Genomic DNA, 264,534 nt, shown 5'->3' with positions numbered 1-264,534 from the left:
TGCTGACCTCTCCAGGAGCACATTTCTGGGCTAAGAGAACTCCCAGGGCAGGAGCCGGGTGTGCTGGGAGCACCCTCAGCCCGTCAGGAAGGCGCACAGAACAGTCTGCTGCAGCCGCCCCTCCCGCTGACAGCGTCTGTAAATCCATTTCCTGTCTTGTAATTATGTCTCATGTAGTAATTAGCCCCTTCATATCAATGAAGCCAAATTTCCATGTGTAATGGAGTGCAGCCTCGGTGGATGAGACAAATTGAAATGCAACACGATGGGGGGAGGGGGCCCCCTGAGATCTCCGTGGGGGCGGGGAGGCCTGCCGTCGCTTGGCAGAGTCCTCCTGGGTGCTGGCTGCTTTGCCCACGCCAGGCCACACCCTCCGTGCCTGGCTCTTGCCTCCTCCGCACTTTCACTTGTGCTTTCCTTGTCTGAGGGCAGCTTCTGCACAGCCCCTCAGGCAGAAAATCAAAACCTTCAGTGGGGCTTGCAGAGGCACCGTGGGAGGGATCAGCATCAGCATCGTGGAGCAGTGGGTTAAGCTGTTGCCTGCAATACTGCTATCCTGTACCTATCACAGCACCAGATCAAGTCCCAGCTGCTCCACTTCTGATCCAGCGCCCTGCTGATGTGCCTGGGAAAGCAGTGGAAGATGGCCCAAGTGCTGGGGCCCCTGCCTCTCTCATGGGAGATCCAGATGGACTTTCTGGCTCCTGGCTTTGACCTGGCATAGCCCGGCTATTGCGGCCATTTGAGGAGTGAACCAGTGGATGGAAGATCTCTCTTTCTCTGTCTCTGTCTCTCTCTCTCTGCCTCTTTGCATATACAATTCTCATTTGGATCACACAGCAACTCTACGAAGTAGATGTCATTTTCCCTATTTTCAGTTAGGAAATCAAGACTCACGGAAGTAAGAGAGCGCGGGAGGGCAAGTGAGCTAGCATTCACCCAGGACTGCCTGACGTCAAGGGTTAGGGTCTCGTCGCCCTCACTGCACTGTCCGTCAAAGACCTCCTTGTGAAGGAAGTCCCCCATAGCCCATGCCGTGCCCCTCCCATCCCCAGGCTTCCTGTAGAAGTCCTTGGAGTTGGAGAATGACTGCAGTTGCCTCCTGGCACAGATAAGCGGTGGGGACAGCATGGTGCCGGGTGACCTTGTGGGGAGCTGGATTCTGTGAGTGCTCTAACAATCCTGCTAACACCCCTGCTGCGCTAACCTGTAAAGGGTCCCCTTCCTGCTGCGGAGGCTGGGCACCAAGACCAAGTCTGAAGTGTCTTAAGGAAAGAAAGCCGACAGAGTAAAAATAAACTTCCACATTAATCCATTATCCTGATGATCATCCCGACGATAAGCTTGATCAGATATGAGCATTGCTGAGATTGATTTGCCTAAAATAAGAATCTCATTTACATTTTTCTGATTTTCCCGAACTTCATTTAGCCACGTCAAGAGACAGCTACAGCGCTCGCCAAGGACAAACACTTGCCCTGTCTGGACATCGGCCACACGCATCTGTGGGGCGGGCTTGTCTCCCCACACACCTGTGTGAATTGTAATCTCTTTGAGAGTGGAGAGGGGTAGAGTTTAGGGAACATTAGGATGATGGCTCCGGCTTGCTAATGCAGGTTCAGCCTTTTCAATCTCCCTTTAGTCACATTTTTTTAAAAAAAGATTTATTTATTTTACTTGAAGGTCACAGTTACACAGAGAGAGAAGGAGAGGCAGAGAGAGAGAGGGAGAAAGAAGTCTTCCATCCGCTGGTTCACTCCCCAATTGGCCGCAACAGCTGGAGCTGTGCCAATCTGAAGCCAGGAGCCAGCAGCTTCTTCTGGGTCTCCACGTGGGTGCAGGGGCCCAAGGACTTGGGCCATCTTCGACTGCTTTCCCAGGCCACAGAAGAAAGCGGGATAGGAAGTGGAGCAGCCGGGACTCGAACTGGCACTCAGATGGGATGCTGGCCCTGCAGGCGGTGACTTTACCCGCTATGCAACAGCGCCAGCCCCCTTTTGGTCACATTTTTAGACTCATCTATTGGCAGAACCAAAGCATATGCCTGGGTAGAGGACTGGAGAAGATTCTAGGTCTAGCATCTGAATGAAAATTTGGAAGTTCACAATCTGCTTCCATTAACCATTCACAAGAGAATGAGGGCAGGCATTCCCATTCTACAGATGACGCACCTGAGACCAGTGGAGTAGATGGATACAGTGTAGGTTATGTGCCGTATCTGAGATTCCTCCATTCCCAGGCCTGTATCTCAAACCTCCTGGTTTCTGGGCAAAGGTCCCTGCTGTTGGACCCAGATGCCTGGGCACAGCTCTGGGAAGAACCACTTCTTTCAGAGGGGAAGCGTCGGCCCTGGTCGCTCAGACGAGACCACACCTTTCATCCATTTGACCTCCCAGGGTCCTTCAGCAGGGATACAAGGCCGGTGACAACAGCTGTGAGCTGCAGAGGAGCATGCGTGTTCGGCTCCTTGGCAGAACCTGACCACAGATAGTGCAGACCCTGGAGGGGGCCCAGGGCTCTGTTGGTAGCTGGTTAAGCGGCTACCTGCATCGCCAGTATCCTATGTGTGCACTGGTTCCAGTCCCAGTCGCTCCACTTCCAATCCAGCTCCGTGCTAATGTGCCTGAGAAAACAGTGGAAGGTGGCCTAGGTGTTTGGGCCCCTGCTACTCCCATGGGAGACCCAGATGGAGTTCCAGGCACCTGTTTTTGTCCATAGCCTAGCCCTGGCTATTTGTGGCCATTTGGGGAATGAACCAGAAGTTGGAAGATCTTTCTCTCTCTCTCTCTCTGTACTCTCTTTTCAAATAAATAAATCTATTAGAAACACACACACACACACACACACACACACAAAGACCCATAGGGCCATAACTGCTAAGCTTCGGAGACTCCCCACTGGCCCTTTTTCTAGCTCCTACCTGAGGGTGATTCTCCTCTGTGCCAGCCCTGCTTCAACTTGGTTTAATCGTGAACCTTTGCAGTGTACAGAACACGGGCTATGGAATCAAATGGTCCTGGGTTGCATCCTGGCCTTGCCCTCTGTGCAGCATTTAACTAGTTACATTACTTAATTTATTTAGTGCATTATCTAATACATTAAAACAGGCTTCCTCCCTATGATCCCAATTTTCTAAAATTTAACTTTTTTTTTTATTAAAGGTAATATGTTGGGGCTGGTGCCATGGCTCACTTGGTTGATCCCCCTCCTGCTGCGCTGGCATCCCATATGGGCACTGGATTCTAGTCCCAGTTGCCCCTCTTCCAGTCCAGCTCTCTGCTGTGGCCCAGGAGGGCAGTGGAGGATGGCCCAAGTGCTGGGGCCCCTGCACCCACGTGGGAGACCGGGAGGAAGCGCCTGGCTTCTGGCTTCAGATTGGTGTAGCTCTGACCATGGCGGCCATTTGGGGAGTGAACCAATGGAAGGAAGACCTTTCTCTCTCTCTCTCTCTCTCACTGTCTAACTGTCAAATAAAATAAATAAATAAATAAATAAATGTAATATATTTACTTGGCTCAAAATCCAAAAGGTACAAGAAAGAAAACAGTGAGAAATCTTTCTACTCCTGTGTTCCAGGTTTCAGTCTACCCTCCTGGATGCAACTGACCTAACCTGCTTCCTGTGTTTTCATCCAGAGATTTCATACACACACATCTACACCTAGACATACACACTTCAAGAACTTTATTGCAAATGGAACTAAAGGATATTTTAGGGCCTGGTGTTTGGCCTAGCAAATAAGCCACCACTTAGGTTCCAGCTTCCTGCAAATGTGGACCCTGGAAGGCAGCAGGTGGCAGCTCAAGTGGCTGAGTTCTTGCCACCCACCTGGAAGACTCAGAATGAGGTTCAGGTTCCTTACCCAGCCCTGGCTGCTGTGAACATATGGGACTACACCAGCAGATGGGAGCTCTATCTGCCTGACCCTCCCTTTCTCTACATATGCTCTTCAAATAAAAATCAATACATGGGGGCCGGCACTGTGGTGTAGCAGGTAAAGCCACTGCCTGCAGTGCCGGCATCCCATATGGCACTACTTCGAGTCCTGGTTGCTCCACTTCCGTTCCAGCTCTCTGCTATGGCCTGGGAAAGAGGTAGAAGATGGCCCAAGTCCTTGGGCCCCTGTACCCCATGGGAGACCTGGAAGAAGCTCCTGGCTCCTGGCTTCGGATCGGCGCAGCTCTGGCCATTGCGGCCAATCAGGGAGTGAACCAGCAGATGGAAGACCTCTCTCTCTGCCTCTTTTTCTCTCTCTGTGTAACTCTGACTTTCAAATAAATAAATACATTGTTAAGAAAAAAAAAAAAACAACAATCTCATGAAAATCAGGGTGAAAAATATTTTTTAAAAATCATACATAACCAAAAAAATTTTTAAAGATATTTGAGGGGCTGGCACCGTGGCATAGCGGGTAAAGCTGCCACCTGCAGTGCCGGCATCCCATATGGGTGCTGGTTTGAGTCCTGGCTGCTCCACTTTCAATTCAGCTCTCTGCTATGGCCTGGGAAAGCGATAAAAAATGGCCCAAGTGGTTAGGCCCCTGTACCCGCATGCAAGACCCAGAAAAAGCTCCTGGCTCTTGGCTTCTGACTGGCACGGCTCCAGCCATTGTGGCCATCTGGGGAGTAAACCAGCATATGAAAGATCTCTCTCTCTCTCTCTCTCTTTCTCTGCCTCTCTGTAAATCTACCTTTCAAATATGATAAATAAATCTTTTAAAAAACCAACCCATGCATGGCTTTTCCGTAACACTTATTTTCCAAGAACTTTTTGGAGACCCTCCATACATGGATTTAAAAAAAATTCTTGCACTAAAATAAACACTTGTTAATTTTATTTTCCACAAATTTTGTTTTAAACTATTTAATTATTTATTTGAGAGGCAGAGGCAGAGAGAGAGAGAGAGAGAGAGAGAAAGAGAGAGAGAGAGTCTTCTACCTGCTGGTTCACTCCCCAAATGGCTGCAAGAGCAGGAATTGAGCTGATCTTAAGTCAGGAGCCAGCAGCTTTTTCTAGGTCTCCCACATGGGTGCAGGGGCCCAAACACTTGGACCATCTTCTACTGCTTTCCCAGGCCACAACAGAGAGCTGGATTGAAAGAGGAGCAGCAGGGACTTGAACCGGTGGCCACATGGGATACTGGCACTGCAAGCAGAGGCTTTACCCACCATGCCACAGCACTAGCCTCTCACAAACTTTTTTTTTAAGATTTATTTTATTTATTTGAAAGAGTTACAGAGAGAGGTAGAGACAGAGAGAGAGGTCTTCCATCTGCTTTTTCTCTCCCCAGATGGCCGCAACAGCCGGAGCTGGGCCAATCTGAAGCCAGGAGCCAAAAGCTTCCTCGGGGTTCCCTACATGGGTGCAGGGGCCCAAGAACTTGGGACATCTTCTACTGCTATCCCTGGCCATAGTAGAGAGCTGTGTCGGAAGAGGAGCAGCCGGGACTAGAACCAGTGCCCATATGGGATGCTGGTGCTGCAGGCCAGGGCTTTAACCTGCTGCGCCACAGCACCAGCCCCCCCAAACTTTTAAAAATCTCCTCATATATACAAGCATATAGGCAAGTGTGGTTTCTATGCCTGTGTACGGTGCACAAATCTCTTTTCATTAAAGAGGTTGTGTTCAAGACAACAGAACAGTTTTGATGTTGGTTTTCTTCGTGTTTCAGCTGTATTTGTAGTTAAACATGCTCTATTGACCCAACTTTCCTGTCCTTTGCCCCTGGTTGTCCTGCTCATTAAATACCTGACTCCTTACACTGCTCACCTGGCGAGCTCACGCATGGCCTGCAGATGGGGCACAGGGGTCACCTGCTCTTGAGAAACCTTCCTCAGCCTTCCGCTACCCCTTCAACGATCGTTCTTTTGCTCTAAACTATAAGGACATTTTAAACAAATTGTGTGTATTCCCAAACAGCCTCATAGGCCCCAGGAAGACATGCATTACATACGTATGCATCTTATTTATTTATTTATTTATTTTGGTGAAGATTAGTTCTTTTCAGTTCCAATGACAACATATCTAAATATGCCATTCTATACCTGGCTTTACAAAAATGCTTGACTTCTATTTATTTATATTTATTTGCAAGGCAGAGAGAGAGAGACAGAGGAGAAAGAGAGATCTTCAATCTGCCGGTTCACTCTCAATGCCTTTGACAACTGGGGCTGGGCTATGCCAAAGCCGGGAGCTTGGGACTCCATCTGGGTGAGTGTCAGGGGCCCATGGACTGAAGTTCTCATCTGCTGTCCCCGGGATGTGCAGCAGCAGGAAGCTGGTATCTGAAGTGGGGAGCTGGAGCTGGGAATTGAACCCAGACACTCCAGTATGGGGTGTGGCATCCCGGGCAACATCTTAACTGCCCACTCCATCTAAAAACGTTTTATTGCGGGGCAACTTGCACACGTACGTAGCAATAGAGTGCTAAAGTGCGAAGACAGTGCGAAGCCCCACCTGGCAGTCGACATGCTTCAACAATGATCCGCAAGTGGCCCATCTTGTAGCATCTACCCTCCTCACCACTGTCCCTCTCCTCCTGATGCTTTTTTTTGGACAGGCAGAGTGGACAGTGAGAGAGAGACAGAGAGAAAGGTCTTCCTTTGCCGTTGGTTCACCCCGCAATGGCTGCTGCGGCTGGCGCGCTGTGGCTGGCGCACCACGCTGATCCAAAGCCAGGAGCCAGGTGCTTCTCCTGGTCTCCCATGGGGTGCAGGGGCCCAAACACTTGGGCCATCCTCTACTGCCCTCCCTGGCCACAGCAGAGAGCTGGCCTGGAAGAGGAGCAACCGGGACAGAATCCGGCGCCCCGACCGGGACTAGAACCCAGTATGCTGGCACCGCAGGCAGAGGATTAGCCTAGTGAGCCGTGGAGCTGGCCCTCCTGATGCTTTTAAGGCAAATCCTTAAACATACATCGTATGATTTCATCTGTAAATTCTTCAGCACATATCTCTAGAAGAAAATGACTGAAATAAATATGACTGTAACTACCATTGTATGTAAAAATAACAGTAATAATTGTTCAATATAATAAACTATCCAGGGGCGGGCACTGTGGTGTGGTGGGTGAAGCCACTGCCTGCAGCGCCTGCATCCCAAATGGGTGCCAGTTCCTGGTTGCTCCACTTCCAACCCAACTCTCTGCTATGGCCTGGGAAAACAGTGGAAGATGGCCCGAGTCCTTGGGCCCCTGAACCCACGCGGGAGACCTGGAAGAAGTTCCTGGCTCCTGGCTTCGGACTGGCCTAGTTCCAGCCATTGTGGCCATTTGGGAAGTGAACCAGAGGATGGAAGACCTTTCTCTCACTCTCTCTGTGTCTGCCTCTGCCTCTCTGTAACTCTGCCTTTCAAATAAATGAATAAATCTAATAAATAAATAAATAAACTATCCAGTTAGCATTCAGTTCTCTCTCCCCTTCCCCTTTCTCCCCTCCCTCTCCCTCCCTGTTCTAATCAAAATTCAGGCAAGTGCCACACATCGCTCTTTTTCTTTTAAACCTCACAATACCCTCAGAGATCATTTCATACCAGAACATAAAGGACGACTTTATTCTTTTCCCCATGGCAAAGTATTCTTTGAGTGGCTACACTATCATCCATTTAACCAGTCTCCTGTTGGTGGACATTTAGGTCATTCTCAGCCTTTTGTGATTGCAAACAATGCTGCATTGAACAACGCTGTAAGGACGTCATCTGGCGCACGTGGGAGTGTATCTGTTAGATAAATTCTTGGAAGTGGAATTTTGGGTGGAAGGATGTGCGTATTTATAGTTTCGAAGATTATTGCTAGATGGTCCTTCTTAGAGGCCGCACCCACACACTGGTTCCCCCACCAACTGGGTAGCAAGAGCCTCTCTCGCTGCCTCTCGGGCCCCTGCCCGTGTGATTGTCAGCCCTTGGAATGTCCGGGCCCACCTGGTCTCTCCTGTTCTTGAAAGCTCAGCCTAAAGACCCCATGGCAGCATGCCTGGCGCTGGACCCTCTTCATCGACTCGTCATCTCCCCCTCCCCAGTTACTGAGGTCTTTGAGGACACAGATCAAGGCCACAGTCGGGGCCAACATGGTGCTGAGAGCATTACCTTCAATAGGAATTCAGGGGTTTCTACTCAGTCTCCTAGCGTGGAGCAATCTCACAGTCATAGGTGCTTCACCCCCTTTTGGAACCCCCTGGCCACCAAGTGCTGGAGCCAGGAGAAAAACCCAACCGCCCCACTGCCCAGCCCCAAATGCCTGCAGCAGATGGCACGGTGGCAAGGCCACGAGGTCTGCTTGCCCTGGCCCCTCACCTCTGTGGAATCTGACCTTTCAAAATGTTTTCTGTTTAATCTGTGCTGGAAGGCCTTGCTTTTTCTTGTTTTAAAATTCATGTTGTCTCCCAAGCCCACAGACGAAACTGTCATCCTCGGGATTGCTATTGTCTGGAAGGGCAGGAGCAGAAAAAGGCTCCACAAAAGCCAGTTGGGCCAGGCAGGTGGGAGTAATCCCGCGTGCCTGGGGTGGGGTGCGGTGGGGGGTGGCGGGGGAGGGTGCAGCAGATGGCTCCCCAGGCAAGCCTTGAAAGCCAGGATTAAAAAGTAATTTTCAGCCTACTGAAAGTGGGACTGTAGATTTGGGTCACCACAATTAACGCTTTCCTGGCTGTAGCCAGGGGCCCTGGAGCTAAGAGGAGGTGTCCTGCCCAGGGGAGCTGGAGGAGGAAACCCCTTGGCAGGTGCTCCGGAAGCTCAGGCAGAGAATCTCCTGCCTCTTGTCTCCAGGGTGGAGCTCAGGCCCTCGAGTCGGCGCCTCTCCCACTCTCCTCTGAAAGTGAAGTCGGACCCTGCCAAGGCCAAGGCAGGCATTTTGCCTCAAGGAATTGAATTGTTACATCCAAGGCCTAAAGTGGCACATCATCCTGCCATCAGAAGTGCTGTGGCATTTGCCCTATGGGGATGAGGTGCTGGGCTGCGGGTGTGGCTCAGGGCCGAGACGCTGCCTGCGGCTCCCTGCTCTCTCAGGGTGCCCAGGAAGAGGCCTGGCTCTGCTTCTCATTCCGCCTTCCTGCCGATGTGCACCCTGGGAGGCAGCAGGTGACGGCTCCACTCTTTGAGTTGCTACCACCATGTGGGACACCTAGATTCAGCCTGGCCCAGCCCTGGGTGCTGTGGGCCTTTGGAAAGTGAATCAGTGGGAAAACTCTCTCTCTTCCTCTCTGCCTTTCAAATCAATGAGCATTTTTAAGAGAAAAGAAAACGATGCAGCACTGTCTTGCCAACTAACTCTTGCCACAGTTCTTTCCCCAGTAGGAGCCTCAGCATCTGTCTCTGTGGCCTCCTCGCCAGCTCCCTTCCTTTATCGAAAAGCCAGTGCAATGAATTCTCCCTGAGGAATATTTTTTTTTCATTTTTGAAGTGTGGAATTGTAACTAATGGGTTTTCCCTTTTCTCTTGAGCTGCCAGGAAAGTCAGAGCCAAATTCACAAACTAATTGCCTGGTCGCTATGAATGCCTTTTACTTTCTCACCTGTCGTATTATTCTATCCTAATTTACATTTTCCCTTGGTTCTGAATCTATTTTTCTATTTATATTACACTATAGTATTGAATATACATCCTGCACGTTATATCAAATCTTTTGTACATCTAGGTGGAGATAAATGAGTAAACATAGAAGTAATTTGCTCAAGGGTTCATGTGTTTAATTTTTAAAATAAGCACCTGTTAGGTGCTTCATACTGTAGCAGATAGATGAGTGACTGATAGAGTAAAATGCATTTACATATCTGTCACGTATTATACACCAGGTATTACGCCTAGAACCTTCTATATCATCTGTTTTTATTTACATGCAGCCACAATCCCATGATATACACAATTAAATGAGTTGGAATACATGAAGCACTTAGCCCAGTGCCTGGTACACAGCAAGCACTAAATAAGTGGTAGCTCTCCTTATCATCAGGTATCACTATCCTCATTTTAAAAGGGAGAAACTTGAGTTCTGAAAGGTTAAGTTATTCTTTTGTGAGGATTTAATGTAAAAAGAAAATGGATAAAGAGCCTGACAGGTGGTAGGTGCAGCGTACAGGCAGGGCATGTAAAGTCTTTTTGCCTACCCCGAGTTCATTGCCCTTACTGTTCTTTAACAGCAGTCCCTCCTTATCTGAGGTTGGCTTTCCATGGTCTCAGTTACCTATAGCTAACAACAATCCAAAAACATGCAATGGAAAATTCCAGAAATAGAGTCCATACATTTTATAGTGTATGCCGTTCCGAGCGGTCTGATGAAATCTAGGCTGTCCTGTTCCCCCTGCCTGTGATGTGACCCATCCTTCGTCCAGTGTACCCATGCTGTATGCCACACCCACCTTCGCAACAGTAGAAGCAGCATAGTGCTTGTGTTTAAGTAACATTTATTTTATCTAGTAATGGCCCTGAAGCGCAAGAGTAGCGATGCTGGTAATTAGGATGTGCCAGTGTGCTTCCCTGGAAGTGAGAAAGTGAAAGCTGCGGATGTGTGTCTAGGATCTGGTACTATCCACTGGAGACCTGGGAACATATTCCCTGTACATAAAGGGATTTCTCTCTGGGAAGCCACTCCCTACTGCCTGTATAGTTCACGTGCTCTGGGCCAGAGTTCATTGCTCACTCCAGCAGATAAGCAAATGGCTCAAGCACGGCCAAGCAGGTTCTCTGCGCTCCCCGAGCCACTGGGACTTGTTCAGAGGTACGACATGAGACCCCAGCTTGTGCCAAGTGATTTCTGTGGGCCTTCCTGGGAAGAGCCTGTCTTCCTTACGCTGGGTGGGAGCCTGACCCTTTGTGACTGCAGCTTGCACAAACATCATCCCACGCTGAGTGAAAGCCTGCAGGACACCGGAGTCAACACGGAGAAAGTGGAGCTAGACAGGGAGGGAGCAGAGTGGGTCCTGAGGACATCACTCAGCACGCCCCTCCCCACCGCCGGGCCAAGTCTGCAGATCTGTTCCAGGATAGTTCCTTTGTTGCAACAAGCACACAACAATGATCTTTAACCTTGGCCAGTGCAGAGGCCTAAGGAAACCACCACAAATCCAAAGTGCAGGACACGGACTCTCCATGTGACCGCGGTGGCTGAGCCATCTCCCCTGCTGAGATGAGCTCATCTCTGCAAAGCAAGGGCGAAGCTCAGAAGTGAGCTCTCCTAAGTCATTAGGCCAGATGGTTGCTATTTGCTAGCCCCACCTGTGCCCCCGCAGGTCTGGGTCTCTCTTCCCCAGCATGTCTGGGAGGTATCGAGGGTCCACTACTCCAGGAAGCCCCCCTGCTTCCCCAGCTCAAGGCCTTGTGTCGCTCACACTGTCACCCCTGGCCAGAGTACCCTTCTCCCTGGAGCACTGAAGGACCTGCCCCTTTGCACACAGCACACTGCCCTGCACCTCTGATGAGGGTGGGAGGTCCCTTCACTCGTCCTGTTCTTGGGCAGAGAGGGAGTGGCCTGCTTCTTGTATCCTGGCAAACGTGGGAGCAGAGAGAGCCAGGCTGGGAGCTGTGGGGAGGCTGCGTGTGGCCCCGGCTCGGCAAGTGTTGCCACCTCAGGGCGTCTCCTTGTCTGGGAGGTGCACCACGCAACCGTGGAGGGTGAAAGAGCTGGTGTCCCCACTCGAGTGGGAAAGACATTATTGCTGTCAGCAGCACACACTACGATAGCAGCCTGGTAAGACAGAACTCTACAAGGCAGCCACTCCCCCGGTTTTGCTCACTCTGGGGCAAAAAGAATCCTAAGCCTCGCAGTCAGCAAGAGCCCTCCCGGGTCAGGATCCGGGGATGGCTGAAAGCCGCTGCTGACAAATGCTTGAGAACGGGCCTTCCAGGACAGACCCGCTCACTATACATTTCACACAATCCATGTGTTTTGAATATGAGTGTTTATGCATTTTACAGATAGAAAGGATGCTGTTGTTGATGGGATGTTGTGTGTCATACTAGAGCCCTAGCCCACACTGTGGCTGTCTTCCGAGACGGGCACTTTAAGGAAATATTAAGGTTAATTGCCGTCATAAGGAGGGGGTTCTGATCTGATAGGATTAGTGTCCTTCTAAGAAGAGACGCCAGACAGCTTGCCTCTCTCTTCACAGGCACACGCTCAGGCCAGGTTGAGTGAGGACACAGAGAGCAGGTGGCCAGGAAGAGAGCCCCTACCAGAAACTCAACTGGCCAGAACCTTGTTCTTGGACGTGAGGCCCCCAGGACTGTGAGGAAATACATTTCTGCGGTTTTGGGGCCACCCTTCTGTCGTGTTTTCTTTTTCTTTCTTTTCTTTTCTTTTCTTTTTTTTTTTTGACAGGCAGAGTGGATAGTGAGAGAGAGAGACAGAGAGAAAGGTCTTCCTCTTTTTGCCATTGGTTTACCCTCCAATGGCCGCCACGGCTGGCACACTTCGTGATCCGAAGCCAGGAGCCAGGTGCTTCTCCTGGTCTCCCATGGGGTGCAGGGCCCAAGCACTTGGGCCATCCTCCACTGCCTTCCCGGGCCACAGCAGAGAGCTGGCCTGGAAGAGGGGAAACCGGGACAGAATCCAGCGCCCCAACCGGGACTAGAACCCGGTGTGCCGGCGCTGCTAGGTGGAGGATTAGCCTAGTGAGCCGCGGCGCCGGCTCCTGCCGTGTTTTCTTAGGGTAGTCTCAGCTGCCTAATGCCAATGGGTAGCATCTGACTTAGAAATAGGAATCAAACACACACTACTTTATTGTAAATTCCACATGGCTGTTGATTCCTACAATGATTTGGTTAACCTTTGCTGAATCTTGTGCCCGTAGCCCAATTTGACCAAATCTCACTATGAATAAATGTGATGCAAGCTAAGACGGTGTTCATGTCATTAATGAATGATTATAAATTCTACATGTTGGTTGATATTTTTATCTATATTATGGAGTAAGCAACAACAAACGTGTGTATCAGAACTTCATTTGTCCAGCAGTGACCTACTGAGTTGTTTGCTGAATCAGGTAGTAGTTTCTGAATGCTGGAAGAATATTTCCTCGCTTGTTTTGTGCCAGTCACAACATCACAGTTACAGACACACCATGCCTTTCAGTTTAATCTGCATTGTTAACATTTTCTCCATCCTTTTCTGAAGTCCATACAGTTGACAAATTCCATAGTGTACATGCTCCTACTGTGGTTGATTGCAGGCTGTCAACATTAAGTTACTGAATGCAGAGCTGAGAAGAGATATATAGCAGGATTTGCATACGTGATTTCAAAATTTTTTGCACCAACATAAACATATATATATATATTATGGTCATTTCAGAGGCACAGAGAGAGAGAGAGAGACAGAGACAGAGACAGAGACAGAGACAGAAAGAAAAGTAATCCTAGCCACTGGTTCTCTACTCATATGCTTATAACTGCTGGAACTGGTCCAGGGCTGAAGCCGGGAGCTGGCAGGAACCCAATTACTTGAGCCATCACTGCTGTCTCCCCAGGTGCACATTAGCAGGAAGCTGGAGTCAGATCAAAACCAGGGCTCCAATATGAGACGCTGGCATCGAGAACAGCATCTTAACTACTGAGCCAAATGCCTGCCCCAACTGGATCTCTTTTTTGTTTTGAGGTTTATTTATTTGAAAAAGTAAGAGTGACAGAAAGAGAGAGATCAAAACAGACAGCAATCTTCCAGAAAATTAATCGAGGTCTTTCATTTGGGTGGCAGGGACCCAAGTACTTGGGCTGTCATTTGTTGCCTCCCAGACACATCAGCAGGAAACTGGATCATTAGTGGAGTAGCTGGGGTGGGAACTGGCACTCTGACATCTCAAGTGGCAGCTTAACCTACTGTGCCACAGCGTCGCCCCCCCCAATGTATCTTTTAATTCCACTTTTTCACATATTTTTGAGTACCCTCATACATCATTATATTGTATTTTAACCTGCAGATATAATAGATGTAATTTGCTTCCAGAGAATAGCTGACAATGAAATATAGTGAAATAAATAGGAAGTGATGCGTTTTGAGTATTTACTATCTTTGCTTTTAATGGAATTTATTTTACTTTAAGTGTATGTAATTTTATTTATCTAAAAGATTTATTTATTTGAAAGGCAGAGAAACAGAGAGAGAGGTAGAGAGAGGTCTTCCATCCACTGGTTCACTCCCCAGATGGCCACAGTGGCTAGGGCTGGGCGGGCCAAAGCCAGGAGCCAGGCACTCCGTCTGGGTCTCCCATGTTGGCAGCAGGGACCCAAGCACTTGGGCCATCTGCTGCTTTCCCAGGCACATCAGTTTTGGAACTGAGACAGCCAGGACTCGAACTAGTGCCCATATGGGATGCCAGCACTGCAGGCAGCCACTTAACTCTCTGCACCACAACATCGGCCCCCTTATTTAATTTTTAATAACAGTTATGTTTAACAATCAGCTTGCAAATTCCTGAAAATTTACCAGTTGGCTCTTGTGAGCTGTTACAAGCTGGCTCCACCAGTCCCCTGTCAAAAATAGTTGTACCTGGTTCAAACCAAACCTGGCAAAGAGCTTTGCTCAGCCTGCTAACACCTAATGAACTTCTAGGGCCAGTTCCTCTTTCCTGAGGGGTATCGTTCGCCGTGGGGCCATGGAACTAGTTCTGAACCACGATGGAGCGTCTTAATCAATGCTTCTTACAGTGTGGTCCCTGGACCCGCAGCCTCAGCAGAACTTCAAACGTTTGACTGTCGTAAGCCTGAGTTTGCTAAAGCTGCCAGGCTACTGACGCGGTGCCTAGGGGCCGTGGCTTCTGCCATCTCCGGGGCGCGTTCAAGGCGCATCTGCTGCATCCTTCTGCTTGGAGTTCCTTTCTGAGGACTGGGGTTGGAGCAGTCATGCTCTTGGCCGTGTCCCACATCGCTCCTGCCCCGTGCTGGGGGTGACGGGGTGGCAGCTTTAATGTTCGGAACCCCCCGTCTCTGCTTCCAGGTGTGCTCAAAGAGGCGTGGTTAGGAAAGGCGCTCTCGTCGATCGGGGCCCGTGCCAGGCTTCCCCTCCCCACTGCAGCCTCTGCAGGTGCTGCGGCTCCTTGCAGCTCTCTGACCCGGGGCTCGGCGCCTGTGTGGGCACCCAGGGACCAGGATTCTCTGCACTGTGAACACAGCACGAGTGGTTTAAATTGCTTCTAGTCAGGAGAGGGGCTTCCTGCTTGGATGGGGAGCTCAAGGTAGCTGTCCCTATTTGTTCTATCTTAGGACCCTGACTCTGATAGAAAATGAAACATTTTTCCTTCCCTATAAATTAGCCCTGGGTCAAATGGGCTTGAACAATCTATTTTGTATGTATGTATGTATGTATGTATTTTTACAATGGAAGTCCATAGGCTTTAGGGAGACAGCGTCAAGGACCCAAGTTCTTGTCATGGTTTCGTGATGTTAATTTCCATCCCAGTCCATCTTCTCGCTGTTCACAGGATGGCTACAGTGGTTCCAGCCATCACAGCTAGAGCGCATGAAGTCCAGAGCTGTATTTTTTTGAAAGATTTATTTTATTTATTTGAAAGAGAGTTACAGAGAGAGAGAGAGAGAGAGAGAGAGGTCTTCCATCTACTGGTTCACTCCCCAAATGACAGCAATGGCTGGAGCTGAGCTGATCCCAAGACAGGAGCCAGGAGCTTCTTCCGGGTCTCTCATGTGGTGCAGGGACCCAAGCACTTGGTCCATCTTCTACTGCTTTCCCAAGCATATTAGTAGAGAATGGATCGGAAATGAAGCAGCCAGGACTGGGATCGGTGCCCATATGGGGACACTGACATTGCAGATGAGGGCTTTAACCTGATGGCACCACAGCACTGGTCCCAGAAGTAGATTTTTAATGTGGGCTCCATGGACAAACTCAGGGAACCATGAACCCAAGTGGCAAAAGGAATGACATCACCATCCTTTAACTGAAACCTGGCATTTCTTTCCATTATGAATGCAGGCAACAACTATGCTAGTAGCATACTGCTTTGGCACTGCAAGAAATCACAAGTATTTTCATGTAACATTACAGCTCTGAGCATATTATAAAACATTTATACTCAACTTCACTTTGAAATTATATGGTTATTAGATGCACCACTAGATCTTGACCGTGGATGTGTTTACGAAGTGTTACCTATGTTTTTATATCTTTAAAATATAGCCTTAACATTTTAATAAGTGTTCCATTATAGTTATTTGCATGAAACTTATTTAAAAATATTGGGGCCAGCACTGTGGCTCACTTGGTAAATCCTCTGCCTGTAGTGCCGGCATCCCATATGGATGCTGGGTTCTAGTCCTGGTTGCTCCTCTTCCAGGCCAGCTCTCTGCTGTGGCCCGGGAAGGCAGTGGAGGATGGCCCATGTCCTTGGGCCCTGCACCCGCATGGGAGACCAGGAGGAAGCACCTGGCTCCTGGCTTCAGATCGGTGCAGCGCTGGCCATAGCGGCCATTTGGGGAGTGAACCAACAGAAGGAAGACCTTTCTCTCTGTCTCTCTCTCACTGTCTATAACTCTACCTGTCAAATAAATAAATAAAAAAAAATTATTCTAAGACAGGGCCCATAGAATTCACCTGACTGCCAAAGTGATACTGTTGTCAAAACAAAAGCAAAAGGAGTTAAGAATCTCTGATGTGGGCTGGAGTTGTGGCTCACTCGGCTAATCCTCTGCCTGTGGCACCGGCACACCGGGTTCTAGTCCCAGTTGGGGCGCTGGTTCTGTCCCAGTTGCCCCTCTTCCAGGCCAGCTCTCTGCTGTGGCTGGGAAGGCAGTGGAGGATGGTCCAAGTGCTTGGGCCCTACACCTGCATGGGAGACCAGGAGAGGCACCTGGCTCCTGGCTTCTGATCGGTGCAGCGCGCTGGCCGCAACACACCTGCTGTAGCGGCCACTTGGGGGATGAATCAACGGAAAAGGAAGACCTTTCTCTCTGTCTCTCTCTCTCACTGTCTAACTCTGCCTGTCAAAAAAAAAAAAAAAAAAAAATCTGATGTGGAGGAAGAAGAAAGGTCACGCCCTCTGCTGTCTCTCTGAGACAAGGGGCAAGCGCCGTGGTCAAGCAGGTGAAGCTACTACCCAAGATGCTCACTGAGTGCCTCATTTGAATTCCTGCGACTGTCGGGTTCCTGCCAGCCATGTGGGAGACCTGGATGGATTTCCAGGCTCCTGACTTTGGAAGAAGCCATTGCCAACTTGCTGTCTTCTATATGCTGGTTCACTCTCCAAATACCAGCAACAGCTGGGTCTGGGTTAGGCCAGCATGAAGCCAGAAGCCAGGAGTTCAATCCAGGTCTCCCATATGGGTGATGAGAACCCGTGGACTTGAGCCATCACCCCTCCTTCCAAGGGTGCACATTATCAGGAAGCCAGAATTGGGAGTGCAGCCAGGACTCAAATCCAGGCAGGCTCATATGGGATGTGGGTGTCCCAAGCAGCGTCTTAAACACTGCATCAAACGCCCGTCCTGGGGTTGGGTTTTATCTTGGGGACACGGGCGGTGTCTGAGGGTGTGAAGCAGAGCAGTGGCATTATCCTGTCTGGTTTTCAGAAGGGTCTTTCCAGCCATAGTGTACAGGATGCACGGAAGGGAGTGAGGTTGAAGCCAGGCGGCCACGTCGGGGCTTGCTAAAGCAGGGGAGAGAAGACGGTGGCCTGAGCAGAGGCAGGGCTGGAGAGGGAGAACGACCTTGACGGAGCTTAGGATGCGGCACAGGGCTGGTGCCGAGGGACATGGGCAAGGCCCACCTAACCCCGGGTTTGTGCCTTGAGCCAGTGGCAGCTGGAGGAGCCATTCCTTAGCAAACAGGGGGAGGTTCAGTTAGGGGCAAGCAGAGGTCACGGCGGGCGATGAACTCAGAATGAGACAGATTGTGATGTCATCTTGGCTCCTCTCTTGTCTTGGCATTCCCATTCCTGTCTTTTCCCTGAAAACCGGGACCCCCTCCCCAGCCTTTCCACGAGAACCCTGAGGCTGGGTCTGAGCGTGCCAAGATCTCAGTGCAAATGGAAAGATGTGGTAGAGAAAGGCAACACTCACGGATATAATTTTTGGTCCACTGCTCCAAAGACTCACACTGAAACAATGAGGTCGCTAATTCTGTCTCCCAGCTAATACCAGGAAATGGAAGCTTTGCCGGAAACCCAAGTCCTATTATAATTACAGGCTTTGAAAGAAGGACCCCGGGTGATATTTAGCTCCAAACAATGAGGTGTTGAAGACCTTATTGTTTTTTGTCCTGTTCATAAAGTGAAATCAGACTCAGCAGAATTCAGGAACTTTTAAATAGATTTGGAAAACGACTCTGAGCCAAGGTGCCTGCCACTTTGCAGAGTAAATTATCAAAGCAATAAGAGGCTGGAACTTCAGCCTGGGGAAACGGGTAATTGCTTTGCCCTCTAGTTACTGTCTTGGTCCCATGCTTACTGTGGAACACTCAGGAGAGGGGCTATAAATTTCTTGGCAGGGGGCACCTCTTCAGGAGTGGGGTGGGGATGGGGCAGGGGAGCAGTCACTGAGGCCAATGTTAAGGCTCAGTCCTGGGAAATGCATGTCTTTCCCAGGCAATGCTGTTTCATCGAACTTGGCCATTTGGACTTTTTCCTGTGTTCTTGGCTCTTCTCCTCCCACCCCTGCTCCCGTGTCCACATGTGTGTCCATCAACAAAGTACATACACACACACACACACGTACAGCTCCATTCCACAAAGCCTTGGGCTGGCCGTTGCTGTAGCTGCACGGATGCACGGGGGATCCTTCATTGTGGACAATGTAGGTCCAGGTTCTGGCTTGAGAGAGCAAATTCCACAGGAAGTGGAAGGCTGTGCCGACTTTACAGGCCCTACCCCCCAGCCCTTCCACACCTGTCCGGGGCCCCTTGAGGTCTTTTTTCTCTTTTTTTTCTTTTAAAGATTTTATTTATTTACTTGAAAGTCAGAGTTACACACACACACACACACACACACACACACAGAGAGAGAGAGAGAGAGAGAGAGAGAGAGATCTTCCATTTGCTGGTTCACTCCCCAGTTGGCTTCAATGGCTGGAGCTGCACCAATCTGAAGCCAGGAGCCAGGAGCCAGGAGCCTCCTCTGGGTCTCCCATGTGGGTGCAGGGACCCAAGGACTTGGGCCATCCTCCACTGCTTTCCCAGCCACATCAGCAAGAAGCTAGATCAGAAGTGGAGCAGCCGGGACTTGAACTGGCGCCCATATGTGATGCCTGCACTGCAGGCTGCGGCCCTACCTTTTATGCCACCGTGCTGGCTCCGTGACTAATTCTTGATTTCTTGTCCAGGGTTTAGGGCTAGGCAAGTGTACTGGTACTGCTGGGCCTGTTGTCAGGAGCTGACAAGCGAGGCTGGTGGCATTCGCACGGCTGCGGCTGCTGTGGGCAGAGGCAGCGGTGGCTCTGGCGCTGCCTGGGTGGGTGGGCGGGGGGAGAGGCAGGGGGCTCTTTCCTGTGCTGTCTGCTTGGGAAGGCGTGTGGAGTTTGGGAGCAGCTTGTTTCTTGGCCTTGCCAGGTGCTGGATGCCCGGCTGTGCTGCCTTCGGGGTGCTGCTCCTTCCAGCTAGGCTGCCAGCCCCGCTTGCTCACTCCTCTCTAGATGGAAATGGGCAGGCAGGCAGGCAGTCTGCAGGGGCCCGGGGAGGCAGCAAGTGGCCGAAAGCCCAAGATCAAGTGCCAGGAGGTCAGCTTGGGCTGGGCTGCAGCTGGCTCCAGAGTCCAGGGCTCGGAGTGGGTGGCCCAAGAGTTCTGCCAGTAGTAGGGGTGTCACCTCTGTCGCTCCATGGTCCCAGGCCACACACTGCCGGCCCGGTCCGCACCACCTGTGGAGCAGGAGGTTGGCGCTGGCAGGCAGGTGAGCCCCATTCAGGCCAGGGTGGAGAGACCAGAACAGTGTTATTCAAAGGTAGTTCCTCAGAACCTAAAATAGATTTTAAAAGTTCTGGGATTAAACAAACTGGAGAAATCCGGAGTTAGATAAAAGGAAACTTCTGTACCGAAAGAACTCAAAGTGAACCATTTGCTAGGGAGTGTTTGTAAACCAGAGAGTAGAGTGCATGGTGTTGGCTGAACCTGTGGGGCCGTGGAATCTCTCTTTGGTATAGCGTTTCTTGGAGGCAGGGCTCCACAAGACACACTTTGGGAAACGCTGCCCTATGCTTTCCTTGTACACTCAGCTTCTATGATAAGGCTGGGCGCTCAGATACCGGTGCCACGATGTTGGATCTTGAAACTGGCTCCTCGAGGCCCTTAGCCTTGGCGTTTCTTGCAACAGGGTCAGTGAGTCTGAATCAGAAATTCCTCTAGGGACCCAGACCTCTTGTATTAAAAGAGAAGGCTCAGTTCTGAAGCTGATGTCAGGATCACACAAGTACTCTAGGTGGTAAGGCGGGAGTAGGGGCTAAGAGGTGCCTGCCTGGATGAGCAGCAAATGCTGATGGTGGATGGCCTCAGAGCAGGTGGACAGCCTCAGAGCAGGACATGTACAAGCAGGACTCTGCAGGGAGGAGAAGAAACGCCATCAGGCTGAGGGAAAGGGAGCAGCCCTAGGGGGCAGGAAGAGCTGGGTCCCGGGGGGCGGCATTTGCCTTTAGACACCTGCGTCCCGTATCAGAGTGCCTGGGTTCAGCTCTCAGGTCCTCTGCTTCTGATCCAGCTCCTTGCTAATGTGCACCCTGGGAGGTGGCAGGTGATGGCTCAAGAGCTTGGACCCCTGCCACCCACTTGAGTGACCCAGATTGAATTCCAGGCTCCTGGCTTTGACGTGGCACAACCCAGGCAGTTTTGGGCATTTGGGGAGCAAAACAAGGAATGAACTCTCATTCTCTCTCTCTCTCTATCTCTCTGCCTTTCAAATACATAAAAATAAATTTAAAGACATGGGTTCTGGGGCCAGTGTTGTGAGGTCGCAGGCTGCTGCCTGTGACACCGGCATAGAAGGGATGAGGGTCCTAACCAAGAGGCAGGCAGAGAGAGAGAGAGAGAGAGAGAGACCCCGCCTCTCCCAGCCTGTGAGGATACAGCAAGAAGCACCCTCTATGAATCAGACACAAACTTCGCCAGTGTTTTGATCCGGGATTTCCCAGCCTCCGGAACTGTGAGAACTAAATCTCCGTTGTTTATAGACTCTGCCTATAGGATTGTGTGTAGCAGCCCGGATGGACGAAAACAGTGACATTCCCTTGGTGCATTCCAGATGGGTGGGTTCAGGCAAGGAGAGATGGATTTCCATTTTCTGCCTCTATGGCTTGCACCAACCTGGCCTGAGCTTTGTTTTCCGCAGTCAGCCTACTGATGGAAGAAAACCACGGACACGCAGTCAACTCTAACCTGTGCCCTGGGGGACTCGGGACTTCTTTGACATGCCAGGTTGCTTCTGCAACTGGGCTGGGGGCTGGGGAGGGATCCTGGCCCCTGGAAGCCTGGCATGAACACATCAGAGGGAAAGAAAAGGTCACTGACCTTCTGGAATGCCTGGGACCTAGTGAACCGAGCCAGGAAGTCGCCAATTCACCCTCTGGCAGCACAGCCGCTGCTCGGCCGCTCCGGAGGTGATTCACATCTTAATGGAGGGGAGGAGGCGAGGCTGGGAGCCACCGCTACTCCCCACTCTCTGTGTGGGTTGCTGCCTGTGGGCCAGGCACCAGCAATGTAAGGAAAATGATCTGAGCTGTTTGAGATGAGATTTGCAAGCGGTGTAGCGGTTTGTGCTACATGAAGGGAAACTGGGGAGAATCCCCCTAAGTTAGTGTCTTCAAACAGCAATAAATATTGTATCATCGGCTCTCAGGGTTCTGCAGGTTCACTGGGGTTCAGGAGATGGTGCCCACTCAGGATCGCTTGGGCAGCAGTGTTCAGATGTTTGCCAGGGCTGAGGCGTCTGCAGGGCTTCCTCACTCACAGGCCTGACCCTGATGCTGTCACTGGATACCCACACGTGGCTGTCCCTGTGGCCTGGGTTGCCCTAGCAGGGGAGCTGGGCTCCAGGAGTTTGAGTGCCCAGAGAACCGGGCAGAGTGAGACCCTTATTTCTGCTGTTGCCACCAATCTGCTAAATTCAAGTGGAGGAGTTGTTGAGGTCACATTGTACAAACATGTAGGGTGGGCGCTCTTGGTGCAGCCATCTTGGAAAATGCAATGGACCACACTGCCCGTTCTGGAAGGACTCCTGGCAGGATGGCTGCAATGGACCCCCCAGGGAGCACTTTCAGCAGGTGGAGAAACATAGGTGTCCGGGGAAGAGTCTTTGGTATGGGGAGCTGGGCAGGGTTCAGACACTGCCAAGGTGGCTCTTGAGACTCTGGGATTAGACCCTCCCAGGGGACAAGGGGAAGGAAAATGAAGAAAAGGAGGGACAACAGAGCCTGGCACCATGAGACCTTGCTGGGTTTAGGAAAGAGGATCTAATCTTCCAAAGGACCCGCTCAAGCTACGTGAGGAGGTGCCTGGGAGCCAGGCATCAGGATCTGTGCTTGAGGCAGAGGTCAGCAGACACTGGTCCTGACACCACGGGAGGATGGCTTCTGCCCTCCGCCAGCATCCCTAGCTCACCCCCAAAGTGGGCGGCCATGGCTGAGCATCAGAGGTGAGAGGCTGGCCTCCCCTCTGGCCTGCCTGGGACAAGTCCACCTCCTTCACAAGCGGAAGTCACCACACTCGCCCACCCTTCCACCCACTCCCCCAACTTAATTAAGTCTAAAGGAAGGTGTACAATTCATCTTTAAAAAATTCCCCAGGTGGAAACACAATTAAATCTACGGAATGAAACGTGATCATTCTCCCTAGAGAAAGCAAGTAGGGGAGCTCTCCCGGCTCCACCCACCCTGTGCACAAGGCAGAGATTAATCTGCTGACATCGGTGTATAAATTATACATGGACGGGAACTGTCAGGGATGAGGTGTCTGATTGGCTGCTGATGGGAATGAGAATGAGGCCTGGAAGATCAATTCTGCCGCTGCGTCCGCTGCAGGCCGCCGATGCCCCAGCCCTGCCTGGCAGAGAACACCGACTTCCCAGTTTGGAAAACACCCCATCTACACACCCTGTGCGAGGCGTGCCTTCAAAGTAATTGCTAATGTTTCAAGTGATACTTCTGAGCTTCACCAAGAATGATCAAAAGGCAATGAAAGTTTGAAGGCCCATATTTTTGCTGCTTGATGGCTGATGTAAATCAAACCCACCTCTTCCAAGGGATAGATGGCATAGATTTGTGGTGTGGCTGTTGCCTGCCAAGGGAAGCAGGGTGGGCTTCAGTCTGGGGACAGGTGTCACTCCCAGTCTGGCCAGTGTTGTGTACCGCTGAGCCTGTCATTTAGCCACTCCAGGTTTATTGTCCCTCTGTCTATCTGTCCACTTACAAACTCAACTAGCTGTTCGGTTGACTTCATGAGTACCATCTTTGTGCCAAGCACCACATTATGCACATATTTTGTGCTCAATGAGTACAGTCAGTACAAAGATGAGCATAGCAAGCATCAGTCCTCAACATGTTCTAAACAGACAAATTGCAATGCCTCCTTGTTTGTGTTCTAGCAACATCAGTTGGGGGGTCTCGAGATAGGCAGGTTTATAAAGGAATAGAGAGTATTTGGCCTGACCAGGAGAGTAGTCCCTCCTAGTGATCACCTGGCCAGAGCTCTCCGGTACGCCCTTAGACAGTCTTTAAGATGACCTCTGGGGCCAGCTGTGGCGCAGCGGGTTAAAGCCCTGGTCTGAAGCACCGGCATCCCATATGGGCGCCAGTTCTAGTCCTGGCTGCTCCTCTTCCGATCCAGCTCTCTGCTGTGGCCCGGGATAGCAGTAGAAGATGGCCCAAGTCCTTGGGCCCCTGCACCCACGTGGGAGACCCGGAAGAAGCTCCTGGCTCCTGGCTTCAGATCGGCATAGCTCCGGCCGTTGCGGCCATCTGGGGAGTGAACCAGCAGATGGAAGACCTCTCTCTTTCTCTCTCTTTCCCTCTCTGCCTTTCTGTGTAACTCTTTCAAATAAATAAGTAAATCTTAAAAAAAAAAAAAAAAAAGAGATGACCTCTGCTGAGAACAGAGCTAGAGGAAATGAGCTTGGGCTGCAGGAGGAGCCATTTAGGTCAAACAGCTCCTGCCTGTGTATGTTGCAGGTGGACAGCAGAGGTAGTGACAGCTGATACGTTCCCTGAAATCTGGGGCCTTCTTCCTACCCCTGGAGCGTTGCACGGGGCCTGGCTCAGAGAAGGTCTTCACATATTTTTTCTTGACAAATGAATAAACAAATAACATGATGTTACTTCAGGATGGAACAGATTCTGCCCTGCTCATACAACCAAGGTACAGATGTGTGTCAAACCCGGCACAGGGAAGACAGGGCTGCTCCCTGCCTGTGCCGCTGCCATTTGTACACATTTGAGCTAAATGGTTCACTCTCCTTTTAAAACGTTGTTACGGGGGGCTTGTGTTGTGCTGCAGTGGGTTAAGCCACTTCCTGCGATGCCAGCATCCCATTTGTGCACCAGTTCAAGTCCCGGCTGCTCCACTTCCAATCCAGCTCCCTGCTAATGGCTTGGGAAAGCCGCACTCATGTGGGAAACCTGGAAGAAGCTCCTGGCTCCAGGCTTTGACTCGGTCCATCCCCAGCCATCATGGCCATTTTGGGGCTGAACCACCAGATGGAAGCTCGCTCTCTCTCTTTCGCTTTCTCTATAACTTTGTAACTTTGTCTTTCAAATAAGATAAATCTTTAAAAAAAGATTGTATGGAGAATATGAGGGTGCTTCGAAAAGTTCATGGAAAAAAGAACTAGAAAAGGTAAGTTTTAAAATATTTGAGGGATCTTTACAAAAAGTGCATTCTTTATTTTTTAAAAAAGATTTATTTTATTTATTTGAAAGAGGTACAGAGAGATTTAGAGCCAGAAAGAGAGAATCTTCCACCTGCTGGTTTACTCCCCATATGGCTGCAATGACCAGAGCTGTGCTGATCTGAAACCAGGAGCCAGGAACTTCTGTGTCTCCCACATGGGTGCAGGGGCCCAAGGACTTGGGCCATCTTCTACTGCCTTCCCAGGCCGTAGCACAGAGCTGGATTGGAACCGGCGCCCATATAAGATGCCGTTGCTGCAGGCTGTAGCTTTACTCGCTAAACCACAACACTAGCCCCCAAAAAGTTCATTCTTAATGAATCTATGCAGGTATTTAAAAATTTTTTGCAGCAAAATAAGCTTGTCTTTTAATTTCATTTTCTATGAGCTTTTTGAAGTACCCTTGTACACATATAGCCAAGTGCATACATGTAAAGTGAACAGCCAGCCGATTACTTTATGCGGGTTCACACCCATGTAACCACTCCTAGGTCAAGGTCCAGAGAAGTTCTTGCTGTCCACAGCCTTCTCATGCCCTGTCCGGCCCCTCAGAAGAAAGCGCTATCCAGACTTGTCCGCTAACTCTTTGTAGACTCTCCCACACATTCCCATTCTGTAGGGAACGAAAAATGACGGCACTCACCTGCATCCCAGGGAAACACAGGAGCAGGTGGATTCTCCCCTCCTGATAGGAGATAGTTACAGGTCGGCTTGGGAAGGGGCTCAGCACACCTGTGTCCAGGGCATTCCACCCTTTCAGGAGGGACCCCTTCTCAACATCGCGGTCTTCCATGGACCATTCCTTCTCCATAAAAAAGGTGATGCATTTTTAGGGTCTTAATAAAATGACCAGTGAGTGCCAGGAACTGAGGGGGTGAGGACTGAGGACTGGTTAGTGCGTCGAGAATAGACTTCCGGTTTGGGATAAGGACGATGTTCTAGGGCTGGGTGGTGGTGATGGTTGCACAGTAACGGGAAAGTCCTTAATGCCACGAACAACACACTTAAAAATAGTCAAAGTGGTAAATCTGTGTCTCTATTTCTCTCTCGTTCTCTACTAAATGAAATTAAAAAAAAAGTTTTTTAAAAATGACCAATTTGGGCCAGCACCACGGCTCAATAGGCTAATCCCCCACTTGTGGTGCCGGCACACCGGGTTCTAGTCCCGGTCGGGGCACTGGATTCTGTCCCAGTTGCCCCTCTTCCAGGCCAGCTCTCTGCTGTGGCCAGGGAGTGCAGTGGAGGATGGCCCAAGTCCTTGGGCCCTGCACCCGCATGGGAGACCAGGAGAAGCACCTGGCTCCTGCCTTCGTATCAGCGTGGTGCACCGGCCGCAGTGGCCATTGGAGGGTGAACCAACGGAAATGGAAGATCTTTCTCTCTGTCTCTCTCTCTCTCTCACTGTCCACTCTGCCTGTCAAAAAAAATGACCAATTTAGCCTCGCAGTTAAGACACCTTGCATTCTACATCAATGTCCCTGAGTTCAGTTCCTGGCTCTGGCTCCTGATTCCACACCCTGGGAGGCAGCAGTAATAGCTCAAGAAATTGGGTTCCTGGGGTCAGGGCCGTGGCGCAGGTTAATCCTCTGCCTGCAGCACTGGCATCCCATATGGGTGCTCGTTCTAGTCCCGGCTGTTCCTCTTCCGATCCAGCTCTCTGCTATGGCTTGGGAAAGCAGTAGAAGATGGCCTAAGTCCTTGGGTCCCTGCACCCACGTGGGAGAATGGGAAGAAGCTCCTGGCTCCTGGCTTCGAATTGGCACAGCTCCGGCAGTTGTGGCCATTTGGGGAGTGAACCAGCGGATGGAAGACCTTTCTCTCTGTCTCTCCCTCTGATTGTTTGTAACTCTACCTCTTAAGGAAGGAAGGAAGGAAAGAAGGGGGGGAGGGAGAGAGAGAGAGAGAGAGAGAGAGAAAGAAAGAAAGGAAGGAAGGAAGGAAGGAAGGAAGGAAGGAAGGAAGGAAGGAAGAGAGAGAGAGAGAAAGAAAGAAATTGGGTTCCTGGCACCCACATGGGAGGCCTGGGTTCAGTTGCTGGCATTTGGGGAGTGGGCAGATGGAAGCTTTCTGTCTCTCTGCTCCTTAGATATTCATTTTTAAAATGACCCAAAAATTCCTATGAACTCAGCAACTGCTTTAAAATAAATGCTTATTTTATTAATAACAGATACCATCAGTTCTTCATTCATTTGAAAAGGAATGGTACTTGGGAGCAGGCGAGCTGCTTTTGCCCCGCCCACAGATCTCGCCAGGTGCATGCCCTCAGGATCGCCCCTGTGTCTGAGACCGTCAGATGGGGCTGAGCTGTTCATCCCCAGGCCCTCAGCCCTCAGAAAGGGGAGTGATGCCCAGGGTCACGCAACTCATTTCTAGCAGAGCTGGGATAAGACTCTGGTCTTGGGACTCGCTCTGTGCTGCCCCACCCCCCACCCCCATGCCCACAGAGCCAGCCCAAACTGTGACTAGACTTCAGGAGCAGCATGGACTTCTCCAGTGTAGGAAGTGGGATGCAGGCCAAGGGAAGGGGCCTCTTGGCTCCTTTGTAATTTGACCCTGAAGCTGGGGGGGGGGGGGCGGGGTGCTGGGGCTGGCTCATTCTTCCCACCCAGCCTGAGTTATGGCTCCTGTGCACCTGGAGGCACAAAGTTCAAAGCTGTGGGCTGGGAGTCCAGTTTCAACCCAGAGGTGGCATCTGAAGGGAGAGGGCGGTCTGGGTGGCCTGGGCGAGGGCTGAGAGCGAGGCGTTCCCCGGCACCGCTGTGCAGGGCATTTCACGTCGTGGACTGTCTGTCCTGCCCCCGCCTTGCCTTCTCCAGGCCACTGCTGCTCCCCACCCCCTCCCTGACACTGCTAATGACATCCAATTAATTCAGCGTAATTTGGTTCATTACCAGCCCTGAGGTTGGCAACAGTGTTTTCTCAGGGTGGAGAGAAACTTCCTGGACTTTCTCAAAGGGACAGGGCTCTGGGTCTGGGCAGGGAGAGGGGACTGGATCCTGCTTTATCTGTGCGGTTGGGTATCAAGAAGCTGTTGGGTGCCGGGTACAGGCTGGGCTGTGCTTACCACAGCAAGACCCAGACCTCCCTGGAGCCATGATAGCTGGCAAGACATCTCCACAGAAACATCGGGCTGTCCCCCTGGGGCCTGCCACTAGGCCTGTCCCACTAGGCCGTGCCACTTCTGTGGGACAGTTGATGACCATGGAAGTTCCTGCAGGGGCCTAGGAGATGGAGGCCCCCACTGTGGCTGAGCAGGCAGCTGGCAGTGCCTGGTCTTCAGCGGGGGAGGAAATGCTTGGGAGAATCAGGACATGCCCAAGCACAGTGGGTCACAGAAGGGGCTTGGACTGTGGGAGTGGATGGAGGCAAAGGCGCAAGGGGGTTTGCACGCCCAGGCAGGCCAGGACTGGCCCCAGAGCCGCTTCCTAGCCCCATGCATGACTGTGACTGCTTGGAGGTCTGATCAGCAAGAGCGTGGTGATCACGCCTGTATCGTGGTGGGTGACGGGGCGGCGAGGGAGGAGCCCCTGTGCCGCCATCCTGGCTCCACCGCAGGGTGGCCTGGGGCAAAGTCACTTCACCTCCCTCGGCCTCAGTGTCCTCACTTGTGAAAGGGAGATGATAAAAGTGTGTGCCTCCCCCGAGTGCTCTGAGATGAAACCAGCGCTCCCAGGGGTCCGGGCACACAGTGGGTACATCATGCCCGGAAGCTCTCACGGAGCCATTACTGGTGATGTGAGCAGTGCCCTGCAGCCGGCCTGGAACATCACGATGGCTCTACTGCTGGTTCTCCCACTCGCTGCCTGGTGACTTCTGTTCCTGCCACTCTCCGTGAGACTTCCCCAGAAAACCCTCCCACGCCCAAGGATGTGCCCTTCCCCCCAGCTCCACAACAAGGGCGCGGCTCTCACCAGGGCCCTCCAGGGCACAGGTGTCCTGCCTTGGTCTCTTCTTGGGACAAGAAGTGTCCCCACGCCTCACCGAGGCGGGGACGCTCAGGGAGGAGCTGGGCAAGCTGGACACGGGGAGGACACACATAAGCTGGAGGAAGCAGGTGCCCATGTGGCGGTGGGGGGCTGCCCTCTGGAGCAGGGACAGCAGCACTTACGTCCACTAGGGCCCCCGCCTGCCTCTTTCCTGGACGCTGGAGTCTCTGAGACTGAGGAGGCAGCAGAGGAAAGAACGGAGCGGGGGGATACGAGGGGAGGATGCTGCATGCATCCTATCCCTGCTTGGCCCCAGCCCCCTCCCAGCCCGGCGTGCGCCCTTGGTTAATCATCCAGCCTGCCAGGTGGAAACCTCCCGGGGAGCTGTTGCAAACCCAGAACGCCCAGACCTCACCCCAGACCAATTAAACTAGAACCCCCTGGGAGTGGGCCCCGGGTTTGTATTTTCTTTTCAAATTCTCAGCTGACTCCAATGTGCAGCCAGGGTTAAAAATACCGAATCGTCTAGGGGAAGGCTGCTTCAGTGTCTCAGGAATCGCAGGGTTGAGTGATGGGTCCCAGCAGCGCCATCGGTTCAGGTTGCCGGCGTTGGTGCTGGGGAGCAGAGCCTTAGGGAATGACTGACGCCTGCATCCACCATGCGCAGAGCCCCGGCTGGATGCTGGAGGGAGGCAGCCGTAACCACAGCAACATCCTCGACCACGTCCATCAGGTGCCTGTCGTGGGCCAGGCGCTTCGCAGACATCGCTAATCCTTACATTCACAAGATCCTCAGCCCCACTTTATTTTCAAAAATAGTTGTTTATTTGAAAAGCAGAGAGACAGAGATAGGTGGGGAGGGATCTTTAATCTGCTGGTTCACTCCCTGATTGCCCGAAACAGCCAGGGCTAGGCCAGACTGAAGCCAGGAGCCTAGAACTCCATCCTGGTTTCCCACATGGGTGGCAGGGACCCAAGTACTTGAGCCAGCACCTGCTGTCTCCCATGGTGCACATCAGCAGGAAGCTGGGATCGGAAGCAGAGCCAGGCACTTCCACGGGGGATGCAGGCCTCCAAAGTGGTGCTCTACCTGCTGTGCTAAAGCCTGCCCCATCACTCCAGCGTTGCAGATGAAAGATGCATACAGCAGGCCCCAACGCTCTACATATTCACCCTGCTGGCCGCGAACATCTGTGGAGCTTGGTTTGCTTGTTTTCCCGACATAAGAGCAGGCTGGACCATGCACAGACTAAGCCAGAAATATCTCCCACCGAAGACGGAGGCAGAGCTGGCATAAATGTCCTAGTTTTTCGCCTGCTGGCTGGGACAGCCCTGAGAGGACCTTCTAGTCAGATGACCCCAATCTTGGCTGCACATTAGATCTCCTGTGGAACCTAAGAAAAATCTCGAGGACCAGACCACATCCCAGGCCAAATGCTTCTGACTCTCTGTGGATAGGACTCAGGCACCCACAGTTTTTATGGCTCCCAGGCAATGGTAGTGGGCAGCCAGGTTAGACACCATTTCTTCCATTGTGTCCCAAGGTCACCCAGTAGGATTGAACTTCAGTTACCGTCATGGTAACTTTGTTTAGTGTAACCTATTTGGGTTTCTTTCCTGTCTGTCTTGCTCCCCGTCCCTCTCCCCCACATGTTGCCCACTGGTATTTCCTAGATCCACCTCCCAATAAGCCTCTGATCCTGATGTTAAGGTCAAGGTCTGCTTCTCGGGGACTCACAGGCAGTCAGGATCTGAAAGATGAAGTGCCTTGCTGAAGGCCTCCTGTGGGGAGCAACTGGGAGCAACTCGGACTAGACTAAGTTACTGGAATTAAGACTTATTCTATGCATCTGCTCTCCCACAATATGGCGCTGGGAGAGGAGGCAACAGCTTCTACCCAGCTGCCTCTCACCAACTTGACAAGCTGCAGGACCTGTTCCTGATTGGAGGAGAGCAGCGTACTCGGCGTGTGGGTAGCAGAGTTAGGATTGGCGGAGGAGGACTATAAAGGAGGAGAGAGACGGCATGCACCAGGAACATCTAAGGGGAACACCTGAGGAACATCTGAGCAGCCCCCGAGAGAGCCGACCGGTGGTGTGCTGCTCCCCTGAGGAAGTGGGGAAAGTGGCCAGGGGGAACCGCCCTTCCATGGAGGTGGAAGGGACAGTAGCCAACCCGGGAAGAACCAGCAGCAAACCCGGGGAGGGCCGAGCAGACGAAAGAACAACGCAGAATCCTGTGTCGTTCCTCCACGAAGAGGGGGTGCGACATAATGGTGCCGTGACTCGGATATGAAGCCTAGGCAGGGTTTAGTGTCGTTCCTCCATGAAGAAGGGGAGCGACATAATGGTGCCGTGACTCGGATATGAAGCCTAGGCAGGACTTAGTGTCGTTCCTCCACGAAGACGGGGAGCGACAGCCTCCCAGCCGGGACGTGGCAGGACTCACATGTGAGTTCCTGCTGCCCGGGGACCCTGTGGTGTGATGGAAGAGATGGGTACCCAGAAAACCCCAAGAGCAGACAAAAGGAAATGAAAGGTCAAGTGCATCTTCAAACAAGTGCCAGAGATGCATTTAAAACACCAACCCAGGGGCAGGTGTTCAGCCAAACGATTAAGACCCCTTGTCCCATAGCTGAGTACCCAGCTTTGATACCCGCCTCTGGCTCCTGGCTCCAGTTCCCTGCCAGGGCAGAGCCTGCGAGGCAGCAGCGATGGCTCAAGAAGTTGGGTCCCTGCCGCCTGTACGGGAGACCTGGATTGAGGTTTAGCCCAACCCAGCCCTGGGCCCTCAGGGACATGGCGTGCATGAACCAGCAGATGGGAGTTCTTGGTTTCTCATCCTATGGGTTTTTCTCACTCTGCCTCTTAATTTAAAAAACAAAACCTAAAACACCTAACCCTGCACTTCCATGGGGGTGGGAGTTGGGAAAGTCTTCACGCAATCGGAATCACTTATGCCAGACAAAGGAGTGGATTTCTCCAAGTGGCCCAGCTTTGGCCAGCAGGATCAGAGGCTCCGAGACACAGCCCAGAGCACATTTGGATGATTGAACGCTCAGCTGGGAGGTGATGTGGGGCTCAGGGGGCCCCAGAAGATCAGGACATCGCTCCGGTCTCCCAGCCACTGGCATCCTCCCTCGGCGCCCCACCTTGGACATTCTTCTAAGGCATGGCTGGGTGAGAATCTCCTCTCTGGACTCTTTCCCAGGCTGTGAGGCCAAGGGGTCAAGCCAGAACTGATACGGGTGGGAAGGGGAGGAAGAGCTAGACCAGGGCCTGCTGGTGAACCTGGGCTGTCTGTGAGGGACAGCCATCCCACCGGGACAAAGCAGCAGGCACTGGGGATCTGCCCCATCTGCCCTCTGCTCGCTCACTCACCGCCTGGCACCCTGCTGCTCATCACATGCGCCCTCTCACGGCCCCTAGGCCAAGTCTGTTCCTGCTGCAGAGTCTGGAGTGAGCCACGCTCCCTGACTCGAGAGCTCTTTCTTCAGGTCTCAGAGTGGGCTCACCAATTAGAATCCTGCTCAAACGTCACCTCCTCGGAGAGGCCCTCCTGGGCTACCTCCCCCTTCCCTTGTCTCCTCCTGCAAGTCCCTCTCACGTTACATCATTGTCTTCTATTGCACACAACACACCTGAAATTCATCTTGGGTATATTTCTGCGTCCCTCCTTATCCCACCCAGTTCTCCCTTCCGGGCTGCCTAAGTATGGGCAGGACACCCTGTCTCGGTCATGTGCCTGTCTCCTGGGCTCCTACAGCCGTGAATGATTGAACTGGGCATTCCAGGAGCGGTGCGACGGGGGCTGCTGACAGGAGGGGGCCTGGGTGAGTTCCTGGGTCTGCGAGGCGGGCTGAGCTGTCTTTGTGCCGTCACACGGTGTGGGTGGTGATGAGCCTGTGCAGGCGGCCAGGCTGGTCTTTTAAGTGAGCAGTTCCTAACAGGGACTGATCGATATGTATAGAGGCAGCTAAATTGGGTTAAGACCCATCTCTTCCGGTGGGTGTCATGCCACAGATGGCTTCACAGTAGCAGTCCAAGGTCAAGAGCACAGCTCCCACCCCACTCTGTCCCCTACTAGTCCCAAGAGGCCCCTCCTCACTGCCCAGGAAGCCCACACATGCACGCTCCCGGCCACTTCTCTGCGTCTGCCCCCTCCCCTCTCATCCCCCACACCAGCAGGTCTTTTTCTTCCGCATTTTATTTCGTGCCCAAGGTCTGAAGTGGTCACGCACACACTGACATTTAAAGACCCAGAGGAGAAATCAATCAGTGTAGTCTGTCCTTCAGCGCCTCGGGAATGCACGTGGGCGAGCCGGGCCCGTCTGGCGCACATCCTATCGATCTGTAATGGTAGCCTCGGGCTGCTGAAACTGCAAGTGGGACCAGTTTTGGTAACAACAGGAGGCAGTGTAGCAGAATGGCCAGCCACCTCGGGAGCCAGAGACACCCCGGACTTGAATCTGTCATTTGCTGGCTGGGCAAGTGACCCCAGAGCCACTTGCTCAACCTCTCTGAGTCCCACGTAGTGGAGGATGACTGTAGCCTCTCCGCCTTGCACCGCAGTGGTGACAGATGAGTTAATGACACACAGCTGGAGCAGGACACCTGCTACCTGGTGCTCTATCTGTGTGAGCCAGGGCAATGGTCTTTCAGGTGGGGATCGTTAGGAGGATGAAATGAAACGACTCACTTAGCCCAAGATAAGGGCGCCCAGAAATAACAGCCATCATTAGGAGCAAATGAAGATTGGATTGCGGAATCCAGGAAATGCCCGACTTTTCGGGAGCCGGCTCTCAAGCAGGCGAGGTGAGGCCGCCATGAGGGTTGCCTAGAGGTCAGCCAGTGAGAAGCTTTGTCCCAAGCCGCTTGTCCAGTCTGCAGCAGAACGGAAGACCATCTGGGCCCGGGCGAGGCGAGGGCGGGGGGGAGTGTCACGGGTCCTCATGTGACACCCCGAGCCTGATTATTGAGCCGTGGGAGGTAGAAATCTGAGCTGAGGGCTCAGAGTCTCAGATACAATGTCCTTTTTATATCTCTCCTGTGCGGGGGCCCGCCCCTGGTCATATGCCTGTGTGGATGGAGGGCAAAGGGGCTGGGGGCTGGGAGGGAAAGGATTAAGAATTACCCAAGTCCCGTAAGCACGACCAGAGCCAGCCCTCAGGAGTGGGGCGTGACTACAGAAGAGGGGCTCGTGCCCCGGAAACACAGCGCTGGCGGGCGGCAGAGGGAAAAGCGGTGACTGAGCTCGGGCTGCGAGGTCTCCAGGCGCTGGGTGGAGCAGAAGTGATGCGTCGGAGGTGGGAGCCACAGCGGGGCAGCAGGAGCCAGGAGTTGAAGCCAGCTTTGGGAATTTTGGAGCCTGCATTCCCCACGGATGGTGCAGTACCCCGAAGGGGCAGGGACAAAACAGAAAATCTGCCAGGGCTTCCCCAGGCTTCTGCAAGGGCAGGGTTCCCTGTACTGGGGAGACGCCAGTCATCAGGGCACTAGGGCCAAGGCTGCGGGGCCCTGGGTTGGTGGGCTCCGCCTCCAGATGCTCCGCCCTCATATACCCCGCCCCCTGGGTTCTCCCTCTGTGGTCATCTTCAGGTTACAGTTTAGTTCCTAGGGACCTAGCTAGCAGGAAGTCCACATACTGTTTTGAGCACCAGTTTTCCGGTGTCTAGTAGTGGAATTGCCAGATCATATGGTAATTCTATGTTTAACTTTTTTTTTTTAAGATTTATTTTATTTATTTGAAAGGCAGAGTTACAGGGTGGGGGAGGGGGAGACAGAGAGGTCTCCCATCCTCTAGTTCACTCCCCAAATGTCTCCAACAGCTGCGGGTAGGCCAAGCTAAAGCTGGGAGCCAGGAACTTACTCCAGGTCTCCCATGTGGGTGCAGGGGCCCAAGCACTTGGACCATCTTCTGTTGCTTTCCTAGGTGCATTAGAGAGCTGGCTCGGAGATGGAGAAGCCGGGACTCGAACCGGCGCCCACAGGGGATGCCGGCGCTGCAGGTGGCTGCTTAGGCCACTAAGCCACAACGCCAGCCCCTTATGTTTAACTTTCTGAGCACCACCACCCTGTTTCCATGGTTGCTGAACGTGTTTACATTCTAGTTAAGACAATTTCAAAGATTCCAAAGGTACTGTGTGCAAACAAAGAGAAAATTAAAGACTTAAACATGTATTCTATAAATTGGAAAACCAGGATCACGTCCCTAAAGAGCAAGGGGGGCCTTGGGGTGCAGCCTGGCAGGGCCCCGGCTCCCCGCTGTGCATCAGCACAAAGAGCGGGGCTAGCTGCCCCCTCCTCTGGCCGCCTCTCTCCTGCCCTTCACACACACAGCGGCTTGTAACTTATTGTTGCTGACTTTGAAAGGGCGCTTTCAGCACCGTGGCAGGGCTGTCAGTGGGTAGGAGTTACAGCCCTGGCTGCTGCTATCTGTGTCTGTCGTCTGGCTGGCTGGTTTGTGACTGCCTGTGCTTCCCAGGGAATTCATCCCCTAAGTGTGGATGGCAAATGACGAAAACCTGCCACATAAATAAGCAGGCAGGCAGAGCTGCACCGACAGCCTCTGGAGGGAATCAGCTTGCTTCTGTGTCCCCTACTCAAGGCCCCCAAGCCCCAGGGCCATCCTCCCACGGGGAAAAAGCCAGGCTTTTGCTCCCTTCCTCCCTCGTCCAGGGAACACGTAGGAGCATCTCGTCCAGGCAGCAGGTTTGGATGTTTTTAGGTGAGTTACACCTAAAAAGCCTTGTGATCTGAAGACGCTGCTGTCCTCAGTTCAAAACGAGGAAGTGGAGACTCCGAGAGACTAAGGAATTCCGCATAGTCACCTGGTCACGGAGCAGGGGAGCCGGGGCATGAAGCTGGGTTCTCTAGGTCCTAGATTCTCTAGAATTCCCTTTCTCTTCCTTTTTGGGCTCCCTTTCTCCTTTCGTCATGCCTCCCTCCTGCCCCCCGCCCTGCAGGCACTCCTGCGACACGAGAAGTGGTGATGACCCAAGTGGGACTGTCCACGTGAGCTCAACCACACGGATGGGCCAGGGAGTGCGTCTAGAAAGTGCTTTCCTGCACGGGCTGTGAGGTTCAGGGGTGGGGTGCCCAGCCAGGCATCAGGTCCTGAGGCACTTGTCCAGCCGGAAGACCAGCTGTCCTTAAAACATGCTCTCCAGGCGCAGGCAAGACAGTGCTGGGACACGCGCACCCCCCATCGGAGTATCTGGGTTCCACACCTCACTGTGTTCCTGATGCCAGCATCCTGTGAGTGCTCGTGCTGGGAGGCAGCAGGTGATGTCTTGAGTACTTGTGTTCCTACTACCCTTCTCCTGGCTGCACTCTGGCCTGGCAGCAGCTTTTGGAGGCATTTGGAGAGTAAGCCACTAAATGGAATCACTTTCTCCCCCCCCCCCCTCTCTTTGCCTCTCCGGTAAATAAATAAATAGAAGACACTCAAGACATGCACACACCCACTTCGTGTGCATGCAGCACCCAGACCATCTGAGGTCTCGCATGTTCAGGTAAGTTTGTGCTTAACGTTACAATGTCAATGCGGACTGGGAGGTGAGTGTGTGTTTTGGTGGAAGCATTTATTTTTACTAGCTGTGTAAGTCACACCAAGATTGCATTTACAGCATCATTAAGGCTCTGAAGGGGTCACTTCAATGTTTGACTTAGACTTTGCAGTGTAACCTCAAAAGCAGAAGGGTGATACCCTGGGCCCCACCTCCCTGCTCCCACTCCACCCCACATCCCCACAGATCTGCATTTCATTTGCTTTTGAAATTGAGTACCTGGCATCTCTCTCTCTTTTAAAATACATTTTTACCTATTTGCTTATTTGTTTGAAATGCAGAGAGACAGAGACAGATCACCCATCCAGGGGTGCATTCTCCCAAATGACTGCAAACCCACAGCTGGCCCAGGCTGATGCCAAGAGCTGGGAACTCTGTCCAGGTCTCCCATGTGGGTGGCAGAGGCCCAAACACTTGAGCCATCACCTGCTGCCTCCCAAGGTACGCATGAACAGGAAGCTGGAACTCGGAGTGAAGCCAAGACTCAAAGCCAGTAACTCAGATAGGGAATGCAGGCAGATGTCTCTGCCACTGTGCCAAATGCTCACCCTGTGTCTACACTTGAAAATGAAGTTACAGGCGGCAAAGGAGCACACTCTACTATCTTTGTTTTCCTGCCAGGCTCTCCTTGGGGACTACAGTTCAAGATTTGGAGTCCAGAGACCCACAGTCGACACTGTTTCTACCACTGCACCCTTCACTTGGACAATGTTGGAGACAAATGTTAGCTGTTAAAGAGTGGGAGTCGGGGGCCGGTGCTGTGGCACAGCAGGTAAAGCTGCCACCTGTGGGCTGGCGCTGTGGCACAGCAGGTTAATACCCTGGCCTGAAGCACCGGCATCTCATATGACCGCCAGTTCGAGACCTGGCTGCTCCACTTCTTATCTAGCTCTCTGCTGTGGCCTGGGAAAGCAGTACAAGATGGCTCAAGTCCTTGGGCCCCTGCACCCACGTGGGAGACCTGGAAGAAACTCCTGGCTCCTGACTTCGGATCGGCACAGCACCAGCCGTTACGGCCAACTGGGGAGTGAACCATCAGATGGAAGATCTCTCTCTCTGTCTGTCTCTCCTCAGTATAACTCTGCCTTTCAAATAAATAAATAAATCTTTAAAAAAAAAAAAAAACCTGCCACCTGCATGCCATGTGGGCGCTGGTCTGTGGCCTTCTGATCCAGCTCCCTGCTAATGGCCTGGGAAAAGCAGCAGCAGATGGCCCAAGTGCTTGGGTTCTTGCACCCCCATGGAACACCCGGATGAAGCTCCTGACTAATGACCTCAGCCTGGCTCAGCATTGGCCATTGCAGCCATCTGGGGAGTGAACCAGAAGATATAAGAGATATAAGATTGATCTCTCTCTCTCTCTCTTTCTCTCTCTCCTTCTCTCTCTGAAACTCTGACTTTCAAATAAATAGATAAATCTTAGGAAAAAAAAAACCAGAATGGGAATGGTTGTAGCACTGCTTTAGCTATGAAATGTGACGTTACCGTCACAGGGTAGTGGGTGGAGCCACATGTGCAGTGAAGTCTACAGCTCACCTGACTCCCGCTGATACCGCAACACTGCTGCTGAGTTTGGGGCTGAGACAAACCAGCGACCACGGTACCGAGGTCTCTGTGCTTCCCGCTGGGGAACTTGAAACAACAGAAACCTCTGGTGATCCTGGAGGCTAGAAGTCCGTGATGAAGCCGTCAGCCCACCTGGCTCCTGCAGCTGCCGCGTCCCCGGCTGGCATTCCTCAGCCTGTCTCTGCCTCTGTCTTCCCTCCATGTCCCTTTGTCTCAAATCTGTACTTTCTCTTATTGGGACCCTGGTCCTCAGATTGAGGGTCCACTCTAAATCCAGGTAATCTCATCTTGAGACATCCTTACCTTAATCACATCTGCAGAGACTATTTCCAAATAAGGTCACGTTCACAGAAACAGGAGTAAGGACTTGGAAATATCTTAAAAAAAAAAAAAAAGATTTATTTTATTTATTTGAAAGGCAGAGTGACAGAAAGAGAGGGAGAGATCTTCCATCCACTGGTTCACTCTCCAGATGTCTGCAAATGGCCAGGGCTGGGCCAGGCTGAAGCCAGGAGCCAGGAGCTTCTTCTGGGTCTCCCACGTGGGTGCAGGGGCCCAAGCACTTGGGCCATCTTCTGCTGCTTTCCCAGGTGCATTAGCAGGGAGCTGCATAGTAAGTGGAGCAGCAGGGATGAACCAGTGCTCAGATATATATGGGCTGCTGTTGTCCCAGGCAGCAGCTTAACCTGCTGTGCCACTCTGCTGGCCTCCGAACTATCTTTTTAGGGATATGGGGACACAATTCCTCCCACACAGGAAGAAAATGTAAAACTGTTTCAAGGAAGTGGGCAACAGTTGATGCAGGAATGAGTATCTGAATCCGACTGGTGAGGGCGAGAGGTCAGGCTGAGGCTGGGGTATGGCCTGGCTTGCACACGGCCTTGCCATCTGTGGGGTTTCTGTGGGCACAGTGAACCAGGCACCACTTGTGCCAGGCAAGAACAGGAGTCAGAAACATGGTGCCAGTTGGTAGCAGGTTTTTGCCAGTGACATTGTTAAGAGTGTGGCCTCTGGAGTCACGCTGCCTGGGTTCAAAGCCAGACTGGGATTCTGGGCAAAGCACTTAGTGCCTAACTAGGTGATGTTCTTTCGACGCGGAGCCTGAGACAGGTTGCACCGCCCTCGGTTGGTGGAGGGAGTACTCAGGAGAAAAGGGACGAACCGAGCTCAGTTACAATAACCCCAGCTAGAGCCGAGCTGTGCCCGAGCCCACGGAGAGCACCCTGGCCGAGGTCTGGCGCAGCTGGGGGTGGGCGGGTGTGTGTGACATCCTAGGTGAGACCACTCTCGTTCGGTCACGGGAAAGTTGGGCAGCTGTGACTCGCACCCAGCACAGCACCTGGGGGATGGGTGACCACAGGCAAGAAAGTTAAAGCCCACTTTAACTTTGTATCTGTCGCTCCCCGTCTTCGTGGAGGAACGACACAGGACCCTGCGCTGTTCTTTCGTCTGCTCGGCCCTCCCCGGGTTTGCTGCTGGTTCTTCCCGGGTTGGCTACTGTCCCTTCCACCTCCGTGGAGGGGCGGTTCCCCCTGCCACATTCCCCACTTCCGCGGGGGAGCGGCACACCGCCGGCCGGCTCTCTCGGGGGCTGCACAGGTGTTCCTTCAGATAGATGTTCCCCTTAGATGTTCCTGGTGCATGCCGTCTCTCTCCTCCTTTATAGTCCTCCTCCGCCAATCCCAACTCTGCTACCCACACGCCGAGTACGCTGCTCTCCTCCAATCAGGAGCAGGTCCTGCAGCTTGTCAAGTTGGTGAGAGGCAGCTGGGTAGAAGCTGTTGCCTCCTCTCCCAGCGCCATATTGTGGGAGAGCAGATGCATAGAATAAGTCTTAATTCCAGTAACTCAGTCCAGTCCGGGTTGCTCCCCACAGTATCCTTGCGTTTCTTCATCCCCAGGTGCAGCTCATCATGGGAACTGTTCATAGGATTGCTAGGAGGTGTGTAAGTAAGCTAATCCGCCTGAAGCCCGCCACCGACACACACTGAGTGCATCTTACCTGCCATTAGTGTGCTGTCTAGGGCTGAGTAATAACTCGTCCCCAGAGTTAGCAACTTAGCACAATAAACGTGTTACACAGCCAGTTTCTGAGGGTTAGGGACGGGGCAGGGGGGCTTGCGGGGGGCGGTTTAGGGTCTCTCCTGCGGTTGCAGTGAGAGGTCAGCAGGGGCTGTGGGTGATGGGAGGCTGGACCGGGGCCAGGGGCTTTGCTTCTCAGAAGTGTTGTGCCCATGGCTGTCAGCAGGAGGTCTTACTTCCTCACTACAGGAACCTCCAGAGGGTGCCTGTGGGTCCTCAGGACGTGGCAGCCAGCAGTCCCCTAGGGGGTGAAAGGAGCCAAGAGCCACCATAAAAAAAAAAAAAAAATGGGGCTCCTGAGACAAACCGTTCCAGAGACGGCCTTGGGAAATGGGGAGTAAACCGGTTCACAGAGAAAGCAGTCAGCTACTAACCAGAGATACACAGAACACCTGCCTTGTAGATAAGCCCCTTCCCTACGCTTGCTCAAGGTTAACAAAGAAAGCTGCAAGGCCCGTAGCAACCTATTCCTGTCTCCTAAAAACCCCCTCCCTCTAATGTATCCCTTTGACCTAGTACTTTTCCACCGACATTAGCACTTCAGACTGCCATACAAGGCCCGCTACTGAAAATTATCCAATGAACTTACGCCAGCCTATAATATGTTAATTTTGTGGTTTTGCCCTTTAAAAGCTGTGTAAGATAGCTGCTCGGGGCTCCTCTCACTTGCTTGCTGCTTGCAGCAGTAGGGGGCCCATTTGTACAAATGAAATAAATTACCTCCTGTTCTATTGCATCGTCTGGTCCGGAGTCTGTGTTTCTGGGGTCGTCACAAGAGGACACCGCTTTTGGGGTCCTACATATGGGGGCTCGTCCGGGATTTGGGGGACCCCAGACTCCCACACTCCATCGGCCAGACGGAGGTAAGTTTGCTTATTTGTGTATTGTTGTAACTGTGGTTTGTACTGTTTGTCCTTGTCTGCCAGGACGACGTGGAATCCGTCCTGGGGCGCCTGTACAGGCTCAGTACTGACTGGACCAAAGGGGAAGACAGACGTGTCGTGAGGCCCCTGGTCCAACCCTGGAGGACGCTCCAGTGGTGGTCTGGGAAGGAGGGAAAGAGAGTGTTTCCCTTCTTCAAAGGGAGAGCCTGGCCAAACGGCCGCTCCCTTCTGAAATTCTGGTTTTGGTTTTGTCTCGGTCTGTTGCTGCGCGGCTTGTGATTTCAGACGTGTCCTGAGACCCCTGGTTCAACCCTGGAGAACGCTCCGGTGGTGGTCTGGGAAGGAGGGAAAGAGGGAATTTCCTTTCTTCCAGGGGAGAGCCTGGCTAGACTGCCGCTCCCTTCTGATAGTTTCGGTTTTGTCTCGGTCTGTTGCCGCGCGGCTTGTGATTTGTGTTCTGTGTGTCACTGTTTTTGTTGTCCTTTATCTCTTACTGTCTCCCCCATCTGTTTTTATTGTTGTGTTTGATTGCTAGATGTATACTTGTATGAAAAATGTGGATTGTATTCTTATAATGTGTTAATTATGTCTACCTCTCAATGCAACTCTAGGGCCAAATGTAAGGACAAATTTTTGGGCTGGAGAGGCTTGTACCTAGATTTGGCTCTGGTAACCAAGAAACTTTGCTGCCGAATGACCTTCTCCTGCTCCTTGGGAGCCTGGCCAGTTCCTGGGGAGGAGGATAAAGGAATGTTTTCTGATAAACAGGTGGGCATGCTTCATGTCTCGGCTCTCTGGCCAAGACCCGAGATGGGACGCACTGCTTGCCTAAAATCTTGGCAATGAGCCACCCTTGTCCTTGGAGGCTTTAGGGGGGAGCCGGAGCAAGCCTCTGTTGCTGCTGTTTCATCCTGGGGGAACACGCAGTCAAGCTGAATGTTAAATGTGCCCGTAATGATTACATGATCAATTGGCTACTGTGATTGAGGTGTTCTGTGACAGTCCCTTTAATGAAAAATTAACAAAATGGATTAATAACAGGACATTCAGGACCTGACGCTCTGCTTGGTATGTCATTACAAAAATCATCAAGGAGGGCTATCCCTGATAAATGAGGGTGCTATAAATGTGGGCAACAGGGACATGTACAAAAATTGTCCAGAAGTCAAAAATCAAAATAAGGCTCTTCCTGGGATTTGCTTCCAGTGCTAAAGGGGAAGGCATTGGGCCAATAAATGTCACTCCAAAACTGATAAAGAAGGTAATTCATTAAAAAACAGAGTTCAGGAAACTGGAAGCGGGGCCAGCCTCAGGCCCTCCCTACAGGGATCAGTGGACCATCTTGCTATAGTATCATTAAAGCAATGGAGCCATGTTTATTGCAACATTCTGTTAATCTATGCTCCTTTACCATCTTTCCTGTAAATAATTTTAGTGTGCACTACAAGGCTTGCAGCGTATTTCTTGCAGATTAAAAGTAACTAAGTCTGTGCACAGCAGACAGCTAAAAAGTAATTTACTGTCACAAATTGGCGTAGTTGGCAGGATCTGCAAGTATGCAAAGCAATGCCTTTCTTTAAAAGAAAAACTGAAGTTGCATGTGTAACCTGTGATGTTCCTGGCTAAAAAGACCTTCAGTTCGCCTCTTTGGTGAAGGAATGGGCTCTCTGCTCAGAATCGAGTGAGAATTGGGATGGCAAGTTACGGAGTGCACAGCCTCCACAAGTTATTGAGGTTTTGCTATCAGTGCCGGTAGAAAAGGGGGATAAACTATAGGCTTTGGGGAGGTGAGAATGGATTTTGTTATCTGCATACTGATGCATGTGTAAGCAATTAGAAAAAACAATATAAGATAAATGTAAATTAAAAAAAAAAATGCTGCCCTTTGGAGTCAAACTGCTAGATAGTGGTAAAAAAATTATATCAAGCTCCTGTACTGCTGCCAGGGCCAACTAAGGTTATTCAGTGTAAACAACACAGAATTCCAGGTGGATATGAGAAAAAATCTAAAACAGTAAAAAAAATTATCTTAGTGCTGGAGTGATGATTCCCATAATCACTAAAAGGAATTATCTAATTTGGCATGTTAAGAAATCAGATGAAACCTGAAAAATGACTGTGAATTACAGGGAATTAAACAAAGTTACTCTCCCATTGACTGCTACAGTCCCAGATACCATCATTTTAATGTAAAAGGTCACAAACATAAAAGCGTGTTCTTGATAAGGAAAGTTAAAAAAAAAAGAAATACTTTTAAAAGGATATGATTTGTAAAAATTGTTTATCTTAATGGCTGGTTTATACTGGAATGAAAAAAAGGGGGGGAGAGAAAAGAAAGGTTTGAGCAAGTTACAGAAGGTGTGAGAAAGTCGCAAAATGTTATGGAAAGAAGAAATCTTTGGTTATTTTCTTTGACATAAAATCAAAATCTGATCCTCTGTTAAAGCAATGAGTTAAAGTAATCTATTATGTTCTCTTGATGTCTCTGTTAAATTCTAACTGCTTAAAAACAGCTGTAAAAAGAGCAGTGGTGAAATGGAGGGATCCTATCACCAATCAATGGAATGGACCTGATCCAGTACTGGTATGGGACAAGGGCTCCTAAGGGATGGGTTTTTCCATGTAACCAACATGCCTTTCTGCAATTGCTCCCTGGGCCGTGTGGCCCTGATGCTAACATCTGTATTTACAGCAGCGGATAGAGCACGTCAGTGGCGTGCTTTACCTGAAGACTACAATAACAACGTCATCCTAATAGGAGAGGACACTGCCCTTGCCATGGCTGCATCAGTAGTAAGTGTTCCTGGACTGGCTTTTGGAAATAATCGTGGACTATAAAGGCTTACATGTTTGGTGACCAAAGCAATCAATCTTACTGCTACTGTGCTATCCAATATAGCCAAAGAATTGGATCAAGTTCACTCAGGAGTGCTTTTAAGCCATGCAGCTAACAATTACTTGCTGTTAAAAAGATCATTTAAGTTGTAAACCTGTACCTGGGGGATATTACTTTAACATTACTAACAATGTGCCATATATAGAGTCTGTTATTGATAAGAGTAAAATACAACATATGTTTATTACTAACCCACTATTCATTTGAAGGGTTTCAATGGATTCATTGGTTATTAATGTTGGCTGGACTGCTACTGCTTTTCCCACTTTGTATGGGATGTCTTCCGTGTGTTCTGCATTTTATGCTGACTTCCCTATAGTATGAATAGACTGAAATTCATCATTTAAAACTTCGTACCAAGCCTCCTTTGTAATCAAAATAATTGATATTTGGCTGTATGTTTCATCTCTCACCTAATGTTGGGCTGGAATGGTACTCAAAGACGGGTAAGACGCTCAGCATCCTGTACCAACCTAAGACAGGGCTCTAGGCCAAGCTGCCAGAGTTACCGATGACGGGTAAGGACAGAGATGACTGAGGGCAACCTAAGACAGAGGCCATTCTCAATTTAATAAAAAAAAATATATATATATAAAAACCCATGGCTGGCCATGGGCCCACATGCTAAGGCCTGGCTTGCTGATCATTGGCATTAGTCCTCACGCAACAGTATCAAGCCCTGGCCACCAGTGACCGTATTGAAACCCCTCATTAACGGCACACAATTTTAGGATTAAAATTAGTTCAAAGAGAAAATGGGGGAATGAAAGGAGCCAAGAGCCACCATAAAAAAAAAAAAAAAATGGGGCTCCTGAGACAAACCGTTCCAGAGACGGCCTTGGGAAATGGGGAGTAAACCGGTTCACAGAGAAAGCAGTCAGCTACTAACCAGAGATACACAGAACACCTGCCTTGTAGATAAGCCCCTTCCCTACGCTTGCTCAAGGTTAACAAAGAAAGCTGCAAGGCCCGTAGCAACCTATTCCTGTCTCCTAAAAACCCCCTCCCTCTAATGTATCCCTTTGACCTAGTACTTTTCCACCGACATTAGCACTTCAGACTGCCATACAAGGCCCGCTACTGAAAATTATCCAATGAACTTACGCCAGCCTATAATATGTTAATTTTGTGGTTTTGCCCTTTAAAAGCTGTGTAAGATAGCTGCTCGGGGCTCCTCTCACTTGCTTGCTGCTTGCAGCAGTAGGGGGCCCATTTGTACAAATGAAATAAATTACCTCCTGTTCTATTGCATCGTCTGGTCCGGAGTCTGTGTTTCTGGGGTCGTCACAAGAGGACACCGCTTTTGGGGTCCTACAGGGGTAGCTGCAAAGCCCTTGATGACCTGGCCTTGGATGTCACACATGCTATAGCCTATCAGTTAGAGGCAAGCTGCTAACTCCAACACGTGCTCCAGGAAGGGGAATTCCAGTCTGCCTCTTGAAGGAAGGAATAACAAATAATTTGGGGAATTTTAAATCCACCACAATCAGCTCTGATTAAGTTCTATAGCAAACTTGGACAGCGGCGTGTTGCCCTCTAAGGGAAATTTGTGTTTGAAAAATGAACGCCATGAATGAATCTGAAGGGATGGGTCCTTGGGGCATTGAAGTAAAGCAGCTTTCTTTGAGAAGGGGAGGCTCCCAGGGCCCACTGTCTGCATCTTGACTTCGTTTGCACATGAGCTGATCAGTGTGGCCTGCTCTGGGTCCATGGAGTGGGGTGTGTGTGTGGGGGGGGGGGGTCTTGTCTACTAATCTGTGTTTGAGAGTTCAGAGGTGGGGGCAGGCTTTGGGCACCGCAGTTAAGACTTCACTTGGGATGCCACTTGGGAGCATCTGGTTTGAGTCCCAGCTCTGCCAACACGTACCCCGAGATGGCTCACGTGCTTGGGCCCCTGCCACCAACGTGGGAGACCCAGATGGAGCTCCTGGCTCCTGGCTTTGGCCTGGTCCGGGCCTAGAGGTTGCAGACATTTGGAGAGTGAACAACCGGATACCCTCTCTCCCTCCCCTCCCCCCCGCCCCGCCCTTCCCTTCCTCCCTCCAACCCCATCTCTGCTCCTGATTCTGCTATTCTTGAACTTTGAGCTTCCTGGCTCCACTCACCCTGTCTGACTCCCCTCGGACTGCACCCTGTTTGTCCACGTGGTTTTCAGTTTTGCTTGCTTGTCTCCAGCTCCCAAAAAATGCCTCCTTCTGTCCCAGCCTCTGCCCAGCACTCCAGCGGGAGCCGGAGATTCCAGGCTCATCCGGGGCTCCTGTCCATCTCTCCATAGACTCACAGCTTCCCTCCTTTGGCCAGGCGCTTGCCCACAGAGGGTGGGAACGTCACTCCAAGAAGGTGGACACTCAGTCTAAGAGAAATGGGGATGCCCCCTGCCAGCGCCTGTGCCCAGTGATTTTAATCCTCTGCTTCACTTTGGCCCTTGGAGCGCCGACCTCTGCATTCTGTGACTCTGGTTAAAAAGTGGAGCCAGCGCCGCGGCTCACTAGGCTAATCCTCCACCTTGCGGCGCCGGCACACCGGGTTCTAGTCCCGGTCGGGGTGCCGGATTCTGTCCCTGTTGCCCCTCTTCCAGGCCAGCTCTCTGCTGTGGCCAGGGAGTGCAGTGGAGGATGGCCCAAGTGCTTGGGCCCTGCACCCCATGGGAGACCAGGATAAGTACCTGGCTCCTGCCATCGGATCATCTCGGTGTGCCAGCCGCAGCGCGCCAGCCGTGGCGGCCATTGGAGGGTGAACCAACGGCAAAGGAAATCCTTTCTCTCTGTCTCTCTCTCTCACTGTCCACTCTGCCTGTCAAAAAAAAAAAAAAAAAAAAAAAAAAAAAAAAAAAAAAAGTGGGTCCCAGGGGCCAGCGCCGTGGCTCACTTGGTTAATCCTCTGCCTGCGGTGCCAGCATCCCATATGGGCACCAGGTTCTGGTCCCGGTTGCTCCTCTTCCAGTCCAGCTCTCTGTTGTGGCCTGGAAAGGCAGTGGAGGATGGCCCAAGTGCTTGGGCTCCTGCACCCACATGGGAGACCAGGAAGAAGCACCTGGCTCCTGGCTTTGGGCCGGCGCAGCACCGGCCGTAGCGGCCATTTGGGGAATGAACCAACAGAAGGAAAACCTTTCTCTCTGTCTCTCTCTCTCTCACACAGTCTATAATTCTACCTGTCAAATAAATAAATTTAAAAAATCCAGTTATATAAAAACAAAGTGGGTCCCAGTGATCAATCTTTCTTGTCTAGTTGTCTCCCCACCTTGTGTTCCCTAGGAGGTTCTTTTCAGAGAAGAGGATCTGTAGGAAAATGAGAACTGACTTCAATCCCGGGCTACACGGGCATCAAAACAAAGCTGTCGCAGCAAAGGCACTGTCTGCATTCTCGCTTCTGGAAGGGACCCGCTCTCTCCCCGACCCCAACACGCACACAGCAGCAAGGAGCAAATTACCATTTATTAAACTCTAATTACTGCTCCAGTTTTTCAACTGCTCCGTGTCTGCATGCCACACACAAGCCTGCGCCCGGCTGCTGTGAAGTTCCCGCTAAGTCTCGTTAGCACGGCATCCATATTCATGGGCAGCAGTGAGTGACGCTGTAGTGACATGGTGCAGAGTCAAGTGCCCTTAAAGGAAGGTCAGGAACATGTCCTGATTCTGAACACTCTGGCCACATGGCAGGAATGGGGGACCCAAGGGGACTTAACAAAGATTTAGGCTGTTCTGAGACTCTTTCAAGCCTTTCTGAAGAGTCTATAAAAGTTCCAGCAAAGAAACACGTTGCCTTGGGGACAAGTCCGTGACAGGAGATGGCTGTTCTGTTCTCCGCGGTGTCTCAGAACAACAGCTCAGACCATGGCAGTGGGCACCCGGAGCAGCGGTTACAACATCACTTGCGGTGCCTGCACCCCATATCAGAGTCCCTGGTTCCAGGCCTGGCTCCTCCACTTCTTTCCAGCTTCCTGCTGATGTGCACTCTGGAAGACAGTGGGTAATGACCGAAGTAGCCCACGTGGGAGACCTAGTTTGAGTTCTTGGCTCTTGGCTTTGGCCTAGCCCAATCCTGGCTCTTATGGGCACTGGGGGAGATAACCTGCAGATGAAAGATCTCTCTCTCTCTCTCTTTCAAATACAAATAAATAAAAATTCTAAAAAAAAAGAAAGTACATCGCAGATCCTGTCGAAGCTGAGTTCGTTTCACTCCTTCGGACCCAGGAGAGCCCACTGGGCATCTGCCTCAGCAGCCTGAGTCTTCTGCAATGACCTTTTGCCGTAGGGAGCCCTCCTGGGGTTGTCAGGAGCAGAAGATGTGATGGACCAAGGTCTGTGTCTTATCAGTAAGGGAAGGTGACGGTGCAGGAGGCAGGGGATCAGGCACATCCAGAGGGCCTGATGTAACAACCTCGGGTGTATACAGCTCCAAAGTCCACACCCTTTTCTTTTCTTATTTATTTATTTATTTGACAGGCAGAGTGGACAGTGGGAGGGAGAGAGAGACAGAGAGAAAGGTTTTCCTTTTGCCTTTGGTTCACCCTCCAATGGCCACCTTGGCCGGCGCACCACGCTGATCCGAAGGCAGGAGCCAGGTGCTTCTCCTGGTCTCCCATGGGGTGCAGGGCCCAAGCACTTGGGCCATCCTCCACTGCACTCCCTGGCCACAGCAGAGAGCTGGCCTGGAAGAGGGGCAACCGGGACAGAATCCGGCGCCCCGACCGGGACTAGAACCCTGTGTGCTGGCGCTGCAGGCAGAGGATTAGCCTATTGAGCCGCGGTGCTGGCCACCCTTTTCAATACTATGAGGGGCTTCAAGAACTATGTGGGAGTGGAATTAAAAGAGAAATTTACTTTGGTGCAAAAATTTGCACAAGTCACTCACAGTTGTCTCACAATACACATTTTCCACCAACTTCTCGAAGACCCCTGCTCCGGAGCATCTCTGCCCGGGAATGCGAAGCAGGCTCCTTACTTCTAGTTACCCACTGCACACAACTTTGGTCTGACTTCAGGAAAGCCAGCAGAATCCCAGCTTCCAGCCCCTAACCTGCTGCTGCCCAAAGAGGCACAAAGTGACCTGCCCACTCCACGGGGTGCCCACTTTCCCACCCCAGCTCACCGGTACTTGCCCGGGGTCCTCACTGTATGTGCATCTGCCCTTCCCTGTCACTCTGGGGCGGTTTCCCAGTGGGTCCTTGGTCTAACTTACCTGGTCTCCATGTCTCAGCCTAACTCACGAGATTCAGAATCCTGGCCCCAGAAGGAGCACAAGAAAGGGCCTGGCCTAACATTTTCATTCTGCAGACCGGGGCCACAGTGCCCAGGCAGGGGTGGGAGCAGGGCCTCTCCCCTCCCCCTTTGCAGGCACCTGGGCCTTCACCTATTGTTCAGCCGAGGCTGGGGCTGGCAGCTCCCTGCAGCGTAATCACTCTGGGCTCATTAACAAGCTGTGCTCATTTGCATGTCTAAATATCCCTGTACGTAGAAAACACAGACTCTTACATCTTCCCCTTCTGCGTAGACAGGAAAGGGGCAGGGAGGAGGCAGACAGGAAGGACGGATCCCACACCTCTTCCCCTGTGTCCCTTGCAGACACCTGTTGGTCAAGGGTGTTTTGTTTTTTTAAACCAGCCCGTTCTTTCCTTGCAGAGCACTGATAAACTTTATCTTGTAGCTCCTGCATCCTTCCTTTTCATTCGGAACAGCTATGATTCTTCCCTGGTTCCCTCCTCTTATTTCCAGGAGGATATTCCAACTCCTGGGGGGAAAAAAAATTCCATAGCCTTCCACATCCATCAGCTTTATGCAAATGTCTCCACACCCCCACCCTCCTTCAGCAGAAACAGGAACTGTCTATCTATAGATCAGCCTGATTACAGTTCATTTTTATACAGTTTGAGAAGCGTGAAAAGTCACAGGCTGGGGAGGAACCAGCCCTAAACCTCCATACCGATGATCATGGCACACGTAGATCATTTCTTCCAGGGTGCCTGGAAGAAAAATGATGGGTCCCCAGGATGCAGCCCTATAGATTTCTTGTCAGTTTGGAGGAGGAAAAGATGCTGCTCCAGTGGTGCCTTGTAGGACTATACCATCTCAACCGTGGGGAGACCCGGAGTGAGGTGAGACACTTGCTTTTCCCAGCTGCCAGCTCCCTGGGGAGACAGCTCGAGCCGTGGACTCCAGGGCAGGAGGACCAGCCCTGAGAGAAGAATTGACCGAAGGGGAAGTCCAGACATAGCAGGACTGGCTCCCAGCTCTGCCACCCCGCCCACTCCCACTCTGCAAGCCCTTATGGAGCCCCTACAGTGTACCCGGTTAATTTCAAACACATGTAGTTAGTGAGCACTTACAGCTGCTTGCCACATGATGGTCCCAGTTCTAACTGCTTTATAAATGCCGACTCATTGAATCGTATCCTCGGCTCCTCTTTGCTGATGAGGAAACCGAGGTGCAGAGAGGCTAGGCAGCTGGCCCCAGCTTGCACAGTTTGGAGAATCATGCTGGAGCCGGGATTGCAACCCAGGCAAGGGGTCTGTGCTCCCAGGCTGGCTGGGGAGCCTCCTGTGGAGCTGGGTTAAGGACCACCTGCAGTGGTGACTATTTGTTGCTCACTTCCCAAATGTCCATTCACCCTTCTTCTGCCTGCATCACCCGTATTCTTTCGCCAGGACTTCACTCCTCCCATAGGTGTTTGGGTGGGTCTTCACTGGTGTTTAATGTATCTCATTCCCAGCCACCAGGTTGACTGGGGACAGGCACACAGCCACACAGAGTGAGTGCTAAGGATCAGAGGAAGCTACTGGGGAGAACCTTCCACATGGCTGTGAACGTGGTGGGGGATGGGCTGCTGCTGGGTCGAGACACATGAGAGAGGAACCGTCTCATGTGGAGCTTAGGAATGAGCCTGTGAAAGGCAGAGTGGAGAAACCAAGATGCAAATTTAGTGCTTAGCAAAACTCGTTTAGCTGCTGGATCAGGCTTTGCCTGAAGCTCACCCTACTGCCAATCTCTTCAGTCGCTGGACACACAGTAGGCTCTCAATACTTATTTGTTCAGTATATGAGCTGATACAATTCGTTTATGAGCTAAGCCAACATAAGCTAGGGTTTCTGTCATTGACACTGAAGAATTTCTACCTGATACACACACACACACACACACACACACACACGACTCCAATGACAGTACACGAGAACAATGTGGGGTGTATGTGCCCAGTGCACACGGACAGAAACTAGTCGGGTCTGGCTAGAACAGCATTTGGTAAGACAGGAGGTGGGTGTGCCTCTTTATCCACCAGCCTCTCCACTCTAACAGGCATGGGATGGATGAACCCAGGATCCGGGGCCTATTTATAATAGCAGAGGCTCCTAGCAGCTGGGGACTTCTGGAAAGTGACAAAAGGACTTGTTAAGGGTAGGTGAGCCCACACTCTGCAATGAGACCTGGATGTAGAGTGTGATACATGCTTATAGGCTATGAATGATGACGCCTCACAGTGGTGCTGCGCCAGAGCCCTGAGTCTCTCCCCAGTCCCCCTGGTTTGCCTGGAGCCTGAAGGGCTGGGACCCAGCGTGCACTTGCTTCTTACTGTCAACGCTCAGGTTGAAGAACTGGGATGCTCCCCAGTGCTGTCTGGGGAAGGCTCTTCGCCTGTGCTACCCGCAGCTGTCTCTGGGTTTGCCTTCATCTGCATTGTAGGTGTGTGTGGGTGTGTGTTAGGGGGGTGCCTTTTATACCTCCCTGCTCCCCAGGAGTCACCCTGGCCAGGGTCCAGGCTGCAAGCAGACCCTCTTTATGCATATCAGGGTGGGTGATGAGGAGAGCAGCTCTCCCCAAACCAGAAGGCACCCACGTCAGAGTCCATTCAAAGCTCACAGGAAGCAGACGCCTGGCCTGGTAGCAGGTGCCTGTTTTCCACATCGGAGTGCTTGGCTGCGCTTCTGGATCCGGCTCTCAACTGCAGCTTCCTGAGAACGCACACCCTGGGAGGCAGTGGTGGCGGCTCAAGTGACTGGGTTCCTGGCATCCCAGTGGCCTGGCCATTGGGTTGAGTTTCGGGCTCCCGGATTCAGCCCTGGCCCAACCCTGACCGCTGAGGGCATTTGAGGGGTGAACCAATGGATGGGAGTGCCCCGTCTGCTGTCTCTCTAATAAATAAATCAATAATAAATCAATAATTTGCTATGAAATCAATGTAAAGATCCCTACTGAGTCCTCTGACCCAGCTTCACAGCCACTTTCAGATCTCAGTGTCCGCTTCCCCGGCTTCCTCTCAGCATTCCGGCTCCCCTTGTCTTGATTTGTTGTTGTTTTTTTATTTATTTATTTATTTATTTATTTATTTATTTATTGACAGGCAGAGTGGACAGTGAGAGAGAGACAGAGAGAAAGGTCTTCCTTTGCTGTTGGTTCACCCTCCAATGGCCACCGCGGCTGGCGCACTGCAGGAGTCAGGTGCTTCTCCTGGTCTCCCATGGGGTGCAGGGCCCAAGCACTTGGGCCATCCTCCACTGCACTCCCTGGCTACAGCAGAGAGCTGGCCTAGAAGAGGGGCAACTGGGACAGAATCCAGCACCCCGACCGGGACTAGAACCCGGTGTGCCGGCGCCACAAGGCGGAGGATTAGCCTAGTGAGTGCTGACCTGTTGTTGTTTTAAAGATTTAGTTATTTGAAAGGCAAAGTGACAGAGACAAAAGGAAGACAAAGAAAAAGAGATCTTCCGTCCCCTGGTTTACTTCCCCAAGTGGCCACAATGGCCAGGGCTGGGCCAGGCCGGAGCCAGATGCCGGAACTCCAGTGGGATCTCTCACGTGAGTGGCAGGGATCCAACACTTGGGCCATCTTCTGCTGCTTTTCCTGGCGCATCAGCAGGGAGTTGAATCAGAAGTGGAGCAGCTGGGACTCAAACTGGCACTCATTTGGGGTGCCAGCATTACAGACAGCAACTTAACCCACTAAACCACAGGGCCAGCCCTGCCCCCTTGTTTTAAAAAATGTATTTATTCGGCCGGCGCCGTGGCTCAATAGGCTAATCCTCTACCTTGCGGCGCCGGCACACCGGGTTCTAGTCCCGGTCGGGGCGCCGGATTCTGTCCCGGTTGCCCCTCTTCCAGGCCAGCTCTCTGCTATGGCCAGGGAGTGCAGTGGAGGATGGCCCAGGTGCTTGGGCCCTGCACCCCATGGGAGACCAGGAAAAGCACCTGGCTCCTGGCTCCTGCCATCGGATCAGCGCGGTGCGCCGGCTGCGGCGGCGGCCATTGGAGGGTGAACCAACGGCAAAAGGAAGACCTTTCTCTCTCTGTCTCTCTCTCTCACTGTCCACTCTGCCTGTCAAAAAAAAAAATGTATTTATTCAACCTGTTCGTACATGCAAATTGTCAACTCTCTCTCCCCCCTTTCTCCTTGTTGGTGCCTCTCTCCCCGTGCATGGATAACAAAGCAATTCTGGGAAGGGTGTGTGTGTAAGGGGGGTCTCAGGTACTCTAGGCACATTAGAGACCCCAGACAGCTGCAGTGCAGAGCCCAGGCCCGGCTGCTGAGCCCTCCCTGCCTTCCTCCTACAATCCAGGCCATACGAGCAGCAAAGTCCTCTTTCCTTTTTCTTATTTATTTCTTTATTTGAAAGGCAGAGTTACACAGAGAGAGGGAGAGACAGAAAGAGAGAGAGAGGTCTTGCATCCGCTGGTTCACTCCACAAATAGCTGCAATGTCCAGAGCTGAGCCTATCCGAAGCCAGGAGCCAGGAGCTTCTTTCGGGTCTCCCGTGCGAGTGCAGGAGCCCAAGCACTTGGGTCATCTTCTACTGCTTTCCCAGGCCACAGCAGAGAGCTGGAATGGAAGTAGAGCTGCCCGGTCTTGAACCGGTGCCCATATGGGATGTCGGCACTGCAAGGTGGTGGTTTTACCCTCTACGCCACAGCATCGGCCCCTGCAAAGTCCTCTTTCCAAAGGCTGAGTCTGTGGGATGTCCCCCGACCCAGCAGTGCCACCATGTCTTCCGGGCCGTGCAACACAAAGTTTTCATGTCCTCTCTCTCAGCCACGTGTGTCCCCTTCTCGGGAGCCCACAGCTCCGGTGCCAGCCCTGGTAGAGCATCAGCACAGCCCTCTCGGAGCTGGCCCTCCATCCCCCTGGAAAACTTGGTCCTAATCGGAAGCTGCCGTTGCCTCCCTCCCCGCTTGACCAGGACAGAGGACTCTTTGCAGAACATCACTGCAGGGCCCAGAAGGGGCCCGGCACGGTCCTCAGCGCAGCCCGCCCAGCCCAGCTGCCCTAGAGCAGCCTCTGCTCCCACCTCCTCATGCATCAGAGAAGAAAGCCTCGCTTTCTATTCTGCGTGCCTCAGCTTCCCTCTGTGAATTCAGCTAGGCCGGGGCCGGAAGGAATTTGCCCACGTGGAAGCCCTGGTAGGACTGGCTCCGCAGAGACCCACACTAAGATGCTGGAAGGGAACCTCTGGGTCCGAGGTTGGTGCTCAGTGAGTGCCGGGTCCCTGCTTACCTGACTCTGGCTTTCACCACGACTGTGAGGCTCCCAGAGAAAAACAGTGTTTCCAGGGTGGTGCGGCAACCTGGGTGAAGCCTGGGCCCATTCCCCAGGGGTCAGCTATTTTCTTCCTAGGAAGCTCAACCTACTGGCTTCCTGGTCACCACAGGCGAGTCCCATGCTGACCTGGACACTCTGTGTACCTAGGTTTTTAAGCCCTGCCACCCTAGAGATCCTGGGATATTCCAGTGTCCGTGTGAGCACTGATTGGAGTCCTGGCTGCACCATGTCTGATCCAGCTCCCCGCTAATGCACCTGGGAAAACAGCAGAGGATTCCCCCAAGTGCTTGGGCCCCTGCACCCACGTGGGAGATCCAGATGGAGTTCGGGGCTCCTGGACCTTTGGCCTGGCCCAGCCCAGGCCCAGCCCCAGCCCTTACAGACATTTGGGGAATGAACCAACAGATGGGAGCTCTCTCTCTCTCTCTCTCTCTCTCTCTCTCTGCCCCCTCTCCCTTCTCTCTCCCTGGACCTCTGCCTTTCAAATACATTTTCAAAATCTTAGGAAGGTCAGAAGATGACATTCTAGGCACCAAGGACTCCTCCGTCATGGAGAAAGCCTTAACAGGACACCTGTGCTTCCAGGGGCATTTCTGCCTCACTCAGGTGATGGAACTTTGAGGTCCAATTAAGTAGACCCCGTGTGATCGGAAACCCAGAAACGCAAGCAGTGAAGACAGGGACAAGTGGGAGGGCCGTGCTGGCTGGCCCGGCAGAGCTGATGACGGAACTGTTCTGGAAGTTTCTTCTGCCGAGTATGTGACAGCCCGGTGCTGGCGGTGTGGCCGCCCCAGCGCAGGTGAGCAGGGTGGAAAGGAAAGAGGCGCTGGCATTCCTGCCAGGAGGGAGAGGCTGTGCCCGCCGTGAGGTGGTCCAAAGGGGCGGCCCAGTGCTTGGACAGATTTCTTCCGTGAGAAAACGTCGTTCTCTTCTCTGCTCCTTTAGCTTCCATAATTGATGCGGCTGTTTCCTCAACTCTGACAACTCTGCTAGGACTTGTGAAAAGCATGTGTGGGATTTTTTTTTTAATTTGACAGAGTTATAGACAATGAAAGAGAGTCAGTGAGAAAGGTCTTCCTTCCATTGGTTCACCCCCCAAATGGCCGCTACAGTCGGTGGGCCATCCTCCACTGCACTCCCTGGCCACAGCAGAGAGCTGGACTGGAAGAGGAGCGACCAGGACAGAATCCGGCGCCCCAACCAGGACTAGAACCTGGGGTGCAAGCGCCACAGGCAGAGGGTTAGCCAAGTGAGCCACAGCACCGGCCAACATGTGCGGGATTTTGAAAGGGGGCATGAGTGGCAGAAGCTCAGGAATCTGTGTGAGGTTCGATACCACCTCGGGTCTCTGAAAAGTTCTGATGTGGAGACACTGATCTAGAATCTCAGGGCTGGACGGGGCCTTCCCAGCCACGTAATCAGTCTTCTGATTTTATAGACAAGCAGGTTAAAGTGCAGAAAATGGAATAGTCCAAGGTCCCACGGTCTGCTGTCCCTCTGTCTGAAAATGCAGTGACCAGCAGAGGACGACCAGGAGTGTGGGACTGCTGTCTGTGTAGACGGACTGTGCTGTGTAGACAGATGGCGCTTATTTGAGGCAATGGTGGTATGTGGCTCAGTGGATGTGAGTCTTCAAGCCCTTCCCAGGCCTGGCGTGGCCCTCAGCGCACACAGACCTTCCTCATCCGAGGTTGTTTGCAGAGACCCGAGTACAGGCTGTCATTAAACAAAACACCAAACGTTCGCTAATGCACAAAACCAGAAGATAACGTTCTGGCTGTTATCTCCTGTGTGGCTGGCGTAATACAGGTATCAGAATTCCCTGCTCTGTGAGTGACAGCCCTCCAGTCTCCAGCACTAATACTCTTCTTGCTAGGCTTTCATTCCCCTGGGGAGGAGCCAGCCTCATTGTGATGAGGCCTGGCAGTGGTATTAGTAGGTGTCCTCGGGCCGGCACTGTGGTGCTGACATCCCATGTGGGTGCTGGTTTGAGTCCCGGCCCTCCACTTCTGATCCAGCTCTCTACTATGGCCTGGGAAAGCAGCAGAGAATAGCCTAAGTCCTTGGGCTCCTGCACCTGCGTAGGAGACCCAGAAGAAGCTCCTGGCTGAGGCCTGGCCATTGCAGCCATTAGGGGAGTGAATCAGTGTATGAAAGATCTCTCCCTCTCTCCCTGGTGGGTTGCCCTAACTCTCTGGAATGGATGCAGCTCTTAGTAGCGTGGGGACTTTTGGCAAAGTAGCTTACCCATTCCAGGTTCTATAAAATGGGAATACTCATCCTATTGTCTGGCTGTGAGCTGAATGAGAGCCTGTATTCTGTGTGCTGGGCAGAGAGTCAGAGCTCCATGAATATGGCAAGTTATTCCTCGGAAACTTCTCAGCCCCAGCCAGATTTCTGAACACACCCAGCTTCTAGGATAGTCTATTGTTCATTATATTTTTGCTTCCATTTGTTGAGCCATTTCTGTTTGCCAGGGCAGTGTGGAGTCCCTGGCCTTCATTATCCCATTTGTGTCTCACAAGAGCATTGCCAGGTGGGTAGGACTGAAATCTGGGTTTTAAGGTTGAGTAAATTGAGCCCGATAGAGATCAGGTGGACTTGCCCCAGACCATATATCTGCTAAGTGGTGGAGTTTGAACCCAGAACAAACTCCAAGACTTGCGACCTTAAGTTTTTTGATATATTGTCACTCCAGGGTGAAAACAGCTTAGCCTCAAGCCAGTTCCTTGCTGCAGGGTTACTGTGTGTGTGTATTTGGAGAAGACTCTGTAATGTCTTATTAGGTTAACCAGGAAATCCCCAATGCCCAGGTCGTGCTGCTTTCTTGCCTGGTGTGGTCTGCCAGTCTCTCCAGACACCTGGGGCAGGGGGGCCTCCTGCCTCCTGACACAGGCCAGGAAAGGCCTTACCCTTGGTGCTCCCTGTCCTCAGTCTTTCACAGGACTGCTCTTGGCCCTCCGCCTCCATGGCAAAGGCACAAGGAAAAGAGTGGACACCTCACAATCTTCCTTAATTAAAAAGTTTTTTTTTTTTTTAATTTACATAGGATTATTTTTTTAAATGTATTTGAGAGGCAGAGAGACGGACATACAGATGGAGAAAGAGTTCCCATCCACGGTTCACTCCCCAGACGCCTGCAATGGCCTGGGGCTGGGCCAAGGAGGGCAACCCAGGAGGCTGAAGCTCAACCCAGGTCTTCTGCTTGGGCGACGGAACCCAGCTCCTCGAGCCATCGCCTGCTGCCTCCCAGGGTCCGCACTAGCAGGAAGCTGGAATCAGAAGCCAGAGCCAGAAACCAAGCCCAGGCCCTCCTCTCCGGGACGCAGGCTCTAACTGGTGGCTTGTCTTCAGAATACTACTTTTGTCTAGTAAATTGTCATGCTTTGTTTTGGGGGTTTTTGAAGATAATTTTTTGTCTTGTTAGAATTTCAGACTTAACCAAAAAATTGCAAGGATGACCTTCACTTGAGCCACCAATTGTTCAGCAGGTCCATTTGTTTCCTCTCTCCCTGGCTTGCTCCCTCTGCGTGCTTTTTGAGCTGTTACAAAGTTAGCTGAAGACACTGTGTCCTCTGCCTCCTAAATACTGTAGTGAGTTTCCTGAGAACACCCATGGAACCTGGTAGATAGAAAAATCAACAAAGTTTACATTCGATATTAGACTATCATCTCATCCACAGTTCATATGCTACTTTTTTCCAGGTATCACAATAATGTCCATTATAAATATTTTTCTAGGGCCAAAATCTGTTTCAGGATTGTCTACTGCTTTAAATGACCAGGTCTCTCTCATTTTTTTTTAAGATTTATTTATTTATTTGAAAGTCAGAGTTACACAGAGAGAGAAGGAGAGGCAGCGAGGTGGGGGGGAGGGAGGGAGGGAGAGAGAGGGCTTCCATCCACTGGTTCACTCCCCAATTAGCTACAACGGCTGGAGCTGTGTCTATCCGAAGCCGGGAGCCAGGAGCTTTTTCAGGGTCTCTCACGTGGGTGCAGGGGCCCAAGCACTTGGGCCATCTTCTACTGCTTTCCCAGGCCATAGCAGAGAGCTGGATCTGAAGAGGAGCAGCTGGGACTTGAACCAGCGCCCATATGAGATGCTGACACTGTAGGCAGAGGCTTTACCTGCTAGGCCACAGCGCCAGCCCCTCTCGTTTGCTTTAATCTGGCACAATTCTTCAGCCTTTCCTTGTGTATTTCACCAGGGCGTTTTTGAAGACTACAGGCCAGCAGCGTGATATACCTAAATGTGGGTCTCTATGGGATTTCCTCACGAGTAGGTTCAGGCTCTACATTTTTAGTAGAAGCCGTTGTAGCGATACTGTCTCCTCTGTGCGTCCTGTCAGTGGGCATGTGATGTCAGTTTGTTCCAGAATTGGTGAAGATAGCTTTGCTTACTTGCTTTTTCTCCACCATAAAGTTACCATTTTTCCTTTGTATTTAAAAAAAAAACAATTTGTGATAGCCTTTTTGAGTTCCAATTTTTACTTCTTTCCTGAAACACCCATGGCCAATCTGTTATTACTAGGCCTAATGTGCAAACTGAGATTGTTCCAAAAGAAAATTCTGGCGTCCTCAGTCTATTTGCTGCTCACTTTTCTATTAGGCTATAATTCATGCACACCTTAGGTCTATACAACTTCCAAATGTGCAGCTTACAGAATTTTTGCATACGTGTATGCCCATGTAACCATTGCCCAAATCCAATAAGACACATCATCAAGTGAGTTCCCACTGCGGTCAACTGGAGCTTCATGTTCCCGGGGCATTTAGAGGCCAGGTAACTTCAGTGACCTTGTCCTTGGGTGGAGGATGGTGGTGTATGTGCACCAATTCCATCCGTGATTGTTTGAGGCCTGCGGGGGGCTGGGGTGCTAATTTTCTAGCACGGCTCTGTGCACACAGCAGGGTCCCGCCACCAAGAAAAGCCCTCAGGTGCAGCGGGGAGGCCTGGGAGAGAGGTCGAGTAGAGCAGAGAGTGGTGCAGTGGTCCAGGCCCGTGCTCCTTGCCAGGCACAAGGGGCAGCCAATGCAAAAGCACGTGCTTGATGCTGGGAGGCAGTGGTGGTGGTGGGGGGTCACCTGGTGGTCCTGAGGCTGGGAGGCAGTGGTGGTGGTGGGGTTACCAGGTGGTCCTGATGCTGGGCAGGCAGTGGTGGTGGTGGGGCACCGGGTGGTCCTGTAGAAAGGAGCCTGAAGAGGGAGAGCCAGGGCCTCCTGGTCTTCTCAGCACCTGTTTGAGAGAATCCCCCGGGACGCCTGGAAATGACAGGAAGGTGGCTGGGTGTGTCTTTCCAGGGCCTCTGTGGCTCCGGGGGAGCTGGCAGGGATGGAGACTGGAGAGCTGTATCTGCTTGCTGCTTGCACTCCCTGGTTTTCCCCTCCAGCCCCAAGCCTGGTAAATGCATTTGTGCTTTGCTTTGCTGTCTCTCTGGGCCTGGCCTGTCTCTCCCACAAAGACCACACCTCTCCAGCTTGGTGTGGATTTCTGAACCCTGACTCCTGTTGACCTCCCAACCCTGGCCTTCGGCACACTTGGACGTGGACTCCAAGGCCCACCTCTGTTCCTGCGCACGCCCTCTCCTCCATCCTCTGACCCAGCTGTGACCTCCCGCCGGCACGGCGCACTGTCTGCCTCATCTCGCCAGCTTGGCATAACTCCCAGAAACGCTGCCCTTGGCTTGTCCTATTTTGTTTCTCTCCCTAATTTGACGCTGACATTGACAGATAAAGACAAGGGAGACAGCCAAACCCCAGGGCGGAACAAGAAGGTATCATTCAAACACCATCAAGCTAATCCTCAGAATCTGGGATCCTGCCTGCTCAGAATATGAATTGCCATCACTAGGTGTGGAAGTCACGGGGGATAGCCACATCTGGGGCTCCCAGAGGCCAGTGTCTGGGGAGGATGGAAGTAATTTGGTGTCCAGGAGGAAAACAGGAGGTAGAAAATGTGAAACTCCACCAGGAGAAAGATGCATGGGCTTCACAGTTTTACCCAAGCGTGGTCCACGCTTGTGTGGGCTGTGGCGGCAAGAGGGAGGCAGCCACTGGGAGTGCCGTTCTGTGGTCTTGCCACCACACGGCTGCCACATTGGCATTGTCTTCTGCTTACACAAAAGGAGGCGTGGCTAAAGAGTCCTTGGCCCTTGATTTTGTTTCATTTTTGTCATTGTTTGAGATGCAGAGAGAGAGAGCGAGCAAGCAAGCGAGAGAGAGCAGTCTTCCCATCTGCTGGTTTTACTCCTCAAATACCTGCAATCTGGTTGGGCTGGGTTTAAGCCAGGAGCAGCAAACTCAACCCAGGTCTCCCACGTGAGTGGCAGGAACCCAGTTCTTTGAGCCATCGCTGCTGTCTCCCAGGGTACACATTAGCAGGAAGCTGCAATCAGAAGCAGATCTGGGTATCAAACCCAGGTACTTTGAGGTGGTTCAGGTGTCTGTACCAAACACCTGCCCAGCCATTGATTTTAAACATCTTATGGCACTCTGTTTTACAGAATATGACATTTCCAGTGCATTTTTTTTGGAAAAAGGAAAACAACACTTAGAAGGTTCAAGCTTAATGCAAATTGGTACAAGAGCTGCCCGAATGCCCTTTTTTTTTTTTTTTTAAGATTTATTTATTTATTTGAAAGTCAGAGTTACACAGAGAGAGGAGAGGAAGAGGGAGAGAGAGAGAGAGGTCTTCCATCCTATGGTTCACTCCCCAATTGGCCGCAACGGCCGGAGCTGCACCGATCCGAAGCCAGGAGCCAGGAGTTTCTTCCGGGTCTCCCACATGGGTGCAGGGACCCAAGGACTTGGGCCATCTTCTACTGCTTTCCCAGGCCATAGCAGAGAGCTGGATTGGAAGTGGAGCAGCCGGGTCTCGAACCGGCACCCATATGGGATGCCGGTGCTTCAGGCCAGGGTGTTAACTCGCTGTGCCACCGTGCCGGCCCCCCGAATGCCCTTAACAGCTGCAGTGGGAACAGAATCTGGGGGGCCCTGGGAGACCTTTCAGATGCAAGAGGGCGTCCATGGAGTCCAGGACTTGGTCAGAATTGGGCTGGCCCTCTGCCCTTATCAGTAATGGCCAGCCTGGGAGAAGAACCCATCCCAGTATTCGCCTTTCTTTTCCAACAAGCCTTTATCTAAATGCAAATGTGATTCCAACTTTTTGATTAGGATATTATATAGTCATCCACTCCAGGAAAACCACAATTAGCAAGTGATTTTATTTCTGACTCGGGGACATTTCTTTGGAAAGTTCCTTGGTGTGTGATGCTTCTGCTGGAAGCGGGCAGAAGGAGGCTCCTCCGCGTGTGGGGGCCTGATGCCAAGCGTTCTTAGAGGGAAGGGTGGTGGCTTCTTAGCTTCCCGGGGAGATGGTGGCAGTGGAGGGGGAGTGTGCTCGGGGTGTGATATTCTACCCTAAAATATTTTTCTAAAATATGCTGGCAGCTAAATCTGGCCGTGTTTGTGGGATTTGGTGGAGTTTTCCTTACAGTGACAAGGAGAGGCACACTTTATCCCAAGGTTTTAACTGTGGCTGGTCTTTGGGAAGGCCCCCTGCTGGGTTGCACAGCTGGGGAGACCACTCAGATTCAGAGTGGCTGTTCTACACATCCTGACTTGCTGTGCCCTTGCTGTGTGGCCCCTGACAAGTTCCTTAACCTCTCTGGACCTCTAGTTCCCATCTAAATCATGTTACCTAACTCTTCAGAGTTGTTGTGGGAATAAATTGAGATAATCTCTGAAAAGCATTTCGAATGAACTTGGTGTGAAGGGCACGGCATGAATGTTCCTGTCCTTTCCTGCCTCTGCTAACAGGAGTGGGCTTCAAAGGCTTGTGGAGGGGCTGGTGTGTGACACAGCGGGTTTAGCCACCACCTGTGATGCCAGCATCCCTTGTGGGTATGGGTTCCAGTCCTGGCTGCACTGCTTCTGATCCAGCTCCCTGCTAATGTATCTGGGAAAGCAGCAGAGGTTGGCCCAAGTGCTTGGGCCACAATGGCCACCATGGCCAGGGCTGAACCAGCAAATAGAAACTCGCTCGCTCCCTCTCTCTCTAACTCTGCCTTCCAAATAAACAATAAAAATCTATAAAAGTGAAAAATAAAAGCTTGAGGAAAAGTGGAATTTAAAGGTAATGCAGGCCGGCGCCATGGCTCACTAGGCTAATCCTCCACCTTGCGGCGCCAGCACACCGGATTCTGTCCCGGTTGCCCCTCTTCCAGGCCAGCTCTCTGCTGTGGTCTGGGAGTGCAGTGGAGGATGGCCCAAGTGCTTGGGCCCTGCACCCCATGGGAGACCAGGATAAGTACCTGGCTCCTGCCTTCAGATCAGCGCGGTGCGCTGGCTGCAGCGCGCTGGCTATGGCAGCCATTGGAGGGTGAACCAACGGCAAAAGGAAGACCTTTCTCTCTGTCTCTCTCTCTCACTATCCACTCTGCCTGTCAAAAATAAAAATAAAAAATAAAGGTAATGCAAATGTTTCATGAACCTTTTAAAGCCCCTAAGTAGACTTTCCTGTCTATTGAGTATCTACTAAGTGCTAGACATTGTGCCAAGTGCTCTGTGCGCACTTATCCTATTTAACCCTAAGGAATCAGAGTAGTGCTATTATCCCATGATGGTTACTTTTATTGTCAGCTGAGGCTACTGTACATAATTATCTAACCAAGCACTAGCAGAGGTGTTACTGTGCAAGTGTTTTATAGATGTGGTTACCATCTTCAACCAACTGACTTTAAGTCAGATATTTCAAACTTACCAGCCCCTGTCATCATGTGAGCAATCCCTTAAGTCCCTTTTTAAAAATATGCATGTGTGTGTGTGTGTATACCTACGAGGAAATTGATGCTCCCAGAAATGAATAATTGCCCCAGGTTATACCAGAGGCTTTGTGAGGGTTTGAATCCAGGTCTCTCACTTCCAGGCTTACTTCCGACTCTGTGGTTGTAACATTTTGTCTGTGGCTGGAGGGACTCACCATCTCAGTCTGTAGATGGAGCAGGTGCTGTTTTCTCGTCTTCAGACTCTGGGGAAAGCACCCGCAGAAGCACCAGTCCTCTGCCCACGTGATCTGCTCCATGTTCTGGGAGCATCTGGGAGGAAAGACTGCAGTGGGGAGCTGGGGAGAGAGGGAAGAAGGAAAAGGATTTTATCAGTGAGGTTTTGGGTTGCAAGTAACAGAAATGGGTGCTCAGCACATTACGCACATGGAGGGAAGGATGAGGGGCGGATGCAGAGAGGGGCAGCCCCAGTCTGGACCCATGCAGATGGAGCAGCTGGGCTTGTATTCAGGGAGGGAGGCTGGGCACAGCTGCCCCCCAGAAAATGAGGGAGGCTTCATTTCCCATAAGGAAACCGGGGTACCACTAAGAAGGGGAATGGATGCTTTGTAGCCAGAATGATGAATGGCCACTGAAGCCATAAATAACTCATAGGTTGAATCTTCTTTTTGCCAAATAATTCAAAAGGGACCCGTCCCCAGTAGCTGGGATTTGTGGCATGAGGTAGAGGCAGGTGCAGGTATTATCACTATTCTACAACTCACGTCCCCCCGCGGCCAGGAAGGGCCGGCGGTAACCAATACTGTCCAAGCCTAGAATAGGAACTCACACAGCACAGAGTCTGAAGCAAGCTCCGGAGCGGAGCGCACGGGGTCTGAGGCTTGCTGGGGAAACAGCCTGCCTTGATGTCTGATCTGAGATGCTCAATTCCATTTTCTTAATGGCTGTCAATCAGTTCCCCGCTGCTTCCCCGGAGGCCAGGCCCAGCAGGGGTGTCGTCAGCACTTGGGAACAGCATTAAGAACAAAGCCTGCTCTGGCTGTTTGCTTTTTCCCGTGAGATGGCCCCATCTCTCAACACCAGTGGGAATGAGCTCAGATGTCGCTCAGTGCTGAATGAATGGCTTCCTGAATCCCTGGGCTTCCCCGAGGCTCTCAGGATTACCAGAGCAAATAGAAAGGAGGTGCGAGTTCCAATAACGCCTGTGATGGCTTAGGCTTCCAGACCTGCGCTGTCCCATGAATACGCAACGTGAGCCACAGTGCCCTTGCAGGTGGCTGTTTAACCTGGTGGTTAGGCTGCCGGCTGGGACAGCTGCATTCCACATCCACCTGCCTGAGTTGGAGTCCTGGCTCTGCTGCCTGCCAATGAAGACCCTAGAAGGAGACAGCAGGTGACCACTAGAGTAATTGGGTCCCTCCCTCCAATGAGGGAGACCTGGATTGAGTTCTGGTCTCCGGACTTCACCCCAGCCCAGCTGGCTCTGCTCCCTTCTGCTCTGGCAGGTGTTTATGGAGTGAACCGGTGGAGGGAAGCTGTCTGCCTCCCTCTCTGTCTCTGAAATAAACAAATAAAATTTAAAAAAAATAAATAAGTTCCCCTAGTAGCCATAATTTTAGTAAGGTGAAATTAATTTTAATGACTATCTCGATTTATACAATAACCCAAACTATTAACACTTCATCGTGTAATCCATATAAAAATTTATTAATGAGATATTTTACTTTTTTTATATTAGATCCTTGATATTCAGCATGCATTCTGCGCGGAGCACACAGCTCAGCCCGGATTAGCCATTTCAAGAGCTCCTAAGCTCCACGTGGCTAACAGCTGCCCTGACGGTGCAGCTCTTCATTCCACAAATAGCAGCCCCAGTGAGGTGCCTGCGTGGTGGTCCTGGACTGCGGGAGTGTGCCTTCTAGAGAGAGGCACATACAACAAGAATTCGCATAAATAAACAAGATGATTGTAGGTCGTGAAAGAAATGAACGGAGGACTGAGGACTTGAGGGTACTTGGGTGTGGTTGAAGAGGGAGACATTGGGGGCCCGGTGCAGCAGGTAAAGCCACTGCCTGCAGTGCCAGCATCCCATATGGGCACCGGTTCAAGTCCCAGCTGCTCCACTTCTAATCCAGCTCTCCGCTATGGCCTGGGAAAGCAGTAGCCCCTGCACCAGCGTGGGAGACCCAGCCCCACTGCAGCCAACTGGGGAGTGAACCAGTAGATGGGGGACCTCTCTCCCTCTCTTTCTGTCTCTCTGTCTCTCTGCCTCTCCTTCTCTCTGTGTAACTTTGACTTTCAAAGAAATAAATAAATCTAAAAAAAAAAAAAAAAAAAGAAGAAGAGGAAGAGGGGACATTGGAGCCAGAAGCTCAGGACGGAGGGAATGGGCCGTGCGGTGGGGCAGGGCAGCAGCAGCTTCCTTGCAAAGGCCAGGGGGGCAGTGCAGAGGCCTGGAGGCTGGGACGCGCTTGGCCTAGCAGCTGCGCACGAAGGGATGACAGGGGAGCTGCGGGGACAGAGGCCAGCTCGCCTACTCTGGGTTTTGGTCTCGTTCTCCAACTCATTTAAACAGGAGGATGGCAGGATCTGACCCCTCGGGCTTTTGTTTTGATTTTAAAGATTTATTTATTTGTTTGAAAGGCAGAAAGACGGAGAGAAAGAGAGACAGAGATGGAGATCCTCCAGCCACTGGTTCACTCCGCAAATGCCTGCGACATCGGGGAGCTGGGCCAGGTCGAAGCCAGGACTCCATCTGTCTCTCATGGGGGAGGCAGGCACCCAACTACTGGGCCATCCATCTGCTGCCACCCGGGAGACTTGGCAGGGAGCTAGATCAGAAGCCAGGACTCCAATATGGACATGTGCATGTCCCAAGCGGTGACTTAACCCTCTGTGCCACAGTGCCCACTTCTGACCTCTGGTTTTAAAGGATGGCTGTGGCTGGCGACCAGTTTCCCAGGCCCACACTCTGCCACAGGCACTCAGAAGTGACTTTTGTTAGGGCAGAGAAAACCTGAACAGCTGTGCCTCTGAGTGCCATAGTGAGAAAGGCAAGCAGGCTTGGGTCAAGGAGGAGGAGAGATGTTAAGGACAGAGTAGGAAGACCCCAGAGGGTGGTAAGGCTGCTGCAGGTGGGAGTCGGCCCAGGGACAGGGTCCTGCACATAAAACCTCTGCCTGAGCTGTGGGGAACAAGGCTCGGGCCCTCCTGGAAATGGGACTTGCAGGTAAAACCTCATAAATGCACGACCCTGAAAGAGGATCCCACATTGCCAGTGAAATGACCGGAGCTACTTCCGCTCACCGACTCAGGGAGGAAGCGAGAAATCTTGTCTCAGCCTTGCGGAAGAAAATGAATCCCTGAGAAATTAGCCCCAGACCTGTGCCCTGTGGAGGAGTGGGTTGAAAGAACGCGCCCTTGGATGGTGCAGGAATTCTCCAGCTGAGAAGGCAAACTGGCGCCAGACCCCTGGGCTGGAGTAAGGCGGGGCCGGCCCAGGAGGGTCTCCTTAGGAGGCTCCTGTGCTCTCTGGAACTTCAGGTGCTAATGAACCTCCGACAACTTGTTAGAATGCGGAGCCGGTTCCTGGCTCTGGATCTGAGGCTGGGCCTGAGACCCTGCATTTCCCTCAGTGGCTGCTGCGGGTCCCAGGCCACTCTGCGAGCAGCAGGGCTCTGAGGGACAGACTGGGGCCGAAGGGCAGAGTCAGGAGGAGGGCTGGGAGGGAAGCAGCAGGGCTTACAGGACCGACATGGAGAGGGGAAGGCACAATCGAGGTTGGCCCCTGGCTTCTAGGTGGTGGTGGTGCCATTGGTTAGCATAGGGAAAACCAGGGCAGAAACGGACTTTTTTGGGGGGAAGATGGTCTTTGTGGAGAGTGGGTGGGGATCAAAAACGCATAGCCAAGCAATGGCAAATATTATGTCTTATCTCCTTTCTGTGCAAAAATGTAATGGGAGGGGGCCCAGTGTTGTGGCACAGTGGGTTAAGCTGCTGCCTGCAATGCCAGCATCCCATATGGGCACTGGTTAATGTCCTGGATGCTCCACTTCTTCTTCTCTTTTTTTTTTTTTTTTTTTTTTACAGGCAGAGTGGACAGTGAGAGAGAGAGACAGAGAGAAAGGTCTTCCTTTTGCCGTTGGTTCACCCTCCAATGGCTGCCACGGCCAGCGTGCTGCGGCCGGTGCACCGCGCTGATCCGAAGGCAGGAGCCAGGTGCTTCTCCTGGTCTCCCATGCAGGTGCAGGGCCCAAGCACTTGGGCCATCTTCCACTGCACTCCCTGGCCACAGCAGGGAGCTGGCCTGGAAGAGGGGCAACCGAGACAGAATCCGGCGCCCCGACTGGGACTAGAACCTGGTGTGCCGGCGCCGCTAGGTGGAGGATTAGCCTAGTGAGCCGCGGTGCCGGCCGCTCCACTTCTGACACAATGCCCTGCTGATGTGCCTGGGAAAGCTGTGGACGGTGGCCCAAGGGCTTGGGTCCCGGCATCCACGTGGGAGACCTGCATGGAGTCCCAGGCTCCTGGCTCAGCCTGTCCTAGATCTGGCCATTGTGGCCATCTGGGGAATGAACCAGCACATGGAAGACCTCCCCCAATCCCTGCCTTCTCTCTCCCTCTCTGTCACTCTGCTGTCAAATAAATCTTTTTAAAAAATGTAACTGGGAGGCTTTGAAGAGCATAGGTGACTGTTTTCCAGTTGGGGTTGCTGACAGCCATGTTTTCTTTGTAGGCCCAAACACACAAGTCTTAAAGGCCTAATACATAGCCGGCTTTGTAAACGAGGTCTAGAAATGGCCAGCAAACTCCCCCATCTGCCTATCACATCCTCCACACACACCTCCTACACACTAAACTGGTTAATTCCGGCTCTGTCTGGATTGTTCAGATCCTCGGTTTGCAGTCCACATGAACAAGCATGGCGCTTATGCATTGCAGTTTCTAATAAATGATGCAATGTGCAGAGTTCAGGACTTTTTTTTTTTTATAAATTTGTGACAAATCTTTTTGACAAATGTTTATTTTAAAAAGAAACAGACATCTTTGTGCCAGGCAGTCTGCTGGAAACTTTTTGAGATATTTTCTTTTTTAAAAAAATTGTATTCATCTATTTAATTTATTTGAAAGAGAAGGAGAGAGAGAGAGAGAGAGAGAGAGAGAGAGAGAGAGTGATCCTATGTGCTAGTTCACTTCTCAAATGCCCGTAGCAGCCAGGCTGAACACCAGGAGCCAGGAACTCAGTCTGGGTCTTCCACGTGGATTGCAGGGACTCAGCTCTTTGAGTTGTCACCTGCTGCCTTGCAGGATGCACAATAGCAGGAAGCTGGAATTGGAAGCAGAGCAGGACTCCCACCTAAGCACTCTGACATGGATGCTGGTGCCCCTGTGGCATCTTCACCTCCAGGTCGAATGTCTGCCCATAGGTGCCCGTGCTGTGGCATAGTAAGTTAGGCATCCACCCGTGGAGCCGGCATTCCATATGGGCGTCGGTTCAGCTCCTGGCTGCTCCACTTCTAATCTAGCTCCCTGCTGATGGCCTGGGAAAGCAGTGGAAGATGACTCAAGTCCTTGGGCCCCTGTATTTGCATGGGCGACCCAGAGGAAGCTCCTGGCTCCTGGCTTCAGAACGGCCCAGCTCCATCTATTGTGGCCATTTGGGGAGTGAACCAGTGGATGGAAGACTTTTTTTTCTCTCTCTCTCTGCATCTGCCCCTCTCTGTCTATAACTCTGCCTCTCAAGTAAATAAATAAATCTTTAAAAAAAAATGCCTGCCCCATACAGACATGTTCTCGTTAGCAGCTACAACACTATTTTCAGATAGGTTGTCTTTCTGTCTTCACAGACGAGGAAAGTGAGACTTAAGGTCATACGGCCAGTGAGTGGAAGGGCTGGTAGTGAACCCCTGCCAGCCTTCGTCCAAAGTGCAAACTCTCTGCATTGCTCTGAGTTCCCAATTCCGGGCTCCGTGCTGAGTGCCGGGCAGGCTGTGCAGAACTTCAGAACACATTACCCCGCCCTCAAGGAGTTTAATCTAAACGAAGAGGGAAGACAATCGTGCAAATGTACTTGGCACATGACCTTCATTGCTAGCTGCTGGAGAGCTGCTGGTGGACCTGTCACCTTGGAATCAGGGTCGGGGAGACTCCACAGAGGCTTCCAGAGAAAGTGGGACTTCAAACCACAAGAACTTTGGAGAGAAGAGAGAACCTCCCGGGTAACAGTTCCAGGTGGTGGGACTGGCGCAGGCCAGGCCAGGAGGCAGCTTCTGCCTGCAGTTTCCCTCCATTTTCTTCCACCTCTGCCTTCACTACTGACATCCAAACTGTTTTTTTCAGGATCAGGGTAAATGCCTGACTCCTTTATTTAAAAAAATATATTTTTTCTATTTATTTGAAAGGCAGAGTTTCAGAGAGAGGAGGAGAGATACACAGAGAGAGAGCTCTTCTATCCATTGGTTCACTCCCCAAATGGTGGCAACAGCCAGAGCTGAACTGGGATGAAGCCAGGAGCCAGGAGCTTCCTCTGGGCCCTCAACATGGGAGCAGGGACCCAAGGACTTGGGCCATCCTCTGCTACTTTCCCAGATGCATTAGCAGGGAGCTGGATCAGAAGCGGAGCAGCCGGGACTCGAACCGGCACCCATATAGGTCGCTGGCATTGCAGGCAGAGGCTTTTCCTGCTATGTCTCAACACCAGCCCTGCCTGATCCCTTTAGACTGAAACAGGTGCCCATGTCTCATCTCCTGTCTTCCACACTGCTTCATTATTTGGTTGTACCCCTCTGTATTTGGTTGCCTTATACCTGAAACATTGAAAGTTAATATAGCAATGATTTTTTTTAAAAAAAAGAGTTGATTGCATTCCTATAACAGAGCAGAAGATGTTCAAATGGATATGACGTCTTTGTGGTGCCCCTGCTAGCTGGTTGCTCTGTTGTCCCTGTTATGTTGCCATCCTCTGTGTGTTGAAGACAGCAGGAGTAGGGGTGGGTAAGCGGAAAGGGAAGACATGTATGATTTATTTATATATTTGAAGGGCATAGTAACAGAGAGAGCTCTTCCATCTGCTGATTAATTCACTCCCCAAATGCCTGCAACAGCCAGAGCTGGACCAGGCTGAGGCCCGGAGCCAGGAACTCCATCCTGATCCCCCATGCGAGTGCTTGGCAATCAATCTCTGCCTTCCCAAGCACATTAGCAGGAGGCTGGATCAAAAGCAGGGGAGCCGGGACTTGAACTGGTGTCTGTGGTCATCCCAAGGGGTGGCTTGACCCACTGTGTCACAACACCTGCCTCATGCATTTGCTCCCATTGCATCTATGCATCCCAATATCGGACCTCCATGTGGCCAGCTATAGCTACGGGGAGACTGGGAAAGGCATAGTTCATATGGGTAACCATCTATTCTAACATTTTTATTCTTAGAGAACAAGAATCTGGGAGCAAATGGAGGGCAGGGACTGTGGAGTGTCTGCCACAGTTTTATAAGTCACCTGTAAAGGATGCTTTAGTTCAGCTGTCTCATATAGAAAATATGAATAATAATGCTTACCTAATAGGGTGGTTGTGAGTATTGCATGACATAATGGTTGTGATAACACCTAGTATAGTATCTGGCCTATGGAAAGATATCAGTAAATGTTAGTATCATTTCTCTTCTTTTTAAAAACATTTTAATGTATTATTTATTTTCTTTTTATCTGAAAGAGAGAGAGAGTTCTTTCACCTATTGGTTTATTCCCCAACCGGCCCCAACAATTGGGTTTGGGCCAGGCTGAAGCCAAGACTCCAGAGCTCTATCCGGGTCTCCCATGTGGGTGGCAAGACCCAACACTGTTGCCTCCCAGGGTGTGCGTTAGCAGGAATTTGGGTTGGAAGCAGAGCTTGGATTCAATCTCAGGCACTCAGATATGGGATGCAGGCAGCTCATGCAGTGTCTTAACCTCTGCCAAATGCCACCCCCTCTCTTTCTTTTCACATATGTCTAGACAGCTCCATAGAATACACCTGGCCTACTTTTTCCTTTGCACGGTACATTGATTTGAATTGCAGTTAGCCCTCTGAACGCTCAGATTCTACATCCACAAATTCAACCAACCTCGGACTGAAAACATTTGACAACAATTACATCCATACTGAACATATACAAACTCTTTTCTTGTCACTATTCATTAAACAATAAGACGTAACAACTATGTGCATAGCATCTTCATGGTATTAGGTACCCAAGCCAGCTGGGGAGGATTTAAAGTTTATAGGAGGATGTGCACGAGTTATAGGCAAATGTCACATCGTTTTACGGAAGGGACTTGAGCCTCTGCAGAGGTATCCTGGGGGGTTCCTAAGCCCTGTGCGTACTGAAGAACAAGTGTACTCATAATGGTCAAGCCAGGTGTGGTCATCTCGTCTCTCCTCAGAGTACAAGCTCCTTCACAGCAGCGGCTGGATCTCACACAACCTTGACCGTGTAACACGCCTCGTGCCTGGAAGTTCAATTAATAGTTGCTGAATGAATGCACAGGTGAGGAAGAGAAGAGCTTTTTTATTTTGCCATTATCTTGTCTCTGTGCAGTGGGGTTTATCAATTCCATTGAGGCAACAGCAAAAATAAATCAGCATTGTGCCGGCGGAGGTGTCCGGAATGTGGGCGCAGTCCAGGACCCGGACGTCCTCATCCCTGCCCTCTGGGGATGGATCTGAGCCAGGGAAGAGTCAGACCAGGGGCCAGGCAGCTCTGGACACCCAGGACACCCGTCCAGCATCAACTGTCCCACCACCGTCTTCTCCCTATTTCCTTTGGCTCTCATTCATAAAAAAAAAGACCCCCTCTCCCTTTCATAATTTCAGGCAGCCTTCTTTTAAGTGAGAAGGAACATATCTGGGGGGAAGAAGAAAAAGAAGTTGTGCAGACCACCGATCTTCCTGCACGTTTCAGCCAACTGGTTTAGGGGTAGAGGTGGAAACCATCCCCATCCGTTCATCCTGTGAAACTGGGTTACGTTTTGACAGTGCCAGGCCGGCTGGCCCCGGAGAGATGTGTTACCATGGCAAATTGCAAGGTCACCTTGTGGTTACCCGGCTGACCTGAGCTTGTTGTGTCTAGACACTCACGCTGAGGGTGACTGCACCCTGGAAATCAGAGACTCGCTCTGGTTGCTGGTTTGTCCCATTTGCTGCAGCCTCCTGGACCTAGGCAGCGTTTCTAGTTGCTTTCATATTCACGTCTGGCATTTCCTCGCTCCCTGCCCTCCTAAGGCCAGGCTGCTTTCCGCGCATGCCACCTTCCCCGCCCCCCATCCAGGAGGGGCACCGGCCTCTATGACAGCAAATCCATCGCAGCACTTAGGTTTAATTAGAGCACAATGACGGATGATTCGTTTACACATCAACGCACTGAAACAACTCGACACATTGGCCGCATCCCAAAGCCCAGCCCAGGAGCTGGCCTTGAACTTGAACTCGAGGCGCTGCCTGCTGGGGCTGGGCAGCTCGTGACGAAAGGCTGGGGAGCTGCACGCAGAGATGCCCGGAGTCCCGTTTCTCAAGACGCGGAGCCCAGCTGTTTCCAGCCCTGTGTCCCCCCGCGTCTCTCTTGCTTCGGCTTTCCCTCTGCAGGCCCTCTCTCGGCTGTGACTTCAAGTTCACGAGTAGTGGACTCTCTGTGATTTGGGGGCCTGATGATGCGATCCATGGGTTGCCCAAGCCCTAGGCTAATCCTCTCATTTTCCCTTGTTACTCTCCAAGTGGGATTCTGACAGCTCATTAGGACACCCATGGGGAAGAAGAGAAAAAAGCAAATAAGTTAATCTTCAAACCAGGCCACTTGCCTACCAGCTGATGATTTTTTTAATTTGAGGTCTGATGGGGAAGGAGACAGAAATGGCAGGTTGCAGTGAGGCGAGTGAGTTATTTCTAGGTCTCCTTCACACCCCCTCCTTTCCTGGGAGATGACCAAGATCGAGCCAAAAGCATCCCAGCGCCCTCCATTCGATGGTCTTTACCTTCATTTATTTATTTTAGAACCAAGAGTTGACAATTTTATCTTCACACTGCACAATACCAATGAAAACTGCACTTTTAACAATCCCACTCCTTCCCTCTAAAGCCACCCTCCCTTTGATCGAAGGGGGAGTGGGTGCTCTGTCACATTGTTGAAGGACACCCAGAGTCACCGCACCGTGATCTCCTGGTGAAGTGGAACTGCCAGGAAGCAGCCTCCCCTCTCTCCTTATCTGCCAGGCTGAGCCCCCCGTGGGAGAGTGGGCACCATCCTGGCACAGGCGGGAAGTCTCAGCAGTGCCCAGCCCCTCCCAGCATCAGTGGCATGTGGCCTCGCATGGGTGGCCTCATTCCAAGAGCAGGTCCCACTGGCATTGTCCCAAGAGGAGGAGGGCCCATCATTAGCATCATGGGAGGGCCACTCCATAGTGGGTGCTGGCCTCACACCAGGGCGGGGAGGACCAGGGAGAGTGGGGGGAGGTGGGCTCATCACCCCTGCAGGAGCAGGAGCAGAGGGTGGAGTGGGAGGCATCCCTCCTGTTGGAAATGCAGCCGCTGTTTTGTTGGCCAGGCTCTGAGCCTGCCCTTCCACTCCTTCTGAGGGTAGTCTTCCACGTTCTCTTTGTGTTTGCTACCACAGATAGAAAGCCGTGGTGAGGTGCCTGTCGCAGTAGTCACAATAAAACTTGGGCTGTTGCTCTGTAGGCTGTTGGCCACTCCCTTCCCCGCAGCCCAGAAATGGCCTATTTTTAAAAATTTATTTTATCTGGGGCCGGTGCCGTGGCTCACATGGTTAATCCTCCGCCTGCGGCACTGGCATCCCATATGCCAGGTTCTAGTCCCAGTTGCTCCTCTTCCAGTCCAGCTCTCTGCTGTGGCCTGGAAAGGCAGTGGAGGATGGCCCAAGTGCTTGGGCATCTGCACCCGCATGGGAGACCTGGAGGAAGCACCTGGCTCCTGGCTTCAGATCGGCACAGCGCTGGCCGTGGCAGCCATTTGGGGGGTGAACCAACAGAAGGAAGACCTTTCTTTCTGTCTCTCTCTCTCTCACTATCTATAATTCTACATGTCAAATAAAAAAATTATTTTATTTAATTCGAGAAGCAGAGTGACAGAGGCAGAAACAAACAGAAATGTTCTGTTAGTTCATTCCCCAGATGGCCACGATGGTTGGGCCTGGGCCAGGCTGAAGCTAAGAGCCAGGAGCTTCATCTGGGTCCCCCATTTAGGTGCAGGGTTCCAAGCGCTTGGGGCATCTTCTGCTGCTTTCCCAGGTGCATTAGCAGGGAGCTGGACGAGAAGCAGAGCAGCATTCAGATATGGGATCTGGAGCCTCAGGCGCTGGCTTAGCCCACTGTGCCACGCCAGGGGCCCTGTCTTTACCTTCATTATTTATTTCAGATCTTTCTTATCAGACTGGGACCCCAGAAAAACTGAATGTGTGTTGGGAGATATAAGTGCTTGGTTCTTCTGGCTCCGAAAGACCCTAACGGTCAATTAATTCAGGGGAAAATGAAACAAACCGAAAGCACCCCGAAAGCCCAGCAGGTAGCTGAGCCCAGGGACCCACAGGGGCGTGAGCGGCCTCGTAGGCCAAGGCGCACGGCAGCGCAGGGGCCTGAATCTAGGTCTTTACTGCCCTTGTCTCTGGGGAACCTGATCCTCCTAACGGTCACGAGGCAGCGGGGCTGAGGCCCGGGAATGATCTCACAGAGCACGCAGGCTCAGGCCTCTTTTCTGAACAATTGATGAGCACGCGGGCCAGGGAGAGATTCTGGTTCCCTGGCTGCGGGCTGTGGGGCGAGCAGGCGTCAGCCTTAGCGCTGTGATGTGGGCAGACAGATGAATGCCGGCTGCCCGGAGCACGGGCCGGCGGGCGGCAGCTGAACTGGGCTCAGACTGCTGTCTGCCAAGCACTTCAGAGGGGGGATGACACTGCGTTATTAGCATAAACCAGGAGCTTATTGATCTGACTGATGAGAAAGGCTTCCAAGGCACTGGGGTAATTAGCACAATTTACGGAGTAGCAGTTATCAGCTTCATTGCTTAATTAACAATGTAAATATCTTCCTAAATGACATTTTATAATCATGATCAGAGCCTCTAGCATTTGCCCCGTTCACTGCTAATTCCTTCCCAGATGTACCGGTAGTCGCCTTTCTTCCACCCCGAACATTGCATTTCTGCATCACGTGGGACAAAGCGATTGTCCGTGCCCCTTTGTATCTGCTAGGGGTCTGCTCTGCCTTCGTCGCTCAGCCCAAAATATACAGTCTGCCAATTGAATCGCCAATTAAAAGTACTTAATTAGATGTGAAAGGGGAGTTCTGTCATGTTCTGGATTCTGAACTATTTTTTATTTATGTGCATAGTGGGATAAGTCATCCTAAATTAGCATCACATTTTTTCCTCTGAAGAGCATGTGAGAAGCGAGGCTATTAGGAGAAGAGGTTTCACACAATATTTGTGTACAGTAGTCACGGGTGCAAGGAATCATCCCCCTGCATATGTTGCTTTGGCAAGCAGGGTTGGTCTTCATATTTATTTTATTTTAATTATCATTTCTTGTTGAATTAATGCTTTCCATAGGATATTCGGCCCACCTTATCAAACATATGTGCAGGGAACTCGATTATTTGATTTATTTTTTACTTTAAATTCATCTATTATTTTGAGTAGCAAAGCCAACTCAAAGATGATTGCTCCATTTCTATTTTCCCAAAGGTATACGACAAATCTTTTTTTAAAAAAATTTACCTGGCAAGGCAGAGAGTGACAGAGAGAGAGAGGGAGGGACAGCTGATTCTCTCCCCAGATGGTTGCAATGGCCAGAGCTGGGCCAGGCTGACGCCAGGATCCTGAATCTTCATCCCGCTCTCCCGCATGGACGCAGGAGTCCAAGCACTTGGCCGGCACCCACTGTCTTAGTAGGGAGCTGACTCTGAAGTGGAGCAGGAGGGACTCAAAGCAACATGCCAGTGTGGGATGCCAGCAGTGGGAGTGGCAGTTCAGCCTGGGCCACAACGCTGGCCCCATTCCCGCAGATCTTTGTGGAGTTGTGGGGGTGGAATGTTCAGAAGCTCGGACCCCCCCCCCCCGCAGAGACTCCCCCAAAGCCTTCCAATAGTGGGAGGCCTGGTGACGTCAGTTGGCGGGTTACACACCTCTGGTCCTCTCACTCCCACTAACTGCATGCCGGTCAAGGCAGTTACATCCACAAAGTAAAAAACAAGGGAAGGGAATTGAGGATAAACCAGAGCTTATTCTGCTGGTAAAGTGGTGGGAGAGGCAAAGAGGAATTTTGGAGGACTCGACCGTGGGTTTTAATTAAGCATCTTGCCCTTGTTCCCCATTATCATTGATTTGTGTGATAAGTGCCAATTATGTGTGTCATAAGGATACTCCTTTTCACCGAAGACAAGAGATCTTATGTGTGATGCAAATAAGTGTTCTCGGAATGCTAATTTTGTAATAAGCCAATGCATTCTTCAAGGAGCTAATAGTCTAGAGGGGGAATAAAACATGTGCATAAATAATTACAATGCAAAGTAGGGAGCTGGTATGTCATGAGACAGCGCTGAAAGAATTATGGCCAAAAAAAAAAAAAAAAAAAAAAAAGAGGGGGGAGAAATAAATTACACTTGAGAGATGCAGGAAGGCATGCTTGAAGGTTGGGAAAAATTGGCATCAAAGCAAAGGGAGAGCATCAGGTGTGGTTTCCAGACGGGGAACTGCGGGACAAAACACAGAGGTGGGACAACGTGACATTTCAGCGAGGAACAGGGCTGCAGGTGAGGCATGGGAGGGAAAAGAGCATGACTGACAGGTCAGGCCATCAAGGGTTCCAACAGGGTTCAAGTGCGATCACCAGCACCAAAATCCAAGGTTGAACGTCTGCACCGTTTCCTGCAGACCAGGCATGGTCACTGTTTTTTTTTTTTTTTTTTTTTTTTTTTTTTTTTTTTTTTTGGTGAAGGGCTGGATAGTAAATCTTCTGGGCCTTGCGTGTGGTATCATCTCTGTCACAGCTCCTCCAGCTGCCAGCCTGGCGTGGAAGCAGCCCTACACACTCTGTGCCTGGAAGGGCATGACTAGGTTCCAGTGAAGTCTTACTGATGGACACTGACACAGGAATTTCATATATTCTTCACATGACACAAATGGTCTTTTGATTTTACTACCATCCTCTGTTCTTGGAGAAGGTAGGGGCGTGAAGCTGTCTCCACCTCCCCACCTTTGAGTTCATCTTTGCCATTGGCTGTATCCTCATAACCGCAGAGAGCCCTCCAGGGGACAATGGGAGGAGGCAGGGGTTCAGCCTGGCAGGCAGGTGGGAAGCCACTGAGCCGCCTCCAGCTCTCCTTCCTGCTCACACCCTGAGCACCGAGGGTGGGGGGCAGCGCCCTCCAACCTTCGCCCTGTGAGTGCGATCAAGCAGCTATTGTCTCATTTCCAGATACCTACAATGTCACTGAGGGTTTTTTAAAAACACAGCTGGCGCTGTGGCATAGTGGGTGAAGGTGCTGCCTGCAGTGCCACCATCCCATATGGACACTGGTTCGAATTCCGGCTGCTCCACTTCCAATGCAGCTCTCTGTTATGGCCTGGGAAAGCAGTGGAGGATGGCCCAAGTGCTTGGGCCTCCTGCACCCATGTGAGAGACCCAGAAGAAGGTCTTGGCTCCTGGTTTGGATTGGCACAGCTCTGTTGCGGCCATCTGGGTAGTGGACCAGCAGATGGAAGACCTCTCCCTCTCTCTCTGCCTCTCTGTAACTCTGCTTTTCAAATAAATAAATAAATCTTTTTAAAAAAACCATAAAATGTATTTTTTTCCTGAACTTGGAATGACATGTTTATGCTTGAATAAAATTTATCTCACTCATCTCCTTCCCCTTCATCTTCTCTGCTTTCTCTCCTCTTCTCCACAAAAGCCTTTAAATTTTTTTTTGACACAAGCTAACACTGAACCGTGTATGACAAGGAGAAGATGAATTAGGGACTCCCTTTGTGTGCAGTCTCAGGGCCCCGGAGCTGCTGAGAAGTTGAGGAAGCTCAGGAGAAGAGCAGGAGCCCAGACCTGCGGGACACAGTGGGAGTCCCAGAGGCTGTTAGGAGCAGCCTCCTGCAGGGCGGGCTGGCTGGGGAACTGGCAGGTGCTCAGTAGGGAAGATGATTCCAGCCATTGAGGGCGCCTTTTTTTTTTTTTTTTTTTTTTGACAGGCAGAGTGGACAGTGAGAGAGAGAGACAGAGAGAAAGGTCTTCCTTTGCCATTAGTTCACCCTCCAATGGCCGCCACGGCTGGCGTGCTGCGGCTGGCGCACCGCACTGATCCAAAGGCAGGAGCCAGGTACTCATCCTGGTCTCCCATGGGGTGCAGGGCCCAAGCACCTGGGCCATCCTCCACTGCACTCCCTGGCCACAGCAGAGAGCTGGCCTGGAAGAGGGGCAACCGGGACAGAATCCGGCGCCCCGACCCGGTATGCTGGCGCCGCAAGGTGGAGGATTAGCCTAGTGAGCCGCGGCCGAGGGCGTCTTGTCATTTCAGTTCCAGCCTAAATGTCACCGCTGTAGAACCCTCTAAAGTAGCCATCTGGGTTAGGAGTTTGGCTTGGCGATTAAGACACTGGTTGGGACTCCTAGTCCTCATGGGAGTGCCTGGGCTTGATGCTTGTGTCCTGGTCCTGACTCCCGCTTCCCGCTAATGCCTGGGAGCAGGAGTGACGGCTCAAGTGCTCGGGTTTTTCCTGGCTTCTGGCTTCAGCCCTGGCCTAGTCCAAGTCATTGTGGGCATTTGGGGAATGAAATAGTGAATGTGAGCTCTCTGCTTCTCAGAAAAAAAGAAAGAAAAAAAGGTGGTGTGTGTCAGGGGACATGAATTTGGTGTACCAGTTAAGATGCTGCTTGGCTTGCCTGCGTCCGGTATCAGACTGCCTGGGTTCCAGTCCTGGCCCTGCCCCTGATTCCAGCCTTCTGCGGAAGTGTACCCTGGGAGGCAGTGGTGGCGGCTTAGGTGGTTGGGTTCCTGCCTACTCTATGAGAGACCTGGACTGAGTTCCTGACTCCTGGCTGCAACCTGGCCCAATCCCAGCCGTTATAGGCATCTGGGAAGTGAACCAGCGGATGGGAGCGGTTTCTGTCTGTCTGTCTCTCTGCCTCTCAAATCAATAAACAAATTAAAAACTTTAAAGTAGCCATTGATGATGCTCATGTAATTACATTTTATTTTTCTTCAAAGTACTATTTGTAACCTGATCATGCCTGCCTACCTGCCTTCATTCCTCCCTTCCTCCCTTCCTCCCTCCCTTCCTCCCTTCCTTCCTCTTTCTCTCTCTCTCCTGGGCTTCTAGGATACTACAGGTGCATGGTGAAAGGATACATTTTGTTTATTCTGTGTCCCCAGAACCTACAGGACTGTTTGGTACTGGTAAATGTTCCACATGCATTTGTTAAATGAATGGATAACTAAGTGCAACTACCGGGCAGGTGTTGTGGCACAGCAAGTTAAGTTGCTACTTGGGACACCTGTATCCCGTATCAGAGTGCCTGGGACTGAGCCTGGGAGGCAGAAGGTGATGGCTCAAGTACTTGAGTTCCTGCCCGCCCTGTGGAAGACCCAGATGAAGCTCCTGGCTCCTGGTGTTGGCCTGGCCCGGCCCTGGCTATTGCAGGCATCTGGGGAGTGAACCAGCAGATGGAGGATCTCTCTCTGTGTCCCCCATCCCCCATCTCTGTCACTGTGCCTTTCAAATAAGTAATCTTTATTTTTTTAAATGTGTTTATTTATTTATTTGAAAGGAAGAGCTACAGAGAGGCAGAGGCAGAGAAAGAGAGGTCTTTCATCCACTGGTTCACTACCCAAGTGGCTGTAACAGCTGGAGCTGGGCTGATCTGAAGCCAGGAACCAGGAGCTTCTTCTGGGACTCCCATGCAGGTGCAGGGGCCCAAGGACTTGGGCCATCTTCTTCTGCTTTCCCAGGCCACAGCAGAGAGCTGGGTCAGAAGTGGAGCAGCCGGGACTAGTATATGGGATGTTGGCTCTGCAGGCGGTGGCTCTACCAGTACACCACAGTGCCAGCCTCGATGTTTAAACTCTGCTGTCTTCTTGTCAATAGGGTGAAGACTTGATCTAATGATGGCATCTGAGAGGTGCAGCTGGGGGGAGGTCTTTGAATTGTTGGGGTGTGCCCTTGGGGGGGTTGGTTCTCCCAAGAGGTTTGCTTCGTTTGAGTTTGGCTCAGCTGTTCTCTCTGCTTCCTGGCTCACCACACCCACTATGGGGCCACCCAGTCCTGAGCTGTCACCCCCAAACTGTAAGCTGAAATAAACCTTCCTTCCCCCAGGAAGCTCCTCTCTGGTATGCTAATTCGATTAAGGAACAGCAGATCAGTACACACACGTAACCAGCAGTACTGTCGGTGTCCCAGCCATAAGCCCTGAGCCTTAGCATTACACTGCACTGGTTGACCAGGTTGTCATGAGAAAGTGGAGCCTCAGCTTTGCAAGTGACACACAGCTGATCACTCCCCTGGCTGCTGTCCAGCCGCCAGCATCTGCATCTACCAGGAAATCGGCACTCCTGAGAATGCCAGTCAACCAGTGACTTAGCAACGGCTGTGTGAAGACTGTGGGTTGAGTTCTGCACTGGTTCCCTGACAGGCTGGGAGTCACCTCCTGGGCCAGACGCCCTTCCTGGGCCACCTTTTCTTCTCGACCTGGCTTCCTCTCTGTCTTCCTGGGTGTCCATCTCCCAAAGGACTACTTGCTCTCAAGGATTTGCTTCTTGCGGGGGAATCCAAACCTATAATCTCCACCTGCAAGGCATCCCAGAGAGAGGTGCAGGCCACTCTGGCTGGGCCGCATGGGGAGAGGGGGAGAATCTACCCTCGTGTAGGGTGGGAGTGAGGGTTTCAGGGAAGCTGAGGAAGGGTCTGTGAGTTGGGATCTAAAGGGAAGAGCCGGGTGGAAGGAACGTAGCACATCTGAGGGTCTTCAAGAGCCCCCCTGGCTGCAGCAGAGGCCTGGGACCTGGGCCAGACCCTGCATGATCTTGCAGCGTGTGGCAAGGAGTTTGGCACGTGTATGCTGCTTTGGTATTTAGAGAACACTGAGAAGCCACTAAGGGGTCTCCAGGGGGACCTACCTGCAACGTAGGGCAAAGGATAGGAGACCTGGCAGGGGCTTGCACATGAAGGAGTCTCGGGAAATGTTTGCCCAGGTGGGAGGTCACCATCACCTGTGTGTGTGATTGACCAGAACGCCCTGCTTCCAAGCCAAGCTGGGAAGGTTCCGTGCCCTTGTTTCCCCTTCACTGAACTTGATCAACCCTGCCTCTTTGGGAGAGCATCGGCAGGAAGACTCCTTTCCACATTTTCTCCTTCGCCAACCCTTTCCCCCCTCCTTCCTTCTCCCCTTTGTCTTTCCTCTTCTCCAAATAATCCTATTTCATCAAATTGATTAGCTTGTCCCGTCTTCAGCTGTGTCACTGAATTCTTATCCGTGGCCATCTGAAGACTCTGCCGATGCAGTCAGTGGAGACCGAATTATTCTTTGTGTACAAGGTAATTTTAAATGAATCCTTAGTCAAGTGCTATCAAAATGCAAAACAGAAAAGCGTTCCCAAGCTTGTCCACTCCTTTGGAAATATTGCCACATCCACATGTACTTGCCCTTTGTTTCGGAAAGAATTCAATTCCAAAGATAATTTACACCAAGATTGTGTGCCCGTGCGCGCATGTCATTTACCATCTGAAATCATGCGCACTGAGCATATTTTCAAGAGATGAAGAAGTGGAGACCCACACTCAGAGATGCATACATCTGATCACCAATGTGGCCTCACGTGTGGCCACTAAATTACAACAGAACACACCAGAAATACAGAATGACATCTACCAATCAGCAAGGCTGGATTTATGGTGCTGGAGGAAGTAACACAAGACAGAGGGCCAGGAAAGCTAAAACCCAGCCCATAAATTACTGTCTAAGCACGGGCTGTAAATAGGCACAATCGTACCCTTTTCTCCCTTGCATTGTATTGTATACAAATCTCACAATCCTTGCTCATCCCCTTCTTCCACCCAGCAATTAAGGAAAAAAAGACACTCCATGTCTGCGATTTCACATAACCTTTCACACCCAGTATTTTCACGGTCTTACAAACAAATCTTGAGTAATCAGTGAGGGTTGTGTTTGGCAACACCCTGGGGTGAAGATCTGTTCACAGAGCTTTCCTTTCTCGCCCTGGCGTCCTCTTTGGGCAAATTCACTGTCACCCCCTGCCCCTCACCCTGTGTTCTGGCAGGATTTGAGACATGCAAATTGCCAACTGGTAAATAGCAACTTTGCATATTTTGAATAGAGGAGAGCAACGTGGTACCACCAATTCTGTTCTCAGGGCGATCTGAGATAATGGGGAGTGAGCGCAAGGACAGACCGAAGGTCCTGAGGATTCTCTTCCAAGTGTGTGTTGTGCTTATGAAATCTATTGTGTAGTGAGGAATTCATTTGAATTATTTACATGGTCAACCTTTGAGACAATGAATTAATCCGAGGATGCAAATGGGAGCATCAGGACTTCTTGCAGCTTTCCCTGCAAATATTGGTGACAGACTTGCAGTCGGCAGGCTAAATGACAAAATGTCAGAAATCAAGAGGATGTGGTCATGTATTTCTTGGGAAAGTCGATACAGCTGCCCTGTGAGAACGTGTCCCCTGGACAGCCAACACTTGGGTGACAAATTTCTTAACTAAAAAGTCTTTCAGTTCTGCTTATCTGACACGGGAGTGTTCATCTGCTACTCTTTCAGTGGCAAGAATGATTGGGTTTTCATTGGATTATTGGCCTGGTGTCATTTTAGTGAGTGTTTGCATTGGTCAGAATTCTTCAGTTTCGTGGCTGAAGCTGTAAGAACCTAGGTTTGCTGTCAAGTATCCCAATTCAATTATTTTAAAGCCTAAGCTTCCACTGTGACTTGGGGGGAGAAACCCCTGGAGATAGTTGTTCAAATCTCTCTTACTTCGGGTTATCCGCCCCCCACCCCCACCCCTCTCTGGTGTCTGGATGTTCATAAGGAATTTTTGTGAAAGGCGAAAAATCTCTTGTGTTTGCAAACACAGAAGAGGCGCTCCCAGGAAACTCTGACGGTGCAGACAAAGGGACGGCTTGCACCTTGGCTATTTTATGGGACCTAAGCTTCTGATGCAGGAACACAGCGATCTAGGAACAAAGTGGGGAGACGGGACCAGAGAGCAGGCCGTGAATGTATTAAAAAATATTCAGTGATCCTAAGGCTGAACGAAGCAGTGGATAACATAACTGCAGGTTGTCCTAAGAAGGGTTTTAAAAGCTTAATGATTTATTGATTGGGCCTAAAATAATGATGTGCCCCTGATTCTGCATGTGTAAATAAAGGGTTGATGTAGAAGGGTACAATCCTATCTCTCAGATGTATTTTACCCAAGTCTACAAACTGAAAATAAATGGAAACAAATATCTGAATATTTCAGGGGAGGACCCCCCCCCATCTGATTTGGATCCAGTCTAGTATGTTAGGGGAAGGTGAAAAAAAATGAAAATTCGAATGGCTAAGAGAAACAACAACAACAAAAATGGCAAGACCAAAAAACACGGCTTTGAAGAAACAGCCCCTGCTCAGAAGAGAAAAACCTATTCCCAGGTGCTACCAGGAGCAATACTGTCCTTTTCAAAAAAAAAAAAAAAAAAAAAAAAAGATGGGAAGTTGTTCTGTTAAGTCAAATGCACATGGATTCTGTGTAAGGAAATCAGCCTTTTCATTCCAAATGTGTTTAAAAAGCCCTAGAGAAGAGAGCCCTAGAAGAAGCAATCTCACCCATTAACAGTCTCACTCCCTGTTAGACTTCAGCAAAGGAGATGAGCGGCATCACCGAACAGGGCGCTTGTCTCCGGATAAAAACTCATCTCTGTTTCTTTCAGGTTATAAAACTTGTACTTAAATCAATTCAGAGAAGCACTTTGGCTTTAAACATTAGAGAGCGGGGAAGAGCCTATTTAATGAAACAGCATTATTTCATTTTCAAAGAGTGATACTGGCAGTGGCTCTGAGTTTAAATTCGGTATTCTTTTCCTCAATTATCGTTATAGATGGATCTGAAAGGAAGCATGCCTATTACTGTCATATTTATTCTTTTGACAGGTGTTATGGGGCTGCAATTTCATAAAAAGACTCAAAACGCAGATTCTCATCCAAACGTTAATTCCTGTCATCAACAGGAGAGGTTTAGGAAAAGTCCTTCAACAAGCCTTTTCATGAAACTTGAACACTCCCCAAATCTTAGCGCCATCCATATTCAGCTTGCATTCAGGGCTTACATCCGGGACAGCAACAGGCGGAAGAAAGAGCGGGGGACTTAAGGTGAGGAAGGCTTTTAGCCGGAAAGGCTTTCATTTTCAATCGGGTGGGGTCGGATCAGAGAGCGGGCACCCAGTAGGACCCCGAGTCCCGCGCGTGGCCGGCAGAGGGCGCTCCGGGCGCAGGCGCCAGGCGGGGGCGGTGCTGCGCCGGCTCGCGGGGCGCAGGCGCACTGGTCGCCGCCGCGGCCGCGGCGTCTGGGGCTGCCGTCCGCAGTGGAGGCGGGTGAGCCGCGGCGCGCAGGCCGAGGGCGGGGGCGGGGGCAGTGGCGGCCGGAGCTTCTCCGGCGGCGGGCGCGGCCTGGGAGTGTGGGGTTGGCAGAGCTCCTGGGGCTTTGAAAAGTGCTGGGGGCGATCCCCGCCGCCTGCTCTCCCTCCCCGCCGGCCTGGCTCAGCGGCAGGGCAGGGGCTGTGTGTCGCAGGCCTCGGGGGTTGCAGAGAAGGCCGACGACGGGAGGGCGCCGGCGTGGGCCCGAGGGAGCCCCGGGGCTCTCCAGGCCGCCCAGCAGCGGGGCCGCCGCAGCTGCTGGTTTTACTCTGGAGCCGCGACCCCGACCTGCACCCCACGGCCGCTCGGTTGGCGGGACGCCCAGTCGGGGGAGTCACTCCGTGGTTGAAACCTCTTACCTCTTAGGGTGGACCCTTGTTGTGGGAGTTCTCCGTAAGGGTTTTATGGCTTTGGCCCCTCGTAGCACACAGGTGACCCGCAGCCTGTACTTTGTGGTGTATTCGCCCCTCGCCCTACTCAATCTCAGAATGCTTTCAGTACCCGCCTGCTTGAGCCTCCCCCGCCCCGGCCTAGGCCACCCCTGCTGTATTTTCTGTCCGTAGGTTTGCCCCTTCTGGACAGTACATTTAAGTGGGTCTTGCCTTCCGTAGCCCCTTGGCTGGCTTTATTCCCTTAGCGTGTTTCCAAGGTTCACCCATCATTTTTATTGCAGGATAATATTCTATAGTTTGAGCATACTGAATTTCCTTTATTCATTGATCACTCCATGAGCCTTAGGACTAATCTTAACTCCACCTTCCAGAGCTTTCTGGATGTGTCCAGTCCTACTGGGCTGCTGTGGGCTTCCCTTCCTCCCTTGGGCCCCAGGCTGCTCTCTGCTTCCTCTACCACCCTCTGCCATCAACACTCACCTTTGACCTCAGATTGAGTGTCCCTTTCTCAAGAAACCAGCTCTGACCCTTGACTAACTGGAGAACCCCTCGAGCCACTTTGTGATTTGTTTTTTAAGATTTATGATTTATTTGAAAGGAAGAGTTACTGAGAGAGAAGGAAATATATATAGATAGAGAGCTCTCTTCAATCCACTGGTTCACTACTCAAATGGCTGCGATGACCAGGACTGGGCCAAGCAAAAGCCAGGAGCTTCCTCTGGTCTCCCATGTGGGTGCAGGGGCCCAAGGACTTGGGCCATCTTCTGCTTTCCCAGGCCACAGCAGAGAGCTGAATTGGAAATGGAGCAGCTGGGACTCGAACTGGCGCCCATATGGAGCCACTGCAAGCGGCAGCTTTACCTGCTTCGCCACAGTGGCGGCCCCAGACAGTAGGTTTTCATTATCGTGTCCTGTTAGTTTTGTCAGTTCCGTGGGGCCAGGAGTTGCCCCGTGTGCTTGTTTCTGTATGTATCGAGCCTGGCTCCCTATTGGTGCACAGATGAATATTTCTTTTATTTTTTTTTAAAGATTTATTTTATTTATTTGAAAGGCAGAGTTACAGAGAGAGGTAGAGACAGAGAGAGAGAGAGAGGTCTTCCATCTGCTGGTTCACTCTCTAGATGGCTGCAATGGCCAGAGCTGCGCCCATCCGAAGCCAGGAGCCAGGAGCTTCTTCTGGATCTCCCACGTGGGTGCAGGGGCACAAGGACTTGGGCCATCTTCTACTGCTTTCCCAGGCCATAGCAGAAAGAGAGCTGGATGGGAAGAGGAGCAGCCAGGACTAGAACCGGCGCCCATATGGGATGCCGGCGCTTCAGGCCAGGGCTTTAACCCGCTGTGCCACAGCCCTGGCCCTTCACAGATGAATAGTTCATCTGGCATGCGGGCCTGCTGTGGTTCAGGCACTGTACCGTACCAGGGATACAGTGCTGAACAAGGTAAGCGCCCTGCTGTTGTAAGGCTTGCCTGCCAGGGAATGACAAACAGAAACAGCTAGATACGTGTCAGGGGGTGCAGACTGCGTGAAGAAAAACAGCAGGGTCTACCGTGGCGTCAACCAAGGTCTCCATGAGATCCAGAGGCTTGGAGGGGAGAGAGCCATGTGGCTGGTGTGGGAGGCCCGGTGAGGAGCCAGAGGGAGCAGGAAGTTCTCAGCTCAGCCGTCTTCTCAGATGCGCCCTCCGTGTATCCAGAAGGAACTTGGCACTTGGAAGCTTGTCCCCGGTTCCAAAGCCCTTCTGTGGCTCACCTTGTTCTGTGACCTTCAGCTGCAGGCCTCTTCCTCTGGGATGTGGGCATGGTCAGGGTGTGGCCTCAGTAGCCCCTGGGAAGCACTCAGCCCAGTGTGTGGCCCCTTCTTTCACCCTCGAACAACATGGAGTGTTATAACCTGTGGGTGGGTACAGTCTAAAGCCAGCATGATTCCTTCCGCTTACTAGTCGCCCTGCTCAGATGCGTGTTTCCATTTTGCATGATTTCTGGGTTGCTTTGAGTGGCATAGCTCACCACGGTCATGTTCATCCAGCAAAGACGCCAGGTGGATTGGGCTGAGCAATGTGATGTTCAGGTTGGCTCCTTAGCCTTTGAAAGGTGTGATAGAAAGAGCAGAGAGTTTAGATCCTTTTAACCTGTCTCTGCCACCTGCTGGCTCTGGACTGCAGGGCGGTTACTCTCCTCTGGGCTTTGGTTTCCCTGCTGGTCAGTGGAGATCAGTGAGTGAGTGTTGACCTTCTGTTACTGTTGAAGAACAGCCCCCCCCCAAGTCAAAGCTAATTAGGGGAGCTGCTCTAGAACCCCCAACGCAAAGCCAATCTCTGACAATGGGGTGGTGGAAGAAGAGGTGGACAGCTATTGCTTAATTCCCAGGCTCCCTGAGGAGTTAGGGGTGAAGGTTTTGGTTTGTTTGAAGATTTAGTTATTTGAAAAACAGTGTTACAGTGGAAAGGAGAGATCTGTCTGCTGGTTCACTCCCCAAATGGTCACAACGGTCAGGCCTGGGCCAGGCCAAAGCCAGGAGCCTAGAACTTCATCTAGATCTCCCACATGGGTGGCAAGGGACCAGGTACTTGGGCCATCTTCAGTTGCTTTCCCGGGAGCATTAGCAGGGAGCTGGATCATGGGAAGCTGGCATCACAGGTGGTAAGTTAACCTGCTGTGCCACAGTGCAGGTCCTGGGGTGAAGGATCTTACAGATAGAAATGGGGACTGAGACTTGTGATCAGTTCCTGGTTGGTCAGTGGTGCTTGTGTCCTTCCCTTGGGCGGTGGTGATGCCGTGCTCTTCGGGGAATTTTTATGATGGCCCCGCAGGCTCCAGTTGGTCTGGGGGTTACTTGCAGGGCCTGGAATTCCCCTACACAAACCACCCCAGGGTGTTACTGGGCATCAAGGTTCTTATCTATTGGAGAAGCTAATGACTCCTTGGGTCTGGCGATTAGAATCTTGCAGGGCCAGTTATACCTCTCCTTCAGTTAAGTGAATTCTGATAAGGTACAGGCAAGGACACCTTGGGCTAGGGGGGACAAGCAAGAGGCTGGGTGCAGCCTTTGCATTATAGGGATTCAGTCTCAGCCCTCTCATTTCTTGTTACTTTTCAGTCCTGAGGGAATTGGGACTTCTATTGTTGATGGAGCCCAGTGGGGTGTTCTCAGGATTAGAGGAGCAAAGGTGCAAGCATTTCTTTCTAGAAAGTTCCTAGTCCTGGCTCAGCTGAGGAGATCCCCTGCATAGTAATAGGCTTGGCCGGCCTGAGCACAGCTTTGTTTTGCAGGTGCATCACCATTGCACCGCAGCGGAGGCAGCAGCGTGCTCGCATTCCCATGCCTGCCTTCCAGGCTCACGTCAGTGTTGGTTGCTGGGTCATTCTTCCTTCCCCTAGTCAGGCTGGTTGGGACCTGTGGGATCTGGTACTGCTCAGACAGGCTGTGGTGGGTTCATGATTTGACCCCCACCAATTTCACAAATGAGTTACAAGTAGCACCTCCTAACGACTGTCCACTGAGGCTGAAGCTGGCCCTTGGGCCGGGTCTCTTTCCCAGTCTTGAGGAGGACCCAGCCTCTGGGTATAAGCGATGAAAGGGAACATTTGTACAGTAAAGCAAACTGTTAGAGGCAGATGAATGAGTGATGTGAAGGAGCAGTCCGGGCACTGTACTTACCTAACAGTGTCCGACTCTTTCAGTTTTAAATGAGGTTGTTTGCTGGGGCCACTGGACGCAGAGGAAGGGTCCCCAATCTAGTAACTTGGAGGGGCTCAGTGGAAGCGTGCTTGGAGGGCCCACCTGGACTCTGAGCAGTGCAACCAGTAGAACCGTATCCCAAGTCAAGCTGGTTTCCTGACACATTAGCTATCATCCTTTTCTCATTGTAGTTCATTTTTTCAGTCTTCCCTGTTGACTGAGGTCTCCAGGAGCATACAGGTTCCAGTGAACTCCTAACTGGATGCTGCTTGTGTGATACTAGCTATGAAGGCACTTCCATGATCACTTGGAATTGAGAGGCAATCCAAATCTGGAGATCACTGCTCTTCACAAAAACTTAGTCACTTCTGCTGCCTTTTCTGAGTGACAAGGGTGAGCTCCACTGATCAGTGAAGGTATCCAGCATCACTGACTAAACCCCGCGGTTTCCTTTTGCCGTTGGCATTACAGGAAAGTCTATTTCCAGGCTGCTCCTGGATCATCTCTCCTAGCTTGGCTCGTATAATTCTCTGTATGGTTCTCTGCATATCTGGGCCAGTTACATATTTCTGAATCCACTGGAGGATTGCATCTCGTCCAGAGTGGCTGCTTTGATGTGTGAGTTTCAGTTTGTCCTTTTTCAGGTGCTCAGGCACCGAAATTACTCCTTGATCATTTACCAGCCAGGGATCGGGTTTTAGATAGGTAGGATCCAAACCTCATTCCCAGGACCGTGGGAGGTCCCTCAGGGAGTAGTCTGGCTTGAACTGAGTGAGACCTGTGTGTGGAGTAAGAGCCATCACTGAAGGCTCCCTTTGCTACCTGGTCCGCTCCGTTATTTCCTCAGGCGAGTGTCCAGGACAGCGTGTAACCGCTGCCTCCCTCGACTCCTGCACTGCCTTTAGCATCTTTGAGGTTTCTGGAGCATGTTCGGTTTCTTTCCTTCCTGAAGTCAACAGTCCTCTTTCCTTCCAAATAGCCCGTGGGCGTGCAATCCAGAAAAGGCATGTTTCGAGGTAGTGTAAATGTTGATCTTCTCACCTCTTGCAAGGCGGAAGGCATGGGTGAGGGCTCCGGGTTCAGCCTTTTGCTTCTGCTTCCAGAGTATTCTGAATTGTCCCCACTGTGTGGCCAGCGCTCCGATTTCCCTGGTCCGCAAAGCTGCTTTCACCTGTGGAAAGTTGCAGGTCCGGAGCCTCCCAGGGGACATGGGTCAGGTCTGGCCTGCTGGGATACATTTGTTCAGTCATTTGTAAACAGTCATGCACAGGTTCCCAGAGGGCTCTGGGAGCAGGGTTGCTGGATTTAGAGATGATATCGTTTTTAGCATAACATTTGGGTTATCAAGCAGTGTGGCTTGGTATTTCCCCAGGCGGCCAGAAGTGAGCCAGTAGCCTCGGTTCTTTTCTATGAGTGGCAGCACGCGGGTGGTGGTGGGCTGCCAGCGCCACCATCCCTGCGTCCGCTAGTGTGTCACAGGTGGCTGCTGCTGCTCTCTCACAACCTCCAGCCTTGGGTGACACTGTCGAGATTCTTTCAGAAGTACACCACCACACATTTTATCCTTCACAGACCTGAGTTAACACTCCCAGTCCTACTCCTTGCCTCTCATGCATGAAGAGATCAAGTGGCTTCCTCAAGTCTTGCAGCCCCAGTGCTGGTGCCATCGAATCCATCTTTTACATTCTGGAAGGCTCTCTGACATTCCCCGTTCTGCACTAACTCACTATCAGGTCCTTTAAAGGCCTCTTTCTGAGGTTTCACAGTTAGTTAAAAATTGGGTACCCAGTGCTGGCAAAAGCCAGCCATTGCCAGCAGACCCCATGGTTGTCTCTTGGTAGTAGGGATGGCTTCATGGGCAGCTGCTTCCCACCCGTCTAGAAGTAAATTTCTTTGGCCGTGTGTTAATTCAAAACCTAAGTATTTTACTAAGGGCTGGGAGAGTTGAGCCATTTTCTGTAACGCGTCTTAACCTCTCCTGCCAGGTTGTTCAGAGTAGTCACAGTGTCTGAGCTGCCTTTGGAGGTACTTGCTATCAGGATGTTATCTACATATTAAAGGAACGCCCTGCTTGAAGTTGGAGTTCTCTAAGTCCTTGGCGGGGGAGGTTGTGAAGCCTTGGGGCAGAGGTGTCCAGAAATATTGCTCTTTCGTCTTAGCCTCTGGCTCTTCCCATTCGCAGGCAAAGATCTCTCAGGACTCAGGGTCCAGAAGTGCACAAAAGAGTGCATCCCTGCCGGCGCCGCGGCTCACTAGGCTAATCCTCCGCCTAGCGGCGCCGGCACACCAGGTTCTAGTCCCGGTCGGGGCGCCGGATTCTGTCCCGGTTGCCCCTCTTCCAGGCCAGCTCTCTGCTGTGGCCCGGGGAGTGCAGTGGAGGATGGCCCAGGTGCTTGGGCCCTGCACCCCATGGGAGACCAGGAAAAGCACCTGGCTCCTGGCTCCTGCCATCGGATCAGCGCGGTGCGCCGGCCGCAGCGCGCCGGCCGTGGCGGCCATTGGAGGGTGAACTAATGGCAAAGGAAGACCTTTCTCTCTGTCTCTCTCTCTCACTGTCCACTCTGCCTGTCAAAAAAAAAAAAAAAAAAAAAAAAAAAAAAAGAGTGCATCCCTTAAGTCTGACAGTGATTCACTGGAAGTTCCCAGACAGCGTAGTTAGTAGAGTATGAGGATTTTGGACCATGGGGTCACCTAATTCCCAGCCCTCAAATCTCGAATGAAACAGTGCTCATCCGTTCCTGGCTTCTTGGCAGGCAAGATAGGAGAGTTAGAGGGAGCCCGGCAGGGGCGGATGAATCTATCCCAGGAAGGCTGCAGTCAAGTGTTGTATTCCCCTTCTTGCGTGTTCCCTTAGGAGACGCTGTCTTACTCTGGGAGTCCTTGCACCCTGCTTCACCCTCACCCTACTAGGGATGGCGGCAGTCCATGCTCTTTCCAGCCGCCCATCGGCCCATACTCCCAGATTTATCTGCACCGCCACATCTTTTTTTTATTTTTTTATTTTTTTATTTTTTTTATTTTATTTTTTTTTGACAGGCAGAGTGGACAGTGAGAGAGAGAGACAGAGAGAAAGGTCTTCCTTTGCCGTTGGTTCACCCTCCAATGGCCGCCGCGGCCGGCGCGCTGCGGCCGGCGCGCTGCGGCCGGCGCACCGCGCTGATCCGATGGCAGGAGCCAGGAGCCAGGTGCTTTTCCTGGTCTCCCATGGGGTGCAGGGCCCAAGCACCTGGGCCATCCTCCACTGCACTCCCTGGCCACAGCAGAGGGCTGGCCTGGAAGAGGGGCAACCGGGACAGAATCCGGCACCCCGACCGGGACTAGAACCTGGTGTGCCGGCGCCGCTAGGCGGAGGATTAGCCCAGTGAGCCGCGGTGCCGGCCTACCACATCTTCAGGTATATCCAGAATGGGTTCTTCAGTGTGCTGAATCAGCTTGGAGAGCATAGGCCTGCTGGCGGGGAGGCTAACGGTACTTTCTATTTTCTGCAAGTTCCTTTGGTATCAGGGGCACTCTGTGAAACAAAGGTCTGGTTGACCAATGTAAAGTCCCCAGGGTCACCTGGGTCCACATCTGTATACTGCCAACAGGCTTTGTAAATTCTTTCCAGAAACGCAGAGGCTTTCCTGTGGCTTTTGCTGTACTTCCTGTGCTTGGTTGAAGCTGTGCTGTTTTGGCACATCATGTCTTAGGCCTAGCACAGTACAATACAATGTCTGTAGCGTTCTGTGTGGTGTTTACCTGGTGGGGCATTCATATTTCCGTTCTGAGCAGTGAGGTGGAGCAGCAGGCCGCGGTGTCACCTGCAGTCATGACCGTGTGCCTGGGTGCTGCCCATGCCTGTTCAGTGACCACCCGTCGTCATTAACAAGTACTGGACATCTGCCCAGTCAGGACTGTGAGTAGTGAAAATGGAGGAGGATAACTCTTTCATCTGTTTTGAGTCATCCTGACACGAGGGGATGTTATTCCTCCAGTTGTGCAGATCAGAGGTTAGGAACCGAGGGTGCACCCAAATACAGCCCAGCACCTGGCCTTGCTTGTTTATTCCTCCAAAGGGGATGAGGCACAGTGGGGATTGTGCTGCCTCACCACAGTGGCTCTCTGACCAGATTTAGTGCCCTGCTGGGCGTGTGACCTTTCCTCCTCCAGTCACCTCAGTGCTAACTATGGGGCAGCCCATGGCTGACTGACTCTGGACTGGCTGGGGAGGCCTTCAGGGTTGGCTCGTCCAACAGCCCCAGCTCTGCAGCACACTCAGCCCCGTCATCCTGCTCCCCGTATGGCCATGGAGGGGCAGAAGAGTGTTATCTGGTGGGTTAGCACCTCATCCTCTGGTCCCGAGAGTCAGGGGATGCCCTCATGCCCTTTTCCTGGGGAAGATTCTGTTCTGAACCAGTATTCTTGGCATATTGCACTTTCTGTGTGTTGGTTCACTCTGATAGAGTAACAAAAACCTACACATAGGAGGTTGTGTAGCATTTTCCCTCTTTCTCACAGAATAATTCAAGCTGGGAGATAGTAGCATAATCCAGGGATCTAGTCCCTGGCCACTATTTCCCAGGTCTGAGAGGATACTGAAGCCAGGCTGTGTTACAGAAAAATACCGTCTTTTTCTTTCTTGTGGGCTCAGAACTAAGTTTCCCAGTTCTGCAGAATATAGCCTAAAGGGCTACAAGGTGGAATACAGCTCTGATAGCCTATTTGTCTGGGCTGGGCCTGTTGCAAAGAATTCAGGTTACAGATGGGGTCAGCAGGTTATAAAGCCATCTCTGGGACAGCACTTCTTCCAGCTCCAAGGAGGGAAAAGTCCCTTCAAACCCAGTGTCCAGTCACAGCTGAACCAAATTAGCACAAAAGAATGTACCTTGCATTGGCGTGGTCAAGCTCTCTACTCACCGAAGATGTCTTCTCGAGACTTCAGGCCAAACGTCTTAGGCCGGTGACGCCTGGTCAGCAGTCAGCTATTTGGAACTGTCCCTGAGACAAGTGCTCAGGCAGCTGCTGGACAGCTTCCAGGGTGACTGCAGGCCAGGGGCCAATGTGCCACCAGTGAGATGCCCGCTCAAGACTGAAGTCCTTTCGTGGTCACCAGCTGTTGCAAAACAGCCCTCCAAGCTAGTTGTGTGTGTGTGTGGGGGGGTTACTGGAGATCCCCCAAACTGGATTCTCTTGCTCAGTATGCAGAAAAGCCGGTCTCTGACAATGGGGTGGTGGAAGAAAGGAGGTATTTATTACAAAGTGCAGAGCAATGGACCGGGCAGCCATCGCTTAATTCCCAGGCTCCCCAAGGAGTTAGGGGTGATATAGATTGAAATTGGGGCTTCCTGGTTGGTCACTGGTGCTCCTGACCTCCCTTTGATTGGCCAGTGATGTTGTGTTCTTTAGGGAATTTATGGTAGCCAGGTGGGTTCCAGTTGGTCTGTGGGCTACCTGGATGGCAGTTAGATTCTGCTGGGACCTGGAATTCCCCTACGCAAACCACCCCAGGGTGTTACTAGCCATCAAGGTTCTTATCTATTGGAGAAGCTGATGACTCCTTGGGTCTGGTGATTAGAAACTTTATACCTCTCACTCATTTCAGCAAATTCCTTTTGGTAAAGTACAGGCAAGGGCAGCTTGGACTGAGGGGAACAAACAAGAAGCTGGATCCAGCCTTTATACGACACGGGTTCAGCCTCATTATAGTCCGAGCATTGTTAATTGTGGGGTATGGCTGCTGTAGTCCAGTCTCCATCTCCCAGAAGCTTAGAGTGGGCGAGAAACACCACAGCCGGGTAAATTGGGAAAGAGGGCGGTGTTGTTCAAGCATGCGCCGCCTTTGTGCCGGACACTCTCCTTGGATGAGCTTGCTGGGTCTTTGAGGTGTCCTTCAGTTTGCAGGGGAGAAAGCAGAGGTCAGAAGTCACGCAGCTGGTGAACCGCAAAGGCAGCTCCTCAGCTAGGGTCCTTGTCTCCAGGACTTGCTCTGTGTGCTTCCATCACACTGTTGCTTGAAGGGCGCAAACAGCATGAGCCCAACGTCTCCAGGAAGTGACGGGAGCTGGATGTTTCAGGACACGGAGGAGTCCTTGGGGTAGATGGGAACTGGAGGTAAGGGAGCGCAGCACATTCTGGAGGTGACAGTCACAGGAGCAGTAGCCGCTCAGCACGTGGTGTGTGCTAGGTGCTGCTGCACTAGGTGCTTAAAGAGCATTAGCACAAGTGCCCTGGAGAAAGTGCTGTCGGAGCCCCATTAACAGATGGAAACAGACTGCAAGGTAGGAGTCAAAACACTCGTTTAGGATTCCACTCCCACCAAGGGAGGGAGCCAGGATTGAACCCAGACTGTCTGATCCCAATGTCCAGGAACTTATCTCCAAATTTAGTACGTGGCTAAGATTCAGGAAGTGTGGGAAGGGAGGCCAGGGGTGAGACTGATGAGAGAAGGTGGGTTGGATTTCAGAAGCCATTGGTACAGAACTCTTCTCAGAGACTTCAAAGGAGAGTGACCCGATTACCTGTCGTCGTCTATGCAGTGTTTCATAGGACATGTCCTTGGGTGGAACTGGAGGGAGAGAGGCTGCCAAGGAGGTGTATGGATAGTCTGAGCAAGGCATGGTACAAGGCTGGGAACAGAAGTGGTGCCAGTGGAGCTGATGGGGGCTGATAATAGTGGTATGGGGGACTGGAGAGCCAGGGGGAGAGGCCAGCTTGGGAGAGGGACTGCAGGAGGCCCCGTTTGTGGCTTGGCAGACAGCACACCTGTTGGATGCGGCCCCGGATTGGGCTGGGCAGGGAGCAAAACCCCCCGTTCTTATTTTTCTACTTTTTCCATCAAGAAGAGTGATTGCATATTTTAAAAGTGGCCTGTGCAGGCTTAATATAGCTTGCACCAACGTTCTGTAGGGCATGATTTCTGGTTATTTTCTGCAGTTCCATTTCTTTTTAATATCTGACTCTTCCCTACTTATTTTTAGGTGCCCTGTGTCAGGACACAGGTTTTGGAAGAAGCCATGGAGTTAAATGGGACTGGAGGCCCATTTCTGGGTAGCTGTACCACTCGGCTCCTAAGAAATTCCCTTTGTGGCTTTATCTTCTCTTTTTTACTTTATTCTGTTATATTCACTTTTGGATTTCATAAGACCTTTTTGAAAAAAATTTTTTAGCATTTCTTTAGTTGTCCTTTCCTTTACCTGAGTCATTGATATCAGTGTGGTGACTTTCTTTTCATCTCTATGCAGGGGAAGCTTTAGGTGGTATCCTGCGTCTCTGGAAGGCATAGAACAAGGTTTTGTGGGGAAGAATGAGAAGTAGCAGATAATAGGCTGTTACGGATGTTTGAACCCCGTCCTGCGTGGGCCCTGGGAATGTTCTTTGTGGGGTCCTTAGCTCTAATCTTCCGCGTACTTTATGGCTGGCTCGGATGTAGACATAAGCAAGTGATGTCACAAGACAAGTAAGGGCATGTGCTTTGGAATCAAGTAGACCTAGCTCTGGTTCCTGTCTTCCATGTGTTAGCTCTGTAGGCTTTGGCAAGTGACTTAACCTCTCAGCGCCTCAGTTTCCTCGTCTGTAAAATGGGCTAATGACACCACACTGTAATGTGGTTGTGGGAATTATACGAGATGACATACGCCAAGCTCTCCTCCCCTGCCGGGAGCCCTGCCATCAGCTTTGAGAAGGCTCTGGGGGCAGAGCTGGGTGCAGCAGGCCGTTCATCTCTGCGGTCCCAGGGCTGAATCCATACTCCCGCCCGAGCGCCGCGTGCTGAATGGTGCTGCACATGCGACGGATGCTTGAGGCGTTCAGAGCTGATCTTTCTCTTCATAGCCTGTTTGTCCGTGGGAGGTGATTGTTTCTGTGCCTTTGTTGGGTTGACTTGAGTTGGGTGAAAATCAGGTGCCCCAAAGGTGGTGGCACATTGTGACTCTGGACTGACCTAATAAAATACAGAGTGGAGAAACAGACTTGAGAGTAGTTGGCGGTTGTGGGGTGCCCCCTCCCCCATCCCACAAGGCGAGGGGAATGCCAGGCTGCAGGAGGGCCCAAGCAGGGAATGCAGTCTGAATGCATTTCATGAATTCCTGGTCAAAAGAAGTGCAATGCCACTGCCAGTGGAATCTCTGGAATCGGTGAGATGCAGCCAAGCTGTTGGTGTTGGGGGCACTTCCCAAGGAGGATGAGTCGTGTGGAGAAACTTTGAGGGGATGAGAGTGCTTCCTAGAGGCTGTGAGGGCGAAGGAAAGTTAACTTGGAATAATGAGAAACTGGACGTGGAGGTAGGGTGAGGAAGACTTAGGCCCAAGGGCAGAGCTCAGACCAGGGAGTCTGATTTTACAGTAGTGACAGATGTAGCTCAGGACCAGAGGGACCTCTGACACTTCAGTGGAAGGAAAAGAGGTGCCCCCACATTCCCTGTTGAGGGAGGAAGGCAGGATGGCTCCCTCCCTGCCAGGGGGGTTTGTAAGGTGACCTTTCATAAAACATTTCCAAAGATACAGAAGTTGAGATTACAGCATCACGTCCACTCCTCCCACCTGTCATCCGAGCACGATCTTAACATTTTGCCTCATTTTTTTTTTAAATCTTCCTCACTTCCTTCTCTGTGTTGTCTTTGGCTAAACTATTTGAAAGTGAGTTGCAGCCCTGTTGTCACATCACCTTGGAACACCTCTGCTTGCGTCTCCTAAGAATCAGGGCATTTTCCCATATCTTCCATCTGCTGGTTCATTCTCCAAATGCCTGCAATAGTCAAGCTGAAGCCAGAAGCCTGGAACTCTATGCAGGTTTCCACATGGATGTCAGGAACCCAAGAATGGGGACCATCACCTGCTGCCTCCCAGGCATATTAGGAAGAAGCTGTATTGAAAGTGCAGAGTAGGGGCTGGCACTGTGGCATAGTGGGTTAAGCCACCCCCTGCAGTGTCGACATCCCATATGGATGCTGGTTCAAGTCCTGGCTGTTCCACTTCTGATCCAGCTCCCTGCTAATGCACCTGGGAAAGCAGCAGAACATGGCCCAAGTGTTTGGGCCCCTGCACACACGTGGGAGACCCGGAGAAGCTCCTGGGTTCAGATCAGCCCAGCTTTGGCCATTGCAGCCATTTGGGAAGTGAACCATCAGATGGGAAGATCTCTCTCTGCCTCTGCCTCTCTATAATTCTGCCTTTCAAATAAGTAAATAAATCTTTAAAACAAGAAAGTGCAGGAGCCGGTGCTGTGGCATAGTGGGTAGGGCCACCACCTGCAGTGCCGGCATCCCGTGTGGGCGGCAGTTCAAGTCCCAGCTGCTCCACTTCCAGTCCAGCTCTCTGCTATGGCCTGGGAGAGCAGTGGAGGATGGCCCAGGTAGTTGGGCCCCTGCACCCGCGTGGGAGACCCGGAGGAGGCTCCTGGCTCCTGGCTCCTGGCTTTGGATTGGCACAGCTCCAGTCATTGCTGCCAGTTGGGGAGTTGAGCCAGCATATGGAAGATCTCTTTCTTTCTCTCTGCCTCTCCTTCTTTCTCTGTATAACTCTGACTTTCAAATAAATAAATAAATCTTTAAAAAAATAAGAAAGAAAGAAAGTGCGGAGTAGCTGGGCCTTGAACCAAGCACTCTGATATGGATATATCCAAGTGTAGCTTAACCTACTATGCTACAGTACTTGCCCCCCCCCCCCCCTTTTTAGATTTATTTATTTATTTGAAATAGTTAGAGAAGGAGAGACACACAGAGAGGTCTTACACCCACTGGTCTACTTCCCAATGGCTGCAATTACCTGGCTGGGCCAGGCTGAAGCCAGGAGCCAGGAACTTCTTATGGGTCTCTCACGTGGGTACAGGGGCCTAAGGACTTGGGCCATCTTCCGCTGCTTTCCCAGATGCATTAGCAGGGAGATGGGTTGTAAGTGGAGCAGCTGGGACTCGAACCCATGCCAGTATTGGATTCTGGCGCTGCAGACCGTGGTTTTAACCCATTGTACCACAATGCTAGCCCCACCCATTTATCTTTTAATTCTAATTCTTCATAAATCTCTTAACTTTTACTATTTTTGCTTATTTGAAAGAGTGATAGAGACAGGAGAGATGGGGGGGGGGAGAGAGAGAGAGAGAGAGAGAGAGAGAGAGAGAGAGAGATCAAGCAAGCAAGCGAGTGCTTCCATCCATTAGTTCACTCCCCAGATTCCTGCAACAGCCAGGACTGGGCCAGGCTGACCAGGAGTTCGTATCTCAGTAGAAGCCTCCTCACATGGGCGAAACATGAAAATAAATATAAAACCATCACAGTAAAAATATGTTGTCTGTATATTGCCGACAATAATTTCAGGCATTTGTCCCACATTTTGGGAAAAGTTGCTCGGAATGGTGAAGATAGGGGTGGGTCTTAGGGCTTTTAGGAGGGGGCAGGGTACCCTGAGAATTAGATTTCACAAAGATCCACCCAGGCTGCTGGGTGGAGAGTAGATTGGAGTGGAGCAGCTCGGAAGACAGGAAGTGCAGGTAGGCTGCTGCGACTGTCCCAGTGAGAAGCGACAGGCATCGGAGCCAGCAGTGTGCGTGGGGTTGAGAGGAGTGGCCTTCCAAAGTGGGATTTCAAAGGACTTAGAAACCAGTGGCCTGGGATTGAGGGAAAGGGACGGGCCCAGGTTGCCTGATGATTTTAGTTGGATTGCCCGGGAGGATGGAGGTGCCGTTACAGAGGCGGGGAGCGCGGGCGAGGCAGGAGTGGGAGCCCCGGTGAAGGCCGGCGGGCAGGGCAGGGTAAGTGAAGCGAGCACTGCCAGGACCAGGGGGCTCGCCACAGTTTTTGCAATGATGCTGTGAGATTCGTTGCCCCTTAAATAATAGCAAACCCACACTTTAAATTAAATTAAAACATTTTTAGTTGAGCTCTTTTAAGTGGACCCACACATGTATTCTTCACTAGTTATTACTGAGAATGACTAAGTCTTATAATTGAGCTGAAAATAATCTGCCGCCCATACTTGCTGGGTTGGTTACTAAGTATTGCTTGGATTTTTAAATAACGAAAAGGAGTTATGCTCTTTCCAAATGTTAATTTTGAGGACTGCAGATGGTAACCATCTGTTACACGACTAGCATTTTACAATATTTGATTAGCACTTTTTATAGTTTGGGGAAGCCTGCCAGTGGAGTCTGCCCATCAGGTGGGGGACTTCGGTGGTATGTCCTCGGTGGTCGCCCTTGAAGATCTTGGCCGCCGGGGATGGGATCTCCTCGTTGCCTGGGCAAACAGATGTCTCGTCGGCCCGGAAGGTTGACAGTTCCTAGCAGGAGGACCTTGAGGGGCTCCATCCCGTTAGACTCACCCTTAGAGCTGGAACCATTGGAGCTCATCATGAAAGTAGAATTGGGGAGTTCAGATCTGTCCACCAGGTCTGGGTTACAGGTGACAAAACAGCAAACCCAAGCCACTGGCAAGAGAGGATGAGTTGGCCCAGAGCATTGAGAGGTCAGGGCTGGGGCTGGTTTTAAGTGTCAGTGCATTCTTCAGGCACGCAGCCCTGCCTTCTGCTTTGTGGCTGCAGCCTCTGGCTTCGAGAAGAGGCAGCATGGCTTCATGGCACAAGAGGAGCAGGTCCTCTTGGCACAGAGTCTAGGGGAAAGAGCTGGGATCCTTTTCCTTGCTCCTGTAGAGGTGCTGAGATTTGCTCTGATTGGACCAGCCTGCTGCATCATGTGCCCATCTGTGGGCCAGTGTGGGTGCAGGGCTGTGATTGGTGAGAGCTGAGACTGGGGGAGGGGCCAGCTGGAGTGGCCCAGAGACTGTTACCAGAGGGAGAATGATTGAGGGCGTGGAGCCAGAGCCCAGAGAACCAGGAGCAAGGGCAAAGGGACCTGTGGAGGCGGTTGGGTGGTGGTGTGGGACCAGGAGGCCAGAGCTTCTGAAACAGTGGCCTGATGAGTTTCCTTGTGTGGTTTAAAGGCGTCCGAGAGGTGGAGCATTCTGTTCCCTTGGTGTGAAGGCAGGGGATTGTCTTTCTCTTTTTATGTGACTTAAAAAACTAGAGCCAGTCGCCTCATCTGTCTTTTAGCTCTTTCATCTGGAACGCAGGAAGTCTGTACCAGAGGAGAGAACAGCTTCTCTGGTAAACTATGAAGCCTGCCATGCCTGGGGAGACCCTCAGGCTTGGGAACAGAGGGACCCCTGCCGGTGTGGGAAGCACTGTTTGGCACCAGGAACAGAGCATGGCAGCCCCACAAAGGACAGAGTGGGTCCCTCTGTCCTTGGGAGGGGCAGTAAGGAAGGCTTCCTGGAGGAGTGACCCTGAGCTGGATGGAGAAGAATGAACGGGGTTCCTCATGAGGATGGGATGGAAAGGGAGCTCCATACTCCAGCAACTGCAAGTGCAAGAGTACTGGGGTGATGCACTGGTGGTTTGGGGGATCTGGGATGTGCCAGGGTACTGGTCCCTGAGTGTGGAGGAGACTGGAGTGACAGGCTGGAGGCAGGGGCCCCACACAGGATGCGAGGGCAGAGGTTCAGGCAGGGGCCTACGGGCAAGTAGCACAGAGAGGGGCAGGCCAAGGCTTAACAAGTCCTTACATCCTGTACTCTCATAGTTCCCTTCAAAAAAGAGCTGTGGGTTCTGAGGAGAGAGCTGCTGTGATCCAGAGGGTAGAAATATGGACTCTGCAGACAGAGAGCCTACTCTACAATTCTGCTTATGCAGAACCCTAGAAATGACAGAAGGCAGATGAGTGGTTGCTTGGGGGTGGGGAAGTGGGGAGGGCCGAGGGAAGGACCACAAAGAAGCGCGAGGTAACTTTTGAGGGCCACAGGGGTTTACTCTTGATGAGGGCGACAGTTTCTCAGATGTGCACGTATCCCAACACCATCAGATTGTGGCATAGCGGGTTAAGCTGCCACTTGCGATGCTAGAATTCCGCATCAGAGTTCTGGTTAGCGTTCCAGCGCTCCAGTTCAGATTCAGCTTCCTGCTCGTACATCGGGGAGGTAGTAGATGATGACTCAGGTGCCTGGGCCCCTGTCACCCAAGGTGGGAAACCTGATGGAGTTCTGGGTTTCTGGCTTAAGCATGGCCCAGCCCTGGTTGTCGCAGGCATCTGTGGACTGAAGTGGCAGATGGGAGATCTCTCTCTTTCTTTGTCTCCCCCTCTAAGTCTGACTTTCAATTAATAAATCTTTTTTAAAAATTGGAATTAAGGCCGGCGCCGTGGCTCACTAGACTAATCCTCCGCCTGTGGCGCTGGCACCCTGGGTTCTAGTCCCAGTTGGGGCACCAGATTCTGTCCCAGTTGCTCCTCTTCAGTCCAGCTCTCTGCTGTGGCCCGGGAGGGCAGTAGAGGATGGCCCAAGTGCTTGGGCCCTGCACCCGTATGGGAGACCAGGAGGAAGCACCTGGCTCCTGGCTTCAGACCAGCGCAGTGCGCCGGCCGTAGCAAACATTTGAGGAGTGAACCAACGGAAGGAAGACCTTTCTCTCTGTCTCTCTCACTGTCTAACTCTGCCTGTAAAAAAAATAAAAAAATTGGAATTAAAATATGTTTATTTTGGCATAAAAATTTTTAATTTTTAAAAATTTATTTTCATTTTATTTGAAAGAGAGATCTTCTATCCACTGGTTCACTCCCCAAGTTCACTTCCTGTAGCAGCCAGGAACCTGGGACTCTGTCTCATCTCACATGTGGCTGGCAGGGATCTAAGTACTTGAGTCATCACCTACTGCCTCCCAGAATGCACATTAGCAAGAAGCTGGGTCAGAAGTGGAGTAGCTAGAACTTGAACCTGAACTCCGTCTGATACGGAATGTGGGGGTCTCCAGTGGTGACAACCACTGAATCAAATGCCTGCCCCTGGGGCAAAAAATTTGAAATCCTTGTATAGTTTTTTCATAAGATGAATTTTCCATAAATTGTTTATAGACCCCTACATACCTCAATATACTTTTTAAAAAAGAGTTATTTACTTATCTGAAAGACTGACAGAGGAAGGAGATAGAGAAAGACACACAGAGATCCTCTATCTGGTCATCTGGTTCACTGCCCAAATTCTGGGCTGGGCCAAAGCCAGGAGCCAGAAACTTCATCCTGGTTTCCCACATGGGTGGCAGGAGCCCAATCAGGTACTTGAGCTGTCCTCCGCTGCCTTTCCAGGCACATCAGCAGAAAATTGGGTTGGAAACAGAGCAGCAAGGACTCAAACCTGCACTGTGATGTGGAATGTCACCATGCTCCAGCCTGCCGTGCCACAATACCGCTCCATTTTTAAAAGAAATTTTTAAAGAGTGTTAATTGTTTATTTTTAAAGATTTATTTATTTATTTTAAAGTCGGAGTTACACAGAGAGAGGAGAGGCAGAGAGAAGTCTTCCATTCGATGGTTCACTCCCCAGATGGCCGCAACGGCTGGAGCTGCGCCAATCCGGAGCCAGGAGCTTCTTCCGGGTCTTCCATGCAGGTGCAGGGGCCCAAGGACTTGGGACATTCTACTGCTTTCCCAGGCCATAGCAGAGAGCTGGATTGGAAGAGGAGCAGCCGGGACTAGACCCTGCGCCCATATGGGATGTCGGCGCTTCAGGCCAGGGCATTAACCCACTGCGCCACAGTGCCAGCCCCTCCATTTTTTTTTTTTTTAATGGGCCCTGGAGTCAGACTGTAAGGGTTCAGATGTTTCTACCTCTGTCAGCTGTGTGATCCTGGGCAGGTTATCAGACCTCTCTGTGCCTAGTTTTCTCTGTGTACATTAATCACACATAGAGTGATAAGAACAGAATAAGTGCCCATTGTTATTCTTGTGACTAACACACAGTAAATATGAAGACCCATGCACTGGGGTCCCACATGCACCTACTCCTCGAACTCTGGTGTGCCTGCAGTTCTGCTGGGCAGCTCATTAGCATGCTGTAGGACAGGGGTGGGAACGTCCAGCCTGTGGGCTGCAGAAGGCCCCTGAGATCATGTGGTCTGGCCCTGCCAAGGCAACCACAGGAGGGACTGGAAATTCAATAAATCCACAGCAGGCTAACTACCCCCCCCTTTTTAAAAGATTTTTAAAAATTTATTTGAGGGGCAGAGTTACAGAGATAGGGAGACAGAAAGGTCTTCCATCTGCTGGTTCACTCTCCAAATGGCCATAATGGCCGGAGCCGGGCTGATCTGAAGCTAGGAGCCAGGAACTTTTTCCTGGTCTTCGGCACGGATGTGGGGGCTCAAGGGCCTGAGCCATCTTCCACTGCCTTTCCGGGCTCCTAGCAGAAAGCTGGATCAGAAGAGGAGCAGCCAGGTCCATATGGGATGCTGGCGCCTCAGGTGGAGGTTTAACTTGCTATGCCGCAGCACTGGCACCGAAAGACTAATTCTTCAGTTGATAATTTTGTATGGCCTATGAATGATGCTGTAAATATCATGGACCTGCAGATAAAAGGCTCCCCACCTTTGCTGTAGGAGGTCTGGGTGGGCCTAAGACTGTGTTTTTAATAAGGTAATGCTATAGCTGAGGGTAGCCCTGCTCATACCTATGGGCATTCCATTGCCTGTTGGTCTCTCCATGATTGCCACCAGTGCCCTTATGCCAGTTCTGCCTGCCAGTGCCACCTGCCACCCAGTCCCTGGAGTAGAGCTCCAGAAAAAAGACTCCAGAGCTGAGGTATCTCCCTCCATGCTTGCCCTTGGTCCTAGCAGGTCTGCTCTGGGCTGGGCCTCATCAGGGCTGAACACCTAGCCCCAGGCTCTGGGGCAGGTTCCACGGAGGAGGCTCCTGACGGCCACTGGACTGCATCAGACCTGCTTCTCAGAGGGCTGGGACCTGGGGCGCCGGAACTTGGTCTGATGCCTGACAAACAGTGCTCTGTTTTTTCCAGGGACAAGGGTCTTCCCAGATGGCCCCACTCCCAGGGGCAGAGCTGGTCCAGAGGCCGCTGCAGCTCTACCGATACTTGCTGCGCTGTTGCCAACAGCTGCCAACCAAGGGCATCCAGGAGCATTACAAACATGCTATCAGGCAGGTGAGAGCAGGGTACGCTGGGGCTGGGGTGAGGGCGCTTCCTCTCATGGGGGCCTCATAAGGGGTCGGAGGCCAGGGCCGAGGTATAGTGTAGACTGTAGGTGGTAGTGGGGAGGCGACGGTTTGGGAAGAGCCACAGGAAACCCTTGCTGGGCAGCCCAGCTCCTGTCTGTCACTGAAGCATCATGTATCTCCCAGCCTCTCGCTAGGGTCTGCATAAGGCAGGCAGCTCAGTGGACAAACACAACAGAGCATGGACACAACTTCCTGTGGCAGGCATCCCAGCCAGTGCCGTACAGCCTGGTGAGTAAACATCAGGGAAACCCAGCCTGCGGGCTGTCTGTCGCATCACTACCTGGCCTGTTTCCATCACAAGTGTCAGTGTCACCAAACACAAAGGAAGGCAGAGGAGCTGCTCTGGATTAAAAGGGAGTAAAGAGCTGTGACAGCTCTGGAAGCTGGATGAGAAAAACAAATCGCTGGGAAGGACATACTGGAGCAATGCATGAGGTTAGATTACAGCATTATACCCGCGTGTCATTCTGCTGGTTCTGTAAGAGAACGTCCTTGCCTGGAGGAGGTATGTGTGGAAGGGTTTCAGGGCATCAGGGCTGCGACTCACCTTTAAATGCCTCTGAAGAAAACCTTACACTTAATGATAAAAAGAGAGAAAGATAAAGCAAATGTGGCAACATGTTAACAATTGGTGATTCTGTTAGTGGATTTTTTTTTTTTAAGTTTTTTCATTTTATTTGAAAGACAGAGATAGAGATCTTCTGTCCACAGGTTCACTTTCTGAATGCCTGCAACAGCCAGGGCTGGGCCAGGCTGAGGCCAGGAGCCAAGAACTCCGTCAGGGTCTCTCACATGGGTGGTGGTGGTTACCCAGGCGCTGCAGCCATCCTGCCTCCCAGGGTGCATTAGCAGGAAGCTGGATGGGAAGCAGAGTAGCGGGGTCCTGAACCAGGTGCTCTGTTACAGCACGTGGGTTGTCCCAGGTGGCAGCTCAGGCACTGCACTGCATACCTGCTCCTGGTGGTGAATTCTTGGATTACTCTTGCAGACTTTTTATAAGCTAGAAGTCATTTCCAAATGAAGTTAAAATGAGAATTCATGGAAATATAGGGGCCGGCGCTGTGGCGTAGCAGGTATTGAAAAAAAAAAACAGAGCCAGCGCCGTGGCTCAATAGGCTAATCCTCCACCTTGCGGCGCCGGCACACCGGGTTCTAGTCCTGGTCGGGGCACCGGATTCTGTCCTGGTTGCCCCTCTTCCAGGCCAGCTCTCTGCTATGGCCAGGGAGTGCAGTGGAGGATGGCCCAGGTGCTTGGGCCCTGCACCCCATGGGAGACCAGGAAAAGCACCTGGATCCTGGCTCCTGCCATCGGATCAGCGCGGTGCGCTGGCTGCAGCGGCGGCCATTGGAGGGTGAACCAACGGCAAAGGAAGACCTTTCTCTCTCTGTCTCTCTCTCACTGCCCACTCTGCCTATCAAAAAAAAAAAAAAAAAAAAAAAAAAAAAAAAAAAAAAAAAAAAGAAAAACAACCAGGTAGCAACAGAGGAGTGTGGGAGCCGGGAGAATGGAGCAGTTAGCTCTGTCGGGGAGTTGGAGAGGGCTTCCCACAGGTGGGTGCTGAGGTGGCTCCTACAGAGGAGCAGGAGGGGTATGGGGTTGTCAGTGACACGGAGGGAGGTTCTTATCTTTTTGGAGGTCCCTGAGCACAGCATAAATGCACCTGAATCTCCGATTGCTTCTCAGGTGAACATCTGGTCAGAAGCCAACAGCAGGGACAGGCGTTTGGCTTAGTGGTTAGGACTCCCACATCCCTGGTTTTGAGTCCCAGCTCCACCCCAATTCCAGCGTCCAGCTAATGCAGATCCTTGGAGACGACAGTGATGGCTTAAGAAGTTGGTTTCCTGTCACCCATGTGGGAGACCTGGACGGAGTTGGTGCCTTGTGGCTTCAGCCAGGTCTCATCTGGGCCAATGCAGGCTTTTGGAGAGTGGACCAGCAGATGGAAGATCTGTTTGCCTGTCTCTCAAATAAATAAAGTTAAAACAGAAAAAGCTGCCTGCAGTTCATGCTCTGGATTGGGCCTGGCTGAGTTTCCCAGAGTCACCTCCCCTCCTGTTCCCTCCCCTCCTCTGCAAGGCTGTTTCAGCTGGGCCGAGAGAAGCCCTGCTCCTCACCATTGCAGAGCCCGTGCAGCTTCCTGTGAGGAGCAAATTAGACCCAGTGGTGGAAATTTCCTCTTGGGCCCAGCGTGACTGGGGGAACTCAGGGGCCAGGCCTCCTTCTCACAACTGCCCTGCTGGCAGGGGTGTGAGCTTTGCAGTCAGAGACGGCGCAGCTCAGAAGCGGTTGCTTAGCAGCCCGCTGGGATTCCTGAGCCTCTGCCTCTCATCTCTAAGTGTGAGAGCCCTAGCTGTGCATGGAGGATTAGCAGGATGCCGAGTTGAAAGGCCAGGCAGTGTACCTGGCCCCGTGGCTCATGCTCGGCAGCTGCTGGCCCTGTGAATCTGGCCTGCTCATCTTTCTTTATGCTTTTACTGCCAGAGTTTCCGGGTTCATTCAGATGAAGACAGCCCTGAGAGAATCCAGCAGATTATTAAAAGAGCTATTGAAGATGCCGACTGGATCATGAACAAAGTAAGCGCTCGATGGCTGCTGTCTCCACTGCCAACCGGGCTGATGATGGCTGTCATCTCCATGGCCACTAGGAGTCGCCCCTACCCTGCAGTTGAGAATGGCCCGTGCCCAGGCTTTCCAGCCAGCTGCTCCCCTCAACCAGCAACTGAAAAGTGATGGTAGATCCCTTCTGGCGGCGTTTGTGTGTGTGTTACCCTTAGTCACTTAAAAAAATTATTGGACAGAAACAGAAGCGCTCCTCCCTGCTGCCTCACTCCCCAGATGCTTCCCTCTGGGGCTGAGAGAGGTGAAAACAGAGCTGGGGTCTTCATCCAGGTCTCCCACGTGGGTGAGTCATTCCTGCTGGCCCCCAGGGCGTGCATTAGCATTCGTGTTTAAAGGCAGGCTTCTGCCAGAGCTGCTGAATGGGCTCAGCTGAGGCAGCAGGGAGAAGGAAGAGAGCAGTAGTGCTCAGCGATAGCTTTGTGTCTTGGGGGAGTGAGCTCCCTGTCTGTTGGAGTGGCCACACTAAAGCAAGAGTACTGGGGAAGCATTCAGAGATCTGTTTTGGGGGTCGGTGCTGTGGCGTAGCGGTAAAGCCACCGACTTCAGTGTTGGCATCCCTTGTGGGAGCTTGTTTGAGTCTCGGCTGCTCCGCTTCCAATCCAGCTCTCTGGATCCATGATCTGGGAAAGCGAAAGATGGCCCAAGTGTGTTTGGGCCCCAGCACCTGTGTGGGAGACCCGGAAGAAGCCCTTCGCTCCTGCCTTCGGATTGCCCCAACTCTAACAGTTGCAGCCATTTGGGGGGTGAACCAATGGATGGAAGACCCTCCCTCTCTGCCTCTGCCTCTCTGTAACTCTGCCTTTCAAATGAATAAATATATCTTTAAAAAAACCAGGATATGTTTTGATGGAGGAAGGGAGTGAGTCAGGAATGCAGCTGACTTCTTGGTCCATGGATTCAGTGCTAGAGTGACCCAGGGAGCTGGAGGGTGCCCCTTCCCTGTGCTTCTAAGTCAAGAGTCTCTAGGGATATGGCCTAGGATCCATTTTTAAAACTCACTGACTGAACTCAGCTGGCTTCTGAGGGTCCTTTTCTACCTGAGATTTTTTTTTTCCCAAAAAATAAGGCTTAGAGAGAAGGGTACATGACCACACTTTTCAGTTCTGATATACCCAGTTTATTATCCTCCCTCCCCAGCCCCTCAGCTTCGTTGTCTATTAAAGACGTCTAGGCTGGCACCACGGCTCACTAGGCTAATCCTCCACCTTGCAGCGTCGGCACACCAGGTTCTAGTCCCGGTCGGGGCGCCGGATTCTGTCCCGGTTGCTCCTCTTCAGTCCAGCTCTCTGCTGTGGCCCGGGAGGGCAGTAGAGGATGGCCCAAGTGCTTGGGCCCTGCACCCGTATGGGAGACCAGGAGGAAGCACCTGGCTCCTGGCTTCAGACCAGCGCAGTGCGCCGGCCGTAGCAAACATTTGAGGAGTGAACCAACGGAAGGAAGACCTTTCTCTCTGTCTCTCTCACTGTCTAACTCTGCCTGTAAAAAAAATAAAAAAATTGGAATTAAAATATGTTTATTTTGGCATAAAAATTTTTAATTTTTAAAAATTTATTTTCATTTTATTTGAAAGAGAGATCTTCTATCCACTGGTTCACTCCCCAAGTTCACTTCCTGTAGCAGCCAGGAACCTGGGACTCTGTCTCATCTCACATGTGGCTGGCAGGGATCTAAGTACTTGAGTCATCACCTACTGCCTCCCAGAATGCACATTAGCAAGAAGCTGGGTCAGAAGTGGAGTAGCTAGAACTTGAACCTGAACTCCGTCTGATACGGAATGTGGGGGTCTCCAGTGGTGACAACCACTGAATCAAATGCCTGCCCCTGGGGCAAAAAATTTGAAATCCTTGTATAGTTTTTTCATAAGATGAATTTTCCATAAATTGTTTATAGACCCCTACATACCTCAATATACTTTTTAAAAAAGAGTTATTTACTTATCTGAAAGACTGACAGAGGAAGGAGATAGAGAAAGACACACAGAGATCCTCTATCTGGTCATCTGGTTCACTGCCCAAATTCTGGGCTGGGCCAAAGCCAGGAGCCAGAAACTTCATCCTGGTTTCCCACATGGGTGGCAGGAGCCCAATCAGGTACTTGAGCTGTCCTCCGCTGCCTTTCCAGGCACATCAGCAGAAAATTGGGTTGGAAACAGAGCAGCAAGGACTCAAACCTGCACTGTGATGTGGAATGTCACCATGCTCCAGCCTGCCGTGCCACAATACCGCTCCATTTTTAAAAGAAATTTTTAAAGAGTGTTAATTGTTTATTTTTAAAGATTTATTTATTTATTTTAAAGTCGGAGTTACACAGAGAGAGGAGAGGCAGAGAGAAGTCTTCCATTCGATGGTTCACTCCCCAGATGGCCGCAACGGCTGGAGCTGCGCCAATCCGGAGCCAGGAGCTTCTTCCGGGTCTTCCATGCAGGTGCAGGGGCCCAAGGACTTGGGACATTCTACTGCTTTCCCAGGCCATAGCAGAGAGCTGGATTGGAAGAGGAGCAGCCGGGACTAGACCCTGCGCCCATATGGGATGTCGGCGCTTCAGGCCAGGGCATTAACCCACTGCGCCACAGTGCCAGCCCCTCCATTTTTTTTTTTTTTAATGGGCCCTGGAGTCAGACTGTAAGGGTTCAGATGTTTCTACCTCTGTCAGCTGTGTGATCCTGGGCAGGTTATCAGACCTCTCTGTGCCTAGTTTTCTCTGTGTACATTAATCACACATAGAGTGATAAGAACAGAATAAGTGCCCATTGTTATTCTTGTGACTAACACACAGTAAATATGAAGACCCATGCACTGGGGTCCCACATGCACCTACTCCTCGAACTCTGGTGTGCCTGCAGTTCTGCTGGGCAGCTCATTAGCATGCTGTAGGACAGGGGTGGGAACGTCCAGCCTGTGGGCTGCAGAAGGCCCCTGAGATCATGTGGTCTGGCCCTGCCAAGGCAACCACAGGAGGGACTGGAAATTCAATAAATCCACAGCAGGCTAACTACCCCCCCCTTTTTAAAAGATTTTTAAAAATTTATTTGAGGGGCAGAGTTACAGAGATAGGGAGACAGAAAGGTCTTCCATCTGCTGGTTCACTCTCCAAATGGCCATAATGGCCGGAGCCGGGCTGATCTGAAGCTAGGAGCCAGGAACTTTTTCCTGGTCTTCGGCACGGATGTGGGGGCTCAAGGGCCTGAGCCATCTTCCACTGCCTTTCCGGGCTCCTAGCAGAAAGCTGGATCAGAAGAGGAGCAGCCAGGTCCATATGGGATGCTGGCGCCTCAGGTGGAGGTTTAACTTGCTATGCCGCAGCACTGGCACCGAAAGACTAATTCTTCAGTTGATAATTTTGTATGGCCTATGAATGATGCTGTAAATATCATGGACCTGCAGATAAAAGGCTCCCCACCTTTGCTGTAGGAGGTCTGGGTGGGCCTAAGACTGTGTTTTTAATAAGGTAATGCTATAGCTGAGGGTAGCCCTGCTCATACCTATGGGCATTCCATTGCCTGTTGGTCTCTCCATGATTGCCACCAGTGCCCTTATGCCAGTTCTGCCTGCCAGTGCCACCTGCCACCCAGTCCCTGGAGTAGAGCTCCAGAAAAAAGACTCCAGAGCTGAGGTATCTCCCTCCATGCTTGCCCTTGGTCCTAGCAGGTCTGCTCTGGGCTGGGCCTCATCAGGGCTGAACACCTAGCCCCAGGCTCTGGGGCAGGTTCCACGGAGGAGGCTCCTGACGGCCACTGGACTGCATCAGACCTGCTTCTCAGAGGGCTGGGACCTGGGGCGCCGGAACTTGGTCTGATGCCTGACAAACAGTGCTCTGTTTTTTCCAGGGACAAGGGTCTTCCCAGATGGCCCCACTCCCAGGGGCAGAGCTGGTCCAGAGGCCGCTGCAGCTCTACCGATACTTGCTGCGCTGTTGCCAACAGCTGCCAACCAAGGGCATCCAGGAGCATTACAAACATGCTATCAGGCAGGTGAGAGCAGGGTACGCTGGGGCTGGGGTGAGGGCGCTTCCTCTCATGGGGGCCTCATAAGGGGTCGGAGGCCAGGGCCGAGGTATAGTGTAGACTGTAGGTGGTAGTGGGGAGGCGACGGTTTGGGAAGAGCCACAGGAAACCCTTGCTGGGCAGCCCAGCTCCTGTCTGTCACTGAAGCATCATGTATCTCCCAGCCTCTCGCTAGGGTCTGCATAAGGCAGGCAGCTCAGTGGACAAACACAACAGAGCATGGACACAACTTCCTGTGGCAGGCATCCCAGCCAGTGCCGTACAGCCTGGTGAGTAAACATCAGGGAAACCCAGCCTGCGGGCTGTCTGTCGCATCACTACCTGGCCTGTTTCCATCACAAGTGTCAGTGTCACCAAACACAAAGGAAGGCAGAGGAGCTGCTCTGGATTAAAAGGGAGTAAAGAGCTGTGACAGCTCTGGAAGCTGGATGAGAAAAACAAATCGCTGGGAAGGACATACTGGAGCAATGCATGAGGTTAGATTACAGCATTATACCCGCGTGTCATTCTGCTGGTTCTGTAAGAGAACGTCCTTGCCTGGAGGAGGTATGTGTGGAAGGGTTTCAGGGCATCAGGGCTGCGACTCACCTTTAAATGCCTCTGAAGAAAACCTTACACTTAATGATAAAAAGAGAGAAAGATAAAGCAAATGTGGCAACATGTTAACAATTGGTGATTCTGTTAGTGGATTTTTTTTTTTTAAGTTTTTTCATTTTATTTGAAAGACAGAGATAGAGATCTTCTGTCCACAGGTTCACTTTCTGAATGCCTGCAACAGCCAGGGCTGGGCCAGGCTGAGGCCAGGAGCCAAGAACTCCGTCAGGGTCTCTCACATGGGTGGTGGTGGTTACCCAGGCGCTGCAGCCATCCTGCCTCCCAGGGTGCATTAGCAGGAAGCTGGATGGGAAGCAGAGTAGCGGGGTCCTGAACCAGGTGCTCTGTTACAGCACGTGGGTTGTCCCAGGTGGCAGCTCAGGCACTGCACTGCATACCTGCTCCTGGTGGTGAATTCTTGGATTACTCTTGCAGACTTTTTATAAGCTAGAAGTCATTTCCAAATGAAGTTAAAATGAGAATTCATGGAAATATAGGGGCCGGCGCTGTGGCGTAGCAGGTATTGAAAAAAAAAAACAGAGCCAGCGCCGTGGCTCAATAGGCTAATCCTCCACCTTGCGGCGCCGGCACACCGGGTTCTAGTCCTGGTCGGGGCACCGGATTCTGTCCTGGTTGCCCCTCTTCCAGGCCAGCTCTCTGCTATGGCCAGGGAGTGCAGTGGAGGATGGCCCAGGTGCTTGGGCCCTGCACCCCATGGGAGACCAGGAAAAGCACCTGGATCCTGGCTCCTGCCATCGGATCAGCGCGGTGCGCTGGCTGCAGCGGCGGCCATTGGAGGGTGAACCAACGGCAAAGGAAGACCTTTCTCTCTCTGTCTCTCTCTCACTGCCCACTCTGCCTATCAAAAAAAAAAAAAAAAAAAAAAAAAAAAAAAAAAAAAAAAAAAAAGAAAAACAACCAGGTAGCAACAGAGGAGTGTGGGAGCCGGGAGAATGGAGCAGTTAGCTCTGTCGGGGAGTTGGAGAGGGCTTCCCACAGGTGGGTGCTGAGGTGGCTCCTACAGAGGAGCAGGAGGGGTATGGGGTTGTCAGTGACACGGAGGGAGGTTCTTATCTTTTTGGAGGTCCCTGAGCACAGCATAAATGCACCTGAATCTCCGATTGCTTCTCAGGTGAACATCTGGTCAGAAGCCAACAGCAGGGACAGGCGTTTGGCTTAGTGGTTAGGACTCCCACATCCCTGGTTTTGAGTCCCAGCTCCACCCCAATTCCAGCGTCCAGCTAATGCAGATCCTTGGAGACGACAGTGATGGCTTAAGAAGTTGGTTTCCTGTCACCCATGTGGGAGACCTGGACGGAGTTGGTGCCTTGTGGCTTCAGCCAGGTCTCATCTGGGCCAATGCAGGCTTTTGGAGAGTGGACCAGCAGATGGAAGATCTGTTTGCCTGTCTCTCAAATAAATAAAGTTAAAACAGAAAAAGCTGCCTGCAGTTCATGCTCTGGATTGGGCCTGGCTGAGTTTCCCAGAGTCACCTCCCCTCCTGTTCCCTCCCCTCCTCTGCAAGGCTGTTTCAGCTGGGCCGAGAGAAGCCCTGCTCCTCACCATTGCAGAGCCCGTGCAGCTTCCTGTGAGGAGCAAATTAGACCCAGTGGTGGAAATTTCCTCTTGGGCCCAGCGTGACTGGGGGAACTCAGGGGCCAGGCCTCCTTCTCACAACTGCCCTGCTGGCAGGGGTGTGAGCTTTGCAGTCAGAGACGGCGCAGCTCAGAAGCGGTTGCTTAGCAGCCCGCTGGGATTCCTGAGCCTCTGCCTCTCATCTCTAAGTGTGAGAGCCCTAGCTGTGCATGGAGGATTAGCAGGATGCCGAGTTGAAAGGCCAGGCAGTGTACCTGGCCCCGTGGCTCATGCTCGGCAGCTGCTGGCCCTGTGAATCTGGCCTGCTCATCTTTCTTTATGCTTTTACTGCCAGAGTTTCCGGGTTCATTCAGATGAAGACAGCCCTGAGAGAATCCAGCAGATTATTAAAAGAGCTATTGAAGATGCCGACTGGATCATGAACAAAGTAAGCGCTCGATGGCTGCTGTCTCCACTGCCAACCGGGCTGATGATGGCTGTCATCTCCATGGCCACTAGGAGTCGCCCCTACCCTGCAGTTGAGAATGGCCCGTGCCCAGGCTTTCCAGCCAGCTGCTCCCCTCAACCAGCAACTGAAAAGTGATGGTAGATCCCTTCTGGCGGCGTTTGTGTGTGTGTTACCCTTAGTCACTTAAAAAAATTATTGGACAGAAACAGAAGCGCTCCTCCCTGCTGCCTCACTCCCCAGATGCTTCCCTCTGGGGCTGAGAGAGGTGAAAACAGAGCTGGGGTCTTCATCCAGGTCTCCCACGTGGGTGAGTCATTCCTGCTGGCCCCCAGGGCGTGCATTAGCATTCGTGTTTAAAGGCAGGCTTCTGCCAGAGCTGCTGAATGGGCTCAGCTGAGGCAGCAGGGAGAAGGAAGAGAGCAGTAGTGCTCAGCGATAGCTTTGTGTCTTGGGGGAGTGAGCTCCCTGTCTGTTGGAGTGGCCACACTAAAGCAAGAGTACTGGGGAAGCATTCAGAGATCTGTTTTGGGGGTCGGTGCTGTGGCGTAGCGGTAAAGCCACCGACTTCAGTGTTGGCATCCCTTGTGGGAGCTTGTTTGAGTCTCGGCTGCTCCGCTTCCAATCCAGCTCTCTGGATCCATGATCTGGGAAAGCGAAAGATGGCCCAAGTGTGTTTGGGCCCCAGCACCTGTGTGGGAGACCCGGAAGAAGCCCTTCGCTCCTGCCTTCGGATTGCCCCAACTCTAACAGTTGCAGCCATTTGGGGGGTGAACCAATGGATGGAAGACCCTCCCTCTCTGCCTCTGCCTCTCTGTAACTCTGCCTTTCAAATGAATAAATATATCTTTAAAAAAACCAGGATATGTTTTGATGGAGGAAGGGAGTGAGTCAGGAATGCAGCTGACTTCTTGGTCCATGGATTCAGTGCTAGAGTGACCCAGGGAGCTGGAGGGTGCCCCTTCCCTGTGCTTCTAAGTCAAGAGTCTCTAGGGATATGGCCTAGGATCCATTTTTAAAACTCACTGACTGAACTCAGCTGGCTTCTGAGGGTCCTTTTCTACCTGAGATTTTTTTTTTCCCAAAAAATAAGGCTTAGAGAGAAGGGTACATGACCACACTTTTCAGTTCTGATATACCCAGTTTATTATCCTCCCTCCCCAGCCCCTCAGCTTCGTTGTCTATTAAAGACGTCTAGGCTGGCACCACGGCTCACTAGGCTAATCCTCCACCTTGCAGCGTCGGCACACCAGGTTCTAGTCCCGGTCGGGGCGCCGGATTCTGTCCCGGTTGCTCCTCTTCAGTCCAGCTCTCTGCTGTGGCCAGGGAGTACAGTGGAGGATGGTCCGAGTACTTGGGCCCTGCACCCCATGGGAGACCAGGATAAGTACCTGGCTCCTGCCATCGGATCAGGCGGCCATTGGAGGGTGAACCAACGGCAAAAGGAAAACCTTTCTCTGTCTCTCTCTCTCACTGTCCACTCTGCCTGTCAAAAAAAAAAAAAAAAAAAAAAAAAAAAGAGGTCTAGTGCCTCCTGGCTGGGTCTCACCACCTCCAGGACGCCCTGCAGGAGCCAGGCAAGGCCTCGACTGTGCAGTGCTCCCTCCCCGGCTGGCTTGCCTCACCACCTTCTCCTCTCTCTTCTTGCAGTATAAAAAGCAAAACTGAGAACCCGGGGCCCTGCAAGGAAAGCTGTCGCAAAGCCACTTGAAACTGAGAGACCTCTCTTCTCCTGGAACCAATCAGCAGCCACCATTCTGGAACATTCACCAGCCTGGTTGGCTGGGAGAACCAGAAAGCAGGTGTGACACACTGCCAGTGCCCCAGGCTCTCCGGCGCAGTCATGTTGCCAGCATCCTTTATGTTTGCCATCCCGGCTGCTCATGATGCGAGGTTTGGGGAGAACGTGGTTTTCTTCTGTTTCTTCTGTGTGTTCTTCATTTTTGTCTTCCTGCTCTTCTACTTTGCTCTGAAAGTGATTCATTTGTTCTGGCGGTCACTCTACCTTTCTTGGAGTCCCAGAGCAGACATCCCCTTGCATAGCCGCCCACGCAGTGGGAACAGGATGGGTGTCAGAACCAGACAGATCTGGATTTGAATCCCAGCTCCGTGGCTTTTCATGTGGCCTATCATGTGGCCTTCCAGCTCTGTTTCCTGCCTGCCTTGTGGGAATGAGGGCAGATGAAGCTGAAGTGCCTCACCAGGGGTATGGCCCCCAGTGGTGCCGGTGATGTCCCCTCCCAGGAAGCTGTCCCAGCCGCTCCCTCCTCTGCTGCCCTGGCGCCCTGCATACCTCCACTGTAGCTTGTCCTGTTCCTGCCTGTGGTCCCTGAGCCCTCGCAGGTGTGCCCTACCCAGAAGTCCACCTCGTACTGGCTGACCATGCCCAAAGAAGTGGGGGCTCTGGCCTTCGCCTTCAGGAGTGTGCAGGGTCTGTGATGGGGTGAGGTGTGCACACTGTGCGTAGCACGAGAGGGCAGCAGAGCAGCTACAGTGCACCTTGGTGTGGCCGGGCTTCGCAGAAACCTGCAGTCTACCTTCAGTGGCTCTTCTCTGTTAGGCCACCATCGTGGATAGATGGAAGCTGGGAGGAGAGGAGGGCAGTCCAGGGAGAACCAGCCAGAGTGTGTGGAGCAGCTGGAGGATGCAGACTGAAGCTACCCAGGGACGTGGGTGTTCCCAGGGCGCTCTGCTGCAGGGAGGAGCTTGCGTATGTTTGTGTCCTTGCAATTTTGTGACTTCAGGGGACTCAAATATAATTATGTGTATGTGACTAAGAACTAATGAAGTAAATGTATCTATTTGTGAAAGCTCTTGCCTCCTCTTGACTGATATGTTCATTCATTCATTACCTACGCAGATGTTCCCCTCCTGTGTGCCACCATCGCAGGTGCCAAGGGCTCTGAGGCACGGCAGGCTTGAGCTGCCCATGTGGGATCCTTCCTCAGAGATGACCTGGTGCTGGTCCCGCAGCTAGACAAGAGCCGATGAGGTCAGCGTCCCCCTGCAGGGTGAGGGCAAGCTGAAGGGGCTGTAGGTCAGGCACAAGCTGAGCCCATCCCCCACCCCAGTCCTTGCCATTCAGCCCCTCAGAAACCAGGGTTAGTAGAGTCACTGTATGATCACAGAAGTGGGCTTGGTTGCATCCGGGTCCTTTCACCAGAAGCAGAGAAGTGAGTGAGGGTGGTTAGGGCTTAGAAGAGAACTGGTGTCCTTTGCTCTGGTCTGGCCTCTGGGGCTGGTTCCCTGACCTTCAACTCACTGCTACATCTTTTTTTTTTTTTTTTTTTTTTTTTGACAGGCAGAGTGGACAGTGAGAGAGAGAGAGACAGGTCTTCCTTTACCGTTGGTTCACCCTCCAATGGCCACCGCGGCCGGTGCACTGCGGCTGGCGCACCACGCTGATCCGAAGCCAGGAGCCAGTTGCTTCTCCTGGTCTCTCATGGGGTGCAGACCCAAGCACTTGGGCCATCCTCCGCTGCACTCCCTGGCCACAGCAGAGAGCTGGCCTGGAAGAGGGGCAACCGGGACAGAACCCGGCACCCCGACCAGGACTAGAACCCTCTGTGCCAGCACCACAAGGCGGAGGATTAGCCTATTGAACCACGGTGCCGGCCATCACTGCTACATCTTGATCCAGGTGTGCTGGCTCACCCGGCCATTAGACAGTGGGTGCTCAGCTCTGGCATGGGGCTGGCCTGCCAGGGAACCGACGAGGGTCACGCTGCTTCACTGTGTGTTGACTGCTCTTCTCCAGCCCCTGTGATGCTAGAGAGGGTGGTGAGCATGCCAGGTTGGGGTGTGCACCAGGGAGTGCAGGAGGGGCCCCCAGGCAGGAGAGGCAGGATGCTGGGGGTCTGCCCTCAGACTCCCACCCCTACCAGCCTTGCAGTGCGTCATGGGGGCTGAGCGGGTCCTAAATGCACCCAGTAGAGTTTCCAGAGTTGCCTCCAGGCAGATGGAAGAAGGGGCCTGGCAGGGTGGCCTGCTAGAAAAGGCTCTGGGGCCAGACAGACCTGAATGCAATCCCAGCCCTGTCACTCTGCGGGTTTGTTGACCTGTCAATCTCCCTCTTCTCTTGGGCACAGGCTCAGCGTCCCATGGGGTGGGAAGACTAAGGCAAGACCCCCAGGCAGGCCGCCAGTTTTCAGTTCACCTGGCTGCTGCCTTTTTCTTTAGGTGGGCTGGTCCCTCCTCTCCTGGTGTGTGCTGTGCAGGCACGGTGCCAGCAGGAAAGCGTTTGGTGTCTGTTGTCCCCACCTGGGGTCGTGCTTACTGCCGCTCACATGGCCCTCCTGTGGCACAGTTGCGTTGTGAAGTTTCTCTGTCTGGCTGTGCAGCACAAGGCAGCTGTTGTTAAGAGACGCTCAGGCCTCCCTTGAGAAAGCCCGCCATCTCAACATCTGCACAATGTTGAGCCTTGGGTCCATTACCAGCTCATGCTCCCCAAGATGAAGCCTGTTCTGCCCCCAACAGTGTCATCTCCGCCCCTGGAAAGGCATAGTGACAGAATGAGAAGAGGGACAGAGAGAAATCTTCCATCCGCTGGTTCACCCTCCAAGTGCCTGCAACAACCAGAGCTGGGCCAGGCTGCAGCCAGAAGCCTGGAGCTCCATCTGGGTCTCCGACATGAGTGGCAGGGGCCCACAGACTAGGACCATCATCTGCTCCCTTCCCGGTGCATTAGCAGAGGGCTGGAAAGGAAGTGGCGCAGCCAGGACTCAGATTGGGATGTCAGTAGCAAGTAGTTGCTTAACCCACTGTATCACCACACTGGCCCCGCCCCCTCCAGTCCTAATTGAGCACTTACTATCTATGTGGCTATCTGTGTGGCCTTTCCTCTAGGCAGGAAGGAACTCAGAGTTGAAGGGGAAGGGAAGTGTGGATAGCCATCAGGCAGGATGTCATCACAGCACAGGTTGACCTTTTTCCTCCTGGTATTGCTTTTTCTGGAGGTTTTCATTCTCCCTATCTCTAGTTGGAGACTCAGATAAGCGTCAACTTTTTCTGACCAATCCTAGGTTAAACCCAAAGCTATGGTTACCTTTAGGAAACAAAACAGTCTTGGTACATTAAGTGAGATGTATGGTTCTGGATGAAAATAAAATTTCTGAACTTGTCCTGAGTTCAAGCTTCTCCCTCTTTCTTGCTGGGATCTGCAGCAGATTGCCAGTGGGGCGGGGCGGGGGGCACAGGTGAACTTAGCTAGCTTACACGTGGGGATGGTGGAGGAGGGCGTTGCAGGCAGGGGCTCCTGCTTCAAAGGGGTGAACTAGCCCCTCTTGTTCAGGGCCTCCCATGCTGTTGAGTAGGGCTGCGACCCTGCGGCAGGTGTAGAGAATGGGGCGGGAGTGGAGAAGGTGAGGCTGGGACAGGCCACGAGGACCAGGTCATGGGGAGTCCTGCAGGCCTTGCCAAGAAATTTGGACCTCCTTCAGTGGGTGACTCTGTAATGTTCTCCTGTGTCACCATCTGCCTCCGGAGAGGGAATCTTTGGGTCAGGAAGCACACAGGGCTCCTGCTGAAGCTTCTGGGCCAGCTCTGCATGTGCTGCCTAGGCAGTGAGCTGCAGTATTTGCCAAGCCAAAAAGAATGACAATCTCAGGCCTGCTGGGATGTTTCTCTTTTGTTTACTTACCTAATTTAATTTATCTTTTCTTGCTTTCTAGTAGTGGGGGAGTCTGGAAGAGAAGGATTCCTTCCTTCCTTCCTTCCTGCCTGCCTGCCTGCCTTTTTTCCTTCCTGCCTTCCTTCCTTCCCTCTCTCCATCTCTCCCTCCCTCCCTCCATCTTTCCTTCTTTCCTTCATTTACTTGACAGGCAAGAGTTACAGACAGACAAAGGGAGAGACAGAGAGAAAGGTCTTCATCCACTGGTTCACTCCCCAAATGGCTGCAACAGCCTAATCCAAAGCCAGGAGCCAGGAACTTTTTCTGGGTCTCCCATGCTGGTGCAAGGGTCCAAGCACTTGGGCCATCTTCTATGGCTTTCCCAGACCATTGCAGAGAGCTGAATCAGAAATGGAACAGCCACCGGAACTCAAACTGGTACCCATATGGGATACTGGTACTACAGGCAGCGGCTTTACCCTCTATGCCACAGTGCCAGCCCAATTAAGCATTCTTTCTTGGCTAAGCCTGGTTATCACCAAGGCTTGGGTGCTTATTTCTAGGAGACAGCTCTTACCTCTGCGAACAACTCCAGGCACAGGCACAGGCACAGGCACAGGCACCTCCCACACACTTCCGGTAGCATGTTGGTCTTGATGCAGAGAGGTAGGATTTCCCCCGAAGCCAAGGTTACCAGGAGCTGACTCCAGAGCCCTCCCAGCCTCCTGAAGTAGGGTATGGGGATTAGCACGAGGTCCATCGCAAACAGCCATCCTGTGTACAGTGATGGGATCAATGGGAAGAGTGGCTGGGGGATCCGAGGCTTGAGCTGCTAGCGAGACTGACAGGGTCTGGAGGAGATGGGCTGTGGGAGCGTCTGAGTCGGGAGCTAGGTGGCCGGTGTGATTGACGGAACACCATCTTTTGTTGAAACGGTGAATGACAGACTGGATCACTGGACTTAGTTATTTGGTAGACATTTTCTCAAAAACGAAGGGAGCCTGACATTTCCAGGAGGGCTGACAGGACTCTCGTTGTCAGTGACAAACATGGAGCTATCTGTCACAGCCAGTAAGTTCCTGATACGGTGCTGGTTTCCGTGTTCACCTGGAAGAAACTCCCATTTGTGGAGTTTTGGTATAGTATCACAAATATCTAAAACATCATTTAAAAATGCCTCTGTTTTCCAAATGGCTTAAGTGCATGAGCCTGGATTTTCTTCATACACGAGGGTACTTGAGAAAGCTAATGGAAAAGTGTTATTAGAAGAAAATTTTGCTTGGAGATGAAAATTTTGAGGTCTATGCATCTTTTTTCAATAGAATATTTATTTAATCTACCTGAAAGGCAGAGAGATGGAGACTGACACTGCCCATCTGCTGGTTTACTGCCCAAAGGCCTGCAGTAGCTGGGGCTGGGATTCAGTCCAGGTCCCCTCCATGGGTGACAAGAACCAAACTTCTGGAGCCATCACCAGCTGCCTCCCACGGTGTGCATTAGGAAGCTAGAAGTGAGACTGGAGCCGGGACTCAAACCTAAAAAGGGGTGTAGCCCTCCCAAGTGGCGTTTTTACCACTGTGTCCAATGCCCACCCGCATCTTTCTTCATAATACCCATTTTTTGTGAACTTTTTGAAGACCCCTTGTATTTCAGCTCAAACAACATACAGCCACAGGCGCGCCATCTTAAAGAGGTTGACAAAAATGGAAAGGAATGCTACTCTTCTCCCTAGATTTTTTAAATAAAATAATTGTGGTTCATAAACTGTATTAATATGGGGGCTGGCACTGGCCTAATGGTTAAGACACCAACTAGAATGACTGTGTTCCACATCTGAGTACATGGGTTCAATTCCCTGCCCTGGCTCCCAACTCCAGCTTTCTGCTAATGCACACCTGGGAGGCAGCAGGTGTGCTGCCTGGTGGCCCTGGTGGCTCAAGTAAATGGGTTTCTGCCATCCATGTGGGAGATCTGCACCGTGTTCCTGGCTCCCGTCTTCGGTCTTGGCCCAGTCCTGACCAGGTGGACACTGGGGAGTGAACCAGTGGATGAGAGCGTGTTTCTCTCTCTCTTTCTGTGTGTGTGTGTGACTCTTCCACCTCCAATGTTAATACGTAGTAGGCTTATTTTTAATTTACAGTAAGTTAATATATTTTTAGTTTTCGGTTTTAATTTCTAAAATGATATCAATATATAACACATATAAGCAAAACCTCCCTGGGGTCCTCAGGGATTATTCACGAGTATAAAGAAGCCTGAGGCTAACAAGTTTGAAAACGGTTGTTCGGCAGCATGGTTTGCTCAGGTCTTCTCTCTACATTTAGGATCTTAATTTGAATCTCAGTTACATCTTGTCCCATCGATGGTGTCCCTAGAGGCGCGCTTGTCGGAAACCTTTGGAAGGTGGCTCTGTCATCTGGGACGTAAATGAGCCTCCGTCCGTAGCGTCACTTCCTCTGTCGTGCTGTCCAGTCATTCATGAGTGCCTTATCTGTGTGGAAATTCTGTCTCTCTCTCCATCCCGGCCGGGTGACGGGTGGTTTCAGTTGTTCTCCTTATTCATCTCTATGGCTTCTGGAAATATGTGGACTCGGTTTTAGGCAGCTGTGGTTGCCCACAGGAATCTGGGGTCTCTTTATGCCTCAGATGAATAAAAGTATTGCTTCTAAAAACTGCTCTCTGTGTATGGATTTTGGCTCCCAGGTACGCAGATGCGTGCACACCTGTAACGTTTGCTGCTGACGAGTCGGGACAAGAAATGGTAGCCGGCGCCGTGGCTCAATAGGCTAATCCTCCACCTTGCGGCGCCGGCACACCGGGTTCTAGTCCCGGTTGGGGTGCCGGATTCTGTCCCGGTTGCCCCTCTTCCAGGCCAGCTCTCTGCTATGGCCAGGGAGTGCAGTGGAGGATGGCCCAGGTGCTTGGGCCCTGCACCCCATGGGAGACCAGGAAAAGCACCTGGCTCCTGGCTCCTGCCATCGGATCAGCACGGTGCGCCGGCTGCAGCGGCGGCCATTGGAGGGTGAACCAACGGCAAAAGGAAGACCTTTCTCTCCCTGTCTCTCTCTCTCACTGTCCACTCTGCCTGTCAAAAAAAAAAAAAAAAAAAAAAAAAAAAGAAATGGTGACTCACTTTGGAAACCTGCTTTTTTCTGACATTGTGCCCTTTCTGTTTACATCTTCAGACTCTTGAGTTGGAGAGGAATTGTCCAGGGCCAGTCCAGCTTCTGCCTCCAGGCCTGGGAGCGGAGGAATGTTCTCATCCTTCTCTTGCACCGTGTGCATTTCATGCTCGCCGTGGCCCATGCCTGTCTTTCTTCCTTTCCTTTGCACTGTTGGCTATGGTAGAAACCAGTGTGTCTCAGGACCGCAGCTCACAGAACAGCGGAGAGCACAGGGAGGAGAGGAAAACGTCTCAGCCCTCACAGTCAAGCACAAGCTCCGCCAAGCGAGGGAGCCATTCCTAGCGTCCCAGGTTGTCTCAAGCATTTGTCTAGCATTACTCGCCTCCTTGCTCGTTTATTTGATTATTTCTTAAAATGTATTTATTTATTTGAAAGGCAGAGCTAGAGAGAGAGAGAGAGCGAGCGAGCGTGAGCGAACAATCTTCCATTCACTGATTCTTTCCCCCCAGATGGCCGTAACAGCCAGGGCTGGTCCGGGCTGACCAGGACCAGGAATCCCATGGGTGCAGGGGTCCAAGCACTTGGACCATCTTTCGCTGGTTTTCCAGGATGCATTAGCAGGGAGCTGGATTGGAAGCAGAGCAACCAGGACTCCAACCTATTGCAGCACAACGCCAGCTCCTTCCTTCATAATTTAACGCCCACCACCAAAGCAAGCCCTCCACATCTCCGGCACTCAGTTCTTGCTTTTCTGTCCGCCAAGAGCACTTCTGTCGTTTGTCCAAGAACACACGTGTCCCAGTTTGCGCCCTTTCTGGAAGCTGAAGGCTGCTCTTGCAGAGGTGATAGCAGGTGACGGCACCCTACCCACACCAAGTTATATTTTACATTTTCGTCTCCTGTCAGAATTCCCAGAGATCTAAAATGGGAAATGCAGTGACCTTGGCTTAGAAGTAGTTTCTCTGGGCATTGTAGCTGGAGGACCCTAAGCTGGTCACTTACGTCTCAGCAGCCTCACCCTGCTGCTACTCAATGTCCCTTGCAAACCTGATCACGTTGTACATGTTCCGGGTGTGATGCAGCGTGGGTAGCACTGGGTTGAAGGACAAGATTTCCCTGCGTGGTCTGCTCTCAGTGAAGGCACAGGAATCTCTCACATGCGGTCCCCGCGGCCTGAAAAAGAGGAGCAATATTATCGTGGGCGGACCTGAGCTGTGAGACCTTCAGAAACCTCCTTAGCCTTGCTAAGCCTCAGTTGTCTGTAAAATAGAGATGATAGTAACTCCGCAGCAACAGTAACTCTCTCCGGGACAGGCATTTGCTGCAGCAGTGACGATGTCTCTGGAGACGTCTGCATCCGTATCAGAGTGTTTGGATTTGAGTCCCGCTGTGCTCTCAATTCCAGCTTCCTGCGAATGCACACCCTGGGAGGCAGCAGAAGATGGTTCAAGTACGTGGGTCGAAGACCTGGATGGACTCCTGGCTCTTGGCTTCAGTCTGGCTTAGCTCTTGCAGGTATTTGGGGAAGTGAACCAGCGCTCTACTTTTCAAATAAAATAAATAAATGGGAAAAAATAGTAGCTGTCTCCCAGGGTAGCCGTATGGACCCCGGGGGACGCTGATGGTTGCAGCTCAGTAAGAGCAGCTGCTAGCTTGTTAATCACACACTCTCCCTGCACTGGGTTGTCAGAGGCGAGTCTGGGCCTGCGGCCTGGCTGCTCCCGTGCTTGATTTCACTGATGATAGAGACTGAGTTCGTTCGAACATCTCCCTAAAAACAACCATCACAGCTCAGAAAAGGAATCTGAGGGGCTTGAAAAGGAGGCAGAGCTTTGTGTCACATGTGGAGCTGTCAGTGCACCTGAGTGGGGCACCCAGGGGTTCCATGGTGTGGAGTCCCTTAGGCTTCTTGGAGGCCTGGACACTGTTCAAACAGATCTTCTGCCGGCACCACGGCTCACTAGGCTAATCCTCTGCCTTGTGGCGCCGGCACACCAGGTTCTAGTCCCGGTCGGGGCGCCGGATTCTGTCCCGGTTGCCCCTCTTTCAGTCCAGCTCTCTGCTGTGGCCAGGGAGTGCAGTGGAGGATGGCCCAAGTGCTTGGGCCCTGCACCCCATGGGAGACCAGGAGAAGCACCTGGCTCCTGGCTTCGGATCAGCGCGGTGCACTGGATGCAGTGCGCTGGATACAGTGTGCCGGCCGCGGCGGCCATTGGAGGGTGAACCAATGGCAAAAGGAAGACCTTTCTCTCTCTCTCTCACTGTCCACTCTGCCTGTCAAAAAAAAAAAAAAAAAAAAAAAAAAAAAGAAAAGAAAAGAAAAAGAAAAAAAAAGAAAAAAACAGATCTTGCCCTGCACCGAGCTGCTGGGGAAGGAATAGGGCCCGAGCTGCCTCACAAGAACTGGGGGCCTTGTTGCCTGGTGTTCCCGTGGTCTGTTTCTGGATAACAGGTTGCCTGAAAATTTAGTGGCCCCAGACAGCAGTGGTTTATTATGTCTCAGATTCTATGTGTCAGAAAATTCACGCAGGGCTCGGCTGCAATGGCTGTTGTGTTCCACGTGGCGGCAGCTGAATCTCTCAGTCTGCAGCATTCAGGTGGCGACTGGGCTGGAAGGTTCTAGAAGACTTTGCTTACTTCTGTGGCACCTTGACCTTCCTCTAAGTGGCTTCAGTCCACTTGTGGTCTCTCATTCAGAAGTTTGGCCCCAGTTTCTTTTTCTTCCTTTCTTTCAAGAGCCAGAGAGACAGAGACACGGGCAGACAGAGCTCCCATCCACTAGTTCACTTCCCACATGCCCCCAGGAGCTGGAGCTGGGCCAGGCCAAAGCCAGGAGCTGAGAACCCAATTTGGGTCTCTCATATGGGTGGCAGGAGTCCAATTACTTGAGCCTTCACTTCTGTCTCCCAGAGTACAGATTAACAGGAAGCTGGAACCCAAGTGGAGGCAAACCCAGACACTAGTATAGGATGTGGTTGTCCCAACCAGCTTCATAACCTCTAGGCCAAACACCTGCCACAGGCCCACATCTCTTGACCACAGGTGGCTGGCTTCCTCAGAGAGCATGGGACCAGCCTTTCTTGATGTCCTCAGAAGAGTGAGGGCCAGAGTAAAACTCATTCCATTGGTCAGAATAAATCACAGGGCTAGCTCATATTCCAGGGAAGAGGAGGTAGACTGTGCTTCTTGGTGGAAGGAGCGGTGTAGTATGCACCTTCAAACGCGGCGAGGCATTGAGCGTGGCCACCGCTGGAGACCCGGCACCATGCACGGTGAGCTGTGAACGTTAGGGGAAGGGAAAGAAATGACCCTTTCACCCATCGTCCTCAGGCTCTGGTTGAAGGAAGGACAGTTTCAGAACAAAATCGCAGTCTCCTACCCAACCCCAAGAGAACCCATTCTTGACACTCTGACAGTCAAGGGTTGAAAGTAAAAGTCAGAGAAAAGACTGTAATAATAAGGGCACAGTATGACACTGAAGGAGTGGGGCCACCTGGCTTGGGATTTTGATGAAAGAAGTACAGCCCTGGCCAGGAGCAGCCTGCTTCTCTCAGCGAGAGCCATGTGAGCCGGTGGGGGAGCCACGTGGCCGTGGAGGGAATGGGCTGAGGTCAGTGAAGTCACGGGTAGTGATGTACACGTGGCCGGGAGGAACCCTGGGGATGCGGCGACCCTCTTCAAGGGGAGCAGTAGCAGGCTGTCTGCAGCTGAGGTGGGGCCACCAGATGGCGGTGTGGAGATGGCCTTGGAGGCTGTGAAAGCGGATCCCTCAGTACGGCTGCCCTGTGAGCTCAAGGGAAACAGTTCTGGACGCTGCTGGAGGCCTTGATGGCCGCCTGCACCGCTCTCCCTCCGCTGTCTCCCAAGGCAGGAAGCCCCTTGCCTTTAAGGGAGCACTTGTCATATTCTAGAGCTGAGCGCACCTCTTGTCACTGAACCAGTGCCTTTGAATTTCACTAAGGCAACCTCCATAAGGAAGCAGCCCTTCTTATAGGATGCGTGGCTGTTCTCTGAACAACTCACACACAGCCTGAGACTCAGCAGTCGTGGGTACAGGCCCACCATGGCTGAGAGTCAGGGGCGTTTTGCTGAGTTGAAGAAGTCAGACTCAAAAGACTACTTACGTAATAGTGTGCTTATAGATTGGCCTGATGAAGACCAGACGGGTGATGGAGGTGGGGGTGGAGGGAAGGTGTGGGTGTAAAGGGAGAGTGTGAGGGGGTGTGTGGGTGTCAGTGCTGTGAGCATCCTGACTGTGGTGGGCGTTGCCTGTACACGCCTGTGCATGGGTTGAAATGCATAGAACTGTGCACTGCTCCCCGGAGGTCAATGTTACCAGAAGGTTTTTAAAAAAATGGCTCCACTATCATCAGTAAGATTTTGGCTCCCATATGTCATAGCCTCCTCTATGGCTGAGGGAGGGCAATCTCCCGACCTACTCCCTGTCTTCAAGAGCAAAATGAAGAAGGGTGAAACATTGTGGCACACAAGGGTTTTTGAAAATGCCGCCTTTCCAGGTTTTGCAAGGAAAACGAAAGTTAGCCGCCAGAGGGGAAAGTGGTAAAGGAGAAAAAAGAGAAGGTGGGAGAGGCTTTCAAATTATTTTTATAATGAGTTATTTTGTTTTAAAAATACTCATTTATTTGAAAGGCAGAGAGAAAGAGAGATGGAGAAAGAGATCTTCTGTCTGCTGGTTAACTCCCTAAAAGCCTACAAAAGCTAGGGCTGGGCCAGGCTGAGCCAAGTCCAGGTAGCTCTCAGTCCAGGTCTCCCACATACGGGGCAAGGACCCAGGTACTTGAGCCATCACCTGGTGGAGGAGGGGAAGAAACGATCCCGAGGGCCTCCCAGCCAGGCAGCCCCAGTCCGGCTGTTGACCGCCTATCCCTTGTGTGAAGGAGGCAATGGGGTATCGTCCTCAGGTGGGTGGGGGCTAAGGTGCACTGAGGCTTGAAATGGGGGTGGTGTGTGGCAAATCCAGGAGGAGTGGCTGTGCTGGTCTAAGTTCCTCGTCTCATCACCAGGAACCTGGAAGCATCCCAGGGGAGTGAGGGGTGGAGGTGGGAGGATTCACTACCCATCATTCCTGTTCAGAGTCACAAATTTCCACGCAACAGTTCATGTGTTTGAATCTTCACAAAGCCCTGCTTTATTATTCTGGTTGAGGAACATGAGGCTCACTGAGAGTGAATGAATTGCCAGTGCCATCCAGTGGCATTGAGATTGCCACTCAGCCCCATCTTGCTCCAAAGCTGGAGTGGCTCCTCCCACACCGCTGCCCCTGAGTGGTGCTGGGGAGGAGCTGGGGGCGGTCTGGGGGCTTTCCCTGCAGAAGAGCCTGTTTGCGCTTACGGTTGAGTCAGTCTCCATTCGACTGCTCAGAGCCAGGGCCTGGCCTCTGGCCTCTTCCCATTTCAGATGGACTCTGTTCACTTCCAAGCCCCTGACATGCTTTACTTATTTAACTTATTTGAGAAGAGAAGAAAGAGAGAAATAGAGAGCACCCCTCTGCTGGTTCACCCCCCAAATACATCTGCTGGGACTGAGCCAAGCCAGAGCTGGGAACTGAACCCAGGTCTCTCTTGTTACTTGTGCCATTGTGGTGCTTCGCAGCGTGTGTGTGAGAGGCAGCGGAATCCAGAGCAGAGCCAAATTCAAACTCAGGCACTCCAGCATGGGATGTGTATGTCCTAACAGGTGTCTTAACTGCTGTGCCAAGTGCCTGTCCATAACTTGCTTTATTTAGTTCTTTATTATGTTAGTGCTTTAATTTTTCTTAAGATTTATGTATTTATGTATATATTTATTTTAAAAATTATTTTATTTATTTGAAAGGCAGAATTACAGAGATAGAGGGAAAGAGAGAGGTCTTCCATCTGCTGCTTCACTCCCCAAATGACCACAACAGCCAGGGCTGGGCCAGACCAAAGCCAGGAGCCAGGAGCTTCCTCCAAGTGTCACACATGGATGACAGGGGCCCAAGGACCTGGGCCATCCTCTACTGCTTTCTCAGACACGTTAACAGGGAGCTGGATCAGGAGTGAAGCCACGGGGACTTGAACCAGTGCCCATATGGGATGCCAGCGCTGCAGGTGGTGCCTTAACCCACTGTGCCACAGCACTGGCCCCGATTTATGCATTTATTTTAGAGTCAGAGTTACATAGAGAGAGAAGGATTCCATCCGCTGGTTCACTCCCCAGATGGCTGTAATGGCCAGGGCTGAGCCAGGCTGAGGTCAGGAGATAGGAGCTTCATCTGGGTCTCCCAGGTGGGTGAAGGATCCCCAAGCACTTGGGGCCATCCTTCACTGCTTTTCCCAGGTGCATTAGCAGGGAACTAGATGGGAAGCAGAGCAGCTGGGACACGAACTGGCACCCATATGGGCTGTGGGCATTGCAGGTGGCAGCTTTACCTACTACGCCACAGTGCCAGCCCCTACATGTGTTAGTTCCAGTCCTCAAAAAAGTATGCTGAGTGGCTATAATTAGCTTCATATTACAGACAACAAAACTGAGACTCAGAGATGTTAGGCAGCTTGTCGAAAGCCACACAGCTAAGTGTCGGCGTGGGATTTGGAGAGAACCTGAGCCTGCCTGACTCCAGAGCCTGTGCGCACTGTGGAGCACCACACAGCCCCACGGTGCAGCGATCAACCATGCATACGGGTTCTGATGGAACTGTGTGGTCAGGCACTGTGAGGCTTTTAAGGATGATAATTTAAAAGAATAAAAGACTTTTTAAATTTTCATTTATATATTTTCATTTGAAAGGGAGAGAGGGAGAGGGAGAGGGGGAGAGAGAGAGAGAGAGAGAGAGAGAGAGAGAGAGAGAGAGAGAGAGATACTGTCCATCCTCAGATTCATGCCCCAGATGAATGCAACAGTCAGGTCTGGGCCAGGCTGAAGCCAGGAGCCTGGAACTCTATCCAGGTCTCCCATGTTGAGTTGTAGAAACTCGGGTACTTGGGCCATCTTCTGCTTTCCCAAGTGCATTAACAGGAAGCTGGATCCGAAGCTGGATCATTAACAGGAAGCTGGACCAGGACTTGAATCAGTGCTCTGATAGGGATGCTGTGTCCCAGTTAACCGACTACACCACTGTGCCAGCCCAGGGCTGCATTTTTTTTTTTTTCTGAAGGAATTTATTACTACATTAGATTCTTAGGGGTACAGCCAATGCATAATCACTACAACATGATCTCAGCAGTTCTCATGTTAGTGTAATATTAATGTGAAGAGAACAGATTCAGTGTAATTCATAGACACAACTCTAAGAATTTGACACTTCCCTCCCTCCCTCTCTCCTCCTTTCTCTCTCTTTTTCCTTCCCCCTCCCTCCTGCCCTTCCTCCCTTTTTTCTTCACCTTTTTCTGGTTAAGAAGTCTCTTCTCAATTGGTACAGGTGTTTCTGATAGCTCAGAGACCATTAAATGGTACAGTTTGAATATATGAAATTTAATTTTTCATTATCCAAGCTGCTTGTGATTAGTTTATCCTGACATGGCTCATGTTGACAAGAATCTGCTTGTACTATGGGCTGAAATACATCGCTTGTCACTCAATAGCCACCCTGCCAGGTGCTTCCAGTCCAGCCCTCTCCTGGCTCTGGCTTGCTCTCCAACGGCTCCCCTGCCCCCTGCTCTGCCCCAGCAGCATCAGGTAACCTGCCCAACGGGCCCAGTTTTGGGCTCTAATCCCAGCCTTTGATCTTGCTGGTCCCTGTCCCATGTGGCCTCCCCGAGAACATCTGCCCCATTTCAAGGCTCTGCAAAACTGCTGGCTCCTGTACAAGCACCTCTTGCCCCCTGTCCATGCAGCGCTGATGTCAGCTATAGAATCCTCCCATCTCTAGACAGTGTCTTGCCTTGCTTATTCAGTACTCACCCTCTACGGATGTTCGGTGGCTATTGCTGGTGGTATGCAGCAAGCAGCTGGGTGGGTACCCTGTGTGTGCAATCTCAGGTTCTGGCAGCAACCACGTTCCTGGTACCAGGAAACAAGACTAAGCCAAGTCCGTCAGGGAAAGTCAGGAGTCAGATCCTGGGGAGATCAGACAACAGAGGCAATCCCCAAAGAGTGGGCCAGTGGCCAGAAGGAGGCCAGGCTGAGGAGAGTCCAGGGGCTCTAGGTGACTGGCACAGACAGCTGTGGGCTTTCTCGGATCAGCTTCAACAGCAGTAGCTGCATCACACAGAGCCTGCAGAGGACTGCAGAGGTGACCCTGAGGCTCCCATGGTAGATACGTGTGGACAGTAGAATCCGAATGCCAGACCAAGACATGAGCAAGTTGTAGTGAGAATCTGAACCAATAGCAGCACAGGCTGGCTGCTCCTCTGTCAGCTGACCACACAGATAATGTCCATTGGGTGTGCAGCTCAGTTGTTTAGAGGTGGGGATGGAGGTATTTCTTGTACCACAGTTTAGTGAAGAGTGTCTTGGCCCATAATCTGAAGAGGTTGGACTCCAGTGCTAGTTTTGCAGCTTTCTAGCCAAGTGAGCCAACACAAGCCACTTGCCCGGCCTGAGTCTCAGTTTTCAAATCTGTGAGATGGGCATTGTGGATTTGTTATGAGGACAAGGCCAAATCTTCTATGTGAGAGCATCTTTCAGATGGTAACACGTTATCTTCTCAGGGATGTCTGAGCTCTAAGACAATTGACGGGCTCCAAACCAACATAAAACTGGAGTGCCCCAGAGTTCCACTGTGGCCTAATTGGGAAATGTGCTGAGCAGGTGTCTGCATTCCCTTCCCAGGAGAAGAGCCACAAAGAGTGCAAATGTAGTCAGATGGTTGCATGTGGCAGAGTGGACATGTTTTTTTTTTTTTTTTTTTTTTTTGTTTGTTTGTTTTTGACAGGCAGAGTGGACAGTGAGAGAGAGACAGAAAGAAAGGTCTTCCTTTTGCCGTTGGTTCACCCTCCAATGGCCGCCACAGCCGGTGCGCTGCGGCCGGCACACCGCGCTGATCCGATGGCAGGAGCCAGGTGCTTCTCCTGGTCTCCCATGCGGGTGCAGGGCCCAAGTATTTGGGCTATCCTCCACTGCACTCCCTGGCCACAGCAGAGAGCTGGCCTGGAAGAGGAGCAACTGGGACAGAATCCGGCACCCTGACTGGGACTAGAACCCGGTGTGCCGGCGCCGCAAGGCGGAGGATTAGCCTATTGAGCCACGGCGCCAGCCCAGAGTGGACATTTGTGACCATCACTGCTTCTGCCTCCGTGTCCTGTCCCTGTCTTAGACAGCACCACCATCGGCTCTGCACAACCCAGCTGTCTTCCCTCCAATGGATCACGGCAGATCCTAGACTACTTAGGATGTCCAGAGGGGTAGATCTGAAAGGGATGAAGTGGTCAGAGGAAGCTTCTGGCTGACCCAGGAATGGAGGGAATCAGATGGAGAAAGAGACACTTCAGATGGAGGGGTCAGTAAGAGCCACAAATAAATGTGGGAATGCAAGGAGATCCAGACTAGACTCAGACAAGATGGCAGGGTGCTTGCAGGAAAAGTGATAAATAACCTATCAAACCAACCCCCACCCATGAAATCTGGCCCATATGCATGGCACCTTCCCCGCCAGCCTTTTGCAAGCCTGTCCTTCCTTGCTTATCCATTCTAAGAGCCCACATCTGTCACACATTCTCAAAAAGTTCTTTTTGGATGACCAGTCTAAGTCCACACTGCTCTTGGGAGGTGGTTTTCCCCAGCTCTGTATTTAGCCAAGGCAAAGATAGTCAGTGGAAAGGCCAGCTGATCCTGACTCCAGGTGTGGCCCCTGTGGAATGCTGGTGGCACCTAGAATGGCCCAAGTGCCTGCAGCAGCCTGACCCCTGCCTGCAGCGGGGGACTGTGGCCATCTCGGGGATCCCAGGTCTTTTGTTTGGTCTTACTGTCTAGAAAGGGATGCAAGAGACCCCTGTTCAGCTCATATGAAGGAAGTTGAGGTGAGCAGCAAGGAAAAAGAGAAAAGTTCATCTTTTTTTTCTTGGGAATAGAAATAACTTGGCAGATGCCAAATAGCATATTGAGATGCAGCATTTAAAGGAAAAATGGCACAGCTTCTTAAAAGCTAAATGTCAGCAATAGGCTGACTCCAAAGGGGCCGCTTCTGGTTACATTAAAGCTGGCCTGGAAGCAAGAGAATGGGCCCTGGCATCCGAGAGGCCTGGGCTCCTTTCCTGGCCCGTGCCCCCCTGAGATGTGAGACCTTGGGCCAGTCAGTGGACATTTGTCGGAACCTCGGTTTCCTAACCAGTGCAGCGGAATGGGTGGGGGGGGGCATGACAATAATGCTTTCTCTATCGGGGCTGGTGCTGTGGCGCAGCAGGTGAAGCTGACATCTGCAGTGCCGGCATTGCATATGGGAACTGGTTCCAGTCCCGGCTACACCACTTCTGATCCAGCTTCCTGCTAATATACCTGGGAAAGCAGCAGCGGATGGCCCAAGTGCTTGGGCCCCAGCCATCCCTTCCAGCCACGATGGAGTTCCAGGCTCCTGGCTTTGGCTTGACCCAGCCCAACTGTTAAGACCATTTGAGGAGTGAATCAGCAGCTAGACGATGTCCTTTCCTCTGTCACTCTGCTTTTCAAATAAATAAAGTGAATCTTTAAAAAAGAGTAACGAATAATACTTTCTCCCTAGAGTTGCTGGAGAGTGATCACGTCGGAGCAGGGGGATGGCAGGTTGAAGATCCCTGTTCCTCACTGTGCTCTCGTTCTTCTCTGTTGCTTCTTTCTTTATTCCCGTACTATTGCCTTGGCCCTGCCGGAGGGGACCCAGGCCAGAGCTCCCAGCTGCCTCCTCTGCCCCAGGATATGGGAGCTCAGGAACTCCTCCTCCTCCCTTTCATCCTCCTTATCAAGTCAGGGTGATGAAAGCCAGTGGCCTTGCTGTCAGCCACCCTTCCTGCCGGAATTTAATCAGAACTCATGATCCAACACTTTGAGTCATTGCAGTTGAGGAGTTCAAAGCATTCTGCCTGGCCTGCTTTGTGCCGCTTCTCAGACACCTTGGGATGCTTGTTTTTGGGCAGGGAAGCACTGAGCAACAGACTTTTCTGTAAGAGTCCTCTGTGGAGAGTTGGCTGCATCTCTAGGGGCCAGTTACCATGCTAGAGACCAGCAGGGCAGCTTTTCAGCAAGGGGCCTAATTAAACAAGTCCCCAGCTGTGTTGTGGTGTCCTGAGACCAGCCTGGCTTCAGGGCAAAAGACAGAGGCCTTTTCTTGGAAATGATGCCAATGAACCCAAACGTTTTCACCCAGTCTCGCTTCCCGAAGGACCCAAAGGCTCCTCTGTTGGTAGATTCCCTTTGGGGCTGACTTCCTACCTAACAATGGGACTAGGACACCCTAAATCCTTTTAATCTAAATAACAGAGGGGAGTCTTAGCTGGAAACAATTCTTAACATAAATTTTTTTAATTAAAGATTTTTTTTTTTTTGTATTTGAAAAGCAGAGTGACAGCAAGAGAGAGAGGGAGACAGAAAGAGAAAGGGAGAGAGAGAGAATCACTAACTACTAAATAACTGCCAGCTGTAATGGCTGGGGCTTGGCCAGACCCGAGCCCAGAACTCCTTCTGAGTCTCCCACATGGGTGGTAGGGGCTCAAGCACTTGAGGCATCTTCTCTTGCCTTCCCAGGTGCATTGGCAGGGAGCTGGATTGGAAGAGGAGCAACCAGGACTTGAACGGGCACTTATATGGGATGCTGGCATGACAAGGAATAGCTTGGGGCTGGTGTCAGGGCATAGCAGGTAAAGTTGCCACCTACAATGCCAGCATCCCATATGGGTGCCAGTTCATATCCTGGCTGCCCCAGTTCTGAGCCAGCTCCCAGCTAATGGCCTGGGAAAAACAGCGGAAGATAGGTCGAGTGCTTTGGACCCAAATGAAGCTCCCGCCTCCTGTTTTTAGCATGGCTCAGCCCTGGATGTTGCAGCCACTTGAGAAGTAAACCAGCAGATGAAAGAATTCTCTTTCTCTGTCTCTCCCCCACACCCGACTTTCAAATAAATAAGTAAATCCCTATAAAACAAAGCAAAATGAGGGGCAGCTTAATCCACTGAGCCTAGCCCCAATAAATTAATTTTCTAATTCTTTATTTTGTCAGTGGGTACTCATATAAGTGATATAAATGTATTTAGTCATAGAATAGGTAAGACAACTGCATGGTTCAAAATCCAGTACAACCCCCCTCTTTCCAACCTGGGTCCCAGCTCCCGGATGGCCCTCCCCAGGGGGTCAGCAGTGCCCTTTATGAAACAATGCATAAAAGGCTTCTTTCTTCCTTTTTTGATGGTTCACTTTATGGTCCTGGGTAGGAGATATAACTTTTCCAGGAAGTCCTGTAGGTTGACATCTGGTTTATTTACATTCCTCTGCTATTATAAGCAACACAGCCATGATTAGCCCTGTACAAAAGTCATTTCATACATGGGCCAACGGCTCCTATAGGGGAAAGGCTGGCTAGAAAGATATATTCATTTGTAATTTAAAAGATGTGATGAAATTGCTGCTAAAGGCTGGGCCAAAAAAAATTTCTTAATGACTTTTGCTGTTGCTTGAAATTCTACCATTTTTTTTAAAAAGATAGATTTATTTATTTATTTGAAAGGCCGAGTTACAGAGAGGCAGAGGCAGAGAGAGGTCTTCCATCTGCTAGTTCATCCCCAATATGGCTGGAATGGCTGGAGCTGAGCTGATCCAGAGCTAGGAGCCAGGAGCCAGGAGCCAGGAGCTAGGACCTTCCTCTGGGTCTCCCACGTGGGTACAGGGGCCCAAGCACTTGGGCCATCTTCTACTTCCATCTGCTGGTTTACTCCCCAATCACTGCAATGACCAGGGCTGGGCCAGGCCAAAAGCCAGGCGTCCTATTTTTGGTTTTCTGCACTAGGGCAGGGGCCCAGCACTTGGGCCATCTTCCACTGTCTTCCCAGTTGCAGTAACGGAGCTGGATCAAAAGCAGAGCAGCCAGGACTTGAACTGGCACTCTGATATGGGATGCCAGCATTGCAGGTGGTGACTTAACCCGCTGAACCACAATATCGGCTCCCATAAAGAATTCTGAAAATAACAACAACCGGAAAATAAAAAACACAATCAAAAAATGCCAAAAAAGAGTCATAAAAGGACAGCAACTGCACAATTCTGCTTGTATGAAGCATTCTTAGAGTGGCTTGCATCGTCGAGTCATCGAGTGGGAGTTGCAGGGGCAGGGGGAGGGGCAGGGAGCATTCCTGACCAAGCAGGTTCACTGCTGCGTGTGCAGAGACTGGCCGGAGGTCCCAGGCTTTTGAGAAAAGAACGGCATTATTTGCTGGCCAGCAAAGGAAGCAGGAGGCCTGACTCCAGTCTCCAATCTCCTCATCCGTAAAACTTTTCCTGACTGCGAGTTGGGGGAAAGTTTGGTGGATTGGGTAGGAAGAGCTGCTGTGTGGGAACTGGAGAGACAGTCTGGTGGCAGGGTCTGGAGTCGGGCACCAAGGTGGGCTCCAGTAGTGATTTTCCCTCGCTCCTGAAAGGGCTCTGAAGCTGTGGCTGTGTGCTGGTCTCTCATTCTGCAGGTTAGGGTTCCCTCCTTCTGTGCAAGCCCAGGCTGTGGGGCTGACAGGGAAGGGGGGTGGTAGTCACTTCTGCTTGTGGTTCAGGGGCTCACAGTCCAGAGCCAGTGGTGTCGTTGGTTCAGGCAAGTGGCCAGGCTGCTGGACTGCAGAGAGACGGTCACAAGGTGAGCCTGGAGGCAGAGACACAGGAAGCACAGACTCCCTGTACCCTCCATGTGGCCTGTCCTTTTAATGCCATCATGATCCAACCTAGGACTCCATGCTAGCAAATCCAACACAGTCACTTCCCAGAGGCCTCACCTTCAGACACTGTACTTGCTGGATCATATCTCCACCCTATTCCATTAACTATTAGCAGTAAGGTATTACCCATTAAGGTAAGACTTTGGGGCTTAAATATTTGCATGAGATCAGGGAGCCAGATCCCACTCAATCTGTGACAGTAAGATACCCCTCACCATGCATCTTTTTGAATGCCTAAAATAAAAAGCCTGATGTTGCAAGTGCTCACCAGGATGCAAAGTAACTGGAATGCGCCGGCGCCGTGGCTCAATAGGCTAATCCTCCACCTTGCGGCGCCGGCACACCAGGGTTCTAGTCCCGGTCAGGGCGCCGGATTCTGTCCCGGTTGCCCCTCTTCCAGGCCAGCTCTCTGCTATGGCCAGGGAGTGCAGTGGAGGATGGCCCAGGTGCTTGGGCCCTGCACCCCATGGGAGACCAGGAAAAGCACCTGGATCCTGGCTCCTGCCATCGGATCAGCGCGGTGCGCCGGCTGCAGCGGCGGCCATTGGAGGGTGAACCGACGGCAAAGGAAGACCTTTCTCTCTCTGTCTCTCTCTCTCACTGTCCACTCTGCCTGTCAAAAAAAAAAAAAAAAAAGTAACTGGAATGCTTGGACATTACTGGAGAAGACAATAAAAGGCTACAGCCATATTAGAAAACACATACATGATTTTGTGTGAAGTTAATATATACGTGCCAGCAACCTCGGTCTTGAAGAAATGAAAACTATTTGAATAATTTTAGCCATGTTATTTTTAATTGCCAAAACTGGCAGCAACCTAAATATCCTTTAGCTGTATAAGCAAACTGTGGCACAAACATATATTGGAAAAATTACCCAGCAATAGAAATAAATGAACTCCCAAATACACACGAAACCTAAGTGAACTTCAGATTCTCTGTCACAAGAAAGAATCCAGACTCCAAAGACTTCATACTGATTTGGGATAAGCAAGCAGCTAGTTTAGGATGGTGGAGCTGGAAGTCACAAGCTCCCCTCTCCCAACACTCCATGTGTAATTCTATTCTACTCGTCAATCAAAACACTCCCCAGGATGCATCTGCTTCATCTGGGACCTGGGGAGAAAGATGCCACGGAAATGTGGATATTATGGAAATATGGATATTGAGCTCCAATGTGGAGTCCACGGAGATGCCATGAAATTCCCAGGTGGCTTCACACATGCAGGGCACCACCCCCACCTCATAGAAGAGGACAACAGCTGGGGAGAACTCTCTCTCCCTCCCTCCTGCCTCAGACCGTGGAGCTGCGGGGTGCTCTCTCTGATTCCCCTCCCCCACCCCTTTCCCCCTTTGGGCCGACTGCCCGCTCATGACGGGTATCTCTATGTATGTGTATTTGTGTATATCTCTCTGGATGCATGTGTGTGTGTGTGTGTGTGTGTGTGTGTGTGAGCTTTCTCACATTTTAAATAAACTATATCACATTGTGTACTGTATATGCGTCTGTACTTAGAATGCTTTTCTAGATGTGAGGCAAGAGCCTGGAAAAAATCACACCCCCACTCCCCACAACCCCACTAGAATACTGCATGATTCCGTTTCTTGTTTGACCTTCTGGAAAAGGCAAACCTAGGGGGACAGAAAATAGATCAGCAGCTACCAGACATCCCTGAGATCAAAGTCCCAGCCACACGATCTCCTGAGTAGAGGGGCACCCAGTCTCGGACTGTGAGCTTCCAGAAGTGTGAGCCAAAAGAAGACTCTGCCGTTTATAAAGTTAGGCTGCCTCGGGTAACAGTTCAACGTCTTTCATTGTAGCAATGGAAAGCGAAGTAACACAGGAAATTGGTGCCAAGCCATGGGATCGTTACTAGAACTGGACCAAAAAACGAGGAGGCAGCCTTGGAATCTGCTGCCTGGCAGAGCTTAAAGGAACTGGAGGAGCTGGCTGGGGAAGGCCCGGAATGCCGTGAGCAGACCATTCCCGTGAGGCTCGGGAGACCAGTGTACTGATGGACACGTGGGTGATGAAAGCCATACAGAATTGAGAACTGGACTAGAGGCCGCCCTCTGTGCCAGTGGTGGCACAGAACCTGGCCGCACCGTGTCCATCCCCTGAGACGCTGTGGGACTTACAGGGACTGGACTAATTTATGTGGCAGAGGAGATTGTAAAACAACAAAGCATTCAGACAGAAGCAGGTGCGCTATTAGCTGCTCTCAGCAAGTTTGACCGTAAGAATCAGGTGCAAAAAGGAGCCAAGTGGAAAGATCTGGAAGACATACCTCCTGGCTAGAGAGGGAGTGAGGAAAATGCACGTGCAGGACAGGAGAGCACGTGGAGATGCTGACTGCTAAAGGCAGCCGAGCTGCTCCGTATGTGCTATTGGCAAAAGAGCAGGACAAAGGCGTGAAGGGCAGCTCAGAGATCTTTGGGGCTGCCCCTTCCCTCACAGGCCCAAGGGCCTGGAAAGGCCGAATTGCTTCACAGAACCCGAGGTGCTTCCTGAGGCCTCATCCCGGACTGCCTCAGCTCTGTTTCCCTGTGTTCAGCTAGCTCATGGGCTGCAGCCTGCAGCCAAGTCCCAGCGGGTCCCCGGCACAGCTCTTGCTGGCGGCAGGTCTTTGCATCACCACATGATGAGACATGATGAGAGTTACGGGGTTATGACAGCTTCCACCAAGATTTTAAACTAGGGGCCAGCATTGTGGTATAGAGGGTAAAGCCATGCCCATCCAGCTCCCTGCTGATGGCCTGGGAAGAACAGCCAAAGATAGCCCAAGTGCTTGGGCCCCTGCACCCATGTGAGAGACCCAGAAGAAGCTCCTGGCTTTTGGCTTTGGCCTAGCCCAGCCCTGGCCATTAAGGCCATTTGGGGAGTGAACCAGCAGATGGAAGACCTTTGTCTCTCTCTGTAACTCTTTAAAATAAATAAATAAAAATAAATCTTTTTTAAAAAAAATATTTTAAACTGAAGTCTGTGAGGCCTGGCACAGTTGGAGCCCAGGGCTGGAGCCTCAGATAGGGGTGACACGTAGTGGAGCTAAGAGTGAAGCTACAAAGGAGACCCGAGGAAGGCCAAGCCAGCAGCGATCTGTGATACCCACCAAGGAAAGCCACAGGTGTCTGCATGCAGCCCCACAGGGCAACCTTTCGGGCCACACCAGCGAAGCCACAGAGGTGGGGCACTGTCCTGCACAGTGTGCCCAGGACACTGGACAGAGTGTTATTAACGTTTGCCCTGCTGGGTTTGTCTTTCTTTGGCTCCTTCATTCTCCTTACTGTTTCTCTTTCCCTGCTTTTCAGAGTAGGAGTTGTATTTACCCTGTGCCTGTGCCCCCACTGGGTCTGGGAAGTATGTCATTTTTTTTTAAAAATATTTATTTGTTTGAAAAGCAGAGTTAGAGAGAGAGAGAGATGCACACACGGAGAGATCTTCTGTCCATTGGTTCATTCTCCAAATGGCTTCAAAGGCCAGGACTGGACCAGGCCAAAGCCAGAAGTCAGAAACTCCATCCAAGTCTCCCATGTGGGTGGCAGGGGCACAGTGCTCATCCTCCACTACTTTAGCAGGGAGCTGGATCAGAAGCGGAGCACCAGGACTTGGACTGGCCCTGATATGGGATGCCGGCATTGCAGACAGCAACTTAACCCACTGAAGCACAACACTGGCCCTGTCGTTTGTTTTCGCTTGTACAGGAATTCACCGCTGAGTGTGTCTTGAGTTTCAGATGATGTAGAGGAAATAAGGTTGCAACTAGAGACAAAGGAAAGTGACCCCTGACACTAACCCTGGAAAGTGGCTGCTCCAGTTGTCTGGTGAAGCAGCTGTGCGCAGTTATCTTGTCCAGGGAGGGAAGATGTCCTAAGCTCTGCTTTCTGTAACTCCAGTCGTAAATCTGTCCTGTGAATCTGCCCCAGGTATCTCTTTACGAACATACTGGACCTACGGGCCTTTGGAAGTGTGGTCCTAAGTCACGTAGGCTGTGATTTACACCCAGCAATGCTGTGATGCTTATGAACCTATAAATACTGTAAGAAATCTAGGCTCAGGGCTCAGTCTCAAGAAATGATTCTCACTGAGCCTGCTGGCTAAACTGCACTTGATCCTCCGCTGTCTCTGGTGCCTATTTGAACAAAGGGAGCTATCCCACCCAAGGTTTCTGTAACAGTTTGGTGTTTTGGCCAGGTGCCCATGAACAAGTAGTGGGAAACCCCGCTGTGTTCAAACAAGGCTAACCTTTTGAGCCTCACCTTAGGCCCAGAAACAGCCAGTGGAGAGTTGGAAGGTGTGTCTCCCAACTCATTCTCCAGGATCCTAACTCCCCGGCCTTAGCACCCCCCCCCCAACCCCCAGACTGACTCCCCACAGCAGACTGAATGGGATGAGTGGACCATCCTCCTGGACTTCAGGACATGGTGAGATGTCCCGGGGTGCCCAGTTATCAGACCCACCTTTGTGCGCAAGTGGGAGACTGATCACCTCCTGGCAATCCTGTGATTGCTCCTGTTGGGTCCTCCCAGGGAGGCACCCATCTGGTTCCTGTAAAAGCAATCCTGTGATTGCTCCTGATGGGTGCTCCCAGGGAGGCACCCGCCTGTTCCTGTAATGGCAATCCTGTGATTGCTCCTGATGGGTCCTCACAGGGAGGTCTGGTGTTTGTAGTGGAAGAGAGTGTGTGCGTAGTATGAATGTGTTTGTGGCCCCACAGCCCTGCGGCTACGGAGTCTGATTGAGCCCTAACCTGAGGCTCTGATTTCTCCGAAAGGAGAGCGGTCAGGTCGGCAAAGCGATCACAGTCCAGATCAGTGCCTGTTCCAGAGGTCTCTGTCTCTTGTCTTGCATCACCAACCAGAGGGTGGCACATTATGGGAGAATCCCATTCAAAACCCACTGTCCTGAACTGTATGATCAAAAACTTTTAGAAGGGTTGCAAGCATGAAAATGTGTTCTGAGTGGGAAAAAAAAAAAAAAAAAGAGGCAGTTTAGACTTTTTCCTCTCTTTGGTTTGTGATATGTTAACTCCACCCCTTTGCTGGAAGCGGGGAGGAGAAAGGTCAGCTGCCTGTCAGCACTGGACAGTCATACTTGAAAGTCTCTTGAATCAAGCCAACAATCTCCAGTGGGCTTCTTGCCTGGGACACCTGGCCCCTGGCCCACAGTTACCCTTGGGACCTGTCTTGAAGCTGCCTGAACACTTTTGTTTGAGACAGTCCCAGTCTGACTGTTGACTAGGTGTCAGCCTGGGGTACTTGTTTGGCAAAAGACTAGGCTCAAATTCCATTTAAGACCTAGGGAGACAGAGTTGATAAATAACAATCTCATATATAAAAACGCCAGAGTAATTGCTTCTGTGCTAATTTGGTTGAAATGTAGCTGGACATTGAGTTTGAAGAAATTTCTCTCTTGAATCTAAAAAGATCACTGCTTTAAAAGAAAAATGTTTGCTTTGTAATCTGTGGAACTGTTCTGTTACTAGGTTTAACAGATCCAGCAAAAATAACAGTGGGTAATCAGAGCTCTTTGTTACGGCTTCTAAGGTGGATCTTACAAAGTTAAAATTTTTTGGTTTAACTTAAAAAAAAAAAGTCTGGAGTGGTGGGGCCAACGTTAACATAAAGAATAGCAGCCAGAGGCCACCCCGACCTAAGATAAGAGAAGGGCCATCCCTGCCACAGCTGCAGCTGCGGCTCTTCAGGGAAACCTGTGTGGGGTGTGGAGGAGGGAGTGGCTGCAGGCTACAGGGCCAGGCCAGTTGGGTGGCTGGCCAGGTGCCCAGTGTGTGCTAAGCCAGGTGCTGTGGAGGGAGGCCGGCAGGCAGCCTGTGATGCCCTCTCATCAGGGAGCCGGAACCCTGCTGGGCTGCCACCTTGCAGGAGCCCAAGAGGTCACATTGAAGGTGCATCTGGTGATAACCAGATAGGCAGGCCACCCAGACTAGTTCCCATACATAACTCCCTGGTTACAAATTGCATTAATTCAGCACCCCTTGGATACGGTTCTGTGCTGGCAAGCAGGGTCAGAGCAAAATCCTTGTGACCAGTTCTCAGTCCCAGTAGAGAGACCAGGGACCTCCAAGACTCCCATAGCGTCTCTAGAAAAGCCCCCACGGCTGCCACATCCTGACCTCCCTCCAGAGGCCCTTCCTCTACCAGAGAGCCCACCACCATCTGTTTCATCTGTTTCATCCCCTCTCCACAACCTGAGAAACCTGAACAGGTAGGGAGCTCAGGGCCAGTGACCACAGGGCTCCCCCTCCCCTGCCTCTGTTCCCTGAGACAGAGCCGTTGCCGGTGGAGGGGCGGCGGGGGTGGGGGGAGGAGGTGGCGGCAGCGACAGAAGTGGTGGGAACAGTGGCATTTCCAGAGAACAGGAACTCTAAATGCCCCTGCGAGAGATCAGAGGCCCCCGCACTATCTAAGGGGGACAACTGATTTTTTATTACCAACCGTTCTCTACCACTGATTTACTCAACTGGCAGCAGTCTGGGCCTTCCCAACTCAGAAAACCTGGAGACAGGTCCAAGGGTTTCTAGGGGCAGCAGCTTCTGTCACATCTGGATCCCCCACTACTTGCTGATAGACCCCTCTATGAAGTTACAGAGAGGGGAGGGAAAAAAAAACATTTGAATGGGGGCAACAGCAATGAGAAGCCTTTCTTACCCTTAAAAGGCTCTGCTAGAGACACCTGCTTTAGGACTCCCTAATGTGACCTGCAAATTCAATTTGTTCATGAGAAAAAAGGGAATGGCCCTGGGTGTCCTAGCCCAAAATATAGGACACTGGCAGTGACCTGTGGCCTATCTGTCCAAACAGACACAGTGGTGGCTGGGTGGCCACTTTGCCCATGAGCCTTGCTGCTACTGCTCTCCTGGCAGAAGAGGCAGACAAACTGACCATAGGACAAATCCTAAATATTAAGGTCCTGCATGCAGTCCCAGCCCTGATGGATCACCGAGGGTCTCATGGGCTCACCGACCTACATGTGAGCTGCTGCCAGGGCCTCTTATGTGAGAGCCCCCAAATGCATCTGGAAACTGTCAAAACTCGGAACCCGGCCACCTTACTACCTGCTGAGCTGGGGCCTCCAGACCATGACTGCACTGAAACAACAGATGAGGTTTACTCAGCTCACCCAGACCTCATGGACCAGCCTTTGCCTTCTCCGACTGCACCCTCTGCACCGATGGCAGCAGCTTCCTGCTGGATGGTAAGCGCCTGGCAGGCCATGCGGTGGTAACAGAAACAAGCAATAGTTGGGTTCCTCCCGGCGGGCAGGTCAGCACGGTGGGCAGAGCTGCCAGCCTTCATCAGAGCCCTGGGAACTGAGCAAGGGACAAAGGTACACGTCTACATGGTCTTGAGATGTGCTGTCATCACTCTCCACATCCACACATCCCTGTCCAGGGAAAGAGGACTTCTCAGCGCAGGGGGAAAGGCCACTAAAAACCAAAATTCAGATCCTACGGCTCCTGGAAGCGGTCTGGGAGCCTGCAGCTGTTGCTGTTACTCACTGCCGGGGACATCAAAAAGGAAAAGACCCCATAACCAAGGGAAACCAGAAGGCAGACCTAGAGGCAAAACAAGAAGCCATGACGATGACTCCTAGGCCCCTCCTGGCAATTTACTGATTGTCTCCACCTTGCCTGAACACCCAAAGAGTGCCTCCATGGAAGAGAACTTGATAAGAGGAGACAAGGGCACCAAGAGTTCAGGCGGACAGTGGTTTCTTCCTGACAAACGCCTTTTTGTCCCAGGTCACCTGGCCTACCCCTTGGTTCTTCAGCTTCTTGGAAACACATAGGAAAAACAGCATTAGAAGCTCTGGTAAACTGGTATTAGTATGTGGCTAAACTCCCCACACTTTGCAGAAATGTAACCTGGAGTTGCTAAACCTGTGCCTTCAACAACGCCAAACATGGGCCCTCCCAGCCCAGACAAAGCCTGTTTAAAGACCCAGAGATAGACTTTGCTGAACTACTGCCCAGCAGAGGCTACGGATACCTCTTGGTTACTGCTTATTCTTACTCAGGCTGGGTGGAGGGATTCCCCACCAGACCTGAGAAAGCCAGAGAAGTTACGAGGGTTTTGCTGACTGAGATTTTACCCAGCTATGGGATGCCTACCTCTGTTGGGTCAGATAATGGGCCAACCTTCATGGCTGAGATCACACAAAGACTGACAAGGGCCCTACAATTTAAATGGAACTTACACACAGCTTACGGGCCTCAGAGTTCAGGGAAAGTTGAGTGCATGACCAGAGCATAAAACAAGCCCTGAGTAAGTTTTGTCAGGAGACTCAGTTACCCTGGACTTCAGCACTGCTTCCAGTTCTCTGAGTGAGATGCTCACCCAGAACCGGAATCAAGCTCTCCCCCTATACGATTCTGTTTGGTAGGCCCTCTCCCCTTAAAAAGATTCCCAGAGATAGGAGAGAAATGGAAAAACTTAGAAATCCATGTCCAGCTACAGCTCCTGGCTACTGGTATAGCCCAGTTACACCAGTGGGTACCCGTTAGACTTCCTATGCCCTTAAGAAACCTAGTACCCTCCCACAGGCCAAGAGACCTTGTATGGGTAAAATACTGGCACAGGGTAACCCTCAAACCCGCATGGAAGGGACCCTACCCTGTGCTCCTGACCACTCCCACAGCTTTAAAGGTTGCAGGTACAGATGCCTGGATCCATCACTCGAGCTGCTGCTGCACCTGAGAGTTCTGCCAAGTGGTCGGTGACTGGCGTCCCGTATGAGCACCAGTTTGACTCTTGGCTGCTCCATTTCCAATCTAGGTCCCTGCTGATGCACCTGGGAAAGCAGCAGAGGATGGCCCAAGTCCTTAGGTGCCTACCACTCACCTTGGAGACTGGGATAGAATTCTAGGCTCTAGCTTTGGCTTGGCCAAGCCCTGAATGTTGCAGGTGTTGGAGTGAGTCAGCTTTGGAAGGTGTCTGTCTCTGTCTCTCCCTTTCCCTCTGTAACTCTGCCTTCCAGAGAAGTAACTAAATCTTTTTTAAAAAATAATTTTTGCTGTATTGTTTTGTTGGTCTAATGTAACTCAAATGAGATAGATTACAGAGTTTTTTTTTTTTTTTCAAAGATTTATCTATTTATTTGAAAGGTAGAGTTACAGAGAGAGAAGGAGGGAGAGACAGAGAGAGAGATCTTCTTGCCATTGGTTCACTCTCCAAGTGACTGCAACAGCTGGGGCTGGGCCAGACTGAAGACTGGAGCCAGGAACTTCATCTGGGTCTCCCATGTGGGTGGCAAAGGTCCAAGTACTTGGGCCACCTTCTGATGCTTTCCCAGGTACATTAGCAGGGAGCTGGATCAGAAGTGGGGCAGCCAGGACTTAAACTGGCACCCATATGGGATGTTGGCATTGCAGGCCTTGGCTTTGCCTCGTATACCACAGTGATGGTCCTGAAAAACTATTTTTTGCAGCAATAACAGCAATATCAGTACAAATAAAATCTGAATATTTAACCATTTAAAATGATGCTGAAAATTATCATTCACTTTTATATTTCTATAAATCAATAGGCATTTGCATCTCTTATATACCTGATCATTTCTAAAGAGATTATTAATAGAGAAGTTTATCTCTTATATAATTATAAGTAACATGCTGTTCACATTTTCCAGTTAAAAAAGGTATAGTGATATGAGACCCTTTTTCAAAGACTTGTTTCTATTGAAAGAATTCAGTATATAAATTTGGTCTCCTGGGAACTGGTCAGAATTCATAAAATCAGCCACAGGGTGATTACTCATCGTAAGACTTGCCATGGAGTGTTCTGAAGGGACTTGCAGACACCATAAATAAGGTATGATGTTACTTGCCAGTCATAATTGCTCCAGCCAGTAGCCGATGCCACAGTGGTGTGCAGGGGCCAGCTCACATTGGCCACCCGGGCCTGATATTAAATATTCAGAACTTTGCAAGCAGATTGTTCAACCATGGGCAGCTGGAAATCTCCCGTAGTGAGAGTGTTTCACCATGGAAATTAGCAGGCGCTACAAATTGGGTTCTCAGCACACCCCTGTCGAGGACAGCATTTGTTTTCGTTTGTTTTATTTGAAAGGTAGAGTTACAGAGACCGAGCTCTTCCATCCATTGGTTCACTCGAAGGATTGCAATGGCCAGGGCTGGGCTAGGCCCAAGCCAGGAGCCTGGAACTCCATCCAGATCTCCAGCATTGGTGACAGGGGCTCAAGTAGTTGGGCCGTCCTCCCGCTGCTTTCCCAGGTATATTAGCAGGGATCTGGAGCAGAAGTGGAGCACCCACGACTTAAATTTGTGCTCATATGAGATACTGGCGCCTCATGCGGCAGCTTAACCCACCTCACCATAACTCCAGCCCCTAGGACAGCATTTGTGGTTTACCTGTAACTATCATAGTTTGAAAAGCATTAATATCCAGCCCCTAACCCACCCTAAGCTTTGCCTGCTACACCTGGAGCTATGATAGGCCCACATGACAAAGGCCCCCACATCCCTCTGCATCCACAGCTTTGCTACTGGAATGGTCAACTCCCCAGAGACCATATAGGACACTCTGACATCCCATTTAGAAAATTGTCTCAGTAACATGTCTGCCCATTTACTTTGAGCATGGTTATTTTGTCAGGACTGTTTAATATGCATGAGTGTCTATATAAATTCATGCATTTTCCCCTGTGCTGCGTGAGCAGAAGGTGCACTAGGTATCAGGAGGCATAGACTCAGGTAGGGGCAGGATCATGACTGGAGAAACACCTATGAGGCAGTAATGTTCACAGATGCAGACAGAGCCAAGATTTGCCATGTGAAAGGACAGAAGTCTGCGCCACACTGACGTTTGTCCTTCCCAGTTCCAGCACCGTTCCGCTGCAGACCTGCGTTCGAATGGCGCCTGCAGTGAGTCACGGTGATCTTGCCAGCTCACGGGGCAGCTGCTTCCTTCACTGCTGTACGCAGAGCCTGGGGGGTCGTGAAACAGAGCAATGGTTCTCACACTGCAGCACCCAGGTCCTTACCTGGTGGGGGCAGCTACTGGCAGCCCAGATGGCTGGGCCCCTCACCCCCCGGAGTTTCTGATGCAGCCGGTGTGGGTGGGAAAGCGAAATAACACTGGGCATCTACAAGTATGCAAGTAGCTTCATTTCCTTTAATACAACACTCTCAAAGTAATTATTGATTCCTCATTTCATGGATGAGGAAATTGAAGCTCAAGGAAAATTCAATGATTGCCCCAGCATTTTCCTTTGAGGAGATGGTTAACCTGGGATTCAAATGCAAGCTTGTCCAACTCCAAAATCAATATTGTATTGGCTGCACCTGGCTGTCCACCAGCAGTGTTTGGCCATAGTAACTGCATCCACTTAGGGGTTTACTTTTGTTCTATTTCTTCCTATGTGATAGTTTTCTTCTTTAACTGTCTGGCTGTATTTTTCCTGTGTATTCTGTTGTACAGACAGAGTGCAGCCCACTGGTTTGGAAGAATTTATTTTGGCTCTCTAAGCCTCATTTTTCCTCATATGTAAGATGGGGAATGGTATTAGCCACTCTGGAGCATTGCCGTGAGAATTACAGACAATACTCATACATCTCATCTACCTGGCAATGCTGATAGAGGCAAGCAACACCCTACGGAGGCATCACTATTCAGTAGCCTTTGCACCTCTTCCTCACCTCCATCACCACTTTCAAATGAATCGGATGGGGGCACATGATGTGGCACAGTGGGTTAGGCTGCTGTGTGGCATGCCTGCATCCTATATCAGTTTGAGCCCCAGCTCCCAATCGAGCTCCCTGATATTGTACCTGGGAGGCCACAGATGATGCTTCTAGTGCTTGAGTTCTGGCCACCCGCGTGGGAGAGCCAATGGGTGTTCCTGGCTCCTGGCTTCAGCCTGGCCTAGCTTGGCCATTATGGCCACTGAACCAGTGGATGAAAGATTTCTCTGTCTTTCCCTCTCTCTGTGTCACTCTGCCTTTCAAATAAATAAATAAATCTTTAAAAAAAAAAGTGCATCAAATGATGTGTTCTCATCTTGTGTTAGTTACATTAACCACACCTACTCTGATCTTGTGTTTGAAGTTTCTTATCAGCATGTCTCCTGTTGGCACCTCATTATATTGGAGAGTGTTGTGACTATTACGTGAGATAACATGTGAGATGCACAGAGTCAGCCAGTCAACACCTACTGTGTGCTAGTCCTCGGGGTATATTTGTGAAGTGGAGTCCCTGCCCCAAAGGATCCCACATAATTATTCTTTAAAAAATATATATTTATTTTATTTGAAAGTCAAAGAGATGGAAATGGGGAGGGGGAGGAGAGATATCTCCCATCCACTTCACTCTCCAAATGCCTGTGACTGCCAGGGTTAGGCCAGGCCAAAGCTAGGATCCAGGAACTACATCCAGGTCTCCCATGTGGGTGACAGGGACCCAAGTACTTGAGCCATCCACCTGGTGCCTCCTGGGAAAGCAGGAAGCTGGAACTGGAAGCAGAGCCAGGACTCGAACCTAGGCCCTCTGATACAGGATGCAGGCGGCCCAAGTGACATCTTAACTGCTAGACCAAATGCTCACCTCTTAATTCTTGTTTTTGGAGGTGGCTGGGATCATATTTCTAACACTGTCATGTAGCCACTGCACTGTTTTGGTTTGCTGCTGGCTTCCATCACGCAATCTGGGAGCCAATGAGCAGGCTGGGGACTTGAAACCTTACAACTCCCAGCATCAGCAGTGAGCTGCCTTCCAGTGCTGACACTTCCAGTGCTACAGGTCTGGTGGGGCTTGCTGCAAGACAGCAGCAGAAGCTGGAGTTCCCAGCCTGCTTTTCATTCCAGCGTCTTCCACATCCCAGAACCCGAGCATCCGTGTTTGGCACCGAGCCTGAGAACTCAGAAATTAGTGACGCATTTCTCAGGGTCACCAATCACCTTCATGCTGCTGGAACCCGGGCTTGACCCTGAGTCCCCTGAGCCGACCCATCAGCAGCGTCGGCAGAGTTCCTTCACTGGGCTCCGGGGACACCCACTGTCCCAGCTTGTGGCTTCCTCCTCCTTTCTCTGAAAGGCAGGTGTCAGAGAGAGAGAGAGAGGGAGAGACAGAGAGAGAGAGAGAGAGAAATCTTCCATTTGCTGGTTCACTTCCCAAATGGCTGCAACAGCCAGGGAAGGCTGGGCCAGGCTGAAGCCAGGAGCCAGGGACTCTAAGAATATCTTCCCCATGGGTGGTGGGGGCCCAAGCACTTGGGCCATCTTCTATTGCTTTCCCTGGCATATTAGCAAGGAGCTGGATCAGAAGTAGAACAGCTAGAATGCAAACCTGTACTTGGATACGGGATGCTGGCGTTGCAAGTGGTGGCTTAACCTGCTGTACCACAATGCTGGCCCTTATGAGAGAGAGAGATATTAACTAGTTCAAGCTCAAATGCCTACAATAGCCAGGGCCAAGCCAGACTGCAGCCAGGACCTGGGAACTCAATCTGGGTCTTCTACATGGGTGTCAGGGACCCAATTCCTTGAGCCATCACCTGCTGCCTCCCAGGATGCTCATTAACAGGAAGTCAGAATGAGGAGTGGAGCTGGGCCTTGGACCCAGGCATTCCAGTATAGGACAAGGGCATCCCAAGTGGCATCCTGTCCCACATGGATTATTTTAATGGTGTCCTAAATGGTCTGCCAGCTTCAACCCTCCTTCCCCAGATAGTTTTCCCTTGACCACACAGTCAGAGTAATTTTTTTTTCCATTTACATTTTACTCATCTGGAAGATTAATTACTAGTGTCTTGTAGAAGCCTGACTTAATATTTTCTCCATATAATGACATATTTTTCCTAGCATTTTATACGAAATAATACATTGATGTATATATACCTTATGCCAAGTTCCCAAAAAACATTAGTCTACTTTTAATTCTTTATTTTGTCACATGGATTTGTTTTTCTATTCTTTTACTCACATCACATGGTCTTACATATATATTTGCTAAGTCAAATTTGAAAAAGTTCGAGAAATGTTCTATGACTAGCAATCCATGGGCATTTGTTAATCCCTGTATATTGTAGAATTAGCTCTAGGTAACTTCTTCCATTTTTGTAGTCTTGAAAGACCATGACTTTTTTTAAAAAAAGATTTTATTTATTTATTTGAGAGGTAGAGTGACAGAGAGGGAGAGACAGAGACAGAGAGAGGTCTTCCACCCCATGGTTCACTCCCCACATGGGCACAGTGGCTGAGGCTGAGCCAGGCCGAAGCCAGGAATCTGCAACTGCATCCGGGTCTCCTACATGGGTGCAGGGGCCCAAGGACTCGGGCCATTTCCTCTACTTCTTGACTCCTCTGTGGCGTTCGTGCCACTCAGACGTCCTCTAGGAGGAAGCTCCTCAGCCGTATCTTTCTTTTCTAGCAACTCCAGGAGAAAGACGATGCTTCCCCGCTACGTCTTCATCAGAGCTCCCAGTGGAGTTCTCACAGCCTATCCTGCCCTGTCCTGAGAGACACTCATCCAAAACAGCTGCTGGGACAGGAGTAGGGAAGCCTCTGCCAGCCACTCGGAGTCTTGCTCCAAATGACTCCGGATCAGCCCCGTATGACAGCACAGACCTCTAGTGAAGGAATAGTCCCATAAGGAAATACTGCAAGGCTATCACCAGGAGAGAAGAGATACAAAGCAAGCAAATCCTACAGAGGTTTGCTCCCCAGCTGTGAGAGTCCACCCCAGGGACTTACTTCTGTCCGACTCCTCCTAACAGAGTATCAGCTACCTGAGGGTAGGCTGTGTGCTTCATTATCTTTGCGCCTCAGGTCCTAGTGAAGTCCCATTACATTGTGGGCACTCAACAAACTTCCATTGTGTGAATGAATAAAAAGATGCCTACTTCGTTCTGTAATTCTGTAATGTGACACTTAGCATACTTTAGTGTTACTGGTTTTCAAATGATCTCTCTTGCCTGCGAGATTGTGAGCAACTTGAGAGAAGAGACCACACCTTATTTGTCTGGTTAGGTTCTTCAGTGCCAAGCACCTTGCCTGACACAGAGCTGATGATTGGAAAAGTACCTGTTGGGGGCGGCCTTGTGGTGCAGTGGCTTTAGTCGCTGTCCGTCACGTTGGCATCCCCTTAAAGTGCCAGTTTGAGTCCTGGCTACTCCGCTTCCTATCTGGTTCCTTGCTAATGTGGCTGGGAAAGCAGTGGAAAATGACCTGAGTCCTTGGGACCCTGCTACCTACATGGGAGACCCAGATGAGGCTTCTGGCTCTTGGCTTCAGACTGGCCCAGTGCTGGTCATTGCCACCATTTAGGGGAGTGAACCAGTGGATGGAAGATCTGTCTCTGTCTCTCCCTATCTCTCTGCATCTGTGCCTCTCAAATAAAAATAAATAAATCTTTAAAATAAAAAAGGGGACTGGCATTGTGGCCTAGCAGGTAAAGCCACTGCCTGTGACATTATCATCCTGTATGGACGCTGGTTTTTAGTCCCAGCTGTTCTACTTCTGATCCAGCTCCCTGCTGATAACTTGGGGGAAGCAATGGAAGATGGCCCAAGTGTTTGGGCCCCTGCCACCAAACTAGGAGACCTGGATGAAGCTCCTATCTCCTAGCTTCAGCCTGGCCAGTGCTGGCCATTGCAGCCATTTGGGGAGTGAACCAGCAGATGAAAGGTCTCTGTGCATGTCTTTCTCTCTGTGTGTAACTCTGATTTCAAAAGAAATAGATAAATCTTTTTAAAAAATAAACAAAGGAAAAGAAAAGCAGCTGTTGCAGCAGCGATTTTCTTAAAGCCCAGTGCCATAAGTTTATATACTTATTTTTAAAAATATCTTAGCAACTCTAACTAAGTATGTACTAGTCCTCTGGGGCAGGAAGAGAAATTGTGCTTCCGAATGGTTGAATGAGCCATGTTTTTCTAGCCAGTGAGTGGCAGAGTTGGGATGCGAACTAGTTTGTTAGTCTCTAAAACGCCCAACCCCAACAGTAGACCCCTCTTTACAGGAAGGGCCAGCACAGTGGGCAAGGAGGTGGGTAACTCTGATCGTACACCTGCCACAGAGGAATGCTGACCTCATTTCTGAGGCTGATGTCTTGGTTTGTCAAGTTACAATCTTAACAGGTCTCATGAAGTCACTGCTGCTTCTGTCATGGGCTAGGCAGGCAGCCAGGTAGGTCTGGTGAGCTGGAAGTCATGAGCCCTCACTTGTCAGTCAAAAGCATCCCCTTTCCCAGGATGCACCTGATTCATCTGGGACCTGGGGGGACGATGCCATAAAAATTTGGCTATTGAGCTCCAGGTAGAACTTACAGAGGCTCCATGTATCTCCCAGGGGGCTTCACGCCTGGAGAGGCACTGCCCCAACCTCGTACAGGAGGCCAACAACTGGGAGGGGGTCTCCCTCTCTCTGTGTTTCGCTACAGATCATGGCTGGAGGGACTGCTAGACACTTCTCTGTCTCCCCTCAGGTAATTATTTCAGCCCACTGCCCACTAATGACAGGTATTGCTCTATGTGCAGCCACCCATGCTCACGTGTGGGGCAACCCAGCTCATGTGTGCATGCATGTGTGCGCCTGTGTGTGTGTTCACTTCCTCACCTTTTGAATAGAACTTGCTATCACTTTGTGCACCTTATACATGTCTGCACTGTATCTTGCGAGGCAAGATCCTGGAGAAAAAAACATAAAAGCCCGTTACCCGCATGACTTCCTCTTCTTTCTACTTCAGATGCATCCTAGCGCTAACCACTACTCCACGGTGATCCTCTCCAAGCGAGTCAGAGCATGCGCTCCTTTGCTCAAAGTCCTCCAGGGGCTCCTTATCTCACTCGGAGAAAAGCCAGCACCCTAAAATACCCCATGGCCTCCATGACCTCTCACCCACCTAAAGAGTGCTTTCCCCTCTGCCCCCTCTGTTCCAGCCACAGGGGCTTCCCTGTTCCTTCTGGACTCTTCTAGCCCCATTCCCCCCACCCCCACCCCAGGGGCCATCTGGCATCTCCCCTCCCTTTCCCCCAGGAGAGCTGCATGGTTTTCTCCTTCACCAAGGTCTTGTTCTCTGTCGCCTGCTCACTGAGAACTCCCCTTGCCATCTCCTTACCGTTTGGGCTTTGTGGTCTTCCATAAACCCATCACTTCCTGAGTGTTGGTTTGATTCCTCATTCATTTCATTGTCACCTGACTCTTCCCTTGGACAGGAGCTGGAGGAATGCAGGGACTTTTGTCTGTTTTGCCCAAGTACCTTGCATATCACCTTAGCAAATATGTGTCCCTGACATAGAGTCTTAGCGTGTGCCCAGCCCTGTGCTGAGTGCCTTAGTGGTTCTATGGTTTCAGCCTCTAGCAACACCATGAAGTGAGCGCTGCCATCACTTTGTAGATCTGGCCCCAGAGACTTGGGCTCGATACTCTAAAGGCACATTGCTAAGAAAGCAGACAGGTCGGGTTCGAACCTGCTGGGCCTGTCCCCAGAGCCTGTGCACCTGACCTTTCGCTGCTGATCATTTAAGCCCCAGCCAGGAGTCTCTGCCTGCAGGTGACCCACGACCACCCCGTACCACTAGCACTTGGTCTCAGCCACAGCACTTGCTGCTATCCTTACACATCCTGGGTGCCTTGTTTGGGCTTATTTTCCCAGCCTGGCACACAGTAGGTACCTGGTGAATAAGGAGATGAGAGCTGCTGGGGTCTTCCTGGCACCTGAATTGATAAGAACCTCATGACCAACCAGCAAGGGGTGGTTGCTGCAGGGCTGGCCAGCAGGTCACATTTGTCCACCTTCATCCAAGATTTCTTTTTTTTTTTTTAGAGGCAGAGAAGGAAAGCAAGAGTGGGCTCCCATCCGCTGCATTGGCAGGGGCCTGAGCCAGGAACTCAATCCAGCTCTGCCACGTGGGAGACAGGAACCCAATCATTTGCCCCATCACTGCTGCCTCCCAGGGTCTGCACTGGCAGGAATCTGGAGTCAGGAACACAGCCAGCAATGGAACCCAGGCACTGTGATGTAGAAAGCTGGTATCTTTTTTTTTTTTTTTTTTTTTTTTTTTTTTTTTTTTTTTTAGACAGGCAGAGTGGACAGTGAGAGAGAGACAGAGAGAAAGGTCTTCCTTTACCGTTGGTTCACCCTCCAATGGCCGCCGCGGCCGGCACATCGCACTAATCCGAAGCCAGGAGCCAAGACTTCTCCTGGTCTCCCATGTGGGTGCAGGGCCCAAGGACTTGGGCCATCTTGTACTGCTTTCCCAGGCCACAGCAGAGAGCTGGCCTGGAAGAGGGGCAACCAGGACAGAATCCGGCGCCCCGACCGGGACTAGAACCCGGTGTGCCGGCGCCGCAGGCGGAGGATTAGCCTATTGAGCCGCAGCGCCGGCCTGTTTTGTTTTTAATACATTGAAGAGAAGCAGTTGGAAGGGAAGGTTTTTGCTACTATCCACTGGGGTACCGTGGATGATACAGCTGTGCTTCATTGCCCTTTCTGGTTTAACTGAGCAAAAACCTGTTATAGCTTATTTGGCACACTTCTATGTCCTTGTTTAAAATCACATTGAAAGAAGATGCTCTTGGGGGCTGGCATTGTGGCACAGTGGGTTAAGCTGCCACCTGTGATGCCGGCATCCCATATGGGCACCAGTTCGAGTCCCAGCTGCTCTACGTCTGATCCAGCTTCCTGTTAATGCACCTGGGAAAGCAGCAGACAATGGCCCAAGAGGTTGGGCCTCTGTCACCCATGTTGGGGACCAGGATGGAGTTCTAGGCTCTTGGCCTTAGCCTGACCCAGCCTCGGCTATTGTACCCATTTGGGGAGTGAACCAGTGGATAAAAGTTCATTCTCTCTCTATCTCTGTAATTCTCTTTCAAATAAATAAATCTTTTTTGAAGATGCTTTTGTCTACAGCGATTGAAGGTGCAATGACACCTGTGGGCTCCCCACAACAATGCTGGTGACAACATGGGTATAGACAGCTGTGGGAGAGCCTGGACTAGGTGAGGGACTTGCCCCGGATCTTGCTACTTTGTTTGCTCTCAGACGTACATGTCATTCCTGTAATTTAGCTGCCTGTGTTAAGGGGAGTACACCTGCCCAGCAGTGAAGATGCCCAGATCCTTTGTCAGAGTTCCTGGGTTCCATGCCCAGCCCTGGTGCCTGATTTCAGTTTCCTGCTAATGCAGACCCTCTGAGGTAGCAGTGACGGTTCAAGTAGTTGGGTTCCTGCCACCGGTGTGGGACCTGAACTGAGTTCCCATCACCAGGATGAAGGCATCTTCCCTTCCCTTTTTTTGGCTGAGGAGGGCTGGCTGTGTTGTAGATTACCCGTGACCAGCGAATAACAATGTTTGCCTGGGAGCCTCAGGAGCCTGGAAAAAGGGGAAGACTTGGGAAGGCCAGCCTCACCCCCGCAGAGCGGGAAGTCTGCAGCCATCACCTGCAGGCACCTGAGCGCCCTTATCAGGGCACCTCCCGGGCCATCCTCGGCGCCTGAAAAACCTGCTTAATTTCTAACCTCCACCTGCTGCTAGGCCTTCCCTTTAAAAACCTTTGTTGCTGGCTTGTTGGAGGGAAGGAGCACGTTTTGGATCCAGAGGCCTCTCCCCAAGACTGCCGGCTTGAAACAAGCTCTTTCCTCTCACCAGCTCTGGTCTCTGGTGAATTGGCTGTCCAGCAGCCGGCAACAAGGCCTGGATGCTTTTGTCTGGTACCATCTCCGTCTCCTGGCGTTAGCCCGGTCCTGGCCATTTATTTCAGACATTCAGAGAGTGAACCAACAAGTGGAAACTTTCTGCCTTTCTCTCTCTAATAAATGAATAATGAAAAAAAGCATTTAGGGATGGGATGGATAAGATTCCAGTTAACTGAGGGTTCTCACTGAGTGAGTCTGTTTTGTAAGTGGCAAAGCCCTAAGACATCTTGGGAAATGCACCGGGAGTTACTTATCTCACACACCAGCAGCAGTTAGCCCTAATGTGCCCAAGCCTCAGCTCAGTGCAAACGCTGCAGCTGTTCTCTGCTACTTTGTTGTCTGCCGACTATTCTAATAAGCAGACCGCCTTTAATTCCCAGGGCTTGCTTCCTTTGTCCTACTGAGATTAGAGCAACTACTTGGAGCAGTTTGGCTAGCAGATAAGCATTTGGATGTGTGTGGGTGTGTGAAGCTCCTCCGTGAGAGCAGAAAGATTGCTTTAAGCCACTGCACCTGCCTGCCTCCCGGCTGGGAGGCAAACTGCCATCCCTTCAAACAAAGGAGTTAAGAGAACACAGGCCAAGAACCGAGCCCCACTCAGAAACTGCTCCTTCGTGTGGAGCAGTAGCTGTTAGTAGGCCTTGGCAGCAGCAGCCACTCAATTCTATGGTTTTCCTTCTATGTCCAAAATGTGTTTGTTGGGAGGGTTTCCCACTCCTCTTGATTCAAGGTGCTTCTAGAGCTGCTCCCTTCTGCAGGAGCAGCCTTCTGTAAGCCTGGCTTTTCCCCGGAGGCTGGCAGAGGACAGCGGAGCAGCCGCTGGTGCATGGCGGGAACCGGTGGTGATTGGGCAGCATCCTGGGCACGTCACACCCACCAAGCAGCAAGTGGGGCTCTGCACCAGGCGCTTCTCCGTGTGTTTCCTCTTCTTCCGGAGAGGGATGGAGGAGATCCTTGGAGAGAGGCGTGTGCGCGTGGGTAGGTATCACCAACGGAAAGGCCACTCAGTTCTATTTTAAGCAGCATGATTGGAGATGAACCCCAAAGTCAGATTTAATGAATTCATTTTGTTTTCTTTTTTGTAGAAGGACATGAGGGGTTTTATAATTTCGAGTACCGTGAAAATGAAGAATTGTGACAGAGTGAGAAATCCTCTTACCAGGGACCTGGATAAGGTTGGGGTGTGAAATTTGGCTCTGTGCTTCCCACACTGGAGGCAAAAGGTGGGCCCTCGAGTGTCAGTACATGATTTAAGAGAAGCGGCCACAGCGGCCACTTTACTTTGAGGAGGGTCTTTGGAGCGGACCCTCACCTGGCGTCACGTTGCTGGAAGACCAGATTTCACGGAGCCTTACCTGAGAGGCCCGGGGTGGCTTGCCCAGAGATGTCTCCCACTGTGGTATGGCAGAGTGGAAATGGCTCCGGTCTTACCGTGGTGTCAGTGAAAACGTGAACCAGGCCTGTCCCTTCTGAGCAAGCAGTCAGTTTACAGTTAAGCTCCTGCACCCCCACCTCAGGCCATGTCACGTTTATTTCTACCTTTGGTTCGGGGATGCTCATAAAGACTTCCAGGAAGATGCGTACCACAAACAAGTCAGCAGTGCGAGTCCCCAAGCCCCCTCCCTGGCCACCACCTCCCACTGATTGCGCAACACTGTGTTTACTCCCCGCTGACGCTTCCAGAGAGAAAGTGAAACTGCCAGGCGCGTCTGGGCCGAGGTCCATGCATAGGGCAGCACTGGCCTCACAGGCTCAGCAGGGCTTTCCGGCTGGAAACTCCAGCATTGCCACCTGCTGTGTGGTGGGGAGCAGCCAGGCCTGGCACCTGTGTGAAGAGTGGCCCCTGCCCGAAAGCGAGCATCCTGGGCCTGAGTTTGCTTTCCCTCTAGAGTCTACACACGGGCGGACCCCCAGGCCCCATGCCTAGCTTTGCTTATAGAAGCAACTTCTCTGATCCACAGCTGCAGGAGGATTCAGTTAGCTGGGTTTCCTGCCTCCTCTCATCTGGTCCTTCTTTGCAGTCAGCTGCAAAAATCTGTGCTACCGTGGCCCACGGAGAAGGTTCAGCACCTTAGTGACCCCTGTCCTGTAGGTCAGGCCCAGGGACCTTCTGCTTGTCTGGGCAGGTGGCCAGTGAGTCTCACAGGGAGGGGCACAGACTGAAACGCGGACGTCCCATCTGCTGCCTCCAGCCTTCTTGATGAGAACATTTTTCCACTTGGAGGACAGCCTGGCCGTGGCTCCCATCCAGGGCTGTGCCCTTCGGAGGGGAGGGCCCAGGTTCCTTACTAGGGTGCCCCGTAAGTGACAGTGGCCACACGGAGCCGTCGCCTCTCAAGAACGGTGTGCTGTTTTATTGTGACCAGAAGGGCAAGAGTTGATTTCGAGAGGCAGGGGCTGGGGCTGTCCCCCTGCTGCCAATGTCAAGTGCGATGACTGGAAGTGAGCTCCCCACTTCTCCGGTTGATTAAACCAGTGCATTTTGAGACACCCTGTGCGATTCTGAGCGCCGCGGCCGCGGGGTTTTCCCCTGCCTGGGTGAGACCAGTGATTCACCTCTCGGGCTACTTTCCGTTCTTGGTTTCAGTTCTAAGTATTGACTTTGCTATAGAAAAAGATACTTCTGGGAAATGGGCGTAACTGAGTTGAGCCACTTCCACGGGAGCTGAATGTCCCTGCTGGGATCCTCCAGGCTCGTGGGAGGCCCAAGGAGTAATATTAGTAAAAATAGCAGCATGTCTCCTTGTAGAGTGCCACCGTGCTCCCGCCTCTGTGCCAGAGCCTTTCCCGACACTTACTCCTTTGGTGCTCCTGAAAGCTCTGTGAGGTGGGCAGCATTGCTACAATTGGGGAATGGAGAAGTTTAGTAACTTGACCAAGGTCAGACAGCGGTGAGGCTGTGAGAACGCCAGCTTCAGTATTCTCTTTCCCATAGTTTTGTCTAGTCAAGGTCCCTTGAGATTCCAGGTGAATTTTCAGATTTCTCTGTTTCTGCAAAAGCCTTCACTTGAGATACTGACGGGATAGCAGGCCTGAAGGTCGCTTTGTGTACCACTGACATCCTAACAGGAGGAAGCCCCCCAATCCATGAGCACGGGATGTCTTTGCTCTTGCTGGTGTCTTCGTTCATTTTTTCTGCACTGTGTTGGTGCTCTTCCGTGTGTAGGTCCTTCTCCTCCTTGGCTAAGGTTATTCCTTCTGGTGCTTTTGTCAGTGGAATTGTTTTCTTAATTTCCTTTTCAGATTGTTCATTGTTAGTGCACGGAAATGCAACTGGCTTTTGTGTGCCGTTCGTATCCTGGAACTTTATTGAATTTGCGTACTAGTTCCAACTGTGTGTGTGATCCTTAGGGTTGTCTACATATACAAGCATGTCATTTATGAACAGTCATAATTTTACCTCTTCCTTTCCAATTCACATGCCTCTTATTTGTTTTTCTTGCCTAATTGCTCTGGTTAGGACTTCCAATAAAATCCTTTTGATATGCTGCTGTATTCAGTTGCCTTCTTTTCCATTTTTGGGAAGCCTTTGAGAAGAATTTATGTTCATCAGCCCTTAAATGTTAGATGCAGTTCACCAGTGAGGCCATCAGGTCCTGGGCTTTTCTTTGTTGAGAGTTTTTTGATTACTGATTCAATATATTTACTAAAATTATAAGTCAATTTAGATTTTCTATATTTTTATAATGCAATCTTGGTAGGGTATCTGCATCTAGGAATTTCTCCACTTCTTTAAGGTTATCCAATTTGTTGGTATATCGTTGCTTATAATACTTTTATAATTATTTTTGTTTCTCTAAAATCTTCCATTTCTTTCTTTTAGAGTAGAGTTACAGACAGACAGAGGTAGAGACAGAGAGAGAGGTCTCTCTGCTGGGTCACTCCCCAAATGGCAGCAATGGCTGGAGATGGGCTGATCTGAAGCCAGGAGCCAGGAGCGTCTTCTGGGTCTCCCACATGGGTGCAAGGGCCTAAGCACTTGGGCCATCTTTCGCTGCTTTCTCAGGCCCTTAGCAGGGAGCTGAATCTGAAGTGGAGCAGCTGGGACTTGGACCAGAGCCTGTATCAGATGCACCGCAGGTGGAGGTTCAGCCAGCTCTACCACAGCGCTGGCCCCTCTTCCGTTTCTGATTTTAGTTGTTTGAGTGTCCTCTCTTTCTAGTTGATCTAAATTGTCTCTGGATTTTCTAAAGGGTCTCTGGATTTGACTATTCTAGGAATCTCACATAACTGGGATCATACAGAATTTGTCCTTTTATGTCTGGATTATTTCACTTACCATTTTTCCAGGTTCATCATATTGTGGTATGATCCCCCCAAATTCTGCATTTATCTGACACTTAGATATGCAGAAGAGATCTTGAGCATTTTCAAGTTATTTTTAAAAAATTATGAAAGTGAAGAACAGCATAGGTAACTGACTTACTAGAGGTCATGAGCTAGTAGAAGCAGAGCCAGGGCTAGAGCCAGGGCTAGGTCTTTGAGGTGTTAATTCTTGTTTCTTCACCAGGAAAAATGGTGATAATAATATCTGCCTCACCAGGTATTGTGATCCTTGTGGCCCCCACAGGGCATTCACCAGATGAATGTGGTGGTGGTGGTGGTGGTGGTGGGGGGGGGTGATGAAGAATCAGGAAGGTGAGGAAGGGTTAGGCTTGTGGTCTCCTGCCCAGCCTGGGGGCATTTCAGACCAGCAACACAGGTGGCCTTGTTTGGTGCAACTCTTTTCCTGCTTGGTAATCTTGAAAAGACAAGTGTGTGTGAGGGGTAAACAATGGGAAGCCCCTTCCCACTAAACTCCAGGGAAAGGCACCCCTGCATTTTGTTGGTCAACACCAGGCAGAGGAGGCCAAGCCAGGAGCCCTGGCATCACAGCAGGGCCCTTGGGAGACGCACCTTCCACCTGTCACACATGCAGAGTGGCTTCACCTGGCCCCAACAGTTGTACTCAAGTCCAGGGGTGAGCTGTCACTCCTTTGCTGGATGCTGCTGACTTACAAAACAAAACACCAAGACCCCCAAGTTCTTCCCTTTCTTGGGATAAAAGCCGAGCCCTCCTGCTCTCTTTCCCCCACGTGTTCTGCCTGCGAAATGGCGCAGTGTAGGCTCACTCTCTCCTTCACTCAGCAGGCCATTCCATGTTGTGGGGCACCACTGGGACCCCCACAGGGACCCCTGGCTGCATCAGCACCCTCTGGTGCAATTCTTCACTTTCCCTGCAATGCTTAGCCAGTGCTTGGGAGGTTGAAGGGAGGAATTAATAAATGAATGAATGATGTGGCATCCATCTACCCATGACCTTGGTCATCTTCTTTGGACATGGTCCAGTGTTCCAGTGTCCTCAAAATGTGGTTTCCTGAATTGGATGCAAGGTTCCACAAGTCTGAGCCATCCAGGGTCCAAGGGTTGTCACCTCCAGTCCATAGGACGCTCTGCTTCTGTCTGTATGGCTAAGAGCTGTGTCAGTTTTTTTAGACAGAGCTTTCTGTTCCACTGTTGACTCATCTGGGCTCAGGATCAACACAAAAAGGAAAGAAACTAGGCCCAATGACTTTTTTTAAAAAAGATATTATCTTTTTTGAGAGATAGAGTTACAGACAGAGAGAGGGACAGAGAGAGAGGTCTTCCATCCGCTGGTTCACTCCCCAAATGGCTGTAACGGCCAGAGTTGGGCTGATCCGAAGCCAGGATCCAGGAGCTTCATCCAGGTCTCCCACGTGGGCGCAGGGGCCCAAGCACTTGGGCCGTTTCTACTGTTTTCCCAGGCCACAGCAGAGAGCTGGATCAGAAGAGGAGCAGCCGGGACTCAAACCTGTGCCCATATGAGATGCCGGTGCCACAGGCAGAGGCTTGGCCCACTATGCCACAGTGCTGGCCTCCCAATGATATTTTAAAATGTTTATTGTCATTTCCCTGATATGGCTACAAAAGGGAAAGATTAACATTTTTAAAAAACTATTTAAACTTTATTTGAAAGGCAGAGAGAGAGAGAGACAGATCTTCCATCCACTGGTTCACTTCTCCAGTACCTGAGAAGCTGGGGCTGGGCCAGGCTGAAGCCAGGAGCCCAGAATGCAGCCGAGGTCTCCCACATGGGTGGCAGAGACCCAGCTACCATGAGCCATCACCTGCCTCCCAAGGTCTGTGTCACCAGGAAGCTGGAAATGGGAGCAGAGCCAGGACTCGAACCCAGGCCTCCCAAATGGGGTATGTGCCTCCCAACCCAGTGTCTTCGCTGCTATGCCAAATGCCTGTTCCCATCTCTTATTCTTGGCTCAGACCACTGGCTAGGACCTCGAGGTCACCTGGTAAGCTGTTGAGTACAATTGATAGGAGTAGACATTTCTGTTCTGGATTCAAATTCAAAAGAGACGTGTTCAATATTTTACTGTGAGACCTGAGCCTGGATCAAGGTGTAACTATTTTTAATTAGGCCTCCATCTTGTAACGTGGGCCTGACCAGGCCCTGAACTCTGAGCCAGAAGCTCCTAAAAGTAAATAAATGAACCCCCCTTGTGATAAACTCTCCTAGCAACCGCCAATTAACAGATAACAGAGAAATACCTAGAGTTCCTGGTGTCTTCGCAGGGCAGATGAGGTGACTGATAGCTACCCGAGACCCTGCAGTTTGGCACGTACACCCCAGCAGCTCGGACCCTATGCTTCGGCCAATCAATTCAAAAGGCGTCAACCCCAAAGCCATCCAACCACCTTTAGTAGGTCCGTTCCCGACACTGGATGCACTAATCAATTCTAAGAGATGTCCTTTGAATTTCCCGCGGGTGAGATGATTTGCTAAATGGTACCATGATGTATAGAATGTCTCTGAAAACCCTATAAAAACCCTGTTAACTGAAGGGTCGGGGCTCTCGATTCAGACCTGCTGCGTTGGTGTTGATTGAGAGACCAGGCCCAGACCTGCAATAAAACTCTCGTGTGCTTTACAGCGGTATTGGCTCCTTGGTGGTCTTTGGGGACGACTGAACTGGGCATAACATTACCATCAGAGTGGATGTTAGCAATAGGCATTTTGTTGACCTTAGCAGATGAGGAAGCTCCGTGGGCCTCCACAGACAGGGAGGTCGCTGTGACCTGGGCAGGGCACCTTCCTTCCCGGCCTGGACACTAGGGGCCCTCAGGGTAGCCTCCATTTGCATCTCTGACCCTGGCCTCTTCCTAACGCAGTAGTTGGCAGACTTCTTTCATTTCTGATTTCTGAGCCTGCTGTTATAGCTTCACATTTTGAATAATAAATGTATCTCATTAGTTTTGGTCCAGAATTCATATACTATTGAATTTATTTTTATCCTGTATTGAAAAGTCATTTTAATTTTTCCTTTTATTAAGTTACTTTGATGTGCGCATGCCTGACATACTACCATCAATATAAAATGAATTTCTGGACTTGTCGGCTCCAAACACATGATTTTTCTGAGTTCATCATATGTGTTACAGTGCAATTTATTGAAACATTCTTTTTTGATTTTTGGTTCTTTCCAAGTTTTCCTTTGCTGTTATATATCATGCTACAGCAAGCACCATTATACATAAATACAAATCTTTGCAAATTCCTGGATAAAAGCTGTGAACATTTCAGAGACCTTGATGCATGTTTCTAAATTATTTCCAGAAAAGTTATAATTTTAATCTATTCAAACCATAGGAGATGAGAGTGTTTCATCAGATCTTTTGCTAATGTATTATTTTTTTTAAAAATTTTTCATCAATTTAATAAGTGAAAAATGGCATCCTGTTTAATTTATATTTCCCTTTTACTAGTGATCTAAATTTTTTAATGTATCGACCAATAAGTAGATTATAATTTATGAATAAATCTGTTTATATCCTTTAGCAAAAAAAAAAGTTTTTGGTTGATATTGTGATAAAAAGTATCAACAAAATGCCCACAAAACCCAAATGTCCATCAAAACATTTACACAGCAATGAAAAAGAATGAGTGAGTGCTCTGTCAGTGACATGATGCCTCTGATGGGTGAAACAGTGACCTCAGAGAGCCAAACAGTGTTATCAGGGGAGCTCCGCCCTGTAGTGAACTCTGCCAGCATCCCCAGGGGGAGTGCTGGTTGGGGTCCTGGCTGCTCTGCTTCCGACCCAGCTCCCAGCTCCCTGGGAAAGCTGCAGAGAATGGCCCAAGTCCCTGGGCCCTTGCCACCCACGTGGGAAACCCAGAAGCAGCTCCTGGCTCCTAGCTTCAGCCTGGCCCAGCCCTGGCTGTTTTGGCCATCTGGGGAGTGAACCAGCAGATGGAAGACCTCCCTTTCTCTCTCTCCATCTCTGTCACTCTGCCTTTCAAATAAGTAAGTCAGGCTTTTTCATGAAGCCCTTTGAGCAGCATGCATGCAGCTAATACACTTTAATACAAAATCTAGAGCTGTGCTTTAATGGAACTCTCAGACTTCCCTGTGCTTTGCCTGGAACCATCGTGTTTCTGTTACTAGCGGCTGTTGCCATCAGCTGGCCCGCCTGCCCCTCCAGTTCATCGATGACAGGTTTTGTCCAGTGTCCTTTCTGAGATGCAGTCACACTACATCCATGCGAGTGCACCTCAAACGTTTTTTCTTTTTGCCCATCTCCTATACAATGATTTCTAATGTAAAGACTATCTTTAGTACTAAATCAGTTGTGATCCAAAGGCATTTAAAATGTATATTTTTATTTTTAGTTTTTTTGAAACTTCCATCTTCCATCTGTTGATTCACTCTCCAAATGCTCCCAACAGCCAGGGCTGGGCCAGGCTAAAGCCAGGAGTCTGGACCTCAATCCAAGTCTCCTATGTGGGTGGCAGAGACCCAGAAATTTGAGCCATCACCTGTTGCCTCCCAGTGTCTGCATTAGCAGGAAGCTAGAATTGTGAATGGAACCATGGCTTCCAGTATGGCATGTGTGCATCCTAAGCAGTGTCTTTTTGTTTACTTTTTTTTTAAGATTAATTTTTTATTTATTTGAAAGGCAGTGTTAGCAAGGAGGACACACACACACACAGAGATCTTTGATCCACTGGCTCATTCTCCAAATGGCTGCAATGGCCAGTGCTGGGCCAGGCTGAAGCCAGGAGCCAGAAGCTTCTTCTGAGTCTCTCATTTGGGTGGCAGGGGCCCAAGGACTCTGGCCATCCTCCCCTGCCTTCCCAGGTACATTAGCAGGAAGCTGGATGGGAAGTGGAGTAGCAAGGTCTTGAATGGCGCCCATATGGGATGTCGGCACTGCAGTTGGCAGCTTTATCTGCTGTGCCACAGAGCCGGCCCCATAATGATTATTTTTTACAGTTTTAAAAATATCTCTATCAGTCAAGAGATTTGGTGAGTTTTGTTTTCTATTAAAATCGCAGGATTTGGACTATGCTTTTGTAAACTCCTTCCAGAAATCCTGGTAGCTGCTAGGGGTGCCCAGCTGATGAGTTGGAGAGTCACCCATCCCAGATGGTCCCCTCTGGAGAAAGGGGACAAGAGCAGCTGCAGGCCACTTGTTGGTGAGTTTGTATGGGTCCCTAGAGATTAGGGCCGTGTAGGTCGTCTAATCAGTGATGAGTCGTGGGTTTTTCCAGGGTTGGGCACTGAGCTTCCTGGGGGTGAGATCCCCACCCGCTCCAGTGACGTCACAAATGGGTAAAACCCCATCTGACTTTTATTAACTTTGGCAAATTCCCTACATATATATCTTTTTTTTTTTTTTTTTTTGACAGGCAGAGTGGACAGTGAGAGAGAGAGACAGAGAGAAAGGTCTTCCTTTGCCGTTGGTTCACCCTCCAATGGCCGCCGCGGCCGGCGCGCTGCGGCCGGCACACCGCGCTGATCCGATGGCAGGAGCCAGGTGCTTCTCCTGGTCTCCCATGGGGTGCAGGGCCCAAGGACTTGGGCCATTCTCCACTGCACTCCCAGGCCACATTAGAGAGCTGGCCTGGAAGAGGGGCAACCAGGACAGAATCCGGCGCCCCGACCGGGACTAGAACCCGGTGTGCCGGCGCCGCAAGGCGGAGGATTAGCCTAGTGAGCCGCAGCGCCGGCCTCTACATATATATCTTTTTTATCCAGTTTAGACTTGGCTGCCTGCTGTTTGCAATGGTGAGCCTTCTAAGTATCACAGATAGAAAACTAAGCGTGAGAAATCCTCGAGCGGCAAGCAGTTCAGAGACACAGACATTTAACTTCTTTTTTTTTTTTTTTTCCTCCGTCCTGGGATAGAATGGGCTCCCTCAGCAGCCTCTGAGGCTCAGACATTTCTATCACCACAATTACTTTAGCAAACCTGTCTCCCTTCGCTTCTGCCACATCACACAGAGCCAGTGATGGGGTCTGCACATTTCATCTGAAATCAACCAAGTGAAGTGGATGCTTACTCTGTGCCTAATAAAGGGAGCGATGGAGATTCTGAGAAAACAAAGGCCTTGCCATTGCTGGGGGGTGGGGACGGATTTGAACTCAGATCTCAGTCTTTTCCTCAGATTCTTCCCAAGATCCGTCACCTCCACCCTCACCACCACGCCCCAGTGTGTTTTACACTCCAATTCTCTTTGGTGGAAACTGGCATGAAAACAGATGTTGGATAGTTCCACCTTCTCCTAATCGGGTTTGCCCCGTAACATCCTGTAACAGTCCCAGAGCCACTTTGCACATAGCCCTAATGTTCCCCTGGGTGTGAAAAGTCTTGCATGGAAAAAACCGTGGGATGGCCCAGGATGTGGGAGAGGTGCCCGCTCTTAGTCACAGGTGTGCTTGGCTCTTCAAGGGCTCTGACAAACCCTGTGGGCAATAGCTTAACCTAACCCTACGCTAACGCTAACTTCACTCACCACTCGGTGCTCACTCAGCCCTGATTTGGAGGAACGCTTATCAGCATTTTGGTGAGCAACTGAAAGTTGGAACAGAGTTTAGGAAACACTGATGGAATAGAGCAAACCCTGGGCTTGGCTTCAGAGACACAGGGGGTCTAATTATCTAAGTGCCAGGATAGCAGGGTAAACCACACCAGCAGTCTCTTCCTGCCTCACAGGATGTTACTCAAATTCAAACAAGACACAAGGGCTTGACTGGCTAACAGCTGCTGCCTGCCTGTTCCCTGCCGAACCACTGTGGACATCCATGCTCTTAATTCTCACCACAAGCCTGCGCCGTAGATTCCATCCTTGGGTATGGGAAACGATGCTCCTTACGGTGCTGTGGTCTCCAGGTGGAAAAGCCGGCCTGGGCCCCAGGTGGCCTTGGGCCTGGAGCCTTGACCACTGCCCAGGCCTGCCTCTCTCTGCTCTTGGCACTCCGACAGCAAGCAGAAGCCCTTGGTGTGATTTCCAACCATGTACGCCTTCGGCACTTGAATCTTCTTGTTTCAACCCTGGCCACTAAAGGCCAGAGATAGTTACAGAACGCCTGCACTGCTGGCACAGTAACACACTGGCACATCACAGTGTCCCATCCAGGGAGTAGGCGTGGCTTCAGGACATCCCTCCCGCCGAGTGGGTGCAGCGATGGAGGAGGGAGCCCGGCCAGGTGAACAGCCGTGGCCCGCGGAGAATCTGGGGCCCAGGCTTCCTTCGTGCTCTGGGAGGGCTCTCACCTCTCAGCTGGCTTCTCAAGAACCAGGCTCAGCTGACTACGCTCTGCTGCCTCCTTCCCTCTCTCTTGTCCGTTCTACCTGCCTCGATTTAAAACAGATACTTTAATATTTTAAAGATTTATTTTAAGAGCAGAACAACAGAGAGAGAGAGAGAGAGAGAGAGAGAGAGAGAAAATCTTCCATCTGCTGGTTCACTCCTCAAATGGTCCTGATGGCCAGGGCTGGGCCAGGCTGAAGCCAGGAGTCTGGAACTCCACCTGGGTCTCCCACGTGGGTGCAGGGGCCCAGACGTTCGGGCAACCTCTTCCGCCTTTGCAGGTGCATTAGCAGGGAGCTGGACCAAAAGGGGAGCAGCTGGGACTGGAACCAGTGTCCCAAGATGGGATGCCGGCCTAGCAAGCAGTGGCTTAACCTGCGGACTCCTATCTTTAATATTTTTAGTAGATAAAGTTTATACCGGATCTGCTAATGTGGCTGGAAAAGCAGTAGAAGATGGTTCCAGTGCCTGAGGCTGTGCCACCCATGTGGGAGACCTGGATGGAGTTCCTGGCTCCTGGCTTTGGAACAGGCCCAGCTCTGGCTATTGCAGCTATTTGAGCAGATGGAAGATCTCTCTCTGTCTCTCCCTCTCTCTCTCTCTGTAACTCTGTATTTGCTTTTCAAATAAAATAAATCTTAAAAAAGTTTCTGGGAGCTGGCGCCGTGGCGAGGTAGGTTAATCCTCCACCTGCAGTGCCGGCATCCCGTATGGGTGCCAGTTCTAGTCCCGGCTGCTCCTCTTCCAATCCAGCTCTCTGCTGTGGCCTGGGAAAGCAGTAGAAATGGCCCAAGTGCTTGGACCCCTGCACCCGCATGGGAGACCAGGAAGAAGCTCCTGGCTCCTGGCTCCTGGCTTCGGATCGGCGCAGCTCTAGTCGTTGTGGCCATTTGGCGAGTGAACCAACGGAAGGAAGACCTTTCTCTCTGTCTCTCCCTCTCATTGTCTGTAATTCTCTCTCTCAAATAAATAAATAAAATCTTTTTAAAAAATGTTTCTGTAGGGCAAAAAAATGTCAAACAGTATTGAAGTAGAGAATAAAAATGGTCTCACTCCCAACCCTGACCAGTTTCCCTCCCTAGAGCCGATCACTACTGTAGTGTTCTGTGTTGTGTCTTCCGAGATGTTTCATGCTTAGGGGCGTATACTGATGTGTCACCCATCCACTGCTTTCTTTCAAGTCTCAGAATATGCATACACCTTGTTTGCTTTTGTAAAAATGTATTTGAGAAACAGCTCTCATCCTCTGGTTTACCCCTCACCCTCCGCAATGGCTAGAACTATGCTGGGTGGAGCTGGTAGCTGATAACTCAGTTCTGGGTCCCCCACATTGGAGGCGGGAACCCAGCTGCTCGAGCTGTCCCTGCTGCCTCCCGAGGTCCTCATTAGCTAGAAGCTGGAATCAGGAACTGAACCCACATTCTCCAATGTCAGCCATGGAACCCTCCCCAGCGTCTCAGTAGACCCGACAGCCACGTCAATGTCTCTGATGCAGGCCATCTCCGGCTCTTTCGGCCGCATTTCCTTTCTCATCCAGAACAATTCCGCGTGCTGGCTTCCCCGCTGCATCCTCATGTGCACTGCCTCAGCTGCGTGGCAGTTTATGGAGCGCAGTCCTGGATTAACCTGCATCAGAATCCCTTGTGGGACTGGTTGGCTCTGCACTTTCTGGAGTCCAGCCAGGACTTGGAAGAACTAGAACTTGGGGCAAGCGAGTCCAGGACCTGGCGGTGTTGCCAGCTAGCTCCCAGCAGACGCCCAGTGTGCTGAGGCTTGAGCAGCACGGGCAGGGAGCCAGGTTGACGGGGTCACGTGGTGTTACACATGCTGTCCTGTGGATGGGTAGGGATGCCACCACTGCGAGGCGTTCTACTCAGGACTATGATGTGGCTGCACTGATACTGAGTCCAGTCTCTGGCCAAAGGAGAAAGCAGCTCCCCCTGCTTTGCACGCAGGGCCTTGCCTAGAGGCCAGCATTCTCTTTCCCTTTGGAACACTGAGGGAAAGTTCCAGGCAATGACGTGCACAAGACCTGGTTGTGCAGCTCGCTGGAGGGTCGCTAGATCACACAACCGTGGGCCTTCAAAGTAAGGCACACGGGCTCCTCTGTGCCCCGCCTCCCCCTCCCTGACTCTCGGCTCTGCCACCATCGGCTCCTTCTCTCTGCTTCTGGAATGGTATAAGGGAAGGTGTGTGCGGTGGACTCTGGTGTTTGGCCTCTCTTGCTCAGTGTCACGTCTGTGAATCCACCAGGTTTCTGCATGTCCAGGCTGAGCTTCCCTAAGTCAAAAATCAGACTCCAAAGTCTGAAGCGTTTCGGGCACAGATGGAAAATCCCACCCCGATCTCATGTGATGGATCACAGTGAAAACGCAGGCACCCTAAAAATAGTGTCTAAAATTACCTCCAGGCTATGTGTCTAGGGTGTATGTGAAACATAAATGAATTTCATATTTAGACTTGGGTCCCACCCCCAAGATTCTCATTATGCATATGCAAATACTCCAACCATCTGGATTCTGAAATACTTCTGACCCTAAACATTTTGGGTAAGGGATGCTGTCTTTTTTTCATTGCTGTTAGCAGGGGTCAGCAAACTCTTTGTGTAAAGAGTCAGTTGGTAACATCTTTTTGACTATGCAGGACATGCAGTGTCTATCACCACACTCTGCTCTGTCACTGTGGCTTGAACACAGCAGTAGACAGTCCACAAATGAGAACTCTGGCAGGTTGGCCTCTGGGCTACTGCTGGCTGGGTGGATCCCTGCTGTTCATTATGCCAATGCATCACAGTGTATTGAGTCAGGGGGGTTATTGTCACCCTTGGATACAATTACTAGGCTGCTAAATGACTTGGTGACCATAAGCACTCTGGTGAGGTGGCGGGAATGCTACTATCAGGTCGGGAGAGACACCTGTGCGTGGCTTCAGTGGCTGTCGCCAAAGGCTCTCCAAAGCAGCTGTGCCACTTCCCACCCCGCCAGTGGAGCTGCTTCCTATCAAGAGCAGTGCTGTCCGGATTTCCAGTGACGGCCCCTTGGGCTGGCGGGCGGCGACACCTTGTGTGGTATTCGGCTTGCATTTTCCTGATGACTAATGATGTTGAACACCTTTTCAAATGTTGGCTGCCACCTGCATGTTCTCTTTCATGAAGTACAACATCTTCCAGTATCTCTGGAGACAGAGTTACTTGTCTTTTTCTTGTTGGCATATAAAAGTTTGAGGGCAGGTGTTGTGGTTAAGCCTCTGCTTAGGATGCTTGCATCTCAAATTGGATGCTGGTTTGAGTCCTGGACACTCTGTTTTCCATCCAGATTCCTAACACGCCTGGGAAGGCAGCAGATGATGGCCCAAGGTTGTGGGGCTCTGCCATCCGTGTAGGAGGCCGGGATGGAGTTCTGAGCTCCTGGCTTCAGGCTGGCCAAGCCCTGGCTAATGTGAGCATTTGAAGAGTGAACCAATGGATGCGAAGAATTCTCTTTCTCTCTCTCTCCTCCTGCCTTTCAAATAACTAATATTTTAAAAATGTTGATATATATGTATTTTTGATACAAATCCTTTGTTAGATATAAGCGTGACAAACATGTAGCTTTTGTACTTCATTTTAAAGTGTATTTATTTATTTAAGAGTGAGCGAGGCCGGCGCTGCGGCTCAATAGGCTAATCCTCTGCCTGCGATGCTGGCACACCGGGTTCTAGCCCTAGTTGGGGAGCCGGATTCTGTCCCGGTTGCCCCTCTTCCAGGCCAGCTCTCTGCTGTGGCCCGGGAGTGCAGTGGAGGATGGCCCAAGTCCTTGGGCCCTGCACCCGCATGGGAGACCAGGAGAAGCACCTGGCTCCTGCCTTCGGATCAGCGCGGTGTGCCGGCCGCAGCGCGCCAGCCGCGGCTGCCATTGGAGGATGAATCAATGGCAAAAAAGAAGACCTTTCTCTCTGTCTCTCTCTCTCTCTCTCACTGTCCACTCTGCCTGTCAAAAATGAAAAAATAAATAAATAAAACAAATAAAATTGAAAAAAAAAAAGAGCGAGCGAGACAGAAATCTCCCATGCACTAGCTTAGAACATTCAGGGCTAGACCAGGTCAAAGCTGGGAGCTGGAGCTCCATCTGGGTCTTCCACTGTGGGTGGCAGGGACTTAAGTACTTGGACCATCACCTGCTACCTTCCAGGGTGTGCATTAGGAGGGAGCTGGATTGAAAGCAGACGTAGGACTCCATCCAAGGCACTCTGATAAATGATGTGGGTGTCCCAAGTGGGGGCTTAACCCACTATGCAATGCCTGTCCCCTTTTAATTTTTTCTAATATCTTTTTAAAAATTTTATTTGTTTGAAAGAGTTAGAAGGAGAGACAGAAGATACACACACACACTCACACACACACACACAAAGATGTCTTCCATTTACTGGTTCACTCCCCAAAAGCCTGTCCCTGCACCTGTACCTGTGATCCTCAGAGGATTTGTCCTGAGCTCCTGGTGATGCTTTTGATCCACATGCCATCCTTTTAGAAACTTCCCAATTCTTTGTATTTTCTTTTATATTTTTATTTTCAACAGATTTGTATATTTATTTGAAAGAGAGAGAGAGCAAGCGAGCGAAAGAGAGCACTTCTATCCACTAGTTCACTTCTAAAATACTTGAAACAGCCAGGGCTAGTTCAGTTGCTAGGAACTCTGTCTGAGCTTCTCATGTGGGTGGCAGGAACCCAAGCACTGGGGCCATGTTCCGCTGGTTTCCTAGGTGCATTAGCAGGGAGCTAGATTGGAAGTGGAGCAGCTGGAACTTGAACTGGTGCTCATATGGGATGCTAGTATCACACACAGTGGTTTAACCTGATATGCTACTACACTGGCACCCAGATTTTTTTTTAAAGATTTATTTATTTGAAAGGCAGACTTACAGAAAGGCAGAGGCAGAGGCAAGAGAGAGAGAGATATCTTCCATCCACTGGTTCACTCCCCAAGTGGCTGCTATAGCCAGAGCTGAGCTGATCCGAAGCCAGGAGCCAGGAGCTTCTTCTTGGTCTCCTATGCAGGTGCAGGGACCCAAGCACTTTGGCATCTTCTACACTTTTCCCAGGTCATAGCAGAGAGCTGGATTGGAAGTGGAGCAGCCAGGACTCGAATCAGCGCCCATATGGGATGCCGACAGTGCAGGGGGTGGCTTTACCCACCATGCCATAGCATTGGCCCCCATGGCCCGCCAATTTTTTTAATATCATTTTTTAAAGATTTAATTTACTTGTAAGTCAGAGTTATACAGAGAGAGAAGGAGAGAGAGAGAGAGAGAGAGAGAGAGAGAGGTCTTCCATCCTCAAGTTCACTCCCCAATTGGCTGCAACCGCTGGAGCTGGGCCAATCTGAAGCCAGGAGCCAGGAGCTTCTTCCAGGTCTCGCAGGTGGGTACAGGGGCCCAAGGACTTAGACCATCTTCCACTGCTTTCCCAGGTCATAGCAGAGAGCTGGATCGGAAGTAGAGCAGCTGGGACTCAAACCGGCACCCAAATGGGATGCTGGCACTGCAGGTGGAGGCTTTACCCACTACACCACAGCGCCAGACCCTGAATGTCATTTTTTGATGAATTAAAGGTTTTAATTTTAAAAGGCCCAATCTATCAATCTTTTCCTTTAAAGTTAGTGCTTTTTCATGTTTTATTTGAGAAGTCCTTGCCTGTCCCAAGATCATGAAACATACTCCCCCAGGTTTTCTTTCAGAGGCTTTATCATTTGACCTTTCATGTCTAGGCTTGTAATTGATATCTGTGGCCGTGTAATTGTGTAATGGATATTGATATCTGTGGGCCGGCGCCATGGCTCAATAGGCTAATCCTCCGCCTGCGGTGCCGGCACCCCGGGTTCTAGTCCCGGTCGGGGAGCCGGATTCTGTCCCGGTTGCCCCTCTTCCAGTCCAGCTCTCTGCTGTGGCCTGGGGGTGCAGTGGAGGATGGCCCAAGTCCTTGGGCCCTGCACCCGCATGGGATACCAGGAGAAGTACCTGGCTCCTGCTTTCGGATCAGTGTGGTGCGCTGGCCGCAGCGCGCCAGCTATGGCGGCCATTGGAGGGTGAACCAATGGCAAAGGAAGACCTTTCTCTCTGTCTCTCTCACTGTCTACTCTGCCTGTCCAAAAAAAAAAAAAAAAGAATTGATATCTGTGATAGAAACAAGGTAGGGTCCCGGTTCATTATATTCTGTGTGGCAGTCCAGTTGTTCCAGGACCATTTTGACCCCTGGATCTGTTGGGATCAGAGGCCTGCATTTAATGCTGAGCCCCTGCCTATAACTAGACTCTGGACCCCCTATCATGTGTTCAGAGCTGGGGAGGGTCCCTAGCCTGTGGCCCAGGAGGAAGAGATGGAGGGGTGAGGCCTGGCCCTAGAATTGGCAGCGTCTGGAGTTGCCCAGGGCAAGGTGAGGGGCATTGGGCAATAGCTGCTAGTTCGCCTCCTCTGTGAATTCCTGACTCCCCGCATGCTTCCGAAGGATGCCACACCTGGCCAAGGTTTGCCAGCTGTTGCTGGAAACGCCGGAGACTTCCAAGAAACTCCGCTTGAGGGAAGAACCCAGCCTCGGGCTTGAGATGTCTCATCGCTCTTCAGATTGCCCAGCCTGGCCTTGCCTTGCGGGAGGAGTCTGCCCCGTGACTCGGTGAGCCAAGGCTGGCAGCGACAGACCAGGGAAAGTCCTATGTTTTTCTGAGACCAAAAACTGTTTATTTCTGGCCACGAAAGAGAAAGCATGTCCAGGCTCAGGCTGTGTAGACCATGGACTAATATTTTCCAGACAGATGACTGCTGTCCAGTGCTTTCCTGGACCGCTCCCCAGGGCCTCTCCTCTGGCTACGTGAGCCCCGGCAGCCACCCTGCCGTCTGCAGGGGACAAGAAAACTGCTTTTGTACACACAGCACTGATAGTGAGGACAGGGCAGAGGGTGTTGGTGACGACTCCCCACTTGCCGGGTGGGAGCCACATGTGTGGGGTTTGGACTTGGCTGGTGGCCACTGAGCCCGAGAGGACGAGGGGGTGAGGGCCGTGGCCTTCAAGGGGCTGCTGGCAGAGGATCTCGCCCGCTGGCTCGCGGCATACTCCCGAACACGGACACGGAGTGTGTGCAGGGCACCTCCAGGCTCCCCCAGCCCGGGATGCTTGCCCTTAGGGCTCGCTCCCCCTGAAGGGTGGCAGCAGCTGCAGTTACCAAACAGCTTCTTCTTCGCCACATGGGCCAACACGTTCATCCCACACCCGGGCTATGACAGTGACTGAAACCACAGATGTCCTGCCGCTGTGCGGCCTCCACTCTAGGGGGACACGGACAATGAACAAACAAATAAGCAAACCGTACAGGGCGTGGCGTTCAGCTCTGGCACAGACGCACAGAGCAGAGGGCGGGTCAGCAGGGTTGAGAGAAAGAGGAGGTGGCAGGGCTGGCCTCAAGAGGACGGGACACAGGAACAAACAAGGCTTGAAGGAGCCGGGCAGGTGTGGCACAGGTATCTGGAGGAAAAGGCTCTGGTGCAGAGGGTCAGCTGCAGAGGTGTCAGGCTTTGACTCGAATCCAAGACGACGGAAATTCTGAACCCAAAGCCCAGAGGAGTGCAGCAGCACCCCCCCTTCCTTTCTGCTCTTCTCCTCCCCTCCCCTCCCTCCTTCCTTCCTTCCTCCTGCGCACGGTCATCGAGTGCTGTCACCTCCGACAGCTCTCCTCTTGCTGAGAAACCAAGGACAGCAAGCTGTCGGGGCTCACAGTTGGGGTTTGGACATCTTCAGAAATGCCCACAGAATGACAGGACAGATGGGAGTTTAGTGATGGATTAAAGCTCTCCAATATTAGAACCCCATAGATGCCCGTGGAATGAGATGAAATTGTCATGTGTTCACTCCAACTATTTTTATTTCACCCCAGCTAAACCCTATCTTTGGAGCTCTTTGGTGGGCATTGCAATGAATTCTGAAGAGCCCTCTGTCTCCTGAGAGGGAAGGTTGGAGACTGCCCAGCCCTCCGCCTCTGCCCTCCGGCCCTGCTTGCCGAGCAACGAGCCTTGTCCTCAGTGGGGTGGCATGGTGGCGGGCCCCTGTGCTGGGTGGAGCCTTCACCCCAAATCCAGCCCCAGAGAGACAGGGGCAGCCACTCCTGGGTGCAGGAGGTGCTGAGTCCGGGGCACCTGATGACTGTCGCTGAGAACAACCAGCCCCGAACGCCATGTGTGTCCTTGGTGCCCTAACCCCTTGGCGACAGCTGCAAACCCTTCCAGGGCTCTCCCGGCTCCTCCTGACAGCTGGCCAGAGCCGGCCTCTGCTGGGCTGTGAACGCCCTCACCTAGGAGTCGCCGTTCGTCCATTTGTCCACGCACTCACCCAGTCCATGGCCCGGCATTCATCCCTTGGGCCTTTCAACCTTAGTGCCACCTACTTTGAGTTCCCATCCCTAAATCAGCTCCTCCTCTTGCCTGCCCCTCAGTCGCCACCTGCAGGAAGCCGGGGTCACCTGGCTGCCTCTGCTCCATGCCTGTCCAGCAGCAGGTCCTCTTGCTCCTTACCCCCAAGGCGCCTGTCCTCCCTCTGCTGCTCGCTGCCTGGGGGCCTGTGTGAGCCAGTTAACCACAGCGACAGGAGGATGGCCTCACTCCTGCACAGCACTGCCGCCGTGTGTACAGACCCGTGTGTGATGCGTGTGCGCCGCGAGGGCGGGCAGTGTTCCTCAGATTCTTTCCTGTTCGCCAGAAGGGAGTCCATGGTCGGTCATAGTGGTGTTACACTTTTAACGTAACATGCTTGATTTTGAATATATGAAACATTACGTTAAGATATAATAAAGGGAAAAAGTGAATCTCACAACAAATGATTCAGTGAAAGAAGAATGACTTGGAAAAGCATTCACGTGTACTCTTAAGGAAAAACAAGGAGCATGTTACAAAACTCATATGGGGGATGGCATTGTGGCAGGTTAAGATGCCATTCTGGGGCGCCTGTTTGAGTCTCGTCTCCTCTGCTTCTGATCCAGCTTCCTACTAGTGCACACGCTCGGAGGCGGCAGGTGATGGCTCAAGTACTGGGGTCCCTGCCACCCAAGTGGGAGATCTGGAGATACCTATCTCACTCTCGCTCTCACTCTCTGTTGCTCTGCCTTTCAAATAAAAATAGTAACATGGGCACACCAACACTGGGTGATACGTACCAGGTGCCGGCTAGTACACGGTGCAGCTGGGAGTCTGGCATGTTGCTGGCAATGGGACAGCCACCCTGGAAGAGTGGTCTGCACCGTCATAGACACCCTCTAGCAGACCTGGCAGCCCCAGCCTGAGGGAAATGAAACTTGGGTCTACACCAAAACCTGTTCACGAGAGTTTACATCAGGGCCCCTCCTCACTGTCAAAAGCTGGGAGCCACCCGTACGTCCTTCAGCGGCTGAGTGGTGAAACCATGGCCTCTCCCTACGGTGGGTGACCTCTCAGCAATGAATGGAACACACTGTCCCGACGATGGGAGTGGCTCCCAGAGGCATTCTGCCGGGGAGAGGTCCGTCTCAGAGCGTTACACACGGTGCGGCTCCGTTGACAAGCCAGTCGAGAAAAGGCACAGCTGTAACCATGGGGACGACATCAGTGGTTGCTGGGGCAGGGTTGGGGGTCAAGTGGAACTACGAAAGGGCAGAATGAAGTTGTTTTTAAAATTAAAAATATTTGTTTACTCAAGAGGGAGAGAGAGAGAAAATTCCCAACTGCTGATTCATTCTCTAAATGCCCTCAACAGCTGGGGTGGGGTCAGACAAAAGCCAGGAGCCCAGACTCGATCCAGTGTCCCTACGTGGACTCCGCTGCTTGAGCCATCACCGCTGCCTTCCAGAGTGTGCAGTGGCAGGAAGCTGGCGTCAGGAGCAGAGCCAGGACTCGGATCCAGGGACTGGGAAATGGGATGCAGCCACCTCAGCTGCTAGACCTAGCCCCTGTCCCCATCATGCGCGGGTGCTTGGGGGTGATGGAACTGGCCTCCACATGCTGGCGGTTATTTCAGTGGACATGGATGTTAAAACTCATCAAGTTACACTAAAAAGCAAAAGCTGAACAAGAGAGGCAGCACACATCAAAAACACCAAGCCAGACCTCGTTCAGGCGTTCCCTCGTCTGGGAAGCCTTCCCCACCGCCGATCCTCATCCCTCTGGGTTACAGCACGTGGGACGTCAGATCTTAGGCAGCAAGTGCTGTGTAACTGCGCAAGGGATTTAACCTCTCACCTCAGGGAGACAGAGTCTCCCGAGTCCACGTGGGACAGATGGCTTCCCCACGAGCTCGCTGTAGAGGCTTACGAGGCTGTGAAAGGCTGTCTTCCCAACGTGAATTTGGAAAAGCTCTCCACTTTCTGGCACCCCAGCCAATTCGACGTCAGGGTGTTTCCAGTGTCTGCCATGCAGGCTGCGCTCCCTGCCTTCCTCAGCCCTGGCGAACCGTTGGCTGTCGGGAGTACTGTGAAGTAGACTTCCTCCATAAAGCAATCAAGTCTGCATCTGGCTGTGCCGGAGGATACAGAAATGCAGGTGCTCACAGGTGATCCTGGGGAGTCAGAGTTTATTGTAGAATATGTTGGGTAATAAGGAAGCTGGGAAGTGGGACCCACAGCTAGGAGTCACGCAATCCAGGGAGAGTGTGGGACCCCCAGAGGCAGTCCTGTCCGGGGCCTGCGGTTTTTTCATACTGCCTGACTGGAGCATCCTGGTCCTAAGCCCGACCACTCGGCTCCTGCTCCTCCTGCAACAGTCTGCTCTCTGCACCCCACAACTCCTGTCCCCACCTTCTGTCTGGGGACTTTTGGACGGTGACTCTGCTATCAGTCACCCATCAGGCACTTCTGGCTGCCTCAGAGTGACATGCCCACCCTTATCCAACCAACTGGAGGGGTCATATGAGACACAGCAGAGAGACCAAGGCCCAGGATGGCCCTCAGAAATGGGCAAGGCCAGGGGCCAGCACTGTGGTGCAGCAGGTTAAGGGGGTGCTTACAATGCAGGCATCCCATACTGGAGCGCCAGTTCCAGTCCTGGCTGCTCTGCTTCTGATCCAGTTTCCTGTGAATGTACCTAGGAGAGCAGTGGAAGATGGCCCAAGTGCTTGGGCCCTCGCCTCCTAGGTGGGAGACCTGGATGGAGTCCTGGGATCCTGGCTTCCGCCCGGACCAGACCTGGCTGCTGCAGCCATTTGAGGAGTGAACCAGTAGATGGAAGAGCTCTCTCTCTCTCTCGCTTTCACTCTGCCTTTCAAGTAAATAAATAAATTATTTATTTACTTGAAAGGTAGAGTTACAGAGTTACAGAGGGAGAAAGACAAAGATCTCCCATCTGCTGGTTCATTCCCCAAATAGCCTCAAAGGCTTTGGTTGGGCCAGGTCAAAGCCAGGAATTTCATCTGGGTCTCCATGTGGGTGCAGAGGCCCAAGGACTTGGGTCATCTTCCACTGCTCTCCCAGGCACATTAGTAGGAAGCTGGATCAGAAATAGATCAGCCAGGACTTGAACTGGTGGCCCATATGGGATGCTGGCCTCACAGGTGGCAGCTGAACCCCTTATGCCACAATGCTAGCCCCATAAATAAACCTTACAAAAAGAAATGGGCAGGGCCAGGGCAGATGTGCTGACACATCTAGGAGTTAAACATTAAAGACAGAACAATTAATATGGAATTAAAGACAAGACAAGGGTCTGGAAGACAGTTGCAGTCACAGGCTGCCTGTGTTTCTGTACATTCCCTCAGCTTTGCCCAACCCTCCGCATGCTTCAGTTTTCACTTCTAGTATAGGTGAGAACCTATGACCCCCTCCCCCTTCCTTCTTCCTGTATTTATTTGAGAGAGAGAGAACTCCTATCTACTGGTGTGCTCCCCAAAGCCCGATGGGGCTGCGGCTCAGCCAGGGCTGGCGCTGAAGATGCCATCCAGCTCTCCCACCTGGGTGGCAGGAACCCAGTCACTCGAGCCATCACCACTGCCTCTCAGCATCTTCGTTAGCAGGAAGCTGGAGCCAGGAATGCAACGCAGGTACTCTGATACAGGGCAGGGACTTCTTAATCGCTAGGCTAAATGCCTGCGTCCCCGTTTGCTGTCTTCTTTTTTTAAGATCTATTTATTTATTTGAAAGGGAGAGTTACAGAAAAGCAGAGAGAGAGGCAGGGAGGGAGAGAGGTTTTCCATCCACTGGTTCACTCCCCAGATAACTACAATGGCTGGAGCTGCGCTGATCCGAGAGCCAGGAGCTTCTTTTGGGTCTCCCACATGGGTGCAGGGGCCCAAGGACTTGGGCCATCTTCTACTGCTTTCCCAGGCCACAGCAGAGCGCCGGCCCCCTCTTTGCTGTCTTAATCTGGGTCCATGAGCTGGCAGTCTCGACAGCACCCCTGTGAAGTGTGTCACCGATGTCCAAAGTCACATGCGAGGAAGCTGGGTCACACAGAGAAGCCCAGGATCTCCTGTGGCTCTGAAGGCAGCCCTGTCTTCTCCATGTGGTTGGTGTCACCTTGGCCCAGGTGCCATACAGCAGTCTGCGTTCTTGGTGCAACTCGGGGCACAGGCAGCGCCACGAGGAAGAAACCATCAGTTTATCTAATCCCTTCTTCTCTCCCTCCTGACCTTGAAACCACCCAACCAACAGATGACTTAGGTGACGAGGAAGCTGCCCCACAGAGAGCTGACGTCCACTGACCCAGAAGAGAGATGTAAATACAGGTGATGGGTCACAGGCAGATGCTTTTGCCTATCAAATAATTTTTTAAAAGGTTTTATGGGGTGGCGCTGTGGCGTAGCGGGTAAAGCTGCTGCCTGCAGTGCTGGCATCCCATATGGGCACCGGTTCGAGTCCTGGCTGCTCCACTTCCGATCCAGCTCTCTGCCATAGCCTGGGAAAGCAGTAGAAGATGGCTCAAGTCCTTGGGCCCCTGCATCCGCGTGGGAGACCTGGAAGAAGCTCCTGGCTCCTGGCTTCGGATCGGCGCAGCTCTGGTCATTGCTGCCAATTGGGGAGTGAACCAGCAGATGGAAGACTTCTTTCTCCCTCTCTGCCTCTCCTTCTCTCTCTGTGTAACTCTTTCAAATAAATAAATAAATTTTAAAAAAGATTTTATTTGAAAGCAGAATACAGAGTGAGAGACAGAGAAAAGTCTTCCATCCTCTGGGTCGCCCTCCAAATGGCTGCAATAATCAGGGCTGGGCCAGGCCGAATCCTGGAGCCGGAAGTTTCATCCGGGTCTCCCACATGAGTGGCAGGGACCCAAGCATTTGGGCCATCCTCCTCAGCTGCTGTCCCAGGTGCATCAGCAGGGAGCCACGGCTCTGAGTGGCTGTTACTTGTCTATGAAGGCTGGCACAGCAAACAATACCCACAGGCCACCCTGCCTTGGCATCTGGATGACCTGCGTGTGAGGTTTGCCTGGGGTTTTGCAGATGTCCCCGGTGCCCATCTCCCTAGGAGGGAGACAGGATAGAAACTGGACCTGACTCCAGATCAGCATCTTCCTGACCCGACCACGCAGCCATCTCCAGACCTGACCATGCAGCCTTTGCCCGGTTTCGACCATACGCTGCTCCCTGCCTGCAGTACCCCTTCCCCTGACTCACAGGCAAACAGGAGCGAGAAATTCCTAAACTGTAACCACAGAAGGACCCCTCCAGCACTGTGAGGGCCCTTCTCAACCTGTGCACATGCCCAGAATAGCCCACGATGACTGAGAGCTGACCCTCCTGGGGAGGCAACGCTGGCATCTTCAATGTGTCATGTGCAAAAAGGAGCAACAGCACCTGCGCGAAACACAGAGCCTGGTGCAGACTGAAGCACCCCTTGGGTGCCAAGGTGGTCAAGCCCAAGACCAAGAGGGAACAACCCTGCCTCTCCCAGTCAAGTAAAAAGCCCTGCTCAGCTCTCTTAGGAGAGTCAGTGGGTGGAGCCGCTCCTCGTGCCCTGGAGCTTGAGCATAAGACCCCAGTAAACCCTGACTTGGACATTGGCCTCTTGTTATTTATTATTTATTTGAAAGAGAAGTGAGAAGAGAGAGAGAGGTAGTTTCCATTCACTGGTTCACTTTCCAAATACCCATAACAGCTGGGGCTGGGCCAGGCTGAAGCCAGGAACTCCCATCTGGGTCTCCCACATGGGTAGCAGCTCCTGCCTCCCAGGGTGGGCATTATCAGGAAACTGGATCAGAAGTGGGGAAGGGAGGCCAGTGCTATGGCATAGAGGGTAAAGCCTCTACCTGCAGTGCTGGCATCCCATATGGGTGCTGTTTAGAGTCCCAGCTGCTCCACTTCTGATCCAGCTCTCTGCTAAGGCCTGGAAGATGGCGCAAGTGCTTGGGCCCCGGCACCCACGTGGGAGACCTGGAGGAAGCTCTTGGCTCCTCACTTCCTGCCATTGCAGCCTTCTGGGGAGTGAACCAGTGGATAGAAGATTTCTCTATTTCTTTTTTATTTATTTATTTTTTAATTTTTTGACAGGCAGAGTTAGTGAGAGAGAGAGAGACAGAGAGAAAGGTCTTCCTTTCTCCATTGGTTCACCCCCCAAGTGGCCGCTATGGCTAGTGCGTTGCGGCAGGCGCACTGCGCTGATCTGTAGCCAGGAGCCAGGTGCTTCCTCCTGGTCTCCCATGCGGGTGCAGGGCCCAAGGACTTGGGCCATCCTCCACTGCCTTCCTGGCCACAGCAGAGAGCTGGACTGGAAGAGGAGCAGCCGGGACAGAATCCAGTGCCCCAACCGGGGCTAGAACCCGGGGTGCCGGCACCGCAGGTGGAGGATTAACCTAGTGAGCCGCGGCGCCGGCCTCTCTCTCTATTTCAAATAAATAAATCTTAAAAAAGAAAAAAAAAAGTGGGGAGGGGACTCAACCACAAGGGCTCCTTGTGGTCCTTGTGGGATGTGGGAGTCCCAAGCTGTAGCTCAACCCACTGCACGGCCAAGCCCGCCCCCTCTTGTCGGTTACTACAGGCAGTGAGTCAGAGAACCTGTGCTGGGTAACCAAGGAGGTGCCGGTCCCCGGCCTGTGAGAGTGGCGCTTGGGAGGTGAATGGGGAGGAGGAAACTCTGTCAAGGCCTGTGATAATCCTGCTGGGATTGTCCTACCTCCCGCGCCGTCTCCGTGGCTGCTGCCCTGGCTGCAGTTTCCCGCTGTACACCCCTCCCCCTCACTTTGAGCGCCTTCTTGTGTATCACATTGCCTGTGAACCTTCGAGAAATCAGCCTGGCAACCTTCCAGACTGTGTGCGTGGCACGGCTCATCCTGGCAGTCACCCCGCGAGCTGGTGGTGTGCTGGTTCCACCTCACAGAAGAAACAAGGCTAGGGGGTTACAGAGTCTGGAAAGGGGCTCTCTCCTGAGCCTTCCGTGGGATTAGGGGAGTCCAGGCCACCTGTGCATTTTGCATTGAGGGGGCTAGAACCACAGTCAAGGCCAAGCTGCTGATAGCCGGGTCTCCCCTGGACACAGGCTCCCCAGGGGAGCTACTCTTCCACCAGAATCAGAGCTCGGGGACTGGCACCCTCCTCCATGTGTCCTCCCATCCAACATTGGTGCGTTACCCGTTCATTCCTCAAAAGCCCATTGGCCATGGGGTTGACATTGTGGCTGTAGAGTGCCTGAGCCCCTGAACCCCTGTGGGAGACCTGGAGGAAGCTCCTGACTCCTGGCTTTGCCCTGGCCCAGCCCCGGCCATTGCAGCCATTTGAAGAGTGAACCAGTGGGTAGAAGACCTCTTTGTCTGTCTCTTCCTCTCTCTGTGTATCTCTTTCAAATAAAATAAATCAATCTTAAAACCAGAAAAAAAAATCAAAAAGCCCATTGGCCACATCACACCCACTTAGGAGCCACGTAAGAAGGAGAGCCGATAACAAGTGCTGCCAAGGATGTGGGCTGACCGGAACCTCTCAGTCCGTGGGTGGGGAGGAAGCAGTGAGGGTGCTTAAAGTCTGGCACTTTCTCTAAACAGTTGAGCATACAGCTTCCTCGTGCGCCAACAACTCTCCTAGGCATACACCCGTCCTAGCAGCACTGCTCTTAATAGTCAAAATGCTCGTAACTGAGGCTGGATACAGGAAACGTGCTGCACCCACGCAGCGGGAGCTTCCTCGGCCATACACAGAGGATGGCTCAAACGTGGCGTCAGCTGGGTGCACCTTGAAGACGCCATGCTCAACGTGATGAGCTAGGCTCCAGGGTCACGTGGTGTGTGATTCCACTGATGTACAATGTCCAGGACAGGGGAATTTGTAGACGAAGAGACTGGTTGTTGGCAGGAGCCAAGGGAGGAAGAAATGGAGAAATGACTGAGGTTTCTATTTGGGGTGATGAACGTGGTGTGGGATTACGTAGTGGTGGCAGTTATACAACCTTGTGAAAATCCTAAAAACCACGAAAGTGTATATTTTAAAAGGGGGATTTTTATTATATGTGGATTTCATCTCAATTAAAAAATCCCCAGCACCAAAAAAGATACATGAGGTGATGGGTAAGCCAATGACTGATCTAGTACACCTGGTGAATGGGTATTGAAATGCCACAACTGTACCCTGTAAATGTGTTCAGTTACTATGTGGAAATTGAAAAATTAAAGCTATATAAAAAGTAATATTTACCAAAAAAAAAAATGTCCATTGATCACTTTTTCCATGCTCTAGGGTTGTGTGAGACGTGTGTCTGGTGTGGAAACAGTGGTGGGCAGGCATTCGGTACAGGGATAAGATACTGCTCGAGATGCCCCCCATCTCACCAGAGTACTTGGATCGGAGGCCCAGTTCCAGCTTCCTGCTAAGGTGCACCCTGGGAGACAACAGTTGATGGCTCAAGAAGTTAGGTCACCCACATGGGGGACCCGAATGGAGCCAAAGCTAGAGCCCAGTCCCCACTGTTGTGAGCGTCTGGGGAGTGAACCAGCAGCAGATGGAAGATCTTTGTCAGTCTCTGTCCCTCTGCCTTCCATATAAATAAAATGAATAAAATAAAAAGCAAAGTAGTGGGACCTGAAGGGGAGCCCAAGGGGCTTTGGGGACCCAGGGCTTGGGCATGGAGGGGCAGTGGAACCTCTAGAGGTAGCAGGACTTGGCAGTGGAGCGGAGCTGGTCAGGGGAAGGGTGTTCCAGGCAGCGTGAACAGCATGTGCAAAGGCATGGTGTGCCGCTGAACTCCTGGTGAGTGGGCACAGGGCACTGAGCTGGGGCCGCAGGTATCCGATGCTGAAGTCCCAGGTCCCCTCCTGCAGTGCCACCTCTGCAGCCACAGGCAGGAGGACACACAGCACCCCTCCTGTTGAGGACTCTGAGGGCACACCCTGAGTTCTGAACTGCCAAGCCAGCCAACAGCCGCCCCTAGCCCCCTTGTGTCATGGTGCCTCCCCAGAGCTTCGGGGACTGTCTAGCACCAGCCAGGCCTTCTCCCTGTCCCTCTTTCTTTGTTTCTTTCCCAGGAGCTGGCTTGGCTCTTCATGTACCTCTCTAAGCCTCAATTCTGTGGTCTGCAAAATAGAGGTGACACAACTTATCTCAGAGAATGGGGGGTGTGGTGGGAACAAAATGACGGGTGCCCGGCCATGTGTCGGTTGGGTGCCAGCAAGTTCTGGACACTGGGAGAACCACAGCAGCAGGCAAGCCCCCGCCTGCAGAAAGCCATGCTCCGCAGAGCAGGGGCAGATGGGCCTGGCTGCGGGCAGGTGGGTCACGTGACTCCTTTAATCCTCACAAAGACGCAAGGAAGAGGCACAGTGACCGTGGCCCTGTTTTGCAGATGAGAAAACAAACCAAGAACAGCTCTTCCCAGTCCACAGATGGCTTCAGCAGCGGGCTCATTCAGGGCACGCGTCCCTGAATCTGCCTCATGGTGGCCCCTGCTCTTACCTTGCCCCGTTCCCAGCTTCATGCCAGGTTGCTGATGGATTCCACCCACCCCACTTTCCTCCTATTCTCCCCGGGCTGTCTCCTCTGGCTCAAGAGTGGGCAGCTCTGCTCTGCCAACCTCCCTGGGATTTGGGGTCTGCAGCCCATCCTCCTGGTTCTCACTCTGCTTCCAGGGAACCAGCCCTCTGCCTCCTGAAACGTGAGCCAGAGAGACCAGCGTTAGTGGTTAAGGTGCCTGTGTCCCACATCTGAGCACCTGGGCTCAAGTCCCAACTCTGGCTCCTGACTCCAGCTTTCTGCCAGTATAGACTCTGGGAGGCGCAGGTGATGGCTCAGGTAGTTGGCTTCTGCCAGCCATGTGGGAGACCTGGGTTGAGTTTCTGGCTTCCATGGTTAGCACCAGGCCTGGGGCTGTTGCTCACATTGGGGAGTGAGCCCTCAGATGGGACCAGGCTCTCCCTCCCTCTCTCTCTGCCTCTCAAAAGTTTTTTTTTTTTTTTCATTTGTACCAGAGGAAGAGGGGGAAAGTGGTCCATGAGCATACTTCATGTGCAACATAGTATGTTCAAAGAATCCATCTTTAGAGGCCAGTGCTGTGGCGTAGTAGGTAAAGCCACCACCCACAGTGCCGGCATCCCATACGGGCACTGGTTTGAGTCCCGGCTGCTCCACTTCCAACCTAGCTCTCTGCTATGGCCTGGGAAAACAGCAGAAGATGGCCCAAGACCTTGGGTCCCTGCATCCTCGTGGGACAACCCAGAAGAAGCTCCTGGCTTCGGATCGGTGCAGCTCTGGCTGTTGTGGCCATCTGGGGAGTGAACCAGCAGTGGAAGATTCTCTCTCTGCCTCTGCCTCTCTGTAACTCTTTTGAATAAATAGATTAAAAAAAAAGATTTTATTTATTTATTTGAAAGCCAGAGAGAAGCAGAGGAAGAGAGAGAGAGAAAGATATCTTCCATCTGCTGGTTCACTCCCCAATTGGCCGCAACTACCGGAGCTGTGCCGATCTGAAGCCAGGAGTCAGGAGCTTCTTCTGGGTCTCCCACATGGGTGCAGGGGCCCAAGGACTTGGGCCATCTTCTACTGCCTTCCCAGGCCACAGCAGAGAGCTGGGTCGAAAGAGGAGCAGCCGGGTCTCAAACTGGCTCCCATTTGGGATGCCGGCTCTTCAGGCCAGGGCGTTAACCCATTGTGCCACAGCGCCGCCCCCAATAAATAGATGTTTAAAAATAAATCCATCTTTGGCCGGCGCCACGGCTCAATAGGCTAGTCCTCCGCCTAGCAGCACTGGCACACCGGGTTCTAGTCCCGGTCGGGGCGCTGGATTCTTTCCCAGTTGCCCCTCTTCCAGGCCAGCTCTCTGCTGTGGCCTGGGAAGGCAGTGGAGGATGGCCCAAGTGCTTGGGCCCTGCACCTTATGGGAGACCAGGAGAAGCACCTGGCTCTTGCCTTCGGATCAGCGTGGTGCACCGGCCACAGCACACCAGCCGTGGTGGCCATTGGAGGGTGAACCAACAGCAAAAGGAAGACCTTTCTCTCTGTCTCTCTCTCTCACTATCCACTCTGCCTGTCAAAAAAAAAAAAAAAAAAAAAAAAAAAAAAATCAGCACACGTCTACATGACAACCCCAGAGCAGAGTTCAGAAGGGAGTAACCGCTCCCTGTGATTCACCACTCTCACATTTCACAATTGTTTCTCACATTCTTTCCTAGGCCTTTAAGCATTTCTCCTTGTCATAAAGAATTCTTTGAGGGGCCAGCACTGTGGCAAAGCAGGTAAAGCCACCGCCTGCAGCGCCAGCATCCCATATGGGCACCAGTTCTAGACCCAGCTGCTCCTCTTCTGATCCAGCTCTCCGCTATGGCCTGGGAAAGCAGTACAAGATGGCCTGAGTGCTTGGGCCCCTGCACCCACATGGGAGACCTGGAAGAAGCTCCTGGCTTCAGATCGGCGCAGCTCCAGCCATTGTGGCCATTTGGGGAGTGAACCAGTGGATGGAAGACCTCTCTCTCTCTCTCCCTCTCTCTCTGCCTCTGACTCTCTGTAACAACAAATCTTTAAAACAATTTTTTTCTTTGACCCTGCCAAGATTCACCGTGAAGCTAGCCCAGCAGGCTTCCTCGGGTGCTGAGCACCTAGGCTGTGGTGGACACGCACAAGCAATGCTGCGCGGGACATCTCTGCACCCCAGGTGGCCGGAGCCTGGAGGAGGCGACTTCCGTGGTCTCGACAGGCACGGTGCTAGGGAAGGGGCTCTTGCGAGAGCATGAGAGACAAGACGTGATGCAGGGCGAGGCTCAGCAGGCCCGGGCGGCAGCGCCGAAACAGCTTCAGGGAGCCCTTGAGGAGAAAGAGGCCCCACGGTGAGGCGTAGCCACCGAGGAAGAGACGCAGCAGGCACGTGGCTGGCGGAAGACGTTGGAACTGTCGGATCAGCGTCCCACATCTGCGGAGGCTGCAGTCGGCGAGAAAGAGGCCCAACACTTGTCTTCCTCCGCTTGGCCGCTCCTAACCCGCTTGAAGCAGTGACGTCTGTTCACGTCACTCGTGCGGGTGCGCTTGCGAGCCCCTGCTGTAGGCATCTGCACCTGCGGCCTGGAGGGCTGTCCGAGACTGAGCAGGGCCGACCCGCCCACAGCAGGCCTCAGCAGTTAACCCGACCTGGGCAGGCGCCAGCGTCTGTGGGGTTGCTGGGTAAGTGGCCTAGCGCCTGTGTGCTGCGCGGTGTCCCAGGCGCTCCGGGCTCTGGTGGCCCCTTGTGACCGCCGGTTTCCCGGGCCCGCTCTTCCCTATTTTCAAGCCCCCTTCCCCTGCTGATATCCCCAGGTGCACCACTTGCGCCCAAACCCTTGCCGGTGGAGCCATCACGTCCCGCAGCGGGAGGCAGGGGGAGCTGCAGAATGTGCTGGGGAGCGTGTGTAAAAAAATCGGGCTGTGGATGAACACTTGCGGCTGGCAGGCCAAGCTAGCTGGCAGGCTGCCTGCCCGGCCAGGCCCTCACACGCAGCGGAGGGGCAGCCCACACTGGGCAGCATGACTCACCGCAGGGGCTTAGCCGGCAAAGCCTGTCCTCCTCTTGGTCCACCTTCTCCGCCCAGGATGGCCGCCTGGGCATTTCCAGCAAAAATCCCACCGGGTCGGTCACCTCCAAGTCATTCAAGGTGCTACAAACCTGGGGAGCCCTGGGCCGCCGATATTTGTGTGACTCATGCCCTCCAGTGGTCAGTGGATGAATGACGTGGGGTTCCGGGGCTGGGGATCAGGAAGACTGGAGACTGAAAGCAAAGAGGGAATCCAGACCGCAAGCACCCCACAAAGACCCTGCCTTGTGCTCGCTGGGGCAGCACACACACTAAAACAGGAAAGGTGCGGGGAAGATGAGCGTGGCCCCCGCGTCAGGGAGACACACAGACTCGTGGAGGGATGCAGTCCATAGGGAACATAGTGCCAGCCTGGAATCCGCCTCTGACCCCAGCTCCCTGCAGACAGCCGGGGGTGGCTCAGTCCTGGCCACCCACAAGGTGGCTTTGGAATGAGGGATGTGGGAGACCTGGATGGAGTTCGAGGATCCTGGCTTCTGCCTGGCTCAGCCCCAGGGGTTGCAGGCATTTGGGGAGTGAACTAGCAGATGGAAGATCTCTTTCTCTCTCTCTCTCCCTTTCTCTCTCTCTCTCTGCCTTTCAAATAAAAATAAATAAATAACAACTTAGAATAGCAGGCGCCAAAGACCCTACAAAGAAATTTGACTGGTTCTGATTTGCAGTCGAAGAAACTGAGACTGGAGGTGGCATTAAGGGATTTGGCCAAGTCGCCCAGCTGGGCTGGCCTTTCAGCCCCACCTGACCAATTGTCACAGAAATGCCACCCTCAGCCACCTGCCACTGCAGAGCTGGCCGGCAGCTGCCTGGCCCAGTGGGAGCTGGGGGCTGCTGGGAAACCCTCCCTGCAAACTGTCTCCATGACAACGACACCTCTGCTTTCTTTATTCCCTGCTGGTCCCCAGCCCCTGGGGTGAGGAACTGGAATTTCCAGGATGAGGGCAGGGAAACTCCCAGTGGCCGGAGGGAGAGGGACCCTCCCCAATGTGGTTGCTCCCCTGGCCTCAGATGCTCTCCCTGTCCAGATCCTTCTGTCCTTCTCATGCCCCTCCTCACACAGGGAGGATTCCAGCCCCGTCGAGTGCTCCCCCCCCCACCCAAGGGAACCACGTCCATGCAGATGAGTAGCGTAGTGGAGCTGGCCGTGCTGAGACCCTCCGGGAGGCCCAGGGCACAGTGGCTGGCCTTAGATCTGGGAGGTTCGCATCTGTGGGACCACCCCTCTGAGCCTCAGTGCCCTGCCTGCAAAATGGGGATGTGACGTTTACTGCACAGGAAGGCGTGAGGTTGGGTGACACGCTATGCACACGGTACACAAATCCTCCCTTCTGGAATGAGCCCCTGCTGTATGCACATCAATACAGAGGCAGGCCTGAGCATGTTTGGGCCCCTGCTGTATGCACACCAATGCAGGGGCAGGCGTGAGCAGCACGGTGCCCCATCATGGAGCTGGGGTTGAGCGGAGGGTGGCCTTCCTCCCATGTCACCATGCGTGTCTGGGAGTAGGCACAAGGGTCGTGTCTCTGGCGTGGCCCCCTTGCCCACCACCATGCCGTCCTAGCAGGCACCCCGCAGCCACATGGCGTGGGAAGAAGCCGTCCTTTGCAGCCTGACGACTCTGAGCTCAGGTTCCAGCTCTGCCCTCGCTACCTGCGTGACCCGGGCAGGTCACTTCCCCGCTCTGGGCTGCAAACTCCTTTGAAAAGCATCAGCGATCTCGAAGCCCTGGGAAGAGGGTTCCGTGGGCTCCAGTAGCAGGAGCGTGTGGCAGGGTCACCGCCTGCCTGTCACGCCCTCCTCTGTCCACAGCATTGCTCTGAGCTGGCAGCAGACGCCCGGCACCGGGGGGAGAATGTTCAACCCCGGGGAAGTCTCCGCTCAATGCGCACCTTGGACTCCATTCCCCACCCCCTTCCCGTTCTTCCTCCTCCTCCCCTGGGCTTGCTCCTGAGACCCAGCAAGGACCCTTGCTCCCGGATGTGCGTCAGGCCTCAGCGTCACCACTGCTGGGCTGAGTGACGTGGGGCTGGTGGGCCAACCTCCTGCATGTGTTCCTTCAGTTGTGAGGCGGGATCGTGGGAGCAGGTACCGCACAGATACTGCACAGCCCCGTGGAGGGGACTGCAGGGCAGGTGCTGGGCCCGCTGTGTTTATCTGCGGTACTTGGTGGCCAGGGTTGTTCTCACCACTGGGGATTACTGCAGGAGGGCACGGAAAGAACAGACAGCCGGGAAGGCAGGTGGGACGTGGGTCTTGGAGCCAGGATCCCTTGGGTTCCATCCTGGAGGAGCGTGGGAGGGGACTCCTGCCTCTGAGCTGGGACTCCAGGGCTTTGGCTCTGCCACCAACTGGCTGTGTCATCTCCTTTGCTGGTGACAATGCCCACCACTGCATGGAACTGTCGTGTGAGTTGGGTGCCTGGGGACATGTAAGTGCACAGCTCTGCTCCCTGTTCTTGCTGCTGCTGACTCCTGAGGCCCAGCTGCACAAGCTGGCCTGGGGCAGAGCCGCTCATCCCGGGAAACGCCAGCGCCCGGTGCTCTGGGCACCTGGCCGAGGCTCCCTGGTGAGGCAGGAGGAGGCGCTTTACCCACAGCGCTCAGCACCTCCGCCACCCCCGCCTAGGGCCCCCATGGTCCCCCGCCTGCCCTTCATGGGGCTGTTTGATTCCTCCCCAGCAGAACCCACCTGCCACGTCTGTCATCAGGAGAGGCCCGGGCATGCGGCCTGTTGGGGGAGCAGGGCCAAGGGGACCGCCCGGAGGCTGCAGGAGGCTTGGGGAGAGAAACCCAAGGCACATTCCAGCACAGGGCCAGCCCTGGACCCTGAGGCCAAAGCTCCGGGCTGGGCGGCTGTCCCCATATGGAGGCTGTTGGCTGTGTGACCTCGGTGTCTTAACCTCTCTGTGCCATTACAGTCCTTACCACGGATTTGACTCCCCCTCCCCTTCCTGGGTGAGACCAGGGACACTGAGTCTACCTTAAGAATCACTTTCCTGGGCCGGGTGTCTGGCACAGCAGGCTAAGCCACTGCTTCTGACTCCCGCACCCCACACGCAAGTGCCTGGGTGTGAGTCCCGGATGCATCACTTCTGATCCCGCTTTCTACTAAGGAAAGCAGCAGGTGGTGCCTCAAGTACGTGGGTCCCTGCCACCCATGTGAGGGACATGGATTGAGTTCCTGGTTCCTGGGTTGGGCGCGGCCCAGCCCCAACTCTTAGAGGCATCTGGGGAGTGAATCAGCAAAGAGGAGATCTCTGCCTGCCTGTCTCTCTGCCTTTCAAATAAAATGAAAATCAAAAACAATTGTTTGAACTGAACTCAGATGTTGAAGCCCATTCCGGTCTCCTATCATTCATTCATTCATTCATTTGTTCACGCAGCAATTCAAGTCTCTTTTGTGACTCCTTGCTTGTCTTGGGCAAATTCAGTGCTCTGTGGTGTTGAATTTAAATTCTGAGAGTGGGGCAGGACACAGAGGCAGGGACGCGTTAGGATGATGAGGTCAAGGGTGGTCCTTTCCCCTCTGTTTCCCAACCCTGCCCTAACAGAGTTGGTGTTTTCCTTTTACAGTGGAAAAGCTATCCATATAGGGATATTGTGTTTGAAGCATTACAAGAAATTGTAACTTTCCATAAAAGAAGTTATAATGTAACTTCCATGGTGAGAAAAAGAATTGTGGGAACCGGTGCTGTGGCCCAGCGGGTAGAGCCGCCATCTTCAGCATCAGCATCCCATATGGGCGCCTGTTCGTGTCCCAGCTGCTCCACTTCCGATCCAGCTCCCTGCTATGGCCTGGGAGAGCAGTAGAAGATGGCCCGAGTCCTTGGGCCCCTACACCCGTGTGGGAGACCCGGAGGAAGCTCCTGGTTCTTGGCTTCGGATCGGCGCAGCTCCAGCCACTGTGGCCACTTGGGGAGTGGAGATGGAAGACTCCTCTCTTTCTCTAACTCTGACTTTCAAATAAATAAATTAATTAAAATCTTCAAAAAAAAATTGGGAAAAAAAATCATGAAGGAATTAGAGCGAGAGAGCGAGAGAGAGAGAATTCTGCCCCTGGTAGAAAATAGTCCCAGCAGCCATTCTGCCACAGCCGGGCAGAGCTCCAGAGAGAGACATTAGCCATACAAACGCCTAAGTAGCCCTGTGTGCCAAAGGCCTTCCTACCCCTCCTTTCCCAAAACCTCGAGCTGAGTATCCCAGGGCCTGCTTGGAACGCTGGCACCATCAGGCGTCCCAGGACCCCTGGCCCCTGGGCGGTTTCCAGCACCTTCCATGTGGTCAATATTCCCCAGCTTCCTGGACTCCTGTGGCAAACTGGAAAAGTGAGAGAAAGGGCAGGAACTAAGCAGAGAGCTCCCTGCCGAGGGAAAAATCCTCCCCCCCCATGTTGACCGTGGGGCCAAATGAAGCCTGGCTCGGTGGCTCCCTCTGTCGGAGCCCCCATGCCACTGCCGAGCTGCCGCCTCCGCGGGCCTGGCACTGGGCGGAGGTGGGACTCCTGGGATGCCCCATGCTGAGTGATGTAACTGCAAGACCAAGTCACCCTCAGGCCAAAAGTGCCCGTCGTAAATGAGCTAACTGTACATCCAGCCAGGGACACTCCCTTTGGAAAACAAATAAAAGAAGACCTTTGTGCAAAAAAAGTTCCCTGGATGGACGGGAGTGGATATAAATACTTCTTAGCTGCTGTGTGGTCATAACTGTGTTGGCGGCTGCAGCTCTGGCACCAGAGAGCGCAGCATTGCAGGACTGAAGCTTGTCAGCCACGTGGGTGAGCAGCCTGGGCAGTGGCCCGCAGCCCTCAAGCTCCCGGCACCCGGGTCTGCGGCGCCCAGGCTGCCTGTCCTGGCCCAGCAGCGCTGCGGTGAGTGGTGCTCCCATGTGGGAAGCCTCTGCGTGTGAGGACACGGCCCCTTCCTGTTTGGGAAGGCTCCGAAAATGGTGGGGATTTTCTGGCCGGGCAGATAAGGCTCCTGGGGGGGTCTTGAGGGGCAGATCCTTCGTGGGGCATCTTGCTCAGGTTTCTTTTCTGCAGATGTTGGTTGTGGATGCTGCATTAAGAAGAAAAAACTTTCTGGAAAATTCAGAATGGGGAGTGGGTGGGGATTTTGCTAAAAAAAAATTTTTTTAATTTATTTGACAGAGTTTACAGACAGTGAGAGAGAGAGACAGAGAAAGGTCTTCCTGCCATTGGTTCACTTCCCAAATGGCCGCAACAGCCAGAGCTGTGCCGATCCGAAGCCAGGAGCCAGGAGTTTCTTCCTGGTCTCCCATGCTGGTGCAGGGACCCAAGCGCTTGGGCCATCTTCTACTGCCTTCCCAGGCCACAGAAGAGAGCTGGACTGGAAGAGGAGCAGCCGGGACTAGAACCCGGCACTAATATGGGATGCTGGCGCCACAGGCAGAGGATTAACCTAGTGCGCCCCAAAACTTCTTTTTTTAAACATAGGTTATCTTACCTGATTCCTATAGCATATACCTCCCCCTCCCCAACACCCTTTCCTACAAAAGAACAGATTCTGGTAAGATGGGTATTTTGTTTTTAGGATTTTTGGTTTTTAGGATTTATTTTATTTGAAAGGTGGATTGACAGAAAGAGAGAGAGGTGTTCCACCTGCTAGTTCACTCCCCAGATGACCTCAATGGTTGGGGCTGGGCCAAGCCAAAGCCAGGACCCAGGAACTCCATCCAGGTCACCTACACGGGCGGCAGGGGTCCGAGCACTCGGGCCATCTTCTGCTGACTTCTCAGGCGCATTAGCAGGGAGCTGGATTGGAGGTAGAGCAGCCGGGCCTCCAACTGGCAGTCGGGGATTCCGGCATTGCAGGTGGTGGCTTAACCCACTGTGCCACCAACCCCTAAGATGGTTATTATCAAGGGCGCTTTATGGATGAAGAAATGAAAGGAAATGAAATGCAATCCAGTTAAATCACTGGACCCAGCTTGAGTAACTAGGAGAGTTGGGATTTGAACCCAGGTCAATGGGGCTCTCAGATCCCGGTGTGGTGTTTCTGGCACTGCTTCCCTGCTGAACCAGTTTCCCAATAAGAAGGTTTGCTGTGAGCAGGCCCTGTCCAGGCCTGGGCTACCTCTTGTCTTTCTAAAAGGAAGTGATCTTAAATATTGAGAGTGCAGTGCATTTTTCCACATCTGATCATTTCCCCCTGAACACTAAGAAAGGAATGGGAAGTATTGTTGACTGGTATCGATGCGCAGTTGCACAATCTGAGAATGGGACCAGCAACCTGAATGCTTCCCCCAGGAGCAGGGGGGGCCACGGCGGCTGCTGGAAGCTGCCCCGCGGGGCCGGGCCTGCGTGCTCGCGTTTCCCATGTTCCAGGTGACCAGCTGACCCCTCCCCGCCCTGCCCTGGACCAGTGATGAGTCTTGCCCAGGTCAGCTGAGCTAGTGGGTCCCTCCAAGGAGGTCCCGCAGGGCCGAGGGCCCGTCCGTGTCCGCTGGAGATGCCGCTGGTGCTGCGGGCCGTTGCTTGCCTCCTGCTGGTTCCCCAGCCCTGCAGACTCGGGGTTTCATCCAGGGGCCCCCACCGAGGAGCACAGGATGCAAAGCACTTCTGAACAGCCTGCACAGGACTTACACCAGCTTTCTGGCTCGTTATAATTTTTCTTTGAGAGGCAGAGAGAGCTGTCATCCATTGGTTCAGGCTTCAAGTGCCTTCAAAGCCTGGAGCCCAGAGCCAGGAGCTGGGAGCTCAATTCAGGTCTCCCAAGGACTCAACCACCTTGAGCCATCATCTGCTACCTCCCAGGGCCCGCATTAGGAGGAGGCTAGACTCAGGAGCTGGGACTCGAACCCCGGGCACTCGGATATGGGAGGTAGATGTCTCTCCTGGCGTCTTAACCGCTAGGCCAAATGCCCACCCCTTCCTCCTGATTCTTTGGGAAAGCAGCCACATTGAGATGGCGCAGTTCTGAAAGCCGCTCTCCAATCCTGCCCCCACAGATCCTGCCCCTTCCTCAGCCCCCAGCAGAGAACATCTGAGTTCGAATCCAGATAAGGGGCCTGCTTTACGTAGGCGCAGCCATGGCCTGTCCCTGGAGGTTTCTGTTCAAGGCCAGATCCCAGCAATACGACCTGACAGAGGAAAAGGACATCAACAACAACGTGGGCAAAGGCACCAGTGAGCTCTGCAGGTAAGTGCCTGGTTGCCGCCTCGGGCTGCTCTCTCCCCCTTCCCCGCCCCCTGCCTGCGTGTGCACGCGTGCACATGCCGCTCACGCAGAACCCCTGCGCTCCGCTCTGGGCTCCCTGAGGGCTAATTGCTTCCACGTGAGCTCTGATCTCACCGCTGAGCTCTGATCTCAGCGCTGCTTCTTGGCTATCTCTGTGGGATTTGACGCAGCTGCTCTGCATTGGGCACCTTGCAGCCACTACGCAGAGAAGGGACAAGGCACAGGGCTGGCCCTGGGATCTCTGGGGGAAGGGACTTAGTGTGGGAACAGGAGGCAGGCGTTGGACCCCAGCAGCCTCGTGGCCCACGTCTGTTCTGGTTTGCCAGTGTGAGTGTCTCTCCCGTGGTGGTTAGATATTTGGAACATCAGTCCACTGAAGCGTACGGGGTGCTAGGCAAACTCTATCCAAGCCCTGTGGGCTTGCTCACGCACTGTCTCACTGGCTGCGTGGGCTGGGGAGAAGGAAGCTCTCTGAGCTCCCGATGCGACCATGGCAGGATGAGGACCCCAAGGGGGTTGTTGAGGATGCAATGAGATGCACAATGCAAGCACTCCATAAACAGTGAGGTTCGTTAGCATCAGTTGGGTGCCCACCCTGTGCCAGGACCACACAGGGCAGTTGGCATCCTTTGCATTTCAATTGAACCCCTGCCCCGAGGTGGCAGGTGGCAGTCTGGTAATCACAGAGTTGGAATTTGAACCCAAAGTGTGGATTCTTCCTGCCTCCACTCTCCAGTCTGTAAAACCAAGCCTGAGACACCAGGGAGCTAATCAATGGCCCAGTGGGTGAACGGCTCACGGAGAATGCGAGAAGCCCTGTCAATCTGCAGTAACACGAGCCTGTGAAGGCAACCAAAGCTCCAATCTCAAGGGCCACCACCCAGGCCTAAGGGAGCATCTCCCAGCCACCACCCTGGGCAGGGCTACCTCTCACAGATAGGCAATGAGCCTGGAGTGTAGCTGGCGCAGGTGGCAGGAAGCCATTATGGTTAAGGGCATGAACACAGGGAGAAGCAAGTGGCTTTGCCGCTTAATGGCCCCGTGACCTTTGGCAAGTGCCCTAGTTTTTCTCTCAGCCTCAGCTTGCTCATCCGTGAGAAGAGGATGGTTACGCCCATTTCTGGGAGCCGTGGACAGGATGGAGTGAGGGTTCCCAGGTACACACCTTCACACGGGGCCCGGCACAGAGCATCTGCTGTGCTTGTCGCCATTGCCTGAGTTGTGGCAGCAAGGGTGGCGCTGAGTAGCATCCCAGAGTCCCCTCTGAGCGCTCCACAGCAGGGAGGGGGCTCGGCAGTGTCTGATGGGTGGGCGAATGTGGAGAGAGAAGTAGCAAAGACGTTGCAGGGAGGGGTGGGGAGGAGCAGAGGCTCAGAGGCAGAAGCGAGCCTGACGCCGCTGGGGGCTGGGACAGAGAAGCAAGGCCGGAGCGCGGAGGGGCTTTCGACCCACTGGGCTTGGCAGTGAGAGCCACTGTAGATTCCTGAGCTGGAGCCTCCTGGGTGGTGTGCGGGGCGAGCCAGAGGAGAGAATGTTGGACCCAGGCAATCTGAGAACACAGGGTCGGGTGGCCTCTGAGCGTACACACACGGCAGCAGCCTCAGCACTGCAGCCCCTGCCGGCCGGCCGGTGCCCCAGTTCCAGCCCTCCACACTCACTCGGACCCCTCTGCCTCCGACGTGACTTCTCGCAAGTCATGCTCCTGCTCCGGCGTCCACAGTGGCTCCCATTGCCCGCCTGCAGGGTTCTGTGGCCACCCTCCCCAGACAGGCCACGTCCCCCTGGCCCAGCACAGCCTCCTCGGCTTCCAGTGAGCATGCACGGCTCATTTCTCCCTGGACCTATCCTCCGGACCCAACGCAACCCTACCCTTCCAGACCATCTCAAGCCCTCCCCTTATAGTGTGTGCCTTGGTCTGAATCCTACCCCCCAACAGCATGGCCGACCATTCCCGACACCCACGCGGGACCCCTGAGTCCTGAGTGCAGAGGGACCTGAGGCGCATCAGCCACACTGATCTGTTTGTCCTTCTTTGCACCGGGCTGTGCCAGTGGGAAGGTTCCAATCAGATACCAGAGGTGATGGCGAGGAAGTAACCACACATTAGGTCTCCCTTAGGCCTCCCAGCAACCCACGAGGGAGGGTCTTTTGTCATCTTCCTGCTTTAGAGAGGAGCCCACTGAAGGCTGGGAACCTTCAGTTGTTTTTGAGATCTCAGAGTTAGCGAATGACAGCCAGATTCACAGCTGGGCCGTCTGCCTCAGAACCACTCGGCGTGGTCCTGCTCCGTCTTGGTCCTGGGCACGCTCCCTTCCACGACAGTGACAGGCGGGGCTTCCTCAAAACACGGTGCTGAGAGTTCAGAGGTCAACACGGCCCTTCTGTTTATCCGTGAATGGCTGGCGCCATGGTTCATTGCTTGTACTGCTGCTAAAGAGCATGGCAGCATTGAGAGTGGCCTTCTCCCCTGTCAGTGGGGCAGGAGCGGTCGCCATCCTTGGTCCACGAAGTGACTTCCTCAAGGCCAGCATCTAGAAAGTGACGGAGCTGAGGTTTGAACCATGTTCAAAGTCATGCCCTCCAGCTTCTGTGGTCTCTCCCTGAGGGCCTACTATGTACTGGGCTGTAAAGGGGACAGGGAAAAAAGCCCCAGTTCTGTTAGCAGAGATGGGTGGGATGGGTGCTTGTCTTCGCTCAAGAAAGCATTCAGGTATGAGACAAGAGCAGTGGTGAGCAAGGTAGCAAGGTTCAGTGGGTAGGGCATCATCAGCACGGGTGGGCCCCCTGGCCGTTCAGACTGGGGTGGGCAAGGACACGCGGTTGGTGGAGAGAATACACTCAACAGGCCAGGCGGTGCCTCAGCAAAGACCAGAGAGAGCTGAGTGCTAAAATACACCCGACAGGCCAGCGGGCATCTCAGGAAAGGGCTGGTGCAGTCTGCGTTCATGCTGTGGCTCCTCCCTCCCCACCCCCTCTTCTGGACACAGGCTTTGCTGGGTGGAAGCAGGTGGAATTCCTCCCAAGGTTTTGTTTGCCCAGTGTTAGCAGCCTGGGTAGCCCACCTGGTGCTGGGCAGAGGGGATTTCCCCTAAGGAGCCTTCCTGGAGGGAAGGCTGGGACCTCTTGTGAAGCATGGGCGGGGCTTTGTGGTGTGAAATACTGGGCTGCCTGCTGGGGCTTCGTTTTCCCTAGGTACCTCTCACACTTCTACCAAACCGTTCCGTTCCTGGGGAATTTCTTGCTGGGGTGGGGAGGACACAGTGGTGTCCCGAGCAGGGGGAGGGAGAAGCAGACAGGAGCTTCTCCGGCGTGTGCGCTGGCGCCTCTTCTGGGGAGATACCTGGACTCGCTGTTGCATGCAGTGGGCGGGGTGGGGTGGGGTGACTTTCTTCTTTTTAAAGATTTATTTATTTGAAAGTAAGAATTACAGAGAGGCCGGCGCCGCCGTAGCTCACTAGGCTAATCCTCCGCCTGCGACGCCGGCACACCGGGTTCTAGTCCCGGTCGGGGCTCCGGATTCTGTCCCGGTTGCCCCTCTTCCAGGCCAGCTCTCTGCTGTGGCCTGGGAGTGCAGTGAGGGATGGCCCAGGTGCTTGGGCCCTGCACCCCATGGGAGACCAGGAGGAAGCACCTGGCTCCCGGCTTCAGATCAGCGTGGTGCGCCAGCCGCGGCGGCCATTGGAGGGTGAACCAACGGCAGAGGAAGACCTTTCTCTCTGTCTCTCTCTCTCACTGTCCACTCTGCCTGTCAAAAAAAAAAAAAAAAAAAAAAAAAAAAAAGAATTACAGAGAGAAGAAGAGACCGATATTCCATCTGCTGGGTTTCCCCCCAGATGGACACGACAGCCAGGACTGGGCCAGGCTGAAGCTGGGAGCCAGGAGCTCCATCTGATTCCCCGCATGGGTAGCAGGGGCCGAGCCACTTGGGCTGTTGTCTTCCACTGCTCTTCCCAGGCCTTTAGCAGGGAGCTGTGTCGGAAGTGGAGCAGCCAACAGGGGCAGGGGGTGGGGGGATGCCAGCGTCCCAGTTTGGGGACGCCACAGCACTTCCTGGAGCCCTGCAGGGCTGCAACAGTCCAGCCAAGAGGGCGGTGAGGCCAGCCCTGGAAAAGGAAGCAGCTGCACAGATTTTATCCTGAAAGCAATGGGGGCCGATTAATAACATCTTATTTCACAAAGCAATTTTCAGATCTCTTCAGGCATAGTAAGACCAACATCCCAGTGTAAGGACTGATGGGTCTATATTTTATGTAAACACCGGATTAGGAAGCAGGTATGGTGTGTGTGTGTGTGTGTGTGTGTGTGTGTGTGTTTTGGCAAGGAAGGCAGACAGCTGGGAACACCTAGCTGAAGCGGCAGGAACTGTCTGGTAGCAGTAGGCCTGGAGTAAACACTTGCCTTCATCCCACCAGTGCTCGCACTGGGGACTTATGGGGCTGAAATAATGCCGAGAGGGCCCTCTGGGGCTGGAGCTTATCACTCAGGGTGCTGGGAATGTGAGGTGCGATTTATAGATAGAGCAAGGACACCAGGCCTGTGCCCTCCAGGCAGCACAAACACACCCCTGCAAGAGACTGGAGGCAGCTTCTGGCCCAAGCTGCACACCCTTCTGCTTCTCACTGGAAGTCACCCCCGGCCCCTGCTTTCTTTGGTTTGCTCTCCTGGAATCATGCAGGTGTGCAAGAAAGAAACACCACTTCCTGGGGGCCTTGAGGTGCAGAGAGCTGGGGCACCTTGGGACCCTGCAGCCACTGGCTGGGACCCCAGTTTCCGTCTCACTGAAGCGGAGAGCGCACGGTAGCACTGCCTCTGCGCGCGTCTCAGCCAGCGGCTGATGCAGGAGCAGATAGAAGTTTCCTCGGGAACACCGGGAGTTGCAGTGGAAACCTGCAGGGTTCCTGCGGTCGGATAAACATCCCTGGCTCCAGCCCGGAGGCGGTGCACAGACGTCCAAATGGCGCCGCGCTCCGACCCCACGCCGCAGCCCCCAGGGTGTGGCGAGTGCGGGGCAGGGGGCGCGCGGTCTCCGGGGCATCCCCCCGGGCGCCGGGGGCAGCCGCTTGCGGGCCTTTCCTCCGCCTCGCCCCGCCCCGGGGCGGGGGCAGCAGGGTCCCGGGCAGGATAAAGGGGCGGGCACAGGGGAGAGCGCGTTCACCTGCAGCAGCGAGTGCTGGGACCATGCGTGAGGGGCTGAGCGCAGCGTGCGAGGCCGCCCGGCCGCGGCTTTGGCGGTTCCTGCGCAGGATTCTGCGGCCGAAGCCCTCCTGCTGCCCGAGCCAAGCCAGGTACTCGCCGCGGGCGTGCGTCCGACCCTCGGGGAGAACGCGGGAGGGCTGGGCTCCGGCTCTGTGGGAGCCCCGGGATGAGGTTCGCACAGTTTGCTGGCTGAGGAGCAGCCAAGCGGGCTGAATTGTGTATGTTTCAGCCCTGGGGGAGCTTTCGGGATTCTTTTCAGCGCTGGGACCGTTGCACTCTTTAGATCAGATATGGTTAAGATCAAATAACTGCAAGGGACTGGACCAGGCCGGAGCCAGAAACCTGGCACTCGTTACAGGTCTCCCATGTGGGTGCAGGGGCTCAAGCCCTTGTGCCATCATCAGCTGCTGCTCGTGGCGCCTTAGCAGGGAGCCCAGTGAGAAGCAGAGCGGCGGCGCTGGAATGGGCCCCGGGATAGGGGCCACCTGTGTGGAAAGCGGCACCAGCGTCCTTTGAAAGTGTTCTGTAGTGAGATACTTTTCTCAGTAAAGATGACATGATGTCTTCAATTTGCATTAAAATCAAAGTGGGGGCGGGCACGCTGAAGTTGAGACAAGATTGCCAGGGCTGGTGACCAGTGGATTGAATGTGGAGGACCCATGGGGCTTCTTACTGTATTCCCTCTACTTTGTATGTCGCTTTGCATCATAAAAATGTAGACGGAGCACAGGAACCAAGGAAAGGGAAGCGTTTCAATAAGGAAGACTGAGTCACTTGGCTGGGAGGGCAGAGTTGACGGAGCCACCTCGCCCCGTGCATGGCTATGGGCGGCTGTCTGGGTCCGTAGCTGTCACTCAGCCCCCCTCCCATCTTTATGGTTTTGTCGGTGGAGTAGAGGAAAGGGGTTGGGGGAAGAGTGGTCACCACATCCTTCTCCCCCACCCTGTGCACGGCAGTTCGCGCATCTGCCCAATGAGGGGGCTGGTGGGGGGTCTAGGAGCTCCCCCTCCACCCCATGTGCATGCTCCATTTCATGATAGCTGTTTCCTTTCACAGCCCAGCGACACAGGATGACCCCAAGTGTCACAGCCTCAGCAAGCACCAAGATGACTCCCCCCAGCCCCCGGCAGCGACAGCAAAGGTCAGTGAGCGACCCGGGCCTGGGAAGCCCCTTCCCCCCTGGCCTCGGCAGGTGCAGGCGAGGCAGCTGAGCACAGCAGGTGGGTCTGGGAGTGAGCGAGAGCCCGGGTCACAGGCTCTGTGAGAGCGGGACAGCCGCGGGTGGTGAGCAGTGCACGGGCGCCTGGATGACCTCCAGGGGGACTAAGATGATTTGTTCATGGAACGTTCCCGGATAGTCCAGACTCTGCAGCTGAGCCGCAGTCCAGCCGCCAGCTCCTCTTGCAGCGGCTCTGTCCCCCTCAGTGCTTTCCACCCGGAGTGTTCCCGAGAAGTGGGCAGAGACATGGGAGGGAGGGGGCCGGAAGATGGAGTTCACGTCTGTAAAGGCTTCTGGGGCAGGACGGCTGCGGTGCTGGTCTCGGTTCTTGGCAGCACTGGCTATGGCCATGGGCTTCCCTCTGTCTGACCCAAGTCTCCCCTGGTGCAGCTCCTCTGTGGAAGCCTTTGGCAGGGCTCTGGCGAGGAGAGAAGTCTGGCCAGCTGCCCAGGCACCTGGAGCGCTCCACGGGCACTGGCCCAAGTGGCCCAGCTGCTGGGAAGGCAGGAGGGACAGGCACGGATACCCGGCCCCGTGCTCCCCACCCCACTCAAGCCAAAGCAGGGCCAGGGGCCTGGAGGAGACACAGGAGCCCCAGGGTTGCAGGCATTTGGAAAATCTTGGCATTTCCCCTCTTTCAGAAGTCTCCAGAATCTCCTGGCAAGCAGGACGTGCCCCCATCGGCCTGCCCACGGCACGTGAGAATCAGAAACTGGGGCAGTGGGATGACTCTGCAAGACACTCTGCACCTCAAGGCCAAAGAGGTGAGCGGTGTGTGCCCCGGCAGGACCCACTGTGGATCCAGCAGGTGTCCCCTGGGCATCTGCTCAGGAGAGGGTGCTGGGGACAGAGCCTGACATCATGGGGGTCACCGATGCCAGCTCCCTGTGAACCACGCCAGGGGATGGTGGTGGTGCGGGAGGTCAGATGGACAATGACAGGAACAAATAGATTTCAGCACCGTGTCAGGGACTCTCCCAGTGGAACTACCCGAAGTTGGACGGAACTACACCTGAAGGGAGTGAGGTCCCTGTCACTGGAAAGTGTCCAGTGCTGGCTGACAGGGAGGCAGCAGGAGGGTCCCAGCATCCTTGGAGTGGTGGGACCAAATGTCCTTTAAGGCTCCTTCCTGTCTTCTACATTTCTTGTTCTCACTTTAGAATGCCTTCTGTGTTTGTAAAATGGGAAAGAATCAAAAATATCAAGAACAATGGGATGTACTTCCTTCCAGTATTTTTTCTGTGCTACCTTGTGACTTTGGGATTTTGGATTCTGTCAGTTCAGTTCATTTTGGCTGAGTACCAAAATCCTGTTCCCACAGGAGCCACATCCAACTCTTTAAATGAGAAGGCCGATGAGACGTTCCCAGGGGCCGAGCTGTAGGTGGGGGGACGGCCTTGGCTCATAGCTTCTAGGGCTCAGCCAGTAGAGGGGAAGAGAAAACCCAGTGGGCTCCAAGGAGGAGGCGCAGGGAGCCAGAGCAGCAGGAGAGGAGCCGGCCATGTAGGGAGCAGGGCTGGGGGGCCGATGGGCTGCTCTCATCGCCTGCCCCTCTCTCTCCAGGACTCCACTTGCAAGTCCCATTATTGCCAGGGGGCCGTCATGAACCCCAAAGAGATGATCCGAGGGCCCCGGGACAGGCCCACCCCTGCGGAAGAGCTGCTCCCGCAAGCCATCGAGTTTGTCAACCAGTACTACGGCTCCTTCAAAGAGTAAGGCTTGCTTCCCCTCTTGCCGGAGGCTCTGTGGTGTCTGGCAGTTTCCCTCCCCCACGGTAACAGTGCTTCCAGGGCTTAGCCCCTCCTACTCGTGCCATAGAGTGGGGTGTGGCCGCAGTGGTTACGGGCAGGAGTGCAGGTGTAAGGCCCCACCATTAACCACTGTGAATCCTTGGGAGATCTCTGCACCCTCTCTGTGCCTCAACTACCTCATCTGTAAAATGGGCTAGGAATGCACCCTGGCTCGTAAGATTGTTGCGAGGATCAGTTAAGCGCTCTGGCACCTGGTAACCTTGATGAAGAACAAACAGGGACCCTGATCTTAGGAAATGCTGGAGAAAGACAGTCCTTGCAGACCATGTAGTGAACCCTGCTCCTACAGGGGCAGACTTGGAAGCCCAGTGATGTCCCCGAGGCCCCCAAATCCCAGCGAAGGTCTGGGCCTCCTGACTGGAGGTTCCACGCTGCTGAGGTCGGCTTCCTTTGCTGGGTTTCCTTCATTTCTGTGGTCAATCAGTCATTCAATTGACAGACAGACATGAAGCACCAGATGTGTTCCAGCCTTAGAACATAGAGTTCTAATTGTCAGTCACCAGTTTTATTGTTGCCAAATGCATGATTTTAATCCCCCCAAGGAAGGTGCCATGGCACGGTGGTTAGAAGGGAGGTGCCATGGCATGGTGGTTAGAAGGGAGGTGCCATGGCACGGTAGTTAGAAGGGAGGTGCCACGGCACAGTGGTTAGAAGGGAGGTGCCATGGCATGGTGGTTAGAAGGGAGGTGCCGTAGCACAGTGGTTAGAAGGGAGGGGCCATGGCATAGTGGTTAAGAGGAGGGTTCTGGAGGCAGCCTTCCCAGGTTTGAATCCTAGCCATGCTGACATGAGCTGAGTGACCTGGGGCAGGTGACTTAACCTCTCTGGGCCTCAGCTTTCTTATCTGAAGATGGTGACAATGACATACCTCCACGATCTGGATGAAGCGAGTTAGATAGCATCTGCAAAGTGCCAGGGACGGTGCCTGGCCGCAGTGAGCCAAGTGTGTGAGAACACCGGCCCCAAGTCAAATATGTGACCATGTAATTTAGGCCCCTGTTGTAGAAACTTTGGTTTTAAAGTGCGCTAAGAGAGGGTAAGGAGGAGCGGCTGAGGCGGCGGGCTCGCTGCTGACAGGCTGGGAGGCAGCGTGCCTCGTGGGACACCTCACAGGAAGTGGATGAGCCACGGAAGGGGACCTGGGACCCGAGGGTGGATGTGGCTCCTGGTGACACCACCTGCTGTTCACTCTCTCCCTGGGAAGTGGGCAGGGACCTGGGGGTCTTGGAAGGAGGCCCGGCCCTCGCAGGACCTGGAGGGCTGCACAGGAGACGCCTGGGGAGGTTGCAGGGTACGGATGCCAGGGCCCAGGGCCTTGGACCCTGGGGAGGTGGGGGGCTGGGGGCGGGCAGGTGGACACCCATGTCCTGAGACTCTCCAGGCCGTTGCGCTATGCAGAGCCCCCCTCCCGCCCCCACTGTGCTTCTACATGAGGGGTCTGTGGACCACCAAGTTCCCCATCCTTGGGGTGCAGATTTTCCTTGAGGGGCCCCATCCTGTTTCTTAGGTGCTCAGCAGTGAGTGTGTGCAGAGCCGGGTGTGAGTCTCTTCCAGGAGACGCCCCCTCGGCTGCAGGAGGCTGACACTCCTAGTAGCCCCACTTCACAGGCAGGGCCAGGGAAGTCTGCGGAGATGGAACTTCCCGGAAGTCACGTGCTCCCGACAGCGGGCCCCAGAACCTTTGCGTTTGATCGCAGTGTCTGAGCACGGCGCTTTTTGCTGATGTGAGGAAGGCCCCCAGGGCGGGCTTCAGGGACGCAGGGAGGCCACAGGGCTGTGCTGGTGAGGATGAAGAGGGACGTCCTGGGTGTCACGGTCACAGCGCTGAGAAGCTCGCGGAGACCGGAGCTGAGTGATAAGCTCCTGTCGGTGCGAAACAAATGGAAATCCACAGACTCACCGGGTCTCCAAAGCATTCATGGGAATGCATATAAGGGAAAAACGCTGTAGAAAGATATCAAGGGATTTTTTTTTGCATGAAATAAGCTTGTCTTCTCATTCTATTTTCCACAAACTTCCTGGAGTCCCCTCGTCCACATGGGGACCTCCTGAGAGACGAATGGCAGCCGGCTCTGTGTTGTGCCACAGCGAGGCCACCGCCTGCCGAGCCGGTCGGGTCGCCTTCGTGGAGGAAGAAGTACGGTGTATGTAGTATACCTAGAGGCTGGGACTTGCTGACGCTGCGTGCCGATCTAGATGTCGAGAGCCACTGCTCCTCTGTTCAGGGCTAATGGACACCGTCAGCGGAGCTCGTAGTTTTGTCTGGGGAGGGAGGGCTTGCCGCCGGGAGAGGCACCAACCTCTGCCGCCCTCCTGCAGGCAGCCAGTGTCCTTGACGTTGAATGCGGCCGGGTGTTTTGTCTCTGCGCCCTTTTCTCTAATCAAGGGAGAGTTGCCGAGACACCCTTCGTCCCAGAAAGGCTGTTTTGTTCCGGGTGTCTGCTGTCGCTAATCAGGGGCTGATCCCTTCAACGGTTTTGCTTGTTGCCTTGGTGCTGATTGGAAATCTCAAGGTTGCTATGTGTGTGTGTGTGTTTCAAAACCAGAGTCCCTCCCTTTGGGATATTTCTAAAGTCTGGGAATGGAGGGAAAAGCAAATCTAGGAGTTTTGTGCAGCTCCTCCCTGGGCAGGCTCATGGAGGCCCCACAGGCCTGAGTCCTGACCACCCCAGGCCCTGTGTGGGCCTGAGCTGTCCCCTGAGCACATCCCTGCATGCCCTGGGCTCACAGAGCCCCTAGGCTGGAAGGTAGAAGGTGACACTGCAGGCAGCTAAGAGCCTGGGCCCAACGTCGGGGGGATCCCGGGACTGGGTCAAGGGCCAGTGTTGCTCTTCACCACGTCAGGAGCCTGGGCCTGCTGCCTAACCTTCGGAGTCCTGAGATCCTAAATTCTGAAATGGACCCAGAAATGCCTTCCTCACACACAGAGTTGCTCTGTCCAGAGCCGGTGACTGTCAGTGCACGGGGATGGGCGTGGCGAGGTGGGCAGGTACGCCCTTGACGCTGCTGTGGTGTGCAGAGACGTTTCTCCGCCTTGTTAGTAGAGAACTAACAACCTTGCTGAACTGAATGGTTACGGCAAAACGCCCGGGGACAGCAGTGTTCCGGCGGGCGCGAGGCCAGCAGCGAGGCCGGCAGGACCCTGCGTTAATGTGAAGACCCAGGCTTGTGTTCAGATGGGATCAGAACTCGGGGCAGTTGACCGCTGGCCCTCCTGGTGGCCTCGTTCAGCTCCTGCTTCTGGGCATTGAATTAATCCCCATGTTAGGCTATCTCTCTGCTGATCTTTCTAACGTCTTCCTGTCCCCAGGGCAAAAATAGAGGCACATCTGGCCAGGGTGGAAGCGGTCACAAAGGAGATAGAAACAACAGGAACCTACCAGCTCACGGGGGATGAGCTCATCTTCGCCACCAAGCAGGCCTGGCGCAACGCCCCTCGCTGCATCGGCAGGATCCAGTGGTCCAACCTGCAGGTGGGCGTCCTGCGTGCCCCACGCAGGGGGCTGGGTGGCCTGCTCCAAGCATTTATTTGAAAGGTAGAGTTGCAGAGAGAGAGAGAGAGGAGAGACTTTTCACTGGTTCATTCCCCAAATGGCCACAACAGCAAGGTTGGGCCAGGCCACAGTCAGAAGCCATGAGCTTCTTCCAGGTCCCCAATGTGGTTGCCAGGGTGCAGGCACTTGGACCATCTTCTGCTGCTTTCCCAAGCCATCAGCAGGAAGCTGGATCAGAAGTGGAGCATGTGGGACTTGAACTGGTGCCCATATGGGATGCCAGTGCTGCAGATAGAAACTTAACCTGCTGCACCACAGCACTTGGCTCCATAACTTTGTTTTTCTGGGGGCCCAGGTGCGGCAAGAGAGGTTGTTTAGGTCTAGGGTTTGGATTTGTGGCTCTGAGATAACGTTTTATTTATTTCGTAGCTCCAAGATAACATTTATTTCGATAACATTTTATTTATTTCGTGGCTCCGAGATAACATTTTATTTATTTCGTGGCTCCGAGATAACATTTTATTTATCCTAGCTGCCTGGGCCATCTTTTCATTGGGGGATTCTTAACTGTTGGATATTATGAAAAGCTCTTAGACCAGACATGAACTCTGGTGGATATTGTGAGCTCCTGTGGCAGAGGAACCAGGCTGGGTAGTGGGAATCCTGAGTCGGGGTGTTTTCTTGGGATTTTGATTTTTGCTGAGTTCTTCCAAGTGGAGTTGTTTGTGCTCCCCTGGGAGAGCAGGAGAAGGGGTGGACCCAGCGTGAGCTGGGAACAGTACCGAGAGGGGAAGCCCCGCTCCTCGTTATGTTGGGTGTTGAGGAGTTGGGTATACACGGCGCACTCAGTTCCAGTGGCCCCTGGCCCTTCGCGACGCCCCCACCCCGCAGTCCTTGACAGGCGTGGTCTGTACGCAGGTCTTTGATGCCCGGAGCTGCTCCACTGCACAGGAAATGTTTGAACACATCTGCAGGCATCTGCGTTACGCCACCAACAACGGCAACATCAGGTGGATGCCCGGGGCTCGCGCCGCCCGAGTCTCAGCCAAAGGATGCGCTTGTGTCTAGGGGAGGCTTCTCTGACTCCAGGCAAACCGTGGAGAAAGAAAAAGAGGGACTCAGGCTTGTTTGGGGACTGACAAGGGCGAGCCTGGTCCCACTAGCTGTACCCCCCCAGCAGCGCGTGCCTGGGTTTCCTGCTGCAGGCTGGGGGATCCTTCGCCTCTGTTCTGGGTTAGGGCACCTCACTTTGTTGGAGGGGAGAGTGAGTCAGCTTCCAGCAGGTGGTGCTGTGCGGCGTTTTGCTTAGAGATGACAGAGTCCCTGCTCCTGGGTGTGTCTCTACCACCATGCTCGACCCCTGGCCCTACCTTCCTCCCCAGCTAATGGGGTCAAGGGTTCAGCAAACATCCAGTGCCCCCCTGTGGAGGTGACCAAGCATTTAAGATGCTGCTCCAGCCCACTGCAAACCCACAATTCGCATGAGGCAAGGCCAGCTAACCTCACTGCAAGGGGAGAGACGTGGCACCCGGTGGGGAGGGCTGGGAGGGCTCCCTAGAGGGTGGCCCCTGTGCTGGCCTTAAAGGAAGGTAGGAGCTTGCGGGAGCAGGAGGGCGGGATGTCAGAGGCTGGCTCAGGCTGCTTGGGTGCAGGAGGCAGGTAGGGTCAGCGAGGTGGCTGGGAGTCCCCCCAGGACTGGGTGCTAAACAACTGTCTCTGTGCGGGGAAGGTCCGCCATCACCGTGTTCCCCCAGCGGAGTGACGGCAAGCACGACTTCCGAGTCTGGAACTCTCAGCTCATCCGGTACGCGGGCTACCACATGCCCGACGGCACCATCCAAGGGGACCCAGCCAACACCGAGTTCACGCAGGTACCCGGCCCAGCCTCATCCCTGGGACTCTGGGCTGGGAGCCCGGTGGTGGGTGCCAGCTGGAGCCCGGAGGTGACTCTCTGGGTCTGTCTCGCCCCCACTCCCCCAGCTGTGCATCGACCTGGGCTGGAAGCCCAATTTCGGCCGCTTCGACGTGCTGCCTCTGGTCCTGCAGGCCGACGGCCGGGACCCCGAGCTCTTTGAAATCCCCGCTGACATTGTGCTCGAGGTGCCCATGGAGCATCCCAAGTGAGTGGGCTGGGGGAGCTGGGGGTGTGAATCAGCGGGCCTGCGCCTCCGCCACAAGTGGCTGTCCAACCCCAGGCCCGCCCCCAGAGCCCAGGCAGCCGCAGGTGAGGCCGAGGGCCCGTGTTTGCTGCCCCCCCTCCGCCCCGTTCCACGGCAGCCCTGCAGTTGCCTCTCTGACTCCGATGCAGGAGGATGTGTTGGTGAGAGGGTGGGGGAGAAGGAGAAGATTGGGAAATGGTCACTTTGGGGGCAGAACCCTTTGAGATTCCTGAACTGAGCAGCCCGGGCCTCTTGCCTTCCTGCCATCCATCTTAGCTGCCCCTCTGCCTGCTGGGGGCAAACGTAGGACTAGAGTGAGTTTGCCTTTTTCAAGAATTTCATTTCATTTTTTATATATTTTCATTTTTATATATGGAAGAGAGATACAGAGAGACAGACTCAAGGCGGTCTTGCATCTGCTGGTTTATTCTCCAAGGGCTCACGAAAGCTGGGGCTGGGCCAGGCTGAAGCCAGGAGCCGGGAACTGCATCTGGGTCTCCCACGTGGGTGGCAGGGACCCAAGTGCTTGAGCCATCACCTGCTGCCTCTCAGGGTGTGCATTAGCAGGAAGCTGGACTGGAGGCGGGGCCAGGACTTGAGCCAGGCTCTCTGATATGGGAGGTGGGGCCCCAAGTGTTGTCTTCACTGCTGCGCCAAATGCCCACTCCCATAGTGACTTCAAGAGCTCAGCTGGCTCAACCCCCCCTCCAGGCAGGACACGGGATTGCAGAAGGACCTCCTTACTTGAGACTTGCCATCCAGCAGGCATTGGGCTGGCTCTTGTCCCTTGAACATTCTGAACTCAGTCCCACCTTGAGCCTTTGCACTGGCTATCTGCACTGCCGCACCTGCCCAGTCCTCAGAATTTTGCAAAGGTCATTTCTTCTTGTAACAAGGCACCTGCTGTAAGGCCACCCTCTCTGAGACGGCCATCAGGGCACCTGCTAAGGCCACCCTCTCTGAGAAGGCCATCAGGGCACCTGCTAAGGCCACCCTCTCTGAGAAGGCCATCTTGAAAGGAAGCACCTTCGCTCTCAGTCTGACACATCATCTTGTTTCTGTCTCCCTATTTGTTTCCCTTTGCAGAGTCTAGACACTAGACTGTAAGGCCTTAGAGGCTGGAAGTCTTGCCTTTCTTGAATCCTCAACACCTAGTAGGATGTGTGGCACGTAGTAGGTGTTCAGTTATGTGAAACAGATTAATGATATTATTATGTTCATAATAATTCTGTGAGTTTGCTAATGCCACCTCTGTTTTGATGATGGGGATTCTGAGGCTAAAAACTCAAGGTCACACCACTAGCTGTGCTGAGGCAGAACTGAACCCCAGGCTGCTGACCCCGAGTCCCTAACCACCATGTTATGTTAGAATCTCAGCATTCAGGCCAGTGCTGTGGTGGAGCGGGTGAAGCCGCCATCTGCAGCGCCGGCATCCCATATGGGCACCAGTTCAAGTCCTGGCTGCTCTGCTTCCCATCCAGCTCCTTACTAATGCACCTGGGAAAGCAGCAGAGGATGGCCCAAGTGCTTGGGCCCCTGCATCCATATGAGAGACCCAGATGAAGCTCCTAGGTCCTGGCTGAGCACCGGCCATTGTAGCCATTTGAGGGGTGAACCAGAGGATGAAAGATCCTCCCTCTCTCCCCTCTCCCTCTCTCCCTCTCTCCCTCTCTCCCTCTCTCCCCCTCTCCCTCTCTCCCCCTCTCCCCCTCTCCCCCTCTCCCCCTCTCCCCCTCTCCCCCTCTCCCCCTCTCCCCCTCTCCCCCTCTCCCCCTCTCCCCCTCTCCCTCTCTCCCTCTTCCTTTTCCTGAAAAGAAAACATCTCAGCCTTCAGCATGGGATATGTGAGGGAATGAATGACCACAGTGCACCTGTCCCAGGGAGAGGAACTTTGAGATCAGCTCTTAGCAAGGCGTTTTCTTGGTCGAGTCTTCTTCCGAAGCTTTCTGCAGGGGAGTGGGGGGCAAAGATGAAGGCTGCCGTTGCAGCCAGCTCTCCCTCCCCGCCAGGTACGAGTGGTTCCGGGAGCTGGAGCTGAAGTGGTACGCCCTGCCTGCCGTGGCCAACATGCTGCTTGAGGCCGGCGGCCTCGAGTTTCCCGCGTGCCCCTTCAACGGCTGGTACATGGGCACAGAGATCGGAGTCCGGGACTTCTGTGACGTCCAGCGCTACAATATCCTGGAGGTACTGAGGGCCGCCTCGCCGGGTTGGCTGCAGGTGTGCGTCCCAGGGATGGCCTCAGCCCCATCACTCTGTGTCTGCAGGAGGTGGGCAGGAGGATGGGACTGGAGACGCACAGGCTGGCGTCGCTGTGGAAAGATCAGGCCGTCACAGAGATCAACATCGCCGTGCTCCACAGCTTCCAGGTGCGTCTGCTCGCCGAGGGCCTCGGCTTTCCCATGAGGGCAGTGTTCACACACGCATGTGTGAAGCAGCAGGGGGCAGCAAGGGTTCATGGGAAATGCACGCCATGAAGACATCATGCGTGGATCCCCCAGTTTTTTGCACCCAAACAGACTTAGCTTTGCATTCCCTTTTTCACAAAGCCCCCTTGTATTGTGCACCCAGTATACACCGGGCATGGTGCTGGGAGGTGAGAGCAGTGAGCCTTCTGCTCCTGGTCACCCTAGCCGGGCAGCGCCAGGCAGCGCCTTACCCCTCGAGGCCTCCGGTGCTTCCCTCGGGCGCCGAGTCCTGTGCTCTCGCAGTTGCTCAGGGAATCACTTCCAGGTCACCGTCCGTGCTGGGTCCTTCCCATCCGCGTGCAGAGGGGCCGTCCTAGCTCCCATCTCAACAGTCAACGGAGGGACTGCATAGCTAACCACATCCCTGCCCCCAGAGGCCAGGCTTCTTCCAGCTCCTGTCTCTTTTCTGCTTCTCTTTACAGCCAAACTGTCAAAAGATCTCGCGGCACTTCCTCATCCCCAGGCCGCTCCAGGCCCCAGCTCTCGTTCTCCACTGCTCCTCTGGTAGTGCTGGAATTCTTGTTTTTCAAAGTCATCGAGAGGATTCCTACCACAGGGCCTTTGCACTTACCCTATCCCTCTGCCTAGACCCTCCTTCCTGCAAACCATCGCCGGGCTGGCTCCACTCACATGAGCAGGGGTTGCTCCCCCTTCCCTGTGTGGAGTGAGCGGCCCTCCTCTCGGGCCCACACACAGCAGACGGGCTCCTGTGTGGGACGGAGCCCTCTGCTCCCACTCACATCAATGCTCCCTTCCCCCCCGGGAAGACAGCGGAACACAGGAAGGCGTGACTTTGGAAGCTGGGGCCCTCTCTACAGGGCTGGCAGCTGCCTGCTAACTCAACCACTGGGCAGAGTCGTTCAGTCGTTTGTACGTTTGTTCAGCCGGGCCCAGGAGCAAACGGGGCCGTGTCTGATCCATCACCCAGGAGGCGGATGGAGCCTGTGCTCCGTGGGGCAGGGCTTCTGGGCCTGAGCGCAGGCGGAACAGGAAGTGCAGGCCTGCCTCAGGAAGGGGAGGGCCGGCAGGATGCAGCTCCCTCCCAGGGCATCTGCCGCCCCGGGCAGCTGCGTCCCAGTGCCCAGAGGCTGCAGGACTTCCGCGTGGCTCTCCTCCAGGACAAGCTTCCAAGGGCTTGGCCTTATTTCCTCGCCTGCAGAGTGAGGCTAAGAATAGACCCCCGCTCGCTAGGCCGTTGCTGCGAGTAAATGCGGGTGCATGCGCAATGGCAGGCGTGCCGCTGGCCCGGGTGCCCACTGTGTGCGGCGGCCGTGGTGTGCTGGTGATGTGGTGTGGGTACCATCGTTACCGTGGTGATGCTCCTGAGCTTAGATGCTCCTGATGCTGTGTGAGCGCTTGTCACATTTTAAAAGGTGTGGCTGCACCTCCGGGGCCTCCTGGTGCTGTCCCAGAGTGCCCCTTGCCTGGCCAACTTGTCCCCGGCTCTCAGGACTCGCTGCCCGGCGCTCCCCAGGGCCTCTGCCCAGCGGGGCTCTCCTCTGTTACTCCCAGCAGCCTTTGCACGCTGCCGTCAGCCCCGTGACAAAGGCTGACCTCCTGCTTCCCCTGGTTGGGCTGAGGCAGAGAAGGGGCAGTGTCCCCCCCTGACATGCCAGCGCCTTAGGCAGTGACTGACAGATGGGAGTAATGGCTGCCGGCGTTTGCTGAGCACGGGCTGTACTTTGCTTGTGCCGTCTCGCTGGATCCTTTCTACAACCTCATGTCATAGGAACTGTTTTTTTTTTTTTAATTTATTTTATTTATTTGAAAGGTAGAGACAGAGAGAGGGGTTCACTCCCCAGATGGCCGCAATGGCCGGAGCTGCGCCGATCCAAAGCCAGGAGCCAGGAGCTTCTTCCGGGTCTCCCACGCGGGTGCAGGGGTCCAAGTCCTTGGGTCATCTTCCACTGCTTTCCCAGGCCATAGCAGAGAGCGGCATTAGGAAGAGGAGCAGCCAGGACTAGAACTGGCGCCCATATGGGATGCCGGTGTTTCAGGCCAAGGCTTTAACCCGCTGTCCACAGCGCTGGCCCCCCATAGGAACTGTTGTGAGCCCCATATTACAGATGAGGAGACTGAGGTTCGGGGATATTACGGACTGACTAGCTCAAGGTCATGTTGGGACTAGCTCAAGCCAGCATTGGGGCTATGATGGTAAACAGGTGTCTCTCCACTGAAAGGGTTGCCCCAGACACGGAAGGGCATGGCTGCCCTAGCTGGATCCTTCTAGGTGGCTCAGACCCCAGCTCCTGGTTTTAGATGTGGGAGATTTCCATGTCCAATGGTTTTCCCACTGCTCAGACCTCCCCACAGAGGTGTCTGCCTAATCCTGGGCCAGGAAGCCTCAGCCCCAGGACGTAGCTCCTGGAACTTTCCACAAATGGCTGGGGTGGTATTTTTTTTTAAATATTTACTTATTTGAAAAGCTGAGAGAGAGAGAGAGAAGTGCACTGGTTCACTCCCAGATCTGATCCAGGCTGAAGCCAGGATCTAGGAGCTCCATCCGGGTCTCCCATGTGGGTGACGGGCTGAAGCACTTGGGCCATCCTCTTCTGCTTTCCTAGGTGCAACGGCTCAGAAGTGGAATGGCTGGGAGCAGAACCAGTGCTCCAAACGGGATGCTGGCATTGGAGGAGGCAGCGTAACCCGCTGCACAGTGCCAGCCCCGTGGGGTGGTATTTTCATTACCTGCAAGAAGGCACTGTGATCTGAGTTAGCTACATCCAGAAACGTGCGGCTGGGGAAGCTGCGTGCTGCCTGTTGCCGTGGTCGTTCTTGGGCCCTGCCTGTAGGCGTTTATTCTCAGCAGGCTGCGGGTGGCCAGGCCTTCCCAGCCCCACCGGGGAGGCATCCCTGCCGCCCCACCCCCACCTCACCCTCCACCGTGCTGCCCTCTGGTTCAGAAGCGGAACGTGACCATCATGGACCACCACTCGGCGGCCGAGTCCTTCATGAAGCACATGCAGAACGAGTACCGCTCGCGCGGCGGCTGCCCGGCCGACTGGATCTGGCTGGTCCCCCCGATGTCCGGGAGCATCACCCCCGTGTTCCACCAGGAGATGCTCAACTACATCCTGTCCCCTTTCTACTACTACCAGGTAGGGGGCGCTCAGGGCGCAGGTCGGGCGGTGGGCGTGGGTGTGCACCTGTTCCTCTGACAAGCTTTGGCTTCCACGGGAGAGTGTGGCTGTCACCCAGCGTAAAGACCGGGTCCGATTCTGCGGATTCTGCCTCTTTCTGGCCACACTTGACCTTTCTCAGCCTTGGTTTCCTCATCTCTAATAGTGAGGGGGATGAACCTGTGGGTCACGGGGGACCGTGCGAGCGATGGCCCAGCCCAGATGGCAGAGCCGGCAGCCGGAGCTGGGGCGGCAGAAGGGGGTTCCTCGTGTGTCGCGGAGGATGTGGGTTGGGTTGGGGGTGAGGGGGGGTGACTGCGTGTGCTGGTTGGCCCGGGGCCGGCTGTGCCTGCTGAGGGAGCTCCTGCTGTTCTGTTTAAAGGCAGTTAGGTGTGGACCTTACAGGGTGCACTGCGTGCCTGTGCTAAAGCATGGGAAGCAGAAGAGGGCACAGTTGCTTCCCTGCAGGACCCTAGTGAGCACTAGAATCAGCTGCCGGAGCCGGCAGGAACCAGTCTGAGACGCCACACCCCGGTCGGAGCACCTGCGGTCATTCCCCAGCTCCGGCTGCTGGCGCTGCCTGCCTGCTGCCTTCTTCCCTTTCTTTCACCTTATTTATTTGAAAGGGAGGGGCTGGTGTTGTGGTGTAGCAGGTAAGCCACTGCCTGCGATGCTGACTCTATCAGTTTGAGTCCCAGCTGCTCCACTTCCAGTCCAGCTTTCTGCTCATGCAGAAGATGGCCCAAGCGCTCAGTCCCCTGCCACCCACGTGGACGACCATGATGGAGCTCTGGGCTCCCGGCGTCAGCCTGGCTCAGCCCTGGCCATTGAGGCCTTTTGGGGAGTGAACCAGCAGATGGAAGCTCTCTCTGTCCCTCTGTCTCTTTGCTTTTCAAATACATTAAAAAAAAAGAAGTGTAAGAGAACCAGCTGCACCCTGTGACGCACAGGCTGTGAGCTGGGCGACAGCACGTGACTGGGAGGGGGGCACACAGCCCCAGCTCATTCACGTGGGGAGAGTCCTCCACCTCCCACATTTCAGGACCCCACCCCACCCTCACCTGGCCCTTCTGTGCTGCAGGTAGAGGCGTGGAAAACCCACGCGTGGCAGGACATGAAGAAGAAGCCCCAGAGGAGAAGGCTGCAGTTCCGAGTCCTGGGGAGGTACGTCGCTCTCTCACCTTCGTCTCTTCCTTCCACTCAGCCCCCGCCTCCAGGCCTCAAGGACAGGGGACCTGGCAGGAGTCTGGCTCCCAGAGTTCCCAGCATCCCCTGCTGCCCTTGCCCCAACCTTCCCCCTCCTCTCTGTCCCCAAGGGGGCTGGGGAGGAGAGAGTGCCAGTGAGGGCGCAGAGCTGGTGAGAACGTTGGGTCCCCTTGTCGGGAGCCTGCCACGCTGTTAGCTAGCGGTGCCCCTCCCATGCTCCCGCCCCCCCCCCGCCCATCCTTGTGGTAGGCTCCTCACACCACGCCCCCTGCCCATCCTTGTGGCGGGCTCCTCACACCGTGCCTGTCCCTCTGTCCCCACAGAACTGCCCTCTTTGCCTCTGTGCTGATGCGCAAGACCTTGGCGGTCCGTGTCAGGGCCACCATCCTCTTTGCCACGGAGACGGGAAAGTCGGAAGCGCTGGCCCGGGACCTGGGCGACTTGTTTGGCTGCGCCTTCAACCCCACGGTACCTGGCTGGGCGGGGCTGCTGCGGTTTCCTCTGCTGGTGTGCACAGACGGCCGGGGCATGTGGCCGTCCAGGTTTCTCTGCTCCTGGAAGTCCCAGAGCCGGGCTGTGCCGGTGTGCAGCGTAAATCTGCGAGGAGGATAGGTCTGTGTGCAGGGGCTCTCAGACTTAGCCAGGAGTTCCTGGGGACACGGTTGGAGAAACGCTTTCTAATGACGCCGTGCCTCAGTGCCCCCGAGCTGCTCCTGATGAGTTTTACTGGCATCCACAGAACCCCTTCTGTGCAGGGTGCGGGGCTGAGTGAGGAGGGGAGTGATCGTGACGCAGACAAATTAAACCTCCAAGGAGACTAAGCCGTGCCCCTGCCTCCAGCAATGGAGGAGGAAATCCAAGGCCACCTGCTGGGCCAGCACTGGGCTCTGAGGTTGCACCAGCAGGCTGCTCGCTGCACGCCCCCAGCAGCCCTGCAGAGCAGGCGGAGGGCCACGTGGCTGTTAGTGCAGAGGACGGAGCTGGGGTCAGGCAGCCCAGGTGGCTTTCCCAGGGTCACATGGCTTCTGGGAGACAGAGGTGACCCTGCTGTCCTGCGGACATGGCACGGCCAGTGCGGTGCCTGGAGAAACATGGCCCTGGGCAAGGAGTACATGTGACGCCTCTTGGCTCCGGGGATCCGGGGCTGGAAGGGACAGATACATGTCTGTCAGGCGGGCCTGGGAGAAAAGGAGCTGATGGCACGTGGCACCTGCTGTGGCCTCCAGGCGGGGTTGTGTTTGTGGGACAGGCATCCACCAGGGAGGATTTGGGCTGCAGTGGGAAGGCTGAGAGTGGCTCTGACTTGGAATATGCAGTTTGGAGACAGAGCCTCCAGGGTACTCATGGTCAGGGCAGTTCATTTGCTTCCTCTGTGGCCCCCAGTGCTGGGCCCTGGGGGAGACAGGTGATGAGGGGCTCCTAGCCTAAGGGGTGAGGGGAGCACAAGACGTCTGGGGAGGGTGTGGAGGGCCCTGCCCCAGAGCCGAGGGCTGAGGTCCACCTCGGTGCTGTGCAGGTCCTTTGCATGGATGAATACCAGCTGAGCAACCTGGAGCGGGAGCAGCTGCTGCTGGTGGTGACCAGCACGTTTGGCAATGGAGACTCCCCCGGCAATGGAGAGGTGGGTGGCCCAAGGTAGCCCCTGCAGGACCCAGGAAAGGGTTTGGCGGAACTCGGCTTGGGAGGGAGCACTCCAGTCGTTGGCCTGCCTGCTTCGCAAGCACCCGTATGGCACCTTTTCTATGACATGTTTTGTATTTAAAGAGTGGCATTTAAAGGAAACTGGTATCAAAATCACACAAGTGAAAATCGACAAAAAGTCAATTCAATGAAATGTAAGTGAGCTATATATATATATATATATATTTTTTTTTTTTTTTGAAAGAGCGACAGAAAGAGGGGAAGAGAGAGAGATCTTCCTTCCGCTGGTTCACTCCCCAAATGCCTGCCCACAGTCGGGGTTGGACCAGGCCGAAGCCAGGAGCCTGGAACACAATCCAGGTGTCATATGTGGGTGGCAGGGACCCAAGTACTTGGACCACCACCTGCTGTCCCCCAGGGTACTCATTAGTAGGAAGCAGAGGAGCCAGGACGCGGACCAGGCGTTCCACTGTGGATGTGGACCTCTCCAGCCATCACTTAACTGCTGTGCCAAGTGCCCACCACCCCTATTTTTTTAAAGAGCCACCCCCCCCAAAGAGTAATTGGGAGGGCCAGCACTGTGGTGTAGCAGGTAAAGCCGCTGCCTGCAGTGCCAGCATCCTATGTGGGTGCCGGTTTGAGTCCCGGCTGCTCTACTTCCAATCCTGCTCTCTGCTGTGGCCTGGGAAAGCAGTAGAAGATGGCCCAATCCGACGTGGTGGCGCACTAGGTTAATCTTCCGCCTGCAGCGCCGGCATCCCATATGGCACTGGGTTCTAGTTCCGGTTGCTCCTCTTCCAGTCCAGCTCTCTGCTGTGGTCCGGGAAGGCAGTGGAGGATGGCCCAGGTCCTTGGGCCCTGTACCCGCATGGGAGACCAGGAGGAAGCACCTGGCTCCTGGCTTCAAATCGGTGTAGCTCCGGCTGTGGCAGCCATTTGGGGGGTGAACCAACGGGAAGAAGACCTTTCTCTCTGTCTCTCTCTAAATGTCTAACTCTACCTGTCAAATAAAAAAAAAAAAAATCTTAAAAAAAAAAAGAAAATGGCCCAAGTACTTGGGCCTCTGCACCCATGTGGGAGACCTAGAAGAAGCTCCTAGCTCCTGGCTTTGGATTGGCGCAGCTCTGGCTGTTGTGATCATCTGGAGAGAGAACCAGTGGATGGAAGACCTCTTTCTCTCTGCCTCTACCTCTTTCTAGCTCTGTCTTTAAAATAAATAAATAAAATCTTAAAAAAAAAAAAAAACCTAATGGGGAAAGTGTTAGGTGTTGAGGCTTTGTTAGCACCATTTGAGATTGTCTCCCTACTGCTCAGGAGGACAAAGGGTAACTGAACAGAGAAAAAGTAAAATAAATTATAGGGCTGGCACTGCAGGTTAAGATGCCGGCTGCAACACAGGTATCCCAAATGGGCACCAGTTCAAGTCCCAGCTGCCCCACTTCCAATCCAGCTCCCTGCTAATGCACCTGGGAAAGCATCGGAAGATGGCCCAAGTACACCCATGTGAGAGACCAGATGAGACTCCTGATCCCTGGTTTCTGCCTGGCCCAGCCTCAGATGTTATGGCCATTTAGGGAGTGAACCAGTGGATAGAAGATCTCTCTCTCTCTCTCTCTGCCTTTCAAATCTTTAAAAAATAAATAACAAATAAGGAAGATGTTTTCCCACTGCGATGTTATGTTATTTGGGGGAGAGACAAATTGAACTTGTCGCCTGGCAACCAGAGCCCCAGCCGGGCGGCCCCACTCTGCAGCTGGTGTCCACGGTGGGCCAGCAGCCTTCTGCCGGATGTGGCTGCCTTGTAGGTGGGCCACTGGAGGGCAGATATGAATCCTGGACTGAGGGCTGTTTGTTCTCTGTCTTTCTAGAAACTGAAGAGGTCCCTCTTCATGCTGAAGGAGCTCACCAACAAGTTCAGGTACAGCCGCTCCTCACCCCAGAGCCTGGGGCAGGGGATGGAGCTGGGTGTGCAGAGGGGCTTATCTGGGAGAGTCCCAGCACAGAGACAGCCTGGGGCTCAGGTGTGTCCTCAGGTGTGTTGAGGGTCACACCTGGAGCCTAGCTCCTCCCACAGGTATGCTGGCCAAGCACTGGTCAGGGGACTTGGTGAGGCCAGGGTGGAGGGGCTGGGGCCAGAGAGGGCCAGCAGGGGAGAGCGTGTGGCTGGCCTGCCCCTGGGCTGTTGCTGTTGGGTGCTGGGTGCTGCTTGCCTGGGGCGTGAGGCTCCATGTGTGTGACCTCCTGGGACAGGTACGCGGTCTTCGGCCTCGGCTCCAGCATGTACCCTCAGTTCTGCGCCTTTGCCCGTGACATTGACCAGAAGCTGTGCCACCTGGGGGCCTCCCAGCTCGCCCCGCTCGGCGAAGGGGATGAGCTCAGTGGGCAGGAGGACGCCTTCCGCAGCTGGGCCGTGCAGACCTTCAAGGTCAGTCCCCCTTGGCACAGACCTGATGGGCTGCACCTGCCAGGTGTGTGGGTACTTCCCCGGGGTGGGGTTGGGGGCCGCACAGCCAGGGGCCTGGCCGCGGCCTCTGCACTCTCAGCTGTTGCTTGACTCATCGCCTTGCACTCAGCAGGGGTACCTGGGGGGTTTGGGGTGGGGCAGACATGGTCCCAAAGCCCAGCCTCCAAGTGATCCCACATCAGGAACACCAATAAGCAATCAAACCACCTTTGCGGTATGCATGGGATAACCCGGTGATATCAGTGTTAGCATTCGTAATGAGAGCTGGAGCCACGGGGTGCCAAGCCTGGGCCTGGCTGTGTCTTCGCGATGGCCCGTCACATGGGCATGCAGGGGAATTGGACAAGCACCTGGCTCGGTGTCCTGCCCTGATTACAACGGGTCCCCTGTTGTCACCATCGATGGTGACGATGATGGCTTACGACACCTGTCTGCCCTGTCTTCCAGGCAGCCTGTGAGACGTTTGGCATCCGAGGCAAAGAACGCATTCAGATCCCCAAACTCTACACGTCCAGTGTGACCTGGGAGCCGCACCACTACAGGCTCGTGCAGGACTCCCAGCCTTTGGACCTGAACAGAGGTACCCACCTGAGTGCCCTTCCTGCCTGGGCGGGGTCCCGGAGCTTCCCTCTGGACAGAGACCGCTGGCCGGGGGCTGCCAGGCGCCTCTCACGGCACTCATGAGCCTGCTGGGGGGGGGGGGGCTCATTCAGGAGGAAGCTGGGGAGGGTGGCAGAAAGAGGAGGGAATAGGCCTGTGTGTGCCAGGCACTATTCTGGGCTCCTTGACCACATGGGAACCTGACCTTGAACTTGTGAGAGAGGCACAGAGAGGTTGAAGTTCAGGCAGGTGAAGAAGTGGCTAACGAGTGGCCAGGTCCCGAAGGCAGCGAGTGTCGAGGTTTTTCAGAGGCAGCTCCAGGGGGCGAACTCGCCTCCGTGTGCCCTGGCTGCTGCGCTGGGCCCTTGGGCGCAGAAGTGCTGCAGGCTCAGGAGGTCCCTGACTCCAGCTGTCTTCTCCTGTGGCTTGTAAGGCACGGAGGTGTCCTGGGACTCCCCTGTTGTGGTTTCTAAATCGAATTCCCGTACCCGACTGCAGCACAGCCACCCTCGCTCAAAGCAGGGAAACAGCAAGGAGAAAGCTCCTATCGACACCCCGAGAATAGGGCCCGAGTCTGAGGCATGCGGAGGCCCCCTCCAAGCTCCCCCTGCCATGTCCTTGTCCCTGCCCTCACAGCCCTCAGCAGCCTGCACGCCAAGAATGTGATGACCATGAAGCTCAAATCTCTGCGGAATCTACAGAGTCCAAGATCCAGGTAAGAGAAGGGAGGGCTCCTCAGATGGTCCTCCCTTGGCTTTATTTTAATGAATGAAAGACCGGAGCAAGTCAGTCTTTGAAGGCTGGGGAGGGAACTCTCCGCCGACCTTGGCACTGGCGCCGGGGGGAGGACCAGCTCTCATCGGCTGGCCCTGGTGGCCACCTGTGCCCTGACATTGGGTCCCACTAACCACGGCCAGTTGTGCAGCCTGGGAGGCTACTCCTGCCTCCCTGTGCTCTTCCACTAAAAGGAGGGGATGGCTTTTTCCTAAAGAACCTCTGTGAAAAGCGTGGGCAGGGCAGGCCATCTCCCAGCCAGGACAAGTGAGGGTTGTGGCTTATCTGTAGGTTGTATGTACCTGTTGTGGCTTCACTAGGTCTTTGTTCTGTAAGAACAGGGTTTGTGCTTGGGGCAAGGAAGCTTTCTCGAGAAGTGCCTGCACATCTCAGGCCGGATGCCTTCTTCAGGTAGAGCCTGGGGGCTGAGCCATCAGAGCTGGCCCCAGGCTCTCTTGGGCACCCACACCTGAGCGCGTGCCCTGTCCTGAGCACAGGCCGGTGACCCAGGTTCACGAGCTGGGGCAGGAAAATGGAAGGAGGGCGCATTTCCTGGGGAAGCCACCCCGCCCATCAGGGAGCACTGCAGGAAATCCTGGTGACGTCACCAGAGACCTCCCTTCCCTTCCGCAGCCGAGCCACCGTCCTGGTGCAGCTGTCCTGCGAGGGCAGCCCTGGCCTGAGCTACCTGCCCGGAGAGCACCTCGGGGTTTGCCCCAGCAACCAGCCGGCCCTGGTCCAAGGCATCTTGGAACGAGTAGTGGACTGTCCTGACCCCCACCAAACCGTGCATCTGCAGATCCTGGCTGAGAGCGGTGAGCCTGTGCACGGCACACGGGGCTGAGGGGGCCCGGCCTCAGCACCAGCCCCTAGCCCCCAGCCCGCCACCCCTTCCCTCTTGTCTGCCGACAATAGTCCTATCCCTGGCCTTAGTTTCCTTGGCGGTAACGACATTTACAAAGGTTGTATCCCCAGAAACAGTGAGCAGAACAGGAGTCAGGAAGCACAGTCTGGCAGTGCCCCCACTGTCCAGGAGAGGGCGACAGAGCCTGAAATATGGGCACAAGGGGACAGAGACATCTTCGTGACCATAGGGAGAGCACACAGTGCATCAGGCCTCTCCCTGGCCCCAAGAAATGACATCATAATCTCTTTACCTCACGTGTATCGGGTAGCCGTGTACCGGGCACTCTGCCAGCTCCTGTCCACACGTGCTCAGCACCAGCCAGATAGGTTTCGTTATTATACACATTTCATGGGGAAGGAACCAAGGCCCACGATGTTCAGCCACCCAGCTGTTGAGTGAGGAGCCAGAGTCTGGACCCAGTTATGTAGGCTCCAAGGTCCGACCCCCAGCATACGGCCTCCTGGGAGGACTTGCCACCCACCTCGCTTTGGGTTGATCGTCTGCTCCCCCGAACGCCCACGGGACTATGGTCATGGGCTGTGCTCCAAGTCAGCAGCTGGCCCTGGAGTGCACACGTCTGTGGTGGGGTTAGTCGTTGTGAGTCTGTGGTGCACCTGTGGGTGTCTTGCTGAACTTCAAGTCCAGGCCAGGGAGGGCCATGGTTGGTTCCCTGGGATCATGTCGGTGGGCTGCCTGTTAGGGGACCCTGGCAGCCCTGTCTGGGCACCACCTTCTTTCTCCTTTTGCTGCTCTTGGAGCCAGAACTTCAGGGTCTCCTCTCTCCTGCAGATGGAGGGTGGAAAGCGTCTTCCCCAGAGCCCTTGTCTCCTTCTGAGAAGCCCAAGTTGGGTGTTTTCTTCAACCTGACACCTTCCTGTCCTATGCAGGCAGCTACTGGGTCAGAGACAAGAGGCTGCCCCCCTGCTCACTCAGCCAAGCCCTCACCTACTTCCTGGACATCACCACGCCCCCAACCCAGCTGCTGCTCCAGAAACTTTCCCGACTGGCCACGGAAGAGGCCGAGAGACAGCGGCTGGTGACCTTGTGCCAGGTGAGTCAGGGCCAATGGGGGCGGAGAGGGTGGCAGCAGGGCAAGTCCCAGAGTAGGGGCACCCAGAGCCCAGAGCCGGTCTTTAAGCTCCCAGTGGGACCCAGCCCAGGTCACAGGCTGGTAGGAAGCAGGCATCACCTGCTGCCCCCTCTCTCGGACACGGAGGTGTTGAGCTGAGATCAGCTGGGTGTCTGCAGGATGTAGCCAGGGTGCACGTGCTTGGAAATTAGCTTAAAAGGAAACCGCTGTGGCCCGTCTGTGTTAGGGTTCCCAAAAACCTGACTCACAGTTGGCATGTAAGAACTGTTGGAGGATGGACAGAGTGGATGAAGGGGTAAATGGATGTAGTGACCCATGGGTAGCTGAATCAATAAATTAATGAGAGTGCATTAACTCTCATTTTCTGGGCCCAAGTCTTTGCAAAATGCACTGGATACCATCATCATTGCTGTTATCATGATCATTGCCAATTGTCCCAATTCCAGCCACCTCCACTGCCATTATTCTGTGGCTTTGCTGTACTAACTTGGCCCACGTTTTCTCATTTAATTCCTACAATATCCCCACAGGGTGTGCACTTTCTTCATTTCGTAAGGGCTAAGTAGTTGGGACAGGATTCCACAGCCAGTAAGGGCATCCAGCCAAGATTTCAAAGCCTGATCGGTTCCAAAGCCATGCCTCAGATTAGAGTGTAACAAAAATTTGACCCCTGCCCGTGAGTCACTGATGGTGGAATTCCAAGCACATACTTAGAGAAAATGCTGCCCACTGTACCCAGTGCCTCTAGAGCAGGAACTTAACTCTCCAGCTGGGGGATGTCAGCACCCTGGACAGCGCCGGGTGCACCTGGTGCGTGTTCAGTGAGCAAACGAATGAATACACACTGGGTCCCGCCAGCCTCCCCCGATCCCGAGTGGGGAAGGCACCCCGAGTGCCTCACACTGCCCCTGGTTTCCAGCCCTCAGAGTACAACAAGTGGAAGCTCACCAACAGCCCCACGTTCCTGGAGGTGCTGGAGGAGTTCCCGTCGCTGCGGCTGTCTGCTGCCTTCCTGCTGTCCCAGCTGCCCAACCTGAAGCCCCGATACTACTCGATCAGCTCCTCCCAGGACCACACGCCCACGGAGGTCCACCTCACCGTGGCCGTGGTCACGTACCGCCCCCGAGGTGAGGCTGGGGCAGGCGCCCTGGAGAATTCTGGTTGACCGCTAACGGTACCGGGAGGGGCAGGGAAGAGGTTGCCGTGAGCCAGATGTTCAGCTGACCCCTTCGTGTGCGAGGCGCAGGGAGGCGAAGCCGCTTGTTCAAAGGGGAGAGCTGAGAGCCAGGCCCCCACAGGTGAACTGTCAAGTCCAATTTGTTGGCCATGGGATGGGCCTGGTGCTGCTGGGACAACGTAGTGAGAACAGATGTACAAAGCAGCCCTCGCCCCACAGGAGCCCAGTGAGTCTCAGTCTCGCCGACTGCCCGGCGCACACGCGGGTGTTTCGGCCTTGGTTGTCGGCTCACTTGGTCGTTCTGTCGGTGGTGTACCTCTGCGTGCCTGGCACCGTGGGGGAAACACGGCACACATAGGCCATCCAGAGGGGCCAGCAAGAGGCGGGCACAGCTGTGATTAGGTGATTGTCTTTGTGCTGAGAAGGAGCGTGCGGGTAGCAGATGGCGGCTGAGGCCCCCTCCCCTGTCCGCCGTGGCTGGTCACTGCCTGGGTCTGCCAAACTGGGAGCTGGCCCTTCCCCGGTCCTCTCTGCTCTGCAAAGCAGCATCACGCAGTTTGTCAAGTCATGCACTCTACCCTGCCTGAGCGCGCCCACCCAGCCCTGGCTCCGCCCCCAGACCCCGAGAGGGGAGGCCCCTCCCAGGGGACACCAGAGGACTTCCCAGGGTGGATAGTTTCCTGTGGTCAAGTCTGGGCTGTGGGGAAGGGGCTGGCATTCAGAGAGGGCCAGGGTCAAACCGAGGAGGGGCCGCTGGGGGGCAGAACGAGACACTGGAGCAGGCAGCATGCTCAGGTCTCTGTCAGCCGGCCTCCGCGCCAGCAAGGCCAGCCCTGCAGAGGCACTTGGCAGTGGCCTTCCGGGGCTGCTGTCAGTGGAGCTGAATGGGCCTGGGAGGGTCCCTGGAGGAAGGAGCACTTGAGTAGGGGTAGGAGAACCTGCGACCTGAGTGACCTTGACCGAGAGACCTGAGATTTGGTTTCTGCTTTGGCAAAAGGAGCTTTCCTCCTTCCCCGGCTCTGGGCACGTGGAGGGTGGGTCTCTGAGCCAGGGACCCCAACGTTTAGCCTGAGAGGACCTGAGTGAGCGGGCCGAGGGGTGTCCTGGTGTGGGGGGATGGAGGTCACGTCTGTGCTGTCACTGCAGGTGGCCAGGGACCCCTGCACCATGGAGTCTGCAGCACGTGGCTCAGCAGCCTGAAGCCCCAAGACCCAGTGCCCTGCTTCGTGCGGAGGTAACCACCCCTTCTGCTGTCCCTGGGGAGGCTGGGGCTTGGGCATTCTGGGGTAAAGGCCAGGGATCTGGGGCTTGTACCCCTCGGGGCTCCTGGGCCCATAAAGAAGGCGTTAGGGTCCCACTGGGTCTCCCCACGCTTTGCCCTGGCTGGCTGCGGGATGTGGCTGGGCTCTAGCAGGAATAGCAGTGGTGGGGGGTGGGGGGTGGGAGTGGGGAGGGCAGCATGCAGCGAGCTCAGCCTGCTCACAAGGTTCTAGGGGAGACGAGCAGCCCGCAGGCCTTGGGAAGTCAGCGCTGAGCTCCACGTCCTCTCCAGCCTCGCCCCACACCCAGCTCCCCAGCCCCTGGCCTGCACATGCACCCAGCCAGCAGTGTCTGAGGCAGGGGTCTCTCTCTCTCTCCTTCCCCTGCAGTGCCAGCGGCTTCCAGCTCCCCGAGGACCCCTCCCATCCCTGCATCCTCATTGGGCCCGGCACGGGCATCGCCCCCTTCCGCAGTTTCTGGCAGCAGCGACTCCATGACTCCGAGTACAAAGGTACGACTTCCGGCTTCCTGGGTGGGAGCGGACACTGCCTGGGAGAAGAACCGGGGGCGGGAGGAGTCATGCCACCACCCACAGATGTTGCCTGGCCCCTCTCCAGAGTGAGGCCCATCCCCCCAACCAGCGTGCCACAGCCTGAGGGGGCTCTGGGGGCTAGGACTGCTGGCTTCCTGCCTCTGATGTTGCAGCCATGGGGGGTAGGGGGGCAGTGGGAAAAGTCCCCACTTTAGACCACTGATGGGCTTAGTGGAATCTGCACTTTCAGTTGTGTGGCGTGAATGAGGGCCTCAGTTTTCTGTCCTGTGAAATGGGGAGAGTACCAGATAGGATCCTGGCGAGAATGGAATGAGAATTCAAGTTGGGTGCCTCTGGTGGCCACCTTGGTAACTGCAGCCTGCTGGATCCCACAGGGCTCCGGGGCGGCCGCATGATCCTGGTGTTCGGGTGCCGCCACCCAGACGAGGACCACCTGTACTGGGAGGAGTTGCTGGAGATGATGCAGAAGGGGGTGCTGAGCGGGGTGCACACGGCCTACTCGCGCCTGCCCGGCCAGCCCAAGGTAAGTGCTTGTTCCAGGCACCGATGCGGGCTGTGCCCTGATTCCCTGCCAGGCTCACCCCTCTCTGGTCCACTGTCTTCTCAGCTCCAGCTAGAGGCCAGTGGACAGCCTCCAGGGGTCCTCCCCAGGTGGTCCAGGACCCAGTCGGGTCACAGGGCAGGTGAATCCAGAGCCCAGCCCTGGGCCGCACACTGCTGGGGACAGGTGGCTCAGGCCAGCTGCCCGCGGGAGCCTGGTAGGGTTGGAGGGGCAGCTACTGCCCTATGAGCCTGGGGGGCTGGGACTGACTTTGTTTCAGGCCCATGAACCTGACCCCAGGCTTCCCTCAGACCCGACCCTGGGGCCACTGTGCATCTTGAGGGTCCCCAATTGTTCCCCAGAGCCTGGGGATCCTGGGAACCCAAAGCCCTGCCTTGAATGACAGCTGGGCCACGGCACGCTCTGCCCCGAGGGGCTCCCTTTTCCGGGGAGTAGGCAGATGGGCCTTGGGAAGCCGGCTCGCTGGAGGCCTCTTGGGATGTGATGAACTCGGGGGCAGTCACCCCACTTGGCGGTAAGTGCCTCGAGGCCAGGCCTGTGGCCCGCATTCACCTCTCCAGTGGTGGCCGGGCCGTTGGTGCACATGCCCTGAGCGGCTCCCTCTGCGAGCTCCCCCTGCATGCCCTCTCCCCATGCCTGGCTGTGGCAGCAGGGGGCCGGGCCCTGTGTCTCCTCTGGTTCAGGTGTACGTTCAAGACCTGCTGCGGCAGAAGCTGGCCGACGAGGTGCTGCGTGTCCTCCTGGAGGAGCCAGGCCACATCTACGTGTGTGGGGGCGTGTGCATGGCCCGGGACGTGGCCCTCGTCCTCAAGCAGCTGGTGGCTGCCAAGCTGAGCCTGAGCGAGGAGCAGGTGGAGGACTATTTCTTCCTTCTCAAGGTATGGTGGCTGGTGCGCGGGCGGGGCTGCAGGCCAAGGATGCACGCTGTGGGAGCCAGGGCCTGGGTAGAGCCAGGGAGGCAGGCCTAGAAATGCCTCTGGCCATGAAAGAAGCCTGGAGGGCTTTAAAAGACTGGGCTGTGTGTCCTGGTCTGGTTGCCAGCCAGCTGTGAGAAGTCCATAGGCGAGCTCTGTACCTCCTTTTGGTGAATGGGAACCACACGTGCAAAGGCCCTGGGGTAGGAGCCACTCTGGCCTATCTGATGGACAGCCAAGAGATCAAAGACATTTTCCAAAATGCGTTCATTTGGTCGATAGATATTTGACATAAAAAGGTGCCAAGGCCCAGTAGCTAGGGACATGCTCAGTTAAACAAGGCAAACACACTGCTTTCCTGCGAGACCTCCACCAGCCTGTCACGTGCCGCTGTGCGTCGTGACACTTCCCAAGCCCTGGCATCTCGTAGCTCCCACCTCTGGAAGCATCTTACAGGACGAGCAGCAGGCGGGCCCCGGGCTGCCATCCCCCCGGGCGGCGTGGGAAGGTGTGGAGTTGGGCCACCCCATCAGGTGCAGCCTGGACGCCAAATCCAAGTGCAGACCTTCACCTGGTGGCAGGGAGGGCGCATGGCTTGTGACCACGTGGGGGAGAGGGAGCCGGGCTCGGGCCAGCAGGGACGTGGTGAAGGCAAGGTGGCTGGGCCAGTGGCACCGACACATTGTCGGCTGTTTCTCTGTAGAGCCGGAAGCGCTACCACGAAGATATCTTTGGCGCAGCATTTCCCTACGAGGTGCAGAGGTCGGAGCAGCCCGGCGACACCGGGCTCTGACAGCCCACGGAGAAGCTAAAGGCACGGAATCTGAGGATGGAGCTGACTTCTGACTATCCAGGTCGCGGGGCCTGGGCAGGAGGAGGAACGTGATTATCCCAAAGCCTCGAACATCTCCTTTCTGCACTGCCAGGGTGCAGCCTGCACTGGGTGGAGCCTCTTCTCTCCCTGGAACCCACCTTCACAGGGGTCAGAGGAGCGGGGACCTCTCTGGTCCCTACACCAGGCCTGGCAAGTCATTGCTCCGCTCTGAGTGACCACCAGGGGACGCTGTCCTGCAACTGTATATGACCGCCCTGTGTATAGTTATTTATGCCTCTGTATTTAAAAAAAATACTCCAATGTGTTCCCAAGGGCCTCTTGGGCCTTCCCTATATGTTTATTTGATAGAAATATTTATATGAAATATATTTTATTCCAACCACACCTCGTGTGTGTGTTTTGTAGGGAAAGCTGCCCTAAGTTAGGTAGTGTTAGGAGGCTGCTGCTGGTGCCACAGCTTGGACAAAGGCTGTCCACCCAGGGTGCCCCAGCCAGTTGGTGGCTTGTCTGAAGCGAGCGTGGGGACGGGGGCAGGAGGTGGAGTTCTGTGCTGGGGGCAGAGTGGAGCCGTGCCTCCCACTGGGTGTGTCTTGTTGGGGGGTGTGATGAGGGGTGGGGTTCTGTTCAGGACCCCAGGTCTTTGGGGGAGGCCTTGGCTGCAGCCCCCGGGGCCACCTGCTCCATCAGAGTTTATGCAGCCACAGTGACTCCGCCCCTGGGAAGACAGGGGAGCTCTGCCTGCCGGCAGGCAACTAAACAATAAAGGACTAGCATGTGTCATCCTCACCCACCTGAGACCTGCAGGGCCTTCTCTGGGTGTGGAGCCAGCCAGGGAGGCTGAGCCATGGAAGGACTGGGCTGGGAGCAAGGGGTGATCGGGCGGAAACCTGCTCCCAGCCCTGGTGTGGCCTCAGCTTCACTGGCCCCCTCACCTGCTGCTCCCCGTTCCCCAGTCCCCACCTGGGAGAGGGAGACAGGGTGGGAGAGGGAGACAGGGTGGGAGATGAGGGCCTGCCTACCTCTGATGCCCCCTGCCCTGAACAGCAGCGATGCACGAACCATGTGGTCGAGAGCCAGCTCACGAACCTGGTCTTGTTAAAATGCAGAGGTGGCAGGAGGGCTGGGCGGGCCTGAGATCCCGCGTCTCTGCTGCTGCTGGAGGTCCCTGGGGGGCTGGGGTGGAGCAGGATGCACTGGCTCCCTGACATCGGCCCCGCGGCTGGCAGATCCCATACACGCAGCCGCTGTCCCTGTGCGCACCCTCACCCCTGCAGTGGAGGCAGCCCCTGTGTAGTAGCACAACCAGATCTCACTCCCAGCTGGCCTCTCCCCACCCCTCCTGCCCCCTCCTCACTCTCAGAGCACCCCCCACCCCCACACCCCTGCCGCAGGCCAGCCCTGTGATCACAGCTCCAGCTCCACCCAGCGTCTCTGCTGCTCCTGACACGTTACGGGCTGGGTAAATGATAAAGGGGTTTGTTTGGGTGCGCCCCTCATGAGGTCCAAGGTCAGGTGACCACAGCTGGTGGTGGCCTTGGTGGTGAGTGCAGGGCGTCATGCGCTGAGGGGTGGGGAGCACACATGTGTCCTCCAGGCCCCAACCCTCTCCTAACAAAGCCACCGGATTCCAGCCTGGGGGCTCTGCCCATGACATCATCACATCCTACCCACGGCCCAAGCCTCAGCCTCGGGGAGGCAGGGCGGGCTTTTGGCCTGGTGGTTGGGACGTCCACATCCCGTGTCAGAGCACCTGGGTTCAAGTCCTGGCCCCACTCCCAATCCCGGCTTCCGGGTGATGCCCACCCTGGAAGGAAGCAGGCAATGGCTCAAGTCCTTGGGCTCCTGCCGCCCACAGGTGCCTGCATTGAGTTCCCAGCTCCTGGCTTTGGACTGGCCCAGCCCTGACCACTGAGGCGTCCAGAGAGTGAACCTGTGCATGGGAATGGTCTCTCTGCCTCTCAAATCATGACGCCCCCTAGCTGGCGTGAGTCTCCACCCCCAAAATCCCTCCCGCTCTGGGGCAGACAAACCACACGTGGGCCCCTGCACCCAGGTCCCTCGCCTAGGGCTCCCGTGCCAGGGACTCTTGCCTTGGAGGCCAGAGCCCCAAGCTGCCTCCCGATGGCCTGTGGGGTAGACGTGGGCGCCCACGCTCTCTCCTCCCACTCCCTTCCGATTCCAGACTCTACAGTGTCCCCAGACACACTTAGTAAACCACGGCCCCCTCACATTATGCACCAAGAAGCTTGTTTATTGTAAGGACACGGCCAACGGGCGAGCCCACTGCTGAGAAAGTTCTGGCCAATTGCAGGCCTGCAGGAAGTCATCAGGTGGCTTTCCTGGAGGGTGAGGGGCTGGAGCAGGTGCAAGGTGAGGCAGCAAGGCTAAAGGTCAGAGGCCGGGGAGGCCCCTGCGAGGTCGCCTATATCTGCACGTGGGTCAGCTGGATGTCGCCGGCCACCTCCAGGTTGTTGATGGCGGGCAGGTTCTTCAGGCGGTGGTTGTACTCAAACAGGTGCTGGCCATCCACGGCCACCTTGAGGCAGTGGCTCTCACACATGATCCACACCTGGGCAGAGAGGCCGGCGTTGGCACGTGGAGACCGTCAGCCCGAGCTGCAGGCTCAGGTCTCCTCCTCCAGGCCGCCTTCCTCAGGCAGCCTCATGTCTGTGTTCCAGCCGCGCGGGAGGACTTGCTCCTTGCCCCGTCCCTTAGCACGTGCCAGTCCCCCGCCGAAAATGCTGCTTCCCACCCTGGGATAGCCGCTCAGGACCCCGGAGGAGGCAGCCCCCTCCTTGCGGAGTCTCTAAGTGCACCCTGAGCCACCAGGGTCGGGAATGCCTGCTCGAGCCCTCTGGCACCCCTAGTAGCCTCCTCCCTAGCCTTTTTCCAGTCTGAGGGTAGTTGGGGCCAGAGGGTCACAGCCTCATCAGCCCGCAGCTGCTACCAACGCCCCCCCCCCGCCCCAGCAGATAAATGGCCTTGAATGAATGTGTGAATAATGACCACACCTCATTCTTGGTTCCACCTGCCCTGGTTGGCAGTGTACCCTCAGGGCCGGTCACTTGCACCTGAGAAGTTGTGTCCCCACCACAACAGGTAGTGACAATACAGTCACCGCAATGTCATCCTGGAGCGGCAGCAGCTTCCGCCCTGCCCGCATCCCAAGACGCCATCCGCACTCCCTGCGCGCCCGGCCGCAGGCCTCACCGCCACGCTCTGGCCACGGTGGAAGGGCATTTGCCGTGGCAGCCTCCGCTCCTCAGACCCCCACGAGCCCTTGATCTGGGTGTTGCGGACCACGGCGTTCTCGTTGAAGCGGGGGTTCAGGTGGAACGCGATGTCACTCCCGGAGCGCAGGTTGATATGGAACCTGGGGTGGGCGGGCCACAGGGGTTCTCTCTGCCCACTGGACTCAGGGCCAGCCACCCCCTCAGCCTATCCGGAGGCAGGGGGATGGCCAGAATGACCTCGGAGGGCCCGTCTCCTCCCTGCCAGCCCAGGCATCCCTGGCTTACTGCTGAGCACTGGGCAGGACGGTGCCCGTCACGATGATGGACTTGGATGGGTACAGCCCGCCCGGGATGCTGGTGAAGAAAGGCATGGGCTGCGGGCAGGAGGGCACAGGTCAGCCGGAGGGTCGTCTGTATGGGCCCCTGTGCCAGGCCGGCTGCATCCTGCGTCCTGGGGGATTAGCACTCAGGACAGCCAGCCAGGGTTCCCCAAGGGAAGGGGCTAACACTGTCGCAAAAGGAACTTGGGACAGAAACCAAGGGACTCCAGGGGGACAAGGGAAGGCCACGGCGTCTGCTCGGCCGCAGGGCAACTTTCAAGGGGAAAGCTCCGTGCGGCATCTTCCAGTTGCCCTGGCTGCTTTATTTAGCACATTCTCAGCTCAACACAGAACTGCATTCAATTAGGCAAGGTCAGAGGGTCACCCCAGCTGCCTCCCCGCCCCCCCCAGAACACTTACATAGGTAGGGTTTGGGTACAGCATGGGTGGGATTCCAGGATTCTGTTGGGAGAGACCAGGAAACTCAACGTGGGAGCACAGACATGCGTTCCCTAGAGGGGCTGCTCCGGCGGGAGCCAGGGGTCCTCCTGGCCACCTTCCTGGTCACGTTAGCAGTCCTGGGACTCCCATCACGGTCACCTGCCCTTCCACCCTCATCCAGACCCCCACCTGGCGTGTACAGCAGGAGGGGAACAGGAAGAGCTTGTCTGAGACCAGCAGTGTGCCCCGCACTGAGGGCCAGGAAGCGCCTCTGTGGGTGTTGGGGCCCAGGTACCCTGCTGGCCTCTGCACCCCTGGGGAACCCACCACATGCTGCGGCTGTGCCGTCCTGAGCCGAAGCCCACCTGCTGTCCCCATCCTCCTTGCTACATTGCTGTCCCCCTGGCCCCAGGGCTCCAGCAGGCAGCTCTTGCTGAAGCCGGACGCTGTGGGGCATCTCTAGACTTACTGGGAACATCTGTCCAGGGACACTCTGAGCCGTGGGCATCACCACTGGAGTCTGGCAGAAAGAAACGTGCAGCATGAGGACCACCAGGGGGCGCCACATGACAGCACTCCCCTGGGGCCCTGAAGGAGAGAGGGCTTTCCTCTCTCCACGCGCTGAGGGAGGGCAGTGACTTCCTGGACAAGAAGTATGGCTGTGCTTGTGGCCTTTGACCCATCTTTCCTCTGCAGGCCAGCTTCTCTGAGCTCAGCAGGGAGGAGAAGTCAATGTGAGACCTCAAGCAGGGGCCTGAGCAAACAAGTGGCAATTCAAGTTCAAGTTCAAGGACCAGCCAACCCCCCCCCCCCCAACGCCCAGCTCCTTCCCACCAGCATCCTGCAGACCAGGATGGTGGTCAGGGGCTCTGGCCTCCCCAACCCACCCTCCCCATGGGAGAGGGCAATGCCTGGGCCTTCCTGCTCCCTGTTGACCCACAGGTGACAGGACCAGCCAAGAGCCAAGACTTACGACAGGGGCAAAGTTGGCAGAACCGAAGCCTGGAGGCTGAAAGGGGTGAGAAAAATCGAAACAGTTGTTATTGTGGGTGCCACGTGAGGTCTAGAGGCGAAGTCAGAGCTATTGGGAACGCTGCCTCCTTCCCACCCCCCTGCCCTCAGGTGCAGCAGGGACCAGGCCGGGGGGAGGAGGGGAGGCAGAAGATTCTCATTGGTTTCTCCTGGGAGAGAGGAGAGCGCGCCTGACTTGGGCCACAGCGCTCCTCTGAGCGCCCAGGGCAACATGATGCCTTCCAGGGACAGGTTTTCCCCGCCAGCGGCAACCATTGACTCCCAAAGGCCTGGTAAGTGCTCTTTCCAGCCCCTGTTTTGCTGGGGAGGTGGCGAGGTTCAGAAAGCTTCAACAAGCTGCCCGAGCTAGCTGGGCTGTGAGTGATCCAGTTCCAAATGGTGCCCTGAGCTGTCTGATTGCACTTGCCACAGCCCCTGTGCCCCCGAGGCCAGGGCCAGCGCTGGGCTGCCCTGCCAGGGTCCCCGGGAGCTCAGCCAGTGTTGAGGCAGGTGCTGTGCTGGGAACAAGCTGGACTGTGGGCTGGCTCGGCGGATGAAGCTCCCCTTTCCCAGCCCCCACCGCTTGAGTGGCCGAGGAGGGCTGCTTGCCGTCCCCTCCCGGATCCTGGCGTGCCCAGCGGGCTGCTCTTGCGCTGGCTGAGCTCCCATTCTGTTTCTCCATTCCCGACGGTGTGAACGACCTTCCACACTGAGCCACTGAGTCCCTACCGTCTGTCAGGCACTGGGCAAAGTGCTGGGGACACAGACATGAACAAGCCACAGTCCCAGCCCTCCGAGGGCGCAGGGAAGGTGGAGGCGGGCTGACGGAGACGGACAGGTAGACACGACCATACATGTGGTTATGGGGGCACAGGGGGGAACATTGAGCAATCTCTGGGTGGGGACAAGTCCCCAGAGGAGCAACACTCAACATGGCATTGAAGGGCACTTGGGAGCTTGCAGTGGGCAGAGTGGGGACAGCGGTGCCACAGCATGTGCAGGGGTGCTGAAGCTGGGAGTCAAAGGGTGAGTGTGGATGGGATTCTAGAAGTCTTGCTGGGGACCTGGGGCTTCTGTTAGAAGGTTTGGGGATTTTAAAATTTTTAAGCAGGGATTAGGGCTGGCAGTGTGGCACAGTGGGGGCAAGCAGCCGCCTGCTTCACGACCATCACATATTGGAGTGCCAGTTCGAGTCCCGGCTGCTCCACTTCCCATCCAGCGCCCTGCTAATGAGCCTGGGAAAGCAGCGGAGGATGGCCCAAGTGCTTGGGTCCCTGCACCCACACGGGAGACCTGGATGGGGTTCCAGACTCCTGCTTTTGGCCTGACCCAGCCCTGGCCATTGCAGCCATTTGGGGAATGAACCAGGGATGGAAGATCTCTCTCCGTCTCTCCCTTTCTCTAATTCTGCCTTTCAAATAAATCTTGACCGAATTCCTTATAAGACTTTTAAGCAGGGGGAGGACGTGAGCAGACGTGTGTCCAGCAGGGTCTCCGTGGCAGTGGTGGGTGTCGGGGCAGTGGGGAGCCGTGACAGTGACCGTCGTGAGGAACTGGTGGCCGGGCCGGAGGCAGCGGCTTTGGGGAGGAAGCTTCCTGCTATGTACCTGGAAGGCAGTGGTGATAACTCGAGTACTCAGGTCCCTGCCACCCACGTGGGAGACCAGGGTGGAGTTCCAGGCTCCTGGCACCGGCCTGGCCCAGGCCTGGCTGTTGTGGGCATTGGGGCAGTGAACTAGCGCATGGGAGATCCCTCTCTGTCTCTCTCTCTGTCTTTGTGTGTGTCTCTTTCTCTGTCTCTCTCACTTTCCAAATAAACTAAAGGTAAATAAATAAATTTCTAAAGGAAGCGGAGGCAAGGATGAGGGAGCCCTTAGGTGGGTGGGACGAAGCCCACTGGTGCTGGCTGGCCATGGGCTGCGCCAGCCGCTCAGCCCTCTGTCCTTTCTGCTCAGCCTCCCATGGCCTCCATGTTCAACTCACTCTTGCTTTGCGCCCCTTGCACTTGTGTGGGGAACGCACTGGCTGGGAGGATGGCCTCGTGAAGGCAGGCTGGCAGAGGGCCACGCGGGTGCTCTGTTAAAGACAAAAGGTGCCGTGCAGAGGAGAGAAGCGTTAGTAGAGCCACGGAGGGGCAGAAAGCAGGGGTAGGGTCGGGGGGTGGAGAGTAGGCAGGCAGGGGGATCAGGTTAGGCTGCAGTGAGTGAGGGGGGTTGCCCGTCTACCTCCCCTCCCCTTTTTTCTCTCTCTTGCCTTCTCTCTCACTCTCTCTCCCTCCCTACTCTTCAGGGAAGAGACTCGGGGAGGGAGGACTATGGGAGATGAGGACAGAGCCTGCATTTGCAGAGGACCTACTGTGCACTCTGCTCCCCTCAAGGAGCCCACTCGGAGCCACAAGTGGCCACAACAGCAGCTGCCTGGTGCCCAGTGGGAATGTGGACCCCCCAGTTGGTAGCCTTCCTAGTTCTCACACAGGTCTCCTGACCCTTCGGATGTCAGCAACATATTTAGAAAACATGAAGGCATAGGGAGGGTCAGGCAGATGCTGGGTGGGCCCGGGGGGCCACGTGTGACCTGACACATGTGGTTTCTGCAGGTGGTGGTCACTGTGCTCATCCCAAAGATGAGGAAGCCTAGACGGGAAGAGGTGAAGTCGTGCCACTAAGACTGAACAGACGACAGGAATGGCAGAGCCAGGAATTTCAGCTGCCTTTAGCTTGGTTCCCAAGCCTGGGTTCTTTCCCCAAACACCTGGCCTCATAACTGGGGTAGAAATAGCAGGGGCCAGAGAGCAGAGTGGCTGAGGAGCCTGGGAGACCAGGGCGGGGGTTCCACATGGAGACAGGACTCAGAAGCAGGGACAGAGAAGGGGAACTGCTGTGTCCCTGGAGCCACCAGGAGAGGCGATGAGCCGGGCCCTGCACCCCAGTACCCCGGACAGGTTCCAGCTGGACGGTCTGACCTTGAAGGTGATGTAGAACAGCTGCACACAGCCAGCGACAGAGATGGCGTTCACGCTGCTGAAGGGCACCCGGTGTGCGTACTGCACAAAGAAGGAACCATTCACTGTCACCTGCCGCAGAGAGTGTGCATGGTCAGCAAGGAGGCCCCGGCCTCTGCAAGTCCAGCCCCGAGCGTGGTCAGCGTGCCCACCCTCTCCTGGGAGGTGGCGGCAGCCTTTGGCGCTGTCTCAATCTCAGGAGTGGGTGTCGGCCCCGAGGGGCACCCACCCGCATTGCCGCCTGTCTCTGGCACCTGGCTCTTAGTTCTTATGGTTGGCTGTCTGTTGCAAGGTTTGTCCTTGTGGATTATTTAAATATACATAAAAATATTCACAGAGGAGCTGTGACCCCTGGGGGCGAGTGGAATGGATGGGAGCGCCCCAGACAAGCAAGGACGTGGACACGTGCACTCCACCCGCTCCCCGCGCTGGCAAAGACAACTTGGCGTGACTGACGGGTGGCCCAAGGACTGGAACCTGGGTGAAGTTTGGAACAACATTGCTGGTAAGCAGATGTTACTAGGAACCTGGACTAGAGAAATGGCTGCTGCTAATTAACCTGGACCTTAAAAGGCACCCATGGGACTGGTGCTGTGGCCGAGCCGGTTAAGCTGCCACCTGTGATGCCGGCATCCCGTATGGACACTGGTTCAGGTCCCAGCAGCTCCACTCCTGATCCAGCTCCCTGCTAATGCACCTGGGAAAGCAGCCCCCACTTCGGAGACATGGATGGAGCCCCAGGCTCCTGGTTTTGGCCTGGCCCAGCTTTGGCTAACGTGGCCATTTGTGGAGTGAACCAGTGGATGGAAAATCTCTCTTTCTCTGTGTCACTCTGCCTTTCAAATAAATTCATCTTTTTTGTTGTTTGTTTAAGTGAACCCAGACAAAAAACATGGTGATGAATCTCGGGCTCGGCTGCAGAGTGCAAGAAGTAGCAGGTGCACCCGCAGGTCCAGGTGGAAGTGCATGAGGGGCCCAGCCAGCCATCGGCAGCACCCTCCCAGGAGCTGCTCGTGGTGTCTATACCGGCTGCTGCTCTGCCCTGACCTTGAGAAGTGTGATGACTCAAAGGTCCCGCCTAGCGCCGGCAGGGCTGGAGGGGCAGGGAGCTGGGCGCAGGGGCGAGGTGTGCTCACCTGGAAATGTGAGCTCTGCACCAGGATGCACAGCTCGAACGGCGCCCCCTTCTGGAAGGGCATGTGCATCTTCCTCTCCTCCACGCCCCAGTTGCCTTTCTGCTTGGTATTGCAGACCACGTATCCACCCTCTTGGAAGCGCGGGTTGAAGTGGAAGGCAATGTCGTTCTCGCTGAAGCCACTCTGTAAATTCACTGCAAACCTAGGCGGAGGGAGACCAGGGTCTCCTGTGGCCTGGCTCACCGCCAGGGAGAGGGAAGCCTCGCGCCTGAGACAGCCTGCGTTCCCCTCCTTTTTGCTCGCCTAATGGTTTTTGTGCAATGACTGCTTTTTTGCTCTCCTCGCCTGATTTTCTCAGAATGAGTGGAAAATGGATAAGGCGGAGTGCTGGCACCAGCGACAGGAAGCACAGGGGTTAGAAATGATTACGAGGTGGCGGGCACCGGTGCACCTGGGAGAGGGCCTGTGGCTCTACCCGCACACTCGCTGGAGGCCGGCCCGAGCCTGCTGAAGTGGGAAAGAGGAGAACCAGCTTACAGACGGAGGGAGATGATGGGAATGGCAGTTGTCTGGCAGGGCGCCGGCTCTGCCTAGGTCCCTCCCCAATGGGGGCTGGTGCTTGTTCTGGGGAACCCCTTTGGTGTGGATGTGGTGGCCCCGATGTCAGATCCCTGCTCTGTGCTGTCTGTCGTCTGGGAAGACCCCTGAGCCACAAGACCCTTCAGTTGCTCCACCCACAAAGGGGGGGGGGTCCTTCAGGGATGGCTAGACCAGGCCGTGCAGACGAAGTCCCCAGTGCGAGTCAAGGTTCTGTCCCATCCCTCTCCTCAGGGGGCCCCTCCTGTCCAAATGTCCTTGGGCACAGGTGGAGCCCTAAGAGTGGGAATTAAGACAACAGGCCCTCTCCCAGCAACAACAGGGGCTGTACAGCTGTTCCGCCTTTCCCTGGGCGTTTCCCACTCCTATCCCAAATCCAAGTTCCAGCTGAGGCTCTCCTCTGAGGTGTCTCTGCCGCCTGCGGCCTTCGCTGAGCTCTGTGCAGCTTCCCTGGGTCACTGCGGTCTCCCCAGCCGACACCCGGAGCTGCAGCGCAGGGCTCTTGTTCCTGTCGCCTGCATTCCCCCACAGCCTCAGCACTGTGCCCAGCCCCGAGGCAGCCACGGCCGAGGGAGGCATCGGGAGTCCCGGAGTGCAGAGCCCTGGGGGCAGCATGGAGGGGCTCCCGAGAGTGCCGATGCCGCTCGTGAGCAGGTGGCAGGAGCAGCGTGGCTGAGACCCAGGCCGGAGTGCAGCGGTGGCCCCCAGGCGGACGCCAATCCAACCAGGTGAGGGCCACATACCCGCGGGTGCCTCTGCAGAGACTGGCCAGGGCTGTGTGTGGTCTGAGACCCTGCCAGCCCCTGAGAAGACCAGGGACCCTTCCCCGAACCCAGACAGCCCACCAGGGAGAGGTGGGGGACAGGGGCGGCCAACAGTACTGACTAGATAACAGGATTTGAATCGGCTGAATATTTCCCAGGAAGGGCCTTGAAACCAAAAGATACCGCAGTACTTTAGCTGGGAACTCGAACACGCTAACAGAATACGGGCTCCAGAGACCAGAGCAGTTACAGCAAGCCAGGCCGCTTCTGGGTTTGCTCCCCTGGCCTGTGCCGTGCAAAGCTCAAGCCTGCACCCCAGCTCTGGCCTCTGGGCTATTCTGTGTCCCTCCTTAGACTGGGACTGGGGAGCCCGGGGGTCTCCTTAGCCCTGGAGCCTGTCGGTGGCACTGTACAGTGATGCTGGGCATGTGGGCAGGTGCAGGAGAGATGGGAGGTTGCTGGGTGAACCCCACACCCAGGCACAGTGGCCGCTCAGGGCCAGGCTGCAGACAAAGGCCACTTGTGTCGCGTACCTGCTGGCGCTGGGGTGAACACACCCATTGACAGTGATCTGAAGCCCGTCCTCCAGGCCTCCTTGGATCTCCCCAGTAAAGGGCACAGCCTGCAGGGAGAAGGGTGGGGCTGTCAATCAGCTGGTGCTGGCCTCAGGGGACAGCCCTGTGCTAGGGTCTGAGGAGTGGCTGTGAACGGGGCAGATGGTGAGGAGGGGATAAGACAGGGCCGGAGCTCACGGGGGAGTCTGAGATGAGTGGCAGCTGCACTGAGGGACCCCTGGTGGGGAGGGACTTGCAGGCCTGGAAGCAGCATGCAACAGGCCTGACCTAGCACCCTGGGATGAGCTCCCAGCAAAAGCCCAGGGCCCTGGCCAGGATGTAGGAGAGCCAAGGGCCCAGGGGCCCCAGCAAAGTATTCTGGAGGGTAAACCTCCCACTGCCCGGCCGGCCCTCGGGCCAGGCACCCTCGCTCCACCACGGGAAGATGGTGCCAGGCCCCTAAGCGGAGCCTGTGCCCAGATGCCCTTCACAGCAGGGCGGCCGCTCTGGGCTCCTGCTCCCTGACCCCCCGGGCCCTCCGCAGCCCCGTTCTCTTTCTAGTGGGTCATGGGGAGGTGTTGTTTTAGCCAGGAGACTCCAGGTTTGAGTATCACCCCCCACCCCCCGCTCATTTCCGAAGTGGCTGTGGGAAGCTCAGTTAACTCCATTTGCCTGTTTCCTCATCTGTACACAGGAGTAAATCTACCCCCTGCCTCTGCATGTGATTGTTTGATGATTTGGGTGGGTGAGGGGCAGTCTTCAGACAAGACTGGAGCGCAGTAGGTGCCTCTCTGCCCCTGGCTCCCCCCCCCCCCCCCCAGTCTTTCGGAGCAAAATTCCCAAATCGGTTACTTCCCATCTTTCTGTAAACTTTTTTTTTTTTTTTTTTTTTAATGAGAGGGGGACAGGGGGAGAGGGGGAGAGGGGGAGAGGGGGAGAGGGGGAGAGGGAAAAGCAGTGGAAGATGGCCTAAGTGCTTGGGCCCCTGCACCCACATGGGAGACCCGGAAGAAGCTCCTGGCTCCTGGGTTTGGCCTGGCCCAGCCCTGGCTGTCAGCCATCTGGAGAGTGAATCAACAATGGAAGATTTCTCTCTCTCTCTTCCTCTTTCTCTCTCTGTAAATTTGACTTCCAAATAAATAAATCTTATTTAAAAAAAAGAAATTGAGGCTAATCCTATAGACAAGATGATTTTTTGGCATTATAATAACGAAGGATTGAAAAGACCCTAAAAGCACACCAACAGGAAAAAGTGGAAGAATTTATGCAATTTCCATACAGCAGAATCTATCTGAAAAAGGGGGCTGACACTGCTGTGCGGCAGGTTAAGCCACTGCCTGTGATGCCAGCATCCCGTATCGGAACGTGGTTTGAGCCTTGGCTGCTCCAGTTCCAAACCAGCCCCTCCTAACGCACCTGGGAAAGCAGTGGAAGACGGCTCAGGAGTTCCAGGCTCCTAGCTTTGTGCTGGCCCAGCTCTGGCTGTTGTAGCTATTTGGGGAGTGATCTAGTAGATAGAAGGTGGATCACTCCCTCTTCTCTCTCTCTCTCTCTCTTTCTTACTCTGCCTTTCAAATAAGTAAAATAAATCTTTTTTTTTTTTTTTTAAATGGAGGAAGTACTTGGAGCACCGAGTGGGATGATGCCATTGTATACACAGCGGGTGGAGGAGGGCTGCATACAGGAATGTTGGTATTTGCAGATAAAGTGTCTCCGCTGGCAGACTGCTCCGAAGGGCTCCAGCCAGGCCTGGCCCAGGCGTTCCCAGACATGCCCACATGCTAACCTGTGAGCATACCACCTCTCCTGCAAAGGGGACTTTTGCAAATGCAGTTAAATTAAGCACCTGGAGATGAAAACGCTATGCTGGGTTCCTCAGGCTGCCCAAGGTAACCACAAAGATCTGTGTGAGAGCGAGGATCCGGTCGCAGCCGGCGGTGGCCGAGCGAGGCCCGCAGGCAGCTGTGGGAGCTGGGTGGGTGAGGACACAGACGTCCCCCTGCCACCAGCAGAAGGAGACAAGGGACGGCGGGCACGCGGGACCTCCAGAAATGTAAAGAACCTGTTTGTCGCCGTCCCCCACCCCCACTTGTGGCTTGCTGTGGGATTCCAGCCCGCCTGTGAGTGCCAACGGGGGGTCTCTGGGACCCAGATGGAGTTTTGCAGCAAGCCTGCGATTGCACAGGCCCCGGGGTGGCAGTGGCTTGTGATCGCACAGTGGTCTGTGTTCCGCTTCCCTCCCTGCATCCGTGGTGGGGCAGTGTTCGGGACAAGGTTAGATGAGACCAAAGCGGAAAGCCCCTGGCGCTGGTCGGCCGCCAGAGAGGCTCTCTGAAGCAGTCCCTCTGTGGGGTCAGAGCGGGCTGCCCACTCCAGGCTGCGCCTGCAGGCTGGGGTCCTTGCCCTGCTCTTCCCACGCAGGGGCCCGGAAAGTGAGGTGAGGGCCCACAGGCCAGGGTGTGGGCAGCCCCCTCCTGCACGTGGCATCATGGGGCGGGGGGGCTCAGCCCGGCTGGCCAGGGCTGGCCCGGGAGCTGAAGCCCTGCCGCTGGCCGCCTTCTGTGCCCGCGTGACTTCCCCCCGGCCATTGCCTGGGTCACGGCACAAAGATCATCAGTGACTTACCCAGACCACACTGTTGCGTCTCAGGAGGAAGCACAGAACATCCTTGTTTCTGTCACCCACACCCCCGCGGGTCCCATCCAGGCTGCCCTGACCACTTCCCTCTGGCCCTCTCTGGACACCTCACAGGGTGAGGGTGACCTCTCGGCAGAGGGCAGCCGCGTGACCTACAAACCTCCTTCAGAGGAAGCCCGGCTCCTGGGGGCCCTGGGGGATGGCAGCCCTCCTGGGGCAGGGGCCAAGTATGCCGCTGGGTGGGGTTTGGCTGCACTCCTGACCCTGTGGGAACTCTGCTGCCCCGGGAGGTCTTTTCCTGCTGGTTTCACTAATTTCGCTTCTGAATCCCAAGACGGAAAAGCAAATACCAGTCCCCAGAGTAAGCAGGTGCCAGGTCCTGGGAGAACTGGGGAGCGGGCGCGTGGCCCAGGCGGTACTTCTGATCTGGAGGCTCCCCTGGTGGGGCCGGCAGCCTGTGCCAGTTTCTCCCCAGGCACTTTGCACAGGTCCCACCTCTGGAGCCCTCACAGGGTGGCTGTACGGGCAGCGGTGACGGCAAACAGGAAGGGGCCTCAGCGACGCCCAGCGCCTGCTGTGGCACACACGCCTACCTGCTCTGGCCCTTGGAGAAGCTCTTGGTCAAGGCTGGGAGGGACCCTCCTGTAGGCCTGGCCCAAGCACGAGGACCACAGGAGGCGCCGGGCCTGGGGCTGCCTCTCTCTGCCTCCCCCTGCCATCGCTCTGTCCCCGGCACCCCCTCTTCTGAGGGGTGAATCAAGGCACTGCCTTGGCTGCCGCTGCCCCTCGGGGCACATTGGCCCATGACCTCACCTGTCTGAGTCGGTTTTTCCACATATGAAGGAGAAAATAAACTTTAGAGGGTTTAGAGCAGGCCGCCCGCCGACAGAGCCGGCGAACAAGGCAGCCGCGTACCCACACTGCTAGGACAGCCCCACACCCTCAGTTCTGAGAAACCCTGGACCCCGCCTTGCCAGGCAGACTCCAGCTTACCCCCACCCCTGGGCACAGACACCTCCTGGGGAGGTTTTCCTGCTGTTCCCAGGCTCCTAATAACACCAAGTCCCCCCCCCCACACACAAAGTGCCTACTGTGTGCTAGACACGGTCCCCACGTGCCAGGTCTGCCGCCTCACTTCATCCTTACCCCAACCTTGGGAGGTGGGCTCCAGTCTTGTCCCCATTCTATAGATGTGGACACTGAAGCCCAGAGAGGTAAAACTATCTTGTCTGAGGCCTCTCACCTGGTCAGTGGCTGGCCCCAGGCAGGCCATCTGCAAAGCTAGTGCCCCCAGTGCCATGATAGGCTACTGTCCCCCCAGGAGCCGCCTTTATAAACTGTCACCATCTAATACCTCCCGGCCCTCACGATGGCGGGCAGCTCAGCACAGACCCGCCTGGGACCATGGCTGCAGCCCCAGAACTCACCGGATACAGGAAGGGAGGCTGGGGGCGTTGGAACGCCATCATGTTCTCACCAGCACTGGGGCCACTGCTGCTGTTCACACCAAGCCGAGAGGTCCTTTGCTCAGGGAAGGACCTAGCAGGGAAATAGAAACTAAAGAAGTCTGGCAGTTAGCCAATGGGGAGGAGCCAGGGGCAGGGGGACCAGTGTCGGGGAAAGAGAGAGCTGGACAAGGCTGGACTCCGGAAGAAGCCAGTGGGCACTCACAGCCCCAGGGACCTTCCTCGCCTCGCTCCAGCTGGGCTCCACCCAGACTGGTCACCTGGGGTTTGCACAGGTTCAAAGTGCAGTGACATCATTGCTGTGGTGGGGATGGGTTTTGCCTGGGGATGTGGGTGGGGCAGGTGGCTTCTACCGCCTCACACAGGGGACGTGCTGGAGGCCACACAGCCAATCAGTGGCCACCTGAGCCGAGGGCACTGAGGCTCTCCAAGCAGCTTGCATCCCTTTTACGGTCCTATTCCTTGTGCAAACACATAATTATGCAGGAAGATGCCTTTTACAAGAAAAGCATCAGGGAAGACCTTTGCCTCTGCCCCGCTGCAACTCTGCCTTTCAGATACATAAGTCTTTAAGAAAGATAAAAACATCACAATGGAGATCTTTTTTTTTTTTTTTTAAAGTATTTGTTTGATAGTCTGAGAGAGGCCAGCGCCGCGGCTCAATAAGCTGATCCTCCGCCTGTGGCGCCGGCACACCGGTTTCTAGTCCCGGTTGGGGCGCTGGATTCTGTCCCGGTTGCCCCTCTTCCAGGCCAGCTCTCTGCTGTGGCCCGGGAGTGCAGTGGAGGATGGCCTAAGTGCTTGGGCCCTGCACCCGCATGGGAGACCAGGAGAAGCACCTGGCTCCTGGCTTCGGATCAGTGTGGTGCGCCGGCCGCAGCGGCCATTGGAGGGTGAACCAACGGCAAAGCAAGACCTTTTTTTCTGTCTCCCTCTCTCACTGTCCACTCTGCCTGTCAAAAAAAAAAAAAAAAAAAAGTCTGAGAGAGAGAGGTAGAGAGGTAGAGAGAGAGAGGTGTCTTCCGTCTGCCTGGTTCACTCCCCAAATGGTTGCAATGGCCAGTGCTGGGCCAGGCCAAACCCAGGAGTTTGATCTGAGTCTTCCGTGTGCGTGGCAGGGGTCTAAGCACTTGGGCCATTATCTGCTACTTTTCCTAGCCCATTAGCAGGGAACTGGATCGGATGTGGACTGGAACCGGTGCCCATACGGGATGCCAGCATCCGAGGCGGTGGCTATGCACAACACTGGCCCTGACAATAGAGATCTTTATTCTGGAGTGTGGTGGTACCCCCAGGAGCTTCCAATCCTCTCTTTGTGGATTTATCCATCTCCTTCTCTTCTCTGGATTTCAAGCTGGAGAGAGGAATCTCAGGCACAGGAGGATATTCCAAGTGACGTGGGTGGGAGAAAGTGTATGAACTAAATTGCCTTAAGTTGGCCTCCACCTCTGGGGAAGGGAAATAATTGGCTGAAAGAGAAGCGCAGGATAGCCGGGGGTTGGCGGAAGTGGGGCCGGGACAGTGAGGGTACCTGCGGTGCACTAGTGAGAAGGGCCCAGGCACAGTTGGGAGGCGCAGTTGAGTGTTGCTGTGGTTCACCACAAAAGTGTCTACTGGAAATGTAAACCCCCCATGCGCCAGTGTCAGGCCAGGGGCTGATGGGAGGGGCCCAGGGCACGAGGGCCCCACCCACACCGATGGATTCCCACCAATCACAAAAGGGCTTGAGGATGTGCGTTTGAGTTCTTGCTCTCACTGGGGCCTTCTCTTGCCCTCCTGCCTGCTGCCGTGGGACGAAGCAGGAAGAGGGCCTTCAGATGCCGACACCTTGGCACTGGTGTCTTCAGAACCCGAGGAAGCAAATTTCTACTGTTTATAAACTGCCCAGTCTGTAGCGGCAGAACAATGATGGAGCAAGGCAAGCATCCTGTCTCACAGGCACCGAGTGGGCAGGAGGTGTCTCAGGGCCATCTGTGTGTCTGCACCTCCTTTTCTGCTTCTGCTCTGCCTATGTGCCCCAGAGTTTGCAAAGAGACTAACTTCTTTGGAATGCTGCTAGAGATCAAGGCCACGTGCACCCTCGTCCCCAGGATGTTCCTGGATCAGCCAGACTTGGGGTGCATGTCGGGAGCAGACGGCACAACGGGAGGGGGAGGAAGGGGATTCTTTACCATTCTGACACCAGGGAGAACCTTGTCAGCGGCACCTCACTTGCAGACAATTGCCCGTGGATTGGGATGTGTGCGGGACAGCCGGAACCCTCACAAATCGCAGGTTAGACAGTGAACACAGCACAGCTTAGGGGAGCGCCTGGTGGATAGAATGCAGTTGAATAGCTCCTTCTCCTATGTCCCAGCTATGCCGCCTCTGAATGCTGGCCCAAGAGAAAGGCAAACGCGTGCATTTCTTACAACAACTTTACTCAGTCTGGCTCCAAGCTGGAAGCAGCAGAAATGTCCAGCGCCCAAAAGCAGGAGACACAGGAGCCCTGAGCTGAGGGCTCACCACGGTGGAAGAGCCCTCGCTGAGAGCAGGAAACAGCATTGAGAAATATCCCGCTGAGTACCGGAAGCCAGTGCAGGGAGTTGGACAAAGGGTCAAGACCGCTGTCACCACCCCCACCCCCAGGGAGGGGAGTGCTGACTGGGAGGGGCCTGTTGGAGCCACCTGGGGGCTGGGGGGCCTGGGGGGAGCACTCTGGATTTTGACCTCGGTGATGATCACACAGATGTCTGCGTTCGGAAAAAACTCACATGGCAAACCAGGGCCTATGCACCTTCCTCTTTGTAAACAATATTTCCATAAAATATTGTTCAAAGAAAAAAGTCTTCCAGACGCACGAGTGGCTAACAGGCTGGCAGTTCCCGGTGAAACGAAACCTGGAATTAGCATGCGTTCTAGCAATTCCACTTCTGGGAATGGTCCCAAAGGAGGTGATAGCAGAGACTGGAAGCGATATTTGCACACCTGTGTTTGTGGCAGCATCCTGTGCAATGGCAGCCGTGAGGGAAGCACCCAAGTGTCCTTGGATGGATGAATGGATAAAGAGCATGTGCTATCTCCATAAAACTCAGCCTTGCAAAACACGGAAGTGCTGACTCATGCTGCAGTTCTGAGAAACCCTGCAGACATTAGGCTAAGTGAAGTGAGCCGGTGGCTAAGGGACACACACAGTAAGGTACCACGTGTCGGAGGACCCTGGAGTGGCCAAAACCAGAGGGGCTGGGAGTGCCGGGGTGGGGAGGGGTGCGGAATGGGTGCAGAGTCCTGGGCGGGGGCGGTGGGGTGACCACACAGCAGTGTCCCTATCCTGCGGGCGTCTGACTATACCGACAAAGTCATCACAGCTAAGTCTGACCCAGGTTCTACCACTGCCGGTCCCACCGGGTGGGGCGGCAGGAAGGCTCCTGTGGAACTGGGTCTTCCCACGGCGAGGCAGGAAGGGCCTGTTCTCAGCTGGGACTGTGGGGAGCAGGGTGCAGAATGAGGGAGAGCAGCATCCTGTGGCCAGCAGGAGGCACAGCTGGGGCAGAGCGTGTGGAGTGCAGCTCCCGTGGGAAGGCAGACCCAGCTGGGCCCAGGCCTGTGCTAAAGGCGATGGGAAGCTGCAGAGGGTGCTCATTATATATATATATATATATATATATATATATATATATATATATATATATATATTTGAAAGGCAGAGTGAGCCAGGTTCATGCCAGGCTGAACCCAGGAGCCAGGAACCCCACCTGGTCCCCCACCTGGGTGGCTGGGGCCCAAGTACCTGGCCATCTTCTGCTGCCTTCCCAGGCAACATGAGCAGAGAGCCTGGTCAGAAATGCAGCAGCTGAGAGCCGGCGCCACGGCTCACTAGGCTAATCCTCTGCCTGCGGCGCCGGCACACCGGGTTCTAGTCCCGGTCGGGGCGCCAGATTCTGTCTTGGTTGCTCCTCTTCCAGTCCAGCTCTCTGCTGTGGCCTGGGAAGGCAGTGGAGGATGGCCCAGGTGCTTGGGCCCTGCACCCCATGGGAGACCAGGAGAAGCACCTGGCTCTTGGCTTTGGATCAGCGCAGCGCGCCAGCCATAGTGGCCACTTGGGGGGTGAACCAATGAAAGGAAGACCTTTCTCTCTCTCTCTCACTCTCACTGTCTAACTCTGCCTGTCAAAAAATAAAAAAAAAATCATTTAAAATGAATAAATAAATTCATTAAAAAAAAGAAATGCAGCAGCTGAACTGGAGCCGGCAGTCTGGGCTGCCCCCATGGCGAGCAGCGTCCTAAGCTGCATCACGGTGCAGGCCTCTGAGACGTGAACTGCAAAGAGGAAAATGCACGAATCTCAAGTGTGCAGCACGACTAAATTTGGTGTATCTGCCCATGCAAGCACCACTGAGATAAGACAGGGCACCTTCAGCAGCCCAGGGGGTCCCCTGGGTCCCCTCGTCATCAGCACCCCCGACCCTCATCTCCTGCCAAAGGAGAGCACGTGTTCAGGGCCCAGGCTGCAGCCCGCCAGGCCAGAAGAGAAGTCAGCAGGTGTTGGCCGGTATCTAGCCCCTCTTCCTGTCTCCTCGTTTAACTACTGGACAAAAGTCAGGGTGCCCCTGTCCTTTATGACCTAGACAGCGAGCTTGTCTCGGGCCACACCGAGCACCTGCAGTGGATCGCTGCACAGGATGGGAGGATCACCTTCCCCCTGGCTTCGGCTCCAGCTCCGCCCACCTGGAGTTGATGGAGTTTCTTCCCTTCCTGGCTCCCTGCACCCCGACCCTGGCCCCGGTGTGCTCTCCGCCACATCACCGGCGGCTTCTCCCACTCGCTTGGAGGAAAGACCGCAGGCAGTGCCATCAGCCAGAGCCCGGGCTGGCTCCTGCGGTTCACCAGACAACTAACTGCGTGGCTTTGGCAGAGCCTGTAAGGGACCTCCGAAGCCGGGGCGAATCAGGAAGTCGCGGACGTTGGTGAACGGGGCTGTCACGGCGTCTCAGGATGCTTTCAACGTGCGTTTCCTTACAGAACTGTGCTTCAATTCATTGTGTACCTTCTTTACATCGGCATATCTTCTTTTGAATTGTCTGTTCAAATATGTTGCCTGTCTTTAGAAGTAGATTGCTTTCTTCTTATTGGGTTTTGAGAGTTACTTATATATTCGGAATGCAAATATTTTTATCAGAAATCTGATTTGCAAATATTTTCTCTTAGTCTGTGATTTATCTTTTCATATTTTTAAAAATTTTTTATTTATGTATTTATTTATTTTTGACAGGCAGAGTGGACAGTGAGAGAGAGAGACAGAGAGAAAGGTCTTCCTTTGCCGTTGGTTCACCCTCCAATGGCCGCCGCGGCCGGCGCGCTGATCCGATGGCAGGAGCCAGGTATTTATCCTGGTCTCCCATGGGGTGCAGGGCCCAAGTACTTGGGACATCCTCCACTGCACTCCCTGGCCACAGCAGAGAGCTGGCCTGGAAGAGGGGCACCGGGACAGAATCTGGCGCCCCGACCGGGACTAGAACCCGGTGTGCCGGCGCCGCTAGGTGGAGGATTAGCCTAGTGAGCCACGGTGCCGGCCTATCTTTTCATGTTTTTAAAATGACATGTTTTAAAAGGCAGTTCTTGATTTTTTTTTAAATGCACTATTCACATTTATCTCCTTTTTTCTTTAAAAAATTTATTTATTTATTTGACAAGCAGTGTGACAGAGAGAGGAGAAAGAGGGAGAGAGGCACAGAGATCTTCCATCTGCTGTTTGTCACTCTCCAGATGGCCAAGCTGAAGCCAGGAGCCAGGACCTCCATCCGGGTCTCTCAGGAGTGCAAGCGCCCAAGTACTTGGGCCATGCCTCTCAGGTGCAGTAGCGGAAGTCGAACAGAAGCAGGGCAGCTGGGACTGGAAGCGGTGCTCTGGACGCTCTGATACGGGATACCGGCAGCAGCTTACCCCTCTTCATAACAATGCCGGCCTTTTGGCTCCTTTCTTAAAAAGCAAAGGACAAAGATGTACTCTATTGATTTTTCTTATTTATTTAACCTAAGCTTAACTGTATGAATTGAAACAACTGTCAAAACCTGCGAAGTTGCCAGCCAGCCTTCGGGCACAGCTAGAACACATCCTTATTTTCTGTGAAACCAGAAATCCATTTAGGCATTGATGTCTTTCACTACTAGAATGGAGAAAAGCTGTAAATCACTCTGCAGAGGAGTCAGCCTGGCACGGCAGCAGGCCAACACCACCTGGCTCACACCTCAGACGTCACCGGAAGGCACATCCGTGCTGGTGTCCGTGCACAAGCTGCTTCTGCTAACGAGTCCTGGTGCATCTTGGATTACACTGAATAATAATAAGTGCATGGAGGGATTTGCAGTTTTAAAGACCAAAATAAAATAAAATAAAAAAAAAGGTTCCATCAGGTTCTCCAAACAGTACATCAAAAATTCTATGACAGATAGGGGCTTCAATAGACTGTTACAACACTTTAGTTACAGTTATAATGAAAGTCAAGTTCATGTGAAATCATCAAAAAAGTGTCTGCAAATGGCGCTTATTACAGTTGGACCTTTCTGAGAAATGCATTCGTGAATTCCTTCTTATCTGAACACAGCAGGTGCATCTCTCTGGCCATCTTCTTCCTCTTTCTTAGCCTTTCTCAACAATTCTCTGTAATGATTCTGTCATTAGCTTTTTTTTTTTTTTTTTTTTTTTTTTTTTTTTTTTTATTTTTAGGATTTATCTACTTATTTGAGAGGCAGAGCCAGAGAGAGGTCTTCCATCCACCGGTTCACTTGCCAAATGGCAGCAATGGCCAGAGGTGTGCTGATCCTGAGCCAGGAGCTTCTCCCAGGTCTCCCACATGGGTTCAGGGGCTCAAGCACCTGGGCCATCTTCCACTGCTTTCCCAGGCCACAGCAGAGAGCTGGACTGGAAGAGGAGTAGCATCTTAACTGCTAGGCCAAACACCCACCCCTTCCTGATTCTAAGATTTATTTAGATTATATGAAGGAAGAACTCTTAAACCGCAACAATAAAACAGATCAGTCATAAAATGGGCAAGGCGTGAAGAGCAAAGCATGTATGAATGACAGAAAATCCCAAGAACAGACGCTCAGCATCATGACCCTTAGGGAACTACAGGTTGCAACCTTGGTGAGATAGCTCTCTATGTATCAGAACGGTTCAAATGTCGCATTCCAGTGCCGCACAGCACGGAGGGCCACTGTCCTACACGGTGGTGTATTACCCACTCGTGTGTCTGGCTGTGTAAATGGAAGCGAATTGGAATCTTAATTGTGATGAACAGGACAGGGCTTTTGCAGTACCAGCTCCATTTTGGGCTTTTTCTTGTAACACAGCTGTAATTCAGCCAAGCTGCTGGCAGACAGCAAGGAGGCAAACAACTTCGCGTGGCCCCGTAGCACACGGGCAACTGTGGGCCTGTATGCAAATGAGCCCGCTGGGTGTGGTGCTTTTCCTGCAAGGTTGCCACCTGGAAGCTAGGAGAACACGCCTCGGGGACCGCTGCCACGAGGCACGCCACCTCTGTGCTCATTCCCCTTGCACAGGCATCTCCCAGTTGATGACCCCTGCTCCCTTGCTGGCGGCTCCACATCAGTGAGCCATGAGGCTTGCCTGGAAGGGCTGTTCCCTGGGCGTTTGGAAGCCTTCCTCCATGGAGGCACGCTGTCCTCAAGTTATCTTCTTGACTTATTTTTTGCCTAGCTTTTCGTATCTTCCTTTTGCTTATTTTTGCTAATTCTGCTTTTGTGTGTATTGCCATGAACCAATTAATTTGGGAACTATCTTCGCCCCTCACGGCTTATCACTTGATTAGAGTAAAAGGTCTGAACCACTTAGAAAGTTATAATCTTGGGGCCAGTGTTGTGGTGTAGTGGATTAAGTTGCTGCCTGCCAATACCAGCAGCCCACCTGGGCGCTGGTTCAAGTCCCAGCTACTCCACTTCCTATCCAGCTTTCCTCTAATGAGCCTGGGAAAGCAGCAGAGGACAATTCAAATGGGAGATCTGGAAGAAGCTCCTGGCTTTGGCCTGGCTGAACCCTGGCTATTGAGGCTATCTGGGGAATGAACCAGTGGACGGAAGACATTTCTCTCTGTAACTCTGCCTTTCAAATACAAATAAAATAAATCTTCAACAACAACAAAAAAGAAAATGATAATCTTTCCATGTTGTGGAAACCAGGCCACTCTGGCTGGTCCCGTGTGACAGCACTGAAGAACTGGAGAGCAGGACAGTGAGCCTCCTAACAGACAACCAAGGAAACAGAAATGCTCGTTGCCTGATTTGATGCGTTTATGTTGTAGACATACATTGATATATCCTGTTGTACCACGTAAAAATATGCAAGGATTACATTTAAAAAAATATATATATATTTTAATTTATTTGAAAGAGGAATAGAGAGTGAGAGAGATCATCTCTCAAAGGATTCACTCCCGAAATGGCTGTAACAGCCAGGGCTGGGCCAGGCTGAAGCAGGGGCCAGCAACTCCACCTGATAATGGTATAACTAGGCAGTTAGTTAAAGTTTAGGCAAGCTGGATTTCTTGTTTTCTTAGATTTATTTTGAAAAGCAGAGTTTTATTATATTATTTATTATAATATTATATACTATATAATATATGATTGTATTTTATAATATATAATTATATTATAAATTATAAAAATACATATTAAGCAGAGTAATATTCTAGATAAATATTTTCTTTTCCTTTTTTAAAAAAGATTTATTTATTTGAGAGGCAGAGTTACAGAGAGAGGGAGAGACAGAGAAAGGTCACCCATCTACTGGTTCACTCTCCAAATGGCTGCCATGGCCTGAGCCAGGCAGAGCCAAAGCCAGAAGCCAGGAGCTTCTTCTGGGTCTCACATGTGGATGCAGGGGTCCAAGTGCTTGGGCCATCTTCTGCTTTCTCAGGTGTATTAGCAGGGAGCTGGATCAGAAGCGCCGCGGCTGGGACTTGAACCGGCATCCATTTGGGCTGCTGGTGCTGCACGTGGAGGCTTAGCCTACTATGCCACAGTGGCAGCCCTGCAAAAAAAATCTTTCAACTGCTGGTTCACTCCTCAAATGGCTGCAACAGTCAGAGCTTTGCCAGACTAAGGCCAGGAGCCTGGAACGCCATCAGGATCTCCCACACGGATGGCAGGGGCCCAAACACTTGGGCCATCTTCTGCTGCTTTTTCTAGGCCATTAGCAGGGAGCAGGATCAGAATTGGAGCAGCCTGGACTCAAACTGGTGCCCATATGGGATACTTGCATCTTAGGCAGCGGCTTACTCACTATTGCCAAAATACCTCCCCCCCCCCCCCCCCCCCCCCCAGAATTCTGTATGCCTGAATAGTGTTGCTGTCTCTTTAACTGTTGGCTTGATAGGCCCACTTCCCCAGGATGCCTCTGTTGCATCCGGGACCAAAGCTCATGCTCGGACCCCACCCCCTTCCTTATAAAAGGAGGTGGAAGGGCAGCTGTGGTTTTTCCTCTGCAGACTGCTCTCCTCTGTCTGTCCTGCTTTTGTTTTGTTTTGTTTTGTTTTCTGGCAGGTAGAGTTCTAGACAGTGAGAGAGAGAGACAGAAAGGTCTTCCTTCCGTTGGTTCACCCCGCAAGTGGCCGCTACAGCTGGAGTTACACCAATCTGAAGCCAGGAGCCAGGTGCCTCCTCCTAGTCCCCCATGTGGGTGCAGGGCCCAAGGACTTGGGCCATCCTCCACTGCCCCCCTGGGCCACAGCAGAGAGCTGGACTGGAAGAGGAGCAGCCAGGACTAGAACCTGGCGCCCATATGGGATGCCGGCGCCGCAGGCGGAGGATTAACCAAGTGAGCCACTGCGCCGGCCCCCCTGCTTTTGTTTCTGCTTTTTTCCCTCTCTCGTTCATGGGCAAATATCTGGCCAGGCCTGATGGGTTTTCCAGTGTGGGGCGGCCCACACTCACCTGTGAATGCATGTTTGTTCCCTTGATGTTTTGTAGCTTCTGTTCCTATTTGTGTACAATACATCTCTGCTTAGCTCCTCTATCTCTGCGGGACAGATTGGAAATTAATATATTCATTGCCTATATCACACCTCTGTCTCTCAGATGGGTGGCAGGGCCCAAGCACTTGAACCATTTGCTGCTGCTTTCTAAAGATTTTATTTGTTTACTTGAAAGTCAGAGAGGCAGAGGCAGAGAGAGGTCTTCTATCGGCTGGTTCACTCCCCAGATGGCTGCAACGGCTGTAGCTGTGCCAGTCTGAAGCCAGGAGCTTCTTCCGGGTCTCCCCGGGGGGTTCAGGGGCCCAAGGACTTGGACCATCTTCTACTGCTTCCCCAGGCCATAGCAGAGAGCTGGATCGGAAGTGGAGCAGCTGAGATTCGAACTGGTGCCTATATGGGATGCCAGCACTGCAGGCAGTGGCTTTACCCATGATGCCACAGTGCTGGCCCCAATAAAATTTTTTTTAAAAAAGAGAACTTCCCTGAACCAACTCCAGCAGGAAAATCTTCCCACTGTCTCATTGAGAATTGCCTCTTAGAGTCGTGTCTCTCGGTCTCTTCCTGGCCGGGGCTCACATGAGGCTCACACAGGCCCTTGCAGTGGGATCACATGTGGGGCAAATCGGAACGCAGCCAGGCTCTCTGGGAATGACTCCAGGTGGCTCGCAGGCCGAGCCCCAGCTGCAACCGCGGCCTGCTACTCCTTTCCATCAGCAGGAATTCCGAACCTGCACAGACGATCCCTCCTCCAGCAGCAGCTGGTTTCCAGGAACAGGGCGGGGTGGATGGCAGGAGGCTCAGCTGCCTTGATTCCCAGGCCTAAAGCAAACAGGCCAGGCCCTGCGGGTAGGGAAGGGCATTTAGCCTGTGGGAGCAAAGGTCCTCTGAGTCAGGCCTGCCCCAGGATTCCGGAGTTCGGAGTGGGGCTGGGAATCTGCGTGTTTAACAAGCATCACACACAGATGTGGACCTCGGGGATCACAGACTTCAGGGAGCCTATTTAAGAGAAAGAAACAGGGGTGGAAGGGGGGCCCAGCACTTAAGACACCGCCCGGGGTGTGTGCTTCCTGGGTCAGACCGGGTGCCTGGTTCAAGTCCCAGCTTCCCTGCTTCCAATCCAGCTTCCTGCTGACGCGCACCCTGGGAGGCAGCAGGTGATGGATGGCTCAAGTACTCAGGTCCCTACCAGTCATATGGGAGACCCAGATGGAGCTCCTGGCTCCCCGCTTCAGCCTGGTCCAGCCCTGGTTGTTAGGGGCAATTTGGGGAATGAATTTGGGTGGATGATCGCTGGCTGTCTCTTTGCCCTTCAAATAAAATGAAAAGGAATAAAACTTATTAAAATAAAAGTCTTTTACAAAAATCGATAACCTGTGAATATGTTGGTCCCGTGCAAGGCAGGGACCCTGGAGCCTGCGCCTCCTGCGGCCCTCGGTGAGTCTGCACGCAGGGCCTGAGCTTGGCCGTACATCCTCAGGGTTGGTGGTTCTGGGAATGAGTAAATGCACCCGTGGACTGCGAAGGACGTGGGGCGGAGAGGCATAGACAAAAGCTGGGTGAATCGGCGCAAGTTCTTTAAACTCCCCAAGCCGCCTTTTTCTCATCTGGCCCCATCTACTGAGTTTGTTGGGGAGAGTTAAACGGGCGAAAGCCGGTCAGGCAGTCCATACAGCCCATCTGTGTTTTCACATCTGTCTGCGATGCTGAGGCCAGGAGAGACCCGGGAGAGGAGGCGGGTCTGGGGCGGAGGACTGACAGTGCCACCGCAGCAGAGGAGCCGGCAGGTGACAGCGTGTGCGCATGCGTGCGCGTGTCTGGCACAGAGGGTGCAACTGGTGCGCGGAGGCCGCGGACGAGGCTGTGAGACAGGCGGTGCTGGCGGAGCCCTCACCTTGCCCACGAGGAGTTTGGTTTTGTTGTAGCAGAGGAACCGGAGGACGCGTGTTATGGGTTAGGCAGGCCACGTGGGTCGCGGAGAGGAGGCTGGTGGGGAGAGGAGGTGGGCTGAGAAGCGGCCGAGGGTGTTGAAGTGCTGTGTCGCTCTGTTCTCGCCGGGGTAAAGAGCTGCGGCAGGAGGCTGGTGTTTGGACAGCGGCTAAGCTCCAGTGCCGCAGGGGGACGCAGGCCTGAGTGACGGCGAGGCGGGCCCTGGCCACAGGCAGTGTCTGGCTCAGAATCGAGCAATGCTTTCTGTGCCTGGGGAGTGGGAAGCCCAGAGCGCTGCAGGCCCCATGCTGGTGCCGCCTGTGCCCCTCATCCAGCCTGGACTCTGGGGTGGGAGGGGGGCTGCTCTGCTGAAGGGGAACAGGAGAACATTCTCTCTCTCTCTTAAAATACACGTATAGCTCAGTTATTTGATTTATTGTCTTTTATTTTTTTAAAGATTTTATTTATTTGAGAGGTAGAGTTACAGACAGTGAGGGGACAAGACAAAAGGAAAGGACCCCCATCCGCTGGTTCACTCCCCAAATGGCCACAACGGCCAGGACTGAGCCAATCTGGAGCCAGGAGCCAGGAGCCAGGAGCTTCTTCTGGGTCTCCTACATGGGTGCAGGGGCCTAAGGACTTGGGCCATCTTCTACTGCTTTCCCAAGCGATAGCAGAGAGCTGGATTGGAAGAGGAGCAGCTGGGACTAGAACCAGCACCCATATGGGATGCCGGCATTGCAGGTGGAGGATTAATCTACCATGCCACGGTGCCAGCCCAGCCATTCTCTCTTGTACACGGAGGCTCCCTGAGAAAAATGGGATGTGGCATGAGATGGTATTTTCCACGGAGTGGGACATCCTCTCGTGTGGGGTGGGGAAGGCAGGCGTCAAAGCAAAAGCAAGGGTAAAGGCTTGGGCGTCGGCTGACCTGGCTGCAAGTCCAGGCTCCTTGAAGTGGGGGCTGGCTGACCCTGAGCGGGTGGCTCCATGTGGGGGCCCTGCTCTGTGCTTCCGTGTATGGGAGTGATGGGAAGCGAGAGGACACGTGCACAGCCCAGAGTGTGGGTCCAGCCATGCTGCTGGCCAGCATCATTCCCCTTTGCCCCGGCCTCCCGGTGCCTGCCCAGCACTGGGCCATGTGCTCCGAGGACCCTGGTCAGTGTATCGCCGTGGGAGGCTTTTGCCTCCCCTGTTTCTAGATGCTCTTCTTCCAGGAACGCAGCCCGTGCTTACATAGCAGTGGTCTCAGCAGCTAAAATCCTACCGTTCTTTCCACGAGCAGCAGCTGCCCCTCAGCCTCCTCCCCATGGCCATAATGCTGAACAAGGCCAAGTGCAAACAGTCATGGGTGTGGTGTTCCAGAAACATGGCAAATCCCGGGCTCCTCCCTCCGTCCACACTGCTGTGGAAGACTTGCTTAAACACCCCAGGAAAGCAGAGGCCACGTCCCTGACCCCTCTAGTCCTGGGGGTCTCCCTAGCCATGCACCCGGCCGGGAGTCAGTAGACAGCCCACTCCCATGGGTGATAAGGTGAGTACACTTCTCCAAAGCCGCTCCGTCTCCCAGCCTAGAAACCTACTGCCCTAACAAAAGGCTTACAGGCTTTTAAAAAGACTAATTTATTTGGAAGGCAGAGTGACTAAGCTTTCATTTGCTGATTCACTCCCCAGATGCCTGCAACAGCCAAGGTTGTGCTAGGCTGAAGCCAGGAGTAAGGAACTCCATCTGGGTCTCCCCAGGGTGGCAGGGATGCAAGTACTTGAGCCATCATCAGCTATCTCCCATGAGATAGGAAGCTGGATTGGAAGCAGAGGGGAGACTCAATCCCAGGCACTGAGATATGGGTTGTGGGCAGCCCAAGCCGGGGCTTAACCCACTGTGCCACTACACTCCCTCCAAGCGCTGGTCCACTCCCCAGATGGCCGCAATGGCTGGAGCTGGGGCAATCTGAAACCAGGAGCCTGGAGCTTCCTCAAAGTTTCCCATGTGGGTGCAGGGGCTAAAGTGCTTAGGCCATCCTCCGCTGCTCTCCCTGGCACACTAGCAGGGAGCTGGATTGGAAGTGGAGCAGCTGGGTCTTGAACTGGGATGCCGGTGCCATAGGCAGCTGCTAAGCCACAATCCCGGCTCCTGGGTGGTAAAATTTTTAAAAGTGGGCTGGGGGTGAGAGGTAGAAACCTATACTCACACTGGAAACTAGAGCATCGCAGGCCATCTGCGTGCTGTGATCATGGAAGATGACCCACCGCTGGGGTCCACGCGGGCTGGAGGGAGGGGAGTTACAGGGTCGCCGGGCTCCAGGCATAGCTTCCTCTCCAGGGAATGGGTCTGGTGTTCTGGCAGCAGGGGTGCAGATGCTGGCTGGCCGAGGCTCTGCGCATTCGCTGGGTGCTAAGGGCTGTGCACGCTTTGTTATTTGGCCACGACAACACCAATGCCAGGGAGCAGGGGTCCATTGTCCCTATAGACAATGGGGTCCAGGAGGTGTGGGAGCTCCTGTAGGCTGTACAGTGAGGGGGCTGAGGTGTGGATCCTGCTCAGGGTCTTGATGTCCGCTCTTCCCTTTCCTGCAGTACCCCAAGCCCTGGGTTTGAACTGGGGTCGCACGCGCTTCAACAAACAACTTGGCTCTGATGGCTCGGATTCTGTTCTCTGTAAGCTGTGACAGTAGTGTGGCAGCGAGAGGGTTAAATGAGGTAACCAGGAATGGTGCCTCCCCTAGGGCCTGGCACATAGCAAATGGCCGAAGATGCTTACAGAAAATAGGGGCTGCTTGTTTGCTGGTGCTGTGGACTTGTGGCCAGAGGCAGGGAAGAGATCCCAGAGACTTCGGGAGCTGTCCCTGGGCCACTCTGGCCAATCCTTTGCCCTCCGGAGTGGGGCAGAGGGGACCTGGCATCCCATTCAAATCCCGGCTGCTCCACTTTTTTTTTTAAAAGATTTTATTTATCTGGCCGGCGCCACGGCTCACTAGGCTAATCCTCCGCCTGTGGCGCCGGCACCTCAGGTTCTAGTCCCGGTTGGGGCACCGGTTCTGTCCCAGTTGCTCCTCTTCCAGTCCAGCTCTCTGCTGTGGCCCGGGAGTGCAGTGGAGGATGGCCCAAGTGCTTGGGCCCTGCACCTGCATGGGAGACCAGGAGGAAGCCCTGGCTCCTGTCTTCGGATCAGCGCAGCACACCGGCCGTAGCAGCCACTTGGGGGGTGAACCAACAGAAGGAAGACCTTTCTCTCTCTCTCTCTCTCACTGTCTAACTCTGCCTGTCAAAAAAAAAAAAAAAAAAGATTTTATTTATTTATTTGAAAAATAAGAGTTACAGACAGTGAGAGGGAGAGACAGAGAGAAAGGTCTTCCATCTGCTGGTCAGTTAACTCCTCAAATGGCCGCAATGGCCAGAGCAGAACGGATCCAAAGCCAGGAGCCAGGAGTTTCCTCCAGGTCCCCCACACAGGTACAGGGGTCCAAGTACTTGGGCCTTCTACTGTTTTCCCAGGCCAAAGCAGAGAGCTGGATCAGAAGTGGAGCAGCCAGGACTCAAACCGGTGCCCATATGGGATGCCAGCACTGCAAGCGGAGGATTAACCTACAACCACAGTGCCGGCCCCGCTCCACTTCTGATCCAGCTCCCTGCTAATGCGCCTGAGAAAGCAGCAGAGAATAACTCAAGTACATGGGCTCCTGACACCTATGTGGGAAGTCTGGAAGGAATTCCAGGCTCCAGGTTTCTGTCTGGCCCAGCCACAGCCACTGCAGCCATTTGGGAAGTAAACTGGCAAATGGAAGATACTCTCATTCATTCGTTCTATCTCTAACTCTGCCTTTCAAATAAATAAATTTATAAAAATAAATCTTTAAAAAAAAACTTTTAGAAGAAAACACAAATCCACCATGATGATGGATTTGGCAGTTTCTTAGATGTAATGCCAAAGGCGCAGTCAACAACAAAATCCAGGGGCCTGTGTTGTGTGTGGCACAGCAGGGCAAGCCACCACTTGCACCGCCTCCTCCCCTGTCAGAGAACCAGCTTGTCCCAGCGGCTCCACTCCTAATCCAGGTCCCTGCTGATGCACCTGGGAAGTCAGCAGATGATGCGGTGCTCAGGCCCCTGCCCCCAACGTGGGGGATGTGGACAGAGGTCCTGGCTCCTGACTTCAGTGTGGTGCAGCCCTGCCTGGCTGTTGCAGCCAGTTGGGGAGTGGACCAGTTGGTGGAAGACCTCTTTTCTCTGGCTCCACCCCACTCCATAACTCCGCCTTTCAAATAAATAAATCTTTTTTTGAAAAAAGGAAAAACAAGTTGGACTCTGCAAAACTTAAAACTTTTTTTTGTGTTAAAAGACAACATAAACAGAGTAAAATGACAGCCCACAGAATGGAAGAAAATATTTGCCTATTGTGTATCTGCTAAGGCATTGGTGGTACCCAGAACATATAGACAGCTCCTAAAACTCAGCCACAAAAATCAAACAACCCGATTTAAACATGGGCAAAGACCTGAAGTAGACATTTCTCCAAAGAAGGTAAGTAAATGGCCATCAAGCACAGGGAAAAAGACATCAGTTATCATTAGTTAGGGAAGTGCAAATCAAAATTACCATGAGATACCCCTTGCAATCATTAGGATAGCTACTATTTTTTAAGGTGTTGGTGAGGCTATGGGGAGATGGGCGCCCTCGTGCACTGTTCCTGAGAACATAAATGGGGAAGCTGCCATGAACAGCAGGGTGTGTACACACAGGAACTGAAAACAGTCTTGAAGAGACATTTGTAGACTTGTGACCTCAGAATAGCTAGGACATGGACACAACCCCAGCGTCATAGACTGGTAAATGGATAAGCAAAAGGTGATCTGTATGTAGAAAGAAACATTATTCCATCTTACAAATGAAAGGAAGGGCCAGCACTGTGATGCAGCGGGTTAAGCCACCTGCCATGCCAGTACCCCATCAGCGCCAGCTGGAGTCCTGGCTGCTCCACTTCCAATCCAGCACCCTGCTAATGTGTCTGGGAAAGTGCTTGGAACCCTGCACCTACTTGGGAGAGCTGGATGGAGTTCCAGGCGCCTGGCTTTGGCCCAGGCCCAGCTGTTGCCTTCTCTGTAACTCTGCCTTTCAAATAAATGAATAAGTGTTTTAAAATGAAGAGGATTCTGCAATGGGCTGCAATGAGTGACCCTCGCAGGACATTATGTTAAGTGAAATGAGCCAATCACAGAAAGACAAATACAGAATCATTCCCCTTGTATTAGGGTTGTCACTATCAGAGACAGGAGAATGGGGGCTGCCAGGACCAGGGAAGGGTGGGGAAATAACTCACTGATGAGTGCAGTTTCACAAGATGAGTTATGTAGGGGGGCCGACGCTGTGGCGTAGAGGGTAAAGCTACTGCCTGAAGCACAGGCGTCCCATATGGGCACTGGTTTGAGACCCGGCTGCTCCACTTCAATCCAGCTCTCTGCTATGCCTGGGAAAGCAGTAGAAGATGTCCCAGGTCCTTGGGCCCCTGCACCTGCATGGGAAGACATGGAGGAAGCTCCTTGGAGCAGCTCCTGCCATTGCGGCCAATTGGGGAGTGAAGCAGTGGATGGAAGACCTCTCTCTCTCTGCCTCTCCTTCTCTCTCTGTGAAACTCTTTCAAATAAATAAATAAATCTTTTTTAAATAAATAAATCTTCAAAAAAAAGCTATGTAGGAAGATTGATTACAATGGGGGCTGGCGCTATGGCACAGTGGGTTAAAGCCCTGGCTTTTAGAACCAGCATCCTATATGGGCGCCGCTTCTAGTCCCAGCTGCTCCACTTCCAATCCACCTCCGTGCTAATGCACCTGGAGAAGCAGCAGAGGATGGCCCAAGTGCTTGGGCTGCTGCACCCATGTGGGAGACCCAGAAGAAGCTCCTGGCTTCAGATTGGCTCAGCTCCAGCTGTCACGGCCACTTGAGGAGTGAACCAGTGGATGGAAGATCTCTTTCTGTCCCTACCTCTCTATATAACTCTTTCAAATAAATAAAAAAAGAAAACAATTGGCGAAGATATGGGTTTAAGGGAAACACAAATTGAAAAGGAAAACAATAATTTTAAAAGATTACAATGGTGGTTGCACATGATAAATTGTAATACCAATGGAAACACTAATTTGATTAAATTTGATACCACTCAAAATAGTTAAGATGGTCAAGTTATTTGTATCTTAAGACAATAAAAGGGGAGGTAAAGGGGGAACAAGGAGGTAGTAAGTGCTGGAACAGAGGAGGAAGCAGCACCTTTGCCTTTGGTGTGAGCCAGTGAGGCTCTGGCAGGCTGCCTGGAGGAGGTGACGTGGGCGCTGTCTTGAAGGTTGAGTACACACGTCTGGGGCATGTAAGCCAGGGGAAGGCCTCCTGCCCAGCAGCAGTATATGCAGAGCTCGGCGTTCTGGGAACCGTGGCCTGCTCGGTAACCAGGAGTGTTTCGGCCTCTGTGCATGGAGCCTGGGCAGTGAATGAGCCTGAGGGATCCTGCGGTGCCAGCGAAGGGGCTTAGGTTTGCACACGGCAGGCCACGGTTTGCTGGTGCTGTGGACTTGTGGCCAGAGGCAAGGAAGAGATCCCAGAGATCACTGAACATTGTTGCGGGGGGGGGGGGGGGGTCACAGCAGATTTACACAGTAGACGTTAGGGTGGACTGGGGTGAGGGTAACCAGGAGCAGGAAGGGTGCTGGGCAGGGCTCTGGCTGTGGCGGAGTGGCTCATGGGATGGGGGGCCCTCTGGGTGGGGTCGTGCTTGCGGGACACCCGAGCGAGAGCTGCAGGAAGAGCGAGACGGGGGGACAGGTGCACTCGACAATCAGCACGCGCCAGGCCTTGGCAGTTCATGAGGCAGGGGGCTCCTCACTGGCTGAGACAGCCAGCTTGCCGAGCCCCTGCGTCTCCTCCTCTCACTCCCATCTCAAGGACAGAGCTAGCCCACTGCCCAGCCTCCCTTGCAGCTGGGTGAGGTCACGTGGGGGAGCTCTACCCTGCCGGATGTGAGTGCCTGGCCCCTGAACCCCACCAGCGAGTCTCTGTGTGCTTGTGCTGAAGGCCCGGGGCAAGGGGTTTGAGAAAAGCAGCAAAGGGGGGTGGAGTGGGGGGGCGTTCCTAACTCACCAACCACGCTCGCAATCACTGTGCCCTTGGGCGCTGTCCCCCAGGGGCATTGGTCTCAATAATGCCATGAGTATTGTGGCTTCAGTAAAATGTCCCTGCAAGCCATCCTCTCTTAATTAGCCCAAAGGGGGCCTGTCTGTGTAACAGCGGGTCCCGAGTCGGGGCTGCTGTGGACATTATCTCAACATTGTCTCAGTCCAGCCGTGAGCAGCCGCTCTCACACTCCACAGGAATTGCTTCTGAGACAGTGTGGGACCTCTTCCTCTGGACATCCATTTCCTCATTTAAGACAGACGAGCACTGTCTCACCGTAACCACAAACCACCCCAAAACCGAGTTACTCGCAGCAACCGCCGTCTGTCTGCCCAAAGTCTGCATCTTGGGCAAATCCAGCAGGTGTGAACGAGTGAATGAGCGCCTGTACTCGCCCGGCTGCAGCCTCGGGGCCGAGCCGGCCATCCTGTGGTCTCATCTCCCACGCACCTAGCCTGGGCTTCCCGACAGGGAGGCAGGAGCATTGCAAGACGGCAAAAGCAAAAAGGCCTTCTGGGCTCCTGGCCCAGAAATTGTATGCTTCTGCCACATTGTATGGCCACAGCGAGCCACCAGACCAGCCCAGTTCCAGGGGTGGGAAAGAAGACGGGACTCTTGATGGGAGGAAGAGCAAGGACACACGGCTGAGCGTGGACACAGAAAGTGCAGCTCTCTGGAGACCATTATAGTAAAGACCTCTCCAGTGCCAGCCCCTAGAGCACCAGCACTCAGGAGACAAGATCTCCCACTGCAGACTGACCCCGAGAAGGGAAAGCCAGGTCTTCCTTTCACTGCTTTGTATGAGGTTTGCTGTGGGTTTTCATAGATGACTTTTATTCTCTTGAGGTAGTTTCTTTCTGTTTGTAGTTGTTTTATTATGAAAGGATG

At 53.3% G+C, this 264,534-nt stretch overlaps 4 protein-coding genes, 2 long non-coding RNA genes and 1 other non-coding gene across 25 annotated transcripts; 5 read left to right on the top strand and 2 right to left on the bottom strand.

Annotated features, from left to right (window-relative positions):
- The first annotated feature begins 30,505 nt into the window (after positions 1-30,505).
- Positions 30,506-37,522, top strand: LOC127484363 (uncharacterized). Of its 4 annotated transcripts, XR_016224130.1 has the most exons (5): positions 32,559-33,532; positions 35,887-36,001; positions 36,157-36,231; positions 36,907-37,057; positions 37,175-37,522. It is a non-coding gene; the product is annotated as an uncharacterized LOC127484363 (long non-coding RNA). The 4 variants fall into 4 exon arrangements; XR_016224128.1 differs by having other exon boundaries at positions 36,907-37,522; XR_016224131.1 differs by lacking the exons at positions 32,559-33,532; positions 35,887-36,001 and adding an exon at positions 30,506-32,550 and having other exon boundaries at positions 36,907-37,522.
- A 46,997-nt stretch (positions 37,523-84,519) lies between these two features.
- On the top strand, positions 84,520-108,175 carry LOC149121203 (LYR motif-containing protein 9-like). 4 transcript variants are annotated; one of them, XM_089317469.1, is made up of 5 exons: positions 84,568-84,638; positions 103,027-103,154; positions 104,557-104,700; positions 107,257-107,349; positions 107,998-108,175. In XM_089317469.1, exons 2-5 carry the CDS (start codon positions 103,074-103,076, stop codon positions 108,115-108,117), a joined length of 438 nt encoding a protein of 145 aa, XP_089173595.1. In that variant the 5' UTR covers positions 84,568-84,638; positions 103,027-103,073; the 3' UTR covers positions 108,118-108,175. The 4 variants fall into 4 exon arrangements, with proteins under 4 accessions (XP_089173597.1, XP_089173596.1, XP_089173595.1 ...); XM_089317471.1 differs by lacking the exon at positions 103,027-103,154 and having other exon boundaries at positions 84,520-84,638; XM_089317468.1 differs by lacking the exon at positions 107,998-108,175 and having other exon boundaries at positions 84,574-84,638; positions 107,257-107,576.
- A 1,493-nt stretch (positions 108,176-109,668) lies between these two features.
- Positions 109,669-187,537, top strand: LOC100349181 (LYR motif-containing protein 9). Of its 9 annotated transcripts, none has more exons than XM_089317463.1 (5): positions 109,669-109,818; positions 111,221-111,364; positions 111,562-111,666; positions 113,922-114,014; positions 187,405-187,537. In XM_089317463.1, exons 1-5 carry the CDS (start codon positions 109,738-109,740, stop codon positions 187,429-187,431), a joined length of 450 nt encoding a protein of 149 aa, XP_089173589.1. In that variant the 5' UTR covers positions 109,669-109,737; the 3' UTR covers positions 187,432-187,537. The 9 variants fall into 9 exon arrangements, with proteins under 9 accessions (XP_089173589.1, XP_089173586.1, XP_089173591.1 ...); XM_089317460.1 differs by lacking the exons at positions 111,562-111,666; positions 187,405-187,537 and adding exons at positions 124,171-124,280; positions 162,822-163,182 and having other exon boundaries at positions 109,672-109,818; XM_089317465.1 differs by lacking the exon at positions 187,405-187,537 and adding an exon at positions 115,683-116,842 and having other exon boundaries at positions 109,672-109,818.
- Positions 116,893-119,157, top strand: LOC149121202 (uncharacterized). The gene is made up of 2 exons (XR_016223873.1): positions 116,893-117,024; positions 117,334-119,157. It is a non-coding gene; the product is annotated as an uncharacterized LOC149121202 (long non-coding RNA).
- LOC127484519 (small nucleolar RNA SNORA66) lies at positions 166,420-166,552 on the bottom strand. Its single transcript, XR_007911580.1, has one exon. It is a non-coding gene; the product is annotated as a small nucleolar RNA SNORA66 (small nucleolar RNA).
- Positions 187,531-229,815, top strand: NOS2 (nitric oxide synthase 2). 3 transcript variants are annotated; one of them, XM_017349094.4, is made up of 27 exons: positions 187,531-188,386; positions 195,756-195,946; positions 202,238-202,322; positions 203,042-203,164; positions 203,964-204,112; positions 207,522-207,684; positions 208,624-208,715; positions 209,435-209,576; positions 209,686-209,825; positions 211,874-212,048; positions 212,129-212,230; positions 215,233-215,427; positions 216,530-216,612; positions 216,978-217,122; positions 218,171-218,275; positions 220,164-220,213; positions 220,546-220,720; positions 221,207-221,339; positions 221,996-222,074; positions 222,767-222,948; positions 223,928-224,091; positions 225,050-225,257; positions 226,454-226,541; positions 226,957-227,078; positions 227,495-227,643; positions 228,366-228,560; positions 229,300-229,815. In XM_017349094.4, the coding sequence occupies exons 2-27, from the start codon at positions 195,837-195,839 to the stop codon at positions 229,387-229,389; spliced, it is 3,444 nt and encodes a 1,147-aa protein (XP_017204583.2). In that variant the 5' UTR covers positions 187,531-188,386; positions 195,756-195,836; the 3' UTR covers positions 229,390-229,815. The 3 variants fall into 3 exon arrangements, with proteins under 3 accessions (XP_017204583.2, XP_069917203.1, XP_017204585.2); XM_070061102.2 differs by lacking the exon at positions 187,531-188,386 and adding an exon at positions 193,520-193,656; XM_017349096.4 differs by lacking the exons at positions 187,531-188,386; positions 195,756-195,946 and adding an exon at positions 201,006-201,270.
- A 1,841-nt stretch (positions 229,816-231,656) lies between these two features.
- On the bottom strand, positions 231,657-244,883 carry LGALS9 (galectin 9). 3 transcript variants are annotated; one of them, XM_008271048.5, is made up of 12 exons: positions 244,797-244,883; positions 244,553-244,664; positions 240,468-240,556; positions 238,574-238,775; positions 237,399-237,509; positions 236,420-236,512; positions 234,399-234,434; positions 233,895-233,945; positions 233,405-233,446; positions 232,950-233,038; positions 232,642-232,804; positions 231,657-232,000 (listed from the first exon to the last, which is right to left on the bottom strand). In XM_008271048.5, exons 2-12 carry the CDS (start codon positions 244,592-244,594, stop codon positions 231,854-231,856), a joined length of 1,065 nt encoding a protein of 354 aa, XP_008269270.2. In that variant the 5' UTR covers positions 244,595-244,664; positions 244,797-244,883; the 3' UTR covers positions 231,657-231,853. The 3 variants fall into 3 exon arrangements, with proteins under 3 accessions (XP_008269270.2, XP_069916135.2, XP_089173585.1); XM_070060034.2 differs by lacking the exon at positions 236,420-236,512 and having other exon boundaries at positions 244,797-244,878; XM_089317459.1 differs by lacking the exons at positions 236,420-236,512; positions 244,797-244,883 and having other exon boundaries at positions 244,553-244,785.
- Positions 244,884-264,534: the final 19,651 nt, after the last annotated feature.

This window comes from Oryctolagus cuniculus, chromosome 17, assembly GCF_051225735.1.
Source record: "Oryctolagus cuniculus isolate XC-2025 breed Fujian yellow rabbit chromosome 17, ASM5122573v1, whole genome shotgun sequence".
Taxonomy (NCBI): domain Eukaryota; kingdom Metazoa; phylum Chordata; class Mammalia; order Lagomorpha; family Leporidae; genus Oryctolagus; species Oryctolagus cuniculus.
Note: the sequence above shows the minus strand (reverse complement) of the source record. Positions and strands in the feature narration are given on the sequence as shown.

Coding starts and splice junctions, on each gene's coding strand:
- LOC100349181 (XM_089317460.1), top strand. CDS start 109,738: ATGGTTCACTCCCCAGATGGCCGCAACGGCTGGAGCTGCGCCAATCCG. Junction 111,365..113,921: donor ACAAACATGCTATCAGGCAG/GTGAGAGCAGGG, acceptor TTTTACTGCCAG/AGTTTCCGGGTTCATTCAGA. Junction 114,015..124,170: donor CCGACTGGATCATGAACAAA/GTAAGCGCTCGA, acceptor TCTCAATTCCAG/CTTCCTGCGAATGCACACCC.
- LGALS9 (XM_008271048.5), bottom strand. CDS start 244,594: ATGATGGCGTTCCAACGCCCCCAGCCTCCCTTCCTGTATCCG. Junction 233,946..234,398: donor CTGCCAACTTTGCCCCTGTC/GTAAGTCTTGGC, acceptor TCTTTCTGCCAG/ACTCCAGTGGTGATGCCCAC. Junction 233,039..233,404: donor TGTACCCAAACCCTACCTAT/GTAAGTGTTCTG, acceptor TCCTGCCCGCAG/CCCATGCCTTTCTTCACCAG.
- NOS2 (XM_017349094.4), top strand. CDS start 195,837: ATGGCCTGTCCCTGGAGGTTTCTGTTCAAGGCCAGATCCCAGCAATAC. Junction 226,542..226,956: donor GTGCCCTGCTTCGTGCGGAG/GTAACCACCCCT, acceptor CTTCCCCTGCAG/TGCCAGCGGCTTCCAGCTCC. Junction 228,561..229,299: donor ACTATTTCTTCCTTCTCAAG/GTATGGTGGCTG, acceptor GTTTCTCTGTAG/AGCCGGAAGCGCTACCACGA.
- LOC149121203 (XM_089317468.1), top strand. CDS start 103,074: ATGGTTCACTCCCCAGATGGCCGCAACGGCTGGAGCTGCGCCAATCCG. Junction 103,155..104,556: donor CTTCCGGGTCTTCCATGCAG/GTGCAGGGGCCC, acceptor TGTTTTTTCCAG/GGACAAGGGTCTTCCCAGAT. Junction 104,701..107,256: donor ACAAACATGCTATCAGGCAG/GTGAGAGCAGGG, acceptor TTTTACTGCCAG/AGTTTCCGGGTTCATTCAGA.